Source organism: Drosophila nasuta, chromosome 2R, assembly GCF_023558535.2.
Source record: "Drosophila nasuta strain 15112-1781.00 chromosome 2R, ASM2355853v1, whole genome shotgun sequence".
In the NCBI taxonomy this organism is placed as follows: Eukaryota; Metazoa; Arthropoda; class Insecta; order Diptera; family Drosophilidae; genus Drosophila; species Drosophila nasuta.
The window spans coordinates 27671061-27903136 of NC_083456.1; the positions used below are offsets into that span (position 1 = coordinate 27671061).

Here is a 232076-nt window from a genome sequence, read left to right on the forward strand (position 1 = left end):
AACAAACTTGATCTGCGTGCAAACATAACAAATGCTGTCGAAAAAAAATTATAGCTCTATCTCTTATAGTCTCTGAGATCTAGGTGTTCATACGGACGGACGGACAGACACACAGACGGACAGACCGACAGACACACAGACGGACAGACGGACATGGCTATATCGTCTCGGCTGTTGACGCTGATCAAGAATATATATACTTATAGGGTCGGAGATGCCTCCTACCTGTTACATACATTTCCTGCCGGCACAAAGTTATAATACCCTTCTACCCTATGGGTAGCGGGTATAAACACACCTAGATCTATCAAATTCAATGACAACTCGAAATTGAGTTTAAATAATATTGTAAAATAACTCAGATACAAACACAATCTTAGTAAGGTTATATAGACGATTGTTTATTCTAGAAAAACATTCACATTCATTGACATTCATAGAAATTATTATAGTTTTTAAATTTTTTGCGTTGAAAATAATTATTCTAAAATAAAAACCTAATACCTAAACTAATACAATGGACATAATACACAACATAGAAAAAGTTGAAGACGCTATTTACTCTTGTAAAAGGGCAGGTGTGTTTGATGCAATTTTCGATGCTTGCCAATTCATGTTAAGAACAATGCCAAATCTATCACCTGGAGTTCAGAAAATTTTACGCAAACTTATACGCGACTTAAAAGCTGACCATTCTCCCAGAGCTCTGATGAGGCTTGGGTTAGAATTAAAAGCGCGACGGCACAGGCTTGGTAAGCATCTGAATAGCTCGAAGAATAGCTCTGAAATCAATCTTCAATTTAATTAGTATAACACACAATTGTTTCATCATACCATTAACATTACCTTTCTGATCAAGCTCAACTTATATTTAGAATGAATCAAAATCAGAGCTCGCAAATAACTGTTGACCGTTTCTCGTTGTCTGCAAATAAGTGTCTTTTCCCGACTCTTTACGAAAAGACTCCATGAGAAACCAATTTATGGGTTCTATTGATGCTGATTCGGATTAGGGTCCGATTCAACTGGATAATGCTTGTCCGGGAAGAACTATAAATAAACAAAATAAAATATTTAAAAAAAATATTTACAAAAATGTTTACAACCGATATACTTGAGAAATTGAGGAGCATTTTAGTTAAATATTTTATTTGAACTGACTCTGAGCTCTGTACTCTCTAGACTATACATCTAGTCTATACAATCGTCTAGATAACCTTACTAAGATTATGTTTGCAAAGGTATCTGAGTTATTTTTCAATATTATTTAAACTTCATATCAGGGCTTTCGCAGCAGCTTGTTATTCGATTTTTTTGATTTGCGGGGGCGGAAGTGGGCGTGGCAAAAATTTGAAATAAACTTGATCTGCGTGCAAACATAACAAATGCTGTCGAAAAAAAATCATAGCTCTATCTCTTGTAGTCTCTGAGATCTAGGTGTTCATACGGACAGACGGACAGACACATAGACGGACAGACGGACATGGCTAGATCGTCTCGGCTGTTGACGCTGATCATGAATATATTATATATACTTTATAGGGTCGGAGATGTCTCCTTCTGCCTGTTACATACATTTCCTGCCGGCACAAAGTTATAATACCCTTCTACCCTATGGGTAGCGGATATAAATAGCTTCTCTATCTCTCATAGTCTTTAAGATCTATGTAGGTCTTCATACGGACGGACAGACAGACAGACGGTCATGGTTATATCGTCTCGGCTGAAGAATAAATATATTTTGTTGTAGATGACTCTTTTGGCTTGTAACTTACATTTTATCGAGGCCCAAAGTTATAATACCCTTTCACCCTACGGGTATCGGGTATACAAAAAATACACACACAGCGGGCAAAAGAAAAATCGTTGCCTGCTTTTGGGGGTGTCAAAAAGTTGAAGTGTTTAAAAACTTGTGGCGCGCTTTAAATGTAACTCTCGCCCGAGACATGTGAGCCAAACAGCATTTATGTGTAATATGTGAGCCGAAATACAAGAGGCAGAAAAAAGGGCCACTTGGGGCTGGCCATTGTGCGGATGGGCCGCATCATTTGGCCAGCAGAATCTTGGGGCCGAACCAAATAAAAAGGCAGTCGAGTGTGTAAAATGTTATCGCAACATCAAATTTCATACATCATAAAACATATTGGCTTAGAAAGTAACAATTTTGATTGCGGTAAACGCGGCACAAAATGCGAGCGCCAAAAAAAATCTCTTGGCATAACAATTTGCCCCTATCACAATGCACGACTCGACTCGACTCGACTCGATTTAGGGGCAAGCAGGCGTGGCAGGCAACGAGGCGAGCAGCTAAGCGGCTTTTACGAGAAACAGCTATCGCAGTTCAACTGAAAATGACATAGACAGAGAGCATCCTCTTTCTCTCTCTGTCTCTCTTAGTGTCTTGCAGTCGTTCTCTTTCTCTTATGCTTATCACAGCCAATGAATCTAGGCAGCATTTTGTGGCGCCTTCGAGGCTCCTCGTAACGGTTTTGTGAGTTAATTTCGAAGCGGCCAAAATGACTTTATAAATAGCTGTGACCCATAAAGCCGCATGCCGTATGCCACATGCTGCTTGCCACTTGCCGCTGAGATAAGAACAAATCTGCTTGAACCCTTTTCATGGCTTCTTCTAATCAAAATGCAGTCGAAAACTTTTCACTTTTCACTTAAAACCCAAAACTTGCAAGGCAAAAGTTTTATTTGAGCTGCTGATAGTCGAGGCAGCAACTGCTGCCTGCTGCAACGTCTCATCTCTGTGATCATTTGTGTGCCAATCAACTGTTAATGATAACACGACGTATGCGCAACGTTTGCTGTCAATGCGCAGCAACAGAAGGCGGCTGGCTGGCTGGCTGGCATTTCACAAACAATCACAAAACTATCCACAACAATGTGCGCTATTAATTTCGTTGTCAGGCATCATCTGTGTGCCGCTTGTGTTGCATGCAACGCTGCTGCTGCTGCTGCTTATGTGTGTGCTAAATCCAAACGGAAATAGTTCAAAAGTTCAAAAGGGATGCTTGAAGTCTGTCTTCCGTCTGTCTGTCTGTCCGCCTGTCCGCCCGCCCGGCTTGATTGTTGTCAACATTTTTGTGCCTCAGCCTGCAACTGCAACATGGCCAAGTGCCACACAGCCGTTGCCACAGACAGACACAGAGACTTGCTTACAGCTTACAGCGTTCGTTGGCTGTTCATTTGAATATTTTAGCTGCTTGTGCGGCTGCATTTACTTTTAGCTAAAGTGGAGAAGGAAGTGCGGGAGACAGACATGGAGGAGGGGAAGGAGGAAGAGGAGGAAGGGGAGGCAACTGCAGGCACTCTAAGCAAGCTTCTTGTCAGTGTTTATGTCACCGGAAGTTTTGTTTTCACATGTGGTTAACGTCGAGCAGCTAGTCAGACTGCCAGACAGCAACGTCTTCTCTCTGACCTATTTGTCATGTGAAGGCAGCACACACACACTGTTTGCCTTTTGCATTTATGTAGAAGATAAAGCAAGAGATGGTGAGTGAGAGAGAGAGAGAGGGAGCACACATTTACCTAGCATATATTTTGCATGAATATGCAATGTACTTAGTGCAACAATGCGAGATTATAGTGAAATTTATTAGCTCCTCTCTCTCCTACTCTCTGAGGTTTTGTGGCATTTGAATGCCCGATGATGGCAGCTGAGCAACTGCAGAGAAACTGAGAAACTGGCAAAAGGATAACCCCTGAAATGTGACCCCGAAAATGGGCAACTAATTAGCTCTGGCAGCTTCCCACTCGAGTGTATTTTTAATGCTGTACTTGCAGCATGTTTACACACACTCACAAAAAGAAATCAGTCTGCATAATACATGCAGACTAATTGATGGGAAAACAACATGGAAAACTAACATCGTTGAGGGGGGAAAAACATCTTTTATACGACTGAGCTGAACTGAACTGAATGTGGCATGTGGCATGTGGTAGGAAGCGCCGCTTGTTGCTTATTGATAATAACAACAGAATGTGCTTAATTAGTTAATGCCCCACGGAAGTGGATTCAATATGCAGTCTCAGATTCAATCAATTCAAATGCGAGAAGCACTCATGAGTACACTTCAAAGTTGCGGATGCGGTGCAGTTGAATTTTCATTCAATTTTCTTCCACTTTTACTTTACTTTGCAGTGCACTTCTTTTGATTTGCTTCTAATGCATTTTAATAAGTTCGACGTCTTCGTTTTCGTTTTCGTCTTTGGCAGCCACATGCATTATAAATTACAATGCGTCGGCGGCTTTCAGCTTCTGCTGCCTTTTTTTATCGGCTGCTTTACTTCGTTGCCTTCTTCTTTTTCTTCTTTTCAGTTACCTTGAGTCGAAAACTTTTGTGCCGCGTTGAAGTTTCTGTGAAGTTCTCATGAATTTGTGATACACATTTAAAGCTGCCTATGGAATTACGCTTCGATTTAGCTGAACGAAATGTTGTAACTTTGTGTCTTGTCTTGTAATAGCTTTTACTTTAAGTGGGGTATGATGCGCCTGAGAGAAAGAGAGAGAGGGAGAAGAGAGTTTCTTGATATCACATAAATAGGAGAAGATACATAATAGGAGAAGAAGTTATACTTTTATCTGTAGAATTTGGTTTTAAAATATAAATAAATAAGTTTATACAAACAAAAATGTAAAAGAGCTAGAGTCGAGTGTTCTTGACTATGCGGTATTATTCTTAAAATACACTAAATTAATATACCAAACAAATATACAAATTATATATATGATTCATTTTTTATGCTTGTTGCTGGTCTACTTATTGGATATAATTTCATTTGGGATATTTTTAGTTACATTATGTCAATGCTTCTTGTGAATATATATATATTATATTATTATTAATTTATGCCAGAAAATATATTCTTATAAATTAAATGTTTCTTTAGTGAGAAACACAGAAGACAGATAACAGATATTTAACAACTTTTTGTCAATACTTCTTGCTAATATAAATAGTGTTAATATATTATATAATATTATATAAGCCAATCTAATATTTTGGATAATTTTCAGAATATTGAGCAGCTTTACAAGAAAGCACAATAGATTATAAACTTTGAAATGTAGTTTGTAGAATTTTTTTGCTTATTGAACTCATTCATTTCTCCAAATTCCAATCACCAATTTATTTAATTTACCTTGAAATATCTATTCTTAGTTTCACTGCTAATTGAGCTTACAAATTTCGTTTAATTCCAGCTGACATATTTCTAATTGCTCTATGTGCTGAGTATCTCCCCATCGAGTTTGATTCTTGGCTTCATTTCGGTATTGTTTGCATGCTAACAACTGTCAACAGCAGCGCCTGTTTCTGTGTCAGTAAGCATCTCCTCTCACTCCCCTTTGCCTTTGGACTGCCCCAGGATCAGAGTCAGAGTCAGAACCAGACTGTAATTGTTGAGCAATTGTATTGCGTTCGTTCGTTTTTTCTTCTTTTTTTTGCTTTTTTATTATGTTCTTGATATTTGTCGTTTGCTTTGATTTCCATGCGATTTATTGTGTGACAATCGCAAGTTTTATCTTCTGACATTTTTTGTTATTATGTTTCATGCTCTCACTCTCACTCTGTCCCTCTTCCATACTCTTCTCCCTCTCTCTCCTCCTCTTTGTGTTTGCTATCTCCCTCTGGTCTGGCAGTGGAGCATTCATTTTTTAATAAATCATTTCCGCTGCTTGAGCTGGGTTTATCGTTTACGTTTCCGTTTCCAGTCGTCCCCCTCTCCATCCACCCCTCTCTCTCTCTCTCTCTCCTGGCATTTGCGTGTTGTGGCTTGAGCTGAAAACTTTTCATAACATATTTGTTGGCGTTTCGTTTCCGACATTTGCCTTGGACGACGATATTTTTGATGAAATTGCCAATGGGACAGCAGCATGGATGAGAAGAATGAAGCAGAAAATTGCACAAACAACAAGTGAACAGAACAGAACAGAACAGAACAGAACAGAAGAATGACAAATGTTTCCCGGACCATGGACCAGGGCTGCATAATGGACATAATTGGAAAGCAGAGACGCAACTGAAATGATGACCATTAGCAGATTAGAAACTCGAGAGTTGGCCAAAATCAACATCAAAAAGAGATGGAGATGGAGATGGAGATGGGATATTAAAGTTCATTGCTTGACCTCGACCGAAGAGTTGAATGCCCCCCGCCGCACAGCATGTGGTCAACAAGCTGTGACAATTTTGGCAACACACACACACACACACACACATACACATACACACAGCGGGTGCCCTTTATTGTTCCCAAAATGCTGGCCACAAAACCTCAACCGCAATATGAACTCTCAAACTAATGAGCTGCAAAAGCAGATACAGATATAATACTCGAATTGCTAACGAGTAGCTGCGAGTCGAGCACACTCACACTTCAAAGCTGGCAACAGCTGTTAGTTTGAGGTACTTTCGATTCACTTTGCAATCGAGTTTGGAGTGCATTTCAAATTTACCTGACGGAATCTCAAAGCAATCGACAAGGACGCGAACTTTTGCTGCAGCTGCAACTGCTTTTTAGCCAATTTCGGAGCACACATTGTAAGAGTTAAATGCATTAAACTTGCACAAGAAAGACAGACGGAGAGAGACAGGAAACGCGTTCAGGATGCGCCAGCTGTGTTCAATGAAAACGGAAACGGAAACTGCTAAATAACGTTGCCACTCGCTGGCAAAAGCACAGAGTCTTGCAGCCAAAGACAGAGAGAGAAAGAGTCTTTGTGAGTGAGACAAAAGATGGAGTTAGTATATAGAGATTGCATTACCTTTGGCTGTTTGCCTGTTGCCAGTTGGCAGGTGCAAAAGTGCAAACAATGATTAAACCAGCTTCGTCGAATTCCCTTGCCACGCCCCCTACCCTCCCTATACCCTTCTCCTAACCACACCATTAGCGTGCACATGCAGTTCGATTGTTCAATATTTGATGCGATTTGAAAGCAGAGCTGAAGCTGTGGAGTTTCAACGCGCTTCAACTGCTTTAGACACTTCTCTAATGCTTATCGATAATGTAGAGTATGTGTGTGTCGGTTTGTGGAGAGCTCTTTCGCTTAGCTGATTTTTATAGTGCAGCTAATTTGGCAAAGCTAATTTAAAAAGCAATGAAATTTAACGATTTGCACGTAAACTTATTTACTTTTTACTTTTCTTCTAAAAAAATGAAATTTAGAAAAGTATAATTATTTTTTGTAAAAGTTTTACAATATTTTGGTTAAGTATAGAATTTTATTTTTCAACATATTTATTGATTTCTTAAGAGCAGTAATTTACCAAAGCCTTTTTAGAAATCCATAAATGAAATATTTCCTTAAAGCATATATTATATTAAGAAATACTTTTGTATAGCAAATACCGCCTTCTGGGATCGGGTTTTAGTTGAGTTGGCTGACAATCTGGTATATTTTGTATAATATACTTCGAATGTAGCACTTCATCGATATACCAACTATGGTATTTAGTATTTTAAATATTTTTATACCCGCTACCCATAGGGTAGAAGGGTATTATAACTTTGTGCCGACAGGAAATGTATGTAACAGGTCGAAGGAGGCATCTCCGACCCTATAAAGTATATATATTCTTGATCAGCGTCAACAGCCGAGACGATATAGCCATGTCCGTCTGTCCGTCCGTCCGTCTGTCCGTATGAACACCTAGATCTCAGAGACTATAAGAGATAGAGCTATAATTTTTTTCGACAGCATTTGTTATGTTTGCACGCAGATCAAGTTTGTTTCAAATTTTTGCCACGCCCACTTCCGCCCCTGCAAATCAAAACAAGTAAGAAAGTTATAGTCGAGTGTGCTCGACTGTGAGATACCCGCTACCCATTTTTAATAAAGGCAAAATATTGCGGTATCATTTTCCAAATATACCGAAAATACTAAAAAAAAATACTAAAAAAATATACCAAATGGTATATTTGGTATATCGAAATAGTACACCATTCAAAATATACCATAGACGGCACAATGTACCAAATTGTCGGCCAAAGCAACTCAGACCCTAGTAAGTAGGCGCTTTTGCCCATACAAAAGTATTTCTTTAATAACTTCCACAATTTTTATCTGATCGTAACCAAATTTTCAGGAATCATAACTACTATAGTTATTATTGTATATACCAAAATTTAAAATTACGCTTGTTATTCGATTTTTTTGATTCGCGGGGGCGGAAGTGGGCGTGGCAAAAATTTGAAACAAACTTGATCTGCGTGCAAACATAACAAATGCTGCCTCCTTCTACCTGTTACATACATTTCCTGCCGGCACTAAGTTATAATACAATACATTTTGGTTCGCAACACCTAAAGAAAAACAATGTTGTACCTGTTTGCAGGTTAACGCTTTACATCATAATAAATAAATAAATTTAGCTAAAATATACTTGTCTTATATTATTATTATCGATTATGTAAAACTAAGACATTTCGCAACATTTATTTAGGTATAAAATATAAAATATTCGTTAATAATTTTGTGAATTTTGTTGAGAACAAATAATACCAAACGGGGATAGAATAATGTTGACTCAGAAAGATCGGAGCGCAATTGACGAATTGACGGCACTAATATCCGGAAAGAATGGTCAAATAGATGCAGAGCTCCTCTTTTTACAGCTACGGCTGTAACACCAGTTCGACGGAAGTAAGAAACGAATAGTAATCTTCAGTACACTCTTCTAATCGACGATTAATTTCGACAGTTTCTCGTTGTCCGCAAATAAGTGTCTTTTCCCGACTCTTTACGAAAAGACTCAATGAGCAACTGTTTTGTGGGTTCTCTTGATGCTCATAGTCATTTATGACAGCGGCAACATCTTCAGTTCATCCTTCTTATGGGCGACTATTATCTTTAGTCATTCGATTCGGATTCGGGTTCGATTCAACTGGTTGATGTTTGTCCGGGAAGAACTACAAATAAAAAAATAAAATACTTAAAAAAAAATATTTACAAAAATGTTTACAATCGACATACTTGATAACCTTACTAAGATTATGTTTGCAAAGGTATCTGAGTTATTTTTCAATATTATTTAAACTTCATATCGAGTTGTCATTTAGATCTAGATTCAATGACAACTCGAAATGAAGTTTAAATAATATTGTAAAATAACTCAGATACCTTTGGAATAATTTACTCAATAATTTGGAAGAAACGAAATCATACTCTAGATGCAGGGCAGCATGGGCATTCAGCGGTACATCATCCTGTCATCAGGGCTTTTGCAGCCGCTTGTTCATACGGACAGACACACAGACGGACAGACGGACATGGCTAGATCGTCTCGGCTGTTGACGCTGATCAAGAATATATATACTTTATAGGGTCGGAGATGCCTCCTTCGACCTGTTACATACATTTCCTGTCGGCACAAAGTTATAATACCCTTCTACCCTATGGGTAGCGGGTATAAAAATCGAATAACAAGCGTAATTTTAAAGCTAGAGTTACGAATTTTGGTATATACAGTAATATCTATAGTAGTTATGATCTCTGAAAATTTGGTTGCGATCAGAAGGAAATTGTGGAAGTAATTAAAGAAATACTTTTGTATGGGCAAAAACGCCTACTTACTAGGGTCTAAATTGATTTGGCTGACAATCTGGTATATTGTGCCGTCTATGGTATATTTTGAATGCGGTACTATATCGATATACCACATATACCATTTGGTATATTTTTAGTATTTTTGCAGTATATTTGGTATATTTTGAGAATAATACCGCAAAATATATTGTTTTTATTCAAAATGGGTAGCGGGTATCTCACAGTCGAGCACACTTGGCTGTAGCTTTCTTACTTGTTTGAATATGGTATTCAAAAGTATATATTTAAGTTTTTTATATTATCACACTATTTTGTTGCAAATAGTTTATATTGTTTCTAAATTAATTGTATTTTTAAATATATGCTACTTATTTGCCAGCAATTCTTATGTGAATTTATTTCTTAAACATATTCTGCTTATTCGCCAACAATTTTCATCCTTTTAAGCCTATAGAAAATGTATAAAGAATTTCAAACTCGATGCTGCAATATTTATTTAGCAAATGGATGATTTCTACCGTATTTGTTTTCACTTAAAATTCAAAACTGCAAATGAAATATTATCTATTCATATTAAGTTCCAAAGAGTCTTGAGATACAGATTCACATTAAAACCGAAGCACAGAGAATTCTAAGTGTTTGTGAAAACACTTGGAAAACAACTCTAAATGCAACGTTTGCAACATCTAAATTGCTTCATATAAAATGCATTTCCAAATAAACTGAGTATCATAAAAACAAACACCACAACAATTATCTCTGGCAAAAGGTAGAGACAGAAGAAGAAGAAGAAGCATGCTCAATTTGGCCATAAAAACAATGCAAAGTGGAATTTGTTGGGTGGCAAATTCATGCTGTGCCGCAAAACAAATGAAATATTAATTCATTTTTATGTTTATTTTTGCATTGACCGTAAAATAAACTTTCAGTTCTGTTCGAGGTTCAGTTTTTGGTTCGCCAATATTGAGGTCATAAATTCACATTTTAACTTGGCTACAAAATGACAATTTTTTCTCGGTGTGTGTGCTTGACAGCTAAGAAATGTGAGAATCTCTATAATATGATATACGGGAATATATGGCATAAGCTGAAACAAAAATAATTGCTAGTGATATTGAAATGGATTTTTTAAATCACATAATTTATGGTCAATTTGAGTCGACTGGATGAAAGCTTTAGCAAAAAATTGGCTTCCTCAAAAGGATAAATAAACAATATTCAATGTGAATCATTTTTGTGATATTATCTTAATGATGATTGAATGGAAATCCATTAATTGATAAGATAACAATTATTTTTTCAATTATTCGGTATACATTTTCTTTATTTATGTAACATTTTTATTTAAATATTATTTTTAAGTGGTAGATTGATTTATTCTAGAAATTTGGAATATAATTGCTCTTTCAATCTAGTTTTCTCACTTTGTTAATAATTTTTTCCTTAATTGATGATTCTTGTAATAAATACAAAGATATTTTCTGGACTTAAATATTTTATTATTATGATTGATTCTATAATTATAAAAGTGGAGCAAACTTATCTGTAAGAACTCAAAGCAGCTCAGCAAATTGCTTCAAGTGTTTTTCAGCTAAGAAGCTTCTGTTTTTTTTTTAATGCATTTGAAATGCTCCCCGCCGCAGGTTGCACAGACACTAATTAAACGATTAACTCAAGTGGAGTTTCAATGGTCGCAACTTAATTCACCGCAAACAAGTCGAGAAAGAGAGAGAGAGAGAGAGAGAGAGATGGGGAAGAGAGAAATGGCGGAGACTCGACAGAAGTTACAGTATCAGTGTTCGTATCCGTATCCGTTGCAGCTGTCCGAAAGTTGTTGAAAAGTTTCGGTGAACAAGGGAGAGAGAGGGAAGCGAGCAAGATAATGTGAATGAGTGCAACATGCGGGGGCGTGCAGTTTGCACTTTGCACCGGCAGCTGATCCGAACTTGGCCAGCGAGCACTTTCGCTAGCCGATAAAAGCCAACTAAGAAACCCGGTCACGTTATGCACATTTCGCTGCACTTGCGCCACAACGACGACGCTGACGATGACGTCGACGTTGACGGCGATGGCGACGACAACGCTGAGCGACAACGCCAACACCAACAAAAAATGGCAAGTAATAAAGCAGCGAGAGAGTCTACTTGACTGTGAAATACGTGCTAGTTAATTTTGGAATATTGCTAAATTTATTAATGAGTTTCTACAAGTTTCTTATTTGTTATACGTTTTATATGTTTTAAATTAATCTAAATTATAGTCTTTCAGTCAACTTGTTTAATTTTAAGCATCGCAAAAAGTTTACCTGAAATAATTGCCAATGTCTACTGAATAAGCGAATATCTCAAATAATGTGGATGATACTCTGAAACTAAGAAATGTAGGATTTTGTATATAACACTTTTTGTTCTTCTTCATTCATTCTGTAAGAGGAATAAGATGCAATTGTAAATTAATTCTATTAGTTACATGTATGTTAATTGCTTATGTGCTCTTACTGAAATTTATCTATATATAGTAAATAAATTTGTATATTTATTCAATACTATATTTAATGTTCCGTATAATTCTTGGAAGTTTAGAACTTTTGCAACTTAAGTCTTTAAAATTACATTGTTTTATATCGTTTACAAGCCACCCGATCCAAACTAGAAATTGGTACTCAAAACATTTATTTTATCTTTAGATTCCAAATATTTTTCATTCATTTATTTTATGATTTATATATATTTATCCTAAAATCTTTAACATGATTTAAAACATGACTATATATTTTTTATAAATAGCTTCAAGCTTTCAGTAATCTTTTCATCATTTATAATAAAACTCTTAACAATAATTTAGATTTAAATCTCGACATTGTGGAACGCTTTTTCCAGGTTTCCATATGTAGAATTATAATTTCATAATATTATAAATTTAATATATTTAACTTCACAGCATGAAACTATTATTTTAATTGCATTCCAAATGAAACTTTAAATTGCGTGCAATAGCAACAAGTATTTTTCCCAATGTTTGAGAGCTCCCGCTCTTAAAGTCACTAAGATAAAGTTGCCAATACTGACGGACAGACAGAAAGACAGACGAACCTTTTATGCAATTTTGATGGCGGGTATAACAACAACCACGACGAGCATGAAAAACAATAAGCAAACGCCAAACGACGAATACTGTGAACTGGAAAACTGTGAGCTGTGAGCTGGGAACTGAATGTTGCGAGCTGGGAACTTTTGAACTGAAGAACAGCGGTGGAACACGCCCCGCAAAAAAAAAATAGCGAGAAAAAACGAAGAGTGAAAAAGGACAACGCGCACGTACAAAGGCCAAAAAACGCATTTCATGCGCAGCGCAGAAACAACAACAAAGGCAACAAATAGGGAGTAAGAAAAACAGTTGGCAACAGAACCGAAAACGAAAATGAAAATGAAAAGACAAAAGACAAGAGGGCCAAAATCAACGGGCAGCAACGTGCAACGTGCAACACGGCCAGAAATATTGGTGGCAACAGTTTCAGCCAACGTAAATTACCTGGAAAATACGTGACTTTAACGCGCAACGTGAGGGGCGGCGGCCAATGAGTGAGAGGAGTGGGAGTAGGGCAGAGTACGGGGGGGCGTGTCAGGAGTCGAATGCTGAGCAGATCGCCTTTGGCAGAGTGCGCGCTACGTGAGTGAAAGGCCCGGCGAAAGGACATGCCATCGATGCAGGACATCGAACAAACAAGTGAAACAAACTGAACTCAACTCAACTCAACTCTGAACTGAACTCAACTGCAGGCGACCACGTTTATGTTACTTATTCCCAAACTCCCAAAATGCCTAAAACAACAACAACGCAAACAGCAGCTGAGAACACCTGAGAGCGACAAAGCGCGAAACACGAATCGCGAAACGCGAAACGCGAGATGTGAAACAGCGCAGTGTTTGATAGCTACACTGCTCAACAAAACTAATAACTTTTTATTACCAACGAATATCGAAAAAGAACTTAAGTTTAAAGTGTTTGCCGAGAATGTTCACTTTGGGATTTCAAACTGAAAAGCAGCTTCGAAATTTGGAAGTTCCATTTTAAGTAGCCTACATCAAATTTGCCACACTTCGATAATATTATAACACGTTATTTTTTATGGGGCAAGTATTTTACTGATAATTTTGAAGTTTGAAGTTTATTTTTCTTATTTATATTTAAAGAGTTAGCCAAAATATGCAATACTACATCTAATAAAAATCTTATAGGTCTCCTTAAAGAGCTAATTGTACCTCGACCCTTTTTAGGTTATATTAATCATCCTTAAGTATTCCAATAAAAAAGTAAATAGTAACAGTAAAATTATATAACATTTTAAAAGCTTTGAAGTGTATAATATACATAATTATACATATATTTCTTTTAATTTTTCGAATTTTTAGTAGCAATATGAATAAAACTGGTTTTATAACATGTTGAATGTTATAATAAATAATATTTTATACATATTTTGCACACCAAATTCTAATGTTTTTAATGTAGGAAACGTTATTTTTTCTAAATATGCATATATTTACTAAATTGTATTAAAATTTATTTGTACTCTCAATAAATACTCTTAAATATATACCAAGAAGCAGTTTAAGAATTAAGATAATAAAATTTCGTTGAGGGAAGGTAATATTTCAATATTTGGATAATGCAAATTATGTTTGAGATTTAGAGATCACATCAACAAAGCATAATTATAATTAAAATTTCACTACAAATATTAATATAAATATTTCCAATGCATACAAAGAATGAAGTTCAGATTCTAAACTAATAAATCCATTTATTATGGATATATCTAATTATTATAATTCACAGAAGATAATAATTCTCTAAATCTGATACATAATTATTTGTATTTTCAAAAAATTGAAATATCGACTTCTCTCAACTTCCAAATTAATTAACTCTAATTGAATTACAAACAAATCTTTTCTAATTAAAATTCAACATGCACGCTTCAGCTTCTTGCGCCGGTCTCTTTTAATCAAGCCAAACATTATTGCGACTCAAAGTACACTTAAAGAAATTACAGAGTATTTATCAGCTGCACTTTGTTTGCTACAGACTTTCTCGTGAGCTGGAGGAATGTGCATAATTTTTATGCGGCTGATGCACTTAATTGAATTCGAGTGGCCATTGTGAAGACACGTGCCCCACTCTAAGTTATCGCCGCGAAGATGATGAGGTTGAGTTAGAGGCACGATGCACGCACTTGGAACTTGCAACATTAAAAGCAGCAGCTTCAGTTTATGCTGCTGTTGTTGTTGTTGTTGTTGTTGTTGTTGTTTGGTGTTGGCATTGTTCTAGCAGCAAAACGTAAAGCAATTAAAACACTTTAAGCCTACATCATAAATGTCAAAATTAATCCACTTCAAGCTGCCAGTTGGTGGCACAACTTCTGCTTCCACTGCTGCTGATGTTGCTGCCCCCGCTTTATCTCTCCCTCTCACATACACACACACAAACATATGACGCACTTCAGTTGGCATCCAAGTCAACTGAAGCAGCAGCTGTAGCGACTCTTGAACTTGACATTTTCCTTTTGGACGGACTCAGTCACTCCTATTCCCTTTCCCCTTCCCCTTCCCTTTCCCTTTGCCTTTGCTTCCTCCTGCTGTCTTCTCCTGTTAGAGCTGTCAGTTTTATTTTTAATCTCATGCAGCAGACGACGACACACTGAATAATTCCGGAAGAAAAAAAAAATGAAACTGGGGAAAAAAATGATTAAAAATAGCAGCGAGATGAGAAAAACATTTTGCGTGCCACACCAAAAAAAAAAAAACTTAGATCAAAAAGAAGAGAAGAAAACAACCCAAAGATGTTGCACGTTGCTGTTGTTGCTGTTGCTGCTGTCGTTCCTTTTTAGGGCGATTAACGCGAATGCGCAATTGAAATTAATTGTCAGTCAAAGTGGCAGCCACAACGCGCAACAGAGCGGGAAAAAGGCAAAAGATAAAGGAGGAAATTGATAGAGAGAAAGAAGTGAGAGTGAGGGAGAGAGGGGAGGGAGGGGAGAGATGGGGGTCGAGTGGCGAGTGCATTCATGCCACAAGGAGCCGCACGTGTTTAAAGCGCATTTTTATTTTTAATTTCTTTAGTTGCAGCTTCTTCCAGCGAAATCCAAGGAAGCTTATGCCTCCACATGTGGCACAAACGATGTCAACGGGGATTTGTGTCGCTGTATCGCTGTCTCCTCTCTTCACTTTCCCCCCACTCTCTCTCTCTCACTCCTTCTCCCTCTCTTCACTCGTGCTGTGTTTATTTTACCGCTTCTGCTGCTGTTGCTGCTGCAAATGGTGCATGCCACACAATTTGATTTAATAAATTTCCATATAAATTACAATTTTCACTCGCATGTCTCCTGTTTATAATATAATACGAGTATGAATCCCGCCTTGATCTCTGTCGCGCCTCGAGAGGAAACATCAATTAGGCATTCCCCAACAAATTTATGAAATGGCAATTGAAATGCGTAAATCGCACCGTTATGCTGTTTATGTTCTCAACAAATCCTAATTGCCGTAAATTATGTGCTTGCTACGTGCCACGCGACAGGATGTTTATCACATCTAGTATTTCATCTCATTTCACTTCACAAAAGGCGCAACGCAAAGCAACAACAATAAAGGAATCTCTAGCTAGAGATTTGGCTACTAATTGACATCGTTATGCAGCAACATTATAATTAAGGCAATATTCGAGATTCGAGATTGTTGCCAAACGATAAGCAATCCATCAAGGTGATACTAATGGCCAGATATTTAATAGCTCTGCCATCATTTCATTATCCGCATCAATTTCGTGACTTTCGCATTAATATAATCGTTATGAAATCAATACACAAATTTGCATTTATTTTTGACAGCATTGAAATTATTTTAAATGGAGAGTAATTTTAGTACTTTAAAATTAAAATTTCTTGACTTTTGCATCACTAAAATGAAAGCTAGAGAATTGTATTCAAGATGAAAGAATGAAAGTAAGAAGTAATATTAAAAGTATTTCATGTGAGTTTTGCAATATTTGCACTATTTGAATCTAGATAAAATATCAACATTTTTTTATTAGTTTTTAAGAGCATTAAATTTAATTTAAATTCAGAAAAATTCATGAATGAAAACGATGTTGAATCCCTATAGATTTTTCAATTATTGAGGGTAGTTTACAATTAATCTTAAATTTAAAATAATTACGCTAAAAAAATATAATTTGTTATTTGAATAAATTTCATGACATTTTCATTATATAAATAGAATTAAAAATATTATAACCTTGAAACTATTTAATAGATTATTTAAGGCATAAATCAGAAAGAAAAATTCTTATGTAAAAGACTTAGAAATATTGTTATTATTTGAAGAAATTTCATATGTGGTAGTAAATAATGAATTCTAAATGAAAAAATAAAATTAATTATAAAAACAATTTTGTTTCTCTATATAACGTGTGATTTTTATATTATTGTAATAAAATCAATATAATATTTTTAATTACATAACAAAATATAGAAGTATTTAACATGCAAAATGTTTGTTGTGAATTTTAAAAGACTAAATAAAATTTATATAATATTTCAAATTAATATATATATAACTAAAGCTAAACACATAACTTAAAAAAAAATATTCAAATGGCTGACAATAGAAAGTTGAGTTGATAAAAGAAGCTTTAAATTATTTCTGTCATGCGAATTAATTAGCTTATTGATCTCTCGATTAAGAAGGTCTTACTATCAACAAAAAACATTTGATTTAGTCCGAAATTAATTCAGAGATTATTTATTATACGTTTGATATGTCTATATAAATCCAAATTATTTTGGGTTTTTTTTATTATGTCTTGTTTAATGCTTTACGTAATCATCTTTTTGTTTGCTTTGCAAAAAGGTGAACTGAATAATGTTCATGTCTCCGCTGAATCTGTTATTATCTCAAATCTCAAGTCAAGAATTCTGGGAATCCCAAAACAAAACATCAAATTTTAAAATTAAATTATTTATTTAAAAACCAATCAATGAGCAAAAATTCAGTAGAATTGCCGACACTTTGGTTGCATACAACACAAGCTTAATGAGTGAGAGGAGCTAAGCGCAGCATCTGCAATCCGTATGTGCAACAAACAACTCGACTCTGAAAGACAGTCGGACAGATGGCTGCAATTTTGAGATGTGAAATGCTTTCGGGGCAATTTGCAAATTTGCATGTGCCGCTGAATTGAGTTCAACAGTCGGCAACGAGTTTGCAACATTCGCAACATCCCACTGAGTTTCTCACTTATTGTGAGGCACCAAATAATTTCTGCAAGTAATTCAAGACCTTTGTGGCATGTGCAGCATGCAGCAGTCGGCATGCCGCATGAGGCAAGTTACGTGTGCGCATTTGCGAACTGCGATGCGGCACAAAGATGCGCCACTTCCGGCCCAACAAAGATTAAACCAAACAGACTTCGACTCAGATACAGATACAGATACATCTACAGATGCTGGGCACATGTATCTCACTCTCAAGACTCTCAGTCTTTCTGTCTGTCCGCCTGTCTTTGTAGCCAGCGGCCACTTGAGTTTCCCTAAAATGGGCGTGCCACCTATCGACGCCTCTAATGACAACAGCAACTACAACGAAAACGAAAACAACAACAATGGAATGAAACTGAAACTGGCAGCGAAATCGTATCAAATGTCAAAGGCGAAAACCAAAACAAACAGCAGCAAAATTACTTGAGAAACAGCGGGAGCTGCAGAACAAGACGGAGCGCAAAATATAATAACATTCATAATAACTAGAAACGCGAGTTAGTTTGGGAAACAAGACAAATCTCGAATACACTATCGAAAAAAAATAAACGCTTTTTTATTTTGTTTATGCTATTTAACAATCGAGGAGTCAACTTCAAAAACTGACTTATACATAAAAAGAAAAGAAAAGAAAGCAATAAAATCTTAAATAAAGTTTGTTTGATCTCAAAATTGAACCAAGAAGGTTTAATCTTAAATCAACATAGAAATTCTTCAAAAAAATCTAGATTGCCTAATCTTGAAATTTAAGATTATAATTTTATTCAAGAACTAATAGCCATAACACCAGAATCTGGGTTCCAATTTTTAAGGAAGTGAAAATCAATATTTTAGCAAAGTTTTAATAACGATTTACAATCTTCTTTTTAATCTAGAGGTAAACATTCTGGAATCAAGATATTAATCTTAAAGTAAAATGTTTTTAAACTTTAAATACGAATTTTGTAGAAAGATTTTGATTTAATATTTTATTGAGCCTAAAAATTTCAGATGACTCATGATTGTTTTTATAGGATCGAGAAAACCCTAAATCAAGATTTGCAATTTACTTCTAACTAATCTCGACTTTTTTCTCTTTGTGAACGAAGAGAGCATATTAGGAATTAACGAAGTTCTAAGAACTTTAACCATTTTTTAATAATTTTTAATTTTTGAGAGTTGTTTTCTTAGAAAACTATGTGATATCGTGAACTGATCTTTCAGAGTTATTTTGTTTGGAAACTTTGTGATATAGGGAATCGATCCTTAAGACCTATTTTCTATAAAAGCATTGTGATAAAGTGAACCGATCTAAATCGCTCTTACGTTTAACCTTTAGCTCTTATGTTTAACCTTTAGCACTATGCTTGAGCTAGGCCAAGTTTTGACAGCTTAGCTTTAAAACGAAGCAACTAATACTTTTTCTAACAATCGGACGGACAGACAGCCGGATAAATTAACTAGCCAAAAGTGACGCAGCACAACTGCAATTAAAAGAATAACACTCGGGTAGATCACGAACATTGATTTTATAAATAACTGAGCCTAAAACTCTGACGCTTTAAAAAACCCGCATCGATGCGTCACACACTTCGTGACTAAACTATGATGCCTTTTTGACAGAGGGTATAATCATAACAATGCCGAAAGGGAAAGGGAAATGCACCGCACGTTGTCCAAACAAAGATCGAGCGGAAAACAAAAAAAAATGCAAGTTGAATTTGTGTACACTTGAGATACAAATCGACGACGCCTTTGTTTGTTCCTGCAACACTGTCTCAATCTATCTATCTCCCTCTAGCTGCCACTTGGCATTTGCATTTCCCACGTTGAGTGTGGTGTGTAGCAAAAAGTTCAGTGGAAAAGTCAAAGCTTGAAGTGAACGTGTCGCTAGACGCAGCCACAAGAAGATACATGGCCATAAGATACAGATACATTTCTTTGTTTGTCAGCCGAAAAACTAACCAACTGTTAATTGGAATTTCAATTCCAATCTCTCAGAGACTTGGAGAGTGAAAGAAGGAAAAAAGAGTCGAAACCGAAAATAAGATAAATACACAAAATTAACACGTACTCAGGTGAAAATGAGCAGGTAGCAAGCAAGTGTGTGTGTGTGTGTGTGTGTGGCAAAGGACTGCAGAGCAAATAACCCTAATAAATAAGTCAAGTCTCGCTATAAGCAGCTACAAGTTGATAGTTGGAGTCCAAGATGAAGTCGATAGAGGAGGGGAAAAACAGCTAAATAGCTGCCAGGCCAAAAGATGTTCCAGGGAAAAAAAAAGTTAATTAAGGTGTTTGCCCACAACACAACAACGAGGGTAAATGAGATATTTATCTCCCCAGTGGACAGAGAGAGAGAAGGGGAAGGGAACCGAGTGTAGGGTGCACACAATGGTCGCAGTTATGCGATGTGAGCTGGATCTCCAAGAGAGTTCGGGAGGTGTTTGCTTTTGAAATGTTTGTCATTATCATCGTTAACTTTTTGATGAGGCGAACGTGTGTGATAAAAGTGTCACAAGGATTGAAACGCAACGCAACGCAAAGCAAACACACAGCGGATAGAGAGCCCAAAAAAGAGACCGAGAGAAAGAGAGGGAGAGAGGAAAACTCATAACGAATACGAGAAATAATTTGGTACGTGAATGCGAGGCAGCAAAACTCCAAACTCACACTCTGCCGATCCAAAGTCGCCTTTTGTATCTTTCAGATACAAATTGCCATTAGTTTATTGAGCGGCTGGAATTTATGGTTCTTCGTGCCGCCTGCCACATGCCGCATGCCGCATGCTGCGTACTGCGTGCTGCGTGTGTCGTGGCCAACCACGCAACAAAATGGCACAAATGCTCACAAATCTCAGCCACACATGTGTGTGTGTGTAGGTATCGAAAATGCCCCCTCTCGACTCCCTCGTGTCCCTAGCTAACAGCATTTTTGGCATTTGTGGCACGTACAGAATTCATTTGTTGCACTATTTATATGTATTTGATGAAAATGAAATCAAATTAAATTTTCGCCACAAATTCAAAGTGAAATGTGGCCATCCCTCTCTCCCTCTCTCCCACTCTCTTTCTCTGTCCTTCGGGGGCATTCCCAAGTGCGTCTTGTTAGGCGAAATGATGTGCGGAATTGCCAGAAAATTCTGTTATTGAATGACCTGCGGCGTCCCTCATTTTCTTGCTGGAAAATTCCAAAATCCATCTCGCAACAACATTACTTACAACTGTGCGCATTTTGTTGCCATACTTTAAATGACCGCGACGGGAATCTATTTAAATAATTGTAAAATTTATGCAATTTTTCTGACTTAAAAGCTTAAACAATTTAAAGTCAATTGCATATTTGAGGATTAATAAAATGCAAGCACTTTTTTCCAAACACTTTTCAAGCACTTGAAAAAATAAAATAAAAAACACAATCAAGTGCGTACAACAATTGCTGAGTGGTAAAGTTGTTTAAACATTTTATTTATAAGCCTTAATGCAAGCTGTTTAACATGTATTTTATTGAAGCCATTGTTTTTTTTTCTTTTTTTTTAAATTTCTGATTTATGTTATATGTAAAGTTATTATATTTAAAAGTACTTGAAGCATGTTGAATTTTATTATAAATATTCAATTAATACATATTTAATTAAATTATAGGCTACAAAAAATGCAGCAGCTATATTTTTAATTATTTCTTTTTTTATATTTCTAAAGTACTTTATAGTTCAACTCTTTATACGTTTAAACATGTCTTATATTCGAAAGAAATAAAAAATTAAATAATGAATAAATTTAATTATTTGCAATTATTTTTCAATTTATTACTCCTATAAAAAAAAACAATATTCGACGTAACCTCAAACCCATAAAATATAATGTGAACATTAAAATAACAAACTTAGCAATAATTCATAAAAATTATTAGGCATACCAATTTTTTCTTCAATCTTTCTCAACTTATAACTGCCTTTCTCTCAGTGTAAGAAGTTTCAAACGTGCTAAAAAGAGAAAACACTATTCTACATAACCTCACAGGCATCACAAAATTAATGCAAATATTCCCTGTACTTAGGCGAAAATGCCTTCAAATTATGGAGATACTTAATTAAAACATATTATGGCGCTTATGTGAAATGCAAATTATTTTCAAATTGCATTCGTTTAAGGCAAATAATCGGAGGCAACTGTGTGAACTGTTAACTGTAAACTGTAAAGTGCATTAGAGAGGAATTCTCTCAGTGGGACGCTCATTCACAATTATGGCATAATAACTGTAATCAGCTGCCGCCGCTGGGCTGCCAACTAGAGTTGGAGTTTTTGGCCAGAACTACTAACTAGACAGCCAAAGCGGCAGCAGCAGCAGCAGAAGCAATAACAACAAACAATAATAACTACAACAACAAGAGCCGGCATTTGCCGAAAACAAAACAAGTTTCTCATCTATACCACCACATATAAATACATACTTAGAAGAGCGAGCATTGTGCACTCTTATACTGCGTGTGTGCATAAAAACCAGTATTTCAGCTTGGCGCTCTTTCTGTGCCCTTTGCACTTGCCACAGGTAAGCTAAAGAGAAACAACGACTAATAAGAGTATTGCATAAATTTCACATGCCATATTTTGATTTGTTTTGATTTTGCAATTTTTTTTTAGCAATTTAGATTATATTAAATATTTATTTATTCGGGTTTTACGTGTGACTTGTGTTTGACTGCTTCATTGAATTCTAAATGCCAAAAGCCTTGTTAAATTGCGAAACTCATTTGCATAAATATTGCGTTCAAGAAGCGTGACTAAATTATTAAATTATTTCAGTTAATAAATATTTAATTTATACACATTTCTCGCTCAGTTCAATTGCTTAGCTAGTGCGTACACTTATTTTGTACCTTTTTTTGCACTAAACAGTAACAATAATAAACAATCACAATTTTTTCTCTTCGATGCGCTCTCTTGCAATGCACCCACACTTTGCTCGCTCTTCGTCAGCCAAACGCAACAATGCAAAACGCGCGCTCTCTCTCTCTCTCACATGCTGTAGAAGATGTGAACGAACCGCTGACTGAGAGAGAGCGCTGTGTTGCGTTGTCTGGTCCGTCAATCGGTTACGCTAGTTCAGTCTCCTCAGTGAAGCCGTCGTGTGCGCACGCAAAGCGCTTGTCAAAATTTTCACAAAAAATACACAACAAAAAGAAGCAAAGAAACAGTGCGAGTTGAATTTGAAGTTGAAGCCCTGAGAAAACGTGTGTGTTTTTGTGTGCGTGTGTGTGTGCTTTTGGAATTATTGGTAGTTTTCAGTTGGCCAACAACAAAATTTTTGGCAAGTGATGCGTTGAACAACAAATGAAAGCAAGTAACGCAACTGAATGCAAAATGTGTGAAAGTGTAGCATAAATATTGCCAAAAGTGAATTACAAACAAGCCAGAAAGAAGTTGAAACAAAGCAAATACAACTATAATAACAACACCAACAACTGAAGCGCCAACTGTGCGTCGTTCGTTCACTGTTTATTTAACAATTGTGAGCCAAATATAAAAAAAATAGAAAAGACTGGCTAAGCTAAGCAGTTACAGACAGCGAAAATACAACAACGATAAAAAAAGTGTTGCTTGGCGGTTCAAATAATTAACATAACGTGGAGCTTTTAAAACGGTAAGTATTTACGCTGCTATAAATTACATGTGTACGAACAGTACAGACACATTTCACTTTGAACCCGTCTCTCGCGTCGCAGTTGTTGTAGTTGCCTAGATTTTGCTTTACATTAATATTCGCTGTGCTTAAAGTTGCGCTTGCTTTTGATGCTCTTTCGATCTAAGTACAACTGGCTGGGTGGCTGACACTCTTGCTATCCCGTTTTGACCTATACAGATCATTGCACATTAAGCGGTTAATTTGTGCTTCACATGAATTTGTTTTTGCGCTGTAACCGTTACAACAGTAACACAGTGGTTGCAAAACAACATGTTTAACACTTTACTTTCTTTAATTGCTCTCTAGCGCGGGAAAACGTAAAGTAAAAGAAAACAAAATAAATATCAACAGACATAACTGCATTCGGCCTTGACGCTTTGTCGCGACGCTGTGCCAAAGTTTTTGATCTGCGACTCTTCAAAGCGCCGCTCCAGTGTGCGCCAAGCTCAGCCGAAAGCTCAGCTCATATCAGCACACTGTGCGTGCGTGTGAGTAAGCGTGTGTGTTTATTTCCGAAGAACCAGTTTAAAAGCCAACAACAACAGCACAGTGGGCAACAATAAAAGTGTTTTGCCTTTTAAATGAGCTTCGTTCAACAGGTTTTAACTGCATGAAACATTGTGGTTTGCTTTTTTTTTCTTTTTGTTATTTGCAAGCGAGAAAAGGTGGGAATTTCTATGTTAGAGGCATCGTGGGCAACTGGATTAGGCGCAAGTTTATTAAATGCACATGATATGAAACGCAGAGTGTTCCCAGAATTGTGACGATTAACGTGTTTTACTAGTCTTTGTTTCAAGAAATTTAATTACGACTTTAAAATAAAATTCTTTTTGTTGAGTGATAACACATGTCTTGAGCGGAGGGTTCAACTCGGTTTCTGATAAGTACAGCCATAAAAATACATTTGATGCATTCTTATACTATGTAAGAAAGCCATAACAATTCAAAAAGAGCTTAAGAGTATAGAATATTATTTTCTTTAGGGTGTTTTTGTATTGCCTTAAAGAAAAATCTTTTTATTCTGCGATAAGCAGAGCGAGTTCAAAGTTTATCAACGGAAAAATTTTCATTAGAGTAAATAATATATGTTCAATCATTTGCTGTATCAATTAAATTTTATTTAATTGTTCGCTGATGTAGAAAAAGTCTAAGCCATATTATATTATCAAGTGTTCTAAATAAATAAAACTTAGTGAAAATATATTACATTTCGTGGTTAATTATGGTGTTTGAGATGTGATTCTGTATTTATAGCGACTCGTTCGTTATCGTTAATTGCAAATCTTTTTTTTTACATTTTCTCTTTCTACGACAACAACAATAGCAAGAACTCAAGTCATATAGACACATACATGGTTAAAGGAAATTAAAGATGAAGCTAAAGCCACGGAAGTCATTTAACCGTCTGCTAAGCACAGCGTTGAAAACGGCACTCGAATTGGCTCGAAGATGATTCGCTTGCTTTCCGATCTAGTTGTAGTTAGGGTCATGTTTGAAAGTGGCCGTTATTGTTGGCCATTACTGTTACTGTTGTTGAAATGTCCAACGGGCAGTAAAAGTTGGTCAGCAGCATTTAAAAACCATTTGTAATTCGGCTTGGCAATTTTCCCTCTATGTTGTGTTCTCTGCTGTATGTGTTCGTTTTTTTCGGTTCAGTTCATTGTTTGCTTGGTTTGTTTATTTTTGCAACAATGACACTCGGTCTATTTTATTTGTTGTCATTGTCATGTTATTATGACTGTGTTTATTTTCCTTGTTGCTTTAGTACTTGGTTTCTCCTATTTTTTCTCTGGATTTGTGTAAAAATAACTTTCAAATTCAATAAACAACACAAAAAACTGCAGCCTCACTGCCACGACCAAGTGTTTATTTTTTCACCTGTGTTTGGAAATTAGCAATCTCAATTTACACTGAAAAAATAATAACGGCTATTTTCTAATTAGAGCATTTCCAGATATTGAGTTTTTGGTTTACCCCGGAAAGTTTTAAATTGCAATTGCATTTGTCACACAGTGTGCTTGATTAACTTGTTATGGCCACACTGCGTTTCGCACAGTGCATGAGTTTGCGATTTGTTTTTTTTTTTTATCCGTCTTGGCGCTCGCTTTGATGATGACTCAGCAGCTGAGCAAACTTATAACGCAAACGCCTGTTGCTCTAACGCACAGTGGCCGCCATATTTTCTGCGACGCTCAGCTGTCTACTTGCCTCTCCCTCGCACTCTTCGGTTTATCAGCGAAGAGCGCAAGCTAAAGAGCCGCTTAGGCGATGTCAAGAGAGTCACCGACTTGAGACGTGACTAAAGCTTTGCTTCGCAACTTTCTTACGCTCGTAATTATAGAACCTTCTCTATTAGCATTCAAATTATTTATTCAATTTTTAATTAAATGACGTCTAAAGGTAAAACCCCAAAGTCCCCCATGTGCGACATTCTCCCAATTGGGAATTTATTGCCGTCACAAAGGCAGAAGAAGATTGTGCTGTAATGGCTTCATCAGCTGCACAAATGAAAATCTCATTTCATCGCCTGCTCTACCTGAGCCGCATTTCGGAAAATGTCTTTTGTTTGCGAGCGTTTCCCCCTTACGGCGCTGCAGTTATGAAATTTTGTGCAGCGAAGCAAGGCGATATCCCAGCGAGAACCTTGATTATCAGTCCGTAGCCACCACATTCACTTTATTAGCAGTCTCTTTTTAATCGATTTTGTAATTAAACGGCTCGGCCAGCAGAAACAGCTGTTGTCAGGTGGAGTTTGTGTAAATAAGACATAAAATACGAGTGGCCATATAACCGTCATTCGAATGGAATGGAATGTATAAATAATAAACCTCTGGCTGCCCAATTAGCTGTCCCTTCGCTACCTCACCTCCACCATTTCGCTACATTTCCAACATATTTTCTAATTTGAATAAAGTAACAGAACCACAAGAAACATTAGACGCGCCTAAACGTTGAAATTAGCGACCACACCAACGAAAATACACACAAACCCGAGAAAAATGAAAAGAGAAATTTAATTAAAGCAACATGAACGTAACGTAACGAAACAAACAAAAAAAACAAGTAAGAAAGCTACAGTCGAGTGTACTCGACTGTGAGATACCCGCTACCCATTTTGAATAAAAGCAATATATTTTGCGGTATTATTCTCAAAATATACCAAATATACTACAAAAATACTAAAAATATACCAAATGGTATATGTGGGATACCGATATAGCACCGCATTCAAAATATACCATAGACGGCACAAAACACCAGATTGTCAGCCAAAGCAACTCAGACCCCTAGTAATTAGGCGTTTTTGCCCATACAAAAGTATTTCTTTAATAACTTCCACAATTTTTATCTGATCGCAACCAAATTTTCAGGAATCATAACTACTACAGTAATTATAGTATATACCAAAATTCGCAGCTCTAGCTTTAAATTTACGCTTGTTATTCGATTTTTTTGATTTGCGGGGGCGGAAGTGGGCGTGGCAAAAATTTGAAACAAACTTGATCTGCGTGCAAACATAACAAATGCTGTCGAAAAAAAATTATAGCTCTATCTCTTATAGTCTCTGAGATCTAGGTGTTCATACGGACAGACGGACAGACGGACAGACGGACAGACACACAGACGGACAGACGGACAGACGGACATGGCTATATCGTCTCGGCTGTTGACGCTGATCAAGAATATATATACTTTATAGGGTCGGAGATGCCTCCTTCTACCTGTTACATACATTTCCTGCCGGCACAAAGTTATAATACCCTTCTACCCTATGGGTAGCGGGTATAAAAAGAAGAAAAAATGCATAAATTTAAGCGCCCAAACACCCCCCTGCGAAGTGGACACCCACCTGGCATGTAATATTATAACCTCAAAGCAAAAAACGTGTAATTTTCACGGTCCCAAGCTGCCAGTTGCCCCCTGTGCCCCTGTGCCCCGTGCCGCATGCCGCATGCCCTCTGCCGATTTTCACTAGCTAGCCGGGCAGGCCCAGCATAATGATTAGGGTCAGCATGAGGCAGCCTAAAAAAAATAAAAGTTAACTAATGACTGTCAAGTCGAAGCTGAAATACGCTAACCAAAAATACAGCTGCTAAGCTTGGCTTTAATTTGTTATTTAAATTTTGTACGTTAATTTTTAATGTTACATATTCCATTAAGAATCCCATATACCCCAACAGATAGGGTATGTTCACAGTAGCAGCAGCAGCGCAGCGTCAGCAGCAGGTTGCCAACAATTTTGCTTTTAATTTTTTCCATTATAATTTCGTTTCGTTTTTTTTTGTGTTTCATTTCTGTATTTGCTAAAGATAAAAGCATTTGTCATTAGCATAAAATGCTAAAGGTTTTTGGCCAACTTTGCCAGAATCGGAGTCGGAGTTGCGACTCTGCCTAATTCCCTAAATATTTGAACTTCATTAACAGCCAACTCGGCTCGACAGGCGACAGTCGACAGTCGACAGACGATAGACGTCCGTTGCTGACTACTTGACCTCTGACCTGTATCCATTATTTAAATTTAAAACAATTTTAATGCGAACACCAAGATGGCGCAGCCCTATATTAAAAATGAATATAGAGCCATAACAATGAAGGACAAACAAAGAAATGATAAAGGCACTTAAGAACCAAGAGCCAAGAAGATAAAGCCAAAGCCGGAAAATGCCAAAAGGAAAGTCAAATTAAAGTCTATTCAAATATCATTGAAGTGCAGGTATTGAAGTGCTGTAGTTCACAATAGTTCAACGGATGTGTGTGTGTGTGTGCGTAGGTGCAACAACAAAAGTCATGCCTCGCTGAGTGTTGATGCGTGTTTTTGTTGCCCTCTCCCCGTCAGGTACTCTTAAGGAAACTCTAAGCCACAACTTGTAGATGAAGCGCTGATTAGCAACAAAGCAAATGAGGAGGGGTGAATGATTGTGAAGTGGACAAAGTTGATGCGCAACTGCTGATAAGAGTCCCAGAAGTCATCTTTCATCCTCTCAACGCTCGACTGGTCAAATGCGTGGGTAACACTGCTCACCATTCTTCCCCCCCTTCCACCTTTCCCTTGGGCACTTCTCGCATTTAATAATTGATATCCGCCCTGCGGACATGGGAAAAATTTCGACGACTATTCACCTTTAATTATGCTGACAAACCCAAAAATTCAACTGTAAATGACGCCCACAAAATAGAGAAAGAAAACGAAAGAGGTATTGACAAAATAGTATATATGTAGTATATTTGGTATACTATATATGGTATATAGTATAATCGTATGGCGATAAAACGAAATGGCACATTTGCATTTGTAATGACGGAGTGTGTGCAGCAATCGCAATACAATTGGTGGGGACAGCTCAAATTATATGGCAATCAGTTCTCTCTGACCAATGTCTGCAATTTTAATGCAATGAGTGATTCATGAATAGAACCCCACACACACACACTCACATATATGCATACGTAAATAGAGTCGTGGGTCAAATGATTGCGCTACTCAGAATGTTTGACAGCATTAAAGTACAGTGATAGCTATTTGTATTGGCCTGCGATGACCCACAGAGGCCTGTCACATGGCGTTATTGATGTGCCAGACTTGAGTTTGGGGAGCGCACAAACCAACATCGAATTAGGTATTTAAAAAACACACAGAAAACTGCCCCGCTGCGATAGACTACAAGAACTTAAAACGACGACGACGACGATAAAAAAAAGTGTCATAAACATAAAATTGATTTTAATTTTGTTGCTTGTTTTTTATGGCTCTGCTTTCGTCTATGGGTTTTTACCCAACTCTCTTGCTCTCTCTCTCTCAGCTCATCTACATCTTCTTTCCAGCTGTCTCTGCTAAGACCTATACTTAGTTTAATGTCTGTTCTTTTTCGGAGGTCTTTTCTTTAATTTTTGAATAGAGACGCGTGGGCAGTTGTCGTTCAACTGGTTTGTGTATTGATTTTTAATGTTGTACCTTGCGACTGCGACTGCGACTGACAATTTTCGATAATGTCCAGATAGATATTGAATACCTTGATGCATTAATTACTGTTATTATTAGGGCAATCTGCATAAATTATTTAACGCGGCGTGTAGATTGTATCATATGTGCGGGTCGCGTTGACAAAAACAGCTTTTCATGCTCCATAATGGTCCGAGAGACACACTCAGAATCGAAATCAGAATCTGAGATTGAAAGTTGAATGAACCAGCAGCTTAGTGGCAACTTAACAAAGGTCTCTCTCTCTCTCTCTCTCTCTCTCTCTCTCTTCTATCTCCCTCTCCACATTAGAACTAACGAATTCCCAGCTTAGGTGCAGTTTGGAAAATGACTTTTGTGGCTTACTCAATTGGCTAACGGGGTCGCGTGGATTCGTGACTTTCTGGCAGCACCTTCGTTTACGCGGTGAATGTTTTCTGGCTGGAAAGAAAAGCCATTGTTATGATTCAATTAACCTAGAAGAATCGAGAGAGAGAGACACAAGGAGGGTAACCAATTTCTTTTGCGGGGAGATTTAATGCCACAACATTCAGTGGCCTGACCAAAATTATATTTCATTTGAGATTTATTTTCTTTTCGATTATGTTAATCATACGGACAGAGCGTGGGAATGACAACACAAGCGGCACTCTCTAAGCGGCTTAAACCAAACAACTGCTGGAAAAACTGTCAGTTGCGGGAAAAACATTTGTGCATATTTGTGTATTTAACTCAATGTGTTTTCTCAATGTCTGGCAGCGAGCTTTTTTGACAAATACTTTTCAACATTTGTCATCTCATCGTAATTATTTAGACGGCTGAACGCGACGTGGCCATAATGTTAATGAAAATGAAAATCAAAATGAAAATTCTGTTTAGCATGAAAGCACAAAACTAAAAGCAAGTCACAAGATAAACACAAACACAAACCCAGACGAAGTCTTTGCTTAGAACAACAGCAGCAAAAGCAGTAAAAAAAATGAGAACTTTCAACATTTTCAAAGCCTGGAGAAAGTTAATTAAAAGATAGTGACGATTATGCTGCGTTGTTTGTCTGTTGTTTTCTCTGAATGCGAATTGAAATGGAAAATTATTTGTACTCTGGCAACAAGGATACAGAAATTATGTCATAAAACAAACAACTTAAAACATTTGCAAAGACAACTTTTGGCTTCAGCTTCAACTCATCTCGAGTTTAGTTAATTTGATGCCACTGCCAACGGCAAAAAGCAAAACAAAATGTATAATGAAAAAGGACGAGAAACACACAGAGAGAGAGAGAGAGAAACAAAAGTTAGAGTACTTGAGTTAATGGAAATTTCAAATCAAAAAGAATCTCGTTGGTAACGCTGCGATTGCATCTTGAAAACTGTTGAAGATATCGATTCAAATACTGAAATAAGAACTCGAATTTTGAATTGAAATTTCTTTTTAATTTTCAGCAATTTTCTTAATAGCTACTTTCAACGTTTTAGCGTCAATTACTGTCATTAAAGCACGCCTTTGCAAAATAGGACTAGACAAATGAAAAGAAAAACTATTTCACTAGAAGGCGATCCATACCTAAGCTAGGAAAACTTTTGCCAGCCAAGCCTGATGACTTGTTTGCATGTCAGCGCCATTTTGCCTGTCGACACTCAAGGACCGCGCTGTCATGCTTAATATAGATCAATTATGCCCTCTCAGACAGCGGACCTGAGTATCTGAGTGTTTCCCCTTGCAATTAGTATTTCCCTCTATTATCATCACAACAATACACATTTCATATACTAACTCCTTTCTTCTCTCTTTCTCATTCTTTTGCAGGTAAGCGAATGAACCCGCATTGCGATTTTTGAGTGAGTAATACTTGAAGTGGTCCTGAGCTTTTTCTTTCTTTTTTGATCCTATTGAAAGGGAAGCTTCCTGCTTGAAATTTAATGCCATTTCAAATGTTAGACAGTTCTCATTATCCAAATCAAATCCCCAAAAAAAAGACCCATGTGAACAGGCACTTTATGCATTTTGGGGTCAGCTTTACTCAAATTCACAACACCAACGCTTTTTATTCCCACAATCACACAGGAGCTCAGTTTGAGGTTTGGCAGAGGAGAGGACAGCATAATATTTTCAATTATCATCCACTTTGAATGGTATTTATCACAGCAAAATTCTGAATACAGATTGAAATTTGAGGCGCTTGGAAGCCAAATATCGATTCAATTCGATTCGATTCGTAGAAAAAAGTATCAATTATTAGCAAAAGCAGGAACAGAGCAAGAGAGAAAAGCCAATTGATGACAATTGAAAATTGCAGACAACAGTGGAAACGTGAACTGCATAAAATTTTAAGCTAAATAGCCAAAAAATTGCTGACTCCTCTTGTGCAGAGAAATATCCTGCGATTGAAAGCAGGCTCTGCTCTGAAATGAAATAAAGCAAAATTAATGAGCAACATTTCGTGCCGAGGAGCGAGAAGGAAAAAGCCAATAACAACAACGGCGATTGGTAAATAGAGAAAAATAAATTAAATTAAGCGCTTGTTTCTCAAGATTTTACTCGCTAAACTGAGACGAAGACGAAGTCGAAGATGTGCTGTGGCATTTTCAAATCCGAAAAAAAAAGTTTCCTGGCCTCGATTCGTCTAAAGTACAATTGATTGTAAATAAGCACACACTCACACTTACTCACTCACTCACACAATGAAAAGGCAAAAGCAAATCGAAAATCGTGACAGGAATGCCTGAGAGCGAGTTTCAGTCTCAGTTGGAAATTGTCTTCGACTTTGGCTTTGGCTTTGGCTTTGCTTCATTTATCCATAGATCGCCTTAATTGCGGCTCACAATGCTCCTCGCACATTTGATTCAATCAATTGCAGAGCCCGGAATCGAAATCGAAGTCGAAGTCATTGATTTTTTGCAGCTATTATATGCTGAATATTATTTGGGGGTCTGGCTATAATTGAAATTGCTTTGCGTTTGAAAAATGTATTTAAAGGCAAGAGCATTTTCAATTAATTTGTCGACGGCATCACAACCACAAAGCAGCCGCACAGCATTTTATTTATTTATATATTGAGGCATGGCCTCGTGGTGTTGCAACCTCTCGTCCCTGTCGCTGTCCCCCTCCCTCCCCTCGCCCTCCACACACTCTAAAGTCAAAGTGTCAAAGAGGCAAGCAGTTGGGCGTGTGGAGTCGAGTGTTGGGTCGTTTTGCCTGACGAGGATGAGGACGAGGAAGAGACACAAAATGTGTGTCGAGGAGGAGACCGGAATTGGGACCGGGAACTGGGATCGGGAGCAGAGCAAACAAATCAAGCGACAACAACGACGCCGCGTTGTGGTAGTAAGGATGAGGGGCAAAGTTAGGGGCATTTTATGTAGATTTTATTTGCAACAGCCGCGAGTCAAGAAATTTACACAAACAAATTGAATTTTGTATACATTTTTTATACCCTCGTTTTTGCCAAACAAAACATAAAGGGACTCGACTCGACTCGACTTGACTTGTTTTCTGCCCTACGCCGCAAATGCTGCTACAATATTTTCTTTATTTTTTTTCTGTGTGTGTGTGTGTTGACATCGAAGAACCGAGAGAGAGCATACAAAACATACGCGACTGTTGTCATAAAAACGCTACACAAAACTACAGCTGACTTGGAGGCTGTGTTTAGCCCTTAAGTGAGCGATTGGTGTGGCATTTTTGAGCTCTATGGTCTCAAGGGGTTTGTGGCAAGAGATTGTATTTTAGGGAAATAAAATATGTTTATTAGAAACCAACTTCATTTATATTAATTTGTGTAATATACAAATTTATTTAGGCAACTGAAAACATAATGTATTTCAAAGCTTAATTTGATACTGATGTTCCTTCTTTAGCATTTTTATGTTCACATCATTTGACTTCTTTTTACCTTCACATCATAGAGCATCTGCTATTCGTTGTTCCCTATCCAAGTCAGCTAGTTTTGCATGCAGCGACTTTTCATCTATTTGCCAGCATTTGCCCTTTGTGAGTCAACTGAAAAACATATTGAATTTCGCTTGTCACTTGTCGTCGTTGTTGTCGTTGGGTTTGTTGCTTCTGCAGCTCTGCTTCTTACACTTTCTCTGAATGGTGTATATATTTTTTATATGCTGGTTTTTATTTTATTTTCTGCGTAATAAAAAGAAAAATATTTGTGAACATTTTTATGCAAATCAATGGACGAGAGCAGAACCAAAATGAGCGCGGAAAAAAAAACAAACAGCAGCTACCACAAAATCAGTCGAGCACAAGGATGTGTGGGGTGAAGTGTAGAGCAAGAAGGGGAGGGAAGGGAACCGGAGCGAGGAGCAAAGAAATTCATAATATAATTTTGACATGGCAAGGGGACAACTTGACAGCTGTAAACAGTAAAACATCAAAAAGTTATCACAAACGCCTCGTTCAACGTCGCTCGTCGCTTCTCGTCGTCGCATCCTTTTGCCAACTTGTAGCCGACGGCGCTACAAGAAAAACAAAAGCGCGAACAATAAAAACAACAAAAAAAGTACGAACAAGAAATCAAACCAAAAAAAAGATATATACATATATATATACAAAGTCTGTTGAAAAGGGGGCAGGACACATGTTCCCTCGCACCGTCTGACAAGAGATTTAAAAAATTTAAAAAATCAAGAAAAAGCTGGCGTTACTTTTTTTCAGCTTTTTGTTTTGCGTTGCTCTCTCGTCGCCGTCGTTTTCCCTGCTTGTTATTTTGCGTTTTCATCAGCAGTGAAATGCATAAAGTTTTACACAAAAGTTGCCTTGTTGGATTTGTTTGTCGCAAAAAGGGTCGTTGGTGGAAATAAAAAGGGGAAGAGAGGAGCAGCTGGAAGAGGAGGAAGAAGAACTTGAAAGGGAGCCAAAGAGAAAGGGAAGGGAAAGATGTGTTCAAAAGGTCGAAGTTGCAAACTGACTGTGAAAGTTGCTTTCCTCTTTTGTTCGCTGGGATTTTCTTGGGGTATTAGTGTTGTTAGCCACATTTTTTGGCCATGTTATGCTTCATTTTGCCCCCGTCCCAACGAACTTTACAGCTAACCAAATGTGTGCAATAGAGAGAGAAGAAGAAGTAATAGAACTTTGCACAGACTGAGAAAGAAAGTCAAAAGGCTGTCGTGCATTTTTGCGGCTAGAGGCGAGACCAATTTGTAGATGCGAAAAGTTCCCATTTTTTTCTTTCTTACTTTCATACTTGCCAAAAACTGACTGTTAACAAGAAATACGCTTTTGAATATTTTTCCGATGATGGCGAAAAGTAACTGGTAATAAGTGCTAAGAACTTGTGCCACCTGTTGTTGTTGTTGTTGTTGTTGTCGAAAGTTGAAACCAATTCAAACAACGAGATGATGACGACGATGATGATATTGAGGATGTCAAACATTGAGTCACATGTATTTAACTCACCTCGTTGACATTTTCGCTTTCAATAAAAATCATAATTCTTGTCTTACAATACAAGCATGCAAATCGCATCGCACAGGCGGCGGCAATTCAATGAATTGCCAAGGCAACAACAACAAAGATGAGTACACAAGGATATATCCGATGTACAAAGGACACAAACATTGAATGCACTGGAGCACACAAACTTTGAAAGGGAAGATTTAAGATTCCGCAAAAACGATAAATTGCGGTAAAAGGTGTCTCTCATTCGCCCAGATATGTATCTAAGGGCTTTTCTCTTCCTCTGTATGTGTGTGTGTTTGTCTGGTGTGGATTTGTTTGCCTGATAACCCAAATCGCGCTGAGAAACATGATTTTTAACTGGCAAACTGAATGGCGCTCACATGACTACAAAAGACTCGCTCGGCATGTATGGCTGCCTGCCTGCATGGAAATGAAATGAGATTTCCCTCTAGATAGCAAACGCACACACACAAACACATAAACACATAAAACCATATCTCACACAGACACATTCCAACGCACACACACATATGAAGAGACTCGCACGAGAAATTCTCAATTTGAATGCAAACATGTTCGGATTATTATGATTTCCTTCTACCGTTGCCAGTTCTTCTTCTTGTTAGTTTCAACGTGTCTCTGTGTGTGTGTGTGTGTGTGGTGCAATTTTTTATTTTGCTGCTGCGACAAGTATTAAGTGCAATCAAAAGAAGATTTACAAGCGTCATGAATGAAATATTTTCATCATATGCTGCATATCCAGATCCATAGAACGAACGAACGAACGTCTGTCGTCTGCCATTCGTGTTCATATCCCACATGCTTTATCCTTTTGCCTGCTGCCTGCTGCCTCTGCTGCAGTGTCGCATAAAAACTCATTTGAGGTGATATTTATGGCACTTTTAGAGCGTAGCTAATAGAAAATGGGAAATAGATAGCGCCAAGAGACAGAGAGAGAAAGGACATGACTGGGAGGGAAAACTGTCATATTCCCCCGAAGGGCTTTTGTCTTCATACACACACACACACACACCTGACGTATCTTGATGCAGCCCTGGTGAGGTTTAATTATTGATTATGGCACACAGGTGTGCGTGTGTGTGCGATGGCAAACAGCTGATAAACTGCAAAGCAGCCAAATGTGAAAGGATCACTAGCATAAAACCGAAAGCAAAGGTTTAGCTAAACTCAACTGAGCTGAACTGAACTGCACTGAACTCATTCCAGTAAAACTCTGTGAAAGCTTGTTTTTTGTATTAAAGTTTCTCATGACTTTTGGTCTAACCTTTCCCACAATTGTTGTTTTGCCAAATTGCATAGACAATTGGTGCAAAACAAACGCTGGGTAGTCGCAGTTAACAAGATGTTGAGAAGATGAGAAAAGAGACGAGTCGATGCTCGTCTGTCTGTCTGTCTGTCCGTCCGTCTGCTGTTGTTGCCATTCGGTGCCACATTTGATTGGCGCTGTTGCAACAACAACAACAACAGCAGCAACAACATTCACATGCACATTTCGCATATTCATGATGACATGAACTATGCGCATGCATAACTAAGCAGAACTCGACTCTCTGCCTTCGAAATTGAACCAGAGATTACGCTCGTCAGCCGCGATGATTAAGATGCCACATCCGACTCTTACTATTCGATACTCACTATTCACTACTCAGTATTCACTATTTGCTATTTTACTACTTGCTACTTGCTACTCTACAGCCAGTTGTCAAATGCAATGCCGTTGATTACATGAAATTGACTTTGACTTGTACTATGTGCGAGTAATTGATGGCTTTGATGAATTGACAAGCGCCGTGTTGGCTGTGGAGGGTGATGGGGAGGGGGGGAACTACATCAAACTGTAACTGAAACTGAGCCATGTAATCCAGCCGCTCAGCTTCATTGTAATACAATGCGAGTGAGCCTGTGCCCTTTTTTGAAAATCGACTAAAATTAATGATGTTGCCATGCCATGCAACTACTACAACCATTAGCCATCAACGCTTGGTGCGTTTTTTTTCTTCTTTTGTAGCCGAGACTACATCAAGTTTAACCTCTGCTTTGGGGTCGTTAACAAATGACACTGATTGAAAGCGCTATTTAAACTACTGTTTAAAGAACTTTAAAAGCTTTTGAAATTTAATTTAATCGATTGAATAGCATTAATCTAATTTATAGATCAAAATAAATGATTCATCACGATTAAGCTGATTTAAAGCTAATGTAGAGCTGTACTTTTAAAGTGCATTCACGCTTAAACGCTCAAAGCTCATTAAATTAGCTTTGGGCAATCTTCAACATGAGTAGAATAAATCTTGTTCATATACTCAACACCTAATTAATGAAGTCTGTAAGCTTTGAAATTTAACAAAAAGTATTCTCTTAGATTAATCTGACTTATAGTTTAAAATAAATCTAAAGCTTTCGTTTTTAAGCTCTTATGCTAAAAAGATATGCTCTTAAAACAAACTAAAAGCTTGAAGAGAAAGAGCTTTATATTAATTTCAGTATTCTTTCCATAAAACTTTCTCATATTCCAACAAAGTGCTTGTTAAGATTAATCATATTTATAGTGTGATATAAACAATTAATCGTAATTAAGCTGACTTACTGCTCGTCTAAAAAACAGTTATCAAACTTACTCAAATGCTTATCAAACTAATCTGTTATCTCAACCGTAAAACAGTCGAAGCGTTGCCAATTGCAATCCGTCGATGCAATTAATCTAGACTATAAATAGAAATGCCAGCGCATTGTCAACTAGTATCATTAGTATGCATAGTTTTTTTGAGCAGACAGCTTTTAGCATGTTTATTCCTTGGCTTTTCAATTGAATTGACAGCCGAAGCAGCAGCCAAATGTTGATCGATTGAGATTTAAAGCCAAAACTCGCATCGAATCGTTGACTAAACACTAATTCAAGGAGTCAGTTAGATATTTAGTGTAGTCAGTTGTGCCACACTTACAGTTGCGTGATTGAGCAAATATTTGGATTATTCACTTTGAAGTATCTGTCTCACTCACTCAGTCTGCCTCTGTCTCTGTCTTTGTGTGTGCGTCTTAAATGATGCCAAATCAATGATTACTGCCTGCGATTGCCAGTTTACATAACATTCGCTTTTCGCATCGATTTTACTCTCACTCGTGGCGTCGTGACGCGTCGCTTCGTGTGCACTTACCAAAGGTTAATGGTGCAGTTGATAATTTTGAAGCAGCTCGCAAGTCAAATGATGTGTAAATGGCTGCCTGCATACATGTGTGTGTGTAAGGTTTATGGTTGTGTGGCTATCAGCAAAGGCATTTTATGGCTACGCCATGTGAGCGACTCGTTAAAACGCCAGTCGCAAAATTGGCAAAAGGCCGGCTATAAAATCGATGCAGGCCAGGCAACCAAAAAAAAAAAAAAAAAGGTGAATGTGTGTTGTGTGTGTATATATTTATGACCAATTTGCCAGAGTGCTTAAAACTGTAAACAGCTCGCGCACAAAAGTATGCTAAGTTTAAGCTAAAAAAAAACAAGAAACAACAACACAGAACACAAAAATATTGCGCATACGCCACGTTTTGAATTTGCATTGTTATCAGAACGCGAAACTGCGGTCGCTGACGCGTCTTGGGCCTCCTGCTCGAACAATGGAAAAAGGCAGCAGCGAGGCAGTGAGCCTAACAAGCAGCGCTCGACTTGGCAACTGTTTTCGGTCCCACTTGGCGTATGCGTAACTTCATATGCGAAGCTCATTCATTGCGTGTGTGCGATGTATATGTGTTGCTTGCCTTCTGTACCGTATGTGTATGCGTTATTAAATTTATTTGACTTGACGTGCGCACACACAGAAGGCAATGGCAACAATAATAAGAAGAGAGAGTGAGAGAGAGAAGGAGGGAGGAAAGGAAGCAGAGGGACAAGAACTGTGGCTGCGGTTGCTAGAGAAACAGAGCAGAGGCAATAAGAGAAAGTGACGCGCAGAGCGGATGAGAGATTGTGAGATGGGATTTTTCAGCAGGCCGCTTTGGATTTGAGCAGTAGCATGAGAAGTTTAACATGTATCGTACACACACACACACATATACAACACATTGTGTAACTGTATGTGTGTGTGCACTTGGCAGCATCTCTAAAATGTGTGTTTGTGCCTTTTTCTTATACTCATTTAATATTTAAATTGCTTGTGGTTAAAATATCTCTCATGTATGCTTGTAGCAATTTATATTTTAAATTATTAAAACAGACTTATTACATTACACACACACACACACACACATGAACAATACAAAGTTCTCTTCTCCTGCTCGACTTCATCAGAACAGAGCTGAAAAGTCTGTTGTGGATTTATTTCGGCCCCTAATTAAATTCCGCATTTCACTTACAAATTTCGATTTACATTTCAAATGGAATTTTCAATTTGAATCACACAGTAATCCATTAACTCTTGAGTTTCGCTTTTGTTCCTTACACACATACACACATACACACACAATACGCATTTTGGCTTAAATATAATTCCAGTTATGTAATTGCTCTCGTTTATGCTGTCTCTCTAATTAGTTTACATTTTTTTGTATGAGCTCTTTTGAATATTATTTACGCAATCGTATTGCAATTACATCATCTGCATGTGGCATTTAGCTTTTCCAGCTCAGCCAATAAACTAAACTTGAAACGCATTTTTCCCGCTTTTATTGGACTGAAATGAATACTTTATGCGCCACTTTTTTATGCGTAACAAAATAATTGAGATTTATGCAATGCATATTTTAAATTATAAATGCGCAAAATGTTGCCATTTTCATTTGAAAGTTTTTCCGTTTTTTTTTGGATTTATTTCGCAAGGATCCATAAGCGGCTTTTGCACTGATTGCGCGCAATAAGCAGCTTAATGCTAAAACTCCGGCCTCCAATCTAGTTGCCAAGTTGTTGGGCGTTCAACGTTGAGTGTGGTGCGAGCATAAAGAACAATCTCTAATTTAATAATAAACCTCATCAAATGCTTATCTGCTATCAGCATACAACAAATTGCCAAGAGCAACAACAACAACATCAGTTACGAAAAAAATCATCCCAAAAAAATGAGAAAAAAACACGATAAGCACATGTGTGTGATGAGAGAGGAGTGTGTAGAGTGTGTAGAGTAGAGTGTGTGTGGCATTCTGTCGTGACAAATGATGTAAATGCCTGAGCCTCGAGTTGCCTTTTGCCACAGCACTCAACGAGGCTTGCCGAGCTTATGGCTGAGGAGCGATGTTCTGCGCTGTGCTGTGCTGTGGGGATCTACTTTTCATTAGGCGCGAAAATATTAAACAGACGACACAGCCTGAAATTATTACATTGAGCAGCGAGAAGCAAGAGAGCGAAAGCGAAAAAATAAAACGCCAAAAGGAGGCGATAACAAATTATACATATATCACACATACGCCGCATAGGCGAGTCTCTGCACGTGTCATTGAGCAGCTCATCATCAGCATTACCAACACACACACACACACACACACCATGCTCAGTGCTCAAAGAATCGCTATGAGAGGCATCAGAGTCTGTTTTGATTGTCAGCTCAAGCTGGCGACCGCCATGGGCAACTCACATTGACAGAGATGGAGAGAGAGAGAGGGAGTGAGGAACTCTTCAAGCAGGCAGCTGCCTCTAAGCATGTGTGCAAGTAAACATTTGATATCACATTGTTTACGGCTACCGTTACTTTTCCCCTTCCCCTCTCTCTTGCTACCCTCAAGCAGTTTATTATATATGTATCAGTTATATGTATTATGACATTTCGTTTTTATATACATATACTTAACACACACACACATAGAGACGCACTCACATAATTTAACGTTGATATGTGCGTATACGTATTATTTCTCTTATTGCTTCATCGAACACACAAACACACACACACACTTGAAGTTAGAGTGAGCGAGATGTATATTAAAATAGAAATCAGTGCGGCTATAAAAACGAACTTATGAGCCAGCTTCAATATGAGCAGATTTGTGCTCTCTCTATGCTTCTCTCTCTCTTTCTCAACTGGCAGGAGGAAGTGGGCGTAATTGCGTTTTTATGCCTGCTACATTTGTATGCCTTCATGTGTTCATTTCCGCACGCAAATAAACACAATGAAATCGGGCGCCTCGCCCCCCTTCTCCCCCTCAAGGCCTCAGGCCAGCGTAAATAGCCAAATGCTAGAATATTTGTATCGTAATGCATAGTGTACATAAAACCGAAAATTGGACTGAGCCCACAACAGCAAATCATTCAATCAGATAACTGCCAGACAGAAATTGGAAATACGAGAGTAGGATGGGGCAACACAGTCTAAGCAGTAGCTTTAAAAGCACATTAAAGCTGGCTTTAAGCATATTAAGGATCGAGTATTATATGAATAATATGAGTTACTTACTTAGCAGAGACGAAAGTTGTTCATAAAATACAGCTTTAAAATCATATATAAAAGCTGACTTAGATGACCTTTGAAATGTAGCTTTTAAAGCTACTGAAAGACTATGTAAAGCTCATTTGCAGCAAAAAGCTCTAATTCTAATTTGTGCTATATACTTTGGTAATCAGAATTCCATCACTATCCAAAAAGATTGTTCACAAATCCTCTTGGCTTCACCTTAGTTCATAAAACGCAGCTTTTAAAGCATATGAAAGCTCTATTTGTATTTTATGTCATATTTATATAATATGCTTTTCTTGTGTTGACAAATCCTTGGCCTCGACTCGGTTCATAAAACGTAAGAGTCGAGAGCTCAGCTTATGACGAACACAATCATTAAGCCATTATTATTGTTATTATTATTACACTTATACGCCCCCAAATCCAAATGGATCGAACAACCACACACGCCACTCATACACACACATACTAACACACGCACTCATAGCTGAGACACGCACATAAATTGTACAATTTATGAGAGCGGGCGTCGATGTTGAGCACTTCGTCAATGATTTACGTTCGTTGGTCTGGCCGAAAGGCTTCACTCCGTTGCGTTACGTTGCGTTGCGTTGCCAACGATAAACAACTTGAAAATGCAATGCAAAACCAATGGAGAAAACTGTGAGACGCAGTCAACGATTGAAGACCATCGTGAGGTGGAGCGCACTTGACAGACATTTATCCTGGCGCCCAAGCAGCGTCAAGTATCCTGACCTCCTCTCTCTCCTTCTTTCTCTCTCTCTCTCTCTTTCGTTGCATTGCACGGTTATCTGTTTGTCGATTTTGAAATCTGATTTTATGGATTTTCATTTCGTTTGACTTTGCGCTGATTTTCAATTGTTTCCACACTGCCCTTTCTCCTTTCCCCTTTTTCTCTTCACTGCTTTTAATAATAAATGCAGAGCGACAACCGAGACTCGCCTGCACTTGTCTGCATATATCTCTCCATCTATATATCGCTCGCTATATATGTATATATATATTCTGTGAACTCCGAATCTCTGGTATCTGCTCTGTGGTCTGTGTGGTTTGGTCATGGCACAAGCTCGAGGACCGTAGCGCACATTGTTTGTCTTTCATTCTGTGTCCGTTGTCTGCAACTTCCTCTTTTTTTTATGAAATATTTATGCCCAGGCTTTGGTCAACATTGAAATTGATTTTTGCCTCCCAGAATTTGCTATTAGTTGCGCCCACCCCGCCCCCAGAGTTTCCAACAGCAACGCCCTTGTCTGGGCAATTGCTGTTTGCTATTAACATGGCCAAGTTTTCACTCTTCCCTTTTTGACTTTGCCGCCCAAAGGGCCAACACACAACACGTTGACGGAGCCCAGTCAATTACCACACTGGCTTCCTTTCATATGAAACATGAATTTATCATTTTCACATAATGTATGTGTAACGTAGAAAATATGAGCTGGAAATTGCATTTAATGTACGCCCACTCATTTTGTAGTTATTCAATAATTTCCAGACTAATTAATTGCTGATAAATATTCGTCGTCGTCGTTGTCGTTATGTTGTGTGTCTGTCTGTCCTCTGTGTAAAATTAAGTCAATTTAAGCAACATTTTGCATTGTGGAGCAGCGTGCAGCAACAATTAAACAATCAAATACCCCAAATGCCACCAGATAAACATTATTAACATTATCAACAACGTCGAACATCATGGAATGTCAAAGACTCCACTTTATCTGTTTGCTCTTTATATAGATGTATATACAATGCGAAATATATATAAAGTGTGCATATTTTTGCTGATTAAAAGCGCATTCTTTAAATTAATCGCCGAAAGCTCCTTTGGTTATATTAAAACAATTAATTTTCATATCAATTGTGGCACAACTGCCGCGCATTGGTGTCTGCCATTTTAATAGTTTACATTAACTGCATAATGTGGCTTAAAGATAATACATCATATATCACTTTTGCCACCAAACAACACAGCAACACAAAAAAGTGTCATTAAAAAATACGCCTTACTGTACAGAAAAGCGCATTAAAGCTACGTGACACATTATTTTCAATAAACTACATTTATAATAACTGAGATGAGTCTGTCAAAGTGATTATTCATTATATTCGTGTGAGTAATTTTAGCTTTTAAACAGCACAAAGAAATGGAGAAGATTTAAAGCTTTAATTTTTACTTGACTGCAAATAAAATTTTGTTCATTTATTCCGCTAAATTGGTTTCAGATTTCTTCAATTCTTATAAATTTTAATTTCAAATTTAGATTCAATTTCTGAATAATAACTAAAATAAATTCTTATTTCAATTTTCAACTTTCAATTTTGCTTTTACATCGGAGTAATTTTGGCAATTGATATCAACAAATAGATAACAATTAATTCTTTGTTTGAATGATAGCTCTTCTAGTCTTATAATGAAGTAGTTTTATTTATTAAATTACTCAGCAAGATGACATAAACCTAATTTGTTAATATTAATATAAGATTGAACGACTTCAAACTGATAAAACGTATGCCGCATCATTTGTCATCAAAGTTTTTAATCTTTTAGATCGCATCAAAAAGTTGGTTTTATTTTTGACATGCAGAACTGTGTTGATCTTTTTGAATAGAACGAATTCTCCACTTGAGTAAATCTGTATAGAATATAGCATTATCGCTGACAATAGCTTAAATCGCGAGGAAAATGCTTTTATGCTAGGTTGTTTTTTCCACGCAACGAAACTGGTTAAATTCAAATTAGATGAATGAAAGATAAGTACACGTCCCAATTTGACACTTTCGCCAAGTTGAGTCAAGTTATACGCACAGTCACGAAGCAGCTCACGCTGCTCAAAGTTGTTTCTACATATTAAAAATATCATTTTTCATGGCCATAAACACACAGTTAGTGCGTTGGGAGAAAACAGAATGGCAGGCAGGCAGGATATACGGGAAAAAGGACACACGCACATGACAGTCAGTCATCAGTCAGTGAGTCGAGTTGGTTAAACTCTCGGCAGCCAGGCAACGAGGCAACGAGGCAGCGAGGCAGACAAGCAGCTCCTGCTGCTCGCTTAAGTGTTTGCTCGAGCTTTAGTCGCGCAGTGTGACCATAATCTGCCACAGACACTTGCACAACAACACTTTAATATAATCAACAACAACAACACGAAGTCGAAGAATGAGTAGCAGCAGGGGCAACTACATTGCCACAAACAGTCAAGTCAGTTGTCGAGTGAGACAAGCAGATAAATAAAGACAGAGAGAGAGAGGAGACTGAGACTGCGAGTAAATGTGTCCTTGCACAGCCTGATAAATGATGTTGCGACAATAATTAATTATATGTGTATGTGTGTGGCAAGTGAAAGACTGGTGAGAGATAGAGAGAGTGAGAGAGAGAGAGAGAGAGAGAGACGCAGCAGATGGGTCAGCTTAAGGCGTGTGTAGTTTGCACCGCAAGTATTTCATTTCATTTACGCAGCATTTTACAGGCCTCCCTTCTGCGTTGCCAACGAGCCGCAAATGCCACAAAATGAGGCCTCAACGATTTCAAATGCCCCGCATTGTATGTGTGTGTGCTTGTGTGTGTGTATGTGACACTTTGCTGTTGTGCATTTTAATGTCAAAGCATATTAGAATCAAATCTGAACGCGGTCTGCTTTTCCTCCAGCTCTTTCGCCCCCTTTTGACTCATCTTTTCCTCCCCATTTTCTCTCAATATTTCACCCGCTCTTTGTTCTTTCTCTTTGTTTTCCGCGTCTTTGCCACGCCTTTCTTCGTTCTTTGATGCGGCATAGTTTGAACGCCTTGAGGTCAGCAATTAAATTGCCATTTAAGTTATGCCAGCAGCGTTCGGCCAATGCAACTGTATAAGTGTCTGGCAGCTTTGTGTGTGTGTGTGTGTGAGTGTTGTGCATGTGCATGTGTGTGTATGATTTAGACATTTCAATTTGCATGTGTTAACATGCAATGCAAAAAGCATTCGATTCTTATCGCTCGCCACTCTTTCCTCCCCCTCTTTCCGCCCTCTCCACACTAACCAAATCGCTGGCAGCCCTTTTGCTTAGTCCTGCTCAGCATTTTGGCCAACTTGCAACTGGCAACCGGCAACTGCCAACTCCCGATACAAAGTACTTTTCTTTCTTTCTTTCCTTTTTTTTTTTGTTGCTTTCCTTATACTCCATTCTCGCATTTGAGTTGAGGTTTATTATGGCGCAACTTTCCACACTTGCATGCCCCATGTGCAGCCCCACTGAAGTTGCCACACACTAACACAGTTGGAGGCGGCGCCACTCACCGCTAGCACCTTTTTTTATGTGGAAATTTGAATATCCTGCGGTAATTTCCACTATTTTTAGTACTTTGTTGCCCTTTTGAACTGTCAGTAGTATTGCGGAGCTTACTCCGTGCATATATTTCTTTGCACTCCTCTCTCTCTCTCTCTTGCTCTCACTCACTCCTTTTTTTTACCCCTTTTCACTTATCTCAGTATGTGTGTGTGTGTGAGGGAGACAGAGACGGCACCTCGGTGGAAGTTAAGTGCCTGACACTTGCAACACTAAACCGCACAGCGCATCTTTTGTGGCATTTGCTGGCGCAACGTTGAACTTTGTACTTGCCTCAGTCGTTGCTTTGCCGCTGTGTGTGTGTGTGTGTGTGTGTGTGTGTGTGTGTGTGTGTCTAGTTTATACAGAGGCAAACCCATATTTGCATGCGACTTGAGTTACATTTATGGATTTCGACGTTAAGCATATAGAAGCTATGTATACAGGGTATAACGAGTCGAAGCATTAGCGTGGAGTGCACTAAAGCACTTATGTCTAACTTACTGCATTCTTGCATTTTGGCAGTGACCTTTGCTTGAACGTATGCCAAAATGTTTTGTAGATTGACTCTACAAAACATTAATACGATTCCAACAAAGAGTTTTTTTTTTTAAGAAAATGTAAACAACATTTGAGTAAAGGATAAACTACAATAATGTACAAAGTTTGGTAGTTTTAGCTTTTATAGTTCCTGAGTTATATATCAACAAGCTAATGGACAGACAGACAGACAGACAGACAGATTAGGATATCAAAAACTAAAAAAAAAAACAAAAAGAAAAGTTGCATTAACTATAGTCATATGCTTAAAGAGCTCTCACAAAGACTCATAACTCTAGCTCTTCAAGTTTCTGTAATATGAATATCAAAAGAAGTGGACAGACGGACTTTACCTGTGATTCTTTAACAGCTGATGGAAATTTGTACTTAATTTTAAAATAAAGCATTACATACATTGATACATTTAGAATGCTGTTAAAAAGTTTCACAACCCTAGCTTCTATAGATCCTTAAATATAGATTTTCAAAAGAATGGACGGACAGAAAAACCGGCAAAGATTTTGTGCTGTGTATCACAAATTTTCTTAAAGTCATAAGTCTCTTTGGCTGCTTGGCGTTGAAATCGTGCTAAGCTTTCATAACATAATATTGGTTAACTTCTGTAATATTTAATCATCTCACTCGTTCACACGCACACAAATAAACACACACTCACACACACTCACACACACTCACACACACACACACACACTATAGGCAGTCACTCACACTTTGGCATAAGCGCAATTAGTACATTTTTGGTAGCTAACACACTAGCTCGCTGATTGAGAAATTAGCCGAGCGGAGTCGAGCCGAGTCCGAGGCAGGACTTTGTGGCATTAAAACGTTGAAAAGCAAAAGCTTCATTATAGCCATCGTTGTCCAGTTTGCTCGATGTGAATGTGAACGTGAATGTGAATCTGAATGTGGCGATTGCGTGTGCGTCCATTTGCTCATTTGGCCATTTGGCAGCACATTTGCCAAGCGCGCGCGCTCTCGCTGAAGCTGCTGCTATAAGCCAGCAGCTGTTTGAGCCAAATGTTTGGCCTCTGGCTCCAAGCTGTGTATAACAAGTAACTTGGTGTGTGTGTGTGCGTGACAATTGTTAGTACACAGTTTTTGGCAAACTTTTGTTGATTGCCACACAAAACTTTGGACGCGGACTCTTCACTTCACTTCACTTTAGTTCATTTCTGTTTTTTTTTTTTTCCGCCTTGCTTTCTTTTGGCCCTTACGTGCAACTAGCCATTTATGCTTAGGCTTAATCGGCGCTTTGACTAACAAATTTTTTTGTTGTGTTGCGCCACAGCCACAGAGCCACATTGATGAAGTTGGCCGTTCGCTTTTATGCGGCAAGTGCGTGCCATGAATGTAAAGCACAAAGTTAGATACAATGTACTAGAAGTGTAAGCGTGCACTGACAGAAATGAGAAGCAAATCCAATTCATAAGTGTGAACTAAACATAGATTAGAGGTATTTGAATGTCTATCAAAATTATACGGCATTTAGAATTCTTTGAATTTATCTATTAAATTCAAATACTATTGTTGAAATAAATTTTAGTGTGTAATATTTTTGTAATATATTTGTAGTATTTCTGTAGTATACTTGTAGTATTTTGTAGTATATTTTAAATATAGTTATTAGTTTATCAGTATATGAGTTTAACTCTTCAGTTCCATGACTTTTTCTTTACTGTGAGCTTGACAAAATGAATGAATTCAGACAATAAAGAAATCAAGTTGAATTTTACTTTTATATTATTCTGATGATGACATCCAGAAACAATATTATCTAATTAAATAAAATAAGAAATCAATAAAATTTGTACATTAGTTTAAGTATTTAATTCGAAACTTGTTCTTCAAAATTTCAACCCAACAAACGTAGAAAATTAGTCTAAAATGAAAGGCAACCTATTTACTTCTTTGTAAGTGTAATGAACAGTTGTAGCTTGTTTAGCCATAGCTTTGCCTACAGCTTTGACTACATTTGTGTGTCTGTCTGTGTGTTTGGCGGCTTCAGCTTCCAGTTGGATAGTTCTGGCCACCGCACATTAACCTCAAATCGAATGGGCCAAAACGCAGCGACGCGAGGTCGGTGAGCGCACAAAACTGACACGTTAAAAGCGGCCATCAAATGCATGTGTAAACAACACACAAACTCGTGTCCAATTATGGTCAGCTACGTTTTCGCCAGCAGCAGGTCATTTGGGGCAAACTACATGGAGTTTGCTACAGAAGAGGGGAGGGAGAAGGTGCGGCGCAGCAACATACTAAAAATAAATGAAGACATTAGCGACGCTCAAATGACATGTTATCGACTACTTTTAGCACAAACGGATGGAGGAAAAAGCGTACCATGCTCCCATTTAACCTGCCACTGCCGCTGCCTCTGGTTGGTTGTATCTCCCTTCGACTCCGCCTTCCCCACCTTCTCGACGTTGTAGATTATAAACAAACAACAATAAAGCGCAACCTTTGGGCTTTTGGTTGGGTTTTTAGCTTTTTAAAGCGCTCGTTTTAGCGCGTTTTAGATTCTTAGCAATGATACAGAAACATGCAAACTTCCGGCGCACAGTCCGGAAGTGCTGAAGCGACAGCGAACCGCACAGAAATATATACACACACACAGCACAACACAACACACCCACACAGACACATGAAAAAGCCATTAGCCTAGCACATGGATTGCACAAAGATTGAAAGCCACGGGTTTGGTCTTTTCACTGCGATAAATTCTCATTTCACCTTTTGGCAAACTGCGCTTTTGCCACACACATTCACACACACAAACACACACACTCACTCGACCTCTCGTTCACCCACAATTCACTCGAAGCGAACGCAATCAGATGAAGCTACGGACATGCACGTAAATAATTTAAAACCTAGACGAGGGCGAGGCATCTGAAACTAAAGTCTCGACTTCGACCGTCTGCCACAGCTAAATGCAAATTCTGCGGCTGAAACTCTAAGTAGTTTTATGTTGTCGTTGTTGTTGTTGCTGGTGTTGTTGTTGGTGGCCAGCACTCAATCAATACCGCTAGCCCATCAATTAAAGGTCATTTACATGTCAATGCAGCCGCAAACAACACAACCACAATATTTAGCATAGAAGAGGTAATTGAAGCTCTCTCCTTTCGCTGCGTCACGTCACGTCATTCTGGCTTCCTAGATTTCTTTCTTTCTTGCCACTTGCCACTTGCATGTATTCCAACAGTTCTGGCGAATGTTGCGCAAATACTTTTGTTACCAAAATAGTTTGCAGTTTGTAATTTTTACTGCGTTGTAATTTGTAAAGTGCCCTTCTTCTATTATTATTTTCTTTCTTCTTTTTTTTTTGCAACAGCAGTTTGCATTTTGTTTTGCTGCATTCCAAATTAAGTCATTAAAGGCACGCAGCACCAAAAACAAAGTTTAAACAACTTTTCGTTTAAAATTATTTTGCAAAAGAATTTGCACAGTCGAAATGGAATGCGGTTTTCCATTTCTGTGTTTTCCTCCACAGTTACTGACTTTTATTTGGCAGCCTTTTGATAGCTCAACGTGGCCAATTTAGAGCAATTTAAAGTATGTGCTTTAAATGCTCAAGGCGAAGGCGACGGCGAAGGCGAACAATGCGCTATAAATTCGCTATGCATTACACTGTTTATCGCGAAATGCAAGTGATTTGCATATTTGACATTGTTATGTATCATTTAACCCCCTCCAGCCACGCCCATCGCCCACCGCCCAGCTGCGTCTTGCAAATTTATGTGTTGCATTGTTTATGACAGCTTTATCGCTGCTTAATGACATGCTGTCATGATTTATTGGACTGTTTTGCCAAATACCAAATTGCGTACGTCCAGCACACTGCCAACTGACAACAGAGGGCGCTAATGAGCTCGCCTTTAGCCGAAAACTACTTGAACAACTTTTCCATTTAAAGTTAATAATTTGTACTGTTGCGCCCGACAATAAATTACTTGACAGTTTTCGCGAACAGCAAACAAATTTCACCAGCATGACAGTTGACATTTATGCAGACTTGTTTGTCATGACGTTGCCTGCAGTTGTCTCCCCCTCCGCCTCCGCCTCCCCGCTGCTTTTCCATTTTCTTTTTGGCCAACGCGAACGCATCAGTGTCGCAGTCCTTGTTTGTCTTTCACTGCTGATGCTGTTGCTGCTGTTGTCCTGGCGCCGTAATTTTTATAATGAGAAATTGTCGGCACATAAAATGAAGTCCAGACGATGACAGCTGACACACAGAGCTGCCCAAGAGCTGCCTACTTTTTTTCTGCGCCTCGCCACCCTCCACTAACCAACAAGCATTCCTTACTCCCCCTCATTTTCCTGCCCTACAAATTGCTGTTAATTTAAAGCTCTGGCAAATTTCCGCGTCAACTGGCCGAACGCATTGTTGTTGTAGTTGTTGTTGCCGCAGCTCTTGTACATAATGAGTGAGCGACGTTGGCCAGTTTTTTTTTCTTTATTCTTATTTTTATTGTACCCAAGACCCAGCATCATTAAGTGGGTATACACTTGTGGTGTGGTACAGAGAACTTAATGGGCTGAGACCGAGAGAAACATGGATTAGATATGGTTATAGTTGAAGCTATGTTTTTAAACGAGGAAACTGAAAAGAAAGTCGATTATAATGAATAAAGTATGTTATGAAATTACGATAAAACACTTTTTAGATACTTTTGTCATAGTTGAAGATATATTGTGAAATCAAGAATCTCCGAAGAAGTTCCATGATTCAATTATAAGATACTTTTGTTATCCTTAAAATTATGTTATGAAATTAAAATTATACGTTTATTAGATATATTAAGAGACTGCTAAGAAACCCAACGATACATTTATTAGATAATTTTGTCAAGCTTAAACTTAGGATTAAACACTTAGTCATAGGTAACTTTTGATCGGCAATGTCCCCAGTTAATTTCACAATTTCTTTGGATCGGCCAGCTCAGTATTTATGCACGACGCAATTGATTGCAAAGCGAAACACAAAAGGCGAAGTGGAAAAAAGAAACAGCAGCAAAGAATCAACAAAAAGTTGAATTTTTCTCCCAATTTCGTATTTTATTCCTTCGTCTTTTTTTATTTTTGCATTTTATTTCGGGAAGTGGGTTAAAATAAAATATACAATCTTTCAAGGTTCAGTGCGCAGAACTGTTGGCAGTTTTTTGTTTATTACTTTCTTTTTCATTCTTTGCTCTCGTTGTGCTTTCTTGCTTAAGTACATGCACAAAGGTCAAGTGAGCAGTTTATGTACCTGCAAAGAGGAATAACAACAACATGGAATGGGATAGAAAATGGGATCTGACTTTGCGTGCTCTTGTCCAGGGGGCAAATTTATTTTTACCTTTTCTTTTTTTTTTTTAGCATACGCTGATTTTTTCATGTTGTTTTGAGGTCAGTCATATATTTCAATTAAAGTTGAACATGCAAAGGCCGCAAGAATTTTTGTTTTTTTTTTTTGACTTAAACTTTGGGAGCTCACTGTCCCAAAGTCAACAACAAACGCACGAAAAAAAAGTAAAGAATTCTTTATGTGGCGGCCTGAGCTCAGCTCATGCGTGAGCTAATGAAAAATGATTAATGTACGCGCCGCATAAAATTCCTTCGAGAAGAAGGAAGGAAGTTGTTTTATGCGTGCGAGTTTGACTTGCTGACTTGGCGATTGAAGCCCAACGATGGCACACAATGTGTAATTAACACGATGCAAGCAAACTGTGGGGAATGCTTAGAACTGAGTTTGTTAGATGTGGTTACCAAGCGAACGAGAGAAATGCAAAACCAAACAACAATCTTAGTTTTCCTGGTGCGAAATCGAAGCCACAATTGCAATAGCAATAACAATGCCAAGCACACACACTTACAGCCATTTGAATGCTTCTACACAAGTTAAAGTTAAAGCCTCAAGAATGGCTCTAGGCAACAAGAGAAATTGTGTTTCATATTCCTTCATTAGCATTGTTAGAAGCAGCACATTTAAACAGAATAAAGAGCAGAAGGCAGCCAAGCGAAAATTATGCACATGCAGCCAACACACTGTAAAAGATACATTTTGTCCAAAACAGATGCAGATACAGATACAGATGCAACTGCAGCTCTATACGTAATTACAAATTTACAGTTTATAAATATTCAGCACAGCACAGCGCAAATAGAAGTAAGAGAAACAGATACAGATACAGCTACAGCTAAAGCTGGAAAGCAAGAACAAGTTAATGTGGTGGATATGTGGGTGGGGCACAAAAAGGGCGACTGCATCCGCCAGATGCGCTTAAGCATGTTACCCGAAAAAGCCGGGAATGCTGCTGCTGCTGCAAAATGTGGCACACACAAAAGCGAGACAAAGGCATGAATGCTGGCTGAATGCTGGCTGCTGTCTGCTGTCTGGTTGGGAGACCCAAATGCATGCATACATCTAGACAAATAAATTAGCAACTAAACTAAAAAACAAAGCAAAGTGGTTAAAAGCGTTTTGCTGGGTGGGGCAGTTGAGTGCCTGCTTCTGCTTCTGTTCCTGTTGCTGTTGCTGTTGCTTACTTCTATTTTGTTCCCCCCATTTCACCATTCTTTTGTATAAATTGCGGAAAAAAAAAGCGAGCCGGCAGCAATGAAATTATGTACAAATGCAGAGCGCGTGCAACCATAGAACACACACGAATACACACGCACACTCTCACACACGAACACACACACACTTGGCTGGCAAACATGTTAAAAATTATTAAAACTGTAGGGAGCTCTTGCAACTGCACATTTGCACATTTCATTAGGGAAAAGACAGCAGTTAACGAACTGCAAATACACTACATAAAATGCAGACACAGAGTTGAAAAAAATCATGTTCTAAAGACAAGAATCTTAAAGTTGACAATTTTTGATTATATTAATATTGAACAAGACAGAATAAAAGCAAACAAGTTCGGTATTATTCTTAAAAATACCAAAAAAGTATACCAAAAATACTAAAATATACCACAGGTTATATTTGCTATATTTTCGATCATATAAATATTGAACAAGACAGAATAAAAGCAAACAAGTTCGGTATTACTCTTTAAAATACCAAATAAATATACCAAAAAATACTAGAATATACCACAGGTTATATTTGGTATATTGCATTTATGCTACATTCAAAGGACATTTAAAAATATGCCAAAATACTAAAATATATCACTGCCTTTATTTGGTATATAACATATACTACGTATACTAATCTCAAAGTGCAGTACTAAATATACTAGATTATTATTTCCTGATAGTTGAATGTACCATAAATCGTCTCTAGCGTTAGTTCAGCTTTTTGCATCTTGCATTAAATCAGTTACATACCTTAGCTATATACTATTAAAATTATGCATGTGCCTCTTGCGCTCGACTTTTATTAACATCCATTGAGACTTTGGCTCTAAACAGACGCTCATTATGCGGCTCCACAGTGTGCGTCTATTAACATTAACATGCAGTCAGTCTGCTTTTGTTTTCTTCATTTCTACATACGTATATTTTTTATTCTTTTTTTCTCTTTTTTTGCTTTGCTAAAGAACCGAAATTGCCACACAAAACACGCGGCTGTTGTTGTCGGTCTGCCACTTGAGTGATTTTCAATATGAAAATGCATGCAAAAAGGGAGACAGACAAACAGACGGATGAAGCGTTGTGTGTGTATGTGTGTGCGGGAGAGTGTGGGGGAATGTGTGGAGTTTTGTTGCATGCTTCGCTGGTTTCGAGTGCAGCAGCAGCAGCAGTAACATTATGTGGCAACAAAGACAGCAAACAGCAGCAATGGACTGCGGTTTTCAGACCATACCAGAATACCACACAAACACACAGATACAAATGCACACACACACTCACACATACATAGAAAGCAGACATGTAATAACATGTCTGTTTTTTTGTCTACATATATGCGCAAAATGTTATGTATGGACAAAGGCAGCAACCTATTTAATTGCTAGAAATGCTCAGTTTATGCAAAATGCATTTTTATTTCACTCTAATTTCGCATGAACATGCAACATTATGTGGCAACAGCTTAAATACTTAGCATAATGAATAAATTCTCTGCTCCAAATTGCAATGAATAGATCAAGAACAAAATCTCTAAAATTGTTACATCTTGAGTGAAAATTTGCATATGGTAACAGTATTTTTCATTTATTTTTTGGGGGGAGTTGACAAAGTGTTTGCACAACAACAAGAAATAAATAAATAAACAAAAACATTGTGATTTCATATTTATGAGGCTGCTGCCTCAAAAATATTTAAATTGATGCAGTTTCACAGTAATTGGAATTTCCAAAAAACACAAACACACACAACTGAAATTACAAAGTTTGACCTCTTTCTGGGTTGAAGATGGATAAATTTGTTATTTATTTGAAAGGATTTATTTTTGCCTTAATTTTGATTTGTTGTGTTTTGTGTGTGTGCTTTACTTTACAACTTTGCTTTCAGCTAATGGGTAAACGGGAACCTAAAGTTGTGCAAAGAAATATGAATATAAATATGAAAAAGAGAAAGAGAAAGAGAGTGGATATTAAACCACAGAGCTTCTAGCTTATTTATTTAAATGTGAATTCCAATTAAATATAATTTGATTTGTACTTCATTTGCATAGCTTGAAATATGATGCAGAAAATAATTGCAAAATGTATTTCACAAAATATGGCATATATTTGTATTGCAGCAGATTATCATTTAGATGGAAATGAAATATAATTTATATGGAACGTTTTTCATGCACTTGACGCCATCTTTTTTTTGTGCTGCTGTATGTGGCAAGTGGCATCCTTAATTCAACCCTTTGGCAGCAGCTTAACCGATGTGTGTTGCAACCTTCGGCTGAGCAGAGAACACACACTTGACTTGCAAATGGTTTTTCAGATGCATGGCCATGCAATGCTAAGTAGCAGTGAGCTTAATTAAATTAAATGCACACACACACACACATGTAAGAAGGTGGCATAAGAAGAGAGTGAGGGCACTCATGAATAGACATTAGGTATGCGTTAAAATTTAAGTGGCTTACACGAGCGTGTCATGTATACACACTTGTGAGAGGGTACGCTTCGTCCCGTCGACGCCTTGTTTGCCACTTTTGCATATGTATGACATAATTAGTGCTATAATAAAACCAACACACACACACACACACGTACGTATGTGTGTGTGTTGTAACCACTTCTAGCTCAAAAGTGGCAAAGTTGAAAAGTCGCACACATTCTGTACGTAGCTCATTTGAAATGTTAATAAGATGCCTCCACTCGACATCTTCTCTAGAGACTACGTTTTCTTTAGGCAACTTTTGCCCTACTCTTCTCTACTGACTATTTTACATATTTTTCACGCTTTTTTATTTTCCATTTCTCTTCTTTTTTTTGCAGTAAATTGCTTAAAAATACATTAAAAATGTACAACAAGCTGCAGTAAAAGGAGTGAAAAGAAACAAATCAAACACACCGGAACGGAAAAAAGAGGAAGGAAGGAGAAAAAACAAAAGGGATAACGCATACAATAACAGAAAAGGTAAGTTAACATAAATATTATCTCAGCAGCCACTTAATATGCATGAATAACAATAATTAATGATTGTTTTGCAACAAAATAGAATGCAAAAAAAAATATAGAAAGAAGAGATAAATAAATTGCTTAAATGCATAAATTAAAATAACTGTTGAGAAAGTAGAACGAAGCTATAATAAAGTAGGCAACAAACTTTATTATAATTTAAGGCAGTAGAGGAATATTTTTAATTTAAAGAACTATTTCTTGTGACAAACATAAACAGAGATATCAACACAAAATTAGCAAATTTGATCTCCAACGTTATTGCCAATATCTTAATCAAAAAACACCATCAACAAGGCGCAGTATCATAAACATGATCTAATCTGATTCGTCTAGTTAAATGCATACTGAGAGAGAGACACACACCTTAAGCATTTGCTTAATACGCTTGAAAGCCATAAATTACGCAGTGAATTCCCCAAAGAGATCATAACTTTTATCACTCACTGTCACGCCACACAAAACTAGAAGCTAACGTAGACTATATTTTTCATATGCCCGGCAGCATTTTTATATATATTTTATTTGGTGGGTTTCACTGGGCTATGTTACTATTATTCATGCATATGTATGCATATATATATAAAGTCGTATATATAGAGAAAGTGTGTGTGTGGGAGATGCAAACAAAATGAAGCAAAAATGGTTCATTCTCTTTGGCTGCATTGGTGAGATAAACATGCACAACAATTTATATTCTTTGCAGCAGCACAAACACAGCCTGCAGCATGCAACACTTTTGCGTGCCCCAAAAGCAAACTCGTAACTGCCATTGCTGCAACACAGAGAACCAAAATAAAAAACACACAACACTGGACTGCTAGACAAATTATGCGTCAAGTGCGATCCTGCGGCTCAAAGAGCTGAAGAATTTAATTAAATTCTCGCACAAGGCCGGCGTTCGTTGATCGAATGCCAGATACTACGTAAAGCAATTAAAATGTCGTAAACGACCTTTTGGCACTTTCCGCAAATTTACAGAGTACAACGCAGCTATTTGTTATATTTTAAATTGCGAAGCGCAACTGACCAAAACTCTTTTCACATGTAGCGTAGTGTAGTGTAGTGTTGTGTTGGTGAAAGACGCCCACTTAATTGAATTTCAGCAGCACAACCAAAACACAAAAATTAAAAAACGTAAAGATAACAGAGTGAAAGAGTGAAAGAGAAGCAGAGAGAGAAAGAGACACTGATGCAATTACATTTGCCACACAGTCACTTTGAAATGCAAGTAGAAAAGTCAAAAGAAGAGGCAAACTTCGTTTTGGTTTTTGGTTTTGCATTCATTTGATTTTATGCGTATTTAATGCATAAATAATTCAATTCGCATTTTGTATTTCGCATTTCGCATTGCATAAATGATTTGCTGTTGTTTATTTGCAAACAATTCGAAAAATGCGCGGCATTTAAATGTGCTCGAACTCGAACTCGAACTCTCGCATAATTTTTTTTTTTTGGTGCGACTAACAATCCAATAAATATTATAATTTAATTGGCCGACTGTCAGCGCACAATTCGCGCCGCCCCCAAACACAGACAATTATGCAAAAATTACAAACAAGCGACTGCAATTAAAATTAAAAATTAACAAAATATTTGCACACACACTCGCACACACCGTATTAACACCCACAATGTGAAAGGACAGCAGCTTCAACGACTCATTAAATTTACATTTGCATATGAAATAGTTTCAACACGCAACAGAGACCAAAGCTCGTTGTTGTTGTTGTTGTTGTTAGGGGGTAAATAACTAATTAATGCAACTGTTGGTGGCAACAGGAGTCAAAGCAGCAACAGCAACAGCAACGTTAGCTGATCCTATGTGTGCGTGTGTGTGTGTGTGTGTGTGTTGTTTATTGCTTTTTATTATGCATTTCCAAAATGTTCATGCGTATTTAGCATAAACTAAATTTATGCTTCAGCTCTCCAAAATGTGTCGCCAGCAGCAGCAACAGCAACAGCAACAGCAACCGAGTGTGCAACTGCCACCGACATTTTGTGGCAACCAATTAGGCCAAATTGTGTGTTGGCTTGTGCACACACACACACACACACATACAGTATATAGTATTTAGTATATAGTATATACCACAACTCGTCGTGCAGCGATTATGGCGTTATTGCAATTTTATTTTTTGCTGCTGTGTTGTGGGGCCAAATATTAAAATGTAATTAAAAGGCCATTGCCTGATGGATGGCTGCCAAAAAATTTAAACAGCTGTCACAAACATGCCAAAAACTATGCCACACACACATCCTTTTGTATGCTTTACTCCATAATTATCCCGCTGATTTCTAATACCAAACACATTGTATTTGTGCTTTCGTCAATACAATTTTCCCTGGCATTGAGTTTTTGGGGGCATTAAATGCACTTTACGAATTTTCGCATTTTTATGACAACATTTCATTTCGGCATTTCATTTGGAACGCCCAAAGGCCATGCAACACTTGCTTTTCCATTTCGGTAGCGGGGAAAACCGAGCTTCGACCTCCTGCCAAGGTTATAACTTCTTTTTATTTACTTTCTTTTATTTGCACTCTGATTTAATGGCCATAAAAAAAAGTGCGACGTGCAGGGAGCGTGACAAAAGTGAACGTACATAAAAAAACGAAAACAAAATCACAACGCACGCTGTGAATTTCAATATAAAAACGCGCGCGGGCAAAGGACACGCGGCACAGCTACAGTGCGTATACACAATGTCATTGGTGGGCCATGGAATTTTTGGAATTTACTCGTTTGCATGATTTTCTTTGGTCCGCTTGCAACTTGTTTCACTTTTTACTCGCTGCCTGACGACTTGGCAGCTTAAATCATTTGCAATTGAAACGTGGCGCTTCAGTTCGCTTATTTTGTGGCGTTCGCCATAAAGTATGCAACGATTTTTGATTTATCCTTTTGCAAGGCGCAAATGAGTGTGTGCGTGTATCTGTGTATGTATCTTCCACCGCATATACATATACAAAATAAATACATAAATTGAAATGAAGTGCCAGCCACTTTTGTGCACATTTCAGAGATTTTAATCTTTATTTATCGCCTCTGCAACTGCGGTTGCGATCCGGGGTCCGCTCTCCGTTCTGGGTGATATTTTAAGCAATGCTATATACATTTTAATATCCCTATAAATACGCGAATGTAGCGCAGATTTTAACACATCATCAGCCGACAAAAGAATACAATATGCAGATAGATGCGAAGCCGCTTTCATATTTATGCATTTTTAATGCAACAACAGCGTCTGCAACAAACAAACAAAAGCCGAACACATGAAACTATTCAAAGATATTCATTTGAATGCTAGATTTTCAATAAACTCCAAAAAATATGTATATAAATCAAACACCGGACTAAAAAAAAATAAAGAAAACGAAATGAAAACATTTGGCATTGTTTTCGTTTTAGCAAAATATTATTTTTATTTTAATATCCATTGATTTGAAGTCGCGCACACAGAGCACAGGAATCTGTTTGACGGTGTGTGTTGGCATAGAATAAACAACCGGAAGCTGTTCGCTGTTTGCAGCTGCGTGTGACTGCAAATGTGTGTGTGTATTTACGTAATGGATGTGTGAGGGTCGGGACGGTGCTTAAATATCCGCCATGGGATGCAATCAGCGCAAATATGCACAAATAATCCTGGCCAACACATAAATATTGCATGATATTGGCATTTTTAATATGCCACAACACATTACACATGTTTGTTCGTTAGTCAATGAACAACTTGTGTTACTCTACAATATTACAATAAATACATGTGATGAAATGATTATTTAATTTAATTAAAATAAAGCTTAAGTGATGTCTGATTGCTTTTGAGAATTTATATTGTAATTTACTTCCGTTTTTAACTCATCATTCTCAATTTCCTCATTCTCACACATGTTTGTTTGTTTACTTGTCTTATTCATGGTTTATATATAAATTAAATATAAATTAAAGCTTATGTGATGTCTTTATAACACTGTTTACTTTAGACAATTTTCTCTTACTGACTTCACTCTTTAAATCATCAATCCGAACTAATTATTAAAGGGTATTTTTCACGCTTTTGTATTCATGCATTGGATATGCTTTTTATATAATTACACGCATATAGAAATTGAGTAGAGTGCTGCATCAATCGCCAGCTAATCCTGACTTAATAGATTTCATGGCAATAAAATTGCCCATTGACCATTGGCAGCTGTCCAAATTTACTAATGGCCCTTTTCAAACAGATGCCAACATTGCGTTCACTTGTGTCAAGGTCTGTCTCTCTCTCCATCTCTCTCTCTCTCTCTCAGTCAGTTTGTAACAAGAGCGAGAACAGAACAAGAAAGTCGTCCACATTTCTAAATAACAAGCGCTACAAAATGTGCACAATTAGCGCTATAAATGGGGCTCCGAGACTTCTCATTGCAAGCAAGCAAGGATGGAACGGAAGACGCTGTAAAGCAAACCCCATTTATGGTCCCAAAATGCCACAAATGCTGGCTGGGCACAGCGAACGCGCAACTTTAAACGTGACTCACATTTCAAAGCAACAATAAGAACTGCGGGCTCGCATCTCAGTTTGTAGTTCTCAGTTCTCGGTTCGCCCCAACTGTAAATGTATGCTGGACAATGGACAATGGACAATGGGACATCATCGCGTTGCCCGCGAATTAAGCAGCATGCAACTCGTGCAATAAAACAAAGCGCAAATTATGAGGGCCCAAGCACTGGACAATGGCACACAAAGCAGCATAGAACAAAAGTACGAGCAACAGTCAGAGAGTGTTTTCAAGAGTAGTCGACGAAAGAAATACCTTAAAGACAGTAGTTTGAATTAACCCGAGAAGAGCAGGAGTTGATTTTTAGTAGTTTTTTGAAGGCAGCAAACTACTATGAAAAGTTGTGTTTAGTATTCTTTTTACAAATATATATATGTTTCATGTTTACAATTCATTTTTAATGGAAAAATATAATTATAATTCTTTAGTAATACAACTATAAAAAGGTATTCAATATTACTATAAATACATTTCCATTTCCATTTAATTTTTTAAAGTTCATCTCTATTAATTATTTTATTATTAAAATTGTATTCATATGTTATTCTAGGTTTTTGTTGACTCTTTTTAAAAACAATATGTAAAACATTTGAAATATTATTTATTTGTTCCCTTGGAAATTGCATTTTATATTACTTCATTTTTAATTAGAATTCCGTTTTAATCATAATTACTTTATTCTAAGTATGATTTTCTTTTTTCTATTTTCTCAGTTAATCTATTTATCCAGTTTTCACTGACCTTTTCCTTTTTTAAAGCCATTCACTTTAAATCATTGCTATTCATATTTTTCATAAGAATTTTTCATTATTGTTCTTATTAAATTCACTATCAGTTTTCACTTAAATTAATTTTCAGTAATAATTTTGTATTTGTATGTCGCTTGAAATGTTAATTTTAATTTTTTCAATAATTTACTTTAAAGTAAACAGACCACAACACAGTAAATGCCATATTTCTTTCTGCGATAAATTCCTGGCCCATCTAGGGTTAAAACAAGCGCTGCCTTTGCAGGGTATAAGCAGCGCCCATAACCCAAGAAAGAACTCAGGGAACGTAGGGAACGCACTGAAGGCAGTTGAGTTGCGTTTAGTTGCGAGAGGTTGCCCAGCGCTGTGGCCACGACAAAATTAAGTAGTTGTAGAACCAGTCCCAGAAGATTGAAGACAGCGCTACGCCAAAGGCGGCATTTGGCATTCGGCAAAGTCATCGCCGACTGCGAGTCGACTCTGTCTTCTTCACTGCTGTCTGCGCGTCTTTCGACGTTGTCATCGTTGCCACTGCCACCTCTGCTGCTGCTTCTGCTGGTGCATGCCACTCGTAATTGAAGTGTACGCGTTGTGCGTCCCTTGACAATCAGACCAAGTTCTCTCTGGCCACACTTGGCAGGTTGGCATTACGCTGTATTATTTACAATGCCAAGTATACTCCGACTCCAAGTCCGACTCAGACTATATAGAGTTCTACTTCAGCCTTCAGCTTCAGGGGATACGCTTGCATAATAAACTGTTGAAGCCAATGGGCGACATTTTCATTTGGAGACGTGTCCACTACTTTTTGCAGCAGCAGGTCTATTATTTTATTTCTATTTAGCTGCCAGCTGCCTCTTCAACTTGTTTATTTATGTGAATGACTGTGTGAGTGAGTGTGCGTGTGTGTGTGTGCGTGTGGAAGTTGCACATAAATTTAGTAAGCTGCTTAAGAGGAAACGTTGCCCAGTCTTGGGGAGTGGCTGGAGTTGGAGTAAATGGCAAGTGACGCCCTAAGGAAATGGTTAGTGAAAACTGGATAGATAGAATGTCTGAGAAAACAGAAAACAGATCATCATAGACAAAGGCAAATACTAAAGCTTCAACAATCAAAGTGCTTGAAGTGAAAGCTGCTTAGCGTAGCATAAAAGCAGTTTAAGCTTTGGCTTAATTGTATTCAATCAACTTAAGAGTAGCTAAAGATTATTTAGAAGGTAAATAGGTAGCATAAAATGGAAATGGAATAGCATAAATCAAAAGTGGCAAATCAAAAGAAGCAAATCAAAAGTGGCAAATCAAAAGTTGAAAATCAAAAGTGGCTAATCAAAAGTGGGAAATCAAAAGTGGCAAATCAAAAGTAGAAAATCAAAAGTTCACATCAATTTTTGGCTTGCCACCCACAAACTAAAAACAAGTCAAGGAAGCAGCGACTCGACCGCTAAAGTAACCATTCGAGTGACTTTGAGTTGCGTAAACAAGCCAAACAATGCTCGTCATAATAATCATAATAATAGCAACATCAGCAGCAACAACATCGGTAAACACAACTATGAAAGCCCATCAAGCTTGAATGCGTCACGCACACGGCACAAAGTGTTGGCCAGTGTCTTTGGCCTGGCCTCAAGTGCTGGCGCCTGAAAGGGAGCGAGAGAGCTCAACAAGTTCTGCGCTCTGCTCTGCGCGTTTGTCTTGGGGCACGAGCGCGCATTATGCAAAAAAAGTTTGCAGCAACTTATAGAAGACAACATGATTAACAGACAAATGACATTACAAAGCCTTTCACTTTGTGACTGCTCACACTCTGTGTGCCCTTTCTCTCTCTCTCTCTATCTCTCTCTCTGTTGGTCATGCCTTTCTTTTCGCTTGCTCTTTCTCTTTCGCTTCGCTTCTCTTCTTTGGTTTTGTTTTTTCTTTCCACCAGCAGACAATGCGCTGCCTTTCAAGCACAGCAGACCATTCGTTTTTCCAGGCGAACGCAAATCAGGTCTTAACCCCTTTTCTTTGCCTGCTTTCTTGCTGGATTTTGCATCTGCTTAGTTGCATGCAACTCATGAACTCAGCAGCCTCTCCGTTGAAAGTAATGAGCCTGATGGTGTGGGCACGAAAAAATATCTCATGGATTTGTCGCTGTGCTTTGAAGTTGTGCTCTCCTCGACTTTACACAGCTCATTAGATGTCTGTTAAACTGCAACAGCAGCTCTCATTACCAACTGGCTCAAATTATCATAATGAACAACTGTGCTGTGAAGGTGCAACACAGCCAAAAGATGTATCTCACAGTCAGAGTTGGCAAAATAATAATGCATGGGGCAAAATGTTGCACGCACAGTTGTGGCAAATTCTATTATGAGAATTCAATGCATGTTGCAAAGTAGCTTGCGCTCTCTTTCTTCTCTGTTCCACACGAACGCTTCGTTCAACCGCAGCAACAACGATGTTGTTGTTGTTGTAGTTGGATGCTGTGGCAACGTCTTGGACTTGGAGGCGTTGCTGCGTAATCAGCTTGCAGTTTATTTTTAGTCATGAACACTCCGATTACAGTCAAGCAGAGCGCCAAGAGCTCAACAGCATCGAAGAAGTCGAAGACCGGATACATATATAACAAAACAGCGGAGAATTTACAAGACCACGCCCATTCTCATATTATATTAAGCAGCTTAGTTATGCTTTGAGCTTTGCTTTTTTTGTTTCTGCTGTTGCTGTAGCTCTTGTTGTTGCTCCTGTAATTAGCTGCCATTAGGCTTGCTGCTGGCCATAATATTGATAAAGCAAAATCCAGCTAATTAATTGTTAATTTGTATTTAATTGCTGGCCAACAGGCTTATGATTATCGCAATGCAAACAAAGGATGTGTGTGTTTAGTATATTGTGTGTTCACTGTACTAGACAGAGAGACAGAGAGAGGGAGATGAAATGCAATGTTCGAAAGCAATAAGCAGAACGTACAGCGAGTTATATTTGCTCACGGCTTCACTCAGCTGGCAATTCCAATATGCCAGTACTTCACTGCTGCATCTTCTTCTTCATCCCTCCTCCCTTCTCTCTTGAACCACCTCCTCAGCAACAGTGCTGTGTATAAACATGTCCCAGCTGCCAGTTTGGCACTTTTGTGTACACGAAATTTTTCAGAGTGCGGAGGGAGAGGAGGCAAATTGTTGTAAACCACGTTGGGCGCCATAAACATTGGCTCACAACTGGCTCACAAAAGTTTCCAAGTATTGAAATCTTTTGCCAAAACGCAACGGCAATACACACACATAACACACACTCGCACACACACACACACAACACTCGTTGCAGTCAGCGAGCCTCACAGGAAAGATACAAAACCACAAGCAGAGCAAAGAGCATTTGGCCAGCAAACTGCAAACTTGCCACTAGACGTAAGTGCAGAGCGAGTGTGTAGTGTATGTGTGTGCGTAGTGAGTGTGTGTGGGTGTTCTATGTATGTGTGTGCTTTGCAGCAAACTTGCACAAGTGTTTTATTATTTTTTCGTTTCGCTTAAGTTTTTAATAAGAAATTATTAAACAAGTTGTAGTTTATTTGCTTTTTACGTTATGCAACTGCAACTATTGTGTATATTAATGGGTGTGGGTGGGTGTGTATGTGTGTGTGTGTGTGTGTGTGTGTATTAGTGTGTGTGTTCTATTGCTCTTACTGTTTGCTGTTGGTTGTTGCACGCCAGCAATTGCGGTAATTAGTCAAGTTGATTGATGAATGCTTTAACTCTAGTCTTACAATTACTGTAGCATACTTTTCGGGGATGGCAACCTCTCAAAGTAATACGAAAATTGGAAATGCGGGGAAAATACACGCGCACAGCTCGCTCAGCAATGTCAACGTCATTAAAAGCCGAGGACATTAAAACACTCTGCACTCTGTAATCCAGCTGTCAGGGCATTAAGAAATATTTAAAGCATTTAATGCCATGCCTGAAATTCTTACCCAGTACGGCACTTTGTTGTGATACCCGGCTCAAGAAAGACATAAGGGTAGTGTGTTGTAATGAGTGCTGAACATGTATTTAACAGAGAAATGGAAGCAACTTTGAGTAAATAATGTATGCATAATATTAACTGATAATTGGCAAAGTATTTGATAACACATATGCATAATATTGATCATCAGCAACAGCTGTATCAACATGACTATTGGTAAGTCATTATCGACAGCTAATCTAAGAATTTATTAAAGCAAGCTTCAGCTAGCGAGTTTTCACAATATTTACTTACATCTGTCCCATAAGTTTATCTTGTATCCACAAGTTTATTTTAGAGTTCGAATAAGTTACGTTCGTCAATAGTATTGCTTATTCTCAATCTTAATTATTAAATTGAAGAGCTACAACTACTATAAACTTCACAATACTTTCTTCTTAGATAGAAATAAAATAAATACAAAATATATTAAATAAACAATAGAAAATTAAACTTAATAACAATTGTAGACCGCAGGCTGTGCTGTGATTATTGATTCATGTGATTAACACAAATTTTTCACAACTTTCAATAAATCGTTACATTGCAATGCATTGCTTGACAAGTAGAATATAGTCACAATATTCTATAAAAAGTTGCATGCCATTTCGATAGTCAGTAAATAAAGTTATCACAATAAAAGTGCAGGTGCTTTGATAGTTAAACTCTGCGTGTAATAAAATATTTAGATTGAATATGTGTAGCAAGTATCTCTGAGTCAATCATACTCCACTGAAACTTTCTTACCTGCCATTATTGTGCTTGTTGTTGCTACTACTGTTTCTATTATTCTCAGTTGTTCTTGTTGTTGTTGCTGTTGTTATTCGTTGCTGTTGCTGTTGTTGTTACTTGCAGTAATAAAGCACACCGCAGGCATGCGAAAGCCAATTTTCCAAGGCAGCGCTGCGGGCGGCGCGACTATTTAATAGGCAGCAACACATATACACATGTGTGTGAAATGTACTATATAGCTCTGCCTGTTTATGTGCGAGTGTGTGTGTGAGTGAGTGTGTAACTGTAAAGGCGTACATTGAAGCACTTTGTAGAACGGCGGGCAATAAAAAACCAAAGTCTGCAGGCAACCTGGCGTCAACTGGCACGGCAACCCCAACTCGTTCCCTTCTCCACCCTTCTGTCTCGTCTCGTCTGAAATGAAACTCAGACTCGCACTCACACTCACACTGACACTCACACCATTCGCATCATGCGCTGCGGTTGTAATTTAGTGTGCCTAATGAATTTAGTACCGTTACATACCGGAAAAGAGCACGTGAGTGCAAAAATGCGCACTCTCTTCTAGCCTGGCAAACCAACATGTGTCCTGGTGTGTGCCAGTGTGTGTGAGTGTGTAAATATGTGAGAAATCTGCGCGTTGGCAGAACTTCGTTAACCTTTATTAACGACTCGCAGAAGGAGGACGATGTGCGTCTAATTAAAGCAGACAAATGCCAGCGCACTGAAATGGGCCACAGTCCATATGATTTTATAATTCTGCAGTCGTGTGTGTGAGAGTGTATGTGTGACGTTTAAAATTAACAATTATTTTTAATTGCGAGGCTGTGGAATTAGGTGCCGATGGGACGCTGGCAAAAGATGAGACAGCAGGCCATCTGCAATCGCAGAGGCAACTTAATGTGCCAGCCTGAAAGTATGCTTTCAATTTCGGTGTGAGATTGAGCAAGAAAGGGAGAAAGGAAGTGAGAATGAGAGACACACACAAATTGCTTTTGCTTAGGCCTCATTAAATATGGTGCTCATTGTTGCTGCTGCTGCTTCAATTGAATGGACATTTTCGAAAAACTTGTCAACGAGAAAGGCAGCCTTAGATTGGATTGCATAAACAAGCGACGAGGCATATCAATGCAAAGCAGCAGCAACGAACGAACAAACAACAAACAACAACAGCTAAAGCTACAGCAAAAGTAGATGTGCAGGTTATTTACACGGCCAGCGTAGCATAAAAGCTAAAAGTAATTTTCTTAAGTGAATATAAATGTTTAAAATGTTTGCCCAACACAACACAACACAAGAAGAACTCAGCTAGCTGGCTCCGACTGGCCAGCCAGCCTCTTCTGGTCTGGCAAGCGTAGCCTGTTTAGATAAGCCAAGCCAAGCTAAATTTAAAAGCCAAAACAGCGCCTTGTGGCGAAAGAAAGGGGGTGAGAAGGGAAGAGAAGGCAAGGCATAAGGCAGATGCTGGCAGACAGAAGGATATGCCGTTGTTGCACGGTTAACTTGGCCGCCAACGGGCGAAAAGTGCTTAAAGTTTTATGCGAAATTGAAGTTGGCTACACAAACACAAACACACTGCAGAGCGATGAACAGACGAGCGACGAGCAGACGTTTAGTTTGCAACCTTCTTGCATAAACAAATTGTACAGCAAGGCCAAAATCAGGTGTTGAGATTTAAATAGATTTGGCACACGACGCTTGGGTATCGAATTGACTGACTCGACTTCATCTCTCTCTCACTCTCTCTATGTACATTGGGTCGTATACTTAACAAACACTGGAACACACACACAAGTGGAATTCGTGTTAACGCTTACGGCTAATGGCTTAACAGCGATTGCCATGGCAAAATCAGTAAATAAGTAGCTCAGACTTCGATTAGTTCAAGTAGCATCAACTAAATTGCAAAAATCCCAGACAGACGCATTTCAATATTTAATGCAATTCCCACAAAAAAGAAGCAACTTCAAGACAACTTTAAATGTCGTAGTAAATCCAGCTAATATCTAAAGTAAATAAAAAAGAGAAGGAAGTCGAGCGCAGTTAATGCAATCTCAACGGAAATTCAATATGTATAATTATTTGAACTTGCCGCCGGCGTCATTGTTGTAGCCTAATTAAAAGCCAAATGCCCAAGTAAATTGTGCGCTGAGCGCGAGAGCAAAAATAAAAAAAAGTCACCCGAAAAAAAAAAAAACAAAAATGGAAAATCAAATTACGGCGCGCATAATTAAATTGCCTTATCAAAAATTGTTCATTCAAAAGCAGCTGTCAGAGGCAACAAATTTATGGGGGACTTGCAGCTAAACTGAAGAGACTGGAGAGTTGGCTGGAGGTTGACTGCTATTGCCAAGTGACAAGTGGAAAAAGCAGGCGAAACTTTTAATTGAATTCCTTTCAGAAATCTTTGTAATGGGCAGAATTTAATTGTCAGGCAGCAGGCCGAGGCTGGTCATGATAAAATGAGAGAAAGAGAGAACAATTTGGGTTTAAAGCTTTAACACGAAGTGCATGACAAATTCATTAAATGCACAAAGCCCATAGAGAGAGAGAGAGCGAGTGCAACACACTCTAGCCAAACATTTTACAACATTTTATGCACTCCCTGACCGTAATTACACCACAGAGTTGCCAAAGAGACGACCAAGCACACATCAAGGGAGTTTTCGGAGGTGTGTCCAACCGACATGTAATGCAACATTGCTTGCGTTGCACACAGAGAGATGGATGGTTGGTTGGGTGGTGGATGGCTGAGGGATAAAGGGACTTGCAGACCCAAAGAGGCTTCTCATATGACCGCTTCATTTGTGGATGTGCTACGGCAGGAGTTTTTCGCACGTGTCATTTGCCTTTTTCCTTATACGCATTGCAACTCGTTTGTTTTTCTTTATATGCAACGCATGCTTAATTAACTGCACAAAAGTTGCAAGCACACGAAATGCTGCAGTTAATAATATTTATTAAATTTTAATTTACAATTAATTTACAATATTGCAAATTAATTTAATTTATTAAACACTTTATTATCAAATTAAATATACAAGTCAAACGAAAGGAAGAAAACAGAATGTGAATCAGATTAACTTTTTCGGAAATTAAGCAATTTGGAAAACACAATATACAACTTTTTGACGAAAAGAAACTTAGATAAACCCACAAAACAAAAAATTTAGATTTAAAGAGTTTCTTTTAATAAATTTAGTATTCAGCTTAACACAATTACAAATTAAGCATTATTCATAATGAGTATAACAAAGACTTTCTTAAGGCATCTTAACCTTTTTTTCTACTTATTAATTAAGCGAAGAACCTGTACAACTTAATAAGTAGCTTAACCTAAATCTAAATTAAACATGTTGCCTAAAGATAGAAAAGAAGAAAGCATAATAAGCAATCCAGCTAAATAAATACAATTTACAATTCTGCAAAAATATGCACAAACATTTAGAAACATATGAACAACAAAAGTTCTATTCTCAAACAATAATTTATAAACATATGCACAAGAAAAGCTCAATTCTCAAACAATAATTATTTAAGTAGTTGAGCAAATAAAAGGCTAACGCCTCAAGGTATGCAACACTTTGATTAATTGATTAATTTCACTCTATTGTTTTGCAGAACGATGAGTTTGGCAGCGTTGCCGTCGCTGCTGCTGCTGCTGTTGCTGCAACTGAGCAGCTGGCAACTGAGCGAAGCTGATTTTGGACGCGATGAGTGCACAGATCTCAACATCTCATCATGCGAATGCGCTGTGCTCGTCAGCGAGTATGACATTAGCTGTCCGGGTCAAAGTTTTAGTCCCAAATTTAAGATTACCATTCGACCGGGCACCAAGGTGATGATCGAATGCAACATCACGAATCCGCTGGAGTTTAAACAGATGCCACAAATGCGAATCGGCAGCATTCCCATGGTGCAGATCAAACGTTGTCCGCTGCCCTTCCACACACCGATTGCTGGACTGCTCGACAACTTGGGCATCATCAACACGCACACGATGTTCTTCGAGAGCAACGATCTCGGCATGAATGTGACGAGCACGCATCTGGAGCGTCTGCAGAATTTGTCACGTCTCCGTTTCGTGGCACGTCGCTTGTCGTATGTGCCCGAGGATTTGTTGCGGCATCTGCGCAACTTGAGCTGGCTGGATATGCGCTCTGCGAACTTGGTGGAGTTACCCGCCAGATTGTTGGCCGATATGGAGTATCTGGAGTTCTTGGAGTTGGGCAGCAATAATCTGAGGCAGTTGCCACGCGGCATTTTTCGGGATCTGCACAAGTTGCAGCATTTGAATTTGTGGAGCAATCAGTTGCACAATCTGAGCAAACATGACTTTGAGGGCGCCCAGAGTGTGGTGGACATTGATTTGCATAACAATGGCATTGTTCAGCTGCGTCCCGATGTCTTTGCTTTGCTCACCAACATGACGGAGATCAATTTGAACAGCAACAACTTCCGTTCGTTGCCCGAGGGACTTTTCCAGCACAATCTCAAGTTGAGGCAGGTGAAATTGCAATACAATCGTTCGCCACTGCCAGAGTTGCCATCGCGTCTGTTTGCCAATCTGCCAGAGTTGGGCTCGCTTTACTTGCGCTGCGAACTGGAATCGTTGCCAGCTGATATCTTTCAGGGATCGAGAAAGTTGGAGAACATGACGCTGATGGACAACCTGCTAAGCACACTGCCCGCTCATCTGCTGGATGATCAAGAGAATCTTTTGCTGCTCGACCTGCAGCGCAATCGTCTGAGGCATTTGCCCGATGGCGTCTTCGATCATCAGGGCAAATTGCAGATACTCAATCTGGCCGATAATCAGCTGACGGAAATATCAAGGTAAGCTCAAGAAATTCTATTCTATTCTTTTTAAAAAGTTTATATTTATAAGCATAATTTGATTAGAGTTTGAGTACTATTACAATTACAACTATTGCCCAATATGCCCAAAGTTTTTAAATATTAAGTTAATATTGAGAATATCAAAGTATTTAATAGTCAGTATGCAGTATACATAATATAAGATTAGATATTAGACAAAACTAAGCAGTAAAAAACATTGCGTACTTGCAGATATGTTCAACATTTATCTGTTTATTTGGAAGCTATATTTGGCTGTTCTAAGCAAGTTTCCAGCTGGTTTTGCTAAACTCTGATACTTTTTAATTAGTTTCTGGTAAAGTCTAGAAATTACTTGAAATTTTGGCCAGTTTCTAAACATGGTTTAGAGTTTCTATCAAAATTCCGCCAATTTCTGGTATTTCTTTTCAGTTTCTGGCTGCTTCTACAGTTATTATTATTATTAGTTTCCCGCTATATTTGGATGCTTCTGAGCATTACTTCCCTGCTATTTCTACCTTTTTTTGTTTGTGTGATTTTTTTTATAGTTTTCTAGGGGCTTCTTTCAGTTTCAAGGGAACTCTAGCAATTTTGTCATGTAGAAACCTTTAATCAGTTTCTGTTTATTTCGAGGTTGCTTCCTAGCTTCTAGCAGTGTCCAATTTATAAATATTTTTAATAAGTTTTTAGCATTCTCACACAGTATATTAATCTTCAGTTTACCCACTTCCTTTACAGCAAACTGTTCACCAGGTTGGCCAATCTGACGGAGCTGTATCTGAGCAACAACCATCTGAAGACGATACGTCGCAACGCTTTTGTGGGCAATCCAATGCTGCAGCAGTTGCACTTGGCCAACAATCGCATCGATCTGCAGGAATATATGGCTTTAACCTATGGCGATGTGGGTTCGCCCTTCAATTCACTTCAGAGTCTACAGACGCTCAATTTGCGCAACAATTCACTGATGGTGATCTTTAGCGATTGGAAGTACACGATGAATGAGCTGCGTGAACTTGACTTGAGCTACAACAATTTGACGATACTGGAGAATACGGATCTGGTGTTTCTTACCAAATCGCAGCTGCAGGTCAATCTGACGCACAATCAAATACGCACCGTGCACTTCTATTCGAGCATCAGCAATATCTCAACACTCGACACGGACACATCGAAGCTGGAGCACGGCATCGCTACGTTGCGTGTGGATCTCAATGATAATCCCATCGATTGTGATTGCACCTTGTTGCGTTTTCTGCAATTCGCACGCGGTGAATTCCAACCGGACTATGCCAAGAAGTGGATCGTTTCAGCGGATCGCCTGAAGTGCCAAGAACCAACAGCGCTTGCCGAGCGTTCCATGACTTCGGTGCATCCGCGGGAGTTGCTTTGCAACTTTGATTTGACCGACAATCCCAGAGATCGACGTTGTCCGGCCAAATGCGAGTGCTTTGTGCGCACCTTTGACTCGGCGCTGATCATCAACTGTTCGAACAGCGATCTCACCAAAATACCCAAACTGCCGCGACTGCCACCGAATCTCTCACTCTTCGAGTTGCATGTGGAGAACAATACGCTGCTCAAACTGCCCGCTTACGATGCACCTGGCTATGCGAATGTCACGAGTCTCTATTTGGCCGGCAATAATCTCACCGAAGTGGAGGAATCGCATCTGCCACGTCATCTGCAGTATTTGGACCTGCGACGCAATCAACTGGAGCAGCTGAATGCCACAGTGTTTAGCTATCTAAACAGCAGCATGGATAAACTACAGATGCGTCTGGCCGACAATCCTTGGGTCTGTGACTGCGATGCAGCTGATCTGCTGCACTACATGCAATCGAAACAGGATCCGGTGCTCGATAGCTTTGATCTCTTCTGCAGCGATGCCGAGATGCCCACACGTATGATTGATTTGCGCAAATCAGATTTGTGCTCGCAGCCACGAACTCTGCTCATTGCCATCATTGTGGTCATCTCGTTGACGGGCTTCCTCATTGGCATCAGTGCAGCGGTTTACTACAAATATCAACAGGAGATCAAGATCTGGCTGTATGCGCACAATCTGTGCTTGTGGCTGGTCACCGAGGCCGATGTGGACAAGGACAAAAAGTTCGATGCCTTCATTTCGTATTCGCACAAGGATCGCGAGTTCATTGAGAATCATCTGGTGCCCAGGCTGGAGGGTGGCAATCAGAAGTACAAACTCTGTGTGCACGGTCGTGACTGGCTTGTGGGTGGCCTCATCACCGATAACATCTTCCAATCTGTGGCTGATTCAAGACGCACCATCATTGTGCTAAGTCCGAATTTCATCGAATCCGTGTGGGCGAAAATGGAATTCCAGGCGGCGCACAAAGCGGCGCTCAACGATTGCGTGTCGCGTGTGATTGTCATCATCTACTCGGACATTGGGGATCACAAGCAGCTGCCGAAGGATCTGCAGTCGTATCTCACCATGAACACGTACATTAAGTGGGATGATCCGTGGTTCTGGGATAGATTAAACTATGCGATGCCGCATCGTGGTCCAACCAGAAATTCCACAAATGGCACACTGATCAAATCGTTGCTGAAACGCAGTCCCGATGACAAGCTGGAGCTAATTAAACCGTCGCCGGTGACGCCAACGTTGACCACACCGCCGGGTGAGACCACAAAGAATCCGTTGGTGGCCAAATTAAATGGCAGCACACCGCACACGGCCATCATGATTGGCAATGGCAACGGCAATCTGTCGAATCTGTATGTGCCCAATGGCAAGTCACATCATGGTAATGGTCACGTTAATGGCGCCTTTATCATCAACACAAACGCCAAGCAGAGCGACGTATAGAAGTGGCACAAATTGGAGCCCCACGACGAGGAGCTCTTGTTTCACTGAGGAGAAAGGGCGAAATACACTATCCCTCCCCCTCCCCCTCCCTCTGACTTTCTAACTCAAGCTCTCTCCTCCATCTCTCTGTCTCCCTCCAAAAACTCTACACACGCTCGCGTCACTTACTTCACTTATGCTATATGACCAATTCCAAATTCCAGCTGAATGTAAAAAGCCTCGAGAACATTTTTGTAGCAAAACCTCAAATAGCACTCTCATTCATATTCATATTTCTACATCTGTGTGTGTGTGAGTCTGAGTGCGAGTGTGTATGTAAAGTGTGTGTGTGTATGTGTGTATACAATGTCTAGCTGCATTCTATAGAATAGTTTTAACTAGAAATGCATTCTGCAATTTCGGCTGGTTAAATTCCATGCACAAAATTGGTGAAAATTTCAATTTTCAATATTTCATGTGGCCTTTGTTGACATAAAAAAAAAGTGAAAACAAAAAAAAAATAGAAAAGAGAAAAAAAAAACAAAATGCAAATTGTGCAGACGGCAATGAGAGCAAAGCAAAAAATGTGCAGAATTTAAGCTATTTAAGAGCTTATCACTCTGTTTAGTGTTATTGTATGCGTTAAGTACTTTAAGCATCGTAATTATTTGTATATTTATCACTACCAACTCTAGCATACTACTATTTATAGTTTCTTGTATTACGTTTTTAGTAATTACTTTATATGTAAGATCACAGCACGCGAAGCTTCATGAAAACATCACGAATTAATTGCTTTTAATTTTTTGAAGAGAAATTTAATTTAGTTTATCATTTTTTTTCTGCACGAATCTCAAGTTTTACTTAAGTTTTCATTTGAACAAATTGAGCTTTATTTTGTACAATCTATTATATCGTTATAGGCTATTGAGTAATGCACATGCAATATACATACATATGACGTATCCAAATAGTAGCATATAAACTATGCCGTGTACTGAAACGATTCATAATATAAAATTGCATATTTGGTAACTGAAGAAAGAGAATCGAAACAGAAACAAAATATATCACTGTATATAGCACATATGGAGTACTTTGTATATTTCCAAAATCTCAACAAAAAAAACAAAATGCAAAACGCAATATATGTTTAATGTGACAAGTTCATAATGACGCTATTATCTCTGATACACGGCATACTTACTACATATTACATCACTTTATCAACTTTATGCATAAATACATCACTTCACAATTCAATAATCTACAAACAAGAAGACAAGAAAATACATCAAGCAGCATATACTCATGTAATTAGCATTAAAATATCGTATATACATAAGTAAGTAGCTATGTCATACATATTATACATATGTCTCTGAAATGTATTACCTAAGGTACCTACAAATTTATGCAGACACACTCATTTACTAATACATACATTAATGCATATAATTGTGTATGTAAAGAATACAAATACAATGAATAAAATATATTTTAAAATTTAAAACGCAACGTGTTTTTTCTCTCTAAACGCAAAGGGGGCAGTAAAAATATGCAATGCTTTCATTTTAGAACGCCAGCCTAAAAGTATGCTTTGCGATTTATGTGCTAGTGCAACGCACTCATTCAGCCTCAGCCTAAAAGCACGCAACACTTTTTTCACTTCAAAAAATTTAGCAGCCTGCTGCTGTTTCTGTTCGCCTGGTACTTCAGCTGGCAATTGGATACTTTTTGGACGTTCGCGCAGCTTCCACAGTTGCACATGTGTGTTGTTGTGTATGTGAGGGTGTAAGTGAACTGGTGAGCATGTGTGAGTGAGCGGTTGTTCGTGTATGTGTGTTTGTCGGCTGCGGTTTGCGATGACCGCAAACGTCTAAAATCCCAACTGAAATACCAGGGGAACAGAAACCAGCAGCGAGCAGAAAATTTTATGGCGGCGCCAAATTTAACAGCTGACCGTTTCCTTTTTTTAGCAGTGCGACCGTTGAATTTAAACGTGGGTAGCTTAGAACATTCGACTGCTAGATTTTAAAAGTTGAAATAAGATCGTTAAATTTGAATTTTTTCCATAAGTTTAAATTGATTTCCTGGTTATTTTCTGAATAAAAAAGTAGAAATATATTTTTATTTTGTATTTATTTTCAATTTCTTTTTACATATAGAATATATAAGTGTACATTTACGTTAGTATTTAATAAAATTGGGTAGTTTATACAGACGGCTTAACATAACTAATAAATCAAAAATAATTACTACAAATCAACAAATTTAAGTACAAATCGTCCAGTCTCATATCACAAAAAAATACAAAAATAGTTTTTGGACAACACAGAAAACAGAACAGATAAGAATTGTGTGTAAATGAAATATAAAAATATAAATACAGATTTTGGTTTTGAGAAGTAAAAGTGGCATAGTTAATTGTGGAAATTACTGCCAGAGTTTCAGAAAGCAATTGTCGCAGCAATTCTCCAGATTTGACTAAATGCTAGATATATATATATAGTAATTAAGTACTGTATGCAGCCATAATTGTTGGTAGGGTTTTTGCCTTTACATACGAAGTGCAGGTATATAAAATATATAATATATATGTATACATTTATAGAATTCCATTAACTGGGCTTTGTATGTTGTCGTCGTTGTCGTTGAGACGTATTGTACATAAGTAAGTAATATTATATTTTTTTAAATTATTATTTTCCTTCAACAATTTCGTTACTTGTCTACTTTTTAGGTCTTTAGCTCACAATCAGTTGCGTTTTTCATTATTTTGTCTTTGGTGTTAAACGTTCCAAACTTGTGGTTTTATCATGTCTTTTTTTTTGTTTTATGTTTTAGTTTCTTCTACATATCTTTTTTTGGTTAACTTTTGAATAGCAATCAGTACGCACCACTGCCGGCCACAGCCTTGGGATGGAGTTCATATCCAGTTTCCCCCTCTTTCTGTTACTATTTGCTCTTCTAGAGCAGCATATCATCATCGCTTTCGGTAAACTCGCCATTCGGCTCCAGCAGCAGATTGGCTTCCTCGTTTGACTGCACCTAAAAGCATAGGGAAAAATGAAGTCGTAATGATTGATGGCACTTTGTGGACATTAGTTACGTACCCTGGAATAGCGTACCGCTGAGCTGCTGCGTCTGAAGAGGCGACGCACGCGTTGCCTTCGCGCCGGCGAGAAGGCAAACATTCCCAGGCAGGCCACAAAGAATGTCACGGACAGGATAATTCCCATGATGGCTGTACAGAAAAATGACATCAAATGAAAGGAAATGCATGGCATAAGAGAACGCAGAACGCAAAAACACATTTTGGCTAGCTGCACTTACTGCCCACGGAGGCCGTTGGGCTGGGAACAGCTGCCAACACAGAGGGTACGGCTGCTGCCGTTGCTGCTGCTGTTGCTTCTGTTGCCTTTACAGTGGCTGCAGTAGTAGTTGTTGTTGTTGTGACTGCTTCGCTTGGCTTACCGAATGGCGTTGTATGTGTGCTGCTCGTCGTCGTCGACGTCGTCGTTGACGGCGTCGTTGTGGTTGTTGAAGTTGTAGAACTCGTGCTGCTTCCTCCTGCTGTTGTATCTTCTGGCGGCGCACTGAGACCCAAGAAGTGGCAGATGCTCGGCGTGCGTTGCACATAAAGCAAACTGCACTGTGTGTCCTGTGTGTGTGTGTTGGGGGAAACCGCATTTTAGTAATTAGAAACTTTCTTCATTAAGTGCAAAGAAAATAAATAAATAAATTGATATTGGAAAAATACATAAATTGCAACATAAAAGCTAGTATCTCTTGCTGTGCTGTGGGCTCTGTGCACCGTCTTCTGTTCATGGCGTGTTTTACCCAAAAGGGCGGCAAACTGTGGCGCAACAACTGCCAGGCCAACACTCTCTCAGCCTGTCCGCCAGTCTATCCATCCGTCCGGCTGCACGCTGCGTGTAACACTTTCGGCCAAAGACCATTTCCGGCGGGGCCAACAGCAAGAGCAACAGCAAGAGCGAAACGAAGCGCTGCAAATGTGCGCATAATTTAAAAACTTTTGCCGCGAACTGCAACTGGCAACTGGAGGCAACAACTGCAAGTGGCAAAAACTCTCTAGAGCAAGAGCGCGGCGCGCGTTCACAACTTTGTCGACGTCCCGGGTCGTGCAACCGGCCGTGGCGCCGCCCCAGACACCAAAACTAAAACATGTCGAGGACACCCAAGGCAAGCCAAGCCAAGGCCCGAGCGCGCACAAAAAAAGACAGCACGGAGAGCGGACAGCGGGTAGACGCATTAAAAAGTTTGCAGCCATTTAAAATCCCATTTCATTGAATCGCTAATTTTCCGACAGCGTCGCTGCCGCTTGCAGACAACTCTGCAACAACGGAAAAAACACAACACACCAAAAAGAAAACGAAAATGAAACTAAAACTAAACTAGCAAAGCTGTCGCCGTGTTGCTTGCTTGTTTATCGCTGCATTGTTTAGAAGTTTCCTATCGTATGTGTGTGTGTGTGTGTGTGTGTGTGCGGCCCAAGCAATTTGCAAAGTCCACAGCGAATTATAGATAGATCGTAAACTATTGGCTTAATTAATTGCATGTCATAGCCACGGTTAATCTAATTTGTTTGCTTATCTCCACACACGAAACTTATTGTTTATATCATTTTTTAATTGTGAGCACGCCTCAATGGAGTATTTGAAGTGGACATGGTAACTTGTTGCATTCACTTAATTGAGCATGAAATGCATATCAAATAGAACAGTGAGGAAAGTGGGAGGGAATGGAGAACGAGGAACGAATAACCAATTGCCATTACGTATGCTTGACAAAGAAATTAAATTAATAACACCTACAAGTGAAGTGTGTAATGCAATGCAATGCAATTAACGGCAATCAGACAAACACTCTCCCATAGCTTGGCAGTACTATAAGCTATATGCTATAGCCAAGTCATGCGTGAGTGTCCAGTTGACACCGCAAGTACTCCCTGAACTCAACTCAACCGAACCGAACTGAACTGAACGAACTGCCACCCTCTCTATCTCTCTCTCTCTCTCTCTCTGTCTGTCTGTCCCTATCATGCGACAAACGACATCGACGGCGGTCTCTGGTTAAAAGCTGCTTGCAGCTATTTGTGAACTGGTTTAAATTTGGGTCAATTGGTTTGTGCCACATGCGAGTGTGTGACACTGGGTATTGCAACAAGCTTCACTGACTACTACTAACTGCCAGCAAATACAACTAAACCGAGTGAAGAACGTCGCCGAGCGTTGGGCTGTGCTGTTTAACCAGCACAAACAGGGCGCCATCCAACCAGCCAGCCAGCCAGCAGCAACAACTGTAGCGAGTGCTACAATAACAACAGCTACTGAAAAAACAACAATTAAGAATGTCAGCGACTAATCGTGATCGACTGCGAGATATGCTGTCAATGGCAGATGAAATTCAAAACAAATGCTGAAATGCTTTCAACTCCATTTATATTTCTGTCAATTTGCCACCGATTGCAGTTTAAAAAATGAATTCTAAACGTAGAAAATAAATAAAATAAAGTAAAATAAAGATTGAATCGTGATCGACTTGAATATACAGGAAGAGAAAAGTGAAACACTAAGCTTTTTTGACAATGATTGAACAGACTATACTTCAAATAAAACCTAGTCGATTCTCTAAACTAAACTATTCTCTCTCTAAACTAAACTAAACGATGTAGAATGTCTTGTCGGAATGCACTTTCTATTACTATTATTAAAAAGATTAAGTCTACAAATTAACTATAGTTAATATTGCTAATTTCATAATGCAATCTTAGAAAAATATATCAACGACTTCCAACTTTGCCAAATTTAGAAGATAATTTTAAAGAGTTTCAATTCCAACTTTGCTAAACAAAAAATCCTTTTATCACATCCAGCATGCCGTCACAAATACCCCGCACTTTCTTCTCTATATGTTTCATATCAGTGCACAAATCAATGAAGCCCGTTTGGCTAACAATGTCTGAGTGCAGGGCATAAAAACAACTGAGCGCCTACCTACAAAATGGACAGGCAAATATTTTCAATTGCCGATGGCGCCTCCTTTGGCAATTTGTGCGTAATGGACTACGACGGTTATACGTGCTCTTTTCGCATGACTGTGTGTGTGTGTGTTGCATTGCGTGTGTTGGTGAGTGTGTGTCGATATGGGTGTGTGTTTGGTTAAACCTCAGGCACTAATTGCTGCATTTTTGGCATGCTCTCGGACCAGGCTAATAAAGTTGCATACGTCGAAACCGACCACTAATTACAACGTGCTGCAAATTGACAATTTTGCTGCAACATGCGGTTGCCGCCTCTCTAGATATATATATCTATATGTATGTATATACATGCACATTCGTACATAATGCAAACAGAACACAAAATCAATTAAGAGATTGGGGTTTTGGTGCGCGAGAAACTGCAGTGGAAAATTTATTGTGCAGCAATTTAATTGAATTAGTTAGGTGAGTGAGCAGCAGCAGTAGCAGCAGCATCTCGAATGCCACACACAATCTTGACGAATGCGAATATATATATACTACATAAATCGTAATTACAAAGCAGCAGCGCGCGACAGCAAATTGAATTAGAAGCTTAAGCTTACTGCTGATTAATATTGGCCTAATTATAATCAGAGCACCAGCAATGGAATATGCAAAAGTGCAAAGTGCAATGACAATTATTTGATAAAGAGGCCAAAACGAAAGCAGAAAGCAAAAGCAAAAGCAGATGCGTACAAAGCAGGTCAACGTGTTGGCCCAAAAGGACAAAGCGGGCAACAGCAAAATGCAGTTACAAAGAGCGCAAAAAAGCTCAGCTGCGAGCTGCGAGCTGCCTGAAAGCCATATCTGGCGATCTAAGTCAAAGGCCAGGACCTGGGCTATGGGACAACGACAGCATGTTTTCGCTGTAACAAGTCAGGCACGTGCATTTTTAGCAGCGATTGTTAAGACAACAAAGGCTTGGCCAAAACAATAGCAATGCCCCGCCAGCTAAAAGCATCAACGACTACACAACTATGTAAAAGCAACAGACACCACCAAGGAATACAAGAGAATAACGCAGCAAAAAGAAAGAAAAAAGAATAGAACAGAAAACAGAAAAGAAATGGGGTGGCAAAACCAAAAGCCGCACAGGTTGGTAGGCAACATTTTTGCTGAAAGGCAACAGCAGCAGCAGCAAGGACAACACCAGCAACAACAACAACAACAAATGGCTGGCAAAGCGGATTTGCCAAGTGGTAAGCATAACAAAGGACACCTGCCACATTGTTTTGTGCCCAGTTGCCACGCTCTGTGCTTGCTTTTGCTTGTGTGCGGCCTTTTTCTGCATATTTCTTATACATTTTCACTTTGACAACAACACCAGCTACACCAACCCAACCCAACCCAAAACTTCAGCAACTCCTTTTGCCTTGCACATGCATACTGTAAAAATATGTACGCTAAATCCACTTCAGGCTTCTCGCCTTACTTATGCTTTATATGTATGTAGTTTCCTGTCTTCTAAGTGTGTCAATTTAATGCGCTTTTCCCTAGGCGCACAAAAGTATGCTACACTTTTTGTTGTTCGATATTTATCAAGCTGTCTGGACATTTCTAAAGAATTATTCATTCACCACACATACATAATTTAAAAAGTAAACTCATTTAAAAGGAATAATTTGCAAAGCAATGAAGTTATGTTGCTACACACAAGATTTTGATTGCTGTGCTAAAAGCATTTCAGACTTATTTTTGTAAGTGTTGCTAAAGCCTCTTACAGTCGTTTAATACTTTGATGGCAGCACAATAAAATGTTGCCTCAATTTCAGTGATGTTTTTTATGGCAATTGTAGTTGCAGCTACTTCAATTAAAGTTTCGCTTTTTAAGCTGACTACATCGATAATATTCTTCGAATAAAACAACTAAATTCGAAGGCACAAATTCTATACAAAATATTGAAATCTGTTTTTGCAATTTTAAACCTGAAGTTGTCGCAAATTGTACTTGCAACTATTTCATTTAAAGTGTAGTTAAATACTTTGCTTATATTGCCTGAATAATCCTAAGTAGCACACAATCTTGTTAAACATATTTGTGTTCTTTTAGCTGTTTCATAAAATCATTTTTAAGAAAAAGTTTTGCACTTACCTCTGTAATGGTTGTGGTGTTCTCCGTGGTATTGCTGCATATCAAACGCAAATGCACATTCATTTTGCCTGCAAATGAAGTAAATGAAACCGATTCTGTGGTTAGCAATGGGCCAAAAATCTACGGCGTTTAATTAGCAGAGAGATGAAACCACAAACAAATGACACAAACTTGACCCCAATAAAATGTGATGAAAGTCATTTTAGAGAGACAGAGAGAGAGAGACAGAGAGAGAAAGCAAAAGGCGGCATTTTATTTTAATTGACCGAAAAACAAGCTCAACAACAGCATCAAGGATAACAACCACAACATTCAGCAGCAACACAACAATAATGCTTAAATGAATCCTTATCATAGCCTCGTCTAGGCTACCAGCCCGAGCTCCCAAAAAACTACGGGTGTTCTATGCTGCTGCAAAGTTATTACATAAAAGCTAAAAATAATTATCACTGGAGACGACAACAAAAGCCGCATGCAAGGCAACTCAGAGGGGTCTGGATGGGAAGTAGCTGGAGCAGCCTTTTGTGGTTGCTCCAGCTCCTTTCTACTCTGTGTGTGTTTGATGGGTGGCAGCTTTTGGGTTATGGGCTCAACTGGTAAACCGTTTTTGCCACTCGGCTTTGCTGCTGCTGCTGCTGTTGTTGCTGCTTTTCCACTCTGCATTTCGCATGTCAGTGAGCACATTAGAATTGTCTGATCGCTTACAGATTGCCAAACCACACACACACACACAGCAAATGTGACGCCGAAACAGAGTTTTATAATGGTCGCTTTTCTCACTTAGTTGTATTCATTGTTATGTCATAATTAAATTGTCGCTTTTATTGCCAGATAACATACGAGACGAGTCCAGTCCGCAAAACAAAGCCCACAAAAAAACTTTCATTTAATGACAAAGTTTTGCTGGGGATTTTTAGTGCCAATAAAATTCATGGCCATGCACACGAAACAACCGATAGAAGGCGGCACCTCTCTTCTCTCCTATTCTATTTTGAATTCTGTTTTGCTGCTTTAAATATTCATGACTCGAATGCAGCCGCCGTCGCATAAAAAACGCTCGACAGCAGTCAGCAAAAAAAAATCTACAGCAAGATTATTTTACCGCATTATCTCGTCGACAATTTTATTTATCATTTTTTTTGCTGCAGATTTTTTTTTTCGCCCCGCTGTCTATTTTGATAATTTCAAGTATTTTGCGTTTTAGTCGGCGAGCCGACACAAAAGGTTTTCTAGATAAGAGCACGGAAAGCACCGCAAAAAAAGAGGAGTGGAAAATGGTGGAAAAGCAGCAGGAAAAAAGGCGAAATGGCGACAAGCGCAGCGCGAAAAATGTCGCAATGGCGCCCAAAAAGCAGGCAGCAAGCAGAAAAAAACACATTGTCAAGAGGTCGGAGAGGAGAAGAGGAGGAGTGCAACATGTTGGAAGTGATGTGGTAGAAGGTCTGACAGATAAGCGAATGGAAAGTGCATTGGGCTGTGCGCCAATTCTAATGCGATTTTGTCATTTTCCAAGAGCAGCTCAAAAAGCCAAAGTAACACTCAAAAAAAAAAAGAAAGAGGCGAATGACCAAAAAAGAAAATGGCGTACGGCGGCCGGAAATGCGCGTGTTGCGCCAGCGGAAGTGCAAGCGGAAGCGGGGAAGCGGAAACGGATACGGAAACGACAAGCGACAAGGCAGCAACTCCTCAAGTAAGTCTCACAAAACGCAAATCGAATTAGTTAGTTACGATGCACAAGTATCAAATGACGCCATCAACTCACCCTCCTTGCCACAACCGGGCAGGTCGTGTGTGAAGAACAGATTGACCAGATCCTGCGAATAATCCGTCATGGTCTTGCGATACATGCCACACACATTAAGCTGCACCTTCTGCTGTTTGTACGCAATCTGCAAATGAAAAACGAAGTGTTCAATATAAACTCCTGAGTGTTTGTCGCTCCTCTGTCTGTCTGGCAACAGTCAAACTTACCTCAATCTTGCCATCTTTGGTGAACGAGGCGTTCTTAAAGTTGAAACGCTGATGCGCCTCCTCTTGCACAATTTCACAGGTGTCCGCATTGAAGGTGCACTCATGTGGCGGGCAAATGACACTCGTGCCCCAATCGAAATGATAGTGGCAGTCGTCAATTTCAGTCAACGCCGGTTGGCCCTACAATAAGATGACATTACACAGAGAACAAGCGTAAGAATGGAGTTCTTTAAATTGAGAATTTAGTCTTCTTGACTAAGGAAAGTTTTTCACTTTCATATAAGCTAAAAACAACCTAATTGTTATCGAGATTGCTTTCAGTAGATTTTTGATTTAATATTGCATTCTTCATTTTTATAAATTTTAGATTAGGAGTTCTAAGTTCTTTAACAAAGAATAAATTCTTTCATGTTTAAATAACTACATTGGAGAATTTTTATAAAATTTCCTTCTAAGCAACTTTGAAACGTTTAAGTTTTAAAAATTTGTTTTTTTTAGATTTAAGAATTTATTCATTCATCTTTAAATTAACTGATAAAAATCTTAATTCAATAATTGCATATATTGTTCTTAAATATACTTTCATAAATTGAGCTGATAATAATATATATCTAAGAGCAGCTAATGTAGAAATTTTCAAGATTGATTTCGCTTAAATTTTGAACTTTTAAATAGAAGAATTTTATATTCATGTATTGCAAAAGTATTTGATTTTCAATTGAGCTAGAAACAAGCCTATTTTAAGAGTGTGCTGCATAGAATTTTTTAGATTCCTTTTGCTTGAGATACTTTTGTATCTTTAAGATACTATTGTATCTTCCAACTGCTTTTTTAACTGCAATAGCATCTTACAGATACTTTTGTATCTTTGAGATAGATTTTAATTTAAATTGATTGAAACATATTTCTACCGTCAAAAGCATTTGTATCTCGCAGATACTTTTGACAAAGTGTCTTTTCAACTGCTACTGCAAATGCATTTTGTAGATACTTTTGTATCTTTGAGATACTTTTGTATCTTTATGGATGTCAACATATCGTTTATGTCAAGAATGGAACTGAAATTGATTACATACTATTTCTAGCATCAAATGCTTTTGTATCTCACAGATACTTTTCAATCTTTTGCATGACAAAGTGTCTTTTTAACTGCAATTGCATCTTGCAGATACTTTTGTATCTTTGAGATACTTCTTCCAACTGCTTTTGTATCTTTGAGATACTTTTGCATCTTCCAACTGCTTTTTTAACTTCAATAGCATCTTGCAGATACTTTTGTATCTTTGAGATACTTTTGTACTGCAGATACTTTTGTATCTTTGAGATACTTTTGTACTGAAAATGCATCTCAAAGATACAAAAGTATCTCAAAGATACAAAAGTATCTGCAAGATGCAATTGCAGTTGAAAAAGCAGTTGGAAGATGCAAAAGTATCTCAAAGATACAAAAGTATCTCATAAATACAAAAGCAGTTGGAAGAAGTATCTCTGAAAATGCATCTCAAAGATACAAAAGTATCTCAAAGATACAAAAGTATCTCAAAGATACAAAAGTATCTCAAAGATACAAAAATATCTTTAAACAGCAGTTGGAAGATACAAAAGTATCTCAAAGATATAAAAGTATCTGCAAGATGCTATTGCAGTTAAAAAAGCAGATGCTTCAGATACTTTTGTATCTTTGAGATACTTTTGTATCTTTGAGATGCATTTTCAGAGAAACTTCTTCCAACTGCTTTTGTATCTTTGAGATACTTTTGCATCTTCCAACTGCTTTTTTAACTGCAATTGCATCTTGCAGATACTTTTGTATCTTTGAGATACTTTTGTATCTTTGAGATAGATTTTAATTTAAATTGATTGAAACATATTTCTATCATCAAAAGCATTTGTATCTCGCTGATACTTTTGACAAAGTGTCTTTTCAACTGGTACTGCAAATGCATTTTACAGATTCTTTTGTATCTTTGAGATACTTTTGTATCTTTATGGATGTCAACATATCTTTTATGTCAAGAATGGAACTGAAAATGATTTAATACTATTTCTAGCATCAAATGCTTTTGTATCTTACAGATACTTTTGAATCTTTTGCATGACAAAGTGTCTTTTTAACTGCAATTGCATCTTGCAGATACTTTTGTATCTTTGAGATACTTCTTCCAACTGCTTTTGTATCTTTGAGATACTTTTGCAGTATCTGCAAGATGCTATTGCAGTTAAAAAAGCAGTTGGAAGATGCAAAAGTATCTCAAAGATACAAAAGCAGTTGGAAGAAGTATCTCTGAAAATGCATCTCAAAGATGCATCTCAAAGATACAAAAATATCTTAAAAAAGCAGTTGGAAGATACAAAAGTATCTCAAAGATACAAGGTATTTCATAGATACAAAAGTATTTCAAAGATACAAAAGTATCTGCAAGATGCTATTGCAGTTAAAAAAGCAGTTGGAAAATGCAAAAGTATCTCAAAGATACAAAAGTATCTCAAAGATACAAAAGCAGTTGGAAGAAGTATCTTTATTTTTTTTGAGATATTATAGAGAATTTTATGATATTAAATTTTTTTCCATTCACCTTCTAACGAACTTAAAATATTCTTATTTCATGACTGGCTAATATAGAACTTTTCTAACTTCATCTCGTTTCAGTTTTGAAGAATACTCAATTATAGAACTTTTTTTCGATATGTATTTGTATTTCGCAATACTTACGCGACCCGCAGTCATGTTGCAGTTGAAGTGTATGGTCGTGGACAGATTCATGGCCTTATCGTTCGGACATGGATCACCACGTAGATAGAGCAGCTCGGCGGCGGTGTCGTTGAGTGCAGACAGTTTGACCAGCGGAAAGCCAAGGCTCTGCAATGAAAAAGAAGACAAGAAAAGAGAAGGGTTAAAAGAGAGTGACATGAAATGACATGAGCAAACAACACGTGTCCAACTTTATGACTGAGATTCGCCCGCAAATATGTGGAAATCTCTCTCAGTACAAAACCAACTCGACGACGACTTTATCGATGAGTGCGTTAAGCGACTGTGGCAATGGATGGACAAATGTTATGGCCCCTGGCAGACAGTAACCTCGTCAGTTAGCCTCACACGACACGACACACAGCATAGCACAAAACGACAATTGCACAAAATGGATGGCATTGCAAAGATTTCGATGGTCGAACCGACAAAGATGGAACGAACACACGCATCGCTAGCCTTAGATGTTAAACGAGCTTTAAAGCACAGAAAGTGAGAGAGAGATAGAGAGAAAAAAACAGCGAAGAACGCATGCAATGTCCTTAGCGAGGCATTAGCTGTGCAAATTGCTCAATGATCGACCTTTTTGTCGCCTGTTCAATGACGCTTCAATTGCAACAGGCAACACTCTGTGCCAACTACTCCCACTCCCCCCCACTTCTCCACATTCAATCTCTCAAAGCACGCGTCAGCCTTGAATGCCAGCTTTTTCCTACTCCCAACTCTTTTTGCTGCTGTCCCAACTCTGCTTCCTCCCGCTGCTGCTGCTCTTGTTGCAGCTTAAACACTGTCAGTAGCAGCAGTAGCAGAGGATGGCATCCAGGCAGCTGGCCAGTCGACCGGGCATTCAACTGGAGACGTGCGCTTAATGTCCAATGCAATGGCGCTCGAGTGGCACAAGATTTATGCCCGGGTCAGGCGACGTCGATGGCGATGACGATGGCGGCGAACGTTGCACATGTTGTCGTCTCATCTTAAACGTATTAGCCACTGGCGGCAGACGGCGCCAGCTCATTTCGTATGCAGCTCAGGCAAGGTTTAAGCAGTTTGCTCTATTATTTATTGCTAACCATTTCGCTAGCTGAGCAGTTTTTTTTTTCGCACTCCTCTCGATTCTCCTCTCCTCTATATCTATATCGGAAATCCATTGAAAACTCAAAATCTGAACTAATGCGGCGTCAGCAAACAAGCAAAACTGGCAACTGCCAGCAGCATGGAATGTCCTTCAACAGGCAATCCTCATTAGCATTGGATATAGTTAGAATAGAAAGTAAGCTGAGCTGAGCAAATAGGGAGAGAGAGTGGAGGACGAATTGGAAGAGTGGCAAGGAGCAAGCGACTAACTGGCGCCAGTTGCCAGCTTATCAGCTTAGCTGTAGCTGAAAGCTGGGAGCTGAAGCTGTAGCTGTAGCTAAAGCTGAAGACGGCAACTTTTGAGTAACTTGCTGTTCCAAAATTTATTGAAAAACTTTCTTATCGCATTGGTACAAGCACAAGCAAGTGCTGTTTGTCTATGTTTCCTGGTCGCTTGTTTATATTTTCTTTTCTTTTCCTGGCACTTTTGCTCTGTTCTGGGAATACCCGGCAGTATTGAGGGTAAAGAGGTAAGACGACTTTGTGACAATCCACTATTGATAGTAACTTAAAGTAAAGACTAGTTTTTAAACACAAAAAAAAAATTGCCATTGAAGCATGATCATTATAGAAAAGTGAGTCATCCGTCTGCCCGTCTGTCCATCAGTTAAAACCCCAAAATCTCAGAGGTTAAACACGCTAAAGCTACCAAATTTGTAGACAATATTCATATGTATTCTACAATTACATATATAAAGCTAAATGCTATTTTTATTGGTAAAAAATGGAAGTATAAGCCATTTCTATATTTCATGATCAACCTTTAAATTACTTATTGATGTCTATTAAGAAATTTTGATTGAAAGACCTTAAGATATAGTCAGATTTAACCTGTATTTAATACTCGATAAAATTTAGCAAATGAATGAATTTCCATTAGTTCTTAAGCTAAACTTTCGGGTATTTAACGGTCAAACAAAGATGACGTGTAATTTTATTACTATGTTTTCTTTTTTGTCTGCTTTAAGTTTTGTGAACTTTTCGCTCATAAGAGCAGGACACGAAGTGGAAGCGTTGACTGGACAAAGCAAAGAAAAGAACAAAACAGCAGACAGGCGGGTGGGCAACTTAATTGTTTGCAGATACAACACAACAAAAAATAAATAAATAAGTTGCGAAAGAAAAGCAGAAGTAGAAATCTATTGAAGAAATAAAAAATGCCAAACAAAACACACAGACACACAACAAAAATAGGGAAGAAAAGAAAAAAATCCCCTAAGTTTTTTGAACTACACGTAAAATGTAAGCTTAAGCCATGTTAGGATTTCCTGTTGCCCTAATTAAAAGTGCTGCCAGCTCTTGAAATCAAACAGAATGCTGATAAGAGCGAGTTGTTGAGAGTTGAGAGCGTGTATCTCAATTCGAAATGTTGTCAAATGCTCTTCGGCGATATCCTTTCGCAGTTCAGTGTCCACTTGACCACATTGAAGTTGCCCATGCTTGGGATGACAACAACAAAAGCGAAGCAAAAGCAATAAAGATTTGTGCAAGTTCAGCGTTTGGATTGAGACATCAACAGCGACTGAGGGACACATCTCGTGTATTCGCTGCGTGTCCTGTGGCGTCACGCAGACCAGCCTCAAGGCTAGCCGCAAAGACGCCCACAAATGGGCCGTGTCCATACACAACAACACAAAGGCTAGCATAATTTTGGGCCATATTATGGCATAACAATGGTTTGTAAATTAGGACAAAATGTATAAAAATAGGACAATAGAGCGTATGCTCTACATTGAGATACTTGTTAAAAGAGATTTGTATTTTAAAATAGATTTTAATGCTCGCCAAGAGCTTTGAAGTTTCTTAATCATTTGTATTCGAACTTCTTATTTTAAAATGAGATTTTAATGACTTGTTACGTTGAGAAGTTTTATTCCTAGAGTATGTAGTTTTAGCTGGCAGAGTCTCTAATAATTTGACTTTTATACAGACAGACAAAATAAGCAGATTATTCTTTAGTTCGGAATTGTTTATCCTTAAGTTACAACACCTTTTTATCCCTCTTAAATACCGCGTATAAATGGCATAGTTTGCTGAGCAATTTTGATCAATTTCGAACAAAAATTCCATCGCTGTGCCATTAACAGGTTGAGACATGCCAAACGCGAAAGCACAGCGAAAAATTTATGACAAGAAGTCGCTGCATGACAATGAGCTGTCGTAGCGTGAATCTCGATTGGGTTGCAAAGTCAAATGTGCGCCAAGCCAATAGGTTGTTGAAGGAGCAGCAGCAGTAGCAGCTCAAGGATAATGCCGTTGCAGGATGTGCAACTGCAGCTGTAGCACATTAAAATATGTGCAAAATGTTGAGCGCAAATCAGAAGAAGCCAAACGCCATTCGACATTTGACAACTGTCAATGAGGGGGAGGCGCCGCAGAAAAAAAAACGGGGTAACTGAATGAGGGAAAAGAGAATTGAGTTTGAGAATGCGAAAGGAGTTGCACGTTCAAGTGCGCGTCAGCAGCTAGCAGCACATTTCCGTTTCCGCACACGAAATGCGCTGAAAACGGAGCATTTTCCCAATGCAAAACGTGGCACAAATGTCAACAGCAGCCCGCCAACAACAAGCGAGGGACTGTCGCCTTCCCTCTCTCACACACGCTTTCTCTCTCTCTCTGCATGTGTGCAAATAAAGCAATATAAATTTTTAGAAAAATATATATAACCATGGCTACGTTATTTCTAGGCCAGTGGCATGCAAACAAAAGCCGACGGCACTTTGCCCCAAACGTTGCTATCCCCATTCCTCCCCCTCCCCCCACTCGCTCTTTATCCCACCGCAAGCCGGAAATGTTCTGCACAGCACGTCGCATGGGGCACACACACGCACACAAGCACACACACACATAGATACACAGAGGAGTCTCTTCATGCAGCATGGATTGGATTGGTATTGTATTGGTTGCTTTGGGAGGGAGAAGGGCCAAAGGCAAAGGCAAGGGCTGCTGCCAACTGATGGCTGTTGGCCGCTAAAAGCTGTTTTTACAGTTATATATGCATATGTATATCATCCAGCTGTGCATGTGTGTGTGTGTGTGCATGTGTGTGTGTACTTTTACACCATCGTCAACGCCATAGCCGCATTTTGCCATATCCTTCCGTTCCCTTTTAGTTACCTCGCCCTCCTTACGTTACTCCGCTTCGCTTCGCTTTGCGTTGCGTTGCGTTACGTTTTTGTTGGCCTTGCGTTACGTTCACAAATATTTCGCTCGCGTTCTCAGTTCCCTATCTGCCCCCCACCACCTCCCTCCCAACCCAACGACCATATGGCCCCGCCATTTGCAGCGCGCGTACGTGATTATTTTTTTTTAACAACTTGAACAATGTTTTTGCTCTCGGCATGTGATAAAAGTTATGCCCAGGTTTCGGGGCAGCGGCATGGAGCAGTCGCCTATGGCTGAGGCTGAGCACACGCACTTCATGCCCGCTAGCGACACAGCGATAGCATTATAATTCACATAATAATTGCATAAGAGCATCTCAATGCCACAAAAGCCGACCTACGGCCTTTAAGTTAAGAGCCAAAGCGGAAACATCTCTATATCTCTATCTCTGGCACCACAGACAGTTCGTAGCTGTCGCAAGTGGAAGCTGTGTGCTCCCAGGCGACATTCACGATTCGCTTGCGACAGTTTACTGAATTAAATCGATATAAAGAATGTGCTTCCAATGATGAGCATTAAATCCGATTGAAATAATACGCATATTTTCATCGTTAAAGTAGCGCAAAAATATAGCGGACAAACTTTTAAGTGGTTGCTTATAAATGGAAATGTTGTATAAATAACAGATAGACCTATTTTCTTTTGAATTGAGCCGCTTTAACAAAGGTTTTCCAAAAATAAGTTGTACTTTTAATTTGGTCAAATTCAAAGCAATTTTTATAGGCAAAATCCATATAAAATATTGTTATGAATTCTTAATTATTTACTTTTTTATTTTTTTTTTATTTTTCATTTTTTTTCAATCAACTTTTTTATCAAAAAGAAATTTACAACCCAAAATTTAAGAAACAATAAATTATCTAATCGCACATTGAAATATTCTAACTTCTCCACATCAAAGTCTTTGTGATTATGTCTAATAAACTAAACTATTCACAACTTAATGACCATATTTACCCCTGCTTAGAAAATCGTTTTACCCAATTGCTTAACAAATAATAATATTAAGCTGGCACACCTCTCAGCTTACGCTAACTAAATGTCTCAATTTGCAGCAATTTTTATATAATGTCATATCACAAAAGCAACAGCACATTGTTTGCAATTATCGCATTCACATTCGCATTCGCAATTCGCATTTAAAGCAAACAACAAAAAAACCCGACAATGTGTGTGACCATTTTGTTGCATGAGCTGAAATCTCATTTCAAGCGAATTTCATAGCATACTTTTGTGGGCTTAAGTATTTAAGCGCAGGCCAACAGCTCGGTCAGCAAAGAAGTGGGCGAGGAGGGAGGTTGCGGAATGGGTAACTGAGCAGCATTCTCACAATTTGTGGCATTAAACAACTTTTAGACACTGAACTCTCGCTGCGCTCTTCAGTTGTCAACGATGGGTTCGTATGAGAACGAGACTGAGAATGAGACTGAGAATGAGACAGAGAAATTTTGGTGGCAGCCTAATGAAGTAACCAAATCCACTGGTCACTAGGCAAAGATTGAAGAGGAGTGAAGTGAAGTGAAGCGAAGTGGAGTACAGCGGAGCGGAGCTTAGCAATTGGATTTGCAGCAGCATATTTAATGCATGAATGGGGCCGCAATTTTTGGGCATTTGGCCAAAACGGTCAAATTGAAGCATTTACCATGAACTTATGTATGAGTATGAATACACTCGCAAAAACTCTGTACAATTCTAAATATTAATCTTTAGTAAGTGAAAAATTTTTGCCAACAACAAAAAGCAGAATCAACAAGTAAGAAAGCTACAGTCGAGTGTGCTCGACTGTGAGATACCCGCTACCCATTTTGAATAAAAGCAATATATTTTGCGGTATTATTCTCAAAATATACCAAATATACCGCAAAAATACTAAAAATATACCAAATGGTATATATGGTATATCGATATAGTACCGCATTCAAAATATACCATAGACGGCACAATATACCAGATTGTCAGCCAAAGCAATTCAGACCCTAGTAAGTAGGCGTTTTTGCCCATACAAAAGTATTTCTTAAATAGCTTCCACAATTTTTTTCTGATCGCAACCAAAATTTCAGGGATCATAACTATTATAGTTATTACTGTATATACGAAAATTCGTAACTCTAGCTTTAAAATTACGCTTGTTATTCGATTTTTTGATTTGCAGGGGTGGAAGTGGGCGTGGCAAAAATTTGAAACAAACTTGATCTGCGTGCAAACATAACAAATGCTGTCGAAAAAAAATTATAGCTCTATCTTTTATAGTCTCTGAGATCTAGGTGTTCATACGGACAGACGGACAGACGGACAGACGGACGGACGGACAGACGGACATGGCTATATCGTCTCGGCTGTTGACGCTGATCAAGAATATATATACTTTATAGGGTCGGAGATGCCTCCTTCTACCTGTTACATACATTTCCTGCCGGCACAAAGTTATAATACCCTTCTACCCTATGGGTAGCGGGTATAAAAAATAAACTGAAGCTCTTTATGTTGACAAATGAGCAATTATAGAATCGATATCATAGTGTTAGTTAGAAAAATATTCGATTCTTAAAATCTTCGTTATAATGTTAGCATATTTTACATAATATCTGTGAGATCTTTGATTAACACACATAATTGTTGACCAAGTTTTAATAAAACCATTAATTTTGAAAATAGAAATAAATGCTGTGACGCTTCTTTTGCTTAGTTCAAAAGAAAAGCAAAAGAATTGTAAACAATATTGTTAAATTGGTAGAAATGCTTTTCAAACAAAAAAGTAAAATAAAACCAATAAGTGACCTAAGCATTATGAGATTGATTTTACATCTTACTTTAAAATTTAAGACCCATCTAAGACTTTCATAGAATAAATATTTGTTTCTTAAATTCATTGTACTTAGCAACAAATCTAGAAAATATCTCAAACACACAAATTTCTTAAAACCATAATGAAAACCATAATAGAAGATTTTTAAATAAAGAATTTCTTACATGTTGCAAGAATTTTCACACTTCTCAAATCCTTAATACAAATACGTAATTTACGTGATTTTTCTCTCAGTTTATCCAAAAGGTTCAAATGGGGAAATAGTCGGAATGTTAAGAGATGTGATATGAGAGATGGGCGTTGGTGGCTGGCAAATTGGTGCCAATTACGAGGAATATCATACACACACACTCCGACGCACACACACATACGCATACGGACACACACATCTGGTCGTCGATCGGCAAAGTTAAGCTTATAAGCGGCTTTGTCTGCTACTTACCTGCTCCTCCTCGGGCGCATTGGCTGCCGACATTTTGGCCATACAGGCACCTGAACCGCCAGCACAGCCTAATTGGTATTTCGGCACTAATGGTCGGCACACATTCAAAAAGAACTGCAAGAATAGAGAGAGAGAGAGAGAGTCAGAGACAAAGGGCATCAAATTAGTTTCAACAGCGCCAAGGGAAATCAGCGTGCAGTACAATGGCCGATGCTGATAAACTTACCTTTGTGTTCTTGGCCAGCCGTTGGGCTTCTTTGGGCGGCAACTCGATGCGTGCCTCGTAGTTATCGTTGGCGTTAACCAATGGAGTCAGGTCAACGAGCTCTTCATAGAACTTTGCCTTGCATCTAATCTGCTGGAGGCAGGCAAGCGGCGTCTGATATTGAATTAACAACTGACAATTCGAGTCCTCAATTATTTGCACAGCATCGTTCGTTCCATTGTCCTTCGTCGCATTGTTCGCACAAACAAATTCGATTTTCGTCGTCCAGCGGCGTCCACTTGCATCGCATACGGCGCCCTCCTCGTACAGTAAATACGGCGAGCCGCTCTGATTGAAACGCAAATGTGTATTGAAGTTGCCCAGGTTGTAGGTCTGTTCATTCTGAGCATAGCAGGCGCCTGCAAAATGCACAAACACAAGCACAATTCATGTTCACTATCTCAACCCAACTCGACTCGTCTCGTTTCGACACAAAAACGCGGCGACAAATGACACGCCAAACCGCGTCCCCTTGTCACTCTTTCATTCGCTGTTCGCTGTTGGCAAATGGAGCAGTTTTGTGCTGTGAAAGCCACGTCCATCAGCCGATCAAAATCGAAATTAATTGCTGCTCTTGTTGCAGCACTCGCTTTTTTTCGCCTTTGCTCTTTTTTGCCTTTTAGATTTCTAGCGAGCTGCTGTTGACTTTTGGCAAATTGAGAGCGTATTCAAACACAAGAGCTAGATATGGCTTTATATCTCTGCTACATCAAACACTGGCATATTAAGTATACGCACTTTATTTGCCTGACTCACTCTCACATTGAATACATTAATCCCTCACATATTAAGTATACGCACTCTACACTCTACTCTTTTTCCCAGCCTAAGCATATTTAACTAACAAGCAAATTAAGCAACGCATTCCGTTTGACAGACGGCGTTAGGCTGCCAAAGCGCATGGATTAACTCGGCTCTTGAGGCCGCTTAAGTCTGCTTAAAGCCAAAGCTGAGTAGAGTATTTATGCAAGAGCGGTTGCTTAGCTTAAAGACTGCATATTTATGGCTGCTTTAAGCAGTTGTCAATGCATTTGAATTCTGCTTTCACAACTGCAGCCAAATTTCATTTCCCTTTGGCAAAGTTTTGTCTGATTTTGATTGAGCAGCTTCTATGTTAGTGGACAGGTTGCTGTGTGTGATTGTGATTGTGATTTGACTAGAATATGGTAATTCCACTCACTCACTCCGTCGATTTCTATTTGGCAATTTTTTGTACTTTATTGCACATGCCACAACAGCAGCAACCGGACAACAACAACAACAACAGCAGCTAGCGAGCTAGCTAGCTTGTCGAACATTGGCTTTTTGTGCACAGGTTGCCCCAAAGCCACACACAGTCAAAGTCAATTGAAGTGAGGGTTTCTCTGCTCATCTCCTTCTCTTTTTTTTTTTTTTTGCTAATACTCGTATTTGTATTTGAGGGTGAATTGAAAAGAAATCGACTGTCAACTAAATTGATAAATGACAATTCTGTTGCTGCGTGACAATACTAAAGAGAGAGAGAGAAAGAGAGAATATGTGTTAGCAACTATGCAAGCAAATAACAATCTCTGTGTGTCTGTGTCCTGCGGAAGCATGCAATTGAGTTCAGCTGAGGCAAACACAAGAAACCAGCAGAAACAGGCAATCTGTTGACCACCTTGACAGTGTGCAGGAGGGAAGTGAAATCATTTCCGTGACGAGATTAGCCAAAGGAGATTGATCTGTTGCCACACACACAAACACACACACAAACACAACGCAGACGCACCGAAAAACTGTGCCACAAAACACTCACAAATTCAATTCCAATGCAATCTCAACTTCAGCTTCTCGAGCCTCGGGGGCATTACAATGTGTGGCCACAGGGAAAGCCAAGCACAAGCACAACACAAAAAAAAAAACAACAATAAATTGCTCAAATCGTCTAAATTGCATGAAAGGGTTAACTATAACAAGGGATAAGCAAGTCGAATTTTGTGGCGTTGATAAGCAACAAGAACAACAACATAAACAAGTATATAACACACAACTGTATATATATGTTATATGTATATATATATTTGTATGTAGTACATTAAGATTGACAGAGCAAAAACGAGGCGAGTGTGCAGCAAAAAAGACGAGAAACAAAACTCGGGGGCAAATTGAATTTCAATAAGAAAACAGTCAAGAAAGCGCCAAGAAAAGGGCTCAACAAGAAATGGGAAAGAAACAAATATATAAACGATTTAGTAGCTGAAGCACAGTGACTGAGTTAACGAAAACTCATTGCGAAAATTAAGTTTGGAATACGCTAAAGAAATTAAAAAGACAGCTATTTAAAAATATACATTACAAATATTAAAGATTGAAACTCGCCAAAGAAAGTACAGAAATTGTCAAGCAAGCTTAAAATCAAATATCGATTCAGAACATCTTGGAATTCAATCGTGTGTCTTTAATTTAAAGAAAATATTGTTTTGCAATCAAATTAAACGTTTCCTAATAATGAAATTGATGCCAACTAAACTATTTTTTCATTACTAATTGAAAACTTATAATTAAAAGCACATCTTTAATAATGTAAACTCAAAAAATAAACAGTAAACAAAATTCTACTCAAGTAATTAAAAAGTTATAAATTTAGCAACGTATTTTACGAAATCCAACCACTGTGCGGCTACAGGAGCACATCCTGGCGCATCCTGGCGCAAAACAGCTGCTGGCCAAGTGTCAGGAACGGGGCGTGTCTCTAAATTGAATCTGCCCGACAGACCAAACAACAGAGGGAAATAAAAAGTAAAAAACAAAAGCATAAAATAAAACCAAGCAGTTGAGGATACCAAAAACAGAAATTGAAAATTATAAACATTGAAGTGTACCAATTGCCGATGGCAAATAAACACACACATTCAACTATTTCAAGGATGTGCTCGTCCTGCTCATTGTGGTAGTTGTTGTTGTCGTTGTTGTTGTAAATGTTTCTACTACTGTTGCTGCTGCTGATGTCCAGCTGCAATTGTTTGGCATTGCTTTTGGGCATTTTATGCATGCTGCCAGGCTATTTGATTATATTCTCGACTGTGTCCCTTCAGCAGTTTTGTGTGTATACTATATGTACATATATCATACGCACCGTTGGCCAACGCAACGTTTTATGTTTTGCATGTGATACAGTACCACATTGTAATTTCTAAATAAAACTAGGGGACAATACGATTTCCCATGGGTTCATAAATACCAAAAACACACACACACACACTCACAGAGAAATGCTGCATGTAAAATGCAAAATGCAGAATGTTGAATGCAAATTACGCGTTCATAAAATGACGGCACAACGTGTGCGGCATAAGCAATTAACAACATTTTATTGCTGTTAGTCGTGGCCCAGCAGGCACTTGGTGGCAGGCAGCAGCAACAACAGCAGCTTGCAGCAGGCAATAACTTGCAGGCTGGCAATGTGCAACGTGCAAAGCGCTATCAAATGTGGAATTCAATAAAACAACAGTGCAAATGCAGCAACAAACAAAACTGATTCCAATGTTTTGGCCTATGCCGCAGAATTCTTGAATGGGAGAAAGCATAGACTATATATAAATATGGGCATTGGGTGAGCTAGACACAAAGTTACTCATTTCAAAAAAAAAGTTAAGATATTTGATTTTGAGGATCAGTTTGATGTAGGTTAGATGCTGACATTAAATGTGTTAGAATGAAAATTAAATCATTTGAGAATTAACAAATACTTTATACAGTTTAACTAACTACTGTGAAAACATCATTGAAAAAGATACATCAAATTAATATTTTTCAATTTTCAATTTTAATGTTATTTGAATTCTAAAATTCATAATTCAGTGTTATACGTAAATTAAACAAATACTTCAGAAATTTAAGAAGTTTTGTAAAATACATTTTTTTTTAAATTTTGTATACAATTTAACTGACGTTTAAATAAAAAACATTAATTTAATCAAATTAATTTCAATACCTTTCAGCATAAAGACCTGAGTTGCTCTGATTATAAATATTATAGCACTATTAAATATGAATTCTAAACTGCAATTATAAAATTTTAAAATAATTTCGAAGTTGGGGAATAAATGTATCATTATGTTGCATAATTTTACAATACTGCTTTAGTTTCTAAAATATAAAATTCATTTGAATATTACACTGAATTATACATTTTCAAATTCAATTAATATCTTAGTCGAATTTGAATTCTCAGAAAAAAGGAAAAAAAAACTAATAAACTATATTCAATAATTGCAAATAATTGAGTTATTTGAATTAAAATTATTCTGCCAACATTTTCAGCAAATTTCATTACTAATTTCTGCAGCTCCACTACTCAAAAGAGATGTTCTCCCGGCTGCCTTTGCCGTCTACAGGGTATAAAGCCAACAATAAAGTCAGAAAGAACATCCAGCAATATGGCGTCTGTCAGTGTCAGCTGGGCGCCAACCAGTTACGAGAGTTGCATTAGAAATGCACGCGTTGTTCACGGCTCTGTTCGCGTGACCGTGTCCTGCTATCTGCTATTTGCTATTTGCTTAACAAATGAAATTTTCGTGTAGTCTCGTCGCAAAAATGTTGTCCCCATGCCCAGACAGCACAGCAACAGCAACAACAAAGACAACGACTACGACAAGGCTCATACAAATCGTACATATCTCCCATATATACATATGTAGAGTATTACATACATATGTATATGTATGTAAGTAGAAATGCAACGGCGTCGGTGTCTGGCCCGGATAGCAATGTCAGTTGCCAAAAGCAAGTGAGCTTATTTATTTGTTTAGGCCCAGCGGTGGCCATGATTTCGTGCCCAAACTCTTGCAGCGCTCACTCGCTCTGTGTGTGTGTATGTGTGTTTTCAACGTGCGAACGACGACGAGTCGTGAACTAAGAGCAATGCAGCTCCAGCTCCAGTTGAGAGCCGCGGGCAGCCAACCAAGCACAAAAAAAGGACGCGCCAACGGAAATGCGTCTGCAGTCAACTAGAAATGCAGGCACACACTCAATCCATGTGTGTGTGTGAGAGTGTGCAAGTGTGTGTGTGTGCGATGGGACATTGTATATTTCATGAATTTGTGCCCAGGCACGTTTGCAGTGCCAACAGCCCACATGGCTTGAATATTTGCAACGACAGCATGCATTTATTATGTTGGGCATATTAACAAATGTAAAAGACGATGCAGCTGCATACCTCACACCACAAATGCTAAAGACAACATTACGTATACGTAATAAAAAAAAACAGTCTTCCGTTCGCTTATCGGCAGTAAACAAAATTACTACAATGTAAAGTCTTTATAGTGTAATCGGAATTCGTAGAACGCTCTTTACCATATTTGCACACTCACGACTCTAATTCGAAAACACAAAATTTCAATCGAGGGGGAAACTAACTGAGTTCTTCTCCCTTTATTCCCCAAACATGATTTGTTTATATATTTACTATATGCACATGGTTGTATACTGCGTAAATACGTTATATGATGACCGCATCACAAATATGAATCATCGTTCCCTACATTGCTGTTGTTGTTGTTGCTGTAAATAGGCACGCATGAGTGATTCTCAATGCGCAGCAAGGAATAACAGACACAGCTTCAGCGTTCGCTTTAAACTGTGATAACCAAGGCTGAATTTAATTACTAAATTACATGCAATTAAAGTGTTTGCTGCCAAAGGGGAAAACAGTTTCTTTGCAGCAGCTACAACAGCTTTATGTGTTGCCCAAAAGCAGATAAAGTTCATTTGGCTGCTTTTGTCGCACTTAAATATGTCTGGCTTGCATGTTAAATTTTAATTACACTTTTTTCCAGGTAACAGCAGCTGCTGTCGTACGTGTTGCGACTGCACTTAAAATCTTCATTAATATTGCAAGCAACAAATGACCGACTTACCACCATCCGACAAGCAAGGCGTCCCAGCGCTGGCACACACAGCTACCGTATAGGTTTTGCCATCCTTGGTCAATTGGTGCGGTGGATGCTCACTCAGCGCACTCAGATCCAGCCTGTTTGCAAAAACACAAAAGAATTACATTTCGTATTGAAAAACTACGTGTAACAATCGACTCACAGCTCATTGTCCGAAGCGATGACCGCACAAGGTTTCAGTTGCTTGCAGGCGAGTGGCGTGAAAATGTTGAAATGATAGGTGCAACCATCGTGATCTGTGCCCATAAACTCTGGATGTTCATTCTGCAAGCAAAACAAAAAAAGCTGTAGCACTTGTTGCACTCGCTGAACTCGCTGCAGGGAAGTACGCACCATAATTGTATTGTCGCAGTGGAAGTTCACAATGCTGCTGTAGTTGGCACTGGAATTTCCTGCACACGGTGTCGATGAATTGTGTCGTAGAAACAGTAGATTGTCCTTAAATTCAGGCTGCGAATTCACGTTGCCAAAGTTGATGAAACTATGGTAATAAAAGTTGATTTTTAATCCTATTGAGGTATAAACAAAGTGTATTTACCGCTTCTTTAGATCCGTCGCCTTGCGCTCGTAGAGGCAAATGCTACTGCCACTAGGACACATTGTATTCTCGCCATATAGCACAGGCTTGCAGATGTTAATTATAAACAAACCACCATCACGGTCTATGGTCCTATAATTAGCATCGCTCAATGACATCAGGTCAAATGTGCCGCCCACATCGTTGTAGCGAACGCTACAGCTATTCGATTGCAGGGCATCGGGTACAGGCAAACAGGCCAAGGATGTCTCGTAGTTGATGTAGAAGGAACACGCGTCATCGGACTAAAACGAGCATTAATTAGATAATTTAACCAACAATTTACAGTAATGTCAGCACACTCACATAAGAGGTTATATGGAACTGATTGACATCCATGGTGTAGTCACAACTTAGTATCACATGCAGCTGATAGTTGGCATTGTCAGCAGTTCCATTCGGACACTTGGCACCACTCAAATAATTGAAATACATTTTACCATTGTGATACTTCAACTCATGCTGGCGACCTGTGAGAGATGAGAAAGAAGAAATCCATGAAATGCGATTGTTAACCCAAAGGGTATCGAATTTCGCTTACCCAGCACATACTCCTTGCCCCCCCTTCTTGAGGCAAGCGGCCACATTGCTTTCGTTGTTACAGCTGTGCGTCAAATTGCCGCACACATTAAACTCAAAGACATCGTCGTTCAAGTTCTTCACCACATGCGCCAGCTCTGATCGCAAACCGCTGAAGTTGAACTTGTAGCCATAAACGGGTTCCGTTATCGTGCAATCATGCGATGTTAAATCCTATTGAATAGTATATAGTATATAGTATTTGTAAGAATTAAGTTGTCACTTAAAATAAACTGAAATTTAAAAATACAAACAAAATTTGATTTAACTTTTTTGAGTACGCGTAAAAAAATGCTAATAAATTTATGAATTCTTTAGAAGTTCGCAATTAAATGTAATGCAACTAAATTAGCATTTGAAAAAATGCTTTTCATTGTATAAAATTTAGAATTTGATGAAATCACTTTTTAACACACGTAAATATTGCACACAAATTTACGGGTTTATTAGAAATGCGCAATTAATTTTAATGCAACCAAATTAGCATTTTAAAAAATGCTATTTCATTGTATAGATCTATATATTTGAATAGTTATCTTTAATTTGCAAATTAACAGTACATTTGAAAAATAACGGTCACTGCTAAGGCGCTGTTAAAAGTGTTAACAGGTGTGCTTACACTGTTGCTGTTGTTATTGTTTCTTGGCAATCTGCCTGATTTATTGCTTATATGCGCGACAACAAAGGCAACAATAAGAACGATACACACACAGACGCATGTTTAGCTGGTCAAATTCGATAACTGTGTGTTCTTTTGACGTGTTAACATGGCAACAAGTGCGCAGTACGCAATTCGTTCAGCTGTTAACAAAACATGGTAACGAAAACAAACAAATGGCAAAAACTCCCGACGATTCTCCTCCTCTTCTCAACTACTCTTTCTTTTTACATCCCCCGACAAGCCACCCAAAGCAACCACTTACCAGCTGATTTGCGTCATTTGCAGCGCTTACGTTGCAAGTTGCAAGTAAAATAATGGCCACTATTGACGCCGTGGTGGCGCCACAAAATCCAATTTTCTTTACATTACTCATTTTACAAGAAGTGCCCGCATTTGCAATTTAAACAGAACCGCGACGACCAAACACGAACAAAGCACTTCTTTCTTGTTGTTCTCTTACTTATATGTTATAACGATTAACCTGTTTTGCACATTGAAAGTTTGAGTTTGATTAGGGAACTCTTATCGCAAGCAGGTCGTTAATTGGTCTGTGAAGTATTTGTATTGTTTATTTAGACTCGAAGCAGGCAAAAGTCTTTGGTGGTGTTTCGATTTTTCAACGACCGTTTTGTTTTGCTCTTATCTGATTAACCCGTTTGAATGCAATACCCGATAAACACAAATATATAGCGCGCACAATATGAATCATATAAATGAGTTTACTTTTCTATTTGTAAATACCACAAGCGATACCGTTCAGCGGACTTGATGAAATTGATTATTATTATAGTTAGCGGTCGCCGCGCCGGAGCCGTAGTGGAAATGCAAAAAAAACAGCAACAGTGGTTGAAGAAGAAGCAATACCAGGGATGTAGCGCACAAACAGCTGATCGACTGTTCTAGGTGCCCTCGTAAAATATACAGCTGAGCTAGTATAATTTTGTTAGGTATATTTTCAAATTTGCCACTTGCGGTCACACCAAAGCCTGTAGCTACAGTAAACAAGTTACAATTACATTTTATTTTTATTATTATTGCTTATTGTCTTGAATAATGGCTGCCAACATTGCGGCAGCCACTGCTGCAGGCGCTGAAGTCGATCCAGTGCTAAAGAAAGCCGTCAAATTGCTACACTCTAGCAACCCAAGCTCGGCCGCCGAGCTGCGCCTGTTGCTCGATGAAGCGCTCAAGTTGCGCTTCGGCCCAGAGAAAACCATAACAAAAAATATGAGCCAACGCATGTTGGATGACGAAGCTAACTTTCCGGGACGTGCCACTCCCCAACCTCCAGCGCAAACGTTAGCAACTGATGAGATTATCAATCTCACCAACTCACCCGATAAATTGCCATCAGAGTCGCCGGACACGATTGCGGACTCTGATGATGGCAGCGTTGGCGTTGGCTTGGCCATAAGCGGTGTGCTTAACACCGGGGACACAGGTGACTTTGGTGACCTCAATTGTTGTGTCTGTGGCGAAATGGTCTTCAAAGCCACCAATCGTCTGATTGAGTGCTCCAAATGCGGTGCACTTTATCACCAGGAATGTCATAATCCGCCCATTACCAACGAGGAGGCTGCCGACGATCAGGAGCACATCTGGCAATGCGATGCGTGCTGCAGCAAACCATCAACCAGTCGTGCAGCTGCCACACCAACGGCCACTGTAGCCGCTCCAACAACAACTGTTGTTATTCCTGATGAACCGATGCCGCTGGCAAGCAAAGCTAAATCATCGGTGCCCTCATCGCGTTCTTCGACCTCTTCGAACTCATCGTCGCCCTTCTACAAACCTGAAGCGAGCAGCTCTACTAATGCCAGCAGCAGTAGTAGCAGTAAACATGGCCACAAATCATCCTCATCATCATCCTCCAAGTCGCATAAAGAGGAGCGTTCTACAAAATCGGTGGCTCCCAGCTTAAGTGCCATCAGCGTGACGGAGAAACACAGCAGTAGCGGCACTTCATCACGACGCAGCAGCTCCAATGCCAAGTCCAGTTCTAAGAGTTCTAAACATCACGAGAGCAGCAGCAGCAAACGGCGCAATAAATAAGATTAGTGTCTATTACAATAAAAATTTTTATAAAAACAAAAAAATAGGAAAATAAAAATTATTTGCTAATTTGATTTCTTTTAATTGAAGAGTAATTCTAATTATTTTATTTATATTAAAAAAAAAGATAAATTACCATTACATTTTTATAATTTTTTTTTTTATTTAAATGTTAACCCGCTCATTTAATTTTTTAAATAAGACTTGAAAAAAACCTTTATTTTTAGCGGATAATTGAAAAATATAATATTGTGTACTTCAATTGTGGGCCACTAATTTATTGGATTTAACAAATGAAAACAAATAAAATGCTTATTAATAATTCCAAGAAAAATAATAATGTTTCCTGTATTTCTTATGGTCCCATTATTATTTCCAATAATACTTAAATTTAGTTTTATTCACTTGTATCAAAAAGCGACAAGAATTTATTGTAAATATCAATGAAAACTATACAAATGAAACATGAAGATATATCAATTAATTAATTGAAATAGAACTAATCAATGTCTGAACTTGCGAACAGTAACCGCAGGAGTTCGCGGACTTTTGCGTGATGCCGAGTTGGGCGTACTGATATCCGATGTAACCTTACGGAGATTGACTCGCGTTGCGGGCGAATCTTTATTTGGGGTACGTGAAGGAGTTCCGCTCGTTCCATTAGAGACTTTACTGGATGACTGTCCGCCCTTCTTCTTGCGCTTCACATTCACAATGACATTGGCATCCATGCTCACATCCAGTTCAAAGTTGAACTCGTATGTTTTGTTGGAACGTGGCTGAGGTGTTAAATCATCATTGATCAACGTTTTGCCGGCACGGCCGCGCATTGATGGCATCGGGCTAAAATTGAGTTTGGCACTCGAAGCAGCAGCAGGAGCTGGGGTTGGTGCCTTGGGCGTCCCATTGGTGTCCAGTTTAACGCGTTTTTTCGGGCTGCCGCGCTGTAGCGACGAAGAGTCGCCAGCTCCTCCAACTGCTTTATTGGCTGCCAATTTGCGACGTGGCGTATAATCAACATTCTCTTCTTCATCGGTGTCGAGAATCACATCATCTGAAGAATCAAGGGACACTACTGATGCCTCCTTTTTTATCTTCGGCGAAGGCTTGGCCGCTGTTTGAGCTTTTTTTGCTGCCACCTTTCCACGCGGCGTAAAATCTTCATTTTCTTCTAAATCCTCATCCACTGCTGCATTCTTTTTTAGCTTAGGCGAAGGCTTTGCCTTAGCTCCAGCTTTGTTAGCTGCCTGTCTCCCACGTGGCGTTTGATCTGCATTCTCTTCCAACTCCTCATCTGCTGCCTCCTTCTTTCGTTTAGCTGCCGTCTTTTTAACCGGTGGGCTGTTATTATTGTTATTGCTCTGCGGCTTCAATGCGAAATCCAAATCGCCGCTATTAGCAACTTTCATTTGCTTTAGCGCATTGGCAAACCATTCACGACACTTATCGTAATCGGGCTGCTCATTGTGTGTCAACTTGACCACATACTTCATGTAATCTCCAATGGCAGCTGGGACACCTTTGGGAAAAAGTGCCTTCAATGAGGCATTCACATCGTTCATAAATGTTTCCTTGGCCTGTTGAACTTTCACAGGCACTGCCAGCAGTTTCTGCTTAACCCAAGGCAACTCCACGCCCATCCATTCGATGAGATTGTAGCCCAATATCTCCAGATCTGAGCGTCTGGTAGGCACACCTAAATGTGCATCCCTTGATGTATATTCAATGGTGCCGTTGTGCATCTTACGCGGATCCGGCTTAAAATCACCAGTTACAAAATGTGAAGCGAGTCCAAAGTCAACCAAATAAGCTTGACCATTATCATTTTTGCCATGGCCCAGTAGAATATTGGCAGCCTTGAGATCAGCATGCACATAGCCCGAGTTGTGAATGAACTGATACACATCGAGCATCTGCAGTGCCAAGCGATAGATGGTAGCTTCGGGCAAACGATTCCCGTTCTGCACATAGAATTTGTGGATATCGCTGCCATAACGCGGCATTACAATAAAGCGATGCTTTTGGCCATTGATGTCCGCTGAACCGTTGGCCAGGATGTAGGGCATGCCCAGTGATTTTAGTTTCCGCTGCTTTTGAAATTGCTTTATTTCTTCCAACTTGGCGTTGCGCAAATAGAAATGCATCTCCACAAACAAAGGTCCATTTCCATGTGGCTCCTGTAAAATGCAATTTTGTTTACTCTGCATATTTTTTGTTTATGCTTAAATGACTCACGCATTTGACGACCGCATCATAATTCTTCTCGCCGTTGCGACAAGCGGCATAAATCTCACCAAAGCCGCCAATGCCAATGGAGGGTCCAATGCGCCATTGTCCCTTGGCAAGATCTGTTAGAATTGTGCCCTCCTTTATCTTCTCCGGCATGGCATACAATTTGCCTTTGGCCTTCTTGGCCGGTGCTGCTTTTGGTTTGGCGGCGCGCGGCATTTTTGTTTTTATTTGCTTTTCGGATATTTGACAAAAATCACAATACTTAGTACGAAATAATGCTTTAATAAAGTCAAAGCCAAAGCCAAACACAAAATGAAACTACGCTTCGGCATTCAATGCGCGCCATTACACGCACAATGTGGCATTCGCTCTAAACACAAAATTTGACATTCACATTTGAACGTCGCGTCATCTGAATTTCAAATGTACTCTCAATTTTGCGTTAACAGTGCTTGTAACTTTACAGTAGCTTGGCTAGCAGCAAAACTCAAATCAAATATCAAATCAAATTTTGAAAATCCGATTTATCTCTACTCTCTCTTAATATAAAAAATAATCTAATAATAGTTTTAAAGCTGTTACTTGCGAAAGCAATAACCAGTTTAAATACGCACATTTCCGTGATTCGAGTGTTACCAGCTATCTCGATGCAGAATTTTTTAATTTTTGTTAACAGCCTCTGTATAATTTTCATTTGAAAACCGTTGGACTCTTTTACAGTTTTTAAAACCTAAGGATGAGATTAGTGTTGATGATAAAAAAAAAACATAATTTTTTATTTATTTAAATGAAGTATAAGAAACTAAACACGTTAAGCATTTCTATGGTTATCGGCTACGCACAGCATCCACATCCAATGCGCAGCTGTTTGAACTGTCACCCGGCTTTTGGATGCCACCCACCCTCAAAGCAAGTTCGGGGAGGCCTGCAACAGGACAATGCCATCACATTTAAAAGGCAGAGCATCGTCGTGTCCGTGCTCAGTAGATGTTCCACCATCTCGGCAGACAAACCAAGAGTTCCGTAAACGGGCAAAATTGCAAAACAAACGGCTAGTAAAAATGACACCGCGCGTCTAAAAAAAAACAACAAAATATTTGTGAATATTGTCGTGAAGTAGCAAAAATAAACGAAAATATAGTGCATGAAAAACAATCCGAGCAAGATGCAGAAAAGAGGGGCACATTATTGCATGCTAAAGTGTCTATTGTTGTTGGTAATTCAAATAGCACTCAATGTCCCAAAGGTAGAAGCATTGCCCGACATCATCAAAATTGGTAAGTTTGCAAACAGAGTTTTCAACTGAAAGCCCAGAAGCGAAATAGTAAACTGGGCTGACAATAGTAGTTATGATTTCATTGATGAATTTTCCATAGCATCTTCAGCACATATCGATTTTTTCACATCATCTTTATGAAAAGCGCGCGTGTGTATCCTTGGTATCCTTGTCAAAAATACTCATCGTACACTCGCCACACAAAGTGTGTCACTATGTTTGTTTGCTTGCTTGTTCGTTTGTTGTCATTTCAAAACTTTACTATTTACCTTGGTGTGTGTATTAAGCTACATTTTTCCCATACAATTTATTGTCGCGCAGGTGGATTGTTCCATCCCTCAGATGACCATCAGGAGCTCGCCTTTCGCCAGGCTGTTGAGCGCATCAATGCCGACCGCTCCATTTTGCCCCGCTCCAAACTTGTGGCCCAAATTGAGCGCATCTCGCCATTCGACAGCTTTCATGCCGGCAAACGAGGTAAGCATAATATTCTGTGTTCGGGGATGATGGGGAGAGGTCTTAAGCAAACACCTCACTCAATATACCTGTTATTGTTCTTTCTCTTTACTGCACTCCAGCTTGAGCTTGTTATTCCTGCTCTTGTTCCCATCGCAACTTTGATTTAATAACATGTTTATGCGATGCCAATCAATAGCAAATAGAATCGCTTGCCTCAGGTTACCTTAGACAATAACTTGCTTGTTGTTTGTAATCGAAAACCAATAATGTTTTCTGCTTCAGAACAATTGTCATTTACAATTGCATCGTAAATTGACCTGCAGATCTCATCAATATGAAGGAAATATTTACTAGTAGACAAACAATTCATATTAATGGCTTCAAGGAAATTATGATACTATCGGGCTGACTATACAGATGTATCGAATTCAGGTCGGAATATTTAAAAAGCTTATTCCTAAAATATATTTCTTATAATATAAAGATTAGTAAAGGAATTCCTAGAAGACCGCATGAAGAAATAGATAGAATAGATGAAATACATTCCGAAAAAAATTACTATAAAATTATTTGCCAGATACTTTAAATTCTGAATAATTATTAAATGTATAACGTATTTCTTAAATTTGCTCCCAATTTAAGCCAGGCGATAAGCTTTATTTTGCTAGTAAACAAATTTTGAAAACAAGTCAACTATAAGATAGTAAACTCAACTAGTCTGACTTGTTGTTAATTGGTTTACTTTAAAAGCCATTAAATTCAGCAAATATTTTCTTTTACAACTCAAATATGCTTGATGTAAAACCCTTTGAGTCATGTTATCTCCCACCTGCAGTTAATCTCATAGAAGACAAGAACTTGTGCAAGGTTTTAAAGCTTTGCCAGGCCAAAGCTAAGACAAACGACATTAACACTAAAAAAAATCATTCAATATACAGGCAAAAACTGTCCGAAAGCGTGTGATTGTGATAAATGAGACTCACAGAGCTCTCAGCTATCAGACTACAGACAAGTAAGAGAATGTGGGCACTGTGACCACATGGAGAGTCACATGACCAGAAATACCTTGAGGCGCACTACAGAAAGCCAAAGTAAAATACGACAGTAACCGGTAGTTGAGAAGGACAGACACACACAGAGACACATACACAGATGACTGGTTTATTTGCCACAAATTGAGGTGCCGCCACCCACATAGACAAGGCAAACATAACATGCTCTGGTGTGTAGGTGGTTGCATGCACCTGCACTTACACGTGCAACGTAATTTGATGAGGCAGAAAGGATGTGAGGCTGCTAAAAGGCAAAGCCAAAAAGCAAAATGAAATTATGTCTTTCTGAAGTGCATTTTAAATATGTAGCAGTAGTAGTAACTAGGCAAAAACCAAAACCAAAACCGAACGTTACTGCAGCCAAGTGGCATGCTACTTGGTCTCATTATATCCAAGAGAATCCCACAGTTAACTTACCACCGAGATAATCTCGTTGGCACACATGATGATGATGATGGTGATGCCGAGACTCTGGGATTGCAATTGGGATTGGGAACGCGCACCACAAAGCGCATTACGTGAGAATCTATTTAAGTCTTTGCCAGCTCTGCGGGGATTTATGTATAATTTTGCACAAAAAGTTGGCCAATAACTGCAAATCCTTGCCATGCACACAGTATAGTATATATTCCATCTGCTTTCGTCTTACAGTTTGCGGCCTGCTCAACATTGGCGTCGCTGCAATTTTTGGACCACAATCCTCGCATACCGCGAGTCATGTGCAGAGCATCTGTGACAACATGGAGGTAAGTGGGTGGTCTTAAAATATGACTACACTCACCCAACAATATGTCTATCTTTCACTTTGTTTAGATACCGCATTTGGAGAATCGCTGGGACTATCGTCTGAGACGCGAAAGTTGCCTGGTGAATCTTTATCCCCATCCAAATACACTCTCAAAGGTAATGTCTTTTTGTGTGTGCACAACTTTAGCTACTTGTTTGCTTAATACTATACTTACTATGTGTATTTGTGTTGCAACTCAGGCTTATGTGGATATTGTGCGTCATTGGGGCTGGAAGACGTTCACCATCATCTACGAGAACAACGATGGCATTGTGCGACTGCAAGAGCTGCTTAAGGCTCACGGCATGACACCATTTCCCATCACTGTGCGCCAACTTAGCGATAGCGGAGATTATCGGTAAGATATCACTTCACCATCAAAGGGATTAATCAGCTTAAACTTAAAATGCATCCTCTATTTAATAGGCCGCTGCTCAAGCAGATTAAGAACTCGGCTGAAGCGCACATTGTGCTCGACTGTTCCACAGAGCGCATACATGAGGTGCTCAAACAGGCCCAACAGATTGGCATGATGAGCGATTATCACAGTTATTTGGTCACATCGCTGGATCTGCACACGGTCAATCTGGATGAGTTTCGATATGGCGGCACAAATATCACAGGCTTTCGGTTGATTAACGAGAAAATCGTCTCGGATGTGGTGCGTCAGTGGAGCATCGATGAGAAGGGTCTGTTGCGATCGGCCAATCTGACAACTGTGCGCTCTGAGACAGCTTTAATGTATGATGCTGTGCATCTGTTTGCCAAGGCATTGCATGATCTGGATACCTCGCAACAGATTGATATACATCCGATTAGCTGCGATGGTCAAAGCACTTGGCAGCACGGTTTTAGCTTAATCAACTACATGAAGATTGTTGAGATGAAAGGTCTGACGAATGTCATCAAGTTTGACCATCAAGGTTTTCGCACTGACTTTATGTTAGACATTGTGGAGCTAACGCCGGGTGGCATACGCAAAATTGGCACCTGGAACTCGACGCTGCCCGAGGGCATCAACTTTACGCGTACGTTCAGCCAGAAGCAGCAAGAAATCGAAGCGAACTTGAAGAATAAGACCTTAGTGGTCACTACCATATTGGTGAGTAAAGCTTAAATACGATGCTGATAAAAAATCAAACGATTCATGAATTTATTCTATGTCTTTAGAGCAATCCTTACTGCATGCGCAAGGAGTCGGCAGTGCCGTTAACAGGCAACGATCAATTTGAGGGCTATGCCGTGGATCTTATACACGAGATATCCAGATCATTGGGTTTCAACTATAAAATACAACTGGTTCCCGATGGCAGCTATGGAAGTCTGAATAAGTTGACTGGGTAAGCCTCTAAATGCTTGTATTCTTTAGTGAATTATTTTACTTTCAATTTATTTGCTTTACAGCGAGTGGAATGGCATGATAAGAGAGCTATTGGAGCAACGCGCTGATCTAGCCATTGCAGATCTTACAATCACATTTGAACGCGAACAAGCCGTTGATTTTACCACACCGTTTATGAATCTAGGCGTTTCTATACTCTATCGCAAACCCATCAAACAGCCGCCCAATTTGTTCTCCTTCCTGTCGCCCTTGTCGTTGGACGTTTGGATCTACATGGCCACAGCATACTTAGGTGTTTCCGTGCTGCTCTTCATCTTGGCCAAGTGAGTGAATCAATACTAAATTATTTCGATTTTAATTACAAATGATGCTCGTTATAGATTCACACCCTATGAGTGGCCTGCTTATACTGATGCTCATGGCGAGAAGGTCGAAAGTCAGTTCACTTTGCTCAACTGCATGTGGTTTGCCATTGGTTCATTGATGCAACAGGGATGCGACTTTTTACCCAAGTAAGCAGCCTTCTACTATATATTAACTTACCTCAATTAATCGCAAATTTGTCTTCCTTTTAAAGGGCACTTTCGACGCGCATGGTGGCTGGCATTTGGTGGTTTTTCACACTCATCATGATTTCTTCGTACACTGCCAATTTGGCTGCATTTTTGACTGTCGAACGCATGGACTCACCCATTGAGAGCGCAGAGGATTTGGCCAAGCAAACTAGAATCAAATACGGCGCACTCAAAGGCGGCAGCACAGCAGCTTTCTTTAGGGTAAGCTAAATAGTCTGAATTGAAAATCAAATAACTAATTTAATTGATATGCTTACAGGACTCAAAGATCTCCACATATCAGCGCATGTGGTCATTCATGGAATCGGCACGTCCATCAGTCTTTACGGCCAGCAATGGCGAGGGAGTGGAGCGCGTTGCCAAAGGCAAAGGCTCATATGCTTTCCTGATGGAGTCCACATCGATTGAGTATGTGACCGAACGCAATTGTGAATTAACGCAGGTGGGCGGCATGCTGGACACCAAGAGCTATGGCATAGCCACACCGCCAAGTGAGTGGAAAGAGCTGAGAGGATTGAATTGATTGTCAACTACAGAGTTTATTTAATTCTATTTCACAGACTCGCCTTATCGCACTGCCATCAATAGCGTCATACTAAAGTTGCAGGAGGAGGGCAAACTGCATATACTGAAAACCAAATGGTGGAAGGAGAAACGAGGTGGTGGCAAATGTCGTGTTGAAACATCCAAATCCTCGTCGGCTGCCAATGAACTGGGACTGGCCAATGTGGGCGGCGTGTTTGTGGTGCTAATGGGCGGCATGGGCGTGGCCTGTGTCATAGCTGTCTGTGAGTTTGTGTGGAAGTCACGCAAAGTTGCCGTCGAGGAGCGTTTAAGTGCCATATTAAATGAATGAGGAAAATTGTAAACCCAAGACGAATGGGTTTAGTAATCGGTCGTATCGTTTTGGACCAGGAATTAATTGTGCAACTTTTGCATGATATCCCAATAAATACATGTGCATGTGTGTAGTATATAGCTACTAATCTGACGTTTGAGATCAGACCAAAAATATAATGTTGGGAAGAAAGATATATAGAGAGAAATGGCGCCACCAATGAAAAATCGCACAAGAAAACCAAATAGAAGAAAATAACGTTTCACTTGAAATCTTTTGACAAGTAGCGATAGTCACAAAATTTATATACAACAACAATCTTATAATAAACATACTTACATGCATAAAAACACATAAATATATACAAGAATATATATACACAAAAGTTATATGATAAACGAACTTTCGTATTATGGAATGATATAAATAGATTACAATTACAGAATACAGAATACAGATTACAATCGAAATCGTATGCATTTATATTACAATTGAAAAGCATTTTTGGAATTGTACTTTAGCCAATAAGCGTAGTTAAATTATACACAAACAACATTTAATACATCCCCAATGCAAAAACATATATATATATAAACTTTTGACAAACATACTAATAATAAAATAAACGAGAAGTTAACCTCCCCAACCAATGCTCATAATAACTAAGGTAGATTACTTATACACATATGTAGCTAAGCCTAAGTCAAGTATATTTAATAATAACTCGATAGTTTAAACCCTCCTCTATTTATGGTTCCGATCCCCATCCGTTCCTAGCTTTAAGTTTGTACAATGTAATTACCTTACACGCAATTTTGATGAACAACAATTTCATAAATATAATTAAATAAACGAAGTTAACACTGCAAACACAATAATTCAATCCGGAATCCATCGAATGAACACCTGCAGCAAATTGCTGCTTCGACTTCGACTGACATTCGACGTGACTGTGAATGTGAATGTGAATATGGGTGTCTATGAGTGAATGGGGATGTGAATGTCGACACCTAACCGCAAACTGTCAATCAGATGGTTAACCGCAGTAGGTTTTCCACCGGTTTTTCTTTCCTTTCTGTATTGAATATTTTATGCGCCTCCTCCAAATGCGTTACAATCGCTTCCGATTTTAATTGGCTTTATGTTTTACGCGATATCCTCAAAAAACAGGAAACCAAAAGTCAACCTCGTAAGCATTGTTCGCTTTCACTTTTCAGTTGGCTTGCGGTGCTATCGACATCAACATGAAGTTTTCCGGATTCCTTTTCTCCTTATTGTGTGGATTAAAATTGCTTTTTCTAGTGCCGGCAAGAGCCAATGACTTTTCCTCGTTTCTCAGCGCAAACGCTTCTCTTGGTAAGCTTAAATCACAGCTAAAGATATATTCGACTTTTCTTTATCAAAATCCTTTTAGCCGTGGTTGTGGATTACGAGTATATGGCCACTCACAGACAGAATATTATGGCGCATTTCGAGAAAATCTTGAGCGATATTGTCCGCGAGAATATGAAGAATGGTGGCATTAATGTGCGTTACTTTACGTGGAACTCCATCAAAATTAAAAAGGGTAAATAAAACAGAAAACTTTAGAGCAGGCACCTAAAATGATAATTAGATTAAATTAGAAGTCTACTAAGCTTAGACCATAAAAGTATTTATCCTACAGTTTAAATTAAACAATAATATCTTAACAATCTCTTATTGAAATGTATCTATTGACAATCTTTAGATTTCTTGGCTGCCATAACGGTGGCGGATTGTGAGAACACCTGGAATTTTTATAAAACCACGCAGCGAACTTCGGTTTTATTAATTGCCATAACAGACTCGGATTGTCCACGTTTACCACTAAATCGTGCGTTGATGGTAAGCAGATTTTACAAACTATATAATTATGTTAAAGATTTATTTTACCATTAACCAAAAGATACCCATGGTCGATCATGGTGATGAATTTCCCCAAATCGTACTAGATGCCAAGGTGCAAGGCATTTTCAAGTGGAAAGCAGTTATTGTGCTGGTCGATCAATCCATACGTGGGTAGCTTAAGAATTCAATCTCTTTTATGTTAAAGATACATTTCATTCCTACCTTGTAGTTGAAAGCAATCCGATGCTGGTAAAGTCTATAGTGCATGAGAGTACCACCAATCATATACCGCCCATTTCGGTGATTCTCTACAAGATCAATGAGAAACTGCGTGGTCAGCAAAAGCGTGCTGCTCTGCGTGAGGCATTAGCTCAATTTGCTCCTCCCAAACACGAACTGAAACGTCAGAATTTCTTGGTGATTTCCAAGTTTCATGAGGACATTATTGAGATTGCCGAGACGCTGAGCATGTTTCATGTGAACAATCAATGGATGTTCTTTGTGCTCGATGAACGTCGAAGGGATTTCGATGCCAATACAGTGACTATTAATCTAGACGAAGGCGCTAACATTGCATTTGCTCTCAACGAAACTGTGGCCAATTGTGTTGATACGCTGAACTGCACCATAACTGAGGTATCCATGGCATTGGTCACTTCCTTGTCACGCATGATCCTGGAGGAACAGTCCATCTATGGTAAAATATCTGATGAGGAATGGGAGTCGATACGTTTTACCAAGCAAGAGAAACAAGACGAAATGCTGGAGTACATGAAGGTAAAGAAATCACCTACATGAAGCTGCCCCGGATTTTTCATATGAATGAACTATGCACCATGATCTACGATTAAAGTTTGTGATTTTAGATACTTTTATTTTTCCCAAATAATCATTTTATTTTATTTGTATTAAAAAGTAATGAGTATGGTATTCACTTGCTTTAAATTTATAATAATTGATCAGAAATGAATATGTAATTTTTAAATTTCAACTCAGAAATAAGCCTTTATAGACTATGTAATCCTCTAAGTCCTTTCTCACTAGGATTACCTGAAGCTAAACAGCAAGTGCGCAAGTTGTGCCAGATGGCGTTTTGAGACTGCCATTACCTGGGGCAAGAGTCAGGAGAATCGCAAATATCGTCAAGGTAAGCTTAGCTTTAAATCTTTACTCCTTTCATAGCCTAATGCCACCCGTTATCAGCGCCCACTCGCACATCTAAAAATCGGAACTTCGAGTTCCTAAACATTGGCTACTGGAGTCCTTTGTTGGGCTTCAACTGTCGGGAGCTTACATTCCCACACATCGAGCATCATTTTCGAAACATAACCATGGATATTGTGACAGTGCACGTGAGTCTTTGAATCAGGAATATAATTTTAATATATATTGGTTCACAATGCTCGTAGAATCCACCCTGGCAAATACTAACCAAAGACAGTCGCGGCGTCATTGTCGAGCACAAAGGCATTGTCATGGAAATCCTCAAGGAACTAAGCCGTGCTCTCAATTTTAGTTACTACCTGCATGAGGCGAATTCTCACGAATACCAACCCTCGCTGATCCAGGGCACAAATGATAGCGTAAGCAACAAGTAGAGAAGATTATATAATTCGATTGCCTATAACAATATTATCATATATCTGCAGGATGAGCTAATGGGATCGATGACTTATCGCATTCCTTATCGCGTTGTGGAACTGGTGCAACACAATGATTACTTTATGGCCGCTGTGGCAGCCACCATCGACGAGCCGCACAAGAAGCGTTTCAATTACACGCAACCCATAAGTGTGCAAAAAATACACGTTTATATTGCGACAACCGGATGAAGTGAGTCGCATTTATCTCTTTATGGCGCCATTTACGCTTGAGACGTGGGGCTGCCTGGCGGGGATTACACTGCTAACAGCGCCAATGCTGTATGCGGTGAATCGTCTAGTGCCGTTGCAAGAGTTGCAAATCAAGGGACTGTCGACGGTCAAGAACTGTTTCTGGTACATCTATGGAGCGCTGCTTCAGCAAGGTGAGTTATGCCTAATCTATTATCTACAAGATATTTATCGCAACTTTTTTTAGGTGGCATGTATTTGCCGAGAGCAGACAGCGGCAGATTGGTTGTGGGCTTCTGGTGGATAGTTGTCATTGTGCTCGTGACCACCTATTGTGGCAATCTGGTTGCTTTTCTCACGTTTCCCAAGTTTCAGCCAGGCATAGATTATCTGTCCCAACTCTTTAACCACAAGGAAATCAAGCAATATGGACTGCGCAATGGCACCTTTTTTGAGAAATATGTGGAGACCACAACACGCCAGGAATTCAAGCGTTTCCTGGAAAGTGCTGCTATCTACAACACAGCACAGGGCGAGAATGTCGAGGCAGTAAAACACGGAGACCGTATTAACATTGATTGGCGCATCAATCTGCAGCTGATTGTGCAGCAGCACTTCGAAGTCGATAAAGAGTGTCGCTTTGCCCTGGGCAAGGAAGACTTTGTGGATGAACAAATCGGGTTGATTGTACCATCGAGTAGTGCCTATTTGCATTTGATTAATCAACACATTGATCGATTGTTTCGCATGGGTTTCATTGAACGTTGGCACAAAATCAATCTGCCGTCGATGGACAAGTGCAATGTTAAGAATGTTCAGCGACAGATCACCAATCACAAGGTGAACATGGATGATATGCAAGGCTGTTTCATGGTGTTGCTATTTGGCATCATTGCAGCATTGTTGATCACCTGCTTTGAGTTCTGGTATCATCGTCTGGTTGTTGTGAAGCGACAGCGTAAGAACATTGCGTTTGCCAATTGAGAAATACAACAAGACATGAAGTCGCATCCGATATTACAACTTGAAGTGTGTAAAATAAGTTGTGGTTTGAATTTGGGTTTTTACTATATGAACATTATTTTGCAATAAAAATCAGCTCCAGCTTATTCTGTTGTTCATCTCAGTTATCTCCTCTTTACGTCGAGTTGGCGTTGGGGCCACGACGACGGCCAAAGCCGTGCACAATGTTGACGAAGCGACGATTGTACTGGATCCTGCGCTTAGCACGGCCGGTCTTCTTCTTCTTCTTCTCCTGCTTCTCAACCTTTGGGGTCTGGCCCTTGACCTTACCGGCACGCGCCAAAGAACCGTGCACCTTACCACCGATCATGGGAATGGTCAGATCCAACTCGAATGAGCTCAAGGCGGTCACGGGAGTCTCGTTGGTCAGAGCAGCACCCTCGCAGTTCAGGCTGAACTCCTCGGTATCGAAGCCATGCAGCTGAGCCAGCTGGGCCTGTTTTTTGTGGGAAACAAAAAAGTTAGGTTAGGGGAAAGTTTTTGTTGTCGTGACCAGTATAAATAACTTACCTTGACGCCAGCAATGGTGGCATCCTGGGACACCTCCAAGGCCTCAATTGTTTCCAAACCACGTACGAACAACTGCATATTGATGTGCTGTTAAAATCAAATAGGAATACAATTTAGTATTGTCGGTCACACACTCACACACATGCAGACTACGCCTGCTCCAGTACGAAAACACGTGTAGCACTGTGCATCGCTATTTTCACAATTTTGCGTAACGCTAACTATGACATTTTATGCTGTTCACATTACACACACTTTCTACTAGGCTTTGGGCATTATTTCGTTGTTAAAACCTTTTAAAATTGCATTTATTTAGCAAAAAATTTTGCTCACCTTGTCACTTTTATGCGGATCTATCGAAAAGAAAGAAACTAGGGTTGTTGTCGATATGTTACACTTTGCGTCGTACCGTATTTCCGATAGAGGGCGCCACACGTATAAAAGCAACACTGTAAATTGTTGTAGAGTTGCCAGAAGATTTAAAATAATAAATCAAGCTAACGATTATTTAAATATACACAGTTAATATGATTTTAATTTTTTACAAGATGGAATACATTTTAAAAGTACTTCAAATATTCGAGAATAAATGTTAGGTAGTGCGTGAGTGGCAAGGGACGAGTCTGTCTGACGCCACACTAAGCCACACATACTGCGATTACCGCAATCTACGTAAAAATGGGAATTAGGTTAATCCACCTACGTCTAGCCTGTCGCGGTCGCTTGATCCACTCCGTTATTATGTGCATATGCGCATAAGAGACAGTCTTCGGCCTAAGAATAGGACCTTTACAGCCCAAAGCGGCGCATGGCTGTGTTATTCTACGCCATTAGAATAAATATTGCCGCATTGTTTGTCAAACAGGACTAGATTAGTAACATAAACATTCGTTCATTGGACGCAAATCATAAGCCGATTTGACAAATTTGCACGAATTATCTGTGGCTAATGAGAGTGGCTTAAATTGTATTGCCGAAGATCTTTTCGTTTGCAATTCTTTTCCCTGGTAAGGGCAGAGTTGAAATGGCATGAGTTGTAAAAGTTCTCTTTCCTTCTCTTTCTTTGATTTCAAATGGAATATTTTCTATCTCTATTATAAACAGCTGTTTCATGAGCTATATCAAATGTCCCCAAATAGTATTCAAGTGACATCTAAATAGTATCAATAACTCATACCCTTTCTTAATAGTTTCCTTCCGTTTCTATTGCTGATGTTCATTTAATATGATTTCGGAAAGAGCGCATCCATCTTCTGTTTTTCTTTTGCCCACCTTGGTCCAGTTTGTGGCCACTCATATGATCGGATTAGACCGAGATTAGGCGTAGAGTATTGCAAGGATTTGCGTAAACTCATTTGTCAGACAAAATCATATGCGTCTTCAGAATTTGCAAAACTATTCTAAACGCGGCGCTCCCCCTCTTATCTCTCTCTCTCTTCCTCTCTCTCTCTCCCTTTTTTGGTGAAGCTGCCGCTTTGTAATGTGATATTTTCCGTTGTATGCAAACAATGGCAGCCGGAAAAACAAATTATTCTTGACCATGAAAACGGCAACAATTGCAAAATCGGATTAGGATACTTTCCACCCATATTGTCGGCATTGTTTGTTGTCTTTCCGGCACGCGAATTGATTCAGTTTCATTGAGGTTTTCCTTAAAAAGAACACAAGAAATTTCCCATACGCAATAGTGTTATTTTTTTTGGCCACAATGTTTGCACATGATGCACACTCCCATGAACACCTTGGAGGCCAGACATGGGAAAAGAATTAATCAAGTTCAAATTGCAGTTTCCGTAACAAAGATATCAAATTTCCATTCTGTTTTACCGCATATTGCATTATGGAAGTTAATTGTAATGAGAAAATGGATTTCTCGCTGTATTTGCATATAGCTGAGCTGATTAGTTAATCCTAGTATATATAAATTTACGGATTTATATAAGTTTATATTTAAAAACGTTGTGGGTGGTTAAATTACTATGATTAATTTTTAAAAATCTACCACAAACTACGGTATCAAAATTTGTGGGTAAAATATTTATTAATAATGAGCATTAATCATTTAACCTTTATCAACTTTTGCACACTTTTTAAATTACTCAATCTGGGTAAGGAAACCAAACTTGAATTTTTATTGTAGTTTAATTTATTGAAAACTAATAAAAATAATATATTCAAATACATAAACGCGATATTTTAAAATTACTTTGCAGCTTCTTTCAAAAAAATACAATATGTATATATTATATAATATTCATATAAATATTTATACATATGTATAACAAATAATGTATTTAGGAATTCCAGAAAATATTCCCGTACCCACATAAAAATAATTGATAAATTTGTAGGCATAATAAAAATAACATATGTATATATAATTTAGTTAGTTTTTATTTATTGTCACCTTTTTATAAATAATAGAGTTTCAACACAATTGAAATACAAAATTTATAATGAGAATTTTGTGTTCTCAATTTGTACAGAAATTTAATGAATGTTAAATTTGAAGGCACTATAAAAATAAACATAATTTACTTAGTCTTCATATATTGTCTGTGTTTCATTAAGAACTTAATCTTATACTTATATTTACTATATATATTTACTACATTATTTACATCGTCTTAACATCAACTACAATCCAAACAATCACAAGTTACGCAGTAACAGCCAAATATGCTTTAAACTAATCCTCTTCCAGTTTTTAGATTTCACACAATGACAATCATTTCTGGCTCTGGACTGGAGGCATTCGATGAGAAGGTTGAGTCACAGCTTTCGTCCTTTTCACGTTTCTCGCGTCGCTCGCGTGCTCTGCGATTCTGGAACCAGATCTTCACTCGGGTGTTGGTTAAGTCGAGGGATTCAGCCAATCTATTGGCACCCTCGGCACTCAAATAGTTCGACTCCTTGTAGGCATTCTCCAGAGCCTGCAACTGAGCAGGCGTAAAGGGAATGCGAGGCAGGCGACCAGGAGTACGCTTCGCAGGTCCTTGACGCAGTGCTCGTGGCAACTTGGGAGGATGATAGCGTGTATACTGCAGCCAGTCATACATGGGCAGCTGTCCATCCTCAAGCGATGACGAAGACGGAGGCGGAGGAGGCGATGTCTCCTTGCGTCCCGAATGATGCGCATATGGATGATAGGCCATGCTGCCTCGCAATCTCAACGCAATGCCAGCGGAGGCATTGGTGCCCACGTATCTATCGCCGGCGCGATTCAAAATGTACTCGATGCTAAAGTCACTCATGCTGCTGTTGTCCTGTTGCGATCCTTGTGCGTGGCAGGCTAAAGTGCTACTGTTTCGATCACTGCGCATCCTTGGCTATTTAAGGCCGTGCTGCACACACTCAACTCAACTCAGCTCAGCCAATTGCGGCCATTTTGCGAGTGTGTTATAGCTGTCTCTTTCTGACTGCCTTGTTATTACATGTATCTCAACTAATGCGAATACCATTTGGGTGCAACGAGGCGTTTAATAGGCGTTGCCCAGGCTCTGGCCACAGACCAGCCCATCCTCATCGACATCAACATCCCGAAAAAGCAGATCAGGTAAACAGGCAGTTTATTACCCTTATCAGACCCTGATTAGTCAGCGCAAGTAATTGAAGTTGACACAGATACATCCGCAAGCTACGGCTACAACGAAAGATACTTGATTTGAATGCCAGTTGAAGTATCTGTATATGTATCTGCATCTGTATCTGTATCAGGTATTTGCTACTGTAAATATTATGTTGTGAATTTTGATTTCGTGTGGTTTTTCAGGGTGGTGTTTGCACCATCCTCCCCTTTTTTGCTGTTGTTGTTAGATATAATGAACTCATACTCTACGCCATTTTCGATGGGAAAACAAGCTGAGCCTCCAATTTTAATATGTTTTGATTGATTCGTAATTTTGTTTTCATCACAATTGCATTTAGCGGGAAGATTTACCCTCTAGCTACCGCAAAAGTATCAATTACACAAACTGAATACACTACAGCAGAGCAAAAACTTTTATTAAAATGGTAGAGAAGAGTTAAAACATTAAATGGAATAAATATAAACAAGAATAAAAAGTTTTTATATACTTAAGTAGTGCAATGGAAACTGAGAGATTTAAAGAATTTAAAGAAATTCGGTAGTAATAACCATAACAAGATTTTATAAGCAAAAAAAAGGGTTAAAAATTGTCTACGGCCAACAAATATTTTAAAAGTCTTACTTAATTTATGGTGCTAAAAAATAATATATATATAAAACTGAATTAAGTAATATAAAAACATAGTATAATAATTCAACTTATATTTTATATTAAACGTTAAAAATTGTTAAATTATTTTAATAATTGAGATATAAGAAATATATAAAATGTGACAACGAAGTCAGAGAAAGAGGAAAAAGAATATAGTTGTAATATAAATAATTGATACATAAAATATGATAAAGAAATTTTATAGTTGTTAAACTATAAATTAAACCCCTAATAATATGTATATTCCTTAATATCAATCTTAAATTTGAGACACATAGAAACTCGATCAATCAGTAATATTTTTTATCAACATATATCAAGATTAATTCTATTTCTTGTTTATAAAAAAATACTTAATGCTTAAGTATACTTGCATGCTAAGTAAATAATAATAATAATATCAGTAAAATCAATACATAGCAACTAATCTTGCAAAGATTTTATAACCTGCCTGTTTTTATTTTATTTTCTTAGAATTGTAGCCTTAAGTGATAAGATTGTGTGCAATTCTTCTGTTTGCTGGAGGCAATCATGACCCACTCATAGAGTCCACATCCATCACGATATGGCAGCAATTAGATCGCTTGCAATTGTCATATAATTGTCAACTAATTTGTGCACAATCCCTGCCCTGACTCACAATTGGTTTTTGCAGAACAAACTCAGATCTCAGCTGACTGATAAGCGAAACTGCAGCAAAACAATGCTGCCACAACAAGATACAGATACTAAAGTGGACTGCAGATGCAGTTTTGTGGCGATTGCGGTACGCCACCCTTGAGGGTTGATCTGTCCTAATTGTGCGAACGATATTCGTTATCGTTTAGTTTGAGCAGATGCAGAACTTCTTGGCGATCGCATCCTTGACACACTCAGAGACCTGACTGTATGCTGTAAGACGACTGATTTCAGGCACTGTAACGGCAATGCGATTAGTCGCATTATTCCACGTCGTTGATGCCTCAAACAGACATTCCGCCGGCTCCGCCTCGTATCTGATCAAATAAAATTCCGTTTTGGCAGTATCCAAATTCTTGTCCCGCAAAACGGATTGAATATTCGTTAGCCGCAATGTCTCACACAACTCGGTCAAGTTCTGGGCAATCAAATAATCATTTGTGGCCTTCACTAACTGCTTAGCAATCTGCACAGCCGTCGGCTCATCCACAGCAATCTTCTCGTAGTCCTGGCAAGTGCACCAATGCGGATCGATGGCCACATCCTTGCAACTTCGCGAGGCAGCTGCCTCAAAGAACACGCTGTGACACTTGGGACAACCTTCGGGCAAAGGGAGTTTAGCCTGTGGCGTCTCCAGCTCCAGTATGTGCCTCAGTGTGGCATAGATATCATAAGGCGAAGTCAAGCGATTTTTATTTCGCTGCAAACTGAGTGTGAATTGAGGATATTTCTCCCTGAACCAAATTGGTAGCCAAATATAAAGCACAGGCATGCGCTCCTCCAGAAAACCATTTGGCAGATTTCGCAAGTCACCAAAACGCATGCCATGATCACTGAAGAATACAACGATGGAATTTTCAAAGGTGCCACTTTGCTTCAAGGCTCTCATATATTCCAACAGCCTCGCATCCATCGAGGTGGGCAACGCAAAGTCGTTGTGACTAAAAGAGTTAGTCCAGAACATGCCAAAGGTCGTTTGGTTTCTGTACACTCTATTAAACCGCACAGCAGCATCATAGACATACTCAGCTGAATGACGACGTCCCACGCAATACGGGATTCCCATTTCGTATTCCTTTTTCAACTCCTTATCTATGGCCAATATAAAAGGACGCGCATAATAATCGGTGGGCGGCACACGAAAGCCGCTAAGCAAATGATTGAATGTGGCATAAAGACTCCAATCCTCAGCATAAGCTGTCATGTAACCCTTTTTCTTGTACGCCTTCCAGAGCATGGGACACGCATCCATGCCGCCCACTTCCTTGGGTCGACAAACTTGCTGGGATCGAGAGTTATTGAAGCCTGTCAAGACGGCCATCAGATTGGGAAAAGTATTGTCACCCATCTGCAGAGGAAAAGTCTTGCAAGTTAAGAGTAAAGAGTTTTAAGAAGTTTTCTCACCTTGTTGTAGCCCTGCAACTCGAACCAATTCTCCTCCCTCAGATACTTGAACATTTGTGGCATAGTGCGCTCGAAATTCATGCGAGACATCGAATCAATGCCCCACAACAAGACACTGGGTCGCCTTTCTTCCTCCTCTGCAACTGTTGCTTTAGCTGTTGGCTTGGGCGGTGCTTTAGGTTTTGGATGCACAAAGCTAAAGGCATCCTGTTGCAAGATGGCACGACCTCTCAACCAACGACACTCTGTGATAATGGCATTAATATGCTTGGGCACCACAAAATCCTGCTTAAAATTGCTGCAGCGTAATAATCTGAAACGATTCACACACAAGTATATTAGAAACATAAAAAATATAATCGAATAAATATGTTATAAAATGTGGAATAATATAAAAATAATTGAATACTCTTTAATTAATTAAATCGAAACTAAATTCACAATACAAAAACAATTAAAACGTGTTAAAATGAATACAAATATGTATAAAATATTCATACAGTAATTTGATGTCATTAACTGTTTAGTTAAAAAACAGAAATATACAATTGTTTCCAATATATTCGTTTATAGCCAATTTTTAATTTTCTCATTCTTGAATAAAATTTCTTTATTTTATAGATAAAGTAATTTATTTTATATGAATTAATGATAATACTATCATTATTATATAGTTATGAAACATTAATATCGTGAAAAACAGCTTTAAAATGCACATTGAACTCATTAAATAAAGAATCAGGCGTATTTTATATGAATCAATAAATATATAATCACTTTATATTGTAGTTATAAATTTATATTTGTTTATTACTTGAATAATCTATTAATATGTTAATTGTATACTCTTGTCAAGATAACACCATTATAAATTTTAAAGCTAAAATAAATCACTTTGAACTGATTAAGTAAATAGTAAATTTAATGCGATGATATTTTAATTGGATCTTATAAAATTCCAATTAAAATATCGTCACTTTATTTCATTTAATTTCATTGCAACTTACTTGTATAGATTATCAGCTTGTGTGCGATCTCCTGCTCTTAAGATCGGCTTGTAGCAGCATCTGATGTTCGCTCTGTTGATGTGCAGACTGTAGTTGCCTTCACTCTCATCGTAGTTTACTGTGATCAAATCCTTGCTGATGTCGCACTTTTTGTATGCCGTCTTATGGAATATTTTGAGAACATCACTCGTAAAAGGATTCACAGCAGGCATACGACAATTTTCAGTATAAACAAAATACTGAGATACTGTAAATATATTCACAACTTATTCGATGCACTAAATTTACATTAATCACAACACTCATTAAACATACTTGAGGAATTTAACACAATTTCCTGAGAAGCATCCGTTTGAATTGTCGAAATTTCCGTGGGAGGAATAATTGAATGGATGGGCAGATTGATGGTTGATTCGATAGTTAGATTGATCGTGGTTTCCGTTGACCATTTGTAGTAGACGAAGAGCAGGAGCACAATTGCCATGGCCAGAAGGCATTTGATGTGCAATTGTCCCAGGGCATATTCGTTTTTGCCCCGTTTAATGGGCCTTAATAAATGATATCGTATTTTCGCCATTTTAAAATAATTCACATTATTGTAGCCTTTATTTGAATTCGAAATAAATGCGCTTTGTGGTTGCCTTGATACGTTCCGTTTGGTGTTCCATATCCAACTGTCCAGTTATCAGCCAGCGAAACATAGAAGAAATACATTTGTTAAAGCTCTTTGTGGAGGCCCTGATAAATATGTGGGTATATATATATAAATGTGATGATAACAAATGCTGGTTCATTCATCGGGCAGCGGCATTTGTATCCACTTCCTCATGAAAGAATTACATAAACATTCAAACTAATCTCCTGCATATTTTCAATGTTCTACATATGTGTATTAACGTAAATAAACAAATAGTATAGAATAAAATATAGAATTTTATTTATTTATAGATCTGTGTTAAATATAGAAAATAATTAAACATATACAGTATTGCTTAGCAACGCAAAAATATGCTACATTTTAATGTTCATCAATCATTATTAAATGCTTGTTAAGCACTTCGTGTTACGAAATGTAATCATAATTCGATCGTGATTCCGAATACTGATTCAATTCAAAATTGTGCATATCTTATCAATTCAATTCAAATTAAAGTTGTTAATAATCCTGGCCATGGTAATCAATCAATTATTCTTTAAATGAAACAAACCGAAATTTACTACAGATACTAAACATGTACAAATGCAGTTATCTATAAAGAATAGGTTCTATATTTGTTTTTATTGTGTAAATGTATCAATAGCAAATTAATTATAGCACATGTATTATATCTAAACAGTTATCTATTGAAAGTTATCTATGAGGAAAGTAAACGTCATTTAATAAATGCATTGTTTGCTAATACTACAGTTATCTATATGACACATTTAAAATTTGCAACAAAAATAAAAAATTAAAATATATTTTAATGTAATTTTAAGTTTATTACAATTTGTATAATTTCTTTTATAAAAAGTATTAAAGTATTGCAGATAGTAAAGTATTAGATTAACTTTGTATTCATAACACTTTCGAATATAGAAATAAATTTTATATTTCTCCCTCGATTGAAATAATATTTTCTATAGTTATTTTGAGCTGTGCGTTGTTAGTTTTTTGGCAGTCATTATAAACAGTTTTACTAATAAAACTTATATGAAACATTTTATACTATTTATCAACATTTAGTTATCTATTACAAATGCAATACTTTCTGGCTACAGCATCCTTAAGACACTGGGCTAAATTATTGTACTCATCCAATCGGCTAATGTCAGGTACTTCAATCTGAACGCGATTTGTTTTTTTCGACCACGACGTCGTCGCCTCGAAGGTAGCTTTAGTTCGCTTTGTCTTCACTTCATAGCGAATCAGATAGTGTTCCAAATCCTTCTTGGTTGCTTTATTTATTCGCTGCGCAGATAGAATTCTGGATAATTTCAGTTGCTGGCAAAGATTACCAAAGTGCTTGGCGTTGAGATAATCATTTGTGGCATTCACCAGCTGCTTGGCTGCCTCCTCAATCACAGTATCACTCTGGGAAACATTCAACATGCCGCTGCAAGTGCACCAATGATCATCGATGCCGGCTTCGCGACAACTACGCGATACGTTGACTTCGTGCAACACGCTGTGGCAACTCGCACAACCTTCGGGATGTGGCAACTTGTCCGGCGGTGTCTCCAGCTGCAGTATATGCTGCAATGTGGCATGAATGTCATAGGGCGATGTCAAACGATTTCGATTGCGCTGCAAACTCCTCGCGAACTGAGGATATTGGAAGCGAAACCAATGTGGCAGCCAGATATACATCAGTGGCATGCGTTCCTCGAGGTAACCGCTCTTCAAGGCACGAAGGCGACCGAAACGCATGCCATGATCACTGAAGAACACAATGATGGAACTGTCAAAGACTCCACTTTGATTCAGAGATCGCATATACCCCAACATTCGCGTATCCATCGATGAAGGCATTGCAAAGTCATTGTGACTAAAAGAGTTCGTCCAGAACATGCCGAAACTCGACTCATTCCTGTAGACTTTGGTGAACTGCAGCGCAGCATCGTAAATATATTCCGCAGAATGGCGACGGCCAACACAATAGGGAATATTTGATGCTACTTTTCTCTTAAGCTCCTTTTCGATTGCCAGCATAAAGGTGCGCGCATAATAATCCGTTGGAGGCGTCACGAATCCCTTCTTGTTGAAGTTAAACGTAGCTCCCCAGGCCCAATCTTCGGCGTAGGCTGTGAAGTATCCGCATCTCTTGTATTCCTTCCAGATAATGGGACAATTAGTCATGCCCCACAATTCTTTCGGCTTGCAAACTGAATACGCTCGAGTGCTGTTGAAGCCAGTTAAAATGGCCATCAAATTGGGATAGGTATTGTCGCCCATCTACAGCAGAAAATACACAGTTGTTATGTTAATAAAATAGTTGATTATCTAGAATATAAATCAAAATTACAAATCTTAGTATCTTCTTCTTATATAAACGATTTTAGACATGGAAAATTCGTTAATTTATTTTAATCAAAATTAGACCCTCACTTTAAAAAAGTATCATCATCAAGTGTAATAGCTCTAGCTCATCTATTCTCCATGACTTAGATTCCAGATGGTCATGCTTACAGACATACAGGCAAAGAAGGTTTTTTAACTTGACTTTTGATTATAATCAAGTACATAATTGATCCGATATTTTGTATATAGAGTGGCAAACAAAAATAAATACATATATGATTCCATGACGGACTTTCGTCATTCATAGAAATGCAACATGCAAACACAACAAAGAAATATTTTTACCATTTCTTTATCAACCTTCTCGCCAATAATAAAGATTATTCCTGTGGAGTTTACTCACCTTATTATAACCCTGCAGTTCGTACCAATTCTCCTCTCTCAGATACTTGAACATTTGTGGCATGGTGCGCTGAAAGTTCATGCGAGATAAGGAATCAATGCCCCACAACAAGACACTTGGTCGCCTTTGGGACAAGTCTTTTTCAATAGTCTTATTCAGGTTTGATTTTTTGGCTTGCACAAAGTTAAAAGCATCCTTCTGCACAACTTTAGTCGTATTCAATTTACGACAATTTGTGATGATGCCTTCCACATCCAGAGGTACTTTAAAATCCTGTTGAAAATCAACGCAAACCGAGAGTCTGCAAATGGTTTAATAACTCTTGCGCGTTAAGGATTTTATGTGTCTCTTACTTGTAAGATTTTTCCGCATTATTTCCAGCACCGTAGCGTATAATTGATTTGTAGCAACAACTGATATTCGCCACGTTCATGTGGAGACTATAAATACGTTCCGTCTCATCATAACGAACAGATATCATATCCTTGTCGTTATCACATGATTTGTAGGCAGCTTTTTTGAATATCTTCAACGCATCTCTGGCAAAAGGATTGATGGCAGGCATGTGACAAGTTGGCGTATAGACAAAGTATTCTCCCAAATGGGGATCTAAGGAAGGGATTCTTTGATTCGTTTTCTGTTTAAAGAGTTGCAACATCATTACCTGTTGTAGTCGAGGTAACCAATTGTGTTGTACTAGTTGTAATATCTGTAGTTTCTGATGGATAATCACTTGAAGTTTCTTTTGGATAATAACTTGTAGTTGCTTCTGGAAAATCACTCGTAGTTTCCTCATTAATGATCTCATAATGAGCTTGGCTTGTAGATTGAATTGAAGATGGGTAAGCTGTTGAAATCTCTTCCGAGTTAATCTTAGAAAGAGTTTGCAGCGTACTCGTTAATGGAATTGTGAATGTTATGCTGCAGTTATACCAAATAATTAGCAGTATTAATCCGAATATAGCACACACTTTCAACGGCCTGCGGGAAACAAATGGAGTCTCGCCTTCCGCTTGAAGCAAATGATATTTGTAGTTTGCCATTTGAAGTAAGCGATTACTCGTTGCATCCGGCTGTAGAGTTCACATAATAACAAGCTCCACCCTCGACGGCTTAGAGTATGGAACTGATAAGTTCAAAACTACGCTCCATGCTCTAAGTGGCTTGGCTTCGGATTTGAATAGTTGAGTTATTATCTACAAATATATAATGTGCCTAGTGTTTTATCTGAGAAACCAACATTATTGCATGAGAGGTCGTCACGAATATCATCATCATCAGCAGCAGAAACAGCATCATCGACAAAACAATGCTAATGCTGTGTTGTTCACTTTAACTTCTTACCTTCATCTTTGGCGATCATTTGCATTGTTTAGTTTTTACAGCTTACAATTGATTAATAACTCGTTTGTGAGCAATCCAAACATTCGCGTAAGACAAACAAAATTAAGAAAATAATTATCGAGCGTGCTCAACTGTGAGTTGCTTGTACAAATATACATAAAGACAAATTATTGTATTTAATGAGCAGTTAGCTTAAAGTTGTACGTCAACTTAGGTATTGATTACATTTTTGTAGGACACTTTATTGAACAGATAAAATTATCTGAAACATCACTTTCAAGATCTTACCTTTAAAAGTCAGTGCGGATTTCCGTTTCCGCGACATTACTAATTGGCAAACCCTAATCATAAAAATCTTCTATAATCTATTCTATACTGAAACTAATAAGCATATCAAGAAAAATTTGTTAATGGTTTCGGTAATTTAAACAGAAATACATATATCAATGTGTTCTCAACTCGTAATATACCCGTTACTTTTTGAGAAAATACAAAATATATTTGATGAATAATCTTCGAGTCATAATCAATGTGTAAAGTAACTATTATTAAGAATTATAAATACTTTCAAACCTCACCAGAAATGTGGTTTTCAGAATATAAATGTAGAAAAATCTTCGTCATCAGCTGGAATTTGAGTAATAATTGCAACGGTAATTGTTATTGGTTTCATATTTTTTGTTTTATTTCAATAATTTAAGTCATTTAAAAATGTACATATACAATAATATACGTATACTTTTTATAACACAAGTATACACAAAACTTCATAAATAATAATAAAATGTTCATGAAACGCATTACAAATACTACGCACTTGTTTCGTTCAATATGCCAAATTGTTTTTGGTTTTTGTTTTTCTCAGTGTACGCAGCTCGCAACCTGGCCACAAAAGGTAACGGCCAGTTGAAGCTCAGTAAAAATGCGCGCACATCTCATTTCATTTCAAAATGTGTTCAGTTTAGCTATCGCATAATACATATGAATAGTTTTTAGTTTAGGTTTTTGTAATATTATGTTTTCATACATTCATTGACGGTCCGCACATAATGTTCTTTTTGACATCATCGCGTATGTTCTCATGTTATTTCTACTTTCATCAGCTTCTACGTTTCACTTTTAATATTATACTGTGGGTGAGTTAGGTGTAATTGTTTTATCTGTTATCTGTTTGTTTGCTGTTTGTTGGTAGGTTGGATTTCCTGTTGTTCTTTTTCTGTTTTTTGTTTCTTGTTTTTTTTTTTGCCTGTTGCTGTTACAGACCGAATGCCTAATACATAAGATGCCACACACCGAAAAGTGTGAGCGGATTGCTCATAACAAATTCTAATACATATCATAATAATTTCATCAACACGACTCGGGTTTTTACTCTGTATATAGTACGTACATCATACTGTAACTGTATTATCGGTATCTCTATATATTCTCTATGTGTTAGCTCAACCACTACCCGCCCCGCATCCGCATGCAGCTTCTGCTTCTTTGCTCCTTGTTGCATGCTTTGCATCTCCCGCAAAAAAAAGATTTCACGCACTTTATGAGTGAATGACTTCCACGTAATTCGCCGGATACAATCCAACGCGTCCATTCATGCGTCCCTTGCACCAGCCTTGTTCATCCTCATCTTCCAGTTTCTCGAAAACCTCACCTGGTGGCAAATGATAACAATTAATATTGCGCTCAAATAACTCGAGTGTCGTGATATGTGTATACCTTGCTTAAATGTGAGCTCGTCGCTTTCAGCGCCGTCGTAGTCATATAACGCCTTAACCGGCACACCCGGCTCACCGTTGTCCACCAGCACATTGTCGGCCTCATCCCACTCCTCCTCCTCGTCGAATGGATTGGATTCGACTTTGCCGTTGCCATTGCTGTTGTATGCAAATTGAAATCAATTAGTTCAATGGAAATGAGCGACAAAAAACAACCAAAGTAGAGCAAAACCAACAATAAATAACTGTGCATCTGTATACATTCGTATAGCTGATATATATGTGTGTACATATATGTATAGTATCAGAGTTAGTAACTACTCGAGTGTAATACAAAATTCACAATTGTTTGACTGTGTTCAAACTTACGTTACGCTCGAATTGCGATTCGATGCCGCCGCTGCTGCTGTTGCCGTCGATGCTGCCGCTGCTGCTGTCGCAGCTGTGGCTGTTGACGACGACGACGACGACACCGTTGATTTGGCTTCGACTGTTGTGGCAGAGGTTTGAGTTATTGCTGCTTGTTCCTGCTGATTGCTCTTACCGCTCGCTTTGCTATTCACGCTCGCATTCTTCTTTAAGCTGTTGGTCGTTGGATATTCCTGTGTACAAAATGCAACTTAGTTGTAGTAATCAAACAATACTCTACTTGCAGCATAGCTTAGTTAGTGAGCTGGCTTACATGCACATCCTCGGCAACAGGTCGCTGATTAATAAGCGTTATGGGCGCGGCAGGCAATGCCTCTTTTGATTTGTTGCCCTTGGCAATATCACGGAATTCCTCCGTGTATTCCTGCAAAGCGCAAAGCCAAAGTTACTACAACTGTTTAAAGCCTTTAGTTTTAGCGGCAATATCTAGTACATACCACAAATGCTGGCCAATTCATGGCCATGTTAATGCCGTATTTGTTCGACCACAATTTCAAATCCTTTTGATGGTCCGCATTGTTGATTGTATGATAAAACTCTTCATAGATTTGTGGCAGGCTGCAAAGCGTAATTTAAATTAGTTTAACGACTATATTAATTAGTGAGTCATTCAACTTTTACCTTTGCACTTTGGTCGGATCGAGACACTTATGCACGTCAAATAGAACTTCCTTGAAGAACTGCAGTCGCGTCTTCTCCATGGTTTGGCACTTCTCAAACACGGATGTCATATCCTCAATGTAAACGGAATTGTATTTGGTGATCTCGCCAATGGCTTGCTCGTATTTCTCTCGGCACTTTTGCACCTGATCTTTGGTCTTTTGCACGCGATCGTGCATCTTCTTCACCTGTAATAAATACCAAATAGTTTAGCAAAGCCATACAACTGTATACCTATACTATAGTATATATAGTTCTAACCTGATCTGGCGACAGCGAGCTGTCCGCATTGGCGTTGCGCTCTTGATTCGTGGCGCTGCGTTCCGTTTTGCAAGCCGAATGATAATCGGTTTTGGCCTTCTCTACCTTGGCCAATAGTTTGGCCCATGGTTTCTGTGCCTTCTTGAACAATTCCTCCATATCCTTGCGCTCCTTCATCTGCATCAGCGTGTGATGGTAATTATCCTTTTGCCACGTCTTAATCTGCGTGTTCACATCATTGCAGAGATTATCCTTAATCTTCATATGCACATCGGCCAAACGTTCTGATTCGGTTAAGACACCCTTCCACGCCGCCTCTGTGGTGCCATATTCTGGCCCTGAAACCGAAAATTAATAAAAGATTAATCAGTGTTAAGTTTATCTATGCATCTATCTATCATCTATGACAATAATTGACAGTCATTATTAAAAGATGTTTCAAGTAGTAATATTGTCGTTGCTGTTTGTTGATTGCTGTTCGCTTGTTGTCTGCTGATGTCATCGCAGACCTCTTAACACTCTTGAGACGGGCCTTTTTATCTAATCACCTATAAACATGTGCGTGTGCGTGTGTGTTTATCTTTGTGTGTGTGAGCCTCTTTTTGGCATGTTTATGGGTAGCTAAAGAAAAACTGTAATAAAATTTATACGCTCATGAGAGATGCCCACTTATTAATCACTGCAAATTGGGAATGCACGAAACTCGTTTGACCATTTTGACTAACGGGCTCAACTATTCTCAATTGGCACCCCACACATCACACACACGTACACCTTAAGGTGTGTTGGTGTTTGTACGTGTATGTGTATGTGTGTGTACAGCGCACAAATTGAAGCGCTTAACACAGAAATAAACACGTTCTATTTTCTCATCGCATTGATTTTTGAAACCATTTTGAGCGGCGTCGCTCGATGGGTCTTCTTCTTCTAGGCTGATGATAACTCTTCTTCGCTAATAGAGCGAGAGAGATACATAGAGAGAGACGCAACTGGGCAAATTCCATGCCAAATTGCTGTCTACAATGCTTACTGTGAAAGTGGACATAGAGCAAAGGCGGTGGCGGTGGCCACAACAACAACAATAACAACGACAATAGCTAAAGCGGTTAGCAACTCTGCTCACGATGTACTCGATTTCATTTCGCAAAGACGCGCGCACAGTGGAACAAACAAATAGTACAAAACAAAGCAAATAAATGTAAAAAGTAAAATAAACAAAAAATTGCTTTGATTACGAAATGAATGTGTTACGAATGAACCAACAATAAAAATTGGTTCACATTCGCAGCACGCTCGCATGCAAATTGCGTTAACAGCGCACTGTTAAAGTGTCTGTTAACTGAACAGCAGCGTCTAGACTGATAGACAAAAACTGATTCGAAATGATTCAGCGAAAACTATTTGAATAATTTGCAAATGATCTTGATACGGTATATTTCAATAGTTTTACAGTTTGTGCGGCACCACAGTGCGACAACAGGTAAGACAACGACGAGCAAAAATAAAATACGGCAAAAAAGCAGGAAAAAAAAGTGGCAACAAAAAAGCCCATTAATAGCTTAAGCCACTTATCGCACAACAACAGAACAGAAGCAGCAACAGCAATAACAACAACAATGCGCAATGGCAAATAAGAAGAACACAGAGCCAGTTGTCAGCCCACTGAGCAATGACGCCGCTGCTGGCAACGGGTCATCGCTGCTGCTGCGCTGCTTCTCTACTGCTATTGTTGTTTTTGCTTCATTGGGCAGGCGTGAATGAATGTGTAAACAAATAGCACAAATACACACGCGCGCACACCACACATACACACACATAGAGTATAAGTGTTGATGCTCTTTGGTATTTCGTACTTACCTTTTTCAATGAGTTCACCCCATTTCTTGGACCAGCCTCGCAAACTTTTAGCATATCCCTTCTCAATATCAGCGCGCTCCTGTATCAGTTGCTGTAGGTCATTGCAGAGTCTGTTTACACGAGTAGATGAAATGGGAAAAGCGAAGGGAAAAGAGAGAGAAAAAGAGATGCAAAAGATGTATCAAATGAAAACCGGTTTGCAGTTTTGCTGTTATTATTATTGCTGGCAATGACCCAACCAAAAACAGTGTTTATAAATCTATTGTATCTTGATTTATTTGTATATTTTGGTAGACCAGTGTGTGCACACTACTCACTTGTAACTATCATCGATGCGTTTGGTGGTGCGTTTGTAATTGCCGGGCTCCCAGAAGGATTCACTTCTAGCCTGCAGAAGCTGATCATCGCTGTGGTGGGACATTTCCTGTGATGCAAAAACAACAATAATAATGTTTGTAATTCAAATGCAATACTGAAATCATCAATAATTCTGGTGAGCAACTCAAGCAGCAACTATAAATAATGTTAATTGGAAGGTAAAAAAAAACATTCGACGATTGATAACTGATTGAAAACGTTCTTGAATTCAAATCAAGCATTTGGCCGTTTTCACCTGTATCACAAATAGTTTCAATTAAGGAGTGAAGACAACCCAAAATAATTGATGGCTGTGACCTCCTTAAACGTTGCCTACACCATTTCGATAATGAATCATCAATTGAGTTATCGCCCAATCGTTTATCGCTTCAAAGGAATGCGTTGATTGGGTAACTCTGTGTTTGGAAGTTGCAGGCAGGCCATCATCAGCTGTTTGTAAACAATGCAAAGGTTGCTGCACACACACGCACACATACAGGCATACATACTCTCCCTCTCTGTCACTGTCTCTCTTTAACACATACACAGGCGCATAATTTTGTTATCAATGAAGGCGTCGTCTGTGAATGTGCCGGCATTTTGTTTTAAGGCGCGGGCGACGAAGGCGACTTTCTCATTAGATTACCGGACTCGCACTACTGAGGTCGTCTACGCGTCAAGCAGGGGCGGATGCAGCGACTGCGACAGTGACAGAGCTTTGCTTTGACATCGTCATCGTCACTGTTGTTGTTGTCGTTGCTGTCATTGCCGTTGATGTTGATGATGTTGCTGCTGTTGCGTCCCTCATTGCTTACGGTGTTTTATTTCCATCGGGTTTTTTTTTTCTTTTTATTCATTTTGCTGGTATAAATTTAGCTGCATGCAGTCATAACTACTTATTTAGCATTGTATTGTACACACGTTATGCGACTTTGATTTCTCGTATATTATGGGCAGCAGTCGACTTGTTTATTAATTTGATTACTATTTCTTGTTGTTGTTGTTTCTGTATGTAAGCAAGCACTTGCTGTTGTTGTTGCTGACTTCGTCGTCGCGGTCAGCGACGCCGCAGCATTGAAGTAGAAATTTTAAACAGAAAGTTAACAAACAGGTTGACGCATACTTCGCATATTTGTCGAGATAGATAAGCAGGCGCACACACAAACACTACAGCAGGCAACACACATGAACACTTATGCAGGCAGACAAGTCAAGACACACGCAGACACACACACAATCATACAAGGAGCACAGCCCAAAAAGATAAGCAGCGCCCCGAAACTCGTTTATCTGGCAACAAGATTTGAAATTTACGTATTAATAACAAATACACATATTTTGCACCTGTATCTCGCTAGGTCAGCTTACATAAGTTCTGAATCACATACATTCTCTCTGTGCTATCAAATATTAATGTTTTGTTTAAAAGTTAATGGCCACCTCGCACACACACACAAACACGCACACAAATTGTTTCCTTCTTTTTTGCACTAATTTAGCGAGTGAAGCGTTGAGCGAGCAGTTCAGCGAAGAAGAACACTTCACACACACACAACACACGTAGAGAAACGTTCACACACATACAATTTCACATTTGAAATTCCGCTACACAATATCCCCCCGCACCCAAAAACGTTCATACAACGCGTATAAAGAACATTGAAATGTTCTATGTAAAATATTCTTATTGCTGTTGAGTTGCCACATTTTTGTTTTGTATTTGCACATTTGGTATTTTGCACATTTATCGCATACGTTTTATATCAAATTGAGTTTTGCAGTCTCCGTGTCCGAGTTTAGTTAAACGTACCAATAAACAAAATAGCCGTAAAAAGCACTACAACTTGCGTGTGTGTCTGAAATCGCCAACTAAAAAAACTAAGCAGGGCTGGCAATCGACAACTTGATTATGAGCTGGCCAGGGCTACAAACGCCAACTGGTTCACAGCAACAGCATCGCAGTTCCTATGGTGCGATGACACCACCCTTGGTTTCGGTGTATATTTTAGTTATGTTTTTATCAAAAAACAATATATCACATTTATTTATATAACTATATTTATACGTTTTACAACGGCAAATTCAGCAAAGAGCCTTAAAATGTTTTTGATTATCAATTTTAAACGGATAATAATAAAAATAAAAAATTATTTTAATTAAGTTAATATTAATTTTTAATTAAAAAAAAGCAAAGTATTTAATTTAACATCCGTATAGGACCGAACTATTAAAAAATTTCGTAACCAGAAAACAACCAGCTCGACAATGATCAAAAAGGCACTTTTCAGTATTTTTATACCAAAAGTGTATATTAAACCGATTACTGTATATATATGCTGTGATATACGTTTAAAATTTTAAATTGATGACAATACTGCCAATAATAATATGTATATTAAAACACATTTTAACTGTAAATTTGTTTTAACATTTTCTTAAATTGAGAAATAGATGATTACTTACATTTTGCTGCAAAATAGCCAAGGCGGTGTGCAGACAATTTGTTAGCAAAAAATCTCGCATAATTGTTCAAGCCAGAGTCCAATATACTATTCATTATTTCTTAAAGAATACAGTTTATTATAACAAATATGCTTTTACAATTTAAATTTGGTTTGGCAGAGATTTCACAGAATCTCCTCCCTTGTCACATACGACAGCATAAACTCAATTTTCTTTACAAGTTGCGTGAGTTTCGTGCGATTTAATTCAACACTGCCACTGGCTAGTGCAAAAACCTTTTGAAATGCAGCTTCCTCGGGATTTTTACGTTTACTCAACGCTTTCGTAGACTGTAACAAATAAAGTATATCGCTCAAAGCTGATAATTTGTTATTTCTTGTGGACATCAGTTGCCGAGCATCTTCCTGAAGTTGCTCACGACTCTCCACAAGGAAATTGTTACCTCCTCCCGCGCTGCCCACAGCAGCCGCTCCAGCTGGTCCATTGCCAGTGGTGCATGCCTCCATCTCTACCGAAATGATGGCATCTTCGGCATCCTCAAAGTTGGTGCCATACTTTAACGTGGAACTGAGATTGACCAAGTGGGCGACAGCTTCACTCGCATTCGTGCGTTGTTCGCCGCCAAAGAAACGTGCTATGCACGCATAGGCGCTCAAGATGTTCCACAGATTATAGTGGAGGCAAGGCGATGGGGTCTTCTTGCAGATGTCTGTAAATTTCGGAATATTCTTTTGAATTTCAGGCACATTCAATTGCTGCTCTGTTGGCGCATTGATAACCACAATCTTGGAATTCTTTGGCTTGCACCACCAGGGTTTGTAGTCGGGCATCAGTTTCATAATATCGCCACTGGCAATAAGTTTTTTGGAATTCCTGTTGCTCTTCCATTGTTAAACGGCTCCAGACCTCGTCGGCATCGTTGATATCGATGCCTTTCAAACGTGCCGCAATATCCTCATCATCCTCGACAACTTCTTCTGCCAACGATGGGTCAATATCATCGCCATCTCCCTCATTTTCATCCCCATCCTCCTCCTGCTGTTCGTCATCCGAGTCCAAAGGATTGTCCAGACCATCCGCATCGAAATCCTCCGGTTTAAAGCCGGCATCTGATGCGCGCATTCGCTTTAATATGTCGTATATCTTGCGCATGTCCTGCTGACTCTCGGGTGTCGTTGTGGCACTTGCCAGCTCATCCTGTATGCACGCCTTATAGAACTCCTCGGAACATTTCAAATGCGGTTTGGACTTGTAGCAAGCAACGCTACAGTAAAGCGCATTGCACTTGGGGCAGGTGTACTTGAACAGCGTCTCTTTACAGCTGAAAGTGAGTGTCACATTAATTTTAATTTTTTAATTGTATTGTACACTTACAAATGGCAAGTTTCTGTGGATTCCGTCATCTTAATATAAAAGCGCGTCTTCTAAACGTTAGCACAACAATAACTATCGCCGGTAACAGCTGATTTTTATGCGTTGCCAGATAAACTCACAAATAGAACGCGTGTGAGCCAAACAAGTGTGGCAGCACTGTCCCACAAATGTTAGTGGCATCTCCCCGCATTGACAGCTGCATATCAAAATTTTGTATTTTGTAAAAACAGAACGTGTTCCGTTTTCAAGCGAGATCAACGTCGTGCTCGTTCGTTCGTGGTCGTGGTTGAGTGAGTGAGTGAGTGTGAGCGAGAGAGAGAGTTACCTGATAGTTGGTACGAAATGTCAACAACAAGCGCAATTAACGGAAATCACTACGAACAATTGCATCAAGGACGCACCAGCATGTACAAGTCTAAAGTGGATGTCGTCCTGGGAGCCCAATGGGGCGATGAAGGCAAAGGCAAGGTCGTGGACATGCTTGCCTCCGAGGTGGACATTGTTTGCAGGTGTCAGGTAAGCAAAAACAATAACACCACAGCAACATTTGTACAAATCATTGAAAAATCAAAGTGGCAAAAAAATAACAGCTGATAAGAAGTTATCCTTGTGTCAAGGACACGACGCCGACGCTTTCAGTAACTGAAATATCGGCGCAATCATTGCGTCTGCCAAATCTGTACTTTCATCAGCATCATCAGCACATATCTAAATTTCGCCAGAAGATACACTTATTTATTTTTCTTCAGATTTCGTAGCTCTCCTCTACTATTATCGCAAGTGACGACCGCATGCTTCGCTTTTTCATTTATTGTATCGTCGCGCCGCGTTTTTTCTACTTTCGTGTGTGTACATAGTATACTTGTGTATGTATGCAAGTGTGTGCACGTGCTTGTGAGTGTATGTGTGTGTACGCTCAGTCAGTCAGTCTGCCAACAACTGCTGCTTCAGCAAATTCGTCACCCGCTCTCTCACTCTATCTCTCTCTTACTCTGACGTTAGTCGTTTCCTCCGTTCTATAGCACGGATACATACATACAACACACATGTAAAAGTACACACACACATAGACAGCACACATGTGTTTGCCTTCTCAGAAAAACGCTAGGTTTACATAATCTCACCATTGTGAATGTCCCGCGCATTATTCAAAAAAGCGCAACAACAACTGTTCTGGCTGTACACACACAACAAATACATATGCGCAATGTATATTATATGCAAGTGTATGTGTGTATCTAACTACAAGTAAATACTTGTAGTTTCATCTGTGTGTACAAATTCAATGCGTCTGTTTTTCACAGTTCCCGGTTAATGTCAATTTTAACTGACTGTGAAACGGCGCTACCAACTTGTTGAATTCAGCTATTTTGCGGGCCTATTGAATTAAGTTGTATGATGGAAAACTCACAACAGTTCAATGAACAGCACTTTGTTCTAGTTCCTTTGCAATATAATTGCCCTTTTTGCATCATAACTTTTATATAGTCATCAGGCTTATCAACATTGTGCGGTTTATTATTATATAATCATTTGAGCTAACTTTTGCTATACTATCTGAGTCACAATACAGCACACGCCTCCAAAACGCTGGCTCTCTATATATTGCGCAGCGAAAGTTCCCTATAATGTCCAACATATTCTCTATAATCTTATCATCATTCACAGTTCCCTATCTACGATTGTGTATATAGCACATACTATATAGTAGAAAGAGAGCGAAATATTGTTGTATTTGCGCATTTTGATTATCTTGTTTTGCTAATGGTCGAAATTTTTTGGTTATTTTCGTGCCTGGGATAGTTCCAGAATTTTTTTTTGGGTGATTTTGCTAATGTTTTTCAAAAGTTTATTGTGCATACTATATAGTAGTACGTATATTGCTTATAAGAGATTAACAAATGACAAAACAAAAAAGAAATACTTGTACAGTTGCCAAGAATAACGTTTTCGCTTTTCTTTATCGCAACACATTTGATACGAAATACTTTCGCAATAAATAATACTTTGTAGTCAGCTCGTCGTGTCACTCACTTTAGATTCTGCAAACTGTTTATTTTATTTGTTATTTGTTATTTAATACTACCTCGGTTGTACAACATTATTATGATTATTTATTTATCACACAAGTTTTAATGAACAGCAAAAACACACAAACTTGCTAATTTCATATACAAACAATAGACGTATTTCCCTCTCGCTCTCTGTAAAATTCTCCGTTTTTAATGTCAACCATCTTTCAATTTATTTATCCACAGGGCGGTAATAATGCTGGACACACTGTGGTTGCCAACGGCACCGAATTCGACTTTCATCTGCTGCCCAGCGGTGTCGTGAACGAGAAATGCATTTCGGTCATCGGTAAGTGGAGAGTTCCTAGAGGATAATGGAGAGATTCAAGAATCAAGATAAAAGAAAGCAAAGCAAGAAATACTTTTTCAAAATGAATATTTGAGAATGAATGTAAGCATCTTTTCCTTTCATTTTCTTTTCTATATATCTTTCTAATACTTTCAGTTTTTATTTAAATCAAAATATAAACACACTTTTTTGTATATATTTATTTTATAGCCTCTTTTACTATGTATATAGAGCAGGTTTGTTTTTGTTGTTTTGTTTTTAGCTATTCTTCGTTCGTATAGAACACAAAATACTTATATACACACTGGCATACAAATATTTAGTTTTTTTTTGTGTGTTCTTTTTGGCAAGACTTTGTGCATCATTGACATTGGCTTCGCAGTTTGGTATTGACATCTGGCCATTTGGATAAAGGCTTTCTATTTTGGTCCCTTGCGACTCTCTCTAGGCCTTTTTTGCTGCAGTCATTCAAGTCAACAGACGTCAATTCTGTTATTCTTACTTAACTTAATTATATTTTTATTTATATCGTCATTATCCATGCACTTGCTTTCCGTATGATTGTTTGTTATTATTATTTATTGCAAGGTCGTTTGTGTGACACAAGCACAGCAAAGGCGAAAGTAAATAATTTTGTGCTGCAACTTTTGTGTATCTTGATTCTGGACTTAAAGTTTAATCGATGTTGTTGTCACAACAAAAGTTTGTAGCCTGTCATCGCTTGTCACAAGACTAATTTATGAGATAATCACAATCGCACCAATACAGCGAAAACAAAAATGCCTCACCAGCTTTGGCAAAGCGTGTGCAATTTAGATATGTGGCTCAGGGTTGTATGTACATATATACAGATACATAGATACATATATATACATGGCAAATTATTCTAATCAAGCAATTAACTTATTATTTTCGAGTCGATTATACAACAGAAATAGAGAAACAAACAAAGCATTTCATCGTTAACTCGACTCGCGTGCTATGATAAACTGAATTCGTTAGGAAACGAACTTCACAACTTATCAGAAACTTGTGCAATTATACCCATAAGAAATCCCCTTAAAAATATATACACAAACCGAGTTACACAAGATAACTGCCAACTGTGTAATACTCTCTAATGTGGCACGTGCCTTTATGGTGCACATAAAACTGATTTCAAACTTTGTGTTCATGTTGATAAGATAGACAAAGTAAATTCTTCAAATCCTGTCACTTTACTTGTTTTTATTCCTTTATAAGTCAGTCCAGAATAGAACAACTTTTGCTGGTTTTAAACTTGTTTTGAAGTTGATAAGATAGAGAAAGCCAAGTCTTCAAAGTCAGTCACTAAAACTGATTTTTTATTCCTTGACAAAGTTTGTCACAAGAGAGTTTATTCTATGCACTATTTATTATGGATATTTCTCTGAATTTAAACTTGTAATGCAGTTGATAAGCTAACGAAAGTAGTGAATATCGCTAAACAAATTCTTAGAAAGTCTGTCTACAATAGTAATTGTTTTCCTATATCTATCTATACAATAAACAATATTTATTTTTCATTCCATATTATTTATTTAATACTTATCTCTCTATAAGGGGAAATTGACGCATTGCAATAATATTTCTAGATAATGAAATAATTCTACATACTACGTATAAATATTACATTAATGTGAAAGTACTTAACATTTGTGTTTAATGTATTTTTGTAGGCAACGGCGTTGTCATCCATCTGCCTTCGCTGTTCGATGAGGTGCTGAAGAATGAGGCTAAGGGATTGCAGCATCTTGAGAATCGCCTGATCATCTCGGATCGTGCGCATCTCGTGTTCGATTTCCATCAGCATGTCGATGGCATGCAGGAGGCGGAGAAGGGTGGCAAGTCGCTGGGCACCACCAAGAAGGGTATTGGTCCGGCCTACTCCAGCAAGGCTACCCGCAATGGCATTCGTGTGGGCGAACTCCTCGGTGACTTTAACTTGTTCAGCGAGAAGTGAGTAATCGAATTCTAAAAACTAAATGATTTAAATGTAAACTAATTATATTCTGTCCGTGTGTGTGTGACAGATTCAAATCGATTGTGAACACGCATTTGCGACTGTTCCCATCAATTAAGGTGGACGTCGATGCCGAGCTGGCACGCTACAAGGACTACGCGGAGAAGGTGCGCCCCTATGTCAAGGACACAATTTGCTTCCTGCACACAGCGCTGCGCAACGGCAAAACTATTCTGGTGGAGGGCGCCAATGCAGCTATGTTAGACATTGACTTTGGCACGTATCCCTATGTGACGAGCAGCAATTGCAGCATTGGTGGTGTTCTCACCGGTCTCGGTCTGCCGCCGCAGACAATTGGCGAAGTTATTGGCGTTGTCAAGGCTTACACGACGCGAGTCGGCGATGGACCTTTCCCCACGGAGCAGCTTAATGTAAATCATTTATACAACAACTTATGCTGCTTGAATTTAACTGATGTGTTTCATTTCTTTTGTTTTACAGGAAGTTGGAGAGCTGCTGCAGACCCGAGGCTTTGAGGTTGGCGTTACCACGAAGCGCAAGCGTCGCTGTGGCTGGCTGGATATTCCTCTGCTCAAGTATACATCGCTGGTCAACGGCTACACATGTATTTGCATAACGAAGCTGGACATTCTCGACACCTTTGAAGAGATCAAAGTGGGCATCAACTACAAACGCAGCAACGGCGAGAAGCTTGATCATTTCCCCGGCACCATTAGCGAGCTGGGTGCCATCGAAGTGGAATATGCCGTACTGCCCGGCTGGAAAACGTCCACGGAGCACATACGCAACTTCAAGGAGTTGCCGGAGAATGCACAAAACTACGTTCGCTTCTTGGAGAGCCATTTAAGCGTCCCTGTGCGCTGGGTGGGCGTCGGCAAAGGCCGTGAATCTATAATTAATGTACATTAGTTAGCCATACATACATATTTACATACACACATACTATAAATATGCGTATAGATGAGACAGAGACGCTTTAATATCCATTTATAACCCCCATTAACCAGAGATGCATGCACACGTTTGTGCAGCCACTGGGCTTTTAACTATCCTAACTACAGACTTAACCATAAAGTAATATTCCGATATTCTATGATGATGTATGTATCTACAACACAACAATTTGGACACAAACTTTTAGCCTATTGCTTCATTAAGTTTAATTTTATAGTTTGATGGTCTACCATATTATGATTTTCACTTTTTTGGTTGTCGTTTTATAACAGAAACTGCACAGACCTACACTTTTTTTTGGATTGTTGAGACGTACTTAGTTTTGTAAGATCGTCAAGTGCAGTTCTTAATTTTTGATATGAAAGAGAGAAACCGATATTCTTTATATATTGTACAATAACTAATTAACGTTGTTTTAATATTTAAATACAACATTGTGCTTTGACATGTACATTTTTAATTTTAAACTGTATTTGAATGTTGGATTCTTGGCCCCGCGTCACAATCGCATTTGTTTTATCGCTAATTAGTTGAGAATGCGAAATTAAAATAACAATAAACAAAACCAGATTTGTTGGTCTTTTCAAAATGGGCGCTCACAACGGATGGATGTTGTTGGGAATGGCAAAAGGTCATTGAGAACGTGGGTTGCCACCGCGTTTTATTTGGATAAGTGGCAACGCCGTAGAGGCCGTGCTGGCATCGCTGTGACTGTCTCTCTTCCCATTTCGTTTTTTGACCAGCAAGTTAACTGGTTCAGCGCTGCTCAAAATAACAAGATTTGAATATCTCGACCAGATAAATTGCTAAATAATGGTAAATATCCAGCTACAATGCATTCAAATTGATTAAAACACATTACCTAAACGTACAGTGCAATAATTTTATTTAAAAAAACACTGCACGTGGTAAGCGTGTTTCTGAGTGCAACATAACCTCACAATTTACTTACATATGTGTTGACATTTTGCAGGCTGCTGCTCCTAAGGACATTGAGAAGCCCCATGGTGGCGATTCTGCATCCGTGCACCGCATCCGTATCACCCTGACCTCCAGGAACGTTCGCTCCTTGGAGAATGTGTGCCGTGATCTGATCAACGGTGCCAAGAACCAGAATCTGCGTGTCAAGGTAAGCAAAAGAAGAAGAAACGGCCGCTTCCGCTTTTCTTGCATTTACCTGGAGGCTTCGTGTGCCCGCTTGCCGCTTAGCCTAGTCATTAATAAATGCTAGATCAAAGATATAGCTTGAATTGACATCATTTTCACATTTGATTCATAAACAGTGTGAAGATTTTCCATGATTCCTGCAACAGCTCTAAAACATAAATGCAACTTTTCCTTTCTGTTTGCTGTACTGTAAATATTTATGAATCTTTTCCATTTTCAGGGCCCAGTGCGCATGCCAACCAAGACCCTACGCATCACCACCCGTAAGACTCCTTGCGGTGAGGGTTCCAAGACCTGGGATCGTTTCCAGGTACGTTGATAGTTTAAATAAACATTTTATCTGATGTGGACAGATCAGATATCGTGCTATGGTTAAACATAACCAGCCATTGTACAGTATCGCCGATTTGCCCAGATTAAACGTATTCTCATAGTCCACTTTGCTGGTTATTCCTCACAATTTGGCTCTCCGAATTCGACAATAAAATATAATTTATTCAATACTTAATTTGCAAGAGTCATTTTCAGTTAATAATAATTGCGTTTTCCTCTTTTTTAGATGAGAATCCACAAGCGCATCATCGATTTGCACTCGCCTTCTGAGATCGTGAAGAAGATCACCTCGATCAACATTGAACCCGGAGTAGAGGTTGAGGTTACCATTGCCAACTAGATTCGGCGAAACGAACCGTTTCTTCTCAACAAACATGCTGAAAAGTTGAGCATTTGAATAAAAACCAAACAACTTTTCATAAATAATTAAACTCTTTTTTATTTGCATTGTGCGAGCAGAAGAATGAAATATTAGCATAAGATTTGAAATAAGTACTGGAATGTGGTGAAGTGCTTAAAGAACGTTGTTTAGTAATAGTCCGGAACTGGAGCACAAGCGATTTTCACAAAATCAGCATAACGCACAGTGCTATTGTTGTTGACATTAGCCTCCCTGAAGATATTGTCCACCTCACGAACGGATAAACCTTCGCCCCAGTTCTGAAGCAAGTTGCGTAGCTGCTTGGCCGATATAGTACCCTTATTCTGTGGATCAGCTGCACGGAAGGCAGCGATTACTTCATCCGGCAGACTTTCCACAGAGGAATGTTGATGCATTATGTCCAGAAAGTCAGCAAAACTCATTTTGCCATTCTTTTGCTTTAAATACGAAACCAGCTCTTGTATGGTTGGTGATAAGCCCAAGGAACGCATAATAACCTGTTCATAGAATATATTTTATTGTCGTTCATTGTGAACATGACTAATACTTACAGTTAGTTCGTCCAAATTGTTAATTTGGCCCGAACGAGCAAACAGATAAAAACACTCACGGAATTCTAAGGGAAATAGATAAGGTTTTTGATCAGTATGAAATCATTTTATGTAGTTCTATGTGTATTTACCATCAATATCCTGTTCTTTGAAGTAACGAGCCTATAAGCATGAAAAAGAAAGTCACATAAAGAATTAGTTCGTAATTAGCATAAGAATTATTATGGAAAAATGGGTACAATCAGTCAAGTGGAAAGTAGACCAGAGAAATTAGGAGTAAAGAATGCGTTTACAGCTCATAAGTTGCATAACTCACAAAGTTTTTATTTTTAATTTATTAATTACAACTTACCATTATTTAAATGGATATATATTGCACTTTAAACAAATAAAACAAATAATAAATAAACGAAAAGAAAACTCAAACAGGTTGTAGTGCAAACTACTAAGCGTTGCCACCAAGCTAAATGCTCACCGATAACACTTATCGATAGCTCGCTTACCTGTCGCAACAGCTGTCGAGGTCGTGTTACTGGCAAAAGGTGAAGAAGCAGCAGCAATTTGTGTACGTGTGTGTTTTGGATAGCCACTAAGCTCTAGCTACGTGGTGATTATCGTGCGTGCCACCGTATTCGAAATCCTCGCAAGCAATCCAAGCGATTCCCATTGCCCAAATGCATTTAACAGATTTCACAGCAGCCTTGCTGCTCGCACTCCTCAGCTGCAGCAGCGCACAACGAGTGGCGCCCGGCGTTAATCCTCAGCATTATGTGAGTTGAACCAATAAGAGTTTCGATGTTGTAATAAATTGTGCAAGCAGCTGTTGTAGTTGTTGTTGTCTTATGAAATAGTTTGTTAACTGTTTTCCCTTTTAACAACAGCAACAAGTGCCCCAGCAAGTGCCACAACATCACCAACAGCCGCCACCGCCACCACAGTACCAACAGCAACAACAAATTCATAGCGCGCCTGGCGTCCCACAACAACAATATGTAAGTGGTTGTCAAGGATACATGGACACTTTACGCTAAAGCATATGTGCTCTACACTTTTCAGCAGCAGCAGCAAGTGCAATATCAGCAGGTTCCCGTGCAACAGCAACAGCAGGTGCCACAGATGCAACAGCAACATATTCCCCAACAGCAAGTGCCACAACAGCAACATCCACAGCAAGTGCAGCATCAGCAACAGCAGCAACATCATGGAGGCGGACATCATCATGGACAGCCGCAGCAGGTGCTAAACACGGGCAACATTCAGCAGGAGCGCGCGTAAGTTTCCCACAATCACAATCATGGGGTATTATCATATCATTTGTGGCTAGCGCAATTAATCAATAGCGACTTAAGTGCTTAAAAACTCGCAAACAACTATTTGTTATCTTATCACCATATTTAATGACAACGCGCGCACTTTATAGCAGGGATAGTAAATAAAAAAAGTGTAACATAGAAGTCGCATTTCAACTTTTCGCCCATGATGGTTCATCTTCTATCTATCTTCTATATCCATATAAAAAAATCCTTTGCCCTTAGTGACTATCAATGCATAGTTAATGAATCGTTTCCCTCAAATAGCAAACATTTTATATAACGAACTTTATTTTGTTTTTAAAAAAAGGACCTAGTTTTCGCATTACCATTTCATTTTTATAATAATCTGCTTGCTTTTCAGTCACATCCAGGAGCACATGCAGGTGCCCATCGATACGAGCAAAATGTCCGAGGCTGAATTGCAGTTCCATTACTTCAAAATGCACGATTCGGATAACAACAACAAGCTGGACGGCTGTGAACTCATCAAATCTCTAATCCACTGGCACGGTAAGCACTTATTTTTTAAATTTATAACCATTTACTATTACTATATTTATTTACCGGTAGTTTGTTGTTCGGTTTTCGTTAACGTTTTAATTCATGACTTTTGTTTTACCCTTTTACTTGCACGCACTACATTTGGTCTGATTGCGGTTGTGATTCTGAATCTGATTCTGATTCTGACACTGGTTGTGGTTGTGCTCATCATTTCTAAATCCATCTTGCATATGGCTTATTCTGATAATTAATTTAATAACAAATTTATAATAGAGCAAGGCAGCAAAGAGCAGCCAAACGGCGAGAAGCCACATGTGGAGGAGAAAGTGTTCTCAGACGAGGAGCTTGTTGCTCTCATCGATCCCATACTGCAGATGGATGATACATCGCGAGACGGTTTCATTGACTATCCGGAATTCATCAAGGCTCAGCAGAAGGCTGCCGAGAAGATGCAACAACAGCAGCAACATCCAGATCCAGCGCAGCAACAACAACAGCAGCATCAGCAACAGCAGCATCAGCAGCCACATCATTAGTCTATAGTTCGATAAATCAATCAGTTTGCATTATTACTATATATATTCCAATCAAGCATAGTTCTGTCAACATCACTGTCCTTGGTCCGCATTCGTGCCCCCACAAACACACAACATACAACACATACATGCCACATGCCACACTCGCAAATTCCAGCGCAAATTGTAATATATACTATATTATCAAGAACAATTTTCGATAATGCTACAAGCATTCCAAAAAATCGGGCAACTACTTTTGAACAAATTGTAATAATTTCTTCTTCGAATAGCACACGACGACGAATCTCTTCTCTTTGTGATCTGTGCAATGAAAATGTTTGTTTGTTTATTTTATTATTGTTTTTTGCCTTCTTCTTCTTCTCATAATTATTAGTTTCTTCTACGATTTATATAGTTATTTATAAGCGTCACTTCAAATTCAGCAAACAGCAAACTAAACAAAAAGTATCAACAGACTGATCACGTGTAAAACGTTTGTTTTGTATAAAATGAAAAACGAAAATGATAGAAAAGAAAAACAAAAGCCTGGAACTAATTAATTTGATATAAACTATATATATATACATATACTTAAATAGACGCGTGCAAAATTCATTGTAAGTAAAACACTTTTGTTTTTATTTAGCGAATAAAAAATCACAGAAAATGAAAATTCATCTAACAAACGCCTTATAGTCTCGGGTTATTGGATTGGAAATATCATTTTATTTTAGTCTAAACATCGTTTTCTTAAATGTTTATTTATTATTTCAGTTGAAGATCCCAATAAACCGATTACCAAGGACACCGACAAGCCAGCTGAAGATGATCACAAGGGCAATGTCTACACGGATAAGGCACTGGAGGATACCATAGACTATGTTCTCAAATCGATGGATTTGAATAACGATGGTTTTGTGGACTATGCGGAATACCGAAAAACCGAAGCCAACATTGGCAAAGACTAGAATTGATTTAAAAAGAGAGCCATAGAACTTGACAAAAAGAAATTTAGTGGTTAAAATGCAAATTTGTTATAACTTTTTATACTTTTCGAAAATAAATAAAAGCCTGAATTAAAAGCAATTACTAAAGAGACGTTAATCAAGTTGAACCCTGGCAAAGCAAGCTTTCCACACGGTATGAACCCAAACAGCCGGCCGGCTAAGCAGCCCCCTAAAAGAAAGCTTTTATGCCGTACTAAAGCTCTTTTAGCAACTTTGCTTTACACATTCTACGTCGAAGCGTCGCAGCGAACAGAAGCGTGAAAAGAGCGCAACGAAATGTGTTGATAATAAAAAAAAAAATCCAAAGAAAATGACAAGCAAAGTGTTGGTCAAAGGTGTCCAGTGAAAATCGAAAAATTGCAATTACTCGCGATTATTATTCATTCATTTGTTATTCAAACAACAAGCATTCGCCGCGTGTGACCAATCAACAAGCTCAATTAAATCGCGCTAGCAATGTAAGCAAACAAATCAAGGCACATTTGAGAAGCATAAAAAACTGTGCTGGTTTCTAATTATGAATTGCATGCAAGCGATTACCGTGGGGGGTGGGGCGGAATTCCGCTGCGTTGCTTGGGGCGTCGTTTGTTTTTTTTGTTGACGGAGAATAAATATATCCGTATCCGGGAGCACGTGCTTGCGTGCAGCCAGGCACAAAGTGGCCTATGTATGTATAAATATTAGCCTCGTCCGTAAATAACAAATGTGTCAGGTTGCGTGTGTTATCGATTTTGCACAACGCCCTCGTCCCCCCCTGGTCCGCCCATCATCCCCAGCCCAGGCTGGCGTCGCATGCAAAAGCTATCCAGGGGTGGGGGATACAATTTGTGTTTTTGTAGCGTTGCCGGCCGGCTTTTGCTTGACACGAGAATGCTTTCACATCATTAGCTTAAATTTGATTGCCGTGTTTATTTTAGTTGCATACTTGTATAGTTATTTCCAGGATTGAGAACGCGAAATTAGTACGGCTTTCAAAGGAAATGATTTAGAAAATTTGAAGATTTAATGTTATCGTCTTATTTGTAGTAAATACTTCGGAAAAACTTCAAAAAGTTTAAGTAATCCTAAATAATTTAAAATCTAAAAAAAGTATTGTTAGGATAAAAATAAGTAATGAAATTATTATTAAACTTTTAATTCAATATTTAAATAATATAATATATAATTTCTGTATTACAGGGCTGCTATTCAGTCTTCCGGCAGACCCCGTGAGCGATTGCTCTACGCCTTTCGTGGGTGGATTGCGTTTGTTGCATTCATGGATCTGGGCACTGCTTTTCGCAGTTACATTGAACGCCGCAGTTTCCTGGGCGATCACAGCGACACACAGTTTATTGAAGGTGAGTATGGAGAATGATTTATCAAAACATAGATATGAATATTGAATTATCCTGCAGGTGATTATACCATATCACGCATCATTGGCATGTACTGTCTGCTGAAGGCAATCGCCCTAGTTCACTGCACTCTCTACATACATTACCGACCGTAAGTAAATAAATATCGTAATTAAATTCCAGTTTAGCAGCTCTAATTATTCCACCTTTTTGTTTTTCTTTCATGTTGTACAGCGTTGTTAGCATGGGCGGCTGCTCCTTGGCTCTCACCATGGTCTTCTATGCCACTGAGGCACTCTATTTCCGCTCCAGTACTTTGAACTTTTACGTCATCTTCCCTTGTGTATTGAATAGTAAGTAATTCCTCACCCCTTTAACAGAACACATAAATACTTTGTATATTCCTAAATAGCAATTACTCTACTGGGCTTAATCTATATACCGAAAAGACTTCGTCTATGGGAACCAAACATGGATTTGGATGACGAAAACTCTCAACTATTAAAGCAAATGACTGGCTTTAAGCGACGCCGCGCGAAAAAGCAATAATTTAACGTCTAAACCAAAAAATACAACGAAGCGAAGCAATTGGCGACATTTTTTCAGAGTTTGAGACGTTGAGACGCATATTAATCCATTATGGACTGCATTGATGTGATTGACAACCATCAAAGAAACCTTAATTTATTTATATAGCAATAATGCTAACTAACCGAAGCCAAATTAGTGATTTTTATTATTATAAATTAAGAAAGCAGATACAAAAAAACAATGCTCTTCATACATACGTCAATTCCTGACATTATCACTCAATAATAACATTTTGTACTTCCCTTTTAGCAACCATACATACATATATACATAATTATAACCGAATAGAGTTTATTACACTTTTAACAAAGATATTTATATAGATTTAATAGTTGGTATGTTGCCATGTTAAAACATCACGTTAAAACCTTAAGTTCGCAAGTTAAAGTTAAGCAAATTTAGTATTCGACTCAAAAGGAATGGCTTTAAATTTACAAACAACAAGCACGTTTATAATCAAATATTTAAGTATTATATGGAATTTTTCCATTATAGACTCACAAGTAGTTAATTGCAATATTTGCACATTCAAATTTATATTTATACATAACGATCATATACGAATATATACATATGTAGGAGCGATGCTTTGTATTACACAAACATTAATATTTATTTCAAATGTATAAAAAAACAATAATAGACTTAGTAAAACATGTTTAAATTGCATATACTCAATAAAGATTTGAAGTTACTTAATAAATTATTTTCGTGCGTAACGTATTTTTGTTATCAATAACAGCTAGTGTTAACACTTTTAAATTTGTGAGTGGCGCCAAATGCAAGACAGGGTCGTCGTTGTAACAAAACCAATGGATTCAGATGGCAACGCCACAATTGTGTAAATTGCCGCCGATTATCTGCAATAATTGTTATCGATAACTAACTTGCCTACTACGACGCGGTGACTTCATTTAAAAAGTAAATTGTATTTAAATCAAAATCAGTATTAACATTATGTATCGCAAGTTTAAGAAGCGCGCTAATCCAGTCAATCCCAAGCCACTCAATCCAATTGACGAGAATGCGACAATTAAAATACCAGTAAGTGGTGTTTGTACTTTGTCTAAAGATCAATCAACAAATTTAGTTTTTCCTTTTTAGCGCCTTTCTACTGTTGATAAAGCAGACGATGCCATCGAGTCCTTCTCCCGGGAGAGTGAGGAGAATATCCCAGCGTCGCAGGAGCAAACGCAACGCTTTCTCTCCCAGCACAGCATTGCGTTGGCTGCCACTTTGGGACGTACTCAATCTTCGTCAAGGATCAATTGCTCTCGTCAGCCCAACACTTTCTTTGAAATGGTGCTGCTCAATGCGGGTGTACAACTAGATCATGATGACACATTTGTGCTATCCTGTGATCACATTGCTATTGTGGCCAAAATACGCGATATTCTTGTGCGCTCTCCCAAATATCCCGACAATATTGAGACCTTTAAAACGGGCTTAAATGCCGCACTGGCTCCGAAGTCAAAGCTGGCCCAAAAACTGCTCAGCGGCTGTACGATTGACACCGCTGGCGAGGAGCAGGCGTATCAGTCACAGAACAGTATGTTCATTAACTTCCTCATGATTGACTTTCTACGCGAACCTTGTCTGGAGGTGCTATTCAATAAAATCGAAGAGATTGCCAAGCTGGATCGTGTGCAAACGATACCCGGTTGCCTACCTTTGTTGCCACTGATGTTGGGCCAATTGCGGTATTTAACTCTGTCGCACAGCGATCAGATTTATTCGCACATCGAACGCATCTTCAACATTGGCAGCGACTCGACAAAAATGGACGTTATCAACAATGCTGAATTTGTCTTGGATGCCAGCAAGCACGATGACTTTGTGGATCTGCTAATGTAAGTAACCTAAGAAACGGATTTTATTATGGAATCATATATAAATATTCAAGATATGCACACAAACAATAGATTTCTCTATTCACTTTCGATCTGAATTTGTATTTAAGCATTAACTACGCCAGCAGCAAGGATCTGTTCCACTTGAGCACTGTGCAAATGCTCAGCAATTTGTCGCTGAACGCAAGGTCACAAGGAAAGCTGCGTGAGCGTATCTTGGACTTTATAAAGGAGGACAGCAGCTGCTCCAATGTGGTAAGGAACAGAAATACTCTACAACTGTTATCCATAAAAAAAACGCTAATATTGTTTGTCTAGTTACTGCCTCATCTTATACGCCTGCTCCTAAATAGCCTCAATCAAGATACTGATGACATTGTGCGAGAGGTAAGAAATCATTTTATTATAATTTGAGTAATGGTAATTAAAATACTGTCTTTTGTTAGCTGGTCTCTACGCTGCGTGAAGTGTTCAATTGGCGGTATAGAGCACAAGGTGATAATGCGGTGGAAATGGCCAGACCAGCGGCCAACGAGAAGCAATCTCAATTGGAACTTTTTGGCTTTCTACAGCAAGGCTTAAGACGCTCCAAGCGTTTCTATCAGATGTGGCAACGAATTATTGCCGGTTTGCCTGCCATGGAATTTAGGTGCGAGCTTCAAACTTTTCATCATATATTACGAATTATATATTGCATTGATTTTCTTATTTTGCAGATCCTTTGATTTCATAATGTTGCTGCTGCTCATACACATCAACGAGGACAATACGCTATACATTCAGAACCTTGTGAGTGACTGGAAATTATTAATTAGTAGCATTTAGTTAGACAAGTTTGTTTTTGTATTCACAGCTGCGCAGACGCATTAAGTTGGAGCACCTCACAGTGGAAATACTAGATGAAGTCAAAGAGCATTATGCGCACATTTTGGAGTTGCATATAAGCGTTTTAATGCACATATTACATGATTTTGTGCGCGAAAAGAATCGCATTGTGTCAGACTTTGCTAAAGGTTCTTATAGGTAAGTTAAATTATTTAAATAAAATTTACCAACCTTTTAATCATTCTCACTTTACAGCATACTCTTCAAACTCTGCAACTCGATACAAAAGAATATACTGAAGAAACTGCTGGAGCTAACGTTTGACAAGTCTGCCCAGCATGTGACCACAATGTCGCTGATATTGATGCGTGAATTGCAGCGCAAGAACTCGAAGCATATACAGAATTGTGCCATGCTCTTGCTGCCTCTGCTGGATCGCCTCAGCGATTTGACGCTCCCACAAACACGTCTGGCAATGGATTTGCTGTGCCATGTTGCCTTCCCGGAACCCAAGCTGAAGGAATGTGCACCACTGCAGGATCAAATTGAAATGATGGTTAAGAAGCAGCAGATCAATCGCACTGACTATGTGCAGCGGCAGGGCATCATTGGCTGTGTGCAACTCATTGATGCTGTGGCTCGTATCGAGACGCAGCTGCTGGAGAACGACGACTTGCAAACTAGTGTGGAGAGCATTACTTCTTTGCCCGATGGACGCAGCAAGCAGGCAGCTAACCTGATTAGTAAATAGCGACAATTACAATTTTAAAATTGTTTATTAATCAAACTATTTTTTATCCCACTTTAGTGCTCACCCAGTCAGCCATACGCAACTCTCCTGAATTGCTGGCATTGTTCTATGACGAGTTGGCCAGTGTTTTGACTGTGCGTTATTACAATGCGGAATCAGCTTACATGCTGGATAACAAGTTTCTGATTTGGCTATGCGAACTAATGACCTATCGCTTCCAGCAAAGTTTTGTCAGCGAGCATCAACCAAATGCCATCAAGTGAGTGTAATCCTGTAGTCTATTAATATTGTTGTAAACATTAAAATGCTTTATACAGAGGCATTCAACTGGAGTACCAGAAGAATATTAATGAGCTGGACGAAACCAATGTGAATACGGAGTCCGAAGTGCTGAGCATTGGCATCAATATATCCGAGCTAGTTCTAGCGCCAAATAGCAAGTGAGTTAATCAAATCTTGTAAAAATAATTACTGCTCTTTAATACGTCCTCCAACTTGCAGCGCTTGTGACTCCATTTTTGTGCTAGCTCCTCTTTTCAACTTGGTCAGCGTGCTGCACAATCAACGCTATCAATGCAGCTTGGAGGTGATCAATGCGCTTCTCGGATGTGCCATCATATTGCCCTCGTTCTTTGACGATGCCAATTATATGGCTGTATTCGATAACTATGATGAGGAACTGCAGAAGCAAATCTTAAACATTTACTTTCACACAGTCAACTGGATACGCGTAACGATTTGTGCCTTCGCCTCACAGAAGCATGATGCCACACGCAAGCGAGTCTTAATGCGGCTGGGTGATTTAATCTGCATAGAGCAGCGTTTAAAGATACTTTTGACGCATGCACCTGTTGGTTTTGTGCCGCCTCCGTGTCAATTCTTAAACAACCCAAAGCAGACGACAGCACAACAAGGTGTGCGTGAAAAACGTCAGACGGGCAAGCAATCGAAAGCAATTCTCAGTGAATCAATCAAAGAGACGGAGGACAATCAGCAACAGTTTGGCAACCTTTCGAAAGTCGGCGATTTGACTATCAAATTGGGCTCTTGCAAGCCGGTAAAATGCAAAATTGACTTTGAGTCATTGTATGGGTCATTGGAGCGCTATCGACAACTCGATGTTGGCATTATAGTGCTGCTCAAGGAGGAATCTTTCACACTGAATCATCCACTTGAATCTGAAGAGGTTGGCACGCATTTGGGTTTACTTGAGTTGCGTTTCATACTCACAGACCTGGTGAATAAGTTGGAAACTGTCATCAATGGCCATCAGGATGTAACTGACGCCGATTCATTGAGGTCTCATGTCGCCAAGCCAGAGCATTTCATGTGCGATTTACAAGAGTGTCTCGGAGAAATCACAATGCGTTTAATTACACTCGCTGAGCACATTGACGAGCAGTTGGAAAAGGTCAATAATGTGCATAGCAATTTGGATCTGTTCAAGGACAAGTTTAATTACGTGAAAACCTGTTTCGGCTTGTGTATTCATTTGTTTGCTTTGTACTTCTCTTGGAACGAGTGGACTGACAAGTCGCAGTCACAGCTGCTGCAATGTAAGTATTAAATCAAATGTTGATTGTATAATTTGTTAATTATTATGTTTGCAGCCTCTCTGCGAAATGCTCTGCCACCTGCCAAGCGCAAGTCACTCAAGAAGCCGACGCAAGCTAGTCTTGCCACCCAGGTCTTTGATTACTTCCTGAAGTACGAGAAATCGGTGCTAAGCCTTGGCACCGCTGTCCAGCTGCAGCGTCTGCTACGCAGCCTACGGAAGCTGGGCGCCTCTGGGGAAAATGCTGCCAAACGAGCTGTGCAGCAAGGCGAGGAAATACGTAAATTGTGCACCATTATGTTGAAACGCAAATGGTATCATTATTCGGGTAGCCTGGAGAAGGGCGCACAGTGTAACATTCATCTGGACGAGCTTGTGAAGGGCTTTCTCAAAGATTCTCCTTACGATCGTCAAAAGGACATTTTGTCAGATCTAAATGAGGAGTGCGGACTGTTGAATAAAAAGGACACGGCATTGGATTCGTTTCCTAACATCAAAAAGTAAGTTTTACTGATTAGTTTTTGTTATAAAGTAATTCTAATTATTGTTTATTCTAGAGCCAACTTTCCGCTGCTATTTCGTGGTTTGTGTGAGATTCTTATAGCCACATTAAGCGGCCAGTGTACGGCAGACACTGCAGGCGATCGTTTCCAGCTTTGGGAATCGACCATAGGATTGCTAAATGGTTTGCTAAATGTCGTTAAAAAAGATGGAGCAGCCTCGTAATTTCGGATTATTCCTGAAGCACTCACAGCTATTCTTGAAGCTGCTGTTGCAACATGGACTTCCCGTGCTCGAAACAATTGTACGCGACAGTCCCGAGCGACTTGTCACGTTTCTGAGTGAGCTGCAAAATGTAACAAAGTTTTTGCACAATTTGTGCTGTCATTCGAAGAGTATTAAGAACACTGCCATCATTTGTTATATACCGAGTCTGCGCGAAACTCTCGAGACGCTGGTGTTTCGAATGAAAGCTTTGCTGGCGGCCAACAAGTGTCATGCGGCCTTCCACATTAGCATTTTGGACAACAAGGATCTGCATGGCGATGCGATTCGAACGCCCGCCGGCTCCTTTGCAACTGAAACGAATAGCGACGAGGAAATACCCGCAGATGACGATGATGTCGATGAAACTGTACTCGACGACACTATGAGCATAAGCAGCTCGACCAGACGTAGCAGCTTGGAGAATCGGAGCAGTAAATCATCTTCACTCAGCAAAACATCTTCACGCAGTAAATGCTTTTAGGAATATGACATATGTATGTAAATAAAAGTATATAAATACAAATAAAAAATATAATATAAAAAAAATTATTAAAAATTTATGGTTTATTTGGTCACTTAAATGCAGGTAAAGTATATAATTTGAATTTATTCATGGCCACTTAAATGCAGGCAAAGTATGTAATTTGAATTTATCCATGGTAAGTAAACCTCCTCTAAAAGTATGAAAATTTGAAATATTGTACCAGGCCCCCAGAAGCGAGCAGCAAGCGGCCATGCAGAAAGTCACTTGTTTCCAAAGTCGAGGGAGTAACTGCTTCTCGCTCTTAGGATCCACATGTCTCTCTCTTAGGATCCACATGTACAGTTTCACCAGCTGTTTGAATTCACTTACTACTTTATTATGTTCGCCTGGTATTTCAGCTGCTGTTAGTGTCGTGCTGTTGTCTGCGTGGAATTACTGCAAATGACTGAAAAGTGCCAAATCATCACATGAAATACCAGGTGAACAGAAATAAGCAGCAAGCAGAAAAACATAAAGTCACAGTGTATAGAATCGAATAGCGACAAGAAAATACCCGCAAATAGCGATGACGTCAATGAAACCATAGTGAGTGAGGATGTGAGTGTAAGCAACTCGATCAGACGTAGTAGCTTGGAGAATCTTCTTTTAAGAATATAACAAATTAAATAAATAGTATTTATACAAATGTATTAGTTTATTTTATTTGGAAACTTAAATGCAGGTAAGGTATTAAAATTAGATTTATCCATGACCACTTAAATGCAGGTAATGTATTTACTATGAATTTATTCCTGTTCCAATGTTCAATGATATTCCTGTAAAAATGGAAAATCTGAAAAATTGTACCAGGCCATCAGAAGTGGGCAGCAAGTAGCCATGCAGAAAGTCACTTGCTTTCAGCAACCAAGAGAGTAATTGCCTCCCGCTCATAGGATCCACACGTGTCTCTCTTGGGATCCACATGAATAGTTAAGCTGCTGATTAAATTCACTTGCTACTTTGTTATGCTCGCCTGGTATTTCAGCTGCTGTAAGAGCTAGATTTATTTAAACCTTGTACTTTTGTTGTAGTACTAGATGTTGTTGTAGTTATATTTGCTGTGGTTGTCGTTTGCGTGGAACTGTGGCTAAAAAGTGCCATATTAGCAGATGAAATACCAGGCGAACAGAAATCAGCAGCAAGTAGAAATTCCACATGAGGCTTTATGTTATTCCCGTAACATTAAAAAGCTGACCAATTGGTTTCCTCCACTAAATAATGAGTTGAGTTTTGCATTGTTTATTTATTATCTGGATGCAATTTTATTTAATTTTTGTATTACAAATAATAACAAATGTATGTATATCAAATATTTTAGTACAATATGCTTCTCACTTTTATTCTCTTCGTTAACAATAATTGTTTTGTAAGACGTTAAAGTTTTGCTTCCTTTTTTTTTTGCTGCTGCTCCTCCTACATTTCTTTCTTGTGTTTTCTTTTTTTTTTGTTCTGAATGTTCTCTTAACTTTCTCTCATAATTGGCGACGTTACGTTCACGGTTCATATAAATCCCTCACATACGTGTGTTCTGTTGTGATGTTTGATTTTTTCGTATTCGTTTTTGTTGTTAATTATCATTTATAAAGATTTGTATAAAAGAAAAGAACAATTACAATTATAATTTAAAATCAATATAGAGAAACACACACAAACTATAAGTAAACATATATTGTGTAATAGTAATAAAAATATAAGAGTATATATGTTGTGGATTGTGCAGCTGATCAAACAAATCAAAAGTTGTGCTAATTTTTAATATAGTATAGTAGTATTTTCTATTTTTCTTTTTTTAATTCGTATTATAAATAACAGCCTGCTCTGGAAACTGAATATCGACTCCATAATTTCTCTTTAGAATCCTTTAGACTGATAAAGATCTCTGGCAGTCTCTCCTAAACAGCTGCGCATTAGCCAATTATTTGTGGTTTTGAAATATACATTCAAATTATTTGAGAAATATTCATTTGCTGAAAGGTTTGAAGAAGAATTTGGAAAAAGATTATTTTTAAGAGACACTCGAAGAATGTTTCAAGTGCTGTTAATTAGTATATTTCAAATTACGCCAATTGTTTTGGTTTTTTTTTTTTTGATTTATTAATTTTTATTGTTTTCTTTATTTGCCAATTTTTCAAAAACTTAAAACATTTTACACAAATTAATTTTAAAAATTTTTAATACGTACGCAGTCTGTTTAAAAGTAAAGTTAGATTATACACGCCTACGTCTACATATACACTATATACTCATATATATATCGATATATATATATATATATATGAAGAGAAAGATATATTTTATATATATGTATGTATATATAGATTTAGTAATTATGATTAAATCTTGCCTTTGCATCATCACAATTCATGTAAAGTTTTTTTTTTTGTTTGAAATTTTCATATTTTGCTTTTGCTCAGTTTCCACGCGCCGTTTGCAATTTTTGTTATTATTATTGTTATTTTAGTTGTTCTTGTTGTTGATGTTTGCTGTTGTTACTTTTAAGATTTATTTGTTTGAAGTTCAATTTACACACGTATACAGTTTTATTATTGTTGGGGTAAATATGATGTAAGTAAGTAAGTAATATGTATCATTAGAGCTGGGGTTCTCTCAAAGGTCAATGAAATTTGCTTGCGCTTCTTTACAATACACAAAAAATGTTCAAATTATAAAACCAATTAAAGAGCTAAACAAATTAGTCCGGTAATTATTTTAAACATTAGGGCTTTAAGTTTAGTCGTAAAAATATTTTGCTAAAAATTAATATTCATATAGTTTAAAATATGTATATATATATATAATGATGTGTATATATATATATTTAATTATGTAACATAATATTGAAAACTTAAGCGCACAAACAAAACTAATTATTCAAATTATAAACTAATTTTGCCAAACGTTTTTGCTTTCCCGAAAAAATTAAACAAAATTACAAATTACAATACATATTAACACAAATATATAGAGGGGGGAGACATGTGAAGGGGGGAGGAGTATCGAAATTACAATTTTTTAACTTCCAAAAAAGTATGATAAAAATAAACAATTAATTACGACCGCAAAGGCAGCAACGGCACATAATTTAGACTGTTTTTGTTTTGTGTTTTAGATTTTTAGATTTGCCTTAAATTTCGTTTTCAAACTTGAACGGATTGTTTAACAGGTTTTGCCAATTTGTTTTGTATAGTTTACAATAAAAACACATTAACAATTAAGACTTAAAAATAAGATTACAAATTTAAAACAATATAAAATCAGTACAGTATCAAATTAAACAAAACTTTATCATTAAACATATGTATACATATATATTTGCAATTTGAATTGGGTTCAGGTTTTTCGTTTGTTTCTCTTTTTTTTTTTTTTTTTGTTTTGTCAAAAGTCACCAAAAAAATTTCGAAATTTCTTTTTAAGGCAAAAACATGCATTCAAACAAAAAAAATGATTAAAAAGACGCAGCGACGGCGTCTGAAAATTTACAATTACAATTTCATTCTATACGTTTGTGTGTGTTTAACAAAAAAAAAAATAATAAGATTTTAAAAATGAGAAATTAAAAAAAATGCATAACGAACGAAACTCAGCACAAAAATTGTTTAAATATTTTGTTTAGTTAAAATTTGTTTACTGCTTTAGTTAATGTAGTTAGAAAATGGCGCACACTTTGCTGCTGGGTGTACCTCTAATTATTAGATGTGTGTGTGTGTGTGTTTGTTGTTGTTGTATGGGTGTTACTCTGTGTGTGTGTATGTGTGTTACTAAATTTAAGCTTAACTATGGTCATTTAGAATTTGTCGTAAATGTTCTTATTGTTGATTTTATTTATGTTTTTTTTTTGTTGTGTTTTGTTTTCTTTTGTTAATATATGTATCATTATTATGTTCCTTTTATATATTAATGTATTAAAGTTCTTTGCTGGTGTTGCAAATTTTTGCGCAAGTTTAAAAAGTATTTTTCTTTTTGCTCTGTTTTAGGCAACTGCTTGGTGTCTGTGTGTTTGAGTGTGTATCTGTGAGTGTGTGTGTGTCTAATTTTAAAATATCATATATTCCGTTTTTTAGGCGCTTGCTGAACAATGTTAATAGATACGTTTTTTATAAAAAACACACGCCCTTTTCCAACATCTATCTTTACCTTTCTCTTTTACCATTATTTTTATCGTTTTCTTTTTTTTTTGTTCTTGAGTTAAAAATTGGAAGTTTTGTTTGTTGTTAGTTTAAAACTAATTTAATTGTTTATACACTTTAGTTATTATTTTACTTAACTTTTTGCTTTACTTGAGATCTAGCAAAAAAAAATTTTAATGACCGAAAAATAAGAATTTTGCAAAATTTTTGTGTTACGAAAAATCAGGCAAGTTGTTGTTGATGTTTTTTGTTTGTTGTTGTTGTTGTTGTTATATAGGCATGGAGTTACAGTTAAATAATGCTATATATAAGTTGTATATATATCTCTCTATATAAGTAAGTATATAGGGTACCAGTTTCGATTTGCTATGAAGCTTTTCTTTTTCAGCAATTAAATGAAAAAAACATAAGTTAGTTTTTAGTTAATTAAATTGTTTAAAGTGGGGAAGCTGCTGCTAGACGCGTTGGCTAATTGATTTCTCATATAATTATGTTTTTTTTGTAATTAATAATTTGTTATTTGCCATTATTAAATTCCCTATAATATTATCGCGTATTCTGACTGCATGTGATGTGTGTGTTTGTTTGTGTGTGTGTGTGTAGTATTTCTTGTTCTTCTTACTAATTCGTTGCTTATCGATAGCAGATCTATAATTTCTGCTCTTTATCTGATGCTGTGTATCTGGGTGTATCTTATTATTTGTATTATTTTTTTCTTTTCTTTTCTTGTGCAATTTCTTAGCTCTACTTTGTTTTGTTTTCTTTTGTTTTGTTTATTACTCATAATTGATTTCAAGTTACCTAAACTAGTTTTGCAATTAAATCGGAAAGTCTTTGCCAACTTGCACCGTCACATCAGACATTATATAATAATGCCAGCTGTTGCGCATTAATTATTTTTATTAGTTCTCTCACTTCTCATCAACACATCCAAAACTAATTAGTTAATTTTTAAATTTTTGTATTGTTTTTTGTTGTTTTCTTTTTTTTTTAATTTTCAGTCAATGTTTCTTCATTAAGCTTTGCTTCTGAATTACTTTTTTTTTGTTTTCTTCTCAATTTTCATCAATTCTTTTTAGAGCTTTTTTTTCATTTCGTATTTACAATTGTGTGGGGAAATTTTGTTATTGTGTGCAACTCGTTATTAAAGTCCATTGAATTTGCAATTTGATTCATGTTTTATACAAATAGTAGTAAAATTGTTAATATAATTATTAATTTCATTACATTTTTCATTAGGGGCTGTTTTTATCATGATTCTGAATTTGGTTTACGCGTTCATCTATGTATAAAAAAGTTGTTTTTTTTTTGTTTTGTTTTGCTTAAGTTTTAAAATCAATAAGAGCCTAATTGCAGTATATTGATATAAATATATATATATGTCTATATATAGTTGTAGTTTTTGTTTTTTGTTTTGTTATATATGCTCATTATTGTATCGACTTTCCAAGTTAAAAACGTATGTAATTCTCAAATTTTAAAAGGGGTTTTACTTTGCTTAAAAATGCTCTAATTACTTTGCTTTTAGGATTACTTTCTTTTATGCTTGATTTAAAGAAACTGAAGTGTTTTTTTTTTTGTTTGTTTGCTAAAATGCTGCGGCAAGTCTATTATTATATATCTACTGCTTGTTATTCAATATTCATTCATTATAGAACATTATTTCTTTCAGATAGATACGAGAGAGATAGAGAGAAGGAGAGAGAGAGAGATAAAGAGTTGCGTGTGCAAAAGCTGTAAAATGATATAGTATTTTTTCTTTTCCTCAATTGCTAAATTGTTTATATAGGAGTTAATTATTGCTTAAGTTTTGTTTGCTACTCTCGTTGCGAGTTTAGAAAAGATGAAAAATAGATAGATACATATATGCTTGCTGTTGTTGTTGTTATTGTTGCTGTAGTTGTAGTTGTTCTTGTTGGTGTGCTTCCTTAATATCCATGATGTTGTTGGATGATTATTTTAACTGTTGTGTTGTTGTTGTTGTTGTGGTTTTAACTCCATGCCGAAAACGTATCCATATACCACTGTTCACCATTTGTGCCTAAGGGTTGCTGTGGTAGCGGTAAACTGCCCCAACTGCCGCCATTTCCTATCAAACCGCTCTGGTAACGTCGCTTAACATCTGCCGGATTTTGGTGACCTCCATCGAACTTACGTTTACCGACTACTGCAGTAGCTCAAGCACAAGATGAATTTGTTGTTGTTTGTTGTTGTTGTGTGTAGATGTGTGTGTGTGTTGTTGTTGTTGTGGTTGTGTGGAGGTGGAACGGGTTTAAAAAGAGAAAAAAGAGAGAGTTAAAATTGTTGTTAATACTACAAATGGAACAAAGATTTTTGGCTATTTTTTTTTGGTTTTTTTCATTTTTGGTTTCAGCTGGGCTATGGGATATTTTTGTAGTCATTAATTTTTTCCTTTTTTTTTTGTCAATTTTATCAGTTATCATGTGTAAGTTTTATTGAATTTTAGATTTTGGTAATTGGTTAAAAGACACACACAAATTTGATACGATTTTTATTAGTTAGCTCATATTTTATTTTGTTTCGTTTTTGCGTACAATTGGACAACAAAATATTTGGAAAGTGTCAGTTATTATTTTGGACATATATAAACACGCCAGGGACTCGTACACAAATGTTATATCGTGTATGCTTGTATGTGTGTGTGGGTGTAATATACATGTGTGTGTGTGAGTGTTGGGGTTCGTGTAATGTACATGATATTATCGCATTTTTGTTTTTTTGTTTTTTTGTGTAAACAACATGGAACATTTAAGTGTAGTTAAGTGATTCGAGTGTTGTGTGTGGGAGAAGAGTGTTAAAATGTATAATGAAAGGGGGGGTGTTTCTTTTTGTGCTTGTCTTTTTTGGTTGGTGTGGGGAGGATTCTTGACACCGATTCCCACACGACCGATCTTCAAATGGAGCGCTGTATCTTTGCTTTCTAAAGTTGTGTCTCGTTTTTCGTTGTCGCCTGTTTTAATCGTCAAAAGAATTTCGAATTTTGCCCTGTTGTTGCTTTTTTTGAAATATGTATTGAACTGATCTGCTCTTCAAATATTGCTGAGGGGGGTTTTTGTTTCTTTTTTTTTGTAAAGGGTAAATTTAGCAAATATCAAGGCATCGTCAAGACTTGAACTTCACATTTTGCTGTTGCTGTAATTGTTTTTTGTTGCTGCCGTTTGTTCTTGATGTTTGCTCTTGAGATTTTTGTTCTTGTTTGGTGTTTTTGTTTGCGTATTTTGTTTCATTTTTTTTTCAATTGTTTAAAGGGGTGATCTTAAGTGTGAGTGTTTAGCTAGAGCTCCTCTTGGCTTTCTTTTCGGCACGAGATGATTTGGACTTGCGTGAATGTTTCTTCGACTTGTGTGTTTTAATTTTGCCTGTTGAGGTTGAGTTCGAGTTTGAGTTCGAGGAGGAGGAGCTCTGATGCTTCTTCAGTTTTCGGCTCGGCGAGCGACTCGAGTCGCTGCGCGCTGAGCTGACGACCGAGGAGCTACGCTTAGTTGCCCTCCATGAATGTCTTGAGTGCAGATCCAGCTAGAAACAGATTTTAGTTGCATTTTTTTTTTGTTTGTTTTTTGTTTTCATTTTCGATAATTTTGAGTGTCGACCGTGGTGAATATTTTTTGTATGAGTGAAAAACAAAGCTTATAATGGACACAAATACAACAAAAATGATGTGGGTGTTCAATATTATAGAAATATAAATTGTATATATTATATATATGTATGTAAAAAAGAGTAAAGCGTGTACAAAAAATTGTTTGTAGGAAACAAAAACAAAGCAATGACACGCTTTTGCTGCTGCTGCTGGCAAAACAAACACGAAGCAAGAGCGTGCAATGCCTAAAGGATCCTTTTTTTATGTCTATACATATAGTGTGTGTTGTGTGTGTGTATGTGGTGTGTTTGTATGTGTGTGTGTGTGTGGGCATTGTAAACATAATACACGAATCGATTAGTATTTTGTGTGTGTGTGGAATATATAAAAAGAGGTATATATAAAATTTAACAACCAAATAAAAACATATATTTGTATGTGGGTTATGTATTAATATATCGGTATTTCATATATATAGTATATATATATTTTGTATATATTTGGATAGTTAACTAATATATTAATTTGGGTTGGTTTTTATTTTGCTAGATAAAAAACGATTAGCAAAGCATGAACTTACATAATGTTGATTATAGGAAGTGTGTTATTATTATTATTATTGTTCATATACTCGGGAAACAACAACAAATGACAAAATTTAGAAAAATCATTATTATCATTATTATGAGGCACAAAAATATGTTTTATTTCGCTTTCATTTTCGTTCTTTTGTGCAATCGCAATATTATTATTTTACAAGTTACAATTCTTCTGTAGTTTTTCTTTTCGAGTAACCAAAAATAAAACTGTACAGAAATATTTAAAAAAAAAAAATTATATACACGTACGTCAAAATTTTGTTGGGTTCGGAGGAGGGTTTGGTGGAGAAGAGGGGAGGGGAAGAACTTCAACTCTCCACTGATTTTCTCGACTCTATTTGGCGCTGTGTCTACAACAGTATTTTTTGTTCTTTTTGTAGCATTAACTTTGGTTAGTACCGAGATATTTAATGTGGGGGTGTGGTTAGGGGTTAAATGGGGGGGTTAAAGTGGGTGACTCTTTTTTTTATTTGTTGTATTGTGATCATTAAAATACTAATCGATTCATAGTACGTTTACACAGCACATATTCGGTATATACATACATACACATATATGCTTTACATTTTTGGTATTTTTATCTTTCTGTTATAGTGGCTTTCCATATACATACATAATGTGCGTGTGTGTCATGTGTCTGGGTGTGTGTGTATGTCTGTGTCTCTGTGTGTGTTGTGTGCTGCTTACTGCTTTGTTGGCTGGTCGCATGCATATAAAAAAACTGTAGCATACATTTGAGCGCAGTTCAAATGATAAATTAATTAAAAAACAGGGCAAAACAGATTGTTGTCTATTATTATTATTATTAATATTGAAGAGCACAACAAAACACTCTCGACCACAATCCAAAAGCAGCAAGTAGCAAAAAACTACATTAATTATATAGATATTTTTTTGATATTCATATTCATATTATATTTATATATTGTATGTATTTAAACAAAAAAAAAGAGAGGTAAGCATATTAAATGAAGAAATTAATTAACAATTGAATTGAGACGACTGAAATGTCAAAAGGTCACAACATTTAACACATTTACAAATGCAAAAAAAAATTAAAGTAGAAGTAGAAAACACACACATACACACGACATTGAAAAAAAATAACGGTAAACCTTATGCGGCTGCTGCTGCTGATGCTATCTCTTTCCACAGCAGAAGAGAGGCGGAGGCGGAGAAGAAGAGAAGCACAAAGGCAACTCCCAAAATTCGTTGGATTGCAGGATGTGTGTGTGTGTCAAATGTTGTTGTAAGTGTGTGTGTGATTCGTGTGGTGTGTGTGTGAGGGGGAGGGAAACGGGGGTAATATTTTTTGCAGTTGGCTTTTAGCTTATTAATTTGTGAATTTCTTGTTTGCTTTATAGAATATGCTTGTGTTCGTGTTGCTTTTGTTTGTTTGCTGTTGTTGTTGCTGTTTTGCTGTTGTTGTTGCGCTGCATCGTTCGTTCGTTGTTGTTGTTGTTGACGTTGCTTTAGGATTTTTTTGTTGTTTGATTTGATTTTTGGATTTTGGATTCATTTTTGTTGGTTGGTTGATTTTGTTTTTTGGTTGTTTTTTTTTTTTTTTTTTTTGTTTGTTGTTGAGCTCACCTGGTAAATTTTGTAGCGGCTTGACGTGCTGGGTGCCAGGAGCGTTGGGACGCGTTGGTGCCACCCCACGGACCCCCCCGGTTGCTGCCGGCGCCCCCTGAGCGGTGGCCGCCCCCCGATGAGCCGCCGCCGCCGCCGCCTGTCCCACCGCCGGCGCTGCCGCCGCCTGTGGCGCTTGTTGGGCCCCCAGACGACTGATGCTGCCACGTTGGCCAACGACTCGGCCACGCGGCACTGTGATTCCATGGCCACGTCCAGCCCCCTAATTATCATCATCACCAACATCATCATCATCATCATCACCATTCATCATCATCGTCATCATCATCATCATCATGGCATGCATGCATGTGAGTGTGTGTGTGTGTGAGTCGAGTGTGCATGATTGTTGAGTGTGTGTGTGTTGTGTGTGCGTGTGTGTGTGTGTGTGTGGTTTTTCGATATATTTTCCATAGCGAGAGCGAAGAAGAAGAAGTTTCCACATTTCCATATTCACAGTGTGTTTTTCCAGGTTTTTGCGAGATGCGTTGCGTTTTTTTTTTGTTTTTGTTTTTGGTTCGATATCGAATTTGTTTGCAGTTTTTTTGGTTTTAACAATTGGAATTTTTGTACATAATAATATATATATAAAATCGTGTGTAGATATATATGGATCGCCAAGATAATTTGTCAAATTTTTGTTGGTCAGAGAAATATACATTTTGGATTTTGTTTTGGAATTTTGAAGTTCAATGCAATTGCGAATTTCGAATTTTGTTTTGCGGAGAGAAAAAGAGTGTTTTGATGGGCAAAATTTTCAATAACGGGTTTTACGATTTTTGGTTTTTTTTAGAATCGAAAAGTTTGTCGATAGTTTTTGGTTGATTTTTGGTCGTTGTTTGGTTTTTTGGTTGGTTGCATTTTTTTTGGATTGTTTGGGAGTATTTTTTTTTTTTTTGGTGGTAGAGATCATAATTTGTTAGGAATTTTGTTTGGTTTTTTGACGAACATATATATAATTTTTTTGTTTTGGTTTTTGTTGCAAAGTTTTGAAAATTTTTGTTGTTACCGAAAAACAAATGATTTTTTTTTTGGTTTGTATATATAAGAGTATATAACAAGAACATATATAAAAAAGAAAAGAAAGAAAAGAAAAATCGAAATAAACGCGTTAGATTCTTGTATTTTACATACAATAATATCTATATGTGGTAAGTATGTATATATTAAGTTATATGCAATGTATTTTGTTGTATTGTCTGGTTTTGTTTTCGTTTATTTATGTATGAAAAATTACGTCTGATTTGAGAAAAGAATGCTAATATAATAATATAGTAGTTGTATAATAAATGTATTGTTTTGTATATTCATTAATTAATTAATTGAGTGCTCGAGATGAGCAACAAATGCAATTTGTACTGCCTCTAATATATGGTATAAATATATATTATGTATGAACAAATCACAGCGCAAGAATTGAATCCAAGTTAACTAACAACTTTTCGTTTCGTTTTGGTTTTTGTTTTTAGAGTTCTGCTGCTTGCGATTGACACAATATCAAAAATAAAACTCTTTTTACTAAATTTGTCAATTTGTAGAGTACAACAAATAAAAACATTAAAAATATAAAATAAATAAATAATTATTAAAAGCGTAGAGCGTTTGGGCGTTACTTAAAAGTATGCTATGATATTTTTTTGTTTAACTAAAAGCAGTTTGTTTTTTCTTACCAACTAAAAACAATGATTGATTTAAAAATATACAATTAACCTAAAAAGCGTAGCAGTAAAAAGCACCTGATGCATTAAAGCGTAATTAGAAATAACTAAAGCATAATAATAAAGCGCAGCTGTTTTTTTTGGTTGGTTTTTTGTTTTGATTAAATATAGGTTAATGGCAAAATAAGCGATGCAAAGCGTAAAAATAATAAATAAATAAATTCTCCTTTTCGCAGGTTAATGGCCAAAAGATGCGTGCATTTGTTGTTGTTGTTCTTGAACGTTTTTGTGGGGTATGAGGATTTGTTTTTTGTTGTGCGATTGTTTTTTTAGGGTGCATGTGGTGGGTGGTGTGATGTTGTTGTGCTGCACTTTGTTAGTCGTTGGCAGCAATGTTTTTTTTTTTTTGTGGTGTCGTGCATAAAAAAATAAACAAAAGGTTGACACAATTAACAATAAATTTGGACTGAAGCGAATTGAAGCATTAAATTAATACAAAAAGCTGAAATAAAAAGTGATTAATTTTCTTCTTTTTTATTTTTGTTGGGCTAGCTGAAGCATAATAATTGTTTAAAAAAATTAAGGCGTCAAATTTATTTGTAGTATTCAAAAAGCTACGGATCGACAATAGTACAAATTAGCTACAATAATATAATTCGCATGTGTTTTCTGTGTGGACGTGTGACTGTAACTGTGACTCTGATGTTTCAATGTGACTGGTAAGTGTGACCGACTATCAGTTACTTATTTTCTTTGTAACGGGTAGATGCAACTTGGTTGACTGTTTGGTAACTGTGACTGTTGTTGGTAACTGTGACTGTTGTTGGTAACCGTGACTGGTAACTGTCACTGGTAATAAACTGTGATTGTTGTTGGTAACTGTTACTCGTAAATGATTGTTGTTGGTAACTGTCACTAATAACTGTGACTGTTGGTAACTGCTACTGGTAACGGTTACTCGTAACTGTGAGTGTAAGTGTAAGTAAGTGTTTCTGGCAACTGTGATTGTTGTTGGTAATTGTTACTGGTAACTGTGACTACTGTTGGTAACTGTTACTTGTAACTGTGACTGTAACTGGTAACTGTGACTTTTGTATTCAGTGTGTTGATTGATGTGTTGTTTGTGGTTTTTTGTGTTATTTACGAGGATGACGCACCATAACCACCGTGGAATTGACCGTGCCACTTGCTTGGGCTCTTGATGGACGCTGCGAAGCGTTTACGGAGGTGCCGCCGCCGCCGCCTGCATTGGTAGGCATGGCAACAGCTGTGCTGTTGTTGACGCTGCTGCCGCCGCCACCGCCGGCACCTCCATTGCCGCTCGCATTGTTCGGATAATCGTAATAACTGTAATCGCCCTCATAGAAACGATAGACGTCATCATAGTACGAGTCAGCGCCAAAGCCGGGCCGATAGTCCGAATAGCCAAAATAATCATAATCGTAGTCTAGTTTTGCGGGCGGAAGGAGTTAGGGTTTTGTTTTAGTTAAAAGGAATGACAGAGGGGGGTAAGGTGTGTGTGTGAGTGGGAGGGTGGTTATACGTGTCTGTGTGTGTGTGTGTAATTCCTAAACTCTTTGCTTCAGTCGAATTGTTTCAATCGAATTGGGCGCGTGCTAAACGCAATTGATGAATTGAGAATTGAGGGGGTGGGTGGGTGGTAAGGAGGAAGAGGGGGGACGGGCACACACACATAATAATGTTGGTTTGGTTTTAAGTAGTATTGAGTATTGAGAGAGATGGCTTTGTTGTTGTTTGGGTTACTTACCGGTGATAAAACATCAAACAGTATACAGGGTGCTTAACATTCGCTACACAGAGAACACAATTGCAACGTTTAATTATGATATAAACACAGAGCTATGAACAACGTTTAGAGGTTAGAGTCTAACACTAGTTTTTTATGTACTGTTATCATTATCAAATTATTATTATTATCATTATCAAAAGTATTATTGTCATTATTATAGTTCAGAGAGCGAGAGAGTTTCAGCATTTTGATTTTAAGTTTGGGAAGGAGAGAGAGAGTACGGGAAAAGGAAAATAATTAACGTACAACATTGAAAAAGAATTCGCTGACATGCAAAATAAACAAAAAAATAAATGGAGAGAGAGCATTATCATATAATAGTAAAAAAGAGAGAGCGAGAAGAGAACTTGCAAATATGAAACATTTAGATATGATCTCAGATATGAAAAGTAAAAGAAATTGAGGTTATGTTTCAATCAAAGTGAGGTTATGTGTGTGCATAAATTGAATGCCAATTCTCAAATGTCGAATCTAGCTGGATACTGTTATTTAAGACTAGGTTTTTTTTTGGGTGTTGTTGGTTGTGCTAAGGTATGTTGTGTGTGTGTGTGTAGATGTAATCTGTGTTCGTGTGTGTGTGGAGGGGGGTCGGGCACGAGCGTACATGTTAGTGGGCAGCGCGCTTACTAACCTTATATATATAGATATATAAATAACTAACTAAATTATATAGTTGTATATTAGATATGAGAGAGAGAGGTAGAGATAGAGACGATATATAAAACGATAAAAGTGATGAGAGATGAAAAACCGATGATAGAACTTAAACTTGTAAGCTGCAGACCAATTAGTTAGTTGTAGTTGTAGTTGGTATTTGTTTTTAATCATTGTCGAACAACAGCAACTTTCAGACTTGAGGGTTAGTTATTCGCTGTGGTAGCTTTAGTAGCAATACATTTAACTAAAAGTTAACGCTAAAACGCATAACCTAACCACGTTTTGACTACGTACAAAACAACTACACAAGTAACATTATCGATTATCAATCGTAATTGTTATCTCCTGCATTATTATAATGATTATTAATCTCGTTCTTGTTCTGTCTCTCATTTTCAGGGAGCCACAGCTCTCGTTATAAAACATATATAGTATATACACAAAAAGATATATATATGATCTTTTTCTTGGTAGGTGGTTTGTCACTTATTTTGGGGCATATTTGCCCAACTTACCGTATTCACGGGGCATCGGCGTGCGCAGCGGCATACGCGCCCCTTGTAGACGCATTGGCGTTATGGACATCATGCTGGGATGTGTCGGCGACAGGTTTCTGTATGGAGACAATGTTTCAAATCTTTACAAGGCAACAACACACACAGAGCAATATGAGGATCAAACGAGAGTAAATGATGTTGTGAGATGATGATATATGTTGTTTATGATGGGGAGTTTGATTGAAGTTTAATCGAGAACAAAGAAGTAGAAGTAGTTGGTGTGTGGTTTGGTTTGGAGGTTGGGGGGGATCATCCATTGTGATCACGGGCCGATAAAAAGAAAGAAAATATAAGAAAAAAATACAAATTAATATAAATTGAATTATCGAGAGATAATGGCGTCTTGAAAAGCAAACAATTTTCTCAATTTTGTTTTTCGAAATGAGCCCAATTTTCGTATGCAACGAATTCAGTTTTAAGATTTTTTGAATTTTGCGCCAATTTAACGTATTGTTATTGTTGTTGTGCTAGACAAGGATCAAGTGTGTATGTGTGATGTGTATGTAAAATGTAAAAGTGTTGCGATGAACTTACCCAACGATTGCTGGACGCGCCTGCATCATTTGCATCATGCGTCTTTCGCGTGCGCGCAGAATTTCCTCCTTTTTCTTTTTGTCCGATGGCGGTTTGGCGAGTGAGACCTGATCATATAAATATAAATTAGTATATAATTATAGTATTTTATTTGAAAGTAGACTCTTACCTCAATATTCGAGGCGCCGACCTCCTTGCCATTAAGGCCACGCATAGCTTCGACGGCGCTATCACGATCCTCAAAGTGTATAAAGGCATAGTCTTTAATCTTCTTAACGCGTTCCACTTTGCCATATTGCTCGAATTGTTCCTGTTATAATATAATCGCAATTATTTATATTGAAATTGGTTTTGTTAATCTATATCTATATCTATATAGCTTACCTTTAGTTTTTCCTCTGTTACGTCTTGCGTCAGATTTCGCACGTAAAGCACTTTAACCTTGGACATTGTTTGTTCATCCGGCTCCTCCTGTGGATCGGCCCAGTCGACTATAATATCACATCCCCAAACCTGTTGCAGAAATATATTATTATTATTATTATTGATTATATATAATAAATATTAAGTATACTTGCCTTAATTCTACCAGTGCCAAGTCTCCGTTTGGCCAGAGAAGCCGCCTTGTGTGACTCGTATTCGAGAAAGCAGAAGCCGCGATTCTTTTTCTTGTCATCCGGCGAGCTATAGATGATCACCTCGTAGAGGCCAGCTATACGATGGTAGTTATATCGTGATTAAGAATCATATTTGGAATAAGTTATGAAATCTCACATTATTTATCTATTAATGCCAGAGAAGAACTCTCTCTGGACTTTGAGAGTAACTCTACTAAAATGATTATGATTAATTTTTGGTTTTTTTTTTTGTTCACACACACATATAGAGAAATACAACAAAAAAGTATTTGTATTGACAGCATTTAAGTATGTGTAAGTGTAACAGTGTGTGTGTGAGAGAGACAGTGTATGTGATAGAGAGAGATAGTATGTATATGTATGTGGCTATATGTGATGATCTTTAAGAAGAGCGTCAAGAATCGCCGCACTCTTTTTTTTCTTTTTTTTTCAAGTTTAATATTATCGATTTTGAAAACCAATGCCAACAAATTCCTGCTTTAGTTACAACTTTTTCAAATATTTTTGAATAAATATAAATGCGCTAAGCTAAACGTATTTTTTTTTTGTGTTTTTGTTTATGAAGAGAGTTGTTCACATAGAGAAAGATACATAATGTATATATGTTATATATATAAAGAGAGAGAAGGAGAAAGAAGACACATTTAGAACATTAGAAAGTAAACGAAAATGAACTTGAATTCTGAGATTGATTTTTTAAACTAAAAATAATACGCTTATTGTAGAGAGCACACACTGAGCTTTGTTTTTTGATTAACAAAAACAATAATAGGATAGTATACACTGAGAGAAAGACAGATATATGTATATATAAGTAGTATTATAGCGAGAATTAGAATTTTGTATTCTTCGATCAAGAGTTGAGTAGAGAAATAATGGGTGGGGGGAGGAGGGTTACACGTTTACAGAAAGTGTAGTTTCTCCAGTCATTACCACAGTTACAATCGCTTATCGATATCGATGTCGATCATACGATTTTAGTACACGAATTGTTGTTGTTTCTTCAAGTAAAAAAGCTAACCAAATTGGTTGGGGTTTCATTTTTTTTTTTGTTGGTTGTGTGTGCGCGATTTTGGGTTGTCTTTATAATTAATATATATATATATATAGGTTTTGGATATATAAGTAGTATATTATATATATTGTTTATATGTATGATAGAAGACGGCTGCGCTAAAAAAAATAACCAAAAAAAAGTATGAGGCTTTTTTTGTTTCGTTTTTCAAAAATATTCAAAAATTGTGTTTCTATTTTTTTTTTTAACTTTTCTTTTTTGCTTTTGGCGAATTGTTTAGCTACAGGTTTTCAATTGGGCACGTTAAACAAATCATAAGTTGAATGTGTTACAATTAATTTTTTGTTGTATTTGCTAGCAGAAAATAGATAGAGAGGACAGAGTTTTGAAAGTGGGGTGAAGGGTAGACGACAAAGGTTCTGTTTGTTGTCTGTTTTTGGGAGAGTAAAACTTCCACAATTTGTGAACTGTGGAAATTTTACCCGTTAGTTACTTTTTTTTTGTTCGATTTTGAAAGCATTTTAAAAGCGAAAATTGCAAAACAAAAATCCAATTTATACACTCGTTATTCTCTTTTGTTTTTTTGGTGGCTGTCTGCAAGTATCGCCCCTAAAAAGTTTACCTTGCTTTTCGTTATAACCAATTTTAATTACCAATTCTCTGGGGGGAGTTTCTGTTGGTCGGTTTTTTGAGGGGGGATTTTTATATAGCTGGTTTCATTTGTTTTGTTTTTTTTTTTCTTTGTTTTGTTTGGTTTTTGGTTTATTTTTTTTTTTTTTGATCACTTACGTGCATGTTTAGAAAATTCCTCAATTAATTCGTCACGATCTCTAGTTTTAGGTATATTGCCGACAAATAGCCGGTGATTGTTAAATGATATCGTAACACCAATCTTTTTGCCTTTCCGAATTTCAAAATCATTTAGCTGCAATTGTTTAAAAGTTCACACAAAACAAAAGAAAATTTTGGTTTGCTATGAAAAAATTTGTATCCATTTGGTATTGCGACTTTTTTTTTTTTTTTTGGTGACAATTTGGGTTTGGTTTTTTTTATTTTTTTGGTGGTGGGGTGAAAATTATGGTTTGTATATGTACTGTGAGTGTTTAGAGTGGGTGGTGATGTGATTGTGGGTGGGTTTTTATTGTTTTTTAAGTGGTGTTCTGTGTGTTGACTTAAAAAAATTGTAAGATCTAAACTTAGCCTTAGGGTAAGTATAATTCGTTTTAAATTAAGTATTTCACTTTCGAGAGTGCGTGCCAAATAAAAAGGAATTTATAAAATATATATATATTTTTCTTTATGAAATTTGTAGCTATTATTAAATTTGTTGTCGTTCAACTAATAATTGTTTATTTGTACGTGTTTTATTTTTACTACCGAAATGAATTGAATTTTATATATTTGACGCCGAAAAGTCATCCGAAGTTTGCTCTTTTAAAGCCACATCTCATCTTACCTTTTATGGGGAAGCAATATAATTTTTATTTCGTTTTGCGTTTACCAATTTCAGATGACCTTATAGCGGTTGGGTATTTGTATAATAAAAAAGAAGCCTATATAGTAGATATATAAGTAGTAAATATGCAATGCATAGGGAATTTTGCGATAATTTTAAATAGATATTTTTTTATCTTTCCATTTGTTTTTTTTTTTGGTTGTTGTACGCAAAGTTAATGACTGGAGATTATATAAACAAGTTAAGATAGATTTGAGATAAAAGAAATGTTTTTTGTACCGTTATTTGTAAAAGCGTATGACAAATGACAATGGCGTCTATCTATGGGCTGTAGTAGATGGTGAGCATGGGGGCGTGTCTTGTACGAATGTATGTATGAGTGTGTGTCTGTCTGTGTGTATTGTGTGTGTGAGTGTGTCTGTGTGCAACCTAAATACAATTTCTTTTTGTTTTGTTTTTATATTTTACATACACATATGATTCATTCGAGCTGGTTAAGTGCATCCATGGTGTTTTGTATTTTTGGTTTTTTGTTTTTCTTTGTGGTTTTCTTGTTTTTTGTTTCATTTGAAAAGAGTCTCGAGTTCGAATTTGAGAAATGAGCACGCTTTTCGATATATAGTATATGTGACATGAATTTGTACTGCATGTGGGGTAAAATGACAAATGGTAATGGGTAAATGGATGTGGATGAAAAGCATAGAGAAATGTTTAAAATAACGTAAACGTAAAACAATCAAGGAAACCCGAAACACACCTAACGAAACCTTTCCTGCCTTCTCTTCCTGCCTGTTGTAATTAGCCAATTATGTTTTGAGCCAATTGGATTTTTGTTTACAATTTAATGCCGATTTTTTTTGTGGGAGCTCAATAAAAAAGTGCGTGTGAAAGTGAAAAAAAAGAAGACGCAAGTTTTTATATCACTCCCGATAGTTGGAAATTTTAAATAGTTTTTTTTTTTTTTGTTGAATAATTTCGTGTTTTTTTTTAATTTACCTGTAAGTTTACCGAACTCCTCTAAAATTTCATCTTTACCCTTCGACTTGGGTATATTTCCTACGAAAAGGCGCAGGTTCGGTACGCTTATATTTATTTTCAGACACTTGCCGGGTTTTATTTCGTGATTATCGAGCTAGATGTGGGTGGGAGAGGTAAAATGATGGTTTTGTTCGTTTAATACCAATTCAATGTTAATAATAAATAATAAATGAAATCATAAATAATCAAGGTAAATCAACAAATTGGGTCGTAGGGTAGTCTTTTGAAAATAAAGTGGGAAGAAATTAAAAGAAAAAAAAGATTTTTTTTTTTAACAATTTTGCATTACCAATTTCGAAATGTTTTGTCGTTTGTAGCGTGGCCGCATTTTGAGATATTATAAAGGTAAAAGGTTTAGTTAGTTAATTTGTTTAATTTTGTTATATTTGGGGACTATCTTTCATGTTAGTTCAGTTGTTATTGGACATGCTCGACGGCCTGTTTTTTGTCAATAAAACCAGACAATGGAAACGTACCCCTCATAAATATGGTTCATATATAAGTAATAAAGACATCTACAAGACTACGTTTTTATATGGTATGCTAAAGCTAATTAGAAGAAGTACGACTTAAATATATAGGAAAAATAATAAAAGGGAAATAAATTAAATAATAGAGAGGATTGCAGTTCAAATTGTTTTTGTTTGGTATCGCAGAGAGAACTCTTTTCAAATTTGCAAATTTCGGTTATCGGTGGTTGTTATCGCATATCGATATCGATGCTATCGCTTAACGAAATTACAATCTAAAAGACAGGACATGCATACATAACAAGTTACAGAGAAAGAGAGAGCGAGAGATAATATAGAGAACATGTAAGAGCATAAGAGAGAGTGAGAAAGCTAGCTAGCGGTACAGCAAAGTTTTGAGGCAGGACTAAAAAAAAGATTGCTTAAGTTTTCTTTAAGATTTTGGTATTTTTTGGTATCAAAGCGCCGAATTGGTATATTTCTGGTTGGAGTTCTTCGTATGTTGCAGATCTTGTTGAGTTATCATTCGAATTTTGCAGTCGATAAATTTTGTTTTTTTGCTATCGATTGTAGAATTTGGTGGCAAGCGGCTGTGTTGAGTACCAAAACGTTTATCGAATGGTTACGTACGATTACTTTTTACCTACTATACACAAATTTTGATATATATAGAATATGTTGTAATACAATATATATATGAAATATAGTTATAGATAAGTTAACAATACAGTTTATAAACATAAAGCGCTTTATGGACGGACGGTGTTTAATTGAGTGTTCATATTTTTATTTTTGAGGTGGGTCAAGGGATAGTGGATAGAGAGATATATAGAGATAGAGGGCAGTGGTAGGGGGAGATTGTATATATGATGTTTTTGTTTTGTTGTGGTTGGCATAAATACCTGTCGCACAGCATTGACGGCCGCATCGCGATTTGTGAATGTGACAAATGCATAACCACGATTTGTACCAGTCATCGGATCCATCATAAGTCGAAGGTCCCAAATGACGCCACAGTCCTCGAACAGCGGGATTAGCTCGTCCTCGAACATATCCTTGGGTATCTTGCCGCAAAACACTTCGCAGCCATTGCCGGGCACATTGCCCTCCCAATTGGGCGGAGGACCGCCGTATTTTCGTTGTCCTGACCAGGAATAAAAATATTACTATTATATTATTACTATTATAGAAAACTAGAGGGGGAGACGCACCTGTGGTCACGTCCAGTGTGTAGCCGGTACGCTCGAGTATCTTTTTGATCTTGTCTTCGTCGGGTCCCTTCACCTGTATGGTGCTGGCGGTTGCGGGAACGCCCTGCTGACTGGCGCGACTCTTTTGACGATAGGTCTTCATGACCCCACACAGGTAGGCAGACTTATTTGACACATGCTCCAGATTTGACTCGAGGAACTGACTAAGCACATTCAAGGCACCTTCAACGGGAAACTCCTTGAGCGCGTCCAGGGCGCGCTCATCCAGCTCGGCGTGAGCAAGTTTACCGGTCTTATAGATTTCATCCAGTTTGCCCGCGACCTTAAATCGAAGAATATATAATATAGATATTCTCTTACTATAGTACTATATATATATTTTGCTTACCTTCTTGTCCAGACCATATTCCAAAAGCTTGGGATAATCCTCTGTACGTTCGCCATCGCCACGGTCATCGGCTTTCTGGTTAATGTCATCTAATAATTCGCCATTGCCTTCCGCCATTTCTGCAAGAAAAAAAATAGAAATGCAATTTACATTTAATGAGTGCTGCATGTAAAACTTTAAAGCTCTCAAGTGAGAGCGCGACATGTAAATCATTCACACATTTCGGAGTTCAATGAACGTCGGACGCGTAGCAAGAAAAATAGCAACAATATAAATATGAGTTGTTGCCCAAGTATTTTTGCACGCATCGCACGCACAAAATGATGAGCAAAGAGAGAGAGTGTGAGAGAGCAAGTCAGACAACAAAGAGAGCGTAGTAGGTGGGGAGAGAAGAGCGTACAGCAAAAGTTTGCCAAAAAGTTCGTTGACTTCAAACAAAATGCGGCCCACAAAAAGCAATGTGTGAGTGATCAACAGTAGGGTGAGAGAAAGAGAGAGCGACGGAGTCGGCGCACGCACAAATTAAGTGCGTGCGCTAAAAAGAGATAAGGCATCAAGCACAAAAGGTAAACAATAGAAAAGGCGCGTTCGCGAATTGTGCGTATGTCCGAGCAACGAATAACGAGTTCCACTGTTCGGCTGCCAACGCGTGCCAACATTAACCCATGACGTAGTCATCTCATAGACTGTGACGCCGCCCTGTAGTTGTTGTTATTGTTTTCTGCCAGTGTGCGGCGTTGTTGTTAATCAGCTGTGTGTGTCATTAGGACGACGACGCATCGTAAAACTGGTTGCCAATAATAATATACACGCATTGTTGTGTGACGCGCAAAGACTGCAAAAGTAGCTTGTGATAACAAAATAACACGATTGCCATAAATATACTATAATCATGCCATTTCTATGGAACCTGGTCGTTCGTGTCAGTGTGCAAGTCAATAATTATACGACAAGTGTGTTACCAAGCCAATATCATCTATGCACCATTATCAGCAATAAAGCACACACGCATGTGGGCGTGTTTCTATGTATGTGTGTGTTTGTGTGCGGCAAACAAAAACGAAATACAAAAAGTTGCAAACACACACAAAACTACAAGAACTATGGAACGCGATTATTGCGTAACGTTAAGCAAAACAAAAAAATCGTTGATCGCACAGAGAGAGAGTGAGAGCGCGCGCACAAAGACAGCGTCGTGAGAGCTAAATGAACTAGCAAGCAAAGAGAGAGCGTCGAAATGCGTGGGGGGTGCAGTTGTTCTATGAGTACAGATATATGTATATGTATGTGTTTGTATTCGCTCATAATTCGCGCACAGCACATTGCAAAAATATTTCGATGCTGCCGTTTTTGTTTGTTGCTTGCTTGCTTGCTATAATAAAGCTCTCACCCAGTTTAGCTCTCACTCTACGCTTTGTCAATTTGCTATATTGCCATTTCATTCTCTCTATGCTTTGCCGCTATCGTTCTTTGGCATGACATTGAAATAATTTTTGTGTTCGCATTTTCAGTTGCTGCTGTTTTGTTGTGTATTTTTGCGGTTATGTTACTCACTTGCGCCCCTGGCTAATTGTTGTTGCTGTTGCTGCTGTTGGGGCTTCATCATATCGCAGTCTTTTGCTACAACAGCTGCTGAGGCTGCTGTTGCTGCCGCAGGGGCGACTACAAGCTGAGCGATATTTGCAAGCATCACGATTCGATTTGAAATTTAGCTTTTATTTTTTTGGTAGTTTAGTTATTTTAATTGAAATTCGCTTTTTGTTTCGGAAAGTAAGTTTTTGCTTCGAATTTTCCGAAATGTTTGACGCACGGCTAATTTTTCACAACTGAGAAAGATGTAATGATTTTTAATGTCACCTCACATTAAATGTCAAAATTTTCCAAAGCCTACTAGATTAAATTGAAGAGAGCTGTAATCATTGCCTGTCTGGCAACTCTCTAAATTGAAAGTGGCAACTCTGAAGTTGAATGCAACACTGCCAAATTTGAGCATTGTCATTTGCTGTGTGCTCATTTTTATTAAATGACATTTTTACAGGCTCATGTGTCATGATGTTCTGGTATTTTCATTCAGAGACTTGACTTTAACATTCAATTTGCAAATTTTTTCTGCTCCCTTAATGTTTGTGTATTTTTTTTTGTTCGGGGTCGTTCGTTCCTTATCCCTGGGCATCATTTTTAATGCATGTTTGTTGTGGCAACCAGCCGTGTTTGCAGTTTCAGTTTTGGGTTTCCGCCCTCGCCTTTGGGTGCTCAACAAGAACAAGAGACAGAAAAAAAAAACGAGTAGAAGTGGAAAATATTTGCATGTTGCAATGTGGTAAAGCGGAGGGCGGTCGTTTGTTTTTTGCAACGCGCGCCTGTGTGCTTGGTAACTACCTCAATAAATTTCATGTTGAAGCAGGCCCGGGATACGTAAACAACGGCAACAGCAACGACGAGCCGCCGCACATATCCTGCATATCCTGCTGCACTTGTGTCGGCGGTTAGTTCCAACTCTATTGCCATGCTATGCGCTTTTTTTTTATATACATACATATATAAAATTCTCCCCTCTTCTTCTTTGCACCCTTAACCTGCTGTTGCTGCTGCCTCAGCCGGTTTGTTGCTGGTGGTTGTTTGTTGGGTTCTGGGCCAAAGGAGATAATGGCTGGTGTGTGTGTGTAAGGTTAGTAAATCAGCGATATGACAAATACCCTGGCGCAACGACCAATTTAATGCAGCTTTCAATAACACAAACCCACACACTTTCAATACTGACAGTCAGACAAAAGAAAATCAAAATTGCTGATAAAGCGAAATAAATCGCTTTTTATATTTTACAGCAACAGCAGCAGACATTACGACGCCCTGCTTGTGGACATGGGACGGTGTCTGGAACTGGAATTACAATGCAGTTGAAAATGCCAGACAGGGTGACACAGGGATGGTTGTTGCTGTTGTTGCTCTTGTTGTTGTTGTTGGGGGGGGGGGACAGGCAAAGTGAAGATGGGTTGTCTGAGGTCTGCACTCAGCGAAGCTATGGCATTTGGGGGTTGCTTGTTTTACCAAGGCGAGCAAACCGAATGACACTTGCTGAAAGCCCGAGCACACTTTAAATCTACAGACAGGTGTTCGCTTAATCAAAAGCTTGCGTAACGAAAGCTCTATTAAACTTTAAATTAATACAAAAGTTGCAACTTGCATTTATCAATCAATTGTGTCAATTCAACTGAATACTTGCGAAATTTAGGTTATACATTTTAATTTTAAAACTTTCTCTGCAACATTTTCGATGACACATTCTCAGCGCAGCTTTTAATGCGCTTACTTGAAATTCTTATGGCCCATAATTTTACTAAACTTTAGCCAAAGTTTTCAATGGGCTTTAATGCGCTTATGGAAATTCTTATAGTGCATATTTCAGCAAAGATTTTCAGCAGTCTAAAGACATTCTCCTCCTTATGACAGTTGCCCCATGTCATTGGGAGCTTAAGCCGGCTTGTTCAAGTTACAAGAAGCTGCACAAGGGCACACGCCACAACACCGACTGCAGTGTGGAAGTGTGTGTTTTGGTGTGGAGGGGGACTTAGTTGGACGTCGTGGCTATTTAAATATTACTATTGCCATGAACGACGACGACAACAATAGAGAAGTGGCAAGAGCAGGCAAAACAAGAGCAGGGGCGGAGCTGGCTAGTTATTGATTTTCTTCAATGCGTTTTGCCGGCAAAACTTCTTTAAAGCAGCCCATGATATAGTGGAGACACAATGCAACCCTTTTGGGTCACATACCTCTCCCCATACCTCCTCCGCCAGATAAGCCAGAGCAAACGAGTCGAGGCGAGGCGGGTCGGAGTGGCATAAGCCGATTTAAGGCACGAAAATAGCTGCAGCAAGTAGTTGAAACTGCAGACATGCCACTTGAAAAGTGGCAAACGTTGCAAGAGGGAGCGCCAAAGGCGAGCGGAAGTGTGGCAAATGTTTGCTGTAATTTATGGCTCGACTCGGAACACAGGAAAAGCAGCAGTAAAGGAATGGGAAGGGCAAACGGGAAGGGAAGCAAAGGGGCAGCAACGTGTTGGATCGATGCGGCCGCATAAGTTGCACAAATTAATGCCATTGCGACAACGTTGAAAATGTTTGCTTCACAAAGTGCATGAAATACACAAGAAGCTGGAAGAGGGAAAATGAAATGAATGAAAATACTTCTTGGTATAATTTATGGCAAAACGCATTGGCCATTAGGCAAATTGTGGCAGTACCCTGAAAGCCGGCAGACAGGATAACAGCAAACTGGACAAGGATATTAAATGCATATAGCCAAGTGAAAATGAGCAAATCTTACAAGTTTTTGGGGGTTGCAACCTTGTCTGGTCATAAATCAAGGCTGCAGCAGGATTTCAGCTGGACTCCCGCTGGAGACTCGGGAGCTTGCCAAGAAATAAAAAAAAAGATAAAGAAGAAACGACAGTTTTCCGTATCTGAGAGGATCTACTTGGGCCATTTGGACTGCCAAGAAACCAATCAGGCGTCGACTGTAAAATATTTGCACCAGCAGCAGCAGCAAAGCTCTTTTGGCAGCCGCACAACTTTCAATATTTGATGCACACACACAAACACACGTAGATTTTTGTGGCCAAAAAGCGCAGGACATGCTCCACGATGCTCAACGGACATCAACAAATGAAATTGCCAAATGGAAGGGAACTGGAGCTGCTGTAGATAGTATTGCAGCAGCAGCAGTCACGTGCAGCGGGCCCCGTTCAGGCCGTAAAAATTGACTGCAATGCGGCAAAGGGGCAGACGACCAAAGGGTTTGGGGCATGCAACGACAATTCACTGTTATGTGTGCAATGTTGAACTCTGCTCTCTCTCTCTCCTCTCTCTCTTTCTCTATTTTACTGTACTGTGTGTATTTGTGTTTGTGCCGTGTAAAGTTCGCACGAAAAAAAAGGACAACGTGCCGAGAGGCAAGTACATAAAGGCGTCGTCAAAAGTCGCTTCGACAAAAATAACAATGCATTCTTTTTTCTCTTCTTTTTTTGTGAATACAAAGATCGAGGAACATGGAAAATGGGAAATGAAAAGCACAAAAGTTGCCGCCTAGTAACAAAAAGCACGCGTTGCACGATGGATAAAACGCAAAAATACTTTTGAAAATGCAAATTGTGTAATTCAACTCCCAGATTAGAGATAAGTAAAATGAAAGATCAGGAAGAAGAGCTAATGTTCGATATTAATATCAACTTTTGACTTTCATGACTTTATTCCTGCTAGTTCCCGAGATCTATCAATTTAAAGGCGTGGACAGACGGAAAGACAAAGCCTCAATCAATCCATAGCATTAAACAAAATACCTAACATAAGCATGATTAACTTATTAAAAGCAAATAAAAGTTTCATATCTTTACTCCTGCTAGTTCTCGAGAAATATCAATTTAAAGGCGTGGACAGACGGAAAGACAAAGAGCCTTAATCAATCTATAGCATTAACCTTAAGCAAATAAATACCAAAATCAGTTTGATCTACTTTTATAGAATAAGACCTTATTGCATACAGATTTTAAGATCTAGATCGTTATCCTGCCAGCAGTTAATGCTGAAACAAAGAATATAAAACCTTAAGCCCACAGTGCTGCATGTTTTTTAGTTGCAGTGAAGAAAATAAAAGAAAAGCATCAAAGAGAAAAAGATAACTTCTAACTGTGCGCAGCTTTTTCCCCCCACTATAAATGAGAAGGTGGCCAAGTTCCGCGCTGCGTCGACAGAGATAAGGGGGCATGTGAATATAGTTTGCCTTTCATGGCGAATTAGAAAAGTGCCGGCAGCAGGCGCCGCTCAATTCTGTGCTCTCTCCTCTCTCGCTGGCGTTTTTATTTTGCATATTTTATTTGCGAAATTAGGCTGAATGGTTTGGTTTGTTCACTGGCTGGGGCTGTGGATGGGTGCTGAGAGGCCCCGGCTTTAGCTTCAGCTTCGGCCGGAGGCCGCCCGTTGTGCCACATGGAGAGCCCCGAGGACATTTTGCGCCTTGCAATATTGTGGCCGCTAGCTGGTGCCTGGTACGACGACGACGATGTTGGGTTGCCATATACACATTGGTTGGTGGTGCTGCAACCCGCTGATTGCATGGCGGTTGCGCCAACGACATGAAATGTTGCCGTTTCCTCTCCTCTTCCTTGTTGTATAAATTGTGTGCCGCGAAAAAGGAAATTACAATGCGGTGCCAAAGCGTTGCACATATAAACGGCAAGTGTCAGCTGAAAGTGACACTGTAACAAAGCTCATATTTGACTTATTCTCGTGTTCAGGCTTAATATGATTAAATGAAAAGCTCATTTGCTGTCAAAAAGAAGCAGAGAATTACTCCGAAATGTACTTTTGTATCTGCTCTTTTTTAACTTGAGCTTAAATTTAAATTTGTTGTATCATTGCAATTTTTGGAGAAGCTTTAATGTGCTTTTACAGTATTTACTTATTGATCATTAAGCTTGCAAATAAAGTTCCTTGTTGTCTTTCACAATACTGGATTTGCAAACTAATCAACTACAAAAATTTCGATAACGAACTTTGTTTATGCAATTTCTTGTGCAACTTTTCGTTGCCATGTGTTGTCATTAGTTCTCAATGTATTAAACGAAAATTTGTAATTTTTTGGGCCCGCAACTTTTTGCTGGCTGTCAAAAACTTTTCGAAAGGAAACACAGTGGCAGAGGCAAGACCAGAGTTGCATTACAACCTAAATGAAAAAGTCAAATGTATAAAAAAAAGGAGGCAACAGAAAAGCGAAGCGAGCGCCAAGTTGAAATGAAAACGTGTTTGCCGGCAACGAACTCGTAGCTCGAACTCGACTCGTTTGTGCCGCCGGCTCCAATTGACAACACAGCAGCTCCTCCTCCCCTTTGCCTTGCACCCCTTGCGAGGGCAAAGCGACTCGACCCGGCCAACTTTCCTCCTTGCTTGCCCCCACCATCATTGAACTCATGCATCATGCAACACCCAAATGAAAAGAAGACTCTCCCTTGCAAGCAGGAGGGGAAGGGGGAAGCCAAAGCAGAAACGAAGAAAACATGGCGAAGCGCCAAATTATCCACACATGCCACATGGAGGCAAGTAAAGATGAGGATGAGGACGTGGACGTGGCATGAAGCAAGCCAAGGCAAAAGAAACGGAAACAAGACAAGAACTGCAAATAATTGCAGCTGTACCTCTCTCTCTCTCCCTCTCGCTCTATATTATTTGAGTGTGTTGTCTCTGTTCGTCTCTCTCTGCCAATTTTTCGCTCTCGCTCTCATGAAGAGAGCCAAATGCAACGCGCAAGCTTTTTGTAGTCAGACGACAATGCAGGCAAAGTAAAAAGCTTTTTGGCGCTCTCTGCATTGCATGCAACGAGCCGCCGGCCGGTTTTCACACACACACACACATACAGGCAGACGATGTTGATGTGCATGTGTGTGTGTGAGATGTGGACGCCATTTGGCTGACACGTGGCTGACGTGGAGTCCAAGCGAAATGTAAATGCAAAATGCATTTGCAAAAACAAAATTGAAGCGAATGTTGTTAAACAAGCAAAAGCAAATGTCAAAAAAATCAAGCTGGCAGCGCAAGGCAACAAACAGAAAAGAAGCAGCGCAGATCCCAAAAAAAAAAACTTAAATCGAAGGAAAGGAAAGGCGACGCAAACCGGTTTCGCACACACACAAACACACTCACAGAGCAATTCAGCAACAACAAAAGAGAGATGCGAAACAACTTTGTCTGGACTTTTCTTTATTTTAAGTTCACTTTTAATGATTTGCTTGTTGCGGTGGCGTCGTCGTCGTCGACGACGGCAGCGTCGGCGGGGGGGCAATGCAAAAGCAAAAATCAAAATGGTGGACAGCCAGCATGCGACGTCGACGGCGCAGCTCCGAGAGACGTTGGTGACGACGACGACGACGCAGCGGCTTTTAATGCGATTGTGACGATGTTAAATGCATTGCCCACACACACACAGGCATACATAGATATAAATGTTCAGACAAGCAAGGCAGACAACAAAAAAAAAGCTGCATGTCTGACTGTGTGTGTGTGTGCTTGGGGCCGCTTTTGTTATGGCGTTGCCAGTGTGTGCGTGTGCAGTGTTGAACAACGCTGACAGCAGTGAGTGGGGCGTTGTTGTTGCTGCCGCCAAGCTTTGCTTCTAATTTCTATTTATTGCCGTTGCTCTTTGCCTTTTTGCATGTGAGCGAAACACCTGAACGCACACATCGTATATTTAATTTCGTTTCATTTCACGCCACATGTCAGCTGTTTGCCTTTAAAAATATAACTGCACACACTCATCCATACATATAAAAGTACATACTTATATATGAAATGTTGCTGTCTAATTTTTTGCACTTAATTGCACGCACACACACACACATGTACACACTTGGGGGCTCTCTGCTGTGACAAGAAATGCCGTAGCTTTGCTTGTCGCGCCGTGTGCTTTTTACTAACACACTCTCACATGCACATTCGCTCACTCACAACACTGGCACTTGATATGGAGACTGCTTATTGCTGTTACTCTTGTTGTTGTTGTTGGCTGCACGTGTCTGTGTGTGTGTGTTTGCAATCTTGTACTTTTCGTTTACCTTTTATTTAAAATTGCTTGCACTAGAAAAATTCACAAATAATTCACTTGTATGCACTAGATTTCGTTGTTGTTTCTATTTATTTTATTAATTGCTAGCTCATTTGCATTTTATACATTTATATATATTATTTACAATTTGTTTTATTTAATTTATGTATATATTTTATTTTTTTTTTATTTGTTATTTATGAGATCACAGTGGCCGCCGCCGTTCCGTTCCGTTAGCGTGTCGCGTACCGCGCGCCGCGCTCTGCCCACATAACTCAACTCAACTCAAAAAAACTCAGCGCACCGATTGCGATTGCGAATTGAGACTGTGTGTATGCGTGAGTTTCGTTTGTTTGTGTTTGCGAATTCTCCAACGAGCATCAAAAATACATACGATTTTTTTTATATACACATTTATTATTACGGTATTGTGAACGCGCTCTTTTGTTCTATATTTTGATTTTTTTGTTGTAGTGTAAAATTGCTAGTTGTATTTTCTCCTTTTTGCTATTGCTAATTTCCGAAATTTATTTTGGCAGCCCGTCGTCGTTGTAATAATAAATATTAATGGCAAAAGAACGCAACGTCTACGTCACCGGTTCTCCGTTCAGTTCTTCGCACACAACACACACAACGTCGTCTGACGCTCGCTGGCTGCTGGCTGCTCTGCGTTCTGTTCTAGTGTTCGTCGTCGTCGTCTTCACGTCGTCACTTGCGTCGCACAACAAAACCCACAAACAACTCTGGGGAGTCGCAGCCGCAAAAGTCGTAACGCAAAAGCTGCAGCGACGTCGACAGCGACGGCAACGGCAACGACTACAAAAATGCACACAGCCAAATTGAGTGTCGGCTACACAGACAGCGACGCATGCACACAAACACACACACAGATACTAAATGCACACACACACCACGACGACGACGGCCAGAAGCAGGCAAAAAGTTTTGCAAAACGTGCAAAAAAAAAGCATTGCGAGAGAGCCAACGTTGAGAGAGCACGAGAGTGTGAGAGAGAGGGCGCGTGAGAACGCGTTTTGCAAACTTTGGCGCTGACGCTGGCAGCGTCGAGAGAGTCAGAGAGAACGCACAGACACAAGAGAGAATAAGTAGCGCGAGTGGCGGTAAAATTTGCACACAAAAACATAAAGCGAAAAAACATGAGCACACAATACACACAGGCACAGATACTCACACTCAGCTCGCTCTGGCGGCAGAAGATCGTTTTGTTTGTGTGTGTGAGTGTCTTGAAATGCAAAAACGTGTAAAAAAAAACTTGACTGTCGGCGAAGTTTTGTCGCGTGTGGATCGCAAAATTGTGCATGTGTGCGAGTGTGGAACGTAACGCTATCGCAAGTAAAAAGTGAAAAGCATACATTTTCACACATACACACAATAGCGCTAAAGCACTTTATAAAAATAAAAGTGAAATCTGCTTAAGTTGCCTTAAGTTTAAAAGGACATTTCTTAAGTAAGAAACCAAGCATAAACAGTCAATCGTCGACGTTCCACATGCCATCCACACACAGACACGCACACGCATACATGCCTGCAGAAGCCACATTATTTGCGCGTCTATGCAAAAAAAACAGAAAGCAAGAGGAAATAAAAACAACTGCAAAACATTCCTTCGAAGGGGTTAAATGAGCGCACTCACATAATAATAACTACAACAAAACAAACATAGCACAGAGGCAAACACAAAAGCAAAAGCAAACGCAAAGCAAAGTCTGTTAATTTTTCGTACCACTTTGAAAATGGATCCGAATTGCAACGTGAAATAAAATGCACACACACCGCTGCAATTGAGCGAAGTACAAGCACGCACACACGCTCCATTTATGTACAGATGTATGTGTGAGTATATGGAGAGATGGCCGAGCGCGAGACGAGTGAGTGGCCGAACGAACCCTGCGCCCACGCTTATCTGGTGGGCTCGCCTTCGCCTTCGTTGCCTTCATCATCGTTCTGCCTTCGCATTCGTTGTCGTAGTTGTTGTTATTCTTACTGCTGTTGACGTTGTTGGCGCTGCCGCCATGCGGCATTTTGGTCATGAACTTGTGGGTTTCGTTTGCTCGTCTAGTTATTGGGTTTCGCGCCCTCCACACTCACACTTTACTCTTCTCTCCCTCCACAATGGGTCAGTTTTTATTTGCATCCTTTTCCCCAAAACAGTTTTCACAGCCACGTTCAATGCCATTTTAAAAGGGCGTTTTTTTTTGTATGGGGAATTGCACGTGATTTCTTTGGTCATTTATACAAAAAAATATGCAATTTAATTATTTACTGCTGTCGCAAAGAGCGCAAAAGTTAAAAGTCTCTCAAGTTGCACAAATAAACACAGAAAAGTTTAGATTGTTAATGAAATCCATGGGAACTCGTTACTTAACATTAAAAGTTCTGAATGTAACCTTAGAAGGAGGTATTCAAAAATTTTGCAGAAATGTAAACTTTGTGAAATGAATCCAATAAAAATATCTTCGCTTTGATCTACCGATTTCATATGGGAAAGCAAATGAATTAAATATAGAAGTGCAGTCTATTTATAAGCTAACGCTGATAATGTAGGGGGAGATCGCGTCAATCATGCAAAAATATTGCCACGTATAAGTAAAGTATAATCAAGAACGAAACTCTCTCTACCGGCAACTAACCGTATACTTAATCAATTGCAGTTATGAAAAATATTCAAAAGTATTTCTCGTATTGTTTCGTCGAATGATATCAAAATCAACTACAAAACTTGTAGACAAATAAATATTTAAACACAAAACTTAAAATTGTTTTGTAAATATGTTGATATAATTTTGAGGATCGATAAAGTCGGCAAACACAATCATAAAATTTAAGTAAATGACAAAAAATATTTTTGATTTCTAGAGCATTTACTAAGAATCTTTATTCTTATCTATATGACAATTAAAATTTAAAATCTTGTTTAACATAGCTATAGATCCCTAATGATATGGCAAACATTCAAAAGTCTGAGAACAAATTTTTTTTTAAAAATTGAATTATAAAAACGAAAATTCTAAATATGCAAAAGTTGATCATATGTTATGTTATGTTAAGTTTTAAATGGAAGTAAAAAATATATTCGATCCCTCATGACAAAAAAATGTAAGAGAAATATAGAATTCTATTTGTTGTTCAGTATTGTCATGGCAAAAGTATTTCAACAATTAGAACAGTTTTACGAAATGAAATCATTGACAGCGATAATTCTTATTTTTATGGTGGATTCTTTTAGTCAACTTACTCATGCGAATTGGAGCAGTAGCTGAGTCGCTGCTGATGCTGAGGTGTGGTTGAGTATCCAAATGAGTATTGTATCCAATTGGCTGCAGCAGGTGTAGATAATTAATCCGAGTAACTGCCTTACGTTGGTTGGTAATATGTATGTGTATATATAATGTATATAGGTATTATTATTATGATTATTATTTAGTATTTTGTTGTATTTTTTTCACTTCACTTATTTTCAACGTTTACACTTCGTTTACTTGTAGTATTCAAATGCTTACGAGATATCAAATGTAATGTTGTCTACGTGTTTTTTTCTTCAAGTTTTCTATTTCAAAATATTTTGTAGTACTTTTTTATTTTGCACGCAACGAACCGCAAAAAAGTCGTTTCTATATAGTATTTTATTTTAGAGGGGGTCGCGAGGTGCGGTGCTGAATTGCAGCGGCGGCGATGCTGAGTGACCGGCGTACAGTAGAGCGTGAGTGATGATGATGATGATCTCAGTCAGTGTTAAAGAGGAGACATGCATACAGACACTGACACACGCAAACACACTTCTCTGGCTCTCTCCCTCGCTCAAGTGTGTCTCTCTGTCTCTCTTTCACTTTTCGCCGAAGAATGCAGGCCAGCGTCAATTGCAATCAGCGTTGCATTCGCCAACGAACTGATCTCGTTGATTGTCGCTCAGTTGGCTTTCGTTGTTGCTGGGGGCTGCGCGACGCAGGAAGTGCACGAAGCGTCGTCCGAATGCCGGCCGAACAAGTTACGAAGCACACCTCGGCTGCTACTACTGCAGTCGCTGCTGCTGCTGCTGCTGCCTGTTGCACTCTTGTGCTCTCTCCCGCTCTCTTTTTTGCTGCTGCCGCTAACTGCAGACTGCAGTGCGTTGCTCTCTCTAGCTTTTGGAGCTTTGAAACGCGCTGCGGCGATCGTCAATCGATTACACTGTGGTCCAGCTCGGTTTACAAGCTTTTTTTCCTTGACTATATCTACGTAAGTGTTTATGTTTGTATAGTAGGTAATTGCATCAATTATCTCAAGTTACGTAAATGCTGGTTTATGAAGAGCTTTCGATTAAAGCTTGTCTTTGTAGCTTTCGAGGTTTTGAGGCACACGTTGCAGTTTGCAATTGTAAAAGTGATTGCAATTGGTTTATTTTTCAATTTTGATTTGAATTTCCTTTCTTTTTTTATTCGAATTTTGCTGACTGCGTTTTACAGGGGCGAATTAAGAGAGGGGTACGGGACAAAAGCTGTTGTAAGATCCTACAGCTGACGAACGACGTAGAGACGGGGGCCAAATCCAATTTAATAATCCGATCAATCCGATCTTTAATATGTTGTATTGTATGTGTATTGAAGAGTTACAAAACGCAGTCGTTGTTGTTCAATGTATTTCTTGTATTATATAATCTTAATTATTTATTTTATTATCCGTTGCTCACTTTATGATCATTATTTGTTGCACCAAACACTTTAGAGAATTTAACTAAATAGTCTCGTCTCTCACTTTAGTTTTCTTTTGTTTCTTATTGTTGTTTTTTGTGTTTTTCTGCTTTTCAGGTTGTATTTGTTTCACTTGTTAGCAATTTATACATTTTATATTTAATTTTAATGCATTTCCAAACATGGCGCTGCATTTTTATGCGCTTCTCGTGCCCATAGAAACGTATTATTCGTTTTTATTATTATTTATATTTTCTGTTATTATTATTGTTATTATTTTCTATAGATAATTTATCGTTAAAAAAGCGTATTTAGCTTAGTGTGTTCCTCGTTAACACTTTCCGTTTTAATAATGTATACGTATTGAATAGATTTATTATAATAGATTTACCCTTTTTTTATACAGAGTTGCAAATAAAGAAAAACTTAAACAAAAACTGGCAAATATATGTTGCACTTAAAAACACTATGAAAAATCTTTTAAAACACTAACAAAATGGAATTTCGGTATATTGGGTTATTTTCTTTTTGTTTCGTATGTGTATGTGTGTGTGATGGGGTTTTTCCTTGCTATTGTTGTTGTTGCAGTTGCAGTTGCCGTTGCAATTTGTTTATTATCCAATGAGGCGTATGCGCGGACTCCGTTCTTTTACTTATTTTTCTCGAAATTAAATTTTATTGCATCCAAAGTGTGTTGTTGACGTTGAAATTTCAAATAGAGAATTTTACTAAATATTTTGTAAGGAGATTTTTGCTCGATGTGATATTTTTCAACCGTTTGTGTAAAAAGTTCCAGATTTGTTACAGCGAATTTTTCGCATGGTCTTTTTGCGCGTCCGCGATACTTGCGAGTGGAGTGACGATGCGATACAGATACAGATACCCGGTCGTTCAGTTCAGTCAGACGACCGTCGACGTCGTCGTTGGCTACAGCGACAAAAAAGCTTGCAGCAGCAGCGGCGACACACCAATACTCTGAAATTCACTCAGACTCACCAACACACATGTGCATGTCTATAAAGAGTAGCCGGCAAGGCTTCACACACAAGCGCAGCGTGCGTTTCCTTTTTGTTTTGTTTTGCCATTCGCAAGTAGGCAAAAGGCGGCGAGCGCTGCATTGGTATTGGTGGTGTACGTGTGTGCACTGCATATATGCAGTCGCTCGCTCACTCACACGCAGGCAAGTCTCGCTGCGCACACACACACACACACACGACAGAGTGTGCTTTTTGTAGTTTTTGCCACAGGCAGGGCAGCAGAGTTACTCAGATACTCAGCGCTCTATAGCAACAACCACCCAGACACGACGCCGCAGTCGCAGTCGTTTTGTAGTCAAACATTTTGTAGCTCACAAGTTGCGCTCTCACTCTCTCACTGCTCGTTCGTTTGCTCTCTGCGACGCTCAGTCTCTCTTGGCATCTCTAGCCGCTGTTGTTGGCAATTTTTTTCGCCTTTTTTGCAATAGACTATTGGCATTTTTTATTTCTACATACCTACACACACACACACAGTCGCAACACATGCATATGCACAGATAGAATACGTATTTCTGCTGTTGTTGTTGTTGTTAAGTTGTGTTGTGTTGTGTTGACCCCTCCTCAGAGTTTGGCGTTGCGTTTTGTCGCTATGCTGCTGAGGAACATTTCAATTAACTGCAATTCTTGTGCTTCGCAATCTGTTTTTATGATCCACACACATTCATTCAGCACTGCTGAGCTGCGTTCGCTTCCAAGTTTAATTAACTTCAAAGTCTGCTTGGCTTGACAAACGTATCTAGGCATCTAGAGAGTTGATGCGTCGATAAGATCTGTCATACGTCACATGTCTCTAGCTGCCTCGCTCTCACTCCCTCTCTGTGTGCAGCGGACTGCAGGTGGAAGCTTAAAAGCTTAACTATATTTAGGTGCGTGCATGCGTGTGTGCAATCAATGAGATCATCCAATTAGCTTGCCCATTATAGATCCTTCCAAATGACTAATCGCATTACGAACGAAAGCGAACGGAAGAAAGAGCAGAGCATGTCAATGTCTTGGCTACATTTAACTGATAAGCTTTTTATCAGTCATTCGATAAGCAATTCGATCTTATCATAGACAGATCAGCAAAGCTTTCGCTGATTGCAAAAATGAAAATAAAAACGGGAAAAGTGAAAATGCAAACGAATGAAGCAAAGAATAAGGTCAGCAAAGAAAACTGCAAGCATAAAGCGAAAATAAGGACATAAGCGAGGATAAGACGCTGTGCTCGCTGACCAGCAGCAGCATCATCAAAAATCGTTGGCATCATCAAAGTCCAGCAACAACTGCAACAAATAAAAAAAAAGTACGCAAAAAAAAAAAATTATAAGAAAAATCGGCATTGAATCCTGTTTTTATTCCCACAGTTTTGTGCGCGAGGCTTACAACAACTGACCGGGGGACAACGTCGACGAAGCCCGAGATCGAGGCTGGTCAGCGACAGAAGCAGCGACGACGACGACTGCGGCGCATGGTCATCATATGATGGTCTCAAAATAATAAGATGACATCCAACACTTCTTCTTTTGCAGGCAGAAAGCGCGATCAGGCCCTAACCTTACCCCATTTCTCTCGCTCTCGCTCTCTCCTTCTACAATGTGCAACCCTGCGCGTCGTCTTCGACGTCGTCAGCCGCAGTCCGTTCCAAATATTTTTATATAAAAAAAAATCGGCATAATAAAAAGTTTTTCAGCATGCTTTTAATTTCATTCCCCAGATACCAGAAGCAGCAGCAGGGGAGGGGAAGAGGGTAGGGGGTAGGGGTAGCAGGGACGCGAGGACGCAGACAGCGGCGCACTTGGCCACACAAAAGGATTGCGAGGCACGAAAAAGGACCCAGACCCAGGGACTTGTCTCCATTCAAATGTGTACTAGGTAGTTAGGTTGAGAGAGAGAGGTACTCGAATGTACCTGAACCTCTTGGCTCCGAGACAACCACAAAAGGATGGACATTGTCCAGTGACCAAAAACCTATTGAGCACACACTCTGATCATAGTTTCTCTCCTCTTCTTCTCTCCTTCTTGCTGTTGTTGTTGCTGTTGTTGTGGTGGTGGTTGTTGTCTTTGGCAGCTCTTTAACGCTGTCATATGCTCAAGCTTGAGCTTTCAAAAGTCTCGTGAAAGTTTCGGGATCGCCGAATGAAAAGAATGGAGCAGGTCCTTTGAGGAGCCACGAAATTTTATAAGAGAAGAAAGCTCCAAGAAAATTCCCGAATATAATTATTACAATTAAAATATAAAATTTAATACGTATTATTATTATTCTCCTGATAAGTTTATACGACCAATAAAAATAAAAAAAAAATTAAAAAAAATACAATAAAATAAAAATAAATAAAATATTTATATACTCAGTAAATAACATAAAAATATGAACGAAAAATACAAAAGAAAATTTAAGAATTCTTCTAAAGTTAAGTAGATTAAACAAATTAATTAACATCAACAATTTACATGAAAAACTACTACCATAATTAGCTAATTCAGAACTTCTATATAATATTGTTCGAATGTTTCAAAAAAACAATGAATACAAAGCTCATTTCACAATTTTTTAAAAATCCAAAAAATGTAAACTATATTATGAATTTTTCAAATCATTGCATTTCATGGACACACTTTTAACATCATTTATGAAGTTGTATTTAAGAAATCAGATAATCGCATTAGTTAAAATGAGCCAGAATTTCAAACCAACTATAAGTCACTGAACGAAGGATTTGAACCCAAAAACCTTTACCTATATATATGAATATATATTTTTTTTAAATCATTTTGAATGTCAGTTAGTAGAACTGGAGAACTTTAGGTTCATTCAGGTTCGTCGCTGCTGTTGCAAATGTTGTTTACCCAAAATCTTAAGAGCACAGGAAGTGGATGGGCTAGCAACGAACAACGAGAAACGATCAACGAAGAAGCGAGCGATGATCGCGATGCTCGAAGAAAGAAACTCAATGCGACATTTGCATTTTTAATGCAGACCAACAAATAAAATTGCGTTTTTTATGAGTTGATTTTGATTTGCGTTCGCTCTTTTTTTTGTTGGAAGTACAAACACACATATTGCGACTGGTTCTAATTTTTTATTTGTGTGTTTTAATATACACTTTTTTTTGTGTGTGTAGTTCTTTGGCCATTGTGTGTGCGCCACGGTGTCACCTTCGAGCTGCAGGCAGGAGCCAGGAGGCAGGAGGCAGAAATGATGCTGCTGCTGACCAGACAAGACAAAAAAGCGCTAAGCAGAAAAGCACACACAGCTAGCTGCGATATCCTTTTGTGATATATGAGTAAGTTGTACCTGAAGGATGCGCCGCCGTCACTGAGCCGTTGTGCACACACACGCACACAGTGGACGGAGGGAGGGAGGGAGGTAAGGAAGAGAGTGGTTGCCACTTTCGAGGCAAGCTGCAGTGTGTGTGTGTGTGTGTCTTGGAGTTTATCATTTGATATCGAGCGCGTAGAGTGTGATTATTGTCAGAAGAATGGCACAGCAGCGGATGTGGATGAGAGGCACAAGCAGCAGAAGCAGCAGCAGCAACCAACGGTGCAACACACACCCAGATGATAGGAGCCACCCCTCAGCGAGAGCTTTCGTGGCAAGGAGGCGACCCTGCACCCCTCGCATATGGGGTGGTGCTGGTCTTCATTGTTTTTATGCCCATCGCTGGTGGGAAAATTTATCTAAATTGTCGATGGCGTTTTTTTTATTCTTTCTATATTTTATTTCGTTTTTTTTTTGCTCTTTACTTTTGCTAAAAAAGGATTTTGTATTCTTCTCAGATTTTTTTTTTTTGTTGTGTGTTGTTTTTGTCATATTGTGGAATGTTTTGTCGTCACTTTTTTTGAAAATGATGCGCACGGCAAATGGCCCAAAGACCATAAATTAAGCCTCGGGAAGGACAAAAAAAAAACTGAACGGAATGGAGAAAAAAAAACTGACAGCATAGCAAGCCAAAGGATCAGCGTCGAATATGTAGAACAGAGTAGAAAAGGAAATTGGATGAAGGTGTTAAAATACAAAGAAGCCGTTGTTCTCTGCAGCCAATTCTCTTTCAGAAGTCGATGGCGATGTCGATGTCGATGGCCAAAGTCATTTGATTGCCAGTCTCGCAATATTCTAAACGCGGAAAGTAAACATTTTTACCCAATTAGCTGTCAAACTTGGCCACTTGACAGCAACAAAAGTGTGGAGTGTGGGAGGAGAGAAACGAAGGAGTTAGAGGAGATGACTCCTTTTTCGTGCCAAGCACCGAAAAAAAATAGAAAAGCGAATAGAGAGAAGTGGAGAGCGGAATGGAAAACGGCGACGTCAACTGCAGCTGAAGTTTTCCACTTTCTGTAGCTTTTGCCGCTTTTTGCTTTTCACACGCCACTGACGCTTAAGGGTTGGCAATTATTTTTAACGAACTTTTCTAGGCATTGCGAGTGTGTGTGTGTGTTTGAATGTCCTGGGTCAATGTGCTGCAACAAGGAAGCTGCTGTTGAAACTGCCGCTTCGGTTGTTGCTATTGCAAATATTACGCATACGCACCCATACACACACACAAACACACACAGAATTGAGAAATCTTTTGTGATCGCGTTTAAGATGCATTTGAAGCACAGCTGCGATCGCAAATAAATGCGACACGTTGCAGCTGCAGCGCAATGCAACGCAGACGTGCAACAATCAACGCATTAAATCAATTTTAACTTGGCCTACTTTTCGCAGTGCAAAACTCGAACCCTTAACGACAAACAGCAACAACAACAACGACGATGGCAAGCAGCAGCAGCAGCAGTCGAGACTTTGTTGCCATTAGCTGCACAAATGCAGCTTGCCACATGGCGCAGCATGACGGAGACACACTCAGGGGAAAGGGGGAAAATGTGTGCAAAGGAAGCTCATTGAAACGCAATCTCTGTACATGGCGACGACAGCGCGATTCACATTTTTAGTTGAGCCACTTTTTTAGTTTGTTTTTTCTTTCGTTGTTTTTTTCGTTTTTACGCGTTGTGTTAACCGTACTCGTAGTAGTTAAAATGCATTGCGCGTTATTCAATGGGAATTGTTTCACCTACATTCGAAAAGGTGCCACACCAAAACTGTGGCAGGTTGCAAGTTGCAGCTGCAGCCGTTGCAAGCTGCTGCTGAGGGGGAAACACAGTCTTTTTTTTCTCTTAGCTAGCTTTTGCTTTCGTTAACGGCTGACCGAGGTTTATTCCCAGCGGGGCCAAAATTTAATCTCGCCATCTAAGTACAGTGAAATCTCCTTAAAGTAAAAACCAAGTTATTTATAGATTGTGAATTTGTATATAGACATGGTTACCTTTGAAATTATTCCTATATTTTGCGAAAAAAAAAACATAAAATACTGAAATATACCAAAAGTTATATTTAGTATATTAATATACTACGTTGCATGGTTACCTTTGGAATTATTCTTATATTATGCGAAAAAAGTAATATACCATAAAATACTGAAATATACCAAAAGCTATATTTAGTATATTGATATACTACTACGTTACATGGTTACCTTGGCAATTTATCTTATATTATGCGAAAAAAATAATATACCATAAAATACTGAAATATACCAAAAGTTATACTTAGTATATCGATATACTACTACATATAAAAACTATTTCTAGTAGTATTTTTTTTCTATTTTTAAAGATTTCTTCTTAGGTTTCAGTTAATATTATTTCAAAAAATTTCTTCTATTCGTTGTATTAATTTCTTAGAATTGCAATTCGCGAGGGTTTACTGTAACTTTACATCCTTTCAACCCTCTATTCAACCATATGCTAAAGAAAACTAAAACTTAAGCTCTTATTTTTCGCAACTAGGTTTCTTTCTCGAAAAAAGAAACAACAACAACAAATATTATGCATAGAAACGCAGGTATGAATGCGAGGGGAGATTAAAGCTTTTGCATTTGTTGAGGCAAGGTTCATTAATATGAGTTCTTGCATGCATTTGCATACACAACATGGCTCTTAAGTGTGTATGCTATTTACATTATCATCACACTTGGTAACAACGTGAGGCGTAAAGCGTTTTGAAGGGCCACACCAGAGGATGAGATCGACAGCGGCATTGGCAGCCAAGCGTTGCCGGTTGAGAGAAGGCGGTAACACTCCTCCCCGCTCCCCTCCTATGCCCCACAATTATAACTGAGCCCAGGCAGTGCAGCATATTACATAGCTATTTACTTAACCCATTAATTCTGCAGTGGCAACAGTCGAAAAAAAGGTGCTGACAACGCGCGTTGCCAGCTTGTGGAGAAACGTGCAACGTGAAACGTGGAACGTGGTGCAATGTGCCAAAAGGCGTCAAGAGCATGTTTTACATATGTATGTTTATGTATACACATGTGTGTGTGTGTGCACTTGTATTTGCATTATGTAAACGCACTCAGTGCGAAAAGTGGGCATGTGGTCTATATATGTTGAACCAACCGACAACTGGACCTACATCAACATCTTCTGAGCAACAGCATGAAAAACATGTACACAAAAAGTGACAGACGAGTGTGATAAACTTTAAAGCATTATTAAGATATATTTAAGATACAAGTTTAATAAAAAAGAAGTAAGAAGTGTGATCGACTGTGCAAAAGCGTTAAAATTTTCTAAATGAATATAAAATAAATATACCAAATGATATATTATATATGGCATATTGATAGTAGTATATTAAAAGTATACCATAAAATAAGTACAAAATATACCAGATTTTCTAACCGACAAATGCTGCTTTGAAGTGAAGCCTACAAAATACAGCTCTAAAATATTTTGGATTTAGCATAGAGGTCAATGAGAGATAATGAGAAAATAAGTATTATAAATCTAGCAGAATTACAAATAATACTTTTTTTGCTAGTATATTAACATGCACTCTAAATAACTCTAAATATTCCTTAGTTACAGACATAGTTTGAAGTCTATCACACTCTTCCGCATTTTTAATAAATCGCGCTTGAAAATAAGTCAAGGAACTTCATGAACAACTGCCAGATGCGCCTGGAGTTGACGTCTGCAGGCAACGACGAAAACACAGAGCAAAGACTAGAGACTAGAGAACTCGACTTCAGTTTTGGGCCTTAACTAAAAAGCAACCTGGCCACGACAGATGATGCGGCAAGCAAAAGTCCTTGAAGTGCCGGCAGCAGACATCACCTAACCTCAAAAACTGTGCAGACGGATGTACGAGGCGAGCTGACTAATAAAAACATTTCCGCAACCAATGCATATATGTAGTAGCCCCTCACTTTCCTCCCTTCTTTCTTCTTTCCTTGTTAGTCTTTGTGACTTTCTGAAGCTTTTTTCAGGTCAGAAAGAGAGAGCAAGAGAGTGAGCAAAGCATCGTTTTAAGTGTGTGGAAAAACTGAAAATTGCATTCAACCGAAAGAGCAGACTGAAGTGAAGTGCTGTTGCAAGAGGCAAATACACTTCCTCACATAATTAATTAATTGAATTGGCCCACTTACCGCCATGCTGCCCCATGGAGTTGGGACGTGAGGGATATATCTCTGAGTTGTAGGCTCGATATGTTCCACGTGACAGATTGTGCGCAACTGCAAGTAAAAATAAAGAATGACAAATAAAATTAGTATAGAGGATTGAATAGAATAAAAATACATACAAATAATAAGAGAGAAAGAAACCTTATAAATGCATTCAGAGTCTACGTGTTGTGTCGGATATTTTTCAAAAATAATCTAATCCAAAAGCGAACAAACTTCTTGGGTGTTCCGATTATATAGCAAGTGTTTATAATAGCAGCTTGTTGCATTTCAGTTTCAGTTTAAAAAGCAATTAAGTATAGGGTTTAATAAGGTCAAAGCGATGCTTACACTTTATAACAGTCTCAAGTAAAATTGCGAGCTAAAAACCTTTTTTTGTTGGTCACTACTTCATAATACTTTCATTATACACCGATCTTAGTAGGATAGTTTCGAAAATGACGACTAAGATAGGTGTTTAAGTTACTCCACAATGGCAGTTATTTTTAATACCGTCTCATTTCGTATCATATCTTTTTTTTCGGTTCAGTTTAAAGTAGTTTTTGTTTCACTCGCTTTTAATTTAAGGACGGCAATTTTAGTCACGGCCCATTTCATGAATTAAGAGTGCTTTAAAAAGTAATTAAATACTTAAAGGGTCTAAGAAGGTCAAAGCTAATAATCGTCTTTTTCAAATTGCTTCATTATTTTTACAATGTGCAGGGTATACAACAATTTTAAGGAGCAGCTCTCGGCTATGTTCCGATCAGCAGTTGCAAACTGCATTTCGCATTGAAGGCATAGCTCTGCTTAGACTGCATTTATGCAACACACACACACACACACAAACACAGTCTCACATACAGCAAAAGTCTCACCCAAGCATACAGTGCAGTGCAGGGGGTAGAAGGCCTATGAAAAAAAGTGCTTGATGCAACTTCGTTCACGAGGACGAAGTTAATGGCATACATGACAGCGCGTGTGAATGTGTTATGTGTGTGTGTGTGTATGAGTGTGACTGGGTGTATGTATGTGTGTGTGGGTACAGTATGTACCAAGCGGTGCATTGCTGCTCCTGGCACACAGCGCGACTCCTTTTAGCTTTTACTTAACGTTTCGCATTGTATTTTTTATTATGCTTATACATTTCTATGCATGAGTGTGTCGTCTACATGTGTATTTGAGTGAGTGTGTGAGTGTGAGAGTATGTGTGACCGGAAACTGCCATTTAAAGTGCATTTTAAGAGGACGATTGCGTCGCGGCGACGACGACGCCGTAGCGTGTGCTCCTCTCCTGGTCGACGTCGTCGTCCTCCTCGTCTCCGTCTTCAGTCTTCGTTGTCGTTGCTCGACTTGCTTTGCTTCACTTCACTTGTGTGTTAAGTGAAAAGCACCAGAACAAGAACAAGAACAAGAACTTGTGTCCTGCTTCTTTAAATACCCAGTAACCATGGTATCAAAAGGGGTTTAAAGCTGTGTTTAAATTGTAAAATAACAACTAAAAGTAAACGTCGCAAATCCCTTATAAAGCTGAGATAATATACTGTCATATCTTTCACTCTTTACAACTGCTAACTTTACCAACTTTCGGGACAATACGAGTACTTTTAAACTCTTCCACTTATAATAAATAAAGCGTGGTCTATGTTTTTTATTAAAGATCTTAACAAAATATTTTTTACTCAAATGCGTAACGAGTATCTTCTAGTCGAGCATACTTTGCCTTAGCTTTTTTATTTGTTTGTTATTGCTCTTGCTGTTTTGTTGTTGTTGTTTTTTTATTATACACCAAGCGGTATTTGTTATTTTATGCACGCCAGCTCCTGCTACTGTGCTTTGTGCCGCATCCTCATGCACACACACGCACACACACACACACTCTTTCTCCAACTGGCTGTAATTCAACTCCTTTTTTTAATTACATTCAATACCCGTCGCCTCAGACGTCTCCTCCACCCGGCTCTGTCTGCGGCCAAAAGGTGTTGGCAGGCCCTTTTGGCTTAGCTCGCCATCTTTAACCTTCCTCTTTTGCTAATAATATCGATTTCCAAACCCTCTCGGCAAAGTAGCCTTAACAAGGTGTTAAAGCAATTTGTTAACCTGGCAGCATAGTACAAGAAGAGCTAACAAAATGGGCAGCAGCCGAAGCAGCCAAAGCAGAAGCAGCGCCAGAAGTGCAGTCAATTGCCAATAATCTCAATAAAGGGATCATATTTGCATGCAACGCAGCAACATCGCCAACTGCAGCACAATCGCTTGCACTCGAACGTTATAATGCATTTTGGCAGCCGTGAAACTGTAGAGCTTACCAAAGGATTGTCAATGGATGAGCACAAGAATGATGTACAGTCAGCACATCCCATGCAGTTGGCCAAGGTAAACAAATGAGATGGCTTAATGGCTAAAACTGTTGGCTTTGCACTAAATATTTCCGGCTTAAACTTATTCAAATAATTTAATAAGTAAAAGACACTTCACATTAAGATAAGGGATTAAAGAGATATTAACTAACCTCAATTAATAAAGAGAAATATTCATATGGAGAGCTTTAAAGCATATTAAATTGTTAATTTCAAATTGATGAAAGAGAAAAAGAATGAAAATTGGAAAATTGTATTGGGAAAAAACTCTTTCAATGCACTAAGTTAAGTTAATGAAATGTTATAAAGCTTTTAAACATTTTATAATTGGAAAATTGTATTGGGAAAAAACTCTTTCAATGCACTAAGTTAAGTTAATGAAATGTTATAAAGCTTTTAAACATTTTATAATATATAACATGCCATTTCAATAAAATTGACTACAAGAAACTTTAAAGCTCGAGCATGAAAACTAGCGCAATAAGCATCTTAAAATTAAGCTCGAAGCTTAATTACTTAACGCAATAGCTTAAGATTTTATAAATAAAATTACTATGCAATTTCACTCAAGAATAGTTTATTATAAGGAGTTATAAAGCTCGATCATAAAAAACTAGCTTAATGTCCATTTTAAGCTTTGAGTTAAAATAAATTAAATGAGCTTAAGTCCTGGAACAGAAGACTGATGAAAAATATTTAGTTCTAAGAGAAGAGCTTTAAAGTTTGAACTTTAAACACTTAAACCTTCGAAAGACTTCGTACATATTTTCTTGCTTTAACGAGCGACTTTCCAGCTTAGCATACCACAGTTGTATTTTCATTAGTAGTGCATTTATGCTTTGAAATGTAATAGCAGCTGCATTGTTTATGCTACCTCCCTCCCCCACCCAGCACCCCCTTCCTCACCCCTGCTGCTGCTCTGGTCGATGGTCCAGGGAGTTTTCCTTACCCTTTGGGGCAGTGGCATAAACTTTAAATATGTTTACACATGAGTTGGTTTTTGAAAAAATCGCTTTGTGCTATTTACTTTTTGCCATTTGCTCGCTCAGCCAACCCATACAACATTTCCAGAGGAATAGGTCAGTACGGTCCGGGTGAGGGTGTCTATAACTGAGTATGTGTGTGTGTGTGTGTTGTGTTGTACTTATGTTAAAACAACAGAGCACAAAAAATGAAGTGTGCAAGAAAAGTCCGTGCGGTGCTTTGAAGTGGCCTGAGGTACATTATGTGCATATAATGAGCACATAATGAGTACATAACATACTTGTGTAATAAGTGCAATGGCTTCCCCCCTCTCCGCTTCCTTGCTGCTGCAGTTTGCCACACACGGGGTTCAATGACAGCGTCGAAGGTCGAAAGCTAGAGAGGTAGTAGAAACGAGAGGGATGCTCTGAGCGCATTATTATCCTTTTGGCATGCAGGATATCGCTGATATATGACTTCGATTTGACTGGAAGGAGCTGCTACTACTGCTGCAACTATACTAAGCACTCGAAATGATGAATATCTCGAGTGTTTTTTCCCCCTGTTGCACATCGCAATGAACCAACGACGACGAGTAGCAAATGGTTTTCCCCCTTCGACAGCTGTGCAGTATCTCATAGATAAAAGTTAAAGCAAACTAGCAACTGCAACGGCGATGACAATGCTGTTGTTGTTGCTATGATGACCAGAAAAAAGCTAAGCAAGCAAGCAACTCTACCTCTTCTCTTCTCTCTCACTCGCTCATCTTTTCTGCTTTTCTCAACGCGACTCTTGGTTCCTTTTCTTCTTGGTTTTGCGACACAACTTCCGCTGCAAGTTTGCTGGAGTTTTGCATCATGCCTGCGCCTTGCCTCGCCTCGTCGCGCCGTTGACCAGAAGGAAATCTTTTGTAATCGTGCGATAACCCCAGCGAAGGACCGACAGAACTTGAAACTCAACCCCTAAAAAATCATCGTTTATACACATATATATACGGAAAAAACAATGCCAAATGCAATGCAATTGCATGTCCAGCTTAGCAGGATGCCGATGGCAGCAGCAGCAACGTTTTGAGGCAGCCGGGCACAGGTCCTTTGCAGCAATTAGAACGCGGCTGCTGCTGCTTCTGCTCGCCAGTTGTTGTTGTTGTTGTTTATTTACATATCAAAATGGCATTATATTCATATTGCCGCGAATATAATAGCGAGAGGCAAAAACCAGGAGCCAGCAAGGAGCAAAATAAATGCAACCGATTGCCGCATTGCATTTGCCTTTTGTGTTGCGCGATGCGAGGAGGAATCCTTTTTCGATATCTTTTGTGTGTTGTTTACTGCTGCTGCTGCTGCAACGAATCGAAAGGATTTCTTCTCGTTTTTCCTTTTTTTGCATGAAGCAATCGCCATTTCCATTGTGCCACAATTGTGTGGCAGACACGACAGACAGGAAGCGGGATAGGCCAGCTATGAAATTAATACGCATAAATTACACGCCAGATAAGCGGCAATTGAACAAAAACAAAAAAAAAAGACATTGCCAAGTGACCATGGGAACGGAATGCAATGCAACTCAAATGCAGTCCAAGGATGCGCTTCTTACTTGAATGTAAAAATTATCTGCATAATAGCAAAATATGATCTCAATTTCCTGCAAAGCAATCATGAAAGCTTTCAATTGTTTCTCCAATTGCAGCAAAGGGTTTAACAATAACTTTGTCCAATGCAATTATCTTTACAAAGGAAAATGTATTTCAAAGAAACTTTAACATAATGTCAACAGGAACTCGTTTTTCAATTTACTTTTAGTACATAATACATTTCACATTTATAGATAGCATGATAAATAAAAACGAAAAATAAACATCTATTAATTTGGGTATTTGGTATTAACATGGTATCAAATTTTTATTGCCATATATCTTCAATTTCTATAACAGATTTAAAGATAGTTTAAGTTAAAATTTTAAATGATTTCGGCTTTAAAAAAATATATGTATGTTTGATCACCTTTAACTAATTTATATTCATTGTTTTATAAACCAATAAAAGCATTTAAATTGAAATATATGTAGTTATCAAATGAAATACAACTGATTTTTATGCTTGGCATACTTCTTAAATTGTATACAACAGATTTTTATAACAGATATCCCAGATTTGAGGCAACGCCTCTTTGAGCACAAGCAAATCTTTGTTTGCCCACACTCCAAAGTGAATCGAGTACTTTTGGCACTTGGGATGCTTAAAAGTAATTTGAAAGCGCTGACACAATGTGCAAAAAAAGGACATAGAAGCAGGGGCAGCGCCCTGGCCCGATTCCTATACAAGAACCGGCCCGCAATTTGTTGGAATTGCTACAAAACGGGGCGAGCTGAAGACGAGGAGCAGGACGACAAGGAGCATGACTGGGCTGTGTGTGTGTTGTGTTGTGTTTGTTGCTTGTGTCGAGTCATTTCTTATAGCTGCAACTTTTTGTGCTATTGTCGTAGGTCCTCGATAGGGAGCAAAAGTCTCGAGACTCAGTCAGGCACAACGGTACGTTATATATGTATGTATGGTGTTGTTGCAGTGGCAAACTGTGGCCAGGTTGTTTGGTCAGCAACCGGCAAACCTGCAAACCGGCAACAACGACGACAAACGACAACGACAAACGGAGGCCGAGACAAATGGCATATGCGACAAGGACAACAATTGAATTACAAAAATAATTTTTACTGCTGTTGCTGCTGAGGCAAATAAAAGTTAGCAATGACTTGAAGCTAGGCAGCAGCAGCAGCAGCAGGACACGCCAAAAGCAAAAGGACGATCCAAAGGCAGGACACATGTCAGAATACAAACACACACACATAACACTCGCACAACTCTCAAGTGGCCCTTTGCCAGCCAAAGGACATGTTCCCGAAAACGGAAATTAGGTGACAGGCTCAGACGAGACGGCGAGTGAGACGCGTGCAGGTTTTGCAGCTCTTTCTAAAAGCTTCGAAGACGCACAGTGGGCTGAGAGCTATTGACTCCCTGGATTATGAAAATGTCGTTACTACTAGCAGCTACCAACAATTCAAATAAATGAATATTCAAATAAAAGTATAAGATGGATCAAGCGAATATGTTGTTGATCATCACTTAATCTTTTTTTTAAATAAATATAATTTTAATTTTAACATTTTCTTCATTTTTTTCTACTAGCAACAAACAACAATTGATAGAAATTTCAGCGAGAAAAGTAATATTCAAATAAATACAAAAAAAAAATTAAATTTCAGAATTTTACTATGTTTAAAAAGTATTTCTAAAGATGGATAAAACGAATCTTGTTGATCATATCAATAATTTTGAAATAAAAATGTTGATCTTAACAATATTTTTGGCAAATATTATTTCCAGAATGTCTAATCCACTTTTTTTTTATCGAAATTTAAAAATTATTGGTTAGGAGTATGAATAAATATATTTTTTTTATTGCCAAACTTTAAATGTTTTATATTTTATATATTTTAAATATTTTTAATATTAGAAAGCTTTGAGAAAAATTTTTGTTTTCACATTCAAGTTTAGTCATTCATGCAATCAAAGTTGTGACCACTGTGCAAACGACAAACATCTTGGGTCAACTTTAATTGCTGAATTGTTGTTCTTGCTGCGCTGCTCAAATTACTTTGATGTCGTCCTGTGTCTCGGGGCATAATCATAATGCTGATATATGCCGACAGGTTTCTCTTGCTCTTGCTCTTCATTGCTTTCCCAAAAATGAAGATTGATTTTGGCAGAAAAAGAAGTTGTATCTCTGCATCTAACGGCAGCAATAGAGCATGTCCTCTAATTAGAGAGCGAGGGGGCTGAAGGGGGAGTAATGCAATTAACGCTGTTCGCTGGCCGCGATAACAATTTGCGAAAAGCAAAGCAAAGCAAAGCAGCTTCAGCAGCGTCTGCATGCTGCAGTTGTAGTTGTAGCAGCAATAGTACTTGTATTAGTGTATTATTGTGTATGTGTGTGTGCGAGTGGGCCTCTCTGAATATCTCTCGGACTGTCTGGCAGAGCGAGCGCGCGAGAGTCGCGTGTGCAATGCTGCAAAATTTCGTTCAAATTCGCATTCTTTTTTCTGTTTTTTTTTTTTTGTTTTGCACTCTTTGCTTTTTGTTGGTTTGGGTTATCGTCTGGCAACGGCAATCATAACAGCCCGAGGAGCCGAAACCAAAAACCGAATCGGCGAGGCCGAAGCCGAATAACACACACTCACATACAACATTGTTAGACGAATGCTGCGACGCCAGGGGGGCAATGCAGTGGGGCCTGCATACGAAGAAGAAGACGATGACGACGATGGCGAATGTCAGGAGGAGGAGGAGGAGTAGAAGTGCAGAGTAGAGACAGGCAGGCAAACACAGCGCGCAGGCAGCGGAGGCAGCGACGGCGACGTTGTGGATTTTGATTCTGGGTCATTCACCCTTGACAAAAAAAATTTTGCGCTGTGTTAGGCCGCTTTTGTGTATGTTTTTCTGCCGTTGCTGTTCTTGTTGTTGTTGTTTATTTGGCTGGCTGGGATGGAAGTGCTTTGCATTGTTGTTGCTCTGCTGTACAGAGATATTTTGCTGCCGCTTCAACTGCTGATGCTGACGCCCAGCACGTACAGCAGGCATCCCAAATTTGGGGCTGCTCTTTGGCTAAATTTTTGGCATTTGTTTTGTTGTTGTCTTTTTTTTTGTGCCCAAAATGCAATCCAAAGAGATCGCAGACATGTCGACAGCGCGTTTTGCATATGTCCAAAATCCTTTCTTTTTTTTTTGTTTTTTGCTTTTGGCATTTGATTTTGTTTAAATTATTCTTTGCTCTCTTTCTGTTGTTTGCCTATCTCTCTGTTTATTAGCATGCAAAAAGCACACTCTTTTTGTTTGCCATTTTTTTTTTTATGGCTTTTGAGGTTTTTTGAACTTGAGTGCGCAATTTATTTGATTTAATTATAAATTTCTTTTATTTTTGGCTTGGCATTTTTTTTTTGTTGTGCAGGGCGCTTGATAAAAATTATCAGAAGTGCTTTTGTGTATTGTGTTTGTATAAAAAATTAATTTTTTTTCTTATTTTTATTGGCATGCTATAAAAATCTCTGGATATGCTTTTTGCACATCATGTGTGTTTATGGGAAGTCTGCCAACTTCATTTTTCGGCTCATTCAGTGTGGCAAAGTAGAAAACTATTTAATGCTTTGGCACTTTTTCAAATGAAACTTTAATCTCGTTGAGCTTAACTGCTAAATGGTTGTTTTTCCCCCTCCCCTGCTGCTCCCATCTTCCTTTTTTCATACTGTGTGCAAAATCCCCAAAAATAAACTGCTGGCAAAATGCAATCGCCGTTGGCATTTAGGACACGACAAAGGGGAACAAGCTGAAACAGAAACAAAAGTAACAGCAGAAACAACAACAGCAGCAGCGACAAAAGCAGCAACAACATTCAATTACAGGAGCGAACGCAAAACTAAACAATCAAATGAGTGAGCTAGACTTTCAGATACCCGCTACCAACTTTTGGTGTGACCAAAAATGTTGCAATTCAGATATTTGCATTAGTTACTATGTATTATATTTTCAATATATTTGCAATTATTACAATAATTCAATTGATTGATACATTTAAAACAAAATATTCATTCATAATAAAGTTCACTGGGCACTAAATTAAAATACCCTGCTACATTCTGAGATAGTCAATATAAACAGAACAGAGAATGAACGCAACAAAATAACTGCAACATTTTCGGGGCAGTTGCAGTTGCTGTTGTTTCACAGTACTGTCGATTCCCACGTGCAAAATAAAACAATGCGAGTGCCGCCGCCGCCGCGTAGATTTATCTGCATTACGAGGTGCGGCACAAGGATAAACAGTGCCTACCACACACACATTGGCACGGAAATGTCAGTCGACAAACTGAAAATTATGTTTGTGCCAAATTTTGCTACTCTCTTTTTTTTTTTGGCCAGCAGAGAATTGGCGTTGTAATCCAACTGGGCAAAAACAACCAAAACAAGAAAACGAAATGAAAAAACCAAAACGACAGGTGTAATAAATAACCCAAGCGAACTGGTCAGAGTAAAAAAAAAGAGGATGCCACTGCTAAAGGCAAAGAGAAAGGGGAGCAAGAGTGAGAGCAAGAGCAAGGCAAGGGGAGCGAGTCGTCTCGTTCGCTCGCTAATTCGTGTCATTTAGCGCAGGTGGCGACACTGTGGCCAAAAGAGGAGCAAGAACAGATTGACAGTGATACGAGGCAGATGGAGGGAGAGAGGGGGAAGGGAGTCAGGAAATGGTTGCGGTTCGAAACGCTTCGAAACTTACCCAAATATCTGTGTGCTGACCTCGTTGCGGTTATGTGAATAATGCAAATGTTATGGCTATCAATGCCGATCTATCAAGTTTTTTCTTCGATTTTGTATGCCATTCCATAGGGCGGCCATTGGCTTCATTGCATTGGCAGTCGCCCAAAAATATGCGATGCACTCTTTTTTTTTTGTTGGTTGGCACATGGCGGTGCTATAATAAATTGACTGTCAACTGCAGATTGCGTTATATGTGTGCATAATTAGAATACACGTTTGTTGGCGGGTTGGGGGTTTACAGTTGTTAATAATAAAAATGCAAGCTTGAGCAAACACTTCAAATGCAAATTTGCAATTTCTTCAACATGGCGGCAAAGTAACGGTGAATTGGCGCGTCAGGTGCCTTGCTACGAAAATTTCACTTGTAACACAAATAAATTATAATTTTTAACAACAATTGTTTGTAGTTTATAAGCACTTTTTTTCTTTTTTAGATTGCAAGATTTATCTGCTTTTAAATTTTCATTATTAATAAATATTCACTTTTTAAATTCACTTTTGATTTTTAACTAAAGGAGGAGCAATATTGTGAAAACTATCGATGCTCCCGCACGTTATCGATATATTTTAAAAATCAATTTTTGAAGACAAACAATGCAATTATTACATCTAACCAATGTTCGCTATTCTAATTCAGACTTTTCTATTTATATTAATTTTAAAATTATTTCGAATTTTATGTACAAGCTAAATTCATGTTTGCCTTATTTTTCAATATTTTTACAGATCATTTAAATTTCCTTTTTTAAACGAAGAACTGGTTCACGTTAGGCCCGCAATTTGCAACACTGAAGCGAACCACCCGCAACAGCGCTTGTAAACGATTTATCGATATGCGCAGTGTGACCGTCGCTACTGGTTGCAACCACTTGCAACACTGTTGTTTGAGGGCGTAGTTCCTCCAACAAGTGCAAAGCATCAATTTGTATTACTAATCAAACGCGTTGCGTTGTGAAGCTGCGGGCGTGCTCTGGAATTTGGTGTTTGTTTTAGTTTAGTTTTGTGTTTTTGCGTTTAAATTAATACAGCGACGCCCCGCGCTGCACATTAAGCTGCTCAGGCAGGCAGCTACACAACAAACAAAGCCCCCATCAAACAAAAAATGGTTTTGTTTCTGCCGTCGACAATTTTGGGACGCAGCTATTTGCTGTTTGTTCTTGTTCTGATTGTGGGTGTGTTCGCTCAGCACGAATGGCAGGCTCGTGATGCCTTTGACGAGATCAAACGCCAATTCGATAAAGTCAACGCCGACAATTGTCCCATACAGCATCATGGAGATTTGTTTATGCCCACGGACGCCGTGTCCCACAAACCGGACATCAAGGAGGTGAATGTGAATCCAGTGTTCCCCAATCGTACAGCGCTACTGCATCTGCAAAACATGGCGCTAAGTCGCAGCTTCTTCTGGAGTTATATACTGCAATCTCGTTTCATTCGTCCCGCCATCAACGATACTTATGATCCTGGCATGATGTATTACTTCCTGTCCACAGTGGCTGATGTTTCCGCCAATCCTAGCATCAATGCTTCGGCTATTTACTTCTCGCCGAACAGTTCGTATTCGTCATCGTATCGTGGCTTCTTCAACAAGACCTTTCCACGCTTTGGTCCACGCACTTTCCGTCAGGATGATTTCAATGACCCCATCCATCTACAAAAGATTTCCACTCTGAATACTTTTGATGTGCAGGACTTGGGCGCTCATCATCCCGATACCATTTCCAAGGATTACACCCACGATTTGTACAAGATTAATGAATGGTATCGCGCTTGGTTGCCCGATAATGTTGCCGGACGACACGATACCAAGATCACGTATCAGGTGGAAATCCGCTATGCGAATAACACAAATGAAACGTACACATTCCACGGACCGCCAGGCTCTGAGGAGAATCCCGGTCCCATTAAGCTGACACGCCCCTACTTTGATTGCGGACGATCCAACAAGTGGCTGGTGGCTGCCGTGGTGCCCATCGCTGATATTTATCCCCGACACACGCAGTTCCGGCACATCGAGTATCCCAAGTGAGTGCAAGGGAGCATGTATTTTTCTTTAAGTATTCAATTCAATTCAATTATTGGTCCTGACCTAATATACACAAGCTGTATGAGAGTCGATGCCACATTTAGTATACATCATTTGGCTATTTCCATTATCATTCTATCTAAATTACAAATTCAAATTCATTCAAGAACAATTTTTAATCTTTATATTAAATTTTAAACCCACTCTTTTAGATACACCGCTGTCTCTGTGCTGGAAATGGACTTTGAGCGTATTGACATCAATCAGTGTCCGTTGGGCGAAGGCAACAAGGGTCCAAATCACTTTGCGGACACAGCGCGTTGTAAAAAGGAGACCACAGAGTGCGAACCGTTGAATGGCTGGGGCTTCAGGCGTGGTGGCTATCAGTGTCGTTGCAAGCCAGGCTTTCGACTGCCGCCCACAGTGCGACGTCCTTATCTAGGCGAGATTGTGGAACGTGCACCAGCTGAACAATATTACAATGACTACGATTGTCTCAAAATTGGATGTAAGCAAAGATTGCTGTTCTGCTTCTTTAGATGTGCTTTAATCTTGATTTCTTTGTAGGGATTCAAAAGCTGCCTATTACTTGGGAACGTGCGCCATATCACGTTAGGCAAAAGTATTTGAACATGCACCCAACGTATCGCAACTTTACAACGGGTTCGAAAGCGCTACACGCTCAGCACTTGAACATTGATCAGGCACTGAAGTATATTCATGGCGTCAATTATCGTACATGCAAAAAGTAAGTAGCAAGAAGTGCTGTCGGTTATAATAAATAATTTTCTATAATTTCCATTTCTTTTTTCTAGCTTCCATCCTCAAGATTTGATATTGCGCGGCGATGTCAGCTCTGGCGCCAAAGATCAGTTTGAGAACGAAGCCAAGATGGCTGTGCGTCTGGCCAACTTTATCAGCGCCTTTTTGCAGGTAAGACGCTCGCAGTGATGGAAACAAGGTTAATGCTAAGGCTGTGAAGCTGTATTTCCCATCGCCTTCACGCTAAATGAAGAGCAATAATTGATAAACCCGACACCTATTAAGAGGCCTTCGACGTCGCCTCTTGAAAACTTCTCAAGTGTAAATTATAATTTTCCACGCGTAATTCAACTTCCTCGAATTTCCTGCAATGCCAGTTTCAGTTTCCAGCTTCAGCTTCTATATTTCGCTGTGTTGCCGAGTGTTGCATGAATTAAATATTCAGTGTCAAACCATTACCAAAATGCTAAATTCATTAGTTTGAGGACACGAAAAACGGGTTCGCCACAAGGCGGCGTCGTTATCGTCGTCTCTTCATTAAATGCGGCAAATGTTCACATCAACTGCTTCTCTCTAAATCTCCCTCTCTCTCTATGCTCTCGGGGGGGAAATTCACAAAACTGCTCTCAAAACAAATTTTTAATATCTTCCAGATATCGGATCCCAATGAAGTCTATTCGGGCAAACGTGTGGCGGACAAACCACTGACCGAGGATCAAATGATTGGTGAAACTCTGGCCATTCTAATGGGCGACAGCAAGGTGTGGTCGGCCCAGACGCTTTGGGAGCGCAATAAGTTCACGAATCGCACCTATTTTGCACCCTATGCCTACAAAACGGAGCTGAACACACGCAAATTTAAGGTGGAGGATCTGGCGCGTCTGAACAAAACACACGAGCTGTACACGGAAAAGAAGTACTTCAAGTTCTTGAAGCAACGATGGAATACGAATTTTGATGATTTGGAAACGTTCTACTTGAAAATCAAGATACGACACAATGAGACAGGTGAATACCAGCAAAAGTACGAGCATTATCCCAACTCGTATCGTGCGGCAAACATGAAGCATGGCTACTGGACACAGCCGCAATTTGATTGTGATGGCTATGTGAAGAAATGGCTGGTGACCTATGCGGCTCCCTTCTTTGGCTGGGATAGCCTCAAAGTGAAACTGGAATTCAAGTAAGTAGATGTTGAATATAAAAAGGGGCCGGTCCGAAAACTGGTCGGATTGGATTGAGTCGAGTTGAGTCGAGTCAAGTCGCTTGTCTTGGTTGCGTGCCGCTGTCACGGGCCTCAGGATCACCCCTTTTTTAGGGGATAGACGACGAGTCCCCTAAGTCCCATTTGAAATTGTTTGCACTGTTGATTGTCTAATTTTCAAGTGTTGACATTGGCCCAACTTATGACTTGTGACTTTTCGACTCTCGTCTCTCTCTCTCGGCAATTGTCATGCAAATGTTGGACGGGGCAATTAAATTGACTAATTTGTTGTTTGCTTCACAGAGGAGTGGTTGCCGTCTCCATGGACATGCTCCAGCTGGATATTAATCAGTGCCCGGACTGGTATTATGAACCGAATGCCTTCAAGAACACACACAAATGTGATCAGAAGACTTCATATGTGAGTAACTGAAATATATTGTTTGGTCTTTTAATGAAGTTGCTGAAATGTTTTCCTTTGTGTGTTTTTTTAGTGTGTGCCAATTCAGGGACGTGGTTATGAAACTGGTGGCTACAAGTGCGAGTGTCTGCAGGGCTACGAGTATCCTTTCGAGGATTTGATCACCTACTACGATGGCCAGTTGGTGGAGGCTGAGTATCAAAATATTGTGGTCGATAAGGAGACACGCTACGATATGTTCAAATGCCGTTTGGCGGGTGCAGCGGGTTTGCAATCGGCATTGGGATTGGTCATTTCACTATTTGGTCTGACCATCACATTGCTCTATCGTTTTAGTTAGGCGCATCCCACCCCTTCTTAAGCCAAATATCTTAACAATTCCGTCCGCAACTCGTAAAATCTCTATAACTTAAGCAGAAAAATCCGAAAAAAAATCTCTGACAAAGCAACACAGCAAACTGAAAGACACAAAATTGACACCCAAAACAAAACGCGCTGTTGCCCAAAAAAATAATTCAAAAAGAAAAAAAAACGCTCAACCAAGTTGTCCACTCTACTTCTGTGTATTCTCCATATTCTCTCTCTCGCCTTTGAACATTGTCATCATTTATCTGCAAGGCGATTAAGTTGTAGACATAATCTATTACAATGAATCTGGTTATTTGTCATTTCTATCAAAAGCGGCAGCCAAAAGCAGCGGCAGCAGCAACGGCAGCAGCAGAGGCTACAGAAAAGCGCAAACAGCCGCGCCTACTGTGCTCAGATTACGGAAGCGTTTGCCGTTGTCGCTGCCGCTTCTGCTTCTGTTGCTGTTGCTGCCGCTTCTTGTAGCTTTCGATTGTGGCCCTTTGCTAATGTCCGTGAAGACGCACAGCTGTGTGTGCGTGCTCCGAGAGTCGAGAGATCGCAAACCTGTTAACATCAAAACCCAGTTAGGCCTTTGCTGTTGCTTCTGCTGTGTCTTCTTGTGTACCTACACCCCATCCACACCACAGCAGAGGGGTTGTTTGTGCCGCACACACACACGGACACACACCTTTCCTGCCTAGCCTGGGCAAAAAAAAAGCAACGCCTGCCTAGTGTTTTTCTTATATTAAATCGTCGTCGACATTTGCGGGGTTCGTCCGTCGTGTTCCATGGTCCATTCTGGCTGGCTTTTTTGCCTGAATTAAATATGCCGCCGTTTTTCTTATTTTTTATGCAGCTCTCCTCTATTTTTTTGTGTGTGCGCGTATATATATATTTTTTTTTTTTGCTTGATTATCATATGCGCTTGAATTTTTATTATCTATATATACCCTGAGAACTTTTTCTATGCGCGGCACGGAACCAGTTTTATCAGCCACTTGGTCGTGGTCTTCCTTTCGGCTTCTTGGTCTCCTGCCAGGGCAATTCAGGAAAAAAAATTGCCAGCTCTTTTTTTAATTCATTAAAAAATGATATGGTCATAGAGAGGTAGCGTAGAGACTTGGACACAACTTGGCAAAGGAGAAAAAAAAAATCACAAAATATTTTCACACATTTTTCATAGTCATATCAGGGCAAAAACAGTGGGCAGTGACGACCGCTGCGTTTTGGGCAACTCCTCCATTTCCATTTCGATTTGTGCCGTTGCCGGCTGAAGACTCTGCTGCTGCGTGTTTGTCTCTCTTTAGAATCCGACGCAGCGGGAACACGTTCAAGTGGTTCTCGCATTTCCATATTCCATATTTTTTATTATACTCTTTTTTTATTATTTTGGCAACGTAATCATATCAGTTTGTAGGACAGTACAAAAAACCGAAAAAAAGACAACTAAACGAAATTTTTAAGTGTTTTTAAGTGCCTTAGCGAAAAAAGGAAATTAAATATAAAAAAGACTTCAAAACGTAAGTCCGTCCAATATACAAATATAATCACTGTCTCTTTTGTATTATGTAATTTTTATACTATACTTATTAAGTGCCTTGACAGAAGCGAATACATTCGATTTTTTTAAAATATGTAACCAACTTGTAGTCTAATAATTGTGTAGTATTAAGATCGAATCTCGTTTAAAAACAACACAGAAGAATCTTTTTTGTAACTTGCAATTTATAAGCAATATACGATTTGTACCAATAAAATGACACTTAGAAAAATTTTGGAGTATCACTTACCAAACTTATTCATATTGGTTTCGCAATTAATTTTGCAAAAAAAGTTCGTCCAGGTAATTTATGAGTTTGGTTCTGATTTATTTTTACTTTTTTTTTTTGGGGAAACAATGGACAAACAAAACACACGAACTTTGAAAACCAAATATTTTATATATATCTGCCGCCCGGTGTTTGTCGTCGGGCGCCACGTTGTTCTTAGATCGCGGTTAGTTGTTTTGCACGGCTGAACTGATACGATTTAGTTGCGATCGGTCCGAGCTATCCGCGAAATATAAAGAAGAATAAATCGTTAATTCAAACGTTGATTTATTTTTGATCCTTTTAGAATTTTAACAAATTTTGGAAGGGTTCAATTTTAATGAGAGATGTTTTTGTACTGACGTTCATACGTTGCCCCACAATAAAGATTTAGAACGCTGACAGTTGACATTTGTCGCCCCGCCAACTAGACATCGATTAAGATCGTAAGTACAAAAAACAAGTTATTTCTTTTTATATATATATTTTTTTGTTTTGGTTTTTTTTTAGTGTTCATTTATTTGTTGGTTTTTTGTTTGTGTCTTTTTTTCTTTTTGCTTGTTCTAAATACATAGTAAATACCACTTGGCTCCTCTGAGCGGGGGTAGATCTATGGAGTTGGTTATCAAACGTCATCATTAAAAACTATCACAAATCAATTTATTGGATGTGGCTACACAATAATTTAATACAAGTTACAAAGTAGGCAGCTGACAAATTGTATGATTCAAATACCAGTTGCAATGAATGCTTGAAACGAATCAGTCAGTCATTGAATACCTTGTGAGCTCTTCTTTTTCTTTTTTTTTTTAATTTACGCCTGGATTCAATCGTACAATATTTTCAGTGACTTTCACATTATTTATAATAATAATAATACAACAAGGATCAGATCGCTCAACAATAAATACACAACATTTAGCTAAAAAAATTACATTCAATATTCGCCATTCACATTTTTGTTTTTTGTTTGTCTCTCACAATAAAACGAAAAACACATTTAACATTTAACACAAGCCAAACTTTGAAAACAATTAACTATTTCATCTGCCCTTTTTTTCATTTTTTTGTTGGAACTTCATGTGGCCTCTAGTAGCTAAAAATGAGCTTACAACTAAACGGGTCATATTTTCTAGGTGTATCTAAAATTTAGGTGATGCCTATCTTAATTTTGTTGTAACGATGTCTCATTTCTTTTTGTTTTTTTTTTTTTCGAATGTCTCTAGACTTATAAAGATGTGCCGCAGTGTAGGTTTACTTTTAAAATATTTCTTTTGTATTATTATTGTTTTTCTTGTAGATTTCGTTAATTTTAAGTTTAATGTATATAATTGCTAAAAACAATTGGCTTCGATATTTCATTCAATTTTCCATTTCGAGATTTTGAATTTTGAACTAAATTATTTCGTATATCAGTAAAGAGTTACTAATCTTAGTTAACAACATTCAGGGGCATTTCATTTGAGCTCAATTTGATCAAGACTCTACGAGTATCATTGCTTCTGGTTCTGGGTTACAATGTGCTTGGGTTTCCACATGGTGACATTTTTGAGATTTTAAACATATCTTGTGTGTGTGTGTAGATCATGAGCTATGTCTCTGAATCTGTGTAGCTTTATCTGTATATTTTGATAATTGTAGCGTAATATAATATGTGTGTTAATTATTTAATATTTGAGCAAAAATTCAAACTGCATGTGTGTGTGTGTTTTTTTTTTCTTCACAACTAACAACATTGACAATTAAATTACCTACTTCCGATAATGATATAGTAAGTAAGTACACCGCAACCATTAATTTTTTTCAGTGTCTTAGTAACTGCTAAGGTGCCTGATTGTATTTGCAAATGCAGGTAAATTTGATATGCACGATCCTCACTCGATACACGCGATTAACGATAACGATAAACATTAACGATTGCCTAGCTTCTTTCTTATTCTTTTTGATTATCATTCTACTCTGTGGGCGCATAATAAACCACGGTGGATTTGCGTCTGAATCCCAAATTAAAGAAGGATGTCTCGGACTTTTTGCGCTCGTGCTCGTGCTCATGTTCGTTGCCAAAGTAGGAGAAAAGTCGCCCAGTGCCCGAGGGCGGGGCACGAATGCCGCCGCTACCCCGTCGACTGCCATGGCCATGGACGCTGTGGCTGCTGCTCTGTCGATGGATCATGGTGAGGGATGTGTGCGAATGTTGGCGTTGCAAATTCTGTTGCTGCTGTTGCTGACTTTGATGGTGGCTGTGGTGACGTTGTTGGAATAGTTGCTGCAAGTGGTGTTGGCTGTGGTGGTGTGGCGGATGTTGGTGGTGTGCGTTGGCGTTGGTGTTGCCGCCATGCAGAAACCCAGTTGTAGTTGGCGATAGATCAGTCATCTCACACGGCCAGAGGGTGAACGAAGATGGGACCTTATGTATCCCGTCCGATAGTCGATAATGGTGGGATGCTGACCTGTTGAAGTACCGCTCCGAGGGCCGCGACCCCATCTAGATATTGTCGAATCGAATCGATTTGAGTTTTAAAAGAAAATTTCATATGTTAGCGATTGGCACATAAATAGTTTTATCTACAGCATTGAATTGTCTCGATTTTCTAGGCATTTTGTGTTCAATTCTAATGCTCTATAATATGTACACAAGTATTACGGAATTGTTTTAATTTTTGTTCCATTGAAGTTAGCTTTAAATATTTGATTGAACGTAAGTGCAGTGCGATGCAAGAGAACAAAACAGTTATACTATCATAAAAGTGTTTAGAAAAGAATTTTGCTAAATTTTAGTGAAATTTTTTGCCGATAGTAATGCCGATAGTAATGTCGATAGTATTACTATCATTCCCTTATTTTTCAGCACTGCATTTACGTGGTCTAACTAGAAGTTGACACTAAGATTGTTAGGCGTCTAAAATTGTTAGCTAAAAGTTTTTTTTTTACTGATTTTTTACTGATGTTTCTTAAGTTTGTCACATATATTTTATATATATATTTTTTAAATATTTACAAAATCTATTGTTGTGTTGTTAATCGTGTGTGTTTCTGTCTGCGTGTGTGTTAGTGTTTGTGATTAGATATTTAGGAGAATTTGTGGATTTAAGCGGAAGCTGTGCCACATAGAGATTCCAGTAGGCTAAAATACTACGAATACTTAAAAAAGAAACAAACAATTGAAGCAAAGTGCAGCTATTTACAATGTTACTATGCAAATATTGAACAAATTATGATATACAAGAGTTTATAAAGAGAGTTATAGAGATAGTTAGATAGAGGATATAGTACAAGGACAGCTACGAGAAGTTGATTAAAACTAAGATTAGGGACAAACAAATTTGTAAGTAAAAAGCGCTCACCGTTTTTTTTCGTTCGTATCTCAATTTTGAAATATTATTGTACTTTTTACTAAGTATTTTGTTTGTTTTTCATATATATATTTTTTTTTTTGGTTGGTATAAAATTGTTATTGTTCAACAGTAGTTATACGACATTTATATAAAAAATCATTATCATGTTGTGGGCCGTGGGGCTTAACAAAAATTCGCCTAAAGCCACACACGCCTCTCGCTACAAAAAATGTTGTTGTTTTTGTTTGTTATATTATCAATAGTACTGTAGTATTAATATGTAGAGAGAGGATCGGGTATTATATTATTATTATTATTATAATATCATGCGTTTGGCTCAAACAACATATGAGTTCGTATTGACAGCATAATATTTTCGTTTATGTTTATAATGGGACGCATAAATATGCTGCGATCTGTGAATAAAAAAATACAACACAAAGAGAACGAGAGAGAAATAGACAAAGAGAAAGAGAAGGAGAGAGAGAGAGAGAAAGAGAAAAGAACATATAATTTGAAGAGGATTTGTAAAAGCACAAAACAAATGAGGAGAACATTAAACAACGTAAAACGTTTCCGAGCAATAACTATAGACTAGAAATTGTAGTTAATATTACTGATATTACTATATGTTACGTCACTCCAGCTGATCTAGAAATGTAATGTGTGTGTGTGTGGGTGTATCTGTGTGTTGACTGGGAACTATACCTGGGATACGCATCAAAATAGAGGTACAAAAAAGCTTTGGTTTTTTTTATTGGGTACTTACCCGCAAAAGGACTCTCATTATTTCTTTTGTGGGGTGTCTTTTTTTTTCTTGTATGTGGAGGGGAAAATCATTTACAAAATATATTTATATATTTATATTCATGTATTTGTTGCTGTTGTTGTCTGTACAGAATTTCTGTGATTTGTCCAACTTTTAGCTTATGTGGTGCGAGAACGAACGCGTGATGTGCCGTTGCGCATATCTCGTGGACGGTCCTGTGACTGCAGCATCTCGTTTACAAAGCGCTGGCCTACCGCTACTTGGTGTGGATATCATATTGATTTTTTATTTTATTGATCATTTTACAAATTGTGTTCGGTGGTGAATTTTGCATATGCGATTTAAATGTTGTATTTTTTGTACAATTTGACGTGTGTTCAGTTTGTTGTTGATTTTTTTAGCCAGGTTCATACATGTTGTGAATATTTTTGAGTGTTCGTGTTATTACAGAGAGAGAGAGAGAGAGAAACAGAGAGAGAGAAAGAGAGAGAGAGAGTTTCAAGAGGGGGAGACAGTCGACAGATCGGTGGTAGAGTGGTGAAGAAGAAAAACAAGAAGAAAAGAAGCAATAGTACAGATTAGCGGTGTTTTCTATATACAAATCAGAATAGTATTTGTTTTTTTTTTTAGTACTACAAGAGAGCTGCTATTACTAATAATTTTCGTTAATGAGCAAATTTTATTGTGAAATTATTTGCTTAACAAAACATATTCAAATGAAATTTCTTTTGTGGTGAGCATATGAAAAATACGAATAAAAAGTTCTGCAACAATTTGCATTTTGATTGCTGTGTTTTTGTCACACTTTTTAAATAGTTTTCGTTTTTTTTTTTGGTGCGGTGACTGAGAGAATATTTGCGTGCTTTGGTCACTGGAGCACTGTTCGAGGGGTTCCCGGAAGAACCCCGGAAGAAGTTTGAGAACTTACCTTACTCGATCGTAAAGAAAAACTACGTGTTACCTACGCTACGAGTTACTTAAGATTGACGCAAAAATAAACTACGCAAACTATCTAGTTATAGAGTATCTTAATTGAATAGCATAAGTTGAAAATCAAATGATTGAAATTTCGATATTTTACTTAGTATTCTGCAATAACTGAGAAACGATGCAATAAATTAACGTAAGAATAATAAGGAATAAAAAGAAATGAAAGTTCAACTTGAATCCCTATTTAAAGCAATTGATTATTAAATATTTTTAAGAATACTTATCATGTCATACTTGTGTATGTTAAAGAGGTTATCGCGTCTAGATATTTTGGATACGTATCATATATGGTAAGAATGCCCATTACAAAAACAAACCCGAAAGATTAAACTTCAATCAAATGATGTTATTTTGTATAGAATAAAATTATTTCGATATTTTGTTTGGTATCTTGTTAAAGTTTTGAGTTTTGGTTTACCTATATATTTTTAATAGTAAGTATATGTAATAACAGAAAACTTGTCTCTTGTTTGGCTTTTTTAGTTTATGCTTAAATTAAAAACGGATTTTCTTTTCGTTTTGTTTGCCAAGAACTCACGAAACTCACCTCGCATTGTGACCCAGCATTATGATGCTTCTGCAAATACAATTGAGAAATGTCGACACCATTTTTTATTTAAGAAATGAGTATAGTATATAGCAATAGAGTAGAGTATAGTTATAGTTATAGTTATAGTTATAGTTATAGTTAGATTAGTTAAAAGTTGCTTGAAGAAGACGTTCAAGAGACAGTTAGACAGAAGAATACACAGGATATAAGATAGTTGGTTAAATCATAGAGAAACTGAAAGAAAGAAAGTTTGTCGAAGTTTCGAGAAAAGGAAAATGAGTGGCCAATTGGAAATTGGAAAACAAATAAGATTGTAACGAAAACATGCCAATAATATAACACTTTATACGAATTCATTATTTGTATTTTATTTATATATTAAGGGGGGTTTTATACGATTACGAGTATTTAATTATTTTACTTTTTTGTTTTGTTTTTTTGGTTTTTCTTTTTTTTTTTGCTGTGCTCCCGTAACCATACCATACACGTAAGTACACATACACTATATAATATATATATATATATAAGTTTATATATATGTAGTTGTAGGTCGCATTCTTAATTGCTTTTCACAGAAAGAGAGAGAGAGATAGAGGTATCAAGGTACAAATGTATCTTCAAAATTACAAATAACCTTACAACTAAAACAATATTTTTTTTTTTAGTGGGGACTCTGAGTCGTTCATGCTACGCGACGATACGATAACGATAACGATCTGGATATATCTTCTATATATTGTAAAGTTGTAATTTTATTCAATTGTAATTGTTGCGCCCTGCTTAAAAAGTGCAGACAGTAAAAGGTATCAAAATGAGCATTATAAAACTGAAAATAAACGTTAGTTTAATCGTAATTGTAATCATGTATTTACAGCATTTGGTCAATCTCAATCCATGGATGGGTGGACAATGTAATCAGATTGGAAAAGAAATGAAAGAGAAACTCAAGATAACTATACACAGTTGAATTGTTGTTTGTTATATAAAAAGAATTACAATAAGCGGCGTGTACTATCAACAGATCGCACAACAAGCAGCCAAAAAAACAAAATAAACAAATAACGAGCCTGGGAACAGCATCTGTGCTGTAATCGATAGGTTGAGAGGTTATTTGGGGGGGTCTTTACAGGTCGATTATACAATATGGTGGGTATTATATGTGGTAAATAGTAAAATATTCGCAACACCAGCGAAAGTCAAGCTACGCAGTTCATTGTGTATTGTTTTTTGGGTGTGTAATAACTACATTTATATAGAGCCTGAGAGCATGGTCAATCAATATTTGGCAACAACATCCATATACAAAGATATTTTACACAAAATAAGAAGAGCTCCTTTGCAACGCAATGATGTACTTTTTATGTTTTTGTATGCAAAGTGTCAACAACAATCAAACGATAGCGTCAAAAAACACATTAAGAAAAGTAACAACAATTTTTTTGGTTTTTTTGGGGTTTCATTTGGCAAACTGCACAACAACAGCCTGAAGTAGGTAATGTAATACAAATATATGTGTTTTGTTATAGTTGGTGTCATGTAACAAGGCAAGAGTGTAACTAAAGTTTATAGATAGGTTTTGAGTATATGTTGGTTTTATATATATAGAGTATATCTTTGTTTTCAGAGGGGTGAGCGCAAAAGTTTTTGGAAGCCAGGGTGTTTGTTAGTTGGGTTTGTTGTTTTTTTTTATCACAGTTGTGTATTTTTGTTAACTATAATGTACAGATATATGTATGTGTGTGTAGATATTGAGAGCTTTGTATTCAGTCAGTAAAAAATCTGTCAGGTTCACATAAAAAAAAGAATCTCTGGTAATTTACTATCTTATGATGCCAACGTTAATGTGTTTTCAAATTATGCTATAGATAATATTTGGTACTAAATTTATTTGCAATTATTGTTTTTGGTATTTTGTTGGGAGTTTTTTGGTTTTGGCCTACCGAATGAGCATAGCGAATTTCGGCTAATTCACAACAACATTGGTAACGGAGTATGGCACGAACGCTCTTTCTGCAAGATGTTTGTTTATATAGAATTAAATACATATTTTTATGGCATGTTAATACAAATATATTAGCAATATTCATTTTGGTTTTTTTAGCGTTTTTTTTTTCATTTAGATTCATGTTAAGTTAGTAAATTTTTTTTTTTTTAATTGTAAATACGTTACAAATAAAACACGAAGTATTTGGAAAATAGAGTTGCAATAACGTAAAGAAAAAACATAAATGATAATATCGAAAAATATCGTAAAAATGATTGAAAAACACGCACAAGTTGTACTCACTAAGAAAAATTAGCATAATACATAATAATATTGTAGTATTGTATATATAACATTTTTATTTTGAGCATTTATTATTTGTAATGAAAACCAAAAAACAACTGAAAACGAACACAAAAAGAGTAATAATGAGTAAAAAAGTCAAGTGGAAAGTACTTACCGTAGCAGACGTGTTATATAATCGGGCCAGTTTTCGGGGAACATGACGAGGAAAAAACCAATGGCAATCAGAATAACCCCGGCCAGTTTCATGCCCGCAAATGTCGCACTGTACAGGATGACGTCGAGTGCTAGATGAAATGAAAAGCGAAATTACGATAAATTAAAGCGAGATCTTTGAACTCAAATACAGATCAACATACGAGTATGAACCAAATAATTTGACTTAATATTTTATGGCAACAAGCTCGCATGCAATCTAATGTTCGAGTCACGGCACGGCATCCAAAAATCCCTTTGGAGAGGTTTTTTGGACTACTTGTCGTATACGTACCGCCAGAAACGGGCACAGCGGTTATCAAACCCAATGTCACAAACATGTTGTAGGTAACGGCGGCGCTGAACTGCATTAGTACGTGGAAAACTGCAATGAAAATTAATTATAACGATAAAAACTAAAGACGTATGGTAAGGGGGAATAGCGAAAAGTTTTCTTCTGAATTGAAAATGCAGACTGTCGACTGAAGTTGTTATTGTACATATATAGTATATAATGTATAAAGTTATAAAATCGTACCCAGAAGCAGCACGCTTGCTGCTAATAAAACGTTCCATGGTATGCTTTCCGACGACAGGTTCTCGGCTCCGGTGAGGTAAAGGGCCAGCACAACGGGCCACAGCAGCAGAGCATTGAGCAGACCGAGTGCGGTGAATGTGAACGCGATTTGGCCCACCGGCGGATCGCCCATCACCTTGCGGAACATAACCTAAATAGCAAAACAGGCAACAGCACGACATGAGCATATATAGTAGTAGTAACATATAGCCAAGACACGACACGAACTTACCCTAAACACGGCATAGCCGGCAGCAGCTAACGTGGCCAGAACAACGCCGCCCAATGTGCGACTCTCCGTAATGCCATCCATATAGGCCAACAGTGCGATGCCCGTGTCGCACAGGATAACAGCCACAATCTATATATTTGTATATATATTTTTAAGAAGTGGAAACATCAGCTGATGTTCTTGATTCTCACCCGCACTCCAACGAATTGCTCATGCAGTATGACCCAGGAGAGCAGATAGACGCAGGCAACATTTGTGGCAAACAACGCCAATGCATCTGTGGCAAAGAGTACATGCAGCGACAGTGTATACAGATACGTAGTCACCAGCCACAGGATGCAAAAGGATAGGCAGCGATTGAGGAAGCGACCTGCAACGAAAGTAGCAAACAAAACAATTGCAACATATTGACCCACTTAACAAAAAAAGGGGAGGAAGTTAGCTTATACTAAAGTGTGCTCGATAGTGAGATGCACTTTGCAAATGTGTACAAAAAATATAAAAGTACGACTGAAGAACACTATTCGTACAGTAGAATTTCATTTAAATAAATACATAAATAATGAATGAAAAAGTATTTATCATATATATAAGTTTGCCATTGTAAAAAAAAGTACTTTGAATTGTACTTTTGTCACTGCTTTAAAAAACGATGCAAAAAATGATCTGTAAAAATGCATTTAAGATATAAATTCTATATGCATACTTATAACTAAAAACGTATTCCTCTTATGAATAAGTTTACCATGATACATTTACATACACAGCTTGTACTCTAGAATTTCCTTTCAACATATAAATAATATAATTTAGAACTAAAAAAGTATTCATCTTATGAATTAGTAGATTTGTAATCAAATTTTCGGCAAATTACTTAAATTGACATTTTTATCATTTGTAGAACACAATCTTTATCTTCACCCTCAAATGACAATTCAAATTTGATTTTAAAAAAAACGACTGTAAAAATTCTAAAATTACTTTAGACTATGTGTAAAAGTAAAATGTGTTGTCCTCAAACTTAAAAGCTATAGCTTTTGTAGTCTTTGAGATATAGATAGAGAGATATGACTTTTATTTCGAGTTTATATATCTTCTTGCCAATTTCTTCTCTTGCCACTTAATGAATATACCCTTCATTCCCACCAATTTCTTCTCAAATTTCAGTTTTTCTTTACTCACCTATGGTAAAACCACGCTCGCGAAATCCCCGAAGAACATCGGCCAGAATCTCGCTGAGCTTATCGCACTTCCGCGCAGATATCAGGCCCAGTATATAGATGGGAAAGAAGAGCAGTGAGAAGTTGGTAAAGAACCAGGCGGCAAAGAACGGAGCACTAAAGTAGACGGGCTGTCGCGGTGGTATGTTGAACATCTCGGTGGCGTCTTCGACATGATGCAGCGATGAATCGCTTATGGCCAGTATGTCCTCCAGTTCGGTGCTCAGTTCAGCGCGACTCGACGATGTGTCCAGATCATCGTCCAGCTCATCGTCGTAGGGTGCACGATACAGATACATGTACTTGATGCAGTGTGTGGCGCCCACCCACGAGGCAGTTACCAAAATGGTGACGCAGACGCCAAAGTACATCTGTTCGAAAAGAAGAAAGGAATATAGATTTACGACCACATATGTATAGATGAAACAAGCATTTTTAATATATTTAAAAGTTATAGAATTAACTTATAGAATTTAAAGAAACTATTTTAAATATTAATCCCAAATATCTTAGTAACCTAGTAATTATATTTAAGAGCAATCCAGCAATCTCGTAATTATATTTAAGCACAATCCAAACAATCTTAGTTACATTTACTATTTACTAAATTCAAGCAAACATTTTTAAACGAAAAATACTTTTTCAATTACAGCTTACATTTTGAGTTTCTTTTTGTTGAATCCAGAGAATTTTAGTATCTTTTTTAGTTTATTAAATTTTAAAACAATGTCCCTAATTTTTTATGAAACTCTTTTTAATACCAATTGCAGCAATTGAATTTCTGCTTATTTTCCATTTTACCGTCTTCACCTAATTTCTTCTTTCCTTTTCTTTTTTTGTAAACAGTTTTTAGTAGTTTAGTTTTTCAAGAATTTAATAATGAACTTCAACATAATAATAAATGTAATAAAATAGAAGTATTTTACCATTTCATTATCTAATGGAAAACTTGATTTTACAATGCTAATTTATAATTTGTTTTTGACTCAGGTATAGAAATACCTCTTAAAATTAAACTTCAACTTTTTTGTCAAAATACCCATAAATTTGAACTTCATAAGTTTTGTTTACTCACCTTTTTGGCCAACTCGGAGCAGCAGCTCTCCTGGCAGGCCTTGAGCTTGCGGAACCGCACCTCGCCATCCTCGCCAGCCTGCCCATTGGGCGGATGATCGATGGCCAGGTGGGTGGCAGTCTGTGTATCGCTTGAATCACCACCGCCAACGCCACCGCCAACTCCACCGATGCCAAAGTTGTGTTGGGAACCATGTGTGCCAGTTGGTGTGTCCGCTTGGATGGTAATCACTTCATTGGGATCCTGTTGGCTGGATGATATTGAATCTTGGTGGGTTATTTGCGGGTTGCTTGAGGTGAGCACATTGCTAAAGCCACAACCGATGCCGCCAACGCTGCTGCTGCTGGCGATGCCACCGCCACCGCCTCCACCGCCTCCACCACCCGCTCCTCCCCCTCCTGTGGTGCCATTATTGCCAACTACAGTTGTTGGGCCTCCACCTCCGCCGCTTGTGTTGTTGTTGTTGTAGGGACCATTCGAGGAGGAGTCGCCGGTGACCACCACAGATGGAGTGCGCACGCGTTTCGGATTGAAGATGGCTGGAATTTCGCCGTCGCGCGTCATGCTATTCTCATTATTGCCACAAGTTGTTGCTGCTGCTGATGACGTTCATAGTGTCCACCGAAGTCTTGTGTTGTTGTTGTTGTTGGCTGAAGGAGTAAAAGTTCAGTTTGGTAATTAAGCATAAGAAATTAACACCAGCATTAGGGATATCCTTCGATATAGAGCAAGGGTTTAATTGTCAGATACGTCTCAACGTGGAACGCGAAGCTCACGTGCTGAGCGCGATTAGAGGCAGAAAGGCAGCCAGAGGCACACGCAAAGCTCAAGACTCAATTCCCTTGTGATGGCCAACTTGCAGGCGACGGCTCCAAATGGCTTGTACGAATAACAAGCAAAGGGCGAATTTCACACACCCAAATCACGCAGACCACAAAACTTACTAATTTGCATACGCCCAACTCGGACCCAACTCAACTCAAGGCAGCCTTGTTTCATTGCTAAATGCTCAACTCGCACTCGCATTCGTAGTCGTAGTCGGACTGGACAAGGATAACATTGATTCCACACACAGTTGGCCACACATAACAATGGGGCAGTATATTATGAATGTATGTGCAGCAGCAGCAACAGCAGCAGCAGCAGCAGGTCAAGTTGAGCCAAAGTCAACGCCGTCTGAGTGGACAATAAACAGTCAGTTGTTGCTGCCAGCAAGTGGGGCAATTTGTTCAACTTTTAGTGCAGTATTAAATATGCCCCCACTCCCACTCCCACTCCCACACTTCCATGACCTATGGCCTTTCCCTCTTCCTCTTCTTTTCCCTTTCTATTTCCTTCACCCCTCCACTTGCAAGGCCAGCCAAATTGTGCCTGCGTCCTTCGAATTGTCTTTTGAGCCGTTGTCCCATTGGGCATTCAGCTTGTCTCCGATAATGACATTCTAATTGAAACATTAAATATTAAGAGCGCCTACGCAAATACATAACTTGCCGACGCCCCCTTCGACCATTTGGCCAACACATCGATGCGTTTTAATAGCTTTATAATGATCGGTAATCAGACGAGAGTTCTTCCACACTTCCCCATTCCATTCTTCATCAGTTTAATAGGCTGGATTTTCGCACAGGCTGCGTGGCAATTTTGATGTCATTGCTAATATTCGATTATATAATTATATTGATTTTCACAACCTTGAATTGCCACGTTACGCATTAAAGTAGCTATCAAAAAGAGCTTTAAAGTGTGACTTATGATGGGGCTGCATAAGAAGTGTGTAATAAAAGCATGACTTTGTTAACTTTATGGTTGAAAAAGTTATTTCAAATTTAATAAATACATAATGTCAGCTGCGTGACCTGTCCGAAATTATTCAATTCATTTAAACACTTTTCAAAATATGAAATAAAGAATTGTTTGCCCTAGTTTTTTGTTACTATTAAACATTGTTAAAGGATAGAAATATAAAAAAAAAAATTTAAAACGAAAGAATTTCAAATTAACTCATAGACTAACACTTGAAGTACTTCAACATAAACCGTTTAATATTAACAACACAATCAATATATTTTGAATATATAAACGAATAAATTCATAAATTAGAATTTAGACAAAACTTGTGTATAATAAATAAATTATTATTAATATATTGACATATATGTAAATTGTTGGAATACCCATATTCCCATACAGAAATACCATCTAGTATATATACTTTTAAAGGCGTTAATGAAAACGTAGCCTTTGGTCACACTGATCAATTCTCTTCCCTTTTATTGTGAGATCGTCAAGGAGACAACTTGTGTGGTGCTGGTGTTGCGGTTTAATAAAATAGAAACATAAAACATAAATTCTTTTGTGTAATTATTGGAATTATAAATCAAATATTACAACAGGTTATGGGCCCAGTTCATGCCTTATAAACAATTAAACTTTATAAACAATTTATATATAAAAAAAAGGTCCTATTTTAGTTTCTTGAAAATTTATAATTCTTGTGAAATTGCGACTTCTTGTGAAATTGCGAATTCTTGTTAAATTGCCATTTCTTATGAAATTGAGATTTCTTGTGAAATTAAAATAAGTTGAGTTCCGCGACAATTCATCTAAAAAATCGTGTAACTAAACATAAGAAGACATTTAAGGGGAATTTCAAGAATAGGGTTAGATGTCACCACTGTGACAAAGAGGGACACATTAAAAAGGATTGCTACCACTATAAAAGAATTCAAAATGAAAGAAATAAAGAAAATAAAAATGATGATAAACAAGCTAAAACCGCAACATCACAAGGCATTGCATTTATGGTAAAAGCGCAAGAAAACCTTCCGGTAGATAAATGTGGATTGATACTTGATTCCGGTGCAAGCGACCATCTGATAAATGATGAGTCGCTGTACATCGATAGCGTGGAATTGGTTCCGCCGCTTAAGATCGCTGTCGCCAAGCAAGGCGAATATATTTACGCTTCTAATGACCACGAAATAACGCTGGAGGATGTGCTGTTTTCCAAGCAGGCTGCCGGAAACCTGATGTCGGTGAAGCGCCTACAGGAGGCTGGAATGTCAATCAAATTTGACAAGAATGGAATAACCATTTCGAAGAATGGATTGACGGTGGTCAAGAATCCAGGTATGTCTATATATATGTATTAAATGCTCACACTATCTTAAATGATGTTCACTCATGGCAATGGAATGTTTCGTATAGGCCCAATAGTTGGTTACATACGCGATCGCACTCAGGATTACATTTTGGTATTTCACATATTAAACGTATTTATGGCG

At 38.3% G+C, this 232076-nt stretch overlaps 21 protein-coding genes and 1 long non-coding RNA gene across 57 annotated transcripts; 10 read left to right on the plus strand and 12 right to left on the minus strand.

The window, feature by feature from the left end:
* Window positions 1–380: 380 nt before the first annotated feature.
* On the minus strand, window positions 381–1207 carry LOC132786373 (uncharacterized). The gene is made up of 3 exons (XR_009632437.1): window positions 1115–1207; window positions 847–1050; window positions 381–782 (listed from the first exon to the last, which is right to left on the minus strand). It is a non-coding gene; the product is annotated as an uncharacterized LOC132786373 (long non-coding RNA).
* A 21761-nt stretch (window positions 1208–22968) lies between these two features.
* Window positions 22969–74527, plus strand: LOC132784825 (protein toll). Its single transcript, XM_060790697.1, has 4 exons — window positions 22969–23492; window positions 55555–55696; window positions 69364–70578; window positions 71317–74527. Exons 3-4 carry the CDS (start codon window positions 69368–69370, stop codon window positions 73412–73414), a joined length of 3309 nt encoding a protein of 1102 aa, XP_060646680.1. The 5' UTR covers window positions 22969–23492; window positions 55555–55696; window positions 69364–69367; the 3' UTR covers window positions 73415–74527.
* A 1469-nt stretch (window positions 74528–75996) lies between these two features.
* On the minus strand, window positions 75997–102582 carry LOC132784826 (cation-independent mannose-6-phosphate receptor). The gene is given in 17 exon segments (XM_060790698.1): window positions 75997–76444; window positions 76510–76640; window positions 76730–77057; window positions 81535–81602; window positions 83297–83423; window positions 83506–83685; window positions 86219–86365; window positions 93805–93918; window positions 94031–94428; window positions 99952–100064; window positions 100130–100251; window positions 100321–100468; window positions 100526–100809; window positions 100871–101034; window positions 101106–101130; window positions 101132–101317; window positions 102067–102582. Coding segments are annotated over 17 exon segments (2727 nt in total). The 5' UTR covers window positions 102178–102582; the 3' UTR covers window positions 75997–76363.
* Window positions 102583–102659: 77 nt separating this feature from the next.
* Window positions 102660–103938, plus strand: LOC132784832 (integrator complex subunit 12). The gene has a single exon (XM_060790704.1). It carries the CDS (start codon window positions 102858–102860, stop codon window positions 103854–103856), a length of 999 nt encoding a protein of 332 aa, XP_060646687.1. The 5' UTR covers window positions 102660–102857; the 3' UTR covers window positions 103857–103938.
* Window positions 103939–104155: 217 nt separating this feature from the next.
* LOC132784829 (nucleosomal histone kinase 1) lies at window positions 104156–106480 on the minus strand. Its single transcript, XM_060790702.1, has 2 exons — window positions 106092–106480; window positions 104156–106033 (listed from the first exon to the last, which is right to left on the minus strand). The coding sequence occupies exons 1-2, from the start codon at window positions 106302–106304 to the stop codon at window positions 104360–104362; spliced, it is 1887 nt and encodes a 628-aa protein (XP_060646685.1). The 5' UTR covers window positions 106305–106480; the 3' UTR covers window positions 104156–104359.
* Window positions 106481–106857: 377 nt separating this feature from the next.
* On the plus strand, window positions 106858–113282 carry LOC132784827 (glutamate receptor ionotropic, kainate 2). Its single transcript, XM_060790699.1, has 12 exons — window positions 106858–107365; window positions 107686–107841; window positions 109527–109621; window positions 109689–109778; window positions 109863–110020; window positions 110089–110764; window positions 110833–111002; window positions 111067–111327; window positions 111385–111516; window positions 111582–111780; window positions 111839–112070; window positions 112140–113282. Exons 1-12 carry the CDS (start codon window positions 107233–107235, stop codon window positions 112433–112435), a joined length of 2598 nt encoding a protein of 865 aa, XP_060646682.1. The 5' UTR covers window positions 106858–107232; the 3' UTR covers window positions 112436–113282.
* A 317-nt stretch (window positions 113283–113599) lies between these two features.
* LOC132784834 (ionotropic receptor 93a) lies at window positions 113600–117490 on the plus strand. Its single transcript, XM_060790706.1, is given in 10 exon segments — window positions 113600–113773; window positions 113832–113984; window positions 114147–114283; window positions 114345–114453; window positions 114516–115063; window positions 115331–115442; window positions 115490–115638; window positions 115696–116085; window positions 116087–116312; window positions 116366–117490. Coding segments are annotated over 10 exon segments (2673 nt in total). The 5' UTR covers window positions 113600–113661; the 3' UTR covers window positions 117103–117490.
* Window positions 117129–118130, minus strand: LOC132784833 (ubiquitin-like FUBI-ribosomal protein eS30 fusion protein). Its single transcript, XM_060790705.1, has 3 exons — window positions 117985–118130; window positions 117652–117738; window positions 117129–117577 (listed from the first exon to the last, which is right to left on the minus strand). The coding sequence occupies exons 2-3, from the start codon at window positions 117727–117729 to the stop codon at window positions 117257–117259; spliced, it is 399 nt and encodes a 132-aa protein (XP_060646688.1). The 5' UTR covers window positions 117730–117738; window positions 117985–118130; the 3' UTR covers window positions 117129–117256.
* Window positions 118131–120341: 2211 nt separating this feature from the next.
* LOC132787196 (homeobox protein MSX-2) lies at window positions 120342–121011 on the minus strand. Its single transcript, XM_060794117.1, has one exon. It carries the CDS (start codon window positions 120972–120974, stop codon window positions 120366–120368), a length of 609 nt encoding a protein of 202 aa, XP_060650100.1. The 5' UTR covers window positions 120975–121011; the 3' UTR covers window positions 120342–120365.
* A 1228-nt stretch (window positions 121012–122239) lies between these two features.
* LOC132787096 (uncharacterized) lies at window positions 122240–125641 on the minus strand. Its single transcript, XM_060793989.1, has 4 exons — window positions 125297–125641; window positions 124982–125228; window positions 123975–124287; window positions 122240–123918 (listed from the first exon to the last, which is right to left on the minus strand). Exons 1-4 carry the CDS (start codon window positions 125556–125558, stop codon window positions 122716–122718), a joined length of 2025 nt encoding a protein of 674 aa, XP_060649972.1. The 5' UTR covers window positions 125559–125641; the 3' UTR covers window positions 122240–122715.
* An 870-nt stretch (window positions 125642–126511) lies between these two features.
* Window positions 126512–129545, minus strand: LOC132786816 (uncharacterized). Its single transcript, XM_060793498.1, has 4 exons — window positions 129050–129545; window positions 128739–128994; window positions 128386–128686; window positions 126512–127916 (listed from the first exon to the last, which is right to left on the minus strand). Exons 1-4 carry the CDS (start codon window positions 129426–129428, stop codon window positions 126708–126710), a joined length of 2145 nt encoding a protein of 714 aa, XP_060649481.1. The 5' UTR covers window positions 129429–129545; the 3' UTR covers window positions 126512–126707.
* A 1414-nt stretch (window positions 129546–130959) lies between these two features.
* LOC132786817 (protein kinase C and casein kinase substrate in neurons protein 1) lies at window positions 130960–137574 on the minus strand. Of its 4 annotated transcripts, none has more exons than XM_060793499.1 (10): window positions 137472–137570; window positions 134969–135075; window positions 134652–134761; window positions 132795–133132; window positions 132495–132721; window positions 132311–132431; window positions 132127–132237; window positions 131814–132046; window positions 131446–131603; window positions 130960–131380 (listed from the first exon to the last, which is right to left on the minus strand). In XM_060793499.1, the coding sequence occupies exons 1-10, from the start codon at window positions 137529–137531 to the stop codon at window positions 131268–131270; spliced, it is 1578 nt and encodes a 525-aa protein (XP_060649482.1). In that variant the 5' UTR covers window positions 137532–137570; the 3' UTR covers window positions 130960–131267. The 4 variants fall into 4 exon arrangements, with proteins under 4 accessions (XP_060649482.1, XP_060649484.1, XP_060649483.1 ...); XM_060793501.1 differs by lacking the exon at window positions 137472–137570 and adding an exon at window positions 136819–136906; XM_060793500.1 differs by lacking the exon at window positions 137472–137570 and adding an exon at window positions 136764–136860.
* Window positions 137556–138980, minus strand: LOC132786819 (zinc finger HIT domain-containing protein 2). Its single transcript, XM_060793504.1, is given in 3 exon segments — window positions 137556–138334; window positions 138336–138792; window positions 138846–138980. Coding segments are annotated over 3 exon segments (1185 nt in total). The 5' UTR covers window positions 138875–138980; the 3' UTR covers window positions 137556–137635.
* A 99-nt stretch (window positions 138981–139079) lies between these two features.
* LOC132786818 (adenylosuccinate synthetase) lies at window positions 139080–144613 on the plus strand. Its single transcript, XM_060793503.1, has 5 exons — window positions 139080–139361; window positions 141104–141206; window positions 142904–143183; window positions 143258–143618; window positions 143689–144613. The coding sequence occupies exons 1-5, from the start codon at window positions 139188–139190 to the stop codon at window positions 144115–144117; spliced, it is 1347 nt and encodes a 448-aa protein (XP_060649486.1). The 5' UTR covers window positions 139080–139187; the 3' UTR covers window positions 144118–144613.
* A 207-nt stretch (window positions 144614–144820) lies between these two features.
* LOC132786824 (small ribosomal subunit protein uS10) lies at window positions 144821–146093 on the plus strand. Its single transcript, XM_060793511.1, has 4 exons — window positions 144821–144978; window positions 145136–145291; window positions 145550–145639; window positions 145889–146093. Exons 1-4 carry the CDS (start codon window positions 144976–144978, stop codon window positions 146000–146002), a joined length of 363 nt encoding a protein of 120 aa, XP_060649494.1. The 5' UTR covers window positions 144821–144975; the 3' UTR covers window positions 146003–146093.
* On the minus strand, window positions 146076–147055 carry LOC132786823 (calmodulin-like protein 4). The gene is made up of 4 exons (XM_060793510.1): window positions 146948–147055; window positions 146727–146757; window positions 146596–146660; window positions 146076–146541 (listed from the first exon to the last, which is right to left on the minus strand). Exons 1-4 carry the CDS (start codon window positions 146948–146950, stop codon window positions 146191–146193), a joined length of 450 nt encoding a protein of 149 aa, XP_060649493.1. The 5' UTR covers window positions 146951–147055; the 3' UTR covers window positions 146076–146190.
* Window positions 147056–147133: 78 nt separating this feature from the next.
* LOC132786821 (G-box-binding factor) lies at window positions 147134–150013 on the plus strand. 3 transcript variants are annotated; one of them, XM_060793507.1, is made up of 5 exons: window positions 147134–147365; window positions 147477–147587; window positions 147652–147866; window positions 148270–148418; window positions 149702–150013. In XM_060793507.1, the coding sequence occupies exons 1-5, from the start codon at window positions 147270–147272 to the stop codon at window positions 149893–149895; spliced, it is 765 nt and encodes a 254-aa protein (XP_060649490.1). In that variant the 5' UTR covers window positions 147134–147269; the 3' UTR covers window positions 149896–150013. The 3 variants fall into 3 exon arrangements, with proteins under 3 accessions (XP_060649490.1, XP_060649489.1, XP_060649488.1); XM_060793506.1 differs by lacking the exon at window positions 149702–150013 and adding an exon at window positions 148683–149604 and having other exon boundaries at window positions 147135–147365; window positions 147655–147866; XM_060793505.1 differs by lacking the exon at window positions 149702–150013 and adding an exon at window positions 148683–149604 and having other exon boundaries at window positions 147137–147365.
* A 149-nt stretch (window positions 150014–150162) lies between these two features.
* LOC132786822 (uncharacterized) lies at window positions 150163–152172 on the plus strand. Its single transcript, XM_060793508.1, has 5 exons — window positions 150163–150392; window positions 151114–151274; window positions 151332–151422; window positions 151506–151624; window positions 151684–152172. Coding segments are annotated over exons 1-5 (510 nt in total). The 5' UTR covers window positions 150163–150390; the 3' UTR covers window positions 151821–152172.
* Window positions 152173–152638: 466 nt separating this feature from the next.
* LOC132786813 (Fanconi anemia group D2 protein) lies at window positions 152639–158128 on the plus strand. The gene is given in 14 exon segments (XM_060793477.1): window positions 152639–152906; window positions 152967–153712; window positions 153823–153967; window positions 154031–154099; window positions 154159–154361; window positions 154429–154501; window positions 154566–154735; window positions 154793–155280; window positions 155346–155547; window positions 155606–155728; window positions 155790–156844; window positions 156899–157343; window positions 157401–157545; window positions 157547–158128. Coding segments are annotated over 14 exon segments (4497 nt in total). The 5' UTR covers window positions 152639–152819; the 3' UTR covers window positions 158093–158128.
* Window positions 158129–159565: 1437 nt separating this feature from the next.
* Window positions 159566–217917, minus strand: LOC132786815 (heterogeneous nuclear ribonucleoprotein R). Of its 17 annotated transcripts, XM_060793482.1 has the most exons (14): window positions 217545–217917; window positions 201294–201380; window positions 179523–179641; window positions 179135–179456; window positions 178826–179067; window positions 177412–177547; window positions 173885–174018; window positions 173691–173819; window positions 173476–173616; window positions 173307–173413; window positions 172731–172852; window positions 170906–171195; window positions 168052–168313; window positions 159566–164428 (listed from the first exon to the last, which is right to left on the minus strand). In XM_060793482.1, exons 1-14 carry the CDS (start codon window positions 217555–217557, stop codon window positions 164253–164255), a joined length of 2280 nt encoding a protein of 759 aa, XP_060649465.1. In that variant the 5' UTR covers window positions 217558–217917; the 3' UTR covers window positions 159566–164252. The 17 variants fall into 17 exon arrangements, with proteins under 17 accessions (XP_060649465.1, XP_060649466.1, XP_060649469.1 ...); XM_060793483.1 differs by lacking the exons at window positions 201294–201380; window positions 217545–217917 and adding an exon at window positions 191371–193639; XM_060793486.1 differs by lacking the exons at window positions 201294–201380; window positions 217545–217917 and adding an exon at window positions 188125–188269.
* On the plus strand, window positions 211876–215920 carry LOC132786814 (uncharacterized). Its single transcript, XM_060793478.1, has 7 exons — window positions 211876–213018; window positions 213232–213527; window positions 213587–213767; window positions 213835–213952; window positions 214435–214964; window positions 215289–215406; window positions 215480–215920. The coding sequence occupies exons 1-7, from the start codon at window positions 212096–212098 to the stop codon at window positions 215744–215746; spliced, it is 2433 nt and encodes an 810-aa protein (XP_060649461.1). The 5' UTR covers window positions 211876–212095; the 3' UTR covers window positions 215747–215920.
* Window positions 217918–218062: 145 nt separating the features above from the next.
* On the minus strand, window positions 218063–229442 carry LOC132785738 (solute carrier family 35 member F3). 15 transcript variants are annotated; one of them, XR_009632344.1, is made up of 12 exons: window positions 228793–229442; window positions 227680–228088; window positions 226689–226867; window positions 226498–226626; window positions 226227–226416; window positions 225984–226073; window positions 225651–225780; window positions 225147–225216; window positions 224079–224092; window positions 223204–223233; window positions 221667–221922; window positions 221234–221313 (listed from the first exon to the last, which is right to left on the minus strand). XR_009632344.1 is itself a non-coding variant. In XM_060791967.1 (11 exons), exons 1-11 carry the CDS (start codon window positions 229354–229356, stop codon window positions 219933–219935), a joined length of 1920 nt encoding a protein of 639 aa, XP_060647950.1. In that variant the 5' UTR covers window positions 229357–229442; the 3' UTR covers window positions 219842–219932. The 15 variants fall into 15 exon arrangements, 13 of the variants coding, with proteins under 13 accessions (XP_060647948.1, XP_060647949.1, XP_060647950.1 ...); XM_060791967.1 differs by lacking the exons at window positions 221234–221313; window positions 221667–221922 and adding an exon at window positions 219842–220047; XM_060791968.1 differs by lacking the exon at window positions 221667–221922 and having other exon boundaries at window positions 220043–221313.
* Window positions 229443–232076: the final 2634 nt, after the last annotated feature.

Excerpts from the sequence above, each read along its gene's own strand:
- LOC132784825 (XM_060790697.1), top strand. The coding sequence starts at position 69,368 with ATGAGTTTGGCAGCGTTGCCGTCGCTGCTGCTGCTGCTGTTGCTGCAA. Across the intron at positions 70,579-71,316 it reads CAGCTGACGGAAATATCAAG|CAAACTGTTCACCAGGTTGG; the intron begins GTAAGCTCAAGA and ends CTTCCTTTACAG.
- LOC132784832 (XM_060790704.1), top strand. The coding sequence starts at position 102,858 with ATGGCTGCCAACATTGCGGCAGCCACTGCTGCAGGCGCTGAAGTCGAT.
- LOC132784829 (XM_060790702.1), bottom strand. The coding sequence starts at position 106,304 with ATGCCGCGCGCCGCCAAACCAAAAGCAGCACCGGCCAAGAAGGCCAAA. Across the intron at positions 106,034-106,091 it reads ATGATGCGGTCGTCAAATGC|GAGCCACATGGAAATGGACC; the intron begins GTGAGTCATTTA and ends TGCATTTTACAG.
- LOC132784827 (XM_060790699.1), top strand. The coding sequence starts at position 107,233 with ATGAAAAACAATCCGAGCAAGATGCAGAAAAGAGGGGCACATTATTGC. Across the intron at positions 107,366-107,685 it reads GCCCGACATCATCAAAATTG|GTGGATTGTTCCATCCCTCA; the intron begins GTAAGTTTGCAA and ends ATTGTCGCGCAG. Across the intron at positions 109,622-109,688 it reads GCATCTGTGACAACATGGAG|ATACCGCATTTGGAGAATCG; the intron begins GTAAGTGGGTGG and ends CACTTTGTTTAG.
- LOC132784833 (XM_060790705.1), bottom strand. The coding sequence starts at position 117,729 with ATGCAGTTGTTCGTACGTGGTTTGGAAACAATTGAGGCCTTGGAGGTG. Across the intron at positions 117,578-117,651 it reads CCACCATTGCTGGCGTCAAG|GCCCAGCTGGCTCAGCTGCA; the intron begins GTAAGTTATTTA and ends CACAAAAAACAG.
- LOC132787196 (XM_060794117.1), bottom strand. The coding sequence starts at position 120,974 with ATGCGCAGTGATCGAAACAGTAGCACTTTAGCCTGCCACGCACAAGGA.
- LOC132787096 (XM_060793989.1), bottom strand. The coding sequence starts at position 125,558 with ATGGCGAAAATACGATATCATTTATTAAGGCCCATTAAACGGGGCAAA. Across the intron at positions 125,229-125,296 it reads AATTGTGTTAAATTCCTCAA|TATCTCAGTATTTTGTTTAT; the intron begins GTATGTTTAATG and ends ATATATTTACAG. Across the intron at positions 124,288-124,981 it reads CAAGCTGATAATCTATACAA|ATTATTACGCTGCAGCAATT; the intron begins GTAAGTTGCAAT and ends GAATCGTTTCAG.
- LOC132786816 (XM_060793498.1), bottom strand. The coding sequence starts at position 129,428 with ATGGCAAACTACAAATATCATTTGCTTCAAGCGGAAGGCGAGACTCCA. Across the intron at positions 128,995-129,049 it reads GGTTACCTCGACTACAACAG|ATCCCCATTTGGGAGAATAC; the intron begins GTAATGATGTTG and ends TCCCTTCCTTAG. Across the intron at positions 127,917-128,385 it reads AACTGCAGGGTTATAATAAG|ATGGGCGACAATACCTATCC; the intron begins GTGAGTAAACTC and ends TTTCTGCTGTAG.
- LOC132786817 (XM_060793499.1), bottom strand. The coding sequence starts at position 137,531 with ATGCGAGATTTTTTGCTAACAAATTGTCTGCACACCGCCTTGGCTATT. Across the intron at positions 132,238-132,310 it reads TGAATTGGCCAGCATTTGTG|GAATACACGGAGGAATTCCG; the intron begins GTATGTACTAGA and ends TGCGCTTTGCAG. Across the intron at positions 132,047-132,126 it reads CTGTTGCCGAGGATGTGCAT|GAATATCCAACGACCAACAG; the intron begins GTAAGCCAGCTC and ends TTTTGTACACAG.
- LOC132786818 (XM_060793503.1), top strand. The coding sequence starts at position 139,188 with ATGTCAACAACAAGCGCAATTAACGGAAATCACTACGAACAATTGCAT. Across the intron at positions 141,207-142,903 it reads GAAATGCATTTCGGTCATCG|GCAACGGCGTTGTCATCCAT; the intron begins GTAAGTGGAGAG and ends GTATTTTTGTAG. Across the intron at positions 143,619-143,688 it reads TCCCCACGGAGCAGCTTAAT|GAAGTTGGAGAGCTGCTGCA; the intron begins GTAAATCATTTA and ends TTTGTTTTACAG.
- LOC132786824 (XM_060793511.1), top strand. Across the intron at positions 145,292-145,549 it reads ACCAGAATCTGCGTGTCAAG|GGCCCAGTGCGCATGCCAAC; the intron begins GTAAGCAAAAGA and ends TTCCATTTTCAG. Across the intron at positions 145,640-145,888 it reads AGACCTGGGATCGTTTCCAG|ATGAGAATCCACAAGCGCAT; the intron begins GTACGTTGATAG and ends CCTCTTTTTTAG.
- LOC132786823 (XM_060793510.1), bottom strand. Across the intron at positions 146,661-146,726 it reads CAAAGAACAGGATATTGATG|AATTCCGTGAGTGTTTTTAT; the intron begins GTAAATACACAT and ends TATTTCCCTTAG. Across the intron at positions 146,542-146,595 it reads ACAATTTGGACGAACTAACT|GTTATTATGCGTTCCTTGGG; the intron begins GTAAGTATTAGT and ends TTCTATGAACAG.
- LOC132786821 (XM_060793505.1), top strand. The coding sequence starts at position 147,270 with ATGCATTTAACAGATTTCACAGCAGCCTTGCTGCTCGCACTCCTCAGC. Across the intron at positions 147,867-148,269 it reads AACATTCAGCAGGAGCGCGC|TCACATCCAGGAGCACATGC; the intron begins GTAAGTTTCCCA and ends CTTGCTTTTCAG. Across the intron at positions 148,419-148,682 it reads ATCTCTAATCCACTGGCACG|AGCAAGGCAGCAAAGAGCAG; the intron begins GTAAGCACTTAT and ends AATTTATAATAG.
- LOC132786822 (XM_060793508.1), top strand. Across the intron at positions 151,275-151,331 it reads CGACACACAGTTTATTGAAG|GTGATTATACCATATCACGC; the intron begins GTGAGTATGGAG and ends ATTATCCTGCAG. Across the intron at positions 151,423-151,505 it reads CTCTACATACATTACCGACC|CGTTGTTAGCATGGGCGGCT; the intron begins GTAAGTAAATAA and ends CATGTTGTACAG.
- LOC132786815 (XM_060793480.1), bottom strand. The coding sequence starts at position 181,212 with ATGCTTGCAAATATCGCTCAGCTTGTAGTCGCCCCTGCGGCAGCAACA. Across the intron at positions 173,617-173,690 it reads TAACAGAGGAAAAACTAAAG|GAACAATTCGAGCAATATGG; the intron begins GTAAGCTATATA and ends ATATTATAACAG. Across the intron at positions 171,196-172,730 it reads GCCGATGCCCCGTGAATACG|ACTACGATTATGATTATTTT; the intron begins GTAAGTTGGGCA and ends CCGCAAAACTAG.
- LOC132786814 (XM_060793478.1), top strand. The coding sequence starts at position 212,096 with ATGGTTTTGTTTCTGCCGTCGACAATTTTGGGACGCAGCTATTTGCTG. Across the intron at positions 213,953-214,434 it reads TTATCAGCGCCTTTTTGCAG|ATATCGGATCCCAATGAAGT; the intron begins GTAAGACGCTCG and ends AATATCTTCCAG. Across the intron at positions 214,965-215,288 it reads AAAGTGAAACTGGAATTCAA|AGGAGTGGTTGCCGTCTCCA; the intron begins GTAAGTAGATGT and ends TTTGCTTCACAG.
- LOC132785738 (XM_060791965.1), bottom strand. The coding sequence starts at position 229,356 with ATGACGCGCGACGGCGAAATTCCAGCCATCTTCAATCCGAAACGCGTG. Across the intron at positions 228,089-228,792 it reads GCTCCGAGTTGGCCAAAAAG|ATGTACTTTGGCGTCTGCGT; the intron begins GTGAGTAAACAA and ends CTTTTCGAACAG. Across the intron at positions 226,074-226,226 it reads AGCAAGCGTGCTGCTTCTGG|TTTTCCACGTACTAATGCAG; the intron begins GTACGATTTTAT and ends TTTTCATTGCAG.